Consider the following 276222-nt stretch of genomic DNA (forward strand, 5'->3'; position numbering starts at 1 on the left):
TTTCCTGTAAAGACTGGCAGAGGGAAGTGAGGCAACCCAAACCCCCGAAGATAGCATAGCAACCAGCCAGAAGGCTGGCCAGTAGCCTAAGGGAGATGGGGATCTGGACCTCTCCAATGAGCACAAATGGGCCTCTGTCCAGCATTGTCCAGAAACCAGGGGGCAGACGCAGAATTGTGTTACTAGCAACTGGAGATCCTGCCTGTGGCCCTGGCATGGGACGCTCTGTTACTAGGGAAGAGCCGCAGAAGGTTTCGTTTTCTTGAACCCAGCTTCAAGGTTGCCGTGCAAGCATGCCGCCAAGCCCACCATGCACCTGCGACCTCTGTGCACATCTCACCACTGCACCCAGGCCCCGCTGCACAAGCCCACCTCCCTCTGACCCAGGACACACGGGGACACCTAACCGAACAAGAACAACAACAGTAACAATAGCTCTATGCAGAAAGGGTACTTTCACGTATGTGGCTTTATTTAACGTGTACCCTCATGGGCACACACCACGTTCAGACTGAGTGCATGCACGCAGCGCCTCTACTCTACCCGTGCTGCACATCCAGGCTCACACACCCGCCACCGACCCAGACATGGCTCACAGACCTGCACACGCGTGGATGCCTGCCACACACAGAGCCAAAGAGTGCCTGCCAAGTGTGCGTGCAGCGAGGAGTCCGTGAACATCCAGACAAGGAAGGACCAGTATGAATACACACCAACTCCCTGCTGCACACGTATTCCCTACAAGGGGGACCCCAGTACCCAGCCCCACATTGGGCACACATGTCCAGACTCCACACCTCTGGCTCCTCACTCTGCCAAAGCGCCCAAGCCCTGTGCACAGTCCGTCCGTCCTGAACACGGCTCGCCAGTCACACAGGCCTCGTGCACACGCGCACGGCCGCCATGGTGGACTCTGTGCACACCGCGCATTGATGCTACGCTCTCCCCTGTACCCCGAACAAGGGGGGCAAATCTACCTGACAGTGCAGCCGGAGACTGAAGGCTACCAAGTGAAGCAGTTCATTGGGTCTCTCTCTAAACGCAGACCTGCTCCCCAACTCCACAGGCCCCCAGAGGGAGGGATAAAGCGGGGAGTGGTCAGCCGATCAGAGGCTTTCTCGTAGGGTTTTTTATCTGGGCCTCCAACGCTCTGAGGACCCTCTCACGTGGACCCTGGCCCCAATTTCCTTCCCTTTTCACTTCCCACGAGTCATCCATGTCATTTTCTCCTCTGTCCACACCCTTCTTTCTCAGTGGGGCTGAGTCCATAGCCATGAGCCCTCACTTAAGGTCTTCCCCTCCCCCTCCCATAGCCCCAGTGAGCATCCAGCTGGACTTGGCTAGGAGGCCAGAGGAAATAGGGGGTGGCACTGGAACCCCCAGGGCAGACCCAAGCCCCCAACAGGGAAAAGAGAGTAGAAATACACTGAGGTGTGGCTGAGGGGAACTTAGACATTCTTATCTTTGCATGGAGCCCCTCTCCCTGGTACACTGTTCAAAGCCAGCGCTATGAAAGTGATGAATAAATGGAACTGAGGGAGAGGACAGAACGGAGGGGGAGACGGAGGAATGAGTGGCAGGGAGGGAGAATAAAAGAAAGGGGGGAGGAAAAGAGAGAAAAAAGAAAGGGAAGGGTAGAGAGAAGGGAGGTTTTGAAAAAAGAAAAACTGGGCAGGGGGAGGTTTTATTGAGAGCAGGAAGAGACAGAAAAACTGGAAAATGAGGAGGAAAAGAAACCTGAAAGGAGATGGAGAAAAAGGAGGCGAGAAAGGACAGGAGGAGGAGAAAAGAGAAGGGAGTAAAGAGGCAGGAGGACGCCGCTGAGGGTCCCCCAAGTTACAGACTTTGCCCAGAGAGCTGAGGGGCGCGCCCTGGATCCCCAACATCACTCCGGACCCTGGAGCTCCACGGCCCACCTCTCTGTGCCCCATTCCTGCTGCTCCTTCTTCCCACCTTCCACCCTCCAGCAGCCCAAGACACCCCGTTTCTTTCTCTGGCTCCTCGTTCCCACCCCCTCAGTCTCTCCTAGTTCCCTACACCCTCTTACCTACCCGCCCCCCCTCCACCCCCCATCTACGCTGCTTGCTCCGGAGCTCAGCAGCCTCACCAACCATTATTGTCACCATCATCACACTAAGCCGGCCCCCACAGCCCCCAGGAAAGGGGGGGCAGGCGGCACCATCACCAGCCTTGACCCCCTCTGGCTTTATTTTCTCCACGGTCGCCCCTTCCCCAAATGCAGGCCCCCAAACCGGGATCCCGCCCAGCCCCCGGAGCCTCTCCGGAGCGCGGAGCCAGCCTGCGCTGAAGCCGCCTCGCCTCTTCTCTGCGCCCGCTCTTTTTGTATATGGTGGCTCAGGCTTCGACGTGTTTTGTTTTCGTCTTTTTAGTGTGTGTGTTTTTTTCTTGCCCCTTTTCTTTATTTTCTTGGCCTGGGAGCGGCAGCGACAGACGCCCACCGCCCGGTCTCCTTCGCCCGCGCCGGCCGTCGGCTCTTTCTCTAGTCTGCGCTCCTCTCGCCTCGCTCCTTTCTCTTCCGTCTCCGCTCGTTCCTCCGTCCTTTCAGTTCTGTCCTCGGTCGCCTTGCTCTCTCCTCTCCCTGCTGCCTCCGCTCTGCGCCTCTCCTTTCCCCAGCCTCCGGCCCCTTCTCCCCTTTTTCTCTCCGCCTTCTCCCCTCCGTCCTTATTTCTTCCCATCCCTAACCCCCCCACCTCCACCACCATCACACATCTCTCCTTTGGTTCTCTCGCTGCCACCGACAGCAAGCCGACCCCCTCTTGCCCCCAAATAATAAAAATACCCAGCCAGGGGGCAAAACCCCGACGCCGGGCGCCGGGAGAGAGGCGAGAGGGCCGGGGCCGCAGCGGCGGCGGGCAGCCGGAGCGCGGTGCGGAGCGAGCGGCGCCCGCCCGGCTCCCGCCCGGAGAGCTCTCTGCAATAGGCCGAGCCGGCTGCATTAAGCTTCTTGCAATCAATAAAGCGCGGGTCAGATTATGCAAAGCGCAGATATTAATATGCAAAGTTTTAAAGATTTTTAAATGGAAGGACGAGCGCGGCGCGGGCGGGCGGGCAGGGGCTGCGAGGGGAGAGGGAGGAAGGGAGGGCGGGCGGGCGGCGCGCAGGCGAGCTGAGAGGAGGAGGCTGCCCGCCGCCCGCCCGCCCGGCTGCGCCGCGCTGCCTTGCCTTACCGCTGCTCCCATCGGTAGGCGCCGCTGTCTTCGCCATGCGCGTCAGCTGCACGGCTCCGAGGGGATGGCCGAGGAGGAGCCGCCGCCGCCAACGCTACCCCCGCTCCCGCTCCCGCTCCCGCGCCCGCTCGCTGCCTGCTGCTGGCGCTGCTCTGGCCGCTGCTCTTCGCCTGAGCTGCCGGCGCGAGCCCAGGCGCGCGCCATCCCCGGCTCCCACCTTGTCCCCATGGCAACCCCGGGCCCAAGGATGCTCAGAGAGAGAGAGCGCGAGCGAGAGAGCGAGGGGGGGAGAGAGGGAGAGGGAGAGGGCGGGGAGCGCAGGGGACACGGAGGCAGGGAGAGGCCCGAGACCCACAGAGACACAGAGATACACAGAGACAGAGAGACACAGAGATACTGAGAGATACGCTGAAACAGACAGACACAGTGACAGAGAGGGGAGAGGAGCTGGGATTAGAGAAGGGCACCCAGACAAGGAGAAGCCCAGAGACCACAGAGACACAGAGACACGGAGGGGAGACGGAGGGGGTGGGGAGCAGAGGGGATTCAATGGCAGGGAGAGACCCTGAGGCCAGAGACTCTGAGACACCCAGAGACCTCCAGAAACAGAGAGAAAAGGAGAGGGAGAGGGCAGGGAGCACAGAGGACACAAGCAGGGGAAGATACAAAGAGACGCCTGAGACAGAGACATGCAGAGATACACAGACACAGACACAGACACAGACACAGACACAGACACAGGGACAGGGACAGGGACAGGGACAGGGACAGGGACAGTGGCGGAGGGGCGGGGGACAGAGTGGAACTCAAAAACAGGGAGAGGCCCTCAGACCCAGAGGCTCGAAGGGACACCAGAAACACAGAGACAAGGAGGAAAGGGAGAGGGGAAAGAGCGGGTACAGGGGACGGGGAAGCAGGGAGAGACTAACAGAGACAGAGGTGACAGAGACACAGAAACATACGGGCACACGCACAGCGGGGCTGGGGGCGAGGGCGCGGGGTGGAGGGCAGCAGAGGGGGACACAAAAGCAGGGAGAGGCACCAAGAGCCACAGAGACATGGAGAAGAGGCCCATGGACAGAGAAAGAGATGGGGAGCCAACAAGAGGGAAGTTGCAGAGAGGAAGACACAGACAGGAGAGACAGAGAGACAGAGACGGGAGAGACAGGCATGCAAGAATCAGAGAAAGAGCTGCCCGCAGACAGAGACAGGCACAGGAGAGACAGGCGCCGAGTCAGAGAGACATAAAGAAACAGCCACGGGGAGAGGGGCCCAGAGCCAGAAAGACACCGGCAGAGACCAAAAGACACAGACTAAGACAGAGGCAGGGAGAAGGGCACACAGAGTGACAGAGACAGACAAGGGGACGGGTGATTAGTGAAAGGTAGACAGAAACATAGGGAGACATGAGGATTCTGAGCGAGAACCTAAGAAACAGACAGACAGAAAGAAATGTGCAAAGAGGGATACAGACGCCAAGACAGAAAAAGAGACAAAAATAACTGCAGAGATAGTGAGGAACTCAGAGACAGGCAGACAGCAAAGAGGCCGAGTCAGAGGGTCAAAGTGGTGCAGAGAAACACACAGAGAAACAGAGAGAGATGGGGACAGAGGCCGCAAGAGACAAGACAGGAGAAACCTAGGAGGCGGAGAGAGATGGTGAGAAGGACACAGACTGGAAGAGGCTTCCTGGGCCAGAGATACAAGACAGAGACAGCAAGAGATACAGGGAGCGTGGGAAGTGGAGAAAAAGACTTGGGAAAAGGGGAGCAGGACAAAAAGACGGAGCTTAGGGGAGGCAGGCTGGGGCAGGCTGGGGTGAGAGCAGGGACCGGAGAGTCACAGTGGGGCTGGGGAGGACCCAGGGGAGAGGGCAGGTAGGGGAGAGGAGAACAGCGGGGAGGGAGGCAGCACCCGGGCACTGAGCACCTCCCCTGTGCCAGGCACAGCAGCTGGGGAGGGAGAGGAGGGAGAGGGGGGCTGAGGAGGAAGGGACCCTGGGCCAGAGGAAAGTCTGCCCGGGTCTGGGGAGGGCATGTGGCTCTCGCCCCCTGCCAGCAGGGGCACGGCAGTGCAGGGCGGAGGATGGGGCTTCCCCTGGTACCCAGACCAGGGGTTTGGGGGGAGGAGAGGAGGAGGAGAGCGCGGGTGCGCGCCGCGCGGGCTCGGCTCAGCAGCCGCAGCCACCGGGCGCTTTGTTACCCGCGCGGCTGCTCCGAGTGGACCAAGTGGGCACATGGGACCCTCGAGACGTGTGCGTGAGAGAAACACGAGAATCACCAACTGCTCACGTGTACACGGGCTCCCGAGACCTACACTGCAAGTGCGTAACTGAAATACATCCCGGAAACACCTACCCCGCGGGCGTACAAAGTCCACGGACCTTGCGGAGGGTATAACAGACACGGAGCCACCCACTACCTCTTGTGCCCAGCAGCCTCTTGGGATCCACGCTGTGCGCCCAGCACAAGTAAATGCCAGAAGCAGCTACCCTATCCCATGTGCACGCAAAGTGGAGACAGGTACCTGTGCAGCACGTGTGTGAGAGACGGGGGACCACTTCATACCCTCTATACAGAGAAGGCCACTCCCCCTGCCCCACACTGCGCGTGCATAACACAGGTAAATGAGGAACTGCCTCACCACCAGCACACGCACTAGGCACACAGCACCTACAGGGCATGAACACGGGGGACACAGAACCACACACCCAGCAGCTCCCCACAACCCACGCCACGTGCACAACACAAGTGAATGCAGGCGTGCCCTAGGCTGCGCCTACGAAGCAGACGCTGGGCCCGATGAGCTGGGGGGGAGGGGACATGGTAGACCCAGGAGCAGACTCTGGAGCCCCCCCGAGTGTGTATGGCACAAGCAGAGCTTCGGGTGCACTAGTGAGGAGGGAACTCCAGAAGGGGTAACACACAGGCCCGCCCCCCCTGCCAAGAGCAGGAAGGGGCAGGGGACGCGGAGATGAAGACCCTGACAGACTCCTGCGCGCCCTGTGGGTGTGCTGCAGGCGAGGGGCTGCAGAGGCCCAGGGGCCGCTAGAGGGGAAGCTGGGGCCAGGGCGGGGCCCAGGATGTGCCGGCCTCTGACTCACCCCCAGCGCCTACAGGACAGCAGGTGGTGGGAGCCCATCCCTCCTAAGAATGGCCAGGTAAGCGCTAATTATGTGCACAACGAACACACATTAGACACAGGAGTACCAGTCTTAGGGGTCCAGAAGCGCTGACATGGGAAGTCGTATGAAATGCTGGCTGCACAGCACGCCGAGGGCCAGCGGCCTGCTGTCTGCGTGTGGTCAGTGTTCCTAGTCACCCAGAGCAGCCACGGTGAGCAGAAGCTGGCGTTCCTCACGTATCACCAGAGGCAGATCCAGGAGGTGACCCAAGCACCTGCGGTGCAGGCTGTCTTAAATGTTCGGGGGGCTCCGCCCAGCCCTGAGTCCTGACCCCGCGAGGGTGAGTGCGGCCATGTACACATGCCAGATTCATGCAAAGATGTACGCAGCACACTGAGCGCAACACGGGGGAAAAACGCGTGCTCTTCGTGCTCCTGAAAGAGCCCCATTCGAAAAGCACTGATTCCTCTGAGGAGTGAGTCCGTAGGGTCCGGTCCAGGCGGGGGCTGTCTCTGGCTGTGGGTGTGCACGCTCGCGCCTCTGGCTGTGCAAATGACCTCGTGTGCTCAGCTCTCACTCCCTCTTCATCCTGCCTGTTCACATTTCAGAAACGTGTAAAGTAACAGTCCTGGCCTATTCTAAGTGCAGGACTTTGTAAGCTATGAATACATTTAGTTGTGTGTGTGCATCGGCGTGTACCTACACAGAGATGCACATATTCACTGGTGCAATGTGTCTGTTCACATACCTGTGGCCACCTGTCCGTGTGTGTATGTGTGTGTGTGTGTGTGTGTGTGTGTGTGTGTGCTGGGTCACAAGTCTTGGGTCTCCCTTACAACCTCAAGGATAAAGGGGTAAAATAGGGGAAATAGAGGCACACAGAGGAAAAGGAGGAAAGGGCGAAGGAGGAGGAAAGTCAGGCAGGATGAGGGGAAAAGAAGAGAACTGGAATGGGACCTAGGGAAGGAAGGAAAGAAGGAAGGAAAGGAAGGAGGGAGGGAGGGAGGGAGGGAGGGAGGGAGGGAGGGAGGGAGGCCCTAAGGACAGAGCAGCTGGGGAGAGGGTGGGTGAGGAAGGGGCACATGAGCAGGAAGAGAATGGGGCAGGAGGAGAATGGGTGTGAGAGAAAGGAGGGGCGGCTGAGAAGGGGGAAGGGGTGAGTGGGAACTGGCTGGAAGATGGTGGAGTGCAGAGAAAGTGCAGGGAGGGGTGTCAAGAAGAGAGAAGGGTAGAAGAAGCTGTGACTATCTCCATAATGACAAGAAGATCACTATATATGATAGCTGATCAATAAATCTTTTTGTTGTCAAAGAAGAAGGGAGAAGGGGACTGGGAAGAGAAGAAAGGAGATGGGAACTAGAGGGAGGGAGGCAAAGGAAAGAAATAAGAGAAACAGAGGCTTTTCTGGTCTGTACAAAATTTAGAGATTCTCCCAAGGGCCTCCCACGGGAAGGGGTTTGAGGGGGGGGGCGGGTGACAGGAAGCAGGAGAAAGAAGGGAAGGAAATTCATAATGTCGTTCCCCAGGATGGGCCCTCAGCTGCCTCCAGCATCCTTCAAGAGGCACGGAGGAGCTAAGCAAACCAGGCCTAGGTGCCGAGGGGAGGGTCCTGGGGGAGGTGCAAGGAGGAGCAGAGGCGGGCAGACCGGGGGAGGGGAGGAGGAAGGCCAGGGCTCAAGTTGACAGAGGCTTCCAAAGGTCAGCAGGAAGCTGGGGTTGGCAGGACTGGAGAACTGAGGACCAGGCGGAGGGAGGAAGCTTAGAAAGGACCAGAGGAGGCCGGCCAGGCAAATGGAGGAGCAGTTGGAGGGCTGGGTGAAGGCCATGGGCATCCTGCAGATGGGCCCTGCCTTATGCACATCCCAGGGTCAGACGCCCTCCTGGGTTGGTTCTTCCAGATCATTCCATTTAAGAAGGGGAAGGGGTGAGAAGGGACGGGTGAGTGGGAACTGAAAGCTACTATGTGCTAAGACTATGCTATAAGCTGAAGACAAAGGTGACGGAGACTCCCTCACTGAGAACCTCGTTTGGGGGAGAACAGACAATAAATACACAGTTACTGATCCATACGGCGACACAGACGTAACCCAAAGCAGTGAGAGAAGCTGGACACACAAGACCACACTCTGTAGGATTCCATTTATATGGAACTCTAGACAAAGCAAAACGTTAGTGACAGAAAAGCCCATCAGTGGTTGAAAGGGGCTACTGAGAGGGGACTGTAGCGAAGGCCCAAGGAAGGAATTTGGGGGAGCCATGGAAATGTTTTGCATCGTGATTGTGGTAGTGGTTACATGGCTCTGTGTGTGTGTGCATGAGTGTGTGTGTGTGTGTGTGACAGATAAAGAAAGTGTACACTTAAAATTGGTTCATCTGATTGTATTTAAGTCGTACTGCCATAAAGCTGACCAAAAATAAAGAAACAATTAGCCCTAGCTGGTTTGGCTCAGTGGATAGAGTGTCAGCCTGCGGACTGAAGGGTCCCGGGTTCAATTCCAGTCAAAGACACATGCCTGGGTTGTGGGTTCAATCCTTTAGTAGGGGGTGTGCAGGAGGCAGCCAATCGATGATTCTTTCTCATCATTGATGTTTCTATCTCTCCCTTTCCCTTCCTCTCTGAAATCAATGAAAATATACATTTTAAAAATAAGTTAAATAATAAAAGGAAACAATTACAAGCCAGAACAGTGAGATTTGAGATAGGGAAACACAGGCTCTGCGGGGTCCAGAGGAGGTGGGCGGGGCGGTGAGGGAGGACTTCTAAAAGTCAGTGATGCCCGAGCTAAAACCTGGAGGATGGGGTGGGGGGAGGCGTTTTCATGGAAGGACTTTCACAAGGAAGTAGGTGAGAACTAAAAATAGTTCAGCGTGGCCCGGTGTGGCTCAGTGGCTGAGCAGAGAGCCATGCACCCAAGAGGTCGCTGGTTTGATTCCTGGGGTTTCGGGTTTCAGGCTTGATCCCCAGTAGGGGGCACGCAGGAGGCAGGAGATTGATGTTTCTCTTTCATCAATGTTTCTATCTCTCCCTCTCCCTTCTTCTCTCTCTAAAATCAAGAAAAACATTGTTTTTAAACAGCCAGTGTGTCTCACACAGAGAATGCAAGGTAGGACTATCAAGAAATGAGACAAGAGAAGCAAGGGCCAAAATGCAAACCCTACGACTACTGGGCACTCATGTTAGTAGCCCCACGTGCACCCGCAAAGGCCCACAAGAGGGAAACTACAAGACAGGACTGGGGGTTTCTGGTCTGCTCCTGTCCCCCCACGGAATAGCTTCTTTCCTCTGCCCTTCCAGAACTCCTTCCCTGCCCGCTCCCCGTGGGGACAGCTCTCCTCACCAGGAGACAGCCTGTGCAACAGACTGACACCTGTCCCTGCACAGCTACCCACTAGCTCCCTGGCCCCAGCGCAGCCCTCCCACCTGGATTCCGTGTAGCCACTGCCCCCTGGTGGCTGGAGTGGTGTATTAGGACGAAAAGACAGTCCCAAGGCCAGGCTTACTCTCTGTCCTTCCAGAGCTCCGTCCAAGTCACTCCCACTGCTGTCCCCACTCCCAGACGACCTCCTCCTTGCTAAATCCAACAGGCTTTTCAGTCCTATTCGGCTTTCCTTCTCTACAGCACGTGGTCACAACCATCTTTTCAAAATCCTTTTTGTAGAGCCTGTTCCTGGATGGGATGCTGGCTGATTCATGAATCGCTTAATAAAGCCATTTAAATCTAAAATAAATAAATGAAATTTAAAAATCTGCCCGGCCGTGTTGCTCGGTGGTTGAGCATCGACCTACGAATCAGGAGGTCACGGTTCCATTCCCGATCAAGGCATATACCTGGGTTTCAGTCTTGATCCCCAGTGTGGGGCATGCAGGAGGCAGCCAATCAATGATTCTCGCTCATCATTGATGTTTATCTCTCTCTCTCTTTCCTTGTCCCTTCCTCTCTAAAATCAATAAAAAATATTTTTAAATAAATAAATAATCCTCTTTGGACCTAAGAAAGCTCACCCCTTTGGTTCTCCTCCATGGTCTCAGTTGCTCTCCGAGGGTGTATCATCCCCACCCACAACGGCCTTCTCCACGCTGGTAATCCCCACATTTGTCTCCAACCTACCCCTCTCTCCTATCCTTCAGACCCAGATATCCAGTCACCTCTTAGAGGCCCCAAAGGCACCTCAGGACCAACATCCCACCTGAACAGGGCACCTCCCCCACCAGGCCCCCCAGACCTGGGTTTCCTCTCCCCATCGATCTGGCATTCAAGTCGGAAAAACAGCCCCCAGGCCACAGCCTCTTCCTCACATTCACATCCAAGTCAAGCTCGAAATCTCCTCCAGTTCATTTACCTCCTTAATGTTAAGATGAATCATATAAAACCGCCAAACATCCACCGGCTTTTCCTTACAAAACAGTAATTTCATAGAATTTAACCGAATATTTCTCACATCCTCATCTTCTCTCCTGTGCTGCAGTGTCTCAGTTCAGGCCTCCGCACCTCCTGCTCACCTGCTGCACCTGCCTCCCAGCCTTCAGCCCGCCCCCCACGTGGGTCACTGAAGTGCTTTTGTTACAACATGGCTCCGATCAAGTCACTCCTGGGCTTCAAACTCTCTCAGGGCTGTCTGCTGCCAACAGAGAACGCCAGACTCCTTAGCCAACCCGTCAGTCCCTTCGCGATATCTGGCTCCCCTCCAGCCACTGCCCACTCTTCACCCTGTACTCCAACCACACCAGTCCACCACCACTTCCTTGAATCTGCCTCCTCTTACCTCCTAGCCTTGGCATATGCCATTCCCTATAACTGGAATGCCTTTCCCCCTCTTCTTCCTCTGGCTAACGTCTATTCAACTTCAAGAACCAGCTCATGCCTGGCCAGTGTTGCTCTGTTGATTGGAATGTCAGCCTGTACACCAAGAGGTGTCAGGTTCAACTCCCGGTCAGAGCACATACTCAGGTTGCAGGTTCAAACCCTGGTTGGGGCACAGGCAATAGGCAGCCGATTGATGTTTCTCTCACATCCATGGTTCTCTCTTTCTCTCTCTCTCTCTCTCTCTCTCTCTCTCTCTCTCTCTCTCTCTCCCCCTAAAAAAATCAATTTAAAAAAGTGCCAACTCACATATCTTAGGCTATCATAAATATCCAGTGTATGCATTTATGCATCAATATACGCAGCTGGAGTACTTATATAAGTACAACCCCCATGGGAGGTGCTGAGTATGCAAAGGGGGAGAGGGTACAATTGTTGCCCTCAAGAGCTCATTGTCCAGTAGAGATTCAAACACATCAATAAATCAAACAATACAATGTGCCCTAGCCAGTTTGGCTCAATGGATAGAGCATCGGCTTGTGGACCAAATGGTCCTGGGTTGATTCCAGTCAAGGGCATGTACCTGGTTGCAGGCTCCTCCCTGACCTGGACCCTGGTCAGGGCTCGTGCAGGAGGCAACCAATCGATGTGTTTCTTTCACATCAATGTTTCTCTCTGTCTTTCCCTCTCTCTTCCACTCTCCCTAAAACTCAATGGAAAAATATCCTCGGGTGAGCATTGACAAAAATGTAAAATAAAATAAAAAACTTCTTTGAATAAGTTCAGTGCCTCCTCCTATTTTCTCCCAGCTCAATAAATGGCACCTCCGTCCACGTAGGCATCTAGGTGAGAAATGAGACCATCATCTCTCCCACCCTGATATCCAAACATAAAACCTGCTGACTTGATTTACCTCAAGGTTTTTGAATCCTGTCGCTTGCTCTGTTCCCAGGATACCAACGTCATAGTATCAGCCTCTAGCACCCCTTGCCTAAGCTACTGCAGCAACTTCCTGACTTTTCCTAACTCTACCCTCACCCCCTCAAATGCATCTCTCAGAAACGCAAAGCTGCTCTTACGCGACCCCCATGGTCCCTGAGATCAAAAGATGCTCAATGACTGGGCCCCTCTCCAGCAGCATTTCTCTCAAAGCTTATGCTTTAGCAACCCCACTGCCTTTCTGCATACAATTTGCTCTTTGCCACATGTATGCTTTTCTTATGCTGTCCTCTCTGAGGTTAATGCCTCTTTAACTTTGGAATAACTATTTCTTCTTTATTTTTAAAAATTGATTTTGAGAGGGAGAGAGCGTTGTTGTTCCACTTATTTATGCACTGATTGATCGCTTCTTATATGTGCCCTGACAGGGGGTCTAACCCCCAACCTTGCTGCATCAGGATGATGCTCTAATCAACTAAGCTACCTGGCCAGGACAGAACTATTTCCCTTTAAAACTCAAGAATTTCCCGAGACTGGGTCTGTGTCCCAGCACACTGTTTTTTTGTTGTTGTTTGTTTGTTTTGTGCAGGCCTGGGCCAGGGAGGAGCCTGCAACCAAGGTACATGCCCTTGACCAGAATCGAACCCGGGACCCTTTGGTCCACAGGCCAACACTCTATCCACTGAGCCAACTCGGTCAGGAAGGAAAGAGATCTTCTCTTTTCTTTTTCTTTTCCTTCTTCTTCTTCTTCTTCTTCTTCTTCTTCTTCTTCTTCTTCTTCTTCTTCTTCTTCTTCTTCTTCTTCTCTCTCTCCCTCTCTCTCTTCCTCTCTCTCTCCCTCTCCTTCCCTCCCTCTTCCTCTCTCTCACTTTCTCCCTCTCTCTCTTCCTTCCTCTTTCTCTCCCTCCCTCCCTCTTCTCTCTCTTCTCTCTCTCTCTCTCTCTCTCTCTCTCTCTCTCTCTCTCTCTCTCTCTCTCTCTCTCTCTCTCTCTCTTCCTGGGGGAAACTGTGTCCTACTATCTCCCATACATACAACTGAAACCTTAAGAAGAGACCGTGCCCCTCAGTGGAGGAGCTCATGGGTTCCCGAGCTGCAGGAACTATGAGATAATGAATGTTTGCTGTGCTGAGATGCCGTTTGGGGTTATTTTGTTATGCTGAAGCCAAGGGGCGGGGGGGGGGGGGGAGACTTTCAAGAGAGAGATGCTGGCCCTGGTCAGTGGAGTTAAAAACTGCACATGAAGACAAAAAAATGTCCTTACATTCGGCAAAGGTCATTAACAAGCTGGGTCCCAATAGTTTCCGTGAGCTGAGACTCCAGTGGGGGCTGAAGGCTGGGGCTGGTGAGCAGGAGTGCTCTGCAGACATTTGCTGTTTCTGCCTGGCATCCACATCCCCATCGTCTATGACATCACCCTGATTTTTCTCTGGGTAGCCACCCATAGCCCACCCATAGATACTGTTCCATTAGACTGTCCATCCGGGTGCTCAGCTGCCCACAGGCCAAGGGGAGGCCACATGACTTGAGCTGCACCAATTGGAAGCTCTCCCTGGAATTTGAATCATGAGCTTACGTGGCAGGAGGCCGGGACCTGGTTAGAGCTGATTCATGTGGCCGCCAGGACCCTGACAAAACGGCCATTCCTTCCTGCTGGCTCCATCCCTGCACAGTCCTGGTTCCAGGCCTTTCCAAAGCCTGGTTCTTCGGCGTCTCCTTCCATTGTGGGTGCCATTCTCCTTCCCTTCTAATAAATTCCTTGCCCCCTTAAATTAGCAAGAGTCAGTCTCTGTTGCTGGCAGCCAAAGTACACTAACTCATACTTGTTCTTCCAAAAATTTTGGATGAAATGAGTAGGGGAACAAAGGACAGACACAGAGTAAATGGAGGCAGAGGTTTTTTGTTAGTTTTGAAGGTGGTAAAATTTTGGATAATTTATAGGCTGAGAAGGAAGGACTGTTGAAACAGAAAAGGGAAGAATGATGGAGTAATATGCTAGGAGTCCTGATGGGATGAGTGTTGGGGAGGTTGAACTAAACAGAGCCTGGAGAAGTGACATAAATCTGGGTGTAGGTTTCAATAGGAAGTTGAAGAAAGTTGATTAAGCTACATTTATTAGCCTTAAGTTCATTGGTTGAGACTGAAAGGGTGGGGGTGGGGATATTCATGGCAGGGTAGTGACTGAGGAGGCTGACCAAGAAGTTGAAGTGGTTCCCACATGCACCTCTTTGCCAATCTCAACCACATGGGCCCAGGTTAGGGATGTGGTGACAGGTGAGGCAGACGGCCAGGAGTGGAAGGGAATCCAGGAAGTGCTGGTCACTTTCCATTTGCCTTCCCAGGTCCACCCTCCACCCTACTCTACCCAATATGGACAGCATCATCCAGGCTCCCTTGCCCTCTGACTACACGTGGGTCACCCTGGGAAGCACCAGCAGCACATCAGAGTGGGAGAAGAAAGCATCTTTCAGGGTATTTCTCCTACTCCCAGCTCTGTGTCAGCACCGTGGTTCTAGCAGCAACTGTACCCTCCACAACTCCAGTGCCATTCAGGTATGTTCCAGGGCTCTCACCGGTCTTCAGTAATACCACCATGTCCTTTCCTTACCCATGCAGACCTAAGGATGGTCACAGCTTCCTGCTGCCTCCATCTCCCTTGTTGATTTGCTCAATTCTGCCCACACCTCTGCAAATAGCCCCTTCGTTAGATCATCTTCAAAATCCCAGCTCTGGTGTCCTGTTTCCTGATGGGACCCAGGCTATTAGGAGCTAGCAAGAGAGATCAGATGGTCCAATAGGAGGCTCTGGCTGGGCAGGGGAGAGAAGCCAGGAGAGGTCTGGCCGCCTGGCAGAAAACAGAGGGATCAAAGGGGTGGAGCTCTCTGTGAGTTGAGGCTACAGGTGTGAAGGCATCGAGGGCCTGCCAGGCCTGGAAGGCAGGTGCTGGGATCAGAGTGTAGGAAGACACAGAAGACAGTACTGGGTTGTAGTTAAAACCAGGGCTTTTAAAATATATATTTATTTATTTATATTTTTTGATTTCAGAAAGGACAGAAACATCAATTTGTTATGTCAATCATTTATGCATTCACTGGTTGATTCTTGTAGTTGCCCTGACCATGGCTATTGGGATATTGGATGACTCTCCAACCAACTGAGCTACTCAGCCAAGGCAAAACCAGGGCTTTTTAATTTGGGACCCAAAGAGTCCAGTGTTAGAATCCTGATTCTGCCCCTTTGCTAAATGTTTCATCCAGGGAAGTGACTTCACCTTCCTGAGTGTATATCCTCACCTTTAAAATAAGGATATTAATACCCACCTTGCAGGTCTTGTGAGGGGTAAACACATGTAACCCATTTGGCATAGCGCCTGGCACTTGCTATGAGTGCTCAGTGAGTGCCTGCTATGTGTGATGCGCTTCCAGGTAATGACTCAGACCAAGGTGTGGTCATGAGAGTGGATGGCTGGAATGGGGTGGAGGTTAGCAGAGATGAGGTAGAAAGAGACTGAGAAGCTAGAGCTCTGGGTGGATGAACCATCACAGGAGGGTAAGAATCCCAGCAGAGGCAGGATGGCAGGGGCTGGGGTGGAAAGTCTGTGAGGAGGTGCTAGAGTCTTCAGGAATGAGGGGAAGTGACCAGGGAGCCAACAGATGTCAGTGAGGAAGTGGGACAGAGGGTGGTAAACCTGAGGACATAAGGCTCAATCAAGGAAGCTAGGTCTGCCTCATCTGAGTTCCCACTGCTCCTCGTATGTCCCCTTGAGATGCCCGCAGTGATCATGTCCTGTTCTATGACAGCTTGTCAATGGAGGGAGTGGGTCAGACCCCTCCTGTAGTAGCTAGACTAGATGTATACCTTGGTAAAATAATTGTTGAATGACTTGGGGGTGAGGGGAGGAGAAAAGTACTGGGTGACATTTAGCCAAGCGATAGAGCCAGGATTCTAACACAGGACTCTTTGGGTCCCAAATTAAAAAGATCTCATCACAACCCAATACTGTCTCCTGTGTTTAAAATCCAATATCCTACACTCTGATCCCAGCACCTGCCTTCCAGGCCGGCAGGCCCTCAATGCCTGCACACCCATAGCCTCAACTCAGAGAGGGCTCCACCCCCTTGATCCTTCTGTTTTCTGCCAGGCGGCCAGACCCCTCCTGGCTTCTCTTCCTCCCTGCCCAGCCAGACCCTCATATTGGACCATCTTATTTACCACTGGTTTCATTCTATTTATATCTCTGCATTGTCTTTACTTTTAATAACCTAATGCTTAAAAAACACTTCTTATTCACTTTAAATGTTTTCTGCAATCTTCATACATGCTTTTTCACCTATCTAGAATATTATCTACCCAAAGATCTCTTACTCCTCATTCAAGAATGAGCAGAGTCTGGCTGGTGTTGCTCAGTGGTTAAGTGATGACCTATGAACCAGGAGGTCATGGTTCGATTCCTGGTCAGGGCACATGCCCAGGTTGCAGGCTTGATCCCCAGTGAGAGGTGTGCAGGAGGCAGCTGATCAATGATTTATGTTTCTATCTCATCATTTATATTTCTATCTCTTTCTTTCCCTTCCTCTCTGAAATCAATAAAAATATTTCTTAAGGGATAATATAGGAGAACCAAGATGGCGGCATAGGTTAACGCCGGAGTTTGCTGCTTTGAACAACTACTTCAAAAGTAAAACTAAAAGACGGAAGGGACATCACCCAGAACCACAGGAACGCTGGCTGAGTGGAAGTCCTACAACTAGGAGGAAAGAGAAACGCATACGGACACTCAGAGGAGGCGCAGTGCTGAAGTCAAATTCTGAGGTGCGGAGTGCGCGGAGCGGGCTGGCGGCGGAGGGCGCGGTTGTTGTTTTCAATCGGGAGGGAGTCGCAGACTCTGAGCCCCAGATCCGGGCGAGTCTTTAGGGACCCAGACTCAAACGGGAGAAGCGGGACTGTCTGGCTTCGGTCAGAGCGAGTGCAGCTTTCTCTCCGAGCTCTGCAGTGGGTGCTGGGACTCAGAGAGGCAGAGCCCCTGGGGACAGGACTGAGAGCCGCCATAACTGCTCTCTCCGACCCGCCCTGTTGATCCTGTGCGACCCGCCCTGCCCAAGCCCTGCACAGAGGCATTTGCTGGATAGCCTCAGGCAAAGGCTAGATTAGCACCTCCCTAGAGGACAGAAGTTCTCTCACTGCTGACACAGCTGATTCTCATAGCCACTTGGCCTGGAGGTCAAACCCTCCCTGGGATTAGCTACAACAATCAAGGTTTAACTATAAGACTGCGAACAAAGACCACTAGGGGGTGCACCAAGGAAGCATAACAAAATGCGGAGACAAAGAAACAGGACAAAATTGTCAAAGGAAGATATAGAGTTCAGAACCACACTTTTAAGGTCTCTCAAGAACTGTTTAGAAGCCGCCGATAAACTTAATGAGATCTACAAGAAAACTAATGAGACCCTCGATGTTATATTGGGGAACCAACTAGAAATTAAGCATACACGGACTGAAATAACGAATATTATACAGACTCCCGACAGCAGACCAGAGGAGCGCAAGAATCAAGTCAATGATTTGAAATGCGAGGAAGCAAAAAACACCCAACCGGAAAAGCAAAATGAAAAAAGAATCCGAAAATACAAAGATAGTGTAAGGAGCCTCTGGGACAGCTTCAAGCGTACCAACATCAGAATTATAGGGGTGCCAGAAGATGAGAGAGACCAAGATATTGAAAACCTATTTGAAGAAATAATGACAGAAAACTTCCCCCACCTGGTGAAAGAAATGGACTTACAGGTCCAAGAAGTGCGGAGAACCCCAAACAAAAGGAATCCAAAGAGGACCACACCAAGACACATCATAATTAAAATGCCAAGAGCAAAAGACAAAGAGAGAATCTTAAAAGCAGCAAGAGAAAGAAACCCAGTTACCTACAAGGGAATACCCATACGACTGTCAGCTGATTTCTCAACAGAAACTTTGCAGGCCAGAAGGGAATGGCAAGAAATATTCAAAGTGATGAATACCAAGAACCTACAACCAAGATTACTTTATCCAGCAAAGCTATCATTCAGAATTGAAGGTCAGATAAAGAGCTTCACAGATAAGGAAAAGCTAAAGGAGTTCATCACCACCAAACCAGGATTATATGAAATGCTGAAAGGTATCCTTTAAGAAGAGGAAGAGGAAGAAAAAGGTAAAGATACAAATTATGAACAACAAATATGCATCTATCAACAAGTGAATCTAAGAATCAAGTGAATAAATAATCTGATGAACAGAATGAACGGGTGATTATAATATAATCAGGGACATAGAAAGGGAATGGACTGACTATTCTTGGGGGGGAAAGGGGTGTGGGAGATTCGGGAAGAGACTGGACAAAAATCATGCACCTATGGATGAGGACAGTGGGTGGGGAGTGAGGGCAGAGGGTGGGGTGGGAACTGGGAGGAGGGGAGTTATGGGCGGGAAAAAAGAGGAACAAATGTAATAATCTGAACAATAAAGATTTAATTAAAAAAATATTTCTTAAAAATAATGAGCAGAAATTGCCTACCTGGTGTGGCTCAGTGGTTGAGTGTTGACACATGGACCAGGAGATAACTGTTCTATTCCAGGTCAGGGCACATGCCCAGGTTTCGGCTCAGTCCCTATTAGGGGTATATGTTGGAGGCAGCTGATTGATGTTTCTCTCTCTCCCTCTCCTTTCCTCTCTCTGAAACCAATGTCTTTTAAAAATGAGTAGAAATTAATCATCAGGGAGAATAAAAATAAACCACAATGATATACTACCACACGTCTGTCAGATTGGCAAAATTTAAGTGTATTGACAACATATTGGCGAGGATGTGAAGAAAGAGAACTCTCATTCAATATGGTGGGAGAGTAAATTGGTATAAACACTTTAGAAAAAATGTTTATGAATATAGTAGACTGAAAAATGTCCCCCAAAAGATGTCCATGGCTTATCCTATGTGGCAAAAAGACTTTGCAGATGTGATTAAAGTAAGGACTTAGAGATTAGCCTGGATTATGCGGGTAAGCCCTAAATGCAATCACATATATCCTTATGAGAGGGAACAAAGGAAGATTTGACACAGAAGAGGCAATGTGACCACAGAGGCAGAGATTGAAGTGATGTGGCCACAAACCTAGGATTGCTGGCAGCCACTAGAAGTAGGAAGCTGCAAGGAACAAATTCTTCCCTAGAGCCACTGAAGGGAGTGTGGGCCTCCTGACAACTTGATTTTGGCCCAGTGAAACTGGTTTTAGCCTTCTGGCCTCCAGGATTGTGAGAAAATACATTTCTATTGTGTTAAGCCACCAAATTTGTGGTAATTTGTTATAGCAGCCCTAGGAAACTAACAGGCAGTATCTACCAAACCTGAACATACTTGTACCCATGTCCAGCAATTCCACTTCCAGAAACATTTGTTCACCAAGAAACATGCAGAAGAATGTTCCCAGCAGAATGTTCACAGTGATCAAGAGGGTGGAGCTCTCTCTGAGTTGAGGCTACAGGTATGAAGGTAGCGAGGGCCTGCCGGCCTGGAAGGCAGGTGCTGGGATCAGAGTGTAGGATATTGGATTTTAAACACGGGAGACAGTATTGGGTTGTGATGGGATCTTTTTAATTTGGGACCCAAAGAGTCCTGTGTTAGAATCCTGGCTCTACCGCTTGGCTAACAGTCCCGAACTGGAAACAACCCAAATGTCCATCAACAGTGCAATGCATGGACTACTGAATCAACTAAAAATAAACTCATGGAAGAAACTCACACACACAACATTGAGAAAAAGAAACCAAATACAACAGTAAACATATTTTATTATGCATTGTTGTCAAAGGCAAAAGAAATAAAATTAACTATATCATCGAGTGCTGTAAAACTAGAAAGTTAAAGAAAGGCGAGAAATTATTACTGTCAAGTATCTGGCCAGGTTGTTCAGTTGGTTTGAGCATCGTCTCAATACACCAAGATTTCTGGTTCAGTCCCCGGTCAAGGTACATACAAGAATCAACCAACGAATGTATAAATAGGTGAAACAACAAAGTTGATGTTTCTCTTTCTCTCCCTTCCTCTGTCTAAAATCAATGATTTTTTTAAATTATTTTTCTTACAAAGAAAGGATTGCCCTAGCTGGTTTGACTCAGGGGATAGAGTGTCAGCCTGCGGACTGAAGGGTTCCAGGTTTGACTCTGGTCAAGGGCACATGCCTGGGTTGAGGGCTTGGTCCCCAGTTGGGGGGCATGCAGGAGGCAGCTGATCCATGATTCTCTCTCATCATTGATGTTCTGTCTCTCCCTCTCCCTTCCTCTCTGAAATCAATAAAAATATATTTTAAAAAAGAAATGATTACTGTCAAAGTTAGGATAGTGTTCCCACCTAGGGAAAGAGGGGAGTTGTGATCTAGAGGGAGCACATGACAGAAAGGTGGCGGGCCGGGGGGTTTCCTAGGGTGCTGGTCATGTATTCCTAAACATGAGAGGCACCGGTATTTTATAACAACTGTGCATTGTTTTATGGTCTTTTATGAATATTATAGTCTCAATTAAAAGGTGTCTTGATACCCTAGCTGGTTTGGCTCAAGCCTAGATAGTCAAGGGCACATTCCCAGTTGCAGGCTCAATCCCCAGCAGAGGGCATGCAGGAGGCAACTGATCAATGATTCTTTCTCATCATTGATGTTTCTGTCTCTCTCCCCCTCTCCCTTCCTCTCTGAAATCAATAAAAAATATATATACTTTTTAAAAAGATGTCTTGGTGATGATGCTGGTGGTGGTATTAATTTTTAATAGAATGAACAGGACGCTTCTCAATCCATGAAGCCTTCTTGGGTCCCTCCACTTGGTGTCCTCGGCTCCTCCAGCCTCTGCTGCTTGTGCAGTCACTGGCCACTCTGGGCTGTGACTCAGTGTCCCAGTCTGGCTCACCCACAAGAACAGAAGCCGGAGCACAGCGTAGAGTCCTCTCAGGGTCCCCAGCAGAGACCAGCCCAGGTGCTCCCATGCCGCAGACAGAATGGGCCTGCCTCATGTTTCCACTCGTCAGGACCATGTCTGCCTGCCAGCATGTGGCAGCAGATGACTGCAAATGCAATGAGGGGGGCTGACTGCACTGCCACTTACCTTTGACTCTGCCATCTCTCTCAGTCCCACTCAGGGATGGTCCCTAGGTTTAAGCGAGGTGCTCTGCCTGGAATGTTCCCTCTCTGTAATTCTGTTGAACTGCTCATTTTTCAAGAGCCAGCTGAGGCTCCTCTCCTCTGTGAAGCCATGGCCCGCCTTCCTCTGGCCTCCCAGTCCCCTATTTCCCTGGGCGGCAGCCTGTTCAGGCCCTGCCCCACACATCTTTCTCCACTTCTGAAGCGCTGTGATCTCCCTGGGTTGTCCTTAAGACCTGGGTCTGACCCATTTCTGTGCCTCAGGGATCTGTGGGGACACACACGCCCAGCGTTCCACAACACCTGGCTCAGGAAGGCTCTGGAGGCAGGAAACACTGCCTTAAGGTTCCTGCCACTGGCATGCACTGCGCCTGTGCACGGCTCCCAGGGCTCAGTTAGGATCCCAGCCCACCAGTATGGCTCAGTGGCTGTGCTTCAACCCATGAACCAGGAGGTCCGGTCAGGTCACATGCCCAGGTTGTGGGCTCAATCCCCAAGTAGGGGCTTGCAGGAGGCAGCCCATGATTCTCTCATCATTGATGTTCCTATCCCTCTCCCTTTCTTTCTCTGAAATTAAAAAAAAAAAATTAACAAAATATTTAAAGTTAGGATCCCTTGCTTCCCACATGTATGCATGTGCCAGCGAGCAGCGAGAAACCATGGAAGGGGAACTTAAAGGAGATGGGGAGTGTGGGAGGGGCCTAAGGAGTAGCACTGGGCTGAGGCAGGCGGAGGGACTTGCCCTGTGCAACGAAAATGGAGGACAAGCCCCAATCTAGTTCTGTGAGGGGGCTGGTGGGGTCCATCACTCACTAGGGGTGAAGAGACAGGCACCATGGCCTGAGGGAGAGGCTGAACCTGGAATTTAGCCCAGCCAACAGGCAGCAGTTCCCATCCTTCAGTACAGTAAGTTCCAGGTGAAGTTGAGACCCAAATCTGGGAAGGTCCTCAAAAGCCAAGGAGAGCCCCACAGCTCAAGTGAAGGATAAAGAGCGGAGAAGCTCCGGTCTCCCTCCCCACCCTAACTTGGTCCTCTGGGGGAGAGCTCCTTCCACCTCAGTGCTGCTTTATCCCTCAGGCAAGCCACTTCCCCTCTGAGCCCATTTACTGTCTGAGTGGTATCAAATCCCTACTTCACACAGGGGACTATTAAATAGATCTTAAGTAGGTGCCCAGTAGACCTCTGCTCCCTCCCAGAGAGGGTGCAGGGACAGTCTGGGGTCACACAGCAACTAGCTGGACCAGGTCTTGGACAGGACTCAACTCCTAAACTTGCCACTTGATCCTCAGTACAACACAGGTCAAGGGTCCAGGACAGGTTCCAGGTACGGGCAGGCCCATCCCTCCCCCAGGGAAGGCCAGCAATCAGAGCCCCTGCCCACCCGACCCCCAGCTTCCAGTCCTGGTTCCCTTCCCCACCAGGAAGGAAAACCCTGGGTATTGTGTAAGAAACTTGAGTTCCTAAGCCCATAAACAAAGGATGGGGCAAGAGCAGGAGGCCACAGGGTGGCAAGAAGTGTTTGGCCTCAGGAAGAGGAAGAACAGAGATCCACATTTGAGAAGGTGACTGTTTAGAACAGTGGTTCTCAACCCTCCTAAAGCCGCGACCCTTTAATAGTTCCTCACGTTGTGGTGACCCCCAATTTCATTGTTACAAATTGAACATAATTAAAGCATAGTGATTAATCACAAAAACAGTATGTAATTATATATGTGTTTTCCGATGGTCTTAGGCGACCCCTGTGAAAGGGTCGTTCGACCCCCAAAGGGGTCGCGACCCACAGGTTGAGAACCACTGGTTTAGAAGGTGTGATAGGTAAGGAACTATGGAGAAGGGTTCTAGGCAGAGAAGCCTGGCTGCTGATTGGTTTGGTGTCCAAACCTCTGAGCTCCATCAGCCTTGCAGATGGCTGGCCTATGTCACTGAGCAAGTTAAAAATACACTCCCAAGAAGCAAAGTATGTGTGAGTGGGGCTGGGAGGGTTTGTGACTACAAGGCAGTATTTTGACAGAAAAGGAAACTGAGGCCCAAGGAGGACAGCAAGCCTGTGGTGGCAACTGGCAGATGACCCAGCATCCTGCTCACCCTCCTGCCTGATACTGGGCCAGCAACTCCAGGATTGGTACTAGGCCCAGGCTCTCATCAGCTCCTTCCACAGCCCATTAAGTAAGAGTCCCAGGGAGCCTTGATGCCCACCTATGCCCCTTCCAGGGCAGTTTTATTGGTGCCATTTATAAAATACCTTTCCCATAAGCCCCCAAGCCTTTGCCTTTCCCTTTCTGAGAAGGCAGCTGACTGGTCCTGGCCCCATGGCCAACAGCAGCACACTTGGTCTGATCCTGCTGGCACACACGTGACACTCTGGGGGTAGTCCTTGTGCAAGTCCGTGTCCAACTCTGGGGAGCAGGATAAGGTGAAGGGCCAGGTCTGTGTGTGGAAGGTGGGCAGAGCCCTGGCGGCTGTAGAGATGTGTGGGCAAAGTGAGCAGGCCCCATGTGTGCCCCAGCTCTGGTGCCTGGTGTGGCTGAAGCCCAGGGTTGGGGGTGATAAAATCAGAGATCCTGAGAGAAAAGCCCTTAGGCCAAAGAACTGTGTGGAGCAGGCCAGGACAGGAGCCCAGGGGAGACTTCCATGGGGCAGTGTGTGCACACAACCCAGGGTAGGGAACATAATGTGCAGGGGCCTTTGGTGACTGTGTGGCTGACTCCTTCCCTTGGGACCTGCATGCCTGAGGCCCTGGCCTGCTGGAGCTGAAGGAACACACTTGAGGGTCGGGTTAGGGGGAGGGGGTTTGGGAAGGAAACTCAGCTGGAAGTGGTTTAGGCCTCAGAGCCCACATCCTGTCAGAGGAGCTGTCAAGGCGCCAGGCTGTCAGGGGGGCCTGGCCATCTGTCTGTCTGTCTCAGTCAGAGCTGCTGGAGTGACAGTCCCCTAGGGGCAAAGATAGTCTTCATCCTCCCGAGGTGAAGGTGGCCCAGAGGCTAGGAAGTGGGGTCAGTCCTGCCAGATCCAGGATCAGGAGGCCTCGGTTGGGCGCCGTCCCCCATCGTCCTCCATCAGCAGCAGGCGGCGCCGGCCAGCCTCATAGTCAGCCTCGTCCACACTGACCAGCAGGCGGACAGCCTCCCGGCCCACAGCCTCACGCAGGGCCTCAGTTAGGAACACACCCCGCAGGGCCTGCAGCAGGGCACCACTCAGGTAGTCCCCCCAGAAGGCGTCCAGATAGGAGAGCTCTGAGAACTTGATGTCACACACCACGGAGCCCAGGTCTCGGGAGCGCAGCACTGCAGTGGCCTGCCCGAACACATCTAGCTGCCGCGCCAGCGCCTGGGGCCGCCGAGATGCCACACCTTGCTCCAAGGCTGGCCCATGTTCGCAGTACTCTGCTCGCACCCTGAGCCGGATGTCTATGGAGGAAGAGGGACTGGTCAATGAGGGGCTGACACCTAATACACTGCACAGGGGGACCGCCACTCCTCCCTCCCTTGAGCCTCCTCTGCAGGCTCCTCCCACTACCCTGTGGGTTGCACTGCACCTGACCCACATCCTTCCCACTTCTGGTAACCACACCCAAGTATGGGTAACACCCTCACACGGCTTCCCTCCTCTGGTCTGGCCTCTTGTACCTCCTGACCTGGTGCCCTCCTCTTCCCCTCAGGTGCCCCAGTCCAGCCTCACCACCCTCCTTGCTGCGCTCCCGCCCAATACTGCCAGGCAGGTTCCACCAAGCCCTGCTCTCTGTAAGCCGGGGATGCTCTGTCCCCAGTCTTCACAGGACTTGCTCCCTCACTTCCTTCAAGGTCTTTGCTCAAATGTCACCTTCCCAAAGAGGCCTGCTGCAACCATCCCATTTTAAACTTTACAACCACCACCCTGGCCTCCAGCATTCCCAGCTCCCCATAGCCTGCTCCATTCTTCCCAAGGTGCTTACACCACCATCTTACCTGATTTATGCTTTCTCTCCTGTCATGCTATCATCCATATCCCCACAATGTGAAAAACAGATTTTGGTCTGTTCTGTTCACTTGTATAGCCCCGTGGCCCATAGTAGTTGCTTATATATATTTATGAAGGAATCAACGCATGAATGAACAACTTGCCTTTAAGACAACCGGCCTCACCCCTCTCTTGCCTTCAAATAATTGAGATTCATGGGGAGTCAACCACATCCCCTATCCTGCAGCTACCAAGCAAGCACCGGACCCAGAAGACTTGAGGCTGGGGCTGGGCTGGTTCTATTGGAACCAGGTACTCTCTTTCCACAGAGGCTGCTAGGATGGTGGGCTGTAAGCCTGGGGCTGCTGGGGATCACTTTGCCCCCAGGAGGGGAGAAAATGAAGCCCATCCAGGGCCAATGATAGAGAGGGAAAGACTCCTGAGCTCATCACATGAGGCACTTTTTTTCTGCTTAAGTGAGTTTCTGTCACTTACAACCCTACCCTCATCCGCCCAAATGAAATGGCAGCTCTGTGCAGTGGACAGGACATGGGACTTCTAAGGTTATCCTTATAAATGTGACCCCAGCATACCACCTCCTTTTGGGATTACTGAATTTGCACCTGTGAAATGGGGCTGCTAACAGAACCTCCTCTTCACAAACAGCACAGGCTGTCCTGAGGACCGACTCCATACCACAGCGCACTGACTACCTGCAGGGGCCACTCCAAGTGCTAGGCTCCTATGAACTCACTGAATCCACAAACAACACTGAGGGAGGCCCTATCCCTCCCCCCCCCACCCCCAACCCCAACACACACACACACACACACACTCTAAAGATGAGGAAATGGAGGCAAAGAGAAGTGCACAGATTTGCCCAAAGTCACATGGCCAGGCAGTGACAGCACATGACAGAGGTTGCTGAGCCTCCCATGTCCCAGAGAGCAGCTTCAGGTCAATAAAGCCGATTCCAATCCAAGCACTAGCTGTGCGACCTGGGACAAGTCACAACCTCTCTGAGCCCAGATCCTTGCTCACAACAGAGGGGACAATCTCTGTTGTGAAGGACTGTTAAGAGGATTAAAAGGAGCAAAGAATATGCCCTAGCCAGTGTGGCTCAGTTGGTTGGAGAATCGTCCTGTTCACCAAAAGGTGGTGAGTTTGATTCCCAGTCAGAGCACATGCCCAGGTTTTGAGTTCAATCCCTCACTGGGGCACATGTGGGAGGCAAACAATCGATGTTTCTCTCTCTCCCGCTCTCCCTCCCTCCCTCCCTCTTTCTATCCCTTCCTCTCTAAAAAAAAATCAATAAAATCAGCCCTAGCTTGTATGGCTCAGTAGAGAGAGTGTTGGCCTGCAGAATGAAGCGTTCCAACCCACATGCCTGGGTTGCGGGCTCAGTCCCTAGTGTGGGGCATGCAGGAGGCAGCCTATCAATAATTCTCTCTCATCACTGATGTTTCTATCTCTCTTTCCTTCTCCCTTCCTCTCTGAAATCAATTTAAAAAATTTTTTAAAATCAATAAAATCTTAATTATAAGAAAAAAAAAAGAAACTAGCTGGCAAAGTGCTCAACGGGTGCTCCAAGAATGGCAGCCTCCAACAGCTCCAGTGTGCTGAATGCTTTACCTCTGGGGATCCAGTAGGATTAGCAGGATCAGCCCTGTGGGGCAGGGACCACATTCAACCCATATGGCAGAGGAGGGAACTGAAGCTCTGGGAAGGGAAGTGTCATATCCCAGACTCTCTTCACCTTTCACAGACAGTGTGAGCAGCAGAGCAGAAAGTAAAAGGCAGGTCCCTGCTCCCCAAGATGTCTTCTCAGCACCACCCATTTCCTCCTACCACGCAAACCCCAAACCCTTCCTCTTTCTGCCTCAAAGGGAACCTCACCCTCTCTGCTCAAGACCCAGGGGAACCTACCTGGCCTCAGCCCCCAGAACCTCCCATTCAGATGTGGCTCCCTCCATCCTAAGGACCAGAAAAGACCTCTGGGCTCACATCCTTGACTCCTATAAATGTCTGACCATGCCCTCCATCAGCGTGGGCTGGGGAACAAGGGGACTGGGAGAAGCAGCACCTGTCCAAGGCCACACAGGGCTGGCTCAGTGGCAGAGGCACAGAGCCAGGTGGCGGAGTCCGACAGACCTTGAGGTGAGTCCCGGCTCTGCCACTCTCTAGCTGTGGGGCCTTGGGCATGTGACCTCACCTCTCTGAGCCTCAGTTTTCCCATCTGAAAAACATAAACAAGAAGTCTCTGCTACACAGTGGGGTCATGAGGATTAAATGAGACAGCTTGTGAAATGCTTGACCCAGGGCCCACAACACAGAAGAAACTCAGAAACAGGAACTATGATTTTGACACCCACAGCTAATCCCACAACCACTGCCCATCTCCTTCAATCCCAGCTAAATCTTCCCATCCCTGTTCTCCAGTCACCAGGGAAGTACTCCCAAGCCAAGCCTTACTCACTCACAAAAATGACCTGCCGGCCTCCTCTGACCACAACGGCCCCATTCACCCACCACGTCCTGCCCAGATGAATGCCTCCCAGATCACCTTTCTCCTCAGCACAAATTGCTACTAGACCTGTGGCATAAACTGTCTATTCTCCCATAGCCCACCCCATAACATGAGAGGTGGTGTTTAGAAAGAGGACAGAACCAGAGTGGAGTCATGTGTGTCTCATTCATTCTTTTATTCAACAGCTGTTTACTGAGTACCAGCAACAGGAAGTGACATGAGAACCCCGCCACAGGAACTGAAAGACATATAACCCCTAGTTAGGGAGCACTTGCCATGGGCCTGACCCTACCCAAGTCTTTTCCCTATCTTGGGCCCCCAAGTCCTCACAGCACCTTCATTATCCCCATTTAAAGAGGAGACCACAGTCCAACCTTGAGGAGAGCGCACAGAAGCCGTGCATTATCTGAACTGCTGCTGCATCACAGGCCCTGGATCACAGCACACGTGCAATTTCCTCTTGACTCCTCACCAAAATAATGTAATAATAGGTGACACCTCTATAGTACTTACTGCAGGCTGACACACACTTCACACCTACTGACCCTTTTGATCATCCCTGCAACCGTATAAGGCAGTGCTATTATCCCCTTTTTGCAGATGGGGAAACCAAGGCACAGGGATGAATCACCTGCTCAAGGCCACAAAAACAAGAAGTGGAAAAGCTGGAATTCCAACTGCCTGGCTGCAGAGCCCGAGCTCTTAACTACCCCTGTTTGCTGCCTCTCGCAACCATACATAGAAATCTGTAATTAAAAGACATCCTGAGGGTGAAGAGAGAAAATTATAGAGAATGAGGTGTAATTTAGATTGAAATGATCACAGAGGACCTCTCCAGGAAATGACATTAGAAGTGAAATGTGAATGTGGACAAGTAGGTTGAGACAGAAAAACAAGAGGAAAGAAGAGTAGCATTCTCAGAAGAGAGGACAGCACGTGACAATCCAGAGGCAGAAAACAACTTGGGACATGCACAGACTGAGCCAGTGTGGCTGGATCACGGTGGAGAAGGCCACAAGGGGACACTTGAGGCCCTGGCAGGGAGGAGTCTGGGATCTCCCGGACTGACCACACCTCTCCGCGCTTCAGTGGCCTCCTTCGTGAGACACCCTCACCACAGCACGTGCTCTCTTGGGCCCACTGTGAGGATTACATGGCCGGATGCAGGTGAACAGCTGAGTGTGACAGGGTGACAGGGACAGAACCAGGGCACCAGTTGGGGAAGGCTGAAGGTGGCTGGCCCAGAATGGAAGGAGTAGACATGGAGAGAAGTAGATGGGCTGGCTCAGTGTGACAGAAAGGAGTGAGGCAGAAGAGCACCAAGCACACATGTGACCTGGGCAGGGGGGCTGGCTGAGCTTTTTCCTGTGGCCAGGAACACCAAGACTTTGTCAACAGGCCCTCTCTGCTTGGACAGTTGTAGGGAAATGCTCCCTGACCCAGGACAGAGGGTAGGGGTATGTCTTCCTATAGAAGAGTGCTTTTCCTGTTTCCTACACTCATGTGGGCCCAAGAACTCTCTGATCCTCCAAACCCAAACAACACTGAGGGCAGAGGAAAATGGGAGGGACTTCCTCATGAGGGATCAGGAAAGATATGAGGGACAGGGCCAGGAGAGCAAGTGAACAGCCTTGCATGCCAGTCCTTGTGCTAGGTGTGGCTTGGGGCCAGAAATAATTTCACTCAGGTCTTCTCCTGGGAGTTCCTAGTAGGAGGGCTGGGGGCAAAGAGGGCCTGTGCTCCCCTGGTACATAGTGGAGGGAGGCAGCCAGCTCCAATGGAAAGACCCCCGCCCTCCACTGCCACACAGGGACAGGACCACCCTCCTCTGGACAACAGTAGGACCACTCCTCTCCTCCAGTCTCTTTCCCAAGACAGAGCCAGAGTCTAGGTGCCAAATGTAAAGTTCTTGAATCTTTACTGAATTAATGGATCAAGATAATGAGGAGAAGCTGCCACCAATGTCAGAGAAAGGTTAAGCTCACCTGAGAAGTGCGCTTGAATAAATGAACCAACAAGCCTCTGATCAAGCCTCTCGAGCCCTAACTACCAATTTTTAGGAGATACGTATAGATAACAGAGGAACACATACAATCAACCCTCCCACAGGATGCAACTGGCAAAATCCCATCTTTGGAAAAGGCTATGGGACAACTACTTTCAACAAACACAATGCAAGGAACAAAGAGAGAAAAGAATGGTGGGGGAATACAATAGATTAGGAGAGATTCAGGAGAACCAATACTCATGAGACAACTGGAAATGTGAGTGCTAATTATATATTTGATAATAAAACATTATTGTTAACTTTTAAAAAGAATTCTGGGAGAGAACCAAGATGGCGGCATAGGTAAACACCTATACTTGCTGCCTCTCACAACCACATCAAAATTACAACTAAAAGACAGAACTATCATCCAGAACTGCGGGAAAGCTGGCTGAGTGGAAGTACTACAACTAGAGAGGTAAAGAAGAAAGCGCATTGAGACTGGTAGGAGGTGCAGAGGCACAGAATAGGCTGGCACCTGGGTACGCTGCTTTTTTAATCGGGAGGGAGATACAAGCTCCTGCTTGCTCTGAACTCCAGTGCCAGGCGAGACTCTGGGGGACCCAGACACATATCGGGAGAAACTGGACTATCTGGCATCTGGGCAGGAACACGGGGGCGGTTTTCTTCCAGACAGAGGTGCTCGCAACAGTCATAGTTCCTTTGCCAGACCTCCCTGATGCAGGGCTGACTGGCAGCCATTGCTGTTTGCTCCACCCTGGAGAGTCCCTGAGAACCCGCCCTACCCAATTTACAACCCCACACAAGCTATGCACAGCGGCTTTTGCAGATGAATGGCCTGTCCTTTCTCACCTAAAACCTGTCAAACAAGCTGCAGCTGGGTCAGGGAGCCCCAAAGCTATCAAAAGGAGGCCCAAGCATGAGAGGTTTCTTGCAGGAAGGGGACCTCATCAGTGCTGAGGTGCAGGCAGTGTTTTCTGACGGAGCTGTTTCCCTGCAAATGAGGAGCCTGAAATACGGAAAGCTAGGTCAGGGTGTTTTGGTCCAGGTTTCCCCCTCCCTGGTGAAGCGGCAGAAGACTCACTTCCATGACTTGTCTTGTGGTGCCTCAGTGATTCTGGGTAACAATGGCTTCATCTGGATCCGCCCTACACCTGAGCACAAAGAAGAGGATGCAGGGGGCTTCGTTGCAAACCTGGAGCCTATCTCCCTTACCGATCGAGAGGTGATCTCCCGGCTTCGGAACTGTATCATCTCGCTGGTAACTCAGAGGATGATGCTGTATGATACCAGCATCCTGTATTGCTATGAGGCATCCCTTCCACATCAGATTAAAGACATCTTAAAGCCAGAAATAATGGAAGAAATTGTGATGGAAACGCGTCAGAGACTTTTAGAACAGGAGGGCTAGGCAGAAGTGTCTGAAGGACAGGACTGTGCCTGACAGAGCAGCTCTTGAAAGTGAAGAATCTGAGTTGTAGTTCCGTGTGTGGCTCCGAAACTCATCATGGACCTACATTGGGCTGCCTCCAGACACAGACCTGCTTTCTTCTGTTCAAAGGCGAAACCTGGGAGAGGTGAACTGCGCTGCTGGCCCCTTGGGCTGCCTGCACATCCCAGCACTTGGCGGGTTTTGTGTCTTTAAAAGTACGCAGTGTTCCAAGTGAACTCCCATCTGGAATAATACGAAGAATCTTTCCTTTTCTACTTAACCATCACTTCACAAAGTACAACGCCTCAAGAAGTTGCCTTTACAGCTTGGCTGTACGGCTCAGTGGTTGAGCATCGACCCATGAAACAAGAGGTCCCTGGTTTGATTCCTGGTCAGGGCACATGTCCAGGTTGCAGATTGATCCTCAGTAGAGGGCATACAGGAGGCAGCCGATCGATGTCTCCCTCCCTCATCAATGTTTCTGTCTCTCCCTCTCTCTAAAATCAATAAAGCAGCAGCAGCAACAACAACAACAACAAAAAGAAGGTGGCCCAAGGCTGCCACCAGCACCAGCCTGCCTTACTTCACACCTGGGCCTCATCTGGGCACTTCCAAACCCCAAACAAAGAGGAGGAATCTGCAGATCTCTCTGTAGCTCCTGCTAGGTGGCCCCAGGCAGTGGCTGACTTTGCACCTCCTTGGAGATCCAAGAGCCAGTGTACCCAGTGGTCAGTATGAGACCATACCAGCTTACAACTCTTCACATCCATGGGCAACACACTCCAAGGGGCAGACTCAGTGAGCACCTAAGCCCCACTGAACCAAGTCCTGCCCCATAAGGGTTTCTCCTGCACAGAAGCTCTTCCATTGTAGACAAAGCTGGTCCTCACAGCAAATTGGCCTGGAGGTCAATTCCTCCCAGTGACACCAACAGCAATCAAAGCTCAACTACAACAAGATTGCACACAGCCCACAAAGGGGTGCACCAAGAGTGTCCACCTCAGATAATAGGGGAGACTGAGCCACTGGGCCCTATAGGACACCTATTACATAAGGCCACTCTATCAACCCAAGGAGACTTAGCAGCTACCCAATACACAGAAACATACACAAAATGCAGAGACAAAGAAACATGTCACAAATGAAAGAAATGGAAGAAAGCAAACTACTGGCTAAAGAGTTCAAAACTACAGTTATAAGGTTATTCAAGAATCTTCTAGAAACCTCCAAGGAACTTAGTGAGACCTTCAAGGATCTTAGTGAGAATGCCAAAAAAAAAAAAAAAAGGAAAAGGACCAGTCAGAAATTAAGCATACGCTGACTGAAATAAAGACTAATATACAGAGATTCAACAGTAGACTAGAGGATCCCAAGAATCAAATCAAAGATTTAAAATACAAGGAAGCAAAAAACACCCAACCGGAAGAGCAAAAAGAATCCAAAAATATGAACATAGTGTAAGGAGCCTCTGGGACAACTTCAAGTATACCAATGTCCAAATTATGGGTGTGCCAGAAGAAGAGAGAGCGAGCAAGATATTGAAAACCTATTTGAGAAATAATGACAGAAAACTTACCCTACCTGGTAAAAGAAATAGACTTATGCCCTAACCGGTTTGGCTCAGTGGATAGAGCGTCGCCCTGCGGACTGAAGGGTCCCAGGTTCGATTCCGGTCAAGGGCATGTACCTTGGTTGCAGGCACATACCCAGTGGGGGGTGTGCAGGAGGCAGCTGGTCGATGTTTCTCTCTCATCGATGTTTCTAACTCTCTATCCCTCTCCCCTCCTCTCTGTAAAAAATCAATAAAATATATTAAAAAAAGAAAAGAAAAGAAATAGACTTACAAGTCCAGGAAGCGCAGAGAACCCAAAACAAGAGGAATCTAGAGAGGACCACACCAAGACACATCATAATTAAAATGCCAAGGGCAAAAGAAAAAGAGAGAATCTTAAAAGCAGCAAGAGAAAAACAGTTAGTTACCTACAAGGGAGTACCCATATGACTGTCAGCTGATTTCTCAACAGAAAGTATGCAGGCCAGAAGGGAGTGGCCAGAAATATTCAGTGATGAATAGCAAGAACCTACAACCAAGATTACTCTACCCAGCAAAGCTCTAATTTAGAATTGAAGGTCAGATAAAGAGCTTCACAGACAAGAAAAAGCTAAAGGAGTTCATCACCACCAAACCAGTATTATATGAAATGCTGAAGGGTATTCTTTAAGAAGAGGAAGAAGAAAAAGGTAAAGATAAAAAATTATGAACAACAAAGTGACAACAAATACTTATCAACAAGTGAACCTAAAAATCAAATGAATAAAAAATCTGATGAACAGAATAAACTGATGAATGTAATAGAATCAAGGGCATGAAAATGGAATGGACTGACAATTCTCGGGGTGAAGGGAGTGTGGGGGGGATGTGGGAAGAGATTGGACAAAGATGGACATGGACAGTGAGATGGTGAGGGCCTGGGGTGCAGTGAGAACTGGGTGGAGGGGAACTATGGGGAGGGGGGGTGGAAGAAAAACATCTGTAATCATCTGGATAAAGATTAAAATAAAAAAAGAATTTGGGCCGAACCGGTTTGGCTCAGTGGATAGAGCGGCAGCCTGCGGACTCAGGGGTCTCAGGTTCGATTCCGGTCAAGGGCATGTACCATGGTTGCGGGCACATCCCCACTAGGGGGCGTGCAGGAGGCAGTTGATCGATCTCTCTCATCGATGTTTCTGGCTCTCTATCCCTCTCCCTTCTTCTCTGTAAAAAATCAATAAAAATAAAAAATAAAAAAGAATTTGGACCTTTTAGAGATACACAGTGAAAAATCTACAGATGAAATAGCAGGACACCTGGAACTAACTCCCAAACAATATGGCTGATGAAATGAGAGATCAGCCACAAGTTGACAACTGCTGAAACTGGGTGATAAAAGATGGGGTTCATTACACTAGTCTGCTTCTCTATCTCCTCCACAGAAAGCCGTGAAGGAGCGCTAGCCGCAGTTGGGCTCAATAGCTAGAGCTTCGGCCCACGGACTGAAGGGTCCCAGGTTCAATTCCAATCATTCAAATCCTCTAATTGCTTTCTGCCATTTAAAAAACTGCAAAACCATGGCCCATGGCTCACAGGCTCTGCCCTCACCTCCTAGCAGCCTTTCCTCGCTCCCTCCACTCCAGCCTTGTCAGATTCCCTGCCACCCTTTCACCAATACTGGCATACTCCCTCTTGGGCCTGGGGTCCTGCTGTCCCCTCCATCTGGAACATTCTACCCCAACCATCCACATGTTCTTCTGAGAGGTCTTCCTAGACCACCCTATCTAGAAAATATGTCTAGAACTGTGTTTTCCATCACTCTACCCCCTTGCCCTGCTTTGTTTCTCTTCTCACCTGACATCTGACATCTGTCTCTTGGCTTTCTCCTCCTACCAGAACTCAAGCTACTAGAAGGCAAGAGCCTCCTGTCCCTGCTGCGCCTAGCATGAGTGTTCTATAAATACATATGGAATTACCAAATGAAAAACCCCAAGTTTCGGCCCAGCCTCACCACTGCCACTCTGCACAATGGGGGCCATGACCCCTATACCTCAACACTGTCCAGAAAATTCAGTCAAGTGGATAGCATGCCCAGCTAAGTGCCCAGTGACCGCCGTGAGAGGGATATGAAAACTCAAGAGGTCCTGTGTCTAAGCCCTCACCCAACCCCCATGTGCTCTCTTCCTTACACTCTATGGCCCTTGCGAGTTTAGTCTGGTTCTACCCCTCAGTGGAGGGAAGCTAACTGGGGGCCAACCCCCACAGCTGTCACAAGTGAGAAGGGGGCAAGAACAGCAGGATCCTTCCGCACTCAGGTCTGGAGGGGCCTCCTTTTACCCTAGGGACTGGGCCTCATTAAAGGTAAGCCACTGCTGCTTTCAGCAGGGCCCTACTAGGGAGCACCTCAATCAGCCCCACCCAGCCTGATGAGTCAGCAGTCAGACCTGTTTACCCATCCCCCCTATCATTGCCAGCCACACCCCATGAACCACCTCCCTGCCCTCAAGAAAGAGACCTGATGCCTCTGCTGGCAAAACCCCTCCCAGGCTCAGCTTGGCTTGCTCCCTAGGCAGGAGTGACTCCCTGGGCAGCCCAGCCAGCCTGGTGGCTCTGGTAATTAGCCCTGACTGGGGGGAGAGTCACAACCTGGCAGCCACCCTTCAAGCTGGTGTCTGAGGACACAGGCTAACTCTGTGTCCTGCCCAGCACAGGTATCTGCAGTCTCATCTATGGGGGACAGAAGGGGGCGAGCACTGCGAAGTGGCAGGCATGGCTGCTCTGTGGGCTGGAGGAGGTTCTGCAGCATGGTCAGAGGAAGCATCCTAGGCTGAGGTGTTCTGGGGAATGCAGAGCTGCTTCAACCTCAAACCTCCCCACCTATAATTCTGCCACCCTCCCACCTCTGCCTGAGCACCTTACCACCTGATCCTGTGCCCACAGGCTTGCCCAACTCAGAGATGTGAGTGGGGAGGGGGAGAGAGTGCCCACCAAGGCCTGTGTCCTTCCCTCAAGACAGGTGGATTTTCTCCAGGGTAAGGTTTGAGCATGAGTCTCCAGAGCAGAGTCCTCCCAACATATCTAACCCAACCAGTCTGCAGGTTCAGTCAGCTCTACATTTATTTCCTAACTAGAGGCCCAGTGCACAAAATTTGTGCACACGTAGCATCCCTAGCGGCTGCCTGCTGCTGACCGGAGGCCTCCCTTCCTGTGGTTGGCTGGCCAGCCCAACCCCCTGGTCAAACTCCTGGTCGAGGGGATGATTTGCATATTAGGCTTTTATTATATACGATTAGTCCATCCCCTTCTCACCCTCTCCAGCTTGTCACAGGGTCCTGTTTTCGCCCCTATATCACTCCACCGTTGCAGAAGAAATGATTGTTGAATAAATATACACTTGCAAATCTTAGCTGAATAAATGAAACTGATGGCAGTGGGTTATCAGGGAAGGCTTCCTAGCACAGGATGTGATCCTTTAACTATGGGCAGAATGTACATAAGCAAGATGAACAGAAGAATATTCCACTGCTAAACAGAGAGACAAGAACCCCTGCTTCCTGCTAGGTGTCACTAGGTATGCCACACCTCAGACAAGTACCCATTCCTCCTGTCCTCTGGCTCAGCAGCCTGCCATAGACACTGTACATGCGTTCCTCAAGGCCCACAGACACCTACCACAGGTCACTTTGCCTTCTGAGGTGGGTTTGGCCTGCTCCTGCTGCTGCTGGGGGGCGGCTGGGCCCCCTCTCCGCCGCCGTCTGGCACCACTACTGGGCCGGCCCCGACTCCGTCGCTGCCGCTTGGTCGGGGGGGAGCCTGAGAAAAAAGGGATGGGATGGTTGAGCCCTGGCAGGTGTTCTCAGTGGTTAGAGTATCCGTCTGCACACGAGAAGGTCGTGGGTTTGATTTCCAGTCAAGAGTGTGTACCTGGGTTGCAGGTTCAATCCCTATCCCCGGTTGGGATGCATGGGGCATGTGTGGGAGGCAACCAATCGATGTGTCTCTCTCACATCTATGCTTCTTTTCTTCTCTCTTCTTCTCTTCCCTCCCTCTCTGAAAAAAATCAATGGAAAAAATATCCTCACTCGAGTGAGGATTAAAAGAAAAAAAAAAAGAGCCTTGGTTAGTGTGGCTCAGTGGTTGACTGTCGACTCATGAGCCAGGAGGTTGAGGTTTGATTTCCAGTCAGGGCACATGCCGGGGTGCTGGCTGAATCCCTAGTAGGGGGTGTGTGGGAGGCAGCCGATCAATGATTCTCTCTTATCATTGATATTTCTATTCCTCCCCCTTCCTTTGGTTAAAATCAATTTTAAAAAAAGAGAAAAATGAAGTGGTTGAGAACAAGATGATAGAGTACCAAGGCAGATGCCTGGGGAAGGGCTCGAGGCTGCTCTCTGCCATGAGACCCTGGGTGAGCCCTCTGCCTCAGAGGCCTGTCCATAAGATGGGGAGTAAGTACAACCTAGTATCATCTAGAAGGGCAGACAAACACACCCCACCCAGCACCCCCCCTTCCAGCTGTGACCATACAGAAAATCCTGCACTGTCACACCAGGACCAGTATGGCAACAGCCCCTTTATAGCTGTTAACTGCATACACTTGAAAATAATGTAAATGTGTAGCAAAAAGAATACAGAGTAATTTCCAGTATAGACTGTTTAGTGAAGTAAACCAAGATGCAAAAGAGGTGGCTACAGCTTGCTATACTTCACATAAGAAAGGAGGCGAAACATAAATATATTTGCTATTCTTGCAAGGTGAAACACTAAGGATATACCAGAAATGAATAAAACTGATTACCTATTTACTGGAGTGGGGGAACAACAGGGGAAGTGATACTTCTAAGAACATGTTTTTTTACATACTTTATAGTTTGTTCTTTTTTGTTTTTTAAATGTTTTTATTGATTATAGAGAGGAAGAGAGATAGAGCAGTGGTTCTCAACCTTCCTAATGCCGTGACCCTTTAATACAGTTCCTCATGTTGTGGTGACCCGCAATTTCATTGTTACAAATTTAACATAATTAAAGCATAGTGATTAATCACAAAAACAATATGTAATTATATATGTGTTTTCCAATGGTCTTCGGCGACCTCTGTTAAAGGATCGTTCGAGTGCTCGCTTCGGCAGCACATATACTAAAGGGTCGTTCGACCCCCAAAGGGGTCACGACCCACAGGTTGAGAACCGCTGGAGAGAGAGAGAGAGAGAGAGAGAGAGAGAGAGAGAAAGAGAGAGAGAGAGAGATAGAAACATCAATGAGAGAGACATTGATTGGCTACCTCCTGCACACCTTCCACTGGGGATCAAGCCCAAAACCCAGACATGGGTCCTGACCAGGAATCGAACCGAGGACCTCTTGGTTCATGGGTCAATACTCAACCACTGAGCCACACCGGCCGGGCTACATACTTTAGTTTTGACATAGACTAGTTGTAGTTCAGTGGATGAGTGTTGACCTATGAATCAGGAGATCACGGTTTGATTCTGGATTGTAGGTTTGGTCCCTAGTAGGGGGCATACAGGAGGTTGCCTATCAATGGTTCACTCTCATCATTGATGTTTCTATCTCTGAAATCACTAAAATATGTATTTTTTTTTTAAAATTTTAAAGATGAAAGAAACAAACCATGCCCTGGCTGGCATGGGTCAGTGGTTAGAGTGTTGGCCTATAATCCGAAGGGTCACAGGTTCTATTCTTGTCAAGGGCACATACCTGACTTGCAGGTTCCCAGTGCCAGTTGGCGCAACCAATTGATGTAGCTCTCTCACATCAATGTTTCTCTCTCTCTCCCCTCCCTTCCACTTTCTCTAAAATCAATGGGGGAAATATCCTCCAGGGAGGGAGGGAGGGAAAGAATTAAACACAAACACAAACAAATAAACCTATCTATGTATATCATTGGTAACATAAACAGGTGGAAAAAGAATTATTTCAAGTTATTTGGAAGAACATTCTGAGTACAAACTCTCAGTGGGATATACTCCTAAGGACCAGGACTACAAATACGTGGTTTCCTTCAAAGAGTCAGCAGTGTAATTTTGAAGCTATTTTTTGAAAAATATATTTATTGATTTTTTACAGAGAGGAAGTGAGAAGGATAGAGAGTTAGAAGCATCGATGAGAAAGAAACATTGATCAGCTGCCTCCTGCACACCCCCTACTGGGGATGTGCCCGCAACCAAGGTACATGCCCTTGACTAGAATCGAACCTGGAACCCTTCAGTCCGCAGGCTGACGCTCTATCCACTGAGCCAAACCGGTAGGGCTGAAGCTATTTTTTAATTGTTGTAAAATAAAGCAATTAATTGTTGTAAAATAAAGCAAATAAATCCCTATCTCAATGTTATTAAGGACCAAGATTTTCAATATAAGAAAAAAAATCCTTGTATGTTAATTTTGAATTAAAAATACTAATATGAACTTTTCAAAAGGACAGTTTCTAAATCTATTCACTGAAAGAACCTAGAAATTATACACACACTCAGCACCCAGATCTTGGTCTCTAAATACCATTGCCTCTGAAAGAAACCAGGCTTCTGACAGAAGTTGATTCCAGGGCTGGGGAAGGAAAAGTACAGGTGAGTGCCACATCTTGCAATGACACAAAGCAGGAAGTGCCCAGTGCATGATGCAGACTCATCAGAAAGACACAGGAGCTAGCCAATTTGTACACAAGGAAGAATGACTAATTGATTATAACACAGTAAATAAATAAGAATGCGTGAGTCCATAGTGATACTCTCCACCAAAAAGGGAGGGCAGAATTGGAAAGAAAAATTCCTCTTGAAAAAATACCAGCTAGGTGGGAATGCAGACTGGTGCAGCCACTATGGAAGACAGTATGGAGTTTCCTTAAAAAACTGAAAATGGAACTCCCATTTGACCCTGTGATCCCACTTCTAGGAATATATCCCAAGAAACCAGAAACACCAATCAGAAAGGATATATGCACCCCTATGTTCATAGCAGCACAATTCACCATAGCTAAGATCTGGAAACAGCCTAAGTGCCCATCAGTAGATGAATGGATTAGAAAACTGTGGTACATCTACACGATGGAATACTATGCTGCTGTAAAAAGGAAGGAACTCTTACCATTTGCAACGTCATGGATGGAACTGGAGAGCATTATGCTAAGTGAAATAAGCCAGTCAATAAAGGAAAAATACCACATGATCTCACTCATTCATGGACAATAGAGACCATTATAAACTTTTGAACAATAATAGATACAGAGGCAGAGCTGCCTCAAACAGATTGTCAAACTGCAGCGGGAAGGCCGGGGAGGGTTGGGGGGCAGGAGGTAGGGGGGTAAGAGATCAACTAAAGGACTTGTATGCATGCATATAAGCATAACCAATGGACATAAGACACTGGGTGATAGGGGAGGCTAGGGGACTGTCTAGGGCGGGGGGATAAAATGGATACATATGTAATACCCTTTGTAATACTTTAAGCAATAAAAAAAAAAAAAAAAGATTAAAAAAAAAATAAAAAATAAAAAATAAAAAAGAAAAAAGAAAAAATACCAGCTAATAGGTGTAGAAAAACGAAATAATTAGAAAATCACCATTTTCCTAACACCAATGTCATAACTGGTTCAGACAGGTATCACCACTGGATGCTGTCACAGAATAGGATGTGTCCAAGTGTCATCCCATAGATTGTTTATTAACCATAAAGGGGGTGGGGGAATGTCACTTTGCAAAGGATAAATACGATAGACACTACCTTCACCAAGTGATCAAACTTGCCCCCTCATAACAGAAAAACCAGACCTTCTGCCTCCTGATGTGCTCCAATTCAAATCACACCGCATCAACCAAGAAGCATTCCTGCCACAAATGTGGAACCTGAATCGAATCAAGCCTCCAAGACGCAATTCCCACTTCACAGGAAATATCGAGGGCAAAGGGACAAGTTAAATAATACCATTAGGAAATTATTAGACACTTCCGAAATAATCGGGATATTCTACAAAACAACGGGCCTGGTAGGGTCAGGAAGTCAATGCCATGGGAAAAAAAGAAAAAGGTGTGGGTTGGGGAGGAGTTTCATTTTAGTAAGAGCTTAAGGAGAGGTAATAACTGAATTCATAACAACTCATCTATGAGTCGATCCTAAAAATGGAGACAATCTTACGGAGATATGAAAATGGACCATTCGAATATCAAGATTAGTGTGTGCTTTCTTAGGTATGGCAATGGTCTTGAAATGGTAGGGGAGAATCTTCTTATTCTCAGGAGAGGGCTGGTGATTTAGGGGTAAAGTGTCCTGATGCCTGGAATTTACTTTCAAAGAGTTCAACAACCACCACCTAAGAACAGAACTATGTATAAACTCATGTAAAACAGGGGTAGGGAACATTTTTTTCTATCAACGGCCATCTGAATATTAATTAATAACATCATTTGTGGGCCATACAAAATTATCAACTTAAAAATTAGCCTGCTATATTTAGTCAAATATTTCATTAACTCACCCCTAATGCCTTGGCAGGGACAGACCAAATGCTTTTGTAAGCCTTATATGGCCCCCACCCCTGATATAAAGCAAAAGCAGCACAATGAGTCTAAAATGACTGAATCTATGAGCATTTTCACTGTACTAATCTTTTAATTTCTCTGTATGTTTGAATAATAAAAAAATGGGTCCTGGCCAGGTAGCTCAGCTGGTTAGAGCATCGTCCTGATATGCCAGTTGTAGGTTCTATCCCCAGGGTCAGGACACATACAAGAAGCAACCAATGGCCCTAGCCAGTTTGGCTCAGTGGATAGAGCGTTGGCCTGCGGACTGAAGCGTCCCAGGTTCAATTCCTGTCAAGGTTGTGAGTTCAATCCCCAATGTGGGACGTGCAGGAGGCAGCTGATCAATGATTCTCTCTCATCGTTGGTGTTTCTATCTTTCTCTCCCTCTCCCTTTCTCTCTGAAATCAATAAAAATATATTTTAAAAAAAATAAAAAAGAAGCAACCAATGAATGCATAAATAAGTGGGACAACAAATCTCTCAATCAATAAAATAAAATAAAAAAACGGGGGAATTGGGATTAATCGGCACAATTAAAAGATACCAGAGTTACTCAACATGAACCTCAGAAACATGTCCAGCAAAGACACCCATGTGAATAATGAACCCATGAAGTGATGCTGTTTAGATGAAATACAAAACCACAAGAAACAACTCCATTTGTTGCCTCTGGACATGTGCTTTTGTACGAATAGCAAACACACAAAGCAAAAATGACTCATTGTGCTGCTTGGGCCCCTTCCTTGATGGAGGAGATTCATCAGGGTTCAGAAGGAAGAGAGGGAAACTGCCCTCACACCCACCCAGCTGAGCTCACCTGTCTCCCACTGGCCCTGCTGAGCATCTGAAGAACTGCTTGACTGCCGACGGCGACGGCAGCTGCCCTCTGTCCTCTTTGTAGAAGAGCTGGAGGTGCCATAGCTGTAGCGTTCTGGAGACACTGGGGGAGAGAAAAATGGAAAGAAGTATTCATAGCCTCTGGCCCATCCCTGGCCCAGCCTCCTAATTCCCACCCCCTGAGATGAACACCTGCCCCATAGGGTTCCTGAGTTCCCCAGAGGTCAGAGTCCAGGCACCCATTCCCTCTCCAACACCTCCGCCCAGTTGTTGCTGGCTGCCTCCTGACATAGAGGAGGACTCAGCCAGAGTTATTCTGTAAACTGAGTCATTATAAGGATCCCTGCAATGTTGCCCACCGTGAACTGCGCATACATACATACACACACACACACACACACACACACACACACACACACCCGCTCTTCCTGCGGCCACATGGAGTAAGCAGGCCTTTTCAGTTTCCCCAAATCTTCTCTCCCAGAGCCTGATCGTCATCGACATATTTCTCCAAATGTGCTGTCAGTTCTTCCTTAGTGCTGCCCTTCTCCTGGTTATCCAAATCCCTGGGCTTATTCTGGTGAGGGGAGCCTCACAATCCCCCTCCCTAGCCTAGCCCCTACACCGCGCCAAGCAATCCTGCCAAGGCCTCAACAGCCTTGGCCTCTGCATGCATGGGGCTCTTGTGCCTTACTCCCTCCAGCTTCTGGCCTTCTTAAGACTGCTGTCCTTCACGAGGATTAAGGACATCAACTGTGGACACACACCAGCTGAGTGTGAATCCAGCTCTTGCTTTCTAGCTGTGTTATCTGCAAGGCCCTGCCCTTTCTTTGGTCCCCTCTGCCACACTGGCCTCTGAGGATGCCAAATCCAAATTCATTCCTGCCTCAGAGCTTCAAAGCTTGCACAGGGCCAGCAGTGCAGCCTCAGTTCAGATGTCACCTTCCCAGAAAGGTCTTGACTGGTTATCCAATCTAAGGGGGCCTCCCTTTACTTGGAAGAACTCCTTACTCTCTCTATACCATTACTTTGCTTTAGTCTTTCTATAACCATATATGAAAACAAGTCATTTAGCTGTTTCAGTATCTGATTACCCCAATAAATGTAAGCCTCATGTAAGTACTTTGTCAGTCCCATCACCTTAAATCTCCTGTGCCCAGCACACAGGATTCAGTTCTTAGATGTGAACAAGCTGCTTAACTTCTCTGAACCTGTTGTTTTCCTGCACTGAGACAGTAACAGTGCTTCCTCAGTGGACTGCCAGGAGGATATAAAGGGATAGTTCATAGGAAGGGCTTACTGTGTCTGGCATGAAACAAGCCTCCATAAAGTGGCCACAAACATCATTATTGACATGGCCAAATTCCACAAGCTCGCCCTCCCTCTTGTGTTTCCCGGGGAGGAGGGGGAGTGGAACGGGACACAGGCTGTCGGGTATGACCCTGTCCCTATCAGTCACCCCGGGGGGGCCCAGGTGCAGAGCGAGGGCCTCGCCCCATCGGAAGTCTATCACCCTCCCATTCAACCATACCTGGCCGGCGCCGCCTGCGCGCCAGGTGCGGCAGCAAGTCCTGCCGGGCCAGCACTCGGAGGAGTTGCCCCAGGAGCCGCAGGTCGCTCTCGTCGCACTGCCCGCGGCGCTCCAGCTCCAGCAGCAGCTCCAGGCCGCTGCGGGTGTGGGACAGGCCGCCGGCCGCCCCGGGGGCCTCGTCCAGCAGGAAAGCCAGCAGGTCCAGTTCGCACTCGGTCAGCTGCCCGCCCACCACCTCGAACATACGATGAAGCGACAGCATCCCGTAGTAGTCCAGGCACTCGTCCTCCTCCCAGCTCGGGGCAGGGGTCGACCCAGACAGCGCCATACCCGGGGGAGGGGGTCGGAACCAGCTCGAACCAGGGCCTAGAACCCACTCGGCGGGGAGGGGGCAGTGGTCAGCGACGTGGGGCCCAAACGCCACCCCCGCCAGTGCGGCCCCCGGCCCTCGACCCGCGGGGCAGGTCTACCCTCACACCCTAGCCGGCTCGGCCTCCCTCTTCCCCCGGAAGCGAATGGTATCGTCCGAGTCCCCTAATAAGAGGTCGAAACGTCAGACCTCACTCGACCTCCGACCGGTCAGGCCTGCAGAGCCCGAACGCCCCTCCCGAGGTGGTATGTTCCGAACCAGCCTCCGGAACCGACCAAGTGATTCGGTCCGAACGAGCCTGGGGGGCCCACCCCGGGGCACCCTACCGACTGCCCTTTGACCCTGGGTAGTTCTGCCCGGACGCGCCCTGGGCTCCGTCCAGCGGTCCTGTCCGACCAGCCCCACGGCTCCACCCCGGTGGTGCCGTCCGAAAGTGACCCTCTGGCCCCCACAAGCGCGGCTGACCACAGCGGCGCTTCGCCCCACATAGGTGGTGCTGTCCAAACCCGACCGCCTCGCCCTGCTGGGACGGTACTGCGCTCTCCCCAGCACCCAGGTGGTTCCCTCTACCCGCCACCAGTCGCCCTTCGGCCGCCCTGGGTCCTCACCGGAATCTGGCGTCTGCTGACTCCTGGGCGACGGCGGTAGCCACTTGTTTTGGATCTTTCTGGCACCTTCTCTATTATTACGCCTGCGTCACCTCGCCCCTCCTCCTTCCTTCAACTCGCGCAGGTGCGACCGCCACGCCCCTTACGCGCAAGCGCAGAGTGTGGTTCCCAAGCCCCGCCCCCAGGGCCCGCCCCCAGCCGCAGCGGCCGCGCCGGCCAGCCTGCGCCTGCGCTGAGCCCGAGGAGTTCCGCGTTTGGGCTGCAGTTGGTACAGGGTTGCTAGGTTGCTTCTGCCAGCCAGTGACTTGAACCGCCGGGCCCTTGTTGCCCCACGCCATTACTCATCTCCTGGACTACAACAGCCCCTCCTAATCACAGTTTAGACACCCACAGTACCACTGTCCATAGCAAAAGACCACAGTCACCGCCGACCTTCCTGTCTGAGTAGTGCCCAAGCCCTTATGATCAAGACTTGGGCTCTATCCAACAGAACCCCAACACCCACCTGTAAGTTCCTTCCCCTGATCAAGACAAGGACTCCTCCATCTCATGGTAGGACCCAATACTTCCTTCCTGATTGCAATAGGCCTCTCCATCCCAGCTGTGCACTTCCTGCCGGCATTCACCACGAACCCCGCTGCCTCTTATAACCCCTTCTGGTATCTACCTGCCCTCCAAAGTCACGGGATCTCCCAATGTCCCCTCTCTAACCTGCACCTATGAGTTTCTCTCTGGGGAGGACAGGTCCCTTATCACAAGAGTTGGCGTGCAGACTGCTTGCCCCCGCCCCGCCCCCACACTTAGGTCACTCGAGATCATGGCCACACCTGCCTTAAGCCGGGTTCCCACCCCATAATTATCTCCCCTGGGGAAGCCGGAGACCTAGGTCCTGCCAGGCACTGGCTCGGTCAGCACTGGTTTTGCTTGGGCTGCCCGCAGAGACCTCGGAAGAGTCCCTTCCTCTTTCTGATGGCAGTTGTAACCTGTTGAAGCCCGTCCTGGGTCGCACACACATTGGCGCCCAAAAAGTGGATATCATTAAACCAACCGAAGAGTGGGAGGGAAGGGAACGCAAACTGGGAAGGAGTATGTCCATGCTGAATGGGTTATAGTGAGCAGCCACGGTGTCTCAGACCCTGCACTGAGCGGGTTTTATTTTTTATTTATTTTTATTTTTTTAAGCTTATAAAATGAAGATTATGCTTTAATCAATCAAAAACATGGAGTCATCTAATCAATCCAGGAAAACAAGGCCATGTCTTAAAAATGTGGAACGCTTCAGGAATTTGCGTGTCATCCTTGTGCAGGCGCCATGCTAATCTTCTCTGTATCATTCCAATTTTAGTATATGTGCTACCAAAATGAGTACTATTTTTTTTTTTTATGAGAGAGAGAGAGACCTCGATTTTGTTGTTTCATTGGTTGCTTCTTATTGGGGATCAGCCCCTTGGCATATCAGGACGATGCTCTAACCAGGACCAACATATGTTATTTATTTGAGAGAAGAAGGGAGAGGGAGAGGGAGAGAAATGGATGAGAGAGCCTGCAACCCAGGCATGTGCCCTGACCGGGAATCGAACTGTGACCTCTTGGTTCGTAGGTCGAGGCTCGACCATTAAGCCACACCGGCCAGTTTCTGTGTGTGATTTCATCCAGTTCCCTCAGTAACCTTGGCTATGACGCGAGGCCCTTTTACGCGGGAGTAAAAGTGAGGCCCAGAGAGAAGTACTCCAAGCGCGTCCGGCTCCAGTGCTGTGTTCTCAGAGACGCTCAGTCTGTTCAGCTGTGACACCTCCGTCAAGGCCTGAGGCCGCCCAGTCCCCTCCGTGGGCCCTCACTTCAATCGCGCGCACCCGTCTCCACCAGCAGCCTTGGCACCCACGCGGCGGCCGGGGAGAACTGCGCAGGCGCGTCTCCGAGCCCGGAGCCCGGCCCACAGGGCACGGCCGTGTGTGCGTGGAGACACTCGCCGAGCCCCGCCTGAGTTTCAACACGCAGGCTCAAGGGCGCGTGCCCTACGCTGCAGGTTCTGATTGGCCGCCACGGGTAAGGGCGCCGCCCAATGGGAGGTGTGGATGGTGAGGGGTGCCGCACACCGGGAGCCGAGGGTCTGTGTCAAGAGCGGCGGGGGCTGCAGGAGGCGAGAGAGACGGGTGAGGGTCACCGCGCCGCGGGGCGGGCGGGTGAAGAGAGCGCTGGGCCAACGGAGAGGATGGAGGGAGACGAAGGGGACCCCGGAGGTCGAAGAGATTGGGGCCTGCGCTATGGCGGGAGCGGCGCGGAGTGGAAGGACGGCGCTCCTTCCTATGTGCCCGGGAGCATTGATGGAGCGCCGGTGGAGTGCCGGACCCTGCACTGGAGCTCGCCGTTCCCCGACACTTTGCCGGGAGCGCTTAGGTTGCAGAGTTGATACGTCTGGTCAGAGAAGAGGGATGTGTAGCTGTGCAGCGAGAAAGTTGAGCTTCCAGGCCCCTGGTGGGTTCTTTCCTGGAAGGACTCACTGGTCTACTCCCCCTTCCCTCCCCCCAGTAGTTTACAATCCATGATTGGGAAGGGGGGAATGTAAACGAGGAAAATCCAGATGTTAGGTCTTCCAGGCTACCTTCTAGAAAGACCTTTACTGGGTACTGCTTTGCATAAACTTCACACCAGGCACCGGACCTCCTCCTAGAGGAGTTCTCTGTTTAGAGTAGGACTGTAAAACAAGAAAAAATTAAACTCTCAGGCCCTGGCAACTCAAAAATTAGTGAGGGAGTTAAGGACAGTTTAGCTCCTGGGCTTTTGTGAATTATTTACTCAAGGAGCATTTATTGGGCACCAACTGAAGGCAGGGTCCTGTGCTGGGCTGTTTCTGTGGGAGTTAACATCTTAGGAGAGTTGGCCTGGTGGGGAAGTGGAATGTGCACTGGGACAGTTGAATACTCAGGGCCTCACTTCCTGGAAGGATTAGTCATCCACTAAATATCTCCTCAGTATCTAAGGTGTGCGAAGCATTCTTCCTGGCATTGGAAATATCTCAGTGATGAACAGACTAAAATCCCTGCCCTCTGGGAACTTAATAGGAGTAACGTGTATGTGCCAGGCTGTAAACTGCCCTCTGGCATTAACACATGTGTTGAAGAAGAGATGGAGAAGGTGGAAATTGGATTTGGAAAATTAGCTCTTATACTTGTGGGGGAGGGGGGGTGTCATTTGCTGAAGGGACCCTGGGCCTCTGCTATGTGAAATGACCGATAAGAATTGAGCCCACACACTTAGAAGCGGGGGTGGGGCACATAGATAAAAGTTTAATAGTTAAAGTCCCGGTCCCTGGTCAGTACTTTAGTTGGTGACAACAGTCCCTATAATGAATCAGAGCTGTCCTGCTGACAAGCTCAGTGAGGAACACAGAGACTTCATCCCAAGTTCATGATAATGGCTATAATAGAGGTGGCACTGGATACCATAGGAACTCTGAGGAGGAGGGGAGTGGCCACCAGCCTCAGGCTGTAGACATCAGAAAAAGCTTCACAAAAGAAATGCTGGGGAGGAGTTCGCTAGACTAGAAGAGTGGAGAACTTACTTGGTAGAAGGAATAGCAGCATCAAAGACCTAGGGTCCAAAAACATTTCTGGGTAACTACAAGTGGTCCTGCCTAGCCTTTATCAAGTACCAGGGACTTTGTGGTCAGTACTACTTTTAGCCCCATTTCACAAGTGAGAAAACAGTCTCAGAGGAAGTGTGTGGTGGAGCTCAGATTCGCACCAAGAGCAGTGTGGTTCCAGGGCCTGACCTCTTAATCTCTTTGCTGCATCTCTGTGTCTCCATGTAGAAGGAGGAAAGGTGCTGCACAGGCAAAGGCCGAGAGGCCCCTAAAGACATGTGTTCTCAGAAAGGGTGCAACTAGCCCTCTGGGTAAGGAGGGCAGCATCAGAGGCCAGACTGAGGAGGGCTGTCTCCTGCAGATGCCTGGCCGCCATGGGACGTGTGTTAGCTTCAGAGTCGCAGGCTCATTAAAGACTGAGGCACAAACACTGAATCTAAACTTGGTGACTGACGGAGGCTAATGAGTGACAGGATGGACAAAGGAACTCCTAAGACATCCCTCCTCCCCTTGGATTCCTGGTGTCTCACCAGCTCCCTTCTTTTTCCAGGCACTGCTTTCCCCACAATGGCAGAGATGGCTGAGATGGCCGAGATGCTGACACAGATATCACCAAGGGCAATGGAGATGTCAACAGAGGTGACTGATATGAAACCTGAGGAGGCCCTTGCCTCATCCCTCTTTTTCCAGCACCACCAGTTCATGTGCTCCGAGTGTGGCAGCCTCTACAACACACTGGAGGAAGTCATCTCACACCAGGATCAGCATGTGCCCACTGTCACAGAGGAGGAGGCACTGACCACCCAGGACGCTGGCCTGGAGCCAGAGCTAGTGCCAGGTACTGGGGATGGGCCTTTCCAGTGTGGTGACTGCAGCCAGCTCATCCTCTCCCGTGGTGAGCTCCTGGCCCACCAGGACTCCCACCTGCAGGCCTCTGCAAGCCAGATCCAGTACCAGTGTGGGGACTGCCAGGAGCTGTTCCCCTCGCCTGAGCTGTGGGTGGCTCATCGGAAGGCCCAGCACCTTTCTACTGCAGCAGCCAGGCCACCAGTGCTGCCGCCTCCCCCGCCCCCTCCCTCAGCACCACCACCTCAGTCTCCTGCTCCACCTGGAGTCAAGATGGAGCCCTATGAGTGTCCTGAATGCTGTACCCTCTGTGCCACCCCTGAGGAATTCTTGGAGCATCAAGGCACCCACTTTGACTCCCTAGAGAAAGAGGAATGCAATGGGCTAGAGGAAGATGAGGATGAAGAAGATGATGAGACAGAGGAGGAGGAGGAGGCGTTGGCCTCAGAGGTTGGTGACAATGCTATAGAGGGCGACAAGTCCACAGATACCCGGCCCCAGAACTGTGGGGATTGTCCCCAACACTGGACCTCAGCAGGGGCACGCCGACGACACCGGCGGGCATCCCATGGCCCAGCATCAACAACCCACCCCTTCCGCTGCAGCCAGTGCCAACGCAGCTTCAGCTCAGCAAACCGGCTGCTGGCTCATGGGCGGGCCCATGTTGGTGGCACACACGAGTGTACCACCTGCTTCAAGGTCTTCAAGAAAGCATCCTCATTGGAGCAACACCTGCGACTGCACCGAGGGGAAGCCCGCTACCTCTGCGTGGACTGTGGCCGTGGCTTCAGCACAGAACTCACTTTGGTGGCCCACCGGCGGGCCCACACCTCCAACCCATTGCATCGCTGCCGCTGCGGCAAGACATTCAGCAACATGACCAAGTTTCTTTACCACAGGCGCACCCACGCCGGCAAGAGTGGAGTGCCCCCCCTCACAGCAGGAGCCTCCCTGACTCCAGCTGAGCCCATGCCCCCGCCACCACCCCCTACCCCGCCTGCCCAGCTGCCCTGCCCACAGTGCTCGAAGTCCTTCGCCTCAGCCTCCCGCCTCTCTCGGCACCGGCGAACGGTCCATGGGCCCCCTGAGCGACGACACTGCTGCGGGGTTTGTGGCAAGGGCTTTAAGAAGCTGGTCCATGTGCACAACCACCTGCGGACACATACGGGCGAGAGGCCCTTCCAGTGCCATTCCTGTGGCAAGACCTTTGCTTCTCTGGCCAATCTCAGCCGCCACCAATTGACCCACACAGGGGTGCGTCCCTACCAATGCCTGGACTGTGGTAAGCGCTTCACACAGAGCTCCAACCTGCGGCAGCATCGGAGGCTGCACCTGCGGCCAGTGGCCTTCGCTCGAGCACCCCGCCTCCCCATCACTGGTCTCTACAACAAGAGCCCCTACTACTGCGGGACATGTGGCCGCTGGTTCCGTGCCATGGCAGGCCTGCGCCTGCACCAGCGGGTCCATGCTCGAGCACGGACAATGACACTACAGCCCAGATCACCACCTCCCGCCCCGCCCCCACCCACCCAGCCTCAGCAGACTATCATGTGCACTGAGCTCGGGGAGACCATCGCCATCATCGAGACATCCCAGCCGCTGGCACTTGAGGACACACTGCAGCTGTGCCAGGCGGCACTGGGGGCCAGTGAAGCGAGCGGGCTGTTGCAGTTGGACACGGCCTTCGTGTGACACAGCTAAGGGCAACAATAAGAGTGGTTGCAGCAGCAAGTGTGGGCTCCTCTGGGGAGGAAGGGGACCACACCCTGGCAAGTCCATCCCAGTGGGTTCCAGGATCTACCGGCATCTTACCCACTGGCTCCTCAGAACAGCCCCGCCAGGTTTCTCTTGTCACCTTTCTCTGCCTGAGGGGAAACTGAAGCTCTGAGATGTGATACGATCTGTCCCAGGTCACCCCACGTAGCAGGGTTTGCCAAGGTTCTTTGCATCACCCTGCTACCCAGAAACATCAGGTAACCTTTCCTGAGCCCTGGCCGTGTGCTCAGGTATGTGCCCCATACACCTTTAGGTCCTTTGCTGTCCCCCCAGCCCGAGCTTCCCTGGACTTCCAGCACCCAGGACTCAGCCATGCCTGGTGGAGGAAGGTACTGACTTCTCTGGGCTTCCTTAATCTCACCTTTAACAATGGAAGGAAACCTATAGGTGCCGTAGTGCTCAGCTGCAGACAGTGATGATGGAGACCCAGGAGTGAGTCGGACACGGGGCTCGGCCCAGGAGGCCTATAGTGTGTTAGGAACATGCACAAGTACAGATGGCCTTGCTCTCTAAGTGTGTCTCGTTGATTCTTTATCAGCTTGAGTGTCCTAAGTCCTCCCTGAGTGCTGGGCGATGCTTGGGGTAAGAGACAAGTCACGCTTCTGCCCTGCCCCTCAGGGGCAGACAGAGCTCAGCCCCAGGTTCCTCAAGGTTGTGATGGGGGTGCACATGGACAGTGGGTCCCAGAGCAGGGAACAAAGCTCGGTGGGAGATCAGTAGAGACCTTCTAAAGGAGGTAGGAATCTGCTAGCATAAGAGGAGAACATTCCAGGCAGACGGCATGGAGGGTGAGTTCTTAGTATACTTGGAGACCGTCCAGTTATTCACAGCCACAGTAAGAGCGAACATTGGACTTCTAGCCGTGGCAGGCACTGCAGTAACCACTATACATGTGTTATGATCCCAACAGGCCTGAGGTGATCTCAGAATGATCCCTGTTGTACAGATGAGAAAATGGGCAGAATGCTTACTTCGGCAGTACATACACTAAAATTGGAATGATACAGAGAAGATTAGCATGGCCCCTGCATAAGGATGACATGCAAATTGGTGAAGTGCTACATAGAAAAAAGAAAGAAAAAGAAAATGGGCAGAGACTTGCCCAAGGTCTCACAGCTAGGCAAAGGCACTGCTGAGATGTGCACTTAGATGGGCCCTTCAGCCCATGCCCATAACCAGTGCTATTGAGTGACTGCGACCTGAAACCCTTGCAGGAGCTGGGGGCTCAGAGGACTCATTATAACTGGAGGAAAGGTGAGCCAGTGTCACAGAGTAGTTGGGGTTTGGGGGGGGGGGTCTTTCAAAAGATCAAAGGCCTTGGGAGCAGGAAGGGATCCCCAGCCTTTTCAAAGGTTCCTTGAGGTGACAATTCTTCCCTCTCTAAACAGATGATACATGGCCGGTCAGGGAATGGGGCAGAGTGAAGCAGGGTTGTCTGGGAGGGCTAGACCTGGGAAGGCCTTGGAGCTGGGCTAAACTGGAGCAGTGCAAGAAGGGGTGGGCCCTAACGGGGGATTAGGTTCCTTGGGGTCAGGGTGGGGCTATGGGGAAGATTGAAGATGGTCCAGGAGGGAGAGAACAGGCCAGAGCTGGGCATAGACCATGGGGATAGGGGGAGGGGGAGGGACGGTGACCTCATGACTGACCAGATGTAAGGGAAGGTGTCCCCAGCAGCCCGACCACAGGTCCCCTCACCCAGGCCAGCCCTCCTCTCCTCTGGTCCACATGCCTTATGTATGTATTCATCATACATAAAGGTGATGCCCAAATGGTTCTGAGCAGGGAGCTCGGGGTTTTATTGGGCAATATACAGATGCCTCTGGGGCTTTTTAGCAGACACTACAGACGTCCTTGAACTCCCTCTGGAACACCTCTCTTCACCAGTGGAGCACATGTCGGTTGCTCCTCCCGATTCCCTTCTTCCTCTGCAGCCTCTGCCCTCACCTACTGCTGACACCATGTGGAGGAGGTGCCATTTCCCTCTGCCCGGGGTCCTACTGTCTGGCCCCAGCATGTTTTCTAAGTGAGGATAAAGGCCAGGCTCTCTGCCTTAACCTTCCCCAGGGGTGTCACTTCCCAACAGGTATGAGCCCTGTTGAGACCTGGAAATGAAAGCTTGGGGACAGCACCTCTGCCCCCATGCATGCCCACTAAGAGTCTACATCAGGCTCTGGTCTGTGTGGGTCAGTGGTTAGAGCATCAGCCTGTGCACCACAGGTTTGATCCCTAGCCCCAGTTGGGGCATGTTCGGGAGGCAACCAATCAATGTTTCTCTCTCCCCCTCCCTCCCACTCTCTAAAAATAAATGGAAAAATATTCTCAGGCGAAGATTAACAAAAAAAATTTTTTTAAGTTTACATCAGTCTAAGTTTTGTGTCCTCCAGACTCTGAAGCAGCAGGGGCTGAGACAGCTTTGTTAAAGTCTTGACCCTGCCACTTAGTCTGTGGCCATGACCTCTCTGATCCCAGCTCTCCTTCCCTGGGTGGAAGCAAATGGTTCGACCTGAGACCAGGGGGCAGGCTCCTCCCAGGCCTCTGCAGCATATAAACCAGACCAGTTCATCCTCACACAGGAAGGTTGGGCCCCTCAGCCAGGGTCCAGATTCATGCCTGAGATGGCCCAGTTTGGGTTCACCCTACCCTGTCCCCCACCTGAGATACAGCCCACTCCTGTCCCAGGACAGCCCACCAGACACCTCCCTCACCTCTGAAAAAAGACAGCTAGACAGAAGCAGGTTTCATGCCAATAATTTATTGAACGGAGGTCTGTACACAGGCAAACCTTACTGTGGAAACTAAGACATCAGGATCCCCCCACCATCCCTAACCCAGCCCTCCAGGGTGGGGAGAGGAGGGAGGAGACCTTAGGGCAGAGGACAGGAGGGGAACACAGCTGTAGGAGGGGGAGGAGCCAGGTTGGACGGTGCGAATCGACGTTTTCTTTAAGAAAAAAATTATAACAATCTATTTACACCCGGGGGCCAGGAAAGAGGAGAGGAGATGGGCTGGGCTGGTTCTATTTACAAGGGACAGGGGAAGGGAGGGTGGATTGGAGAAGGGCGGTCTGGGGGGAGGGAAGAGGGCCAAGGGATAGGAGGTCCTCATGCCCCCAACCCCGTCCATCCTTCCTTCTCTTCCCTCCCCACAACCAGTTGAAATCCTCTTAAAAAGCCCACCATAGGGGTGAGGCTGGTGAGGAAGGAACAGGAAGAGGGAACAGGGACTCATTTACCTCTGCCCTCTAGTCTAGGGGCCCAGCCAGGGCAGGAGCTATGGCCCCCCTTTCCCAGCCCCACCTGGGGCTCCCAGATGGAAGGGTAGTTGGCAGGGCCCTCAGGAGGAGTTAGTGAGGGGAGCTGTGGCTTCAGCTGACTGCCATTCTGAGCCGGTCTGAGTCTCACTTAAACCTGAAGAGGAGAAAGAAGCAGACCAGTTAGCCTTTGCTTTTCAACACCCCTCTCCCTCCCCCTCCCCCTCCCCCTCCCCCCCCCAAAAAACCTCCACAAGCAGGAAGTCCATGTAAGATGCTGCATTTGAAAGTGAAAGCTGTCACTTTAGATCCATGGTTGCAAACTCAAATGCCAAAGGACCGAGGAAAGGCAGGCTCACTGCCGTCCCGTCTGACTTTCTTCCCCAGGAGAAACAGGAAAACCGGACTTGAACATGAAATGGCCCAAACTTTTTTAAAAATATATTTTATTGATTTTTTTTTTTCCAGAGAGGAAGGGAGAGGGATAGAGAGCTAGAAATATCGATGAGAGAGAAGCATCAATCAGCTGCCTCCTGCACACCCCCTACTGGGGATGTGCCCACAACCAAGGTACATGCCCTTGACCGGAATCGAACCTGGGACCCTTCAGTCCGCAGGCCGACGCTCTATCCACTGAGCCAAACCGGTCAGGGCCCCAATTTTTTAATGTGCGCAACAAATTCAACTGTTTGTATAGGCCAAACATATGTCTTTGGTTTTCCAGTTAGCATTTCAACACAAACATAGGCAATAATACCCAACACAAGTGGCCATTCACATGTTGTAAAATATGCTTTCTATACCATCAAGCTGTAATTTTTACAGGAAACTGACAGGCTGTGAAAACAGCCCCTTTCCCCCCAGCTGAAAAATGCTGCTCTACCCTGACTTACCTTGTGAGGGTGGGGTGAGGGTGGCAGTGCCCGCCGGGGACCTCAAGTGAGGAGGGATGAGAATGGCGTTGAGAGATGGTTGTATGGAGAGTTCTAGAGACAGGAATGGACATGCCTGGTCAGAGGGCAGGACATCTGCAGACCCAATTGGAATTAGAAAAGGGCACTGAATGGGGACCCAGCTCTTGGCAAGGCCAGTGTTTGCAGACACATGTAGCCATCGAGTACTTAATAGGAAAAACCGTAAAGAGCCTAGCACAGATCATGGGGCACGGGTGAATCAGGTTTGGGTTTCCTTGAACCATGGGGGCCTCTTCCATGTCCCAGGCCTTCCTTGTCACCCACCCTCAGCTCCCCATTCCTGTCTTCAACACCAAGCTCTTCTCCACAATCACTGGCTGCCTCTCCAGTTCCCCAGACCCCAGGCTGTGCCCTCACCACCAGGACTGAAATTGAAGAGGGGGGGAAGCGAGCGGTTGTTAGGGAGCTGGATTCCGTGACATCGCAGTTCATCAAAGAAGCTGTGGGCACAGGCTTCCAGTGGGGAGAGCCTCGAGGACGGTGTGTACTCCAGCAGGCTAGAGCAGAGCGCTATGGCCTCAGGTGGCGTTCGAGATTTGAACACCTGGAGAGAAGAAGAGAGGCAGAAGTCACAAGGGTGAGGCCCTGGATACTTGCATGCTCCTGCACCTCGCCGCCACAATGCCTGCAGCAAACGTGACTGCCCATCTCTCACAAACCTACTTTCCAAATGAAGAAACTGAGACACCGCCACTGAGGGGAGCTGTTTGTATCAGGTGAGCAGCCCGCCATGACCATGGGCTCTGCTGTAAGTCTGTTTCCCACTAGAAAAGTAGGGCTCTTGAATCTACTGTGGATCCTCAACTTTCAGATTACTGGAAATTCCATCAACTGAAATCTAATGAAAGTCACTGACCCTCTCCAATGCCATGACTTTGTAGCCAGATCCCCAGACCACTTGGCCTCCTATAGGGACCTCAGCCATGCTATTGGAGCCCCTAACCCTGCCCTACCTTTGTCCAAGGGTGAGCTTTAATCTGGGGGAACTTGAACTCCGTGTAGTTGGGGTTCATCTCTCGGATCTGCTCCCGGGTTGGTGTTCCCAGCACCTGTAGGAAAAGGAGGGGTCTGAGCCAAGATCCCTATCACTTAGCCCCACCTCTGCCCACCTGGCTCTGCCCTCACCTTGATGATCTCCACCAGCTGGTCTACCCCACTGTCCCCAGGGAAGATGGGCTGGCCCAGGAGGAGCTCGGCCAGTACGCAGCCAGCTGACCACACATCTGAAGGGGGAATGGGAGAGGGTCAGGGTTACCATGCCCACCCCTCACAAACACTTCCATCCCTTATGATCAGAGAGGAACCACCTTGCTCGAGATCACACAGTTTAGGAACCCTGGAGTCTTGACTTTGACCTCCAGGTCTGCCTGACTGTACAGGTCTGCCTGACTGTACTGTACTCTTCCCCTTCCTGGTCTGTACCTTGAGCCCTATGACAAATTCACACCTAAGGACCAGGGAGTTTCACACCGGCTGATGAATGTTCTCTTCCAAACCCTTCATGCCCTCTCCTCAAGCCTGGAGGGTGGCAATGTCATCCCCACCAATGGGAGGAATACAGAGGCCTATAAGCAGGTCACACCCTCATGGCCCACCTCAGATTGCCCCAAAGTCACCATCAGCCCCTCCCCCTGGATGAGAAAAGATGGCTAACTAGGAGGTTCCAGTGTCAGTATGGACTCTGGAGTTGGGTCAGCTTTCAAAGCCCAGGTCCTAGCAGTGTGACTGCGGGCAGGTGGCCTCACTGCTCTAAGCCTGAGACTGCTCATCTGTAAAGGAGCGTAAGACAACATCGCCCTCCTAAATTTGTGAGGACGGCATAAAAGAATAAACATTAAGCTTTTATCGCCAAACCTGGCACACACACACAAAACTCAAAAACTGCCATGACTGCCATCCCCACCCGCAGCCTCCCATAAGTCTGACCGATGGATGAGGTATAATCAGTGGCTCCAAAGATCAGCTCGGGGGCACGATAGTAGCGAGAACAGATGTAGGAGACATTGGGCTCCCCCCGGACCAGCTGCTTTGCACTGTGGGAAGAGGTGAGCAAGAGTGAACACAGGCGAAGGTTGGGGTCCTTCCTCACCCTTTCAGCCACTCAACACGCCCCAGGTCAGGCCTACCTGCCAAAATCACAGAGCTTGAGGACAGCCGTGTCAGGGTCCACCAGCAGATTCTGGGGTTTGATGTCACGGTGACACACGCCCTGGGAGTGGATGTAGGCCAAGCTCCGGAAGAGCTGGTACATGTATACCTGGGACAGACAGGGAGCAGAATTCCAGCCCGGCTCTCCCCAGAGCATGCCACTGCTCCACCCTCTTGGCCAGAAGAGCCATTCCAGGCCCTGGCTCCAACTTGAAAATCCTTCCGTGGCCCCTTGGTTCTCAAATTTTAGTGTGCACCAGAATCACTTGGAGGCCTTGTTAAAAATAGGGGCTTCTGGGCCCCACGCCCAGAGTCTCAGATTCAGTAAGTTCAGGATGGGGCTTCTGCAGCAGCTCCCAGTGAGAACTCCTGTTTCAATCCCATACCCCAGCAGAAGCCCGGTGAGTAAGAGAGACATCAGGAAGACCTTGTTTTAGAGGCTGGGAGCCAGGCACCCAGCTCCTCCAAATCCACTGGCTGGAGGAAGGGCTCAGCTTTCTATCGACGGGTCCAGTGGTCGGCAAACTCATTAGTCAACAGAGCCAAATATCAACAGTACTTCTTCAAAATAGACTCGCCCAGGCCGAAAACCGACTTCTGCGCATGGGCCACAAAGTTTCAATCGCACTGTACGCGCACCTGTACACTCGCCCGCACGTGGTATTTTGTGGAAGAGCCACGCTCAAGGGGCCAAAGAGCCACATGTGGTTCGAGAGTCGTCGTTTGCCGACCACAGCACCAGTCAAACCACCCACAAGCGGCCCCTCTCCAATTGGGTGTTCTTGCCATTCTCCCATTGACTGACTAGCACAGCCGTGGGCAAACTACGGCCTGCAGGCCGGATCCGGCCCGTTTGAAATGAATAAAACTAAAAAAAAAAAAAAAGACCGTACCCTTTTATGTAATGATGTTTACTTTGAATTTATATTAGTTCACACGAACACTCCATCCATGCTTTTGTGCCTGCCCTCCGGTCCAGTTTAAGAACCCACTGTGGCCCTCTAGTCGAAAAGTTTTCCCACCCCGGGACTAGCACCTAAGTGCCAAGAGAGCAGTGACCTTTGTGTTTTCATCACTGCCTCACAGGGCCTGGCAAGTAATACTGCTTCGGCCTGCTTCCTGGCCTTCTGTTCCTGCTGCCCGTTCTCACCCTGCGCCTGGCCTCCTCCCACAAGCCTTCTTTGATCTTTCTCGCCCCAAGCAGGCGAGGCTGGGGGCCTTCTATGTTTCCAGAAGTCCCTGTGCCCCTTCTAGGAAGGCAGTTGCTAGTAGTTTTATAGTTCTCACGTGTCTACCCTGCTAAACTGAGAGGGTTCAAAGGCAAGGCCTGGGTCTTAGTCAACTGGGCCTCTGAAATTGCTCACTGCAGGGCCTGACACACAGGCAGCCACAGGACAGTCACCACACTGGAGAACTCCCTGCCCCGGGAGTGAGGTCCCATAGCACCAACCACTAGCAGAGCCCCTAAGAGCTTGCAAGGGCTCACCAGGAGCAACTGAGCCCTCGAGCGACCTCAAGTAAACTTGGACCCAGCCACCTCCTCCCAATGCAGCATTGCCCCAGCCTTTGTTCTCCACATCATCACTAGGCTCGCTCATTCATTCATTCAAACTCCTACAAAGGGATAGGAACACTCAGGACTCAGCACCAGGCACTGGGGAATGAACTACAGACGATGGCTGAAGGTGCCTGCTCTCTTGGCTCTGTGGACACGAACCTCCCTCCAACCCTGCGTCCTTTCCACTCCTCTCCCAGACATCAGTGCGTCCCCCTCTGTATTTTCTGTCACCATCACCTGATTCTGAGCTACTGCCTCCAATACCACTGTTGTCACTGGGCTCCCAGTATAGACCCAAGCAGGTACGTTGCAGCCTCCCCAGCCCCAGTCAGCCTACCTCCCTGATTCAGTCAGGCCTCAGGATGGGCTGCCCTGTATTTAGCGAGCTGCATCTCTGGGGGTATGGAAACAAGGGCAGGGAACACGAGACCTTCAAGGACCAACATAAACTTGGAGAACGAGGGAACCCACAGAAGGTAGGAGGATTTGGAGCCACTAGCTTCCTGGGCCTGGGCCCCAGGAGCCTGCCTGCCCACCTTGACATAGATGATAGGGATGGTCAACTTGGCCTTGGTGAAATGACGGGCCACCCGGTACACTGTCTCGGGCACGTACTCCAGCACCAGATTTAGGTAAAGCTCGTCTTTCTGCAGAGAGCAAAGGAGAGATGTGAGGCATTGTGAAGAAAGAGCTTGCAAGGAAGGGGGATGGAAGGTTTAGGGAAAATGGGGAAGGACTAGCAGTCATGAGAAAGGCAGGCAGGAAAATAGGTGGAGTGAAAGTGAAGGACTCCCCCTACCCCTGAGGTCTCACCTTCTCCCCACTGGAGTAGAAAAAGTATCTCAGCCTCACGATATTGCAGTGGTCCAGCTTCCGCATAATCTGCAGCTCTCGGTTCTTAGAGGCAAAGGGAGAGAGCCTCAGAAAACCACCAGCTGTCTTTCCTCCCCTCCCTAGCACCCTTCACCACAGCCCTACTCCCCCATTCCCGCCAACAGAGCTAGGCGGTTACTCCCTATGTCCCAGGTCCCCCTGGGGCCGCCCCTAACTCCTTATCCAACTCCTTATCTGCAATCCATCCCCCTCACACAACAAGCTGGAGGTCTCTGGGCTAAACCCAGATCACAGATGTGCTTTCTTCAGCCCACTTTTTTTAAATGTTCAACTTATTGCTTTTTTAAATGTTTGATTTAAAATCAAAATCCAGTTTTGCAGCTTCTCTTGAAAAATCAGATGATATAGCCGCATGAGGTCCACCTCCCTGCATGGCACAAGCAACAACAGACAAGTAGTGGCCATCCAGTCCACCCTAGTCCCCACTCCTCCCTATTGTTTCCCTGGCTGTATCTTGGTCCTTGAGCCCTGGCTTGGATCCTGTGTCCCAGACTCCAGGCTCCCAATTCTCATCTTCCCAAAAAGGACCCAGCCTCAGCCTCTTCCCAGAAGGCCTGGTCTCAGCATTCTTCCCTATTCTCTGTTTCCCTCTGGGGCCTCAAAACTCCCCACCCTCAGATCCTTCTCACTTCTGGGAGCCAACACTAATCAAATTCTGACCAATACCCTGGAGCTCCTCCTGCCCAAGACTACTCACTGCTAGGACCCAGGGCCTGACCTGTTTCCCTCCCAGTGTAGGCTATTTCCAGATTAGCCTAGCCTCCAAAATGCCATCCTTCCAAACCAATTATCCCTCAACTTCCACTCCTCCAGCTCCTTCTCATTCCCTGGGTATCCACTAGCTCACAGGGCAGCACTAGATGAACGGACACCCCTTCTTCAGGAAGGCAGAGCCCCACACCAAGGCGTGTGGTTCGGTGAGCACTGGGCAGGCTGAATTCTACCCTGCACTCGCCAAGTACCTAGGGCAGAGTGAGACAAGACCTTTGCTTCCTTTCTGCTCTGAGCAGAAGCTTAACTTAGTGATTAAGTTAAGATGGAGAGCTTGGGAATCAGAATCTAGTCTTGACCTCTGGCAATTCTCTTATCTGAGTCTGTTTCCAGTTTCTGCTTACTTAAAATGGGAATAACAATACTTACACCTCCACACAATCTTTATTAAACAAGAACTTGCCTGCAAAAGCATTTACGAAGAGCAGAAGCCCAATAAACTGTCAGCTCTGGGCTTTCCTGGAACCTATCTTCCCATCTTCCACACAACTCCCTCCCTGCTTCCCCCTTCTCCTCTGGCCCATGCTCACATCCCCTCGGGGACCCCAGGCCAATGCTCTGGCTGGAGCTCTCACCAAGCATGCCCAGTTAAGCCTCCCTGTCCCCATTCCCACCAAGTACCTTGAACCTCTTGTCCTGGAGAACCTTCTTGATGGCTACCAGTTCCCTGGTCTCTGCCAGCCGTGCCTGGTACACAACCCCAAATGAGCCATTGCCAATCACTTTGATGTCTGTGTAAGCCACCTCCTGGGAGCGCTCCGGGCCTTGGCCTAGAGTGGCTACCACTGTGGTCACCTTCCCGCTGTCACCTGGGGAACAAAGGAGACACAATATCCACTGACCCTTCCCCTCTGGCCACCTCCCTGTCCTGGCGCTGTGGAGGGGAGGATAGTCTCCACAGGAAGCTCTCTGGGGCCTCTTTGTCCCTTTTTCCTTGTCCCTCCTCCCATAGTGGAAGACACTGACATCTAAAACTCTTGCTGACCCCTAAATTCCACTTCTAGTTAAGCAGCAAACCATTGGGTCTTCTTGGTCTCAAGAGACACTGACACTTCCAGATACTGAATGCATCCAAGCTCACTGCCCTCTGGTCCCGCCCGACTGGGGAAAGCCTGGCCTAAACTCGTCCACTGAAGAGAGCGGTAACCCTGAGGTACTTCTACTTTAGGAAAGCACTAACCTCCCTCGCAGCTCAGGGGAGGGTGACCTCTACGTCCTCCCTGGTGGAGCTGGAAACTTCACCACTGGTTTTTGGTGACAGAAATAAATGAGTCCTCCTGGCGTGAGTACTAGTGCCCTGACTCACTTTTGGGGGACAATGTGCCCTTACCCAAATGCTTTGAGGTTAGAGAAGGCACTGACCTGACCTCACCTGTGTGATCCAGAGTCCCAGACCCCTTCCTGTATGTGGGTGGTCCTTAACAGATCAGCACTAAATTGAGACTAGTGAACCTGATCCCTACGATCAGAGCGCTAGCCCAGCCTCAGTGCTTCAAAGGAAAACGAATTCCCACTTCCAGTCTCTGAATGGCAGCAAATTGTGGTGGCATTCTTTGGGGATAGTGATCCCTTTTTCTTCAGGGAACTGATGGAAGGTTCCCCCAAGAAAAGGGGTCACTGATAAGTCAAATCCATTTTGAGGGACCAGTTGACTCCTTCTTTTGGAAGAGGTGATCCTACATAGATAGCTATTTTTCCAGAGCCGCTAACACACCTCATAACAATAAAAGGGGTATAACCCAAATCCATATCTATGGGAACTATAATCCTCCCTGTCCCCTTCCATTTATGTGAAAGGAGACCCACCAAGCCATGTTTTTTGAAAAAACAGTAACTATGAGTAGGTCTGAAGAGCATGCTGACTCCCAATCTGGCCTTATTTCTAAGAGGTAGCAACTATTAATTTTCACCATTGGGAGTAAAGTTCTACATATTACGGACAGGTTATGATACCAGGCCTTGTGCTTTAAAGGGGAAGACGACCTGGGTACCAGGTCTGGAAAGCTGTAGCCCTGTTCTTTGGAAACACAGTTACTTGCTTCTAAGTAATATGCACTCCAAATTCCCATCTTCTAAAGGGAAGCAAACTCAGAGTGCCCCCCCCCCCCTATTTATTCTCTTTGGGAACAATAACCCTTGAGCCCCATTTGTAAGCGACGATGACCCCTGATCCTGTTCTCTAATGGATGGCAACGTCAGAGCCGTTTTTAAGCCTCAAGAACCCAAAACCTCGGTACTGGAAGAACAGGAACCTGTGACCCCAGTTTCTTTGAGGGTTACTCACGCTAAGCCTAAACTCCAAGTGATGGTCACCCCCTCAATCCTTCTCTTGGAGGGGGAGAGCTCAGATCCCAGTTTTAGGTGGCAGTGACCTCGCGCTCTTATCTGGGCAGATGGAAGAACCTGATCGATGGCTGGGGGGCTTCGGGGACCCCGGTCTCCACCCACCACGGGCGCCGCTAGTACTCACGGCCCAGCTTCACTCCGGGCGGCGGGAAGCTGGTGCCCGCACTGGGGACGCCGCTGCCTCCTCCGCCGCTGCTGCTGGGGCCACCCCCGGAACTCGAGGTCCCCACGCCCCCACCCATGGCTCCGACTGACACTTTCCCGCCGGTGCTGCCGACCGGGCCGGAGGCCGAGCCCCCAGGGCCACCGCCACCGCCGCCGCCGCCGCCGCCAGGCTCCGCGAACGAGCTTGTCCGCGCCCGGCCCGAGCCCCCAGGGCCGCCCCCCGAAGGCGCGCCGCCGCTCATGGCGCCGAGCGCAGGCCCAAGCTGCGGGGCTCGGGCTGCCCGGGCTGCCGCCGCCTCTCCCGGCCTCCGGCCTCTTCCAGGCCGCGCCGCTCGGGCTCCGGCTCCGGCCCAGCGCCGCCGCGGGGCACGCCGGGATATGCAGTCCACCTCCCCTCTGCGCCGCCGTCACCGCCCTCGGCCTGGAGAAAGCCGTGTGGCACGCCGGGAAATGGAGTCCGCAAAGGCCTCAGAGTAGACTGCGCGGATGATGAGCCGCGATACACGTCAGGAAATAGAGTTGTTGGCAATAAGTCGACTTCGTCCACGGCGGACCTTAAAGTACTCGGGGAAATTGAGTCAGAGTCGCACACTCACTCCACTGAGGCAACCGTGAGCAATTCAGTGTGTCTCAGAAATGTAGTCACAGCCACTCCGTCAATGACCTGACGCACACTGGGAAACAGTCTAATCATTCACTGATTCTATTGGCTGTATATGCCCACCGGGGCCAGGTGCACTCTGGGAAATTGAGTCCGCGCAGGAGGACCCACAAATATAGTACGGTCAGGCAAGCTGGGAAATGGAGTCTTCGCCACGCCCTCACTGCATTGCAGGTATAAAGAGACTCCCAAAGCACAGCGGGAAATGGAGTCCCATGTGATCCCTAAACCCCAAGAGTATACTGCAGTTCCGGAGACAGGCTAGCTAGGAAATGGAGTAGATTCAGCGCTCCTCCTCCCTTATAAGCTAGGCCGCAGTCCCTGCCGGGATATGTAGTCAACACCAAGGCTTCGGAGCAGTTGCTACCGCGAGCCCCTGTGTCTTCTGGGAAATGGAGTTCAAGGCAGCCTTTTCCTATTGACTGAGGGGAGGGATCTACCTGAGCCCGAAGCATGCTGGGGAATAGGGCACTCTGTATCCTGACCCTGTCGGCCAAGACTGACTACGCTGGCCCGAAAGTGGAGTCCACAGGGTACCTTCGGGAAAGCGTGAGCGAAAGGGGAAAGACGGCAGTTCCTATGGAGACTGAAGAGTGTTTCCACGTCTCCTTTCCCCTCCCCCAGGTCCTAAGGAAGAACCGGATCAACTAGGGGCTGTTGGAACATGGAGACCAAGTTTCCACAAATCGGGAAGGAAAACCTCCCTGCAAACGATTTGAGAAACAAAGTTCCCGGGGGTTTTCTCAGAACAGTAGTCTTTGGATACAATCTAGTTTTTTTCTGGCGTTGTTACACCAGGAGGCCAAGCGTTAGAAAAGAAAATACAATTTGCCTTAAACCCCCATTCAGCTTTTTGCGTCCTCCTGCTTTCTGTATTACAGGATCTTGGAGGGCCCAAACAAGGAAGCCGGCTGCTAGGAGTAGCCTTGGGTTTTGTGCATGCATTATGTCGCCCCATTTATCGATTAATGCCCGGAAGGACAATAGCACCAAAGGGAGCTGGGAAACAGTTCGTGTGAGTGTGTGTGTCCCGGAAATACTTGGAACTAGAATGAAATCACCCTCGAGCCCCTCCTGCCTCGTGGAATAATGGGAAATGCAATTTCTAGATGTCACTTTAATCCGAGCCTGTGTTCATACTAACTGCCCTGCCCTTTCTGAAGTCTGAATAAAGTCTCTGTTCCTGACTGCAATTCCCCATGGGTGCAGACCCCCGGGACGGAACGGTAGCATTCAAGCCTTTTCGGACTACATTAACCAAAAGGCAAAGCGCGGACCCGCGGCCGCTCCCTTCTCAAGGAAAACGGCAGAATCACGCACAACCCAGAGCAGGTGTTTTCGGGAGTTGTAGTTTGTCAGCCAAACAATGCCTGCTGCCCTCTGACGGCAGCTCTGGGTCGAAAAGCAAAAATCTGAGTCAAGTCCCAAAGCTTGGGAAATAATCCTGCACTGGACCACGAAGGCTCAGAAGGGCTGCGGGGTCGGGCGGGAGAGTGGCGGTTACTTAACGGCCAGAACCCGTGGGACATGCGCAGTGGGCAGCGCATAGGCAACCGCCACGAGGGCACTGGGATACATGGGAGACAGGGAATCTTAACCGGGGTGTTTGTATGACCGAGAACGTTTGTTGAGCGGTGCCAGGGCGGGTTGTAAGTGTCTGAGGGGCCTATGGATTTCTGGAGGTACCCAGGGGAGTGCGAGGACAAGTGAAGGGATCTTATTGGGGACCAGTGGAGAAGTCAGAGGGAACTTGGGGTGTCCTTAAACTGGGAGACTGAGAAACTACTGCTAACTGGGGGGCCTGAAGGGATAAGGGGTGGATGAGAAGCATCAGGAAGGAGCGTTGAGGGTTTGTGGGGATTACAGGTATGAAGGGAACCTCTGATGGGATGAATTAATTGATGAAGTGTCATGAAATCTATAAAGGGCTTTCTACTTGGAACCAGAGATCCTGGAGGATGTGGAAGGGAGCAAGGGAATGGTCTTACAGAAACTAAAAAGATATAGGTGGGTCACTAAAGATTAGAGGGTCCACTGGAGTTTTCAAGACCAGATGCCACCTGTGACATCCTGGTCAGCCCAAATTGGGGGCAATGAGTCTGTTTGGGTCTGGTCTGACCTGGAGAGCAATTCTGGAAGTGAAAGCTTATGAATCCATGTTAGAATTGTTAGAGATGCTTTGAAGGCACTGGAATCAGAAGCGAAGACTATAGGCAGGGTCCTCCCACCTCCCCCAAGTGATGACATCCCCCTTTCTCCCTCACACCACCACCACCAAATCGGCTGCATCTGTGTTGCCAGGAGACATGCCTCATCCCAACTTCCAGAAATAGCCCAGTGTCCCCCCCACCCATGGGAATGACTTACATCACCCAGGAGAGGGAGCAGTTGCCCACAGGCTGCCACTGGAGCCTCGGTTTCCTGCCAATACCCCATCCCTGGATCCTCTCTTCATTGCCAACCTCCAGACATCATCTGGGACTACCCCCCTCTAGGCTGGCATGAAAAGAGGATGAAGACGAAGTGGGTAGGAGTTGCACAGGGTGGGGTTCCAGAGAAGCCATTCCAACAGGCCCTGAGCCCTCCAATCTCATGCTGTCTCTCAGCAGCTGTGTGGCTTTGGGAAAACTCTGGGCCTCAGGTACCTCACCAGCACGTAAGGAGTTGGGCTCTCAAAGAGCACTTGCAGCCTGGATGCTTCCCCGATTCTCCCATCCTTGACGAGAGCTGTCCGAGCTAGGCCTCTAGCTTGATGAGCTCACCTCTCAGATCCTATGATCTTGAGACCATGGTCTGGATCCAACCATCCTGATCTTAGAAGGAAACTCAGGAGGTGAAAAAACACTTCTGAGACAGACCTCATTGAAAGTTGTGGCTGGGCTTAGGGTCTTTTTTTATTTTTATATATATATTTTTATTGACTTCAGAGAGGAAGGGAAAGGGCGAGACAGAGAAACATCAATGAGAAAGAATCATCGATTGGCTGCCTCCTGCATGCCCCACACTTGGGAGCCCTGAGTCCACAGGCTGACGCTGTATCCACTGGGCCAAACCGGCTAAGGCGTGGGCTTGGGGGTCTTGAGCAAGTCATTAAATCACTTCTACCTTGCTGGATGTTGGAGATAAAGCATTGCAGCTCCTAATTAAGTACCAGACACTTGGTACAGGTCAATCAGTAGCAACTCTGCTTAAGTCAGTCCCATCTCACCTTATTGGCAGAGGGTGTCCCACGGTTCCATGGGAAGATCACTAAGATCCCTTGCAAGGTCTACATTTTGAGTCTGTAGGCCTGTCCCCAAAGGACCCCAGACTAACTCAGAAATACCCTAAGGAAAGTGATCGGTGGGAGGACGCTAGAGTATAGTGCAAAGGGAGGTCCAGGCCCTCACCAGAGCCCAGGGACATGGATAGCAATTCATACCCAGAGAGGAAAGGCATTTCAGGCAATAGGTGAAGAGTCTAAATGCTCCCAAGGACAAGTGGTCCCCAGGGCATAGGGGAGCAATCAGATGACAGTGTGCCTGAGACCTTAATCATCAGGCCCTGGGGGTTATGTACCCCTCAAGGTCAGAGAGTTTCCCAGGCCCTGGATCTGATCCATTCAGATGAGATGAGGCACTCACTCTGGCCATCGATCCACTGGGGAGCCGGTCAAGGTCCCCGTCCTTCAGAATCTAGCACGGGCTATGGCCCTGCAGTGAGACAGGTCACTCCATCCAAAGGCCCAAAGTTTTATTGTTTGAATACATTCTCCAACAGCCCTCAACTTCCCTCCCCTCCCACCCTCCACCCCCAATACAGAATAAGGCTTGACCACAGACCCTCACCCAAGGGGCCCCAGCTGGGAGGCAGAGGGGGCTTCCAGTTTGGTTTCAGGGTTCACCTTTCCCACCCCCCACTCACCTGCCTATGGGCTGGTCCTAGGAGCAGCTGGGGGTGAAGGGGTTGGACCAGTGCTGGGGTGGGGAGTAGAAGAGGCACTTGTAGAGATTTGTGGCCTATGGGTGGCACCCCTCACCCTCCTCTCCCCCCTACCCCCTCACACACAGAATTTTTGGTTCATCATAAAATGTCCAACTCTCCCGTTGTAACCTGTGGGGTTAGAAACCCAGGCACTCATGGCCCCTGGAGGGGCAGGGAAGGCTGAACTGGGGCTAAGGATGGCTGGAGGCGGACAGGGAGAGGTTCAGGAGGCACAGAACGGGGAGGGAGACAAGGCTTTACTTCCTAAGCGATTGTAATAAAAAAGTTCCTGGGCATCGAGGCCAGAGCCTCAGTTCAAATATAAATTCCCCAGAATGGAGGTGGCCCCCTTAACTCCCTCCCCCCACCCCTCACCACCACCTTGCCCAGAGCTGAGAAATCCAGAGACTGGATAGCCCCCAGCCCTGGACACCCACCCACCCTCACAATTTAAAAAAAAATTTTTTTTAACTTTTATACAAAACATGGGGAGAGGAAAGGGAGGAGGCAGGGAAGAAATTAGAGCTGCCCTCACCTCCAGGACACAGGGGAGTTAAGGCAGCAAAAGAAGCATGGGGGGTGGGGGAACATTCCCCTGCCCATAGCCCTCAGGAATCTCGATGCTCCAGAGAGAGCTGGGCTGTGGCGTGCTGGAGGTCAGAGCTCACCCGCCTTGGGGTGAGGGGACCCCCAGCCTCCCCTCGCACCTTCTTGTCCTCACCCTCATCCTCGAGGCCCCCAGTGGAGCCCCCACCCCCCTCCAGGCGACAGTCTTCACTCCAGCGACGTTTAAAGCGCAGCTTTAGGGGCATGCACTGCGTGGCCCCAGGTGCCTCGCCTGGCTCAGGTTTGGGGGGCACGGGGGGGACACGAGGTGTCTTGAACACCTCTCCATCTTCCTCATCCTCGTCACTTATGTCAGTCACCTCCACCTCCTCGGACTCGCCTTCTGAGATAGGCTCCACCTTGATCTGTGGTGGTGGTGGTGGTGGTGGTGGGGCCAGTGCCCCCACCCCCTCAGCCAGCCCACCTGTGCTGCCACCACTGCCAATGCCACTGCTCTTGTCAGCGCCCGCTGGAGCCTTCTCGCCAGCTGCCCGCTGCCGGCGTCCCAGTGGGGGTGGTTGGAGCTTAAACTTGAATGGGGAGGAGGACGAGGCTGATGAAGGGACCGGTGGGGTCTCAGGTGCCATGGGTGGCAGCGGGCACTTGTCAGGGCGCTGGGGCTGGGGTACCACCAGCCCAGGGTAGTGCAGGAAGGCGCGGGGGCTGAGGTGGTAGTTGTAGACGCTTTGGGTGTGGGCCTGCAGGTACCGTTTCATGTCCTCAGGGCTGAAGGAGAAGTGGGAGCCTCCCCCTGAGCCACTGGGGCCCCCGCCGCCACTGGGATACATAGGGCTCAGCGTGGGCGAGGGCGTGTAGGCCAGGTGGGTGGGCGTCATGGGCAGAGCTGGTGAGAGCTGAGGCGGTAACAGGGAGCCAGGCCCAGCCAGAGGGGACACAGGGAAGGGGCTCAGGGGCTCAGGGCCACCCCGGGGCCGGGGGTAAACACGGAAGACGCCAGGGTCATGGGGCAGGCGGGCCAGTGGGGGCCCGCGGAAGGCACCCAACTCCGGAGGGCCTGGCGGCCGGGCCCGGGGGTCCTCCCCCAGCGGCTCCTCCAGCTCCGAAGTGCCATCACTGCAGTCACTGACGGAGCCTCTGCCCAGGCGTCGGGCCACCACGGCCGAGAAGAGGGAGGAGGAGGACGTAGAGCAGGCTGGTGGTGAGCGGGGGTCCTCAGTGGGGGACAGCACCTCAGAGGGTGTGGAAGGAGGGAATCGGAAGTGGCTGCCGCCTGATGGCACTGGAGGGGCACTCTGGGGCACCGCACCCCCTGGCAGGAAAGAAGACACGGCGTCAAGGCCACTGCCCTAGCCTGGACAGACAGACAGACCCTCTCTTCCCTCAGAGGCCATTCCTGCCAGCCCTGGTACTCACCAGCCAGCCCCACATCAATGAAAGGGTAATTAACGAGCACCAGTTTGTTGAAGTTGAATTTGTAGGTGAACCGTTTCCCCTTAGTTTTGTGCAGAATGCGTTTGTTATAATAATAGCTGTGGATGCAGAGACACCGTCGGGTTAGTCACAGGGGACCCGAATCCGGACCCCCATACCATGACAGGCCTCAGGTGCTGCTCACGAAGGGAGATGAGACACCTAGGCCACAAAGGGTCCGGACCAGCTCTCCCCTCAGGCCACACCCATGACTATATTCCCTCCTCAGGATACCTCTGTTTGGCAAATGGGTTCAGAGAAGGGTTAGGACTTGCCTAAGGTCAATGGCCATGACTTGCAAGAGCCGGGAGTCAAGCCCGAAGTTTATTCCCAGAGGTCAGGGGCTCCCCATTTGGCGGGGAACTGTCCTATCTGCCCAGGGGCTGTGCCCTCCTCACCGCAGGGCCCGGCTCAGCTTGTCATAATTCATCTGGGGCTTGCACTTGCGGACACCCCAGAGCCGGGCCACCTCGTCGGGGTCCTTGATGACGAATTCCCCGTAGTCCCCCTGCCAGGCGATGACACCCTGGTACTCCTCCTTCCGCAGCAGCTCCAGGATGAAGTGCCACAGCTGAATCTGCCTCGAGCCAGGCGACGACTCCGGCTTGTAGGCCCAATCCGGGAAGGCAAACCCTGGGGACAGCAGGCAGGGAAGTGGCTCCAGGTTAGGGTGCCAAGTCCAGGCCTCTGGGTCTCCTCCCCACCCCCCAGGGCCTACCTCCTACCCCACCCTCAACATGGGGAAATCCATCTCTCCTAAGCCAAGACAAGACCTGGGTAGGCAAGAGAGACAGTGTGTGTCTGTCTGTGTGTGAGGGGGCTAGATGGGGAGGGGGGGAGCTGGAGCCTGCTCCAGCAACACCGGGAGAAACAGGAAACCGGCGGCGGCGGGTGGCGGCGGGTCCCGGGGCCAGTGCCAGGGGGCCAGGCACCAAGCCAGGCTGGCGGGCAGGGCTGCCAGTGGGGGAAGGGCAGGAAGGGGCACATGTGGCCAGATGGTTGGGGCAAGGCCCCCCAGGACCCCCATTCCCATTCAGAGCCAGTCATACCGACCCCCACCCCTGCAAGCGCTGCTGGTTCCGTTCCTAGGAACATGCACTGTCCCCCTCCCAAGACCTACCGGAGCCCTTACTCCCACCCCAAGACCCGAGAGGCTTTTTTTTTTTTCTTAAAAGGACCAGGAGGGGTGGGGTGGCTGGTTGACGATGAGGTCAGCGCTTGCACACACAGAGGCTTCTGTCTTCCCTGGAGAGTGAAACCCAGACTGTCTGAGAGAGGCCCCCCAAGCCCGGACCCTCTGTGCTGCACCGCCCTCCCCAGACCCAGGCACATGGGCCCAACCTGGCTGGAGGGCCCCAGCCCAGGCCTCAAGACTGAATAGGCTGGAGCCTATTTCCCCTTCTGCCTTCTCATCCTCAGCTATTTCCCTGCCCACCTGCCTACCCGCCCCCAGCATTAACCTTGGATAGAGGTTGGTGGTGGGCTGGCTGGTCCCTGGAGGGGGTGGGCAGCCTAGGGGGGAGGAGGTGGGGGGGCTGCGGTTGTTGTCATTTCCCAAACCCCCGGGTAATCAGGGACCATCAATAATTCAGCACTAGGCAGCCGGTAATGGAGGGGTGGGAGGAGGGAAGGAGGGGAGGAGGCAGGGCAGGGGCCCTGATGCCACTAGAGGGAGAAGGCCAGGATAGACAGCTAAAAATGGGCGGGGTCCCAAATCCCAGTCAGGCTGTGTGGGTCAGCCTCTCTCCGGGCTGGCCCTGGTTCAAGCCCCAGCTCAAGCAGGTACCAACCAAGCCTGGGGCAAGGCTGAGACTCCACCCCAGTCTGGAATCCAACAGGGGATTCTTCCTCTTGGGGACACAGGGGATCAACAGTTCCTGCTCCCACAGGGACCGCCCCCTCTAAATCCAGAGCAGACTCTCTCCCCCAAGGGGCCCAGCTCCCACCCCTGGCCAGCATGCTCCACTGAGTCCCTGCCCCATTCAGAAATCCCAGCCTCAAACCAGGGATATGACCTACAGCAGACATTAGCAGCCACTGCTTAATTTAGAAGTGACAGCCCCTGACAACGCCTTCCAGGGACCCCAGCATCCATAGCCCTATCCTTCTCTCAGGAATCCAAGTGTTCACCCCATTATCCCCATCCTGCTCGAGAACCTAGGCCCCAGAAACCCTTGGGAACCCAAGTGACCAAACCGGAGCTCCACCAACTCTCCCATCCCCTCCAAAAAGCTCTGGGCCCCACCAGGACACCAAGCGCCATGTAGCTCCCACCTAAACTCCAATCTGGCACTCAGAGCCAGGAAGACAGGGTGGGGGTGAAGCCCCTGAGACAATCTAGGGTTGGAGGGGTGTGCTGACTTCCACCCTACCCCCCCAAATTAAAGCCACCCTTCCCAACCCACCCACCCCAGCCTCCTTGTCCCGGTAACCAGGCAACGTATGTGCAGCGACAGTCCTGGGAGCGGGGGAGCAGGAGGCTAAAAATAAACTTTGCAGAAGAGAAGGAGAGAGACTACATGCAACACAAAGGAACTCGGAAAGGAGGTGGGGGGCTCTGGAAAGGCCTCAAAGGCTGCATACCAGGGGCTGTCCCAGGCCCCCTTGTGAAGCCCCCTCCCTGGACAAGCCCCCTCGGCGGCCAGGGCCCTGGCTCCCACTCTGGCAGGGACGCACCCTCCTACCAGGCCCACCCCTACACTGGCTTTCCTCATCGGACACGGCATACATGAGGGCCTGTTCCCAGCTTTGGGGGGAGAAGGAAGAAGGGAGGGTGACGTCAGGGTGTTTCAATGGGGCTCTGTTCCCCAGGCCTTGGAGCCTTGGAGCCAGGAGCCAGGCACGGGCAAGGGGAGCATGTGTGAGTGTGTGCTGTGTCTGAGTCCACGTGCTTCAGCCAGGGAACCACCAGGCCTGCACCAAGAAAGCTCGGGAGTGTGGGACCTCTGCAGCATGGGGGGGACCCTGGGGGCAGGGAGCGGGCAGCTGACCCGAGAGGGTTCAGGACGCTGTGGGACAGGGCGGAGAGATGGCAGCAGACAGGAAGGGTTAGCACAGCGGCGGGGTCCCAGGCGGCACACCTGGGTCCCGCAGAGGCGGGGTAGATTCTCCCTGACAGACGGTGGAAGCCGGGGGGAGCCGAACTCCTGGACGCCCCCCAAGTTCACATGACCCGCCAAACTTTTTTTTAAGAGACATGGGGGGAATCGGAAGGGAGGGGTGGTGGTAAAGGAAGAGCACGCTGGCCTCCTGGGGGGCCCCACCACCTCCCCCACTCCAGGCAGCCCTCGGTGGCGCCAGAGCCGGGAAGAAAACAGGAAGTGGGAAACAGCCGCGCAGAGGAGAGGGGCCGGGATGGAGGATCGGATGGAGGGGCGCGCAGCCGCCGACCAAGAGGCAGGCCGACCGGCGAGCCGACGGGCCACCGGGCGGCCCTCCCGGGCCCCCATCCCTCCCCCCGGTCGGAGGACCCACCCGCGGCTCGGCCCCCAGATAGGGTTGGGGGAGCGGCCCGGCCGGTCCCACCGGGGGAAGGCCCGTAGCGGGGAGGGAAGACGAGGCGGGGCGGCCCCGGCGCCGGGACCTACTCCTCGGGGGAAGGGGAGTCTCCCGCTGCCCCGAAAGCCTAGCGGCCCGGGAGCCCGCGAGTCTGTGGGTCGCACGTGACTGACCCTGGTGCACTCCGCGCCCCTGCCCCTGCCCCCCGCCTCCGCCCCGATCCCCCAGCGCCTTCCCGACGCTCCGGAGCCCAGCTCCCAGCCCTTTAAGAGCCGCCCCCACCCACCGAGCGGAGGGGGGGCGGGGTGGGTGGGCCGGTCGGGGCACACACCCGCACACAGGAGCCGAGCCGCAGCCGCCGCCGGGGGAAGGAAACAAGTTTGAACAGCGGCGCCCGGCCCCCTTCCCCCTCCCCCGTCCCCGCCCGGGGCCGGATTCCGACGGGGTGGACGGGCAGGGGGCGGCGGGACCCCTCCCCCCAGCGCGCCCCGGCGCAAAGTCCAGCCGCCGGAGCCCGGGGGCGGCGAGGGAGGGCTGGGGAGGGGGGAAAGTCCGAGCGGGAGGGGGGCTAATCCCGCGGCCCCCCGCCCGCCGGCCGAGCGGGGGAGGGGAACCTCGGCCCCTTAAGGAGGAGCAAGTTGGCGGAGAAGAGGGGGGCGGAGGGGAAAGACGGCCGGTTGAAAGAGAAGAGCTGGGTGCGGAAGGGGGGACGAGGGGGGAGCCGCCGCGGCCACCCCGCCTCCCCGGCCCGGCTCAACCCCCGGCCCCGGCCGGGCGGGAAGGAGGCACCAGGTCCCCCCTGGGCCACCTTAAAGCCGCGCGTTCTAAGGTCGGAAACAAAAAGTTCCTTTTTCGAACGTTCGGGCTGCGCTTTGGGAACTTTGCGACTCCGCGCGGGCGGGGGAGTGAGGAGCCAGCGGAGACGGGCGGGGGAAGGGCAGCGCCGCCCGGACCCCTAGCCCCGGTGCTCACTCACGCCCTCCTCCCCAAAGCCGCCTCCGGTCCCCCTCCGAGCCGATGCAGGGCGCGCACCGCAGTGAAGGTCACCGGCCGGACCGCGCGGCACGGAACCGGGGACAGCGGGCCCCGTGGACAGCCCCCCCACGCCCCGCACACGTCCCGGCCCCCGGAGTGCAACGTGACATAACGGCGGGGTGGGACCCCGCCACCCCCTTTATCCCGGGAGTGGGGGAGAACCCAGCTTTCAGTGTCCAGACAGGGAGAGGACCAAGACTCGCAGCACCCAAACCACTCCGCCCGGAACCAGAAATTGGGGGTCCCATGCAGCACCCCCCCGCACGCGCCGTGAGATGCAACAGGTCTCGCGTGCTTGGGGGTCCCCCGGAACTGAGGATCACTCGGGCTCCTCCACCACCCCTCAGCCCCCCACCAAAGTTTCTCCGCCTGGTTTCCCGGGGCAACAAGTCTCCCCCACACGTGCTGCCCCCGCCCCCACCTGTGTCTGCCGGGGTCTTCATGCTGGGGGGCCCAGGGCAAGGCACCCCGACTCCGGGCCGCAGCTCCCGGGGCCCGCGCTGCCCCGTCCCGTCCCGCGCCGGTCGGGCCGCCCTCGCCGTTTCACCCGGCCTCGCCTCTCAGAGCCTCTCCCCTCCCCGCCGCCGCCTCCCGGGTTAATATCGCACTCCGGGGCCGGGACGCCCACGCCCCCGGGCCGGCGACGTCACCGCCGCGTCGCCATGGAGACACTGCGCCCGCCCCCTCCCGGCGCACTCACACACACTCTCGCCGGCGTACAGCCACTGAGGACTCGCCGGCTCTGAGCTTAAAGGGGCCGCGCAACGGGGGAGGAAGGAAGGTGGGGGTTGGTGGTGGAACGGGGTCTCAGGGGTCATGACCCTTCTCGGAGACTCCGAGTCTGCAGATAACTTAAGTCCTCGGCACTCGGGACCTGCCTCCCCTCCTCTCCTGCCCACTGCGGGGGATCCAGATTGTCTTTTGGGAAGCCTGTAAGAGGGGAGGGGGGTACCTTCTAGGGGAGGGTCAGCAACTTTTGTCGGGAGGAGACAGAATCTTCTCTGCTGGGGGGTGGGGGGGGTGGGGGGGGTCAGAACCTTGGAAGATGATCAAGATCACATTTCCCAGCCTAGCTTTACCCCCTGCCCTCCCAACCCTGAGTCTGAATGGGGGCAGCTGTCCAGGGGTGGGGTGGAATGGGTGGAAAGCATTTCCCAGCATCGGAAATGAGGAGGCGGCTGTGCCCTTCGCTCCTCCGGGCATGGGGGTCTTGGCCTTCTAGATAGCCCCAATCCCAGCTGGGGAGGAAGTGACCAAAGAGAATGCATTGGGGAGCTCCCCACACCATCCCCAAGCTGCAGCTGTCCAGAGGACCGGCCAACACCGGAGGTACCCCACCTCCACCACCAGGGCAGAGGGTTCCGGTGGTGGGGCCAGGATACGAGGGGGCGACCAAAGTCCGAACAAATGTGCTCCCAAGGGACACTGGGGGGTCGCTAAGAGAGAGGAGGGCAGGGCTTAAGGATGAAGGCCCGCGTGTAGGGCAGCGTGAAGTCTGTGCTCCGAAGCTGGGAGGGATGGAAGGAGCCTGCGGCTTCGGGAGACAGGAAATCAGCGCTGATCAGATGGCTAGCGGAGCCACCAACGGGGAAAGGGCAAATAGAGCAATACTCACAGGCGGAGCCTGGAAGCAGAGTCTCAAAAAAGACTCTGAGGTACCAGAGGATGGGGTTATGGGGGAGGGGTGCTCAAAGAGGCTGAAACCCAGAAGAGGGGCAGGGAGAGAGAGGCTACTGGGAGGGAAGGCCTGCAGGGTCAGCTCTGGGTTCTTAGGGCTTCAAGTCCAGCCTCCTTGCTGAGTTCCTAGCTGCCTTACAGCAGGAAGTCCCTCACCAGTGCCTCAGTAGAAGCCTCAGGCCTCTTCCCTGGGGAGATCAAGGACTCCCAGGGAAGCATCAACCCCCTGGTGAATTAATTATGTAACCTTGACTACTGACACTGCAGCTCCCCCACGGATATTGTAACCTTCTGGGAGCAGTGTGGTCCTGCAATCATCATCATCATCATCATTGTTATAACTGCTCCCAAATTCCTAGCGCTCATAATGTGCCAGGCGCTAGGCCAAGCACTGTCCAGGGCATCATCTCATTCATTTAATCCTTACAAAAGCCCAAAAAGGAGAATTACTATTGTTATACCCATTTGCAGATCAAGAAAGTGAGGCCCAGATGGGAAGTCTGCCAGAGTCCTCCAGTCATGAAGTGTTGGAGCCAGAATTCAAATCCAGATCTATTTGATTGGAAACCATCACTCTCAAGCCTTACTACCACCTTCACTGCCCTCCGCGCTTGGATAAAGATAATGCAAAGTTTCAAAGACAATAGCCTTAGTGACCCCTGCCCTCCCACCATCAAGTCAGAGACCTGGGTTGCAACCCTAACTCTGCTACTTCCTGTCTATGACAGAGAGCCAGTGTACCTCTGTGAGCCTTAGCGTCCTCATCTGTAAAATGGGGATATTAAAAGAGCCTACATAACCAGGTTGTTGTGAGAAATCTGGGATGTGAAATAAGTATGCCATAAATACTGGTAACAATTATTAGCAGAGTGAGCTATGTACCCCATGGATAATGTAAGCACCCCTCCCCCTACAGACTCCAACTGTAGACAATAAACACACAGCACTGACAGTGTGAAATCGCCTGTTAATGGCATAACCCCACCCTGATGGTAACTCAGTCCCACTGCTTCTATGAAACACAATTCTGGGTGGTGGGCATACTTCAGGGGAGTGTCTGCACCACCCACAGAGAATGAGAGTCCCTGGCGAAAATGTCCCCTGGACAGTGTAACCTCTGGTGGTTTGTAAAAACCTGTCCACAGATACTACAACCACTTAGGGGTCCATGTGATTTCACCCTAGAAATGTGGACCCTCTTGGAGAGTTCAGTTGCCTCTTCAACACCAAGAGTCACCTCCAGGGAAGGTGACCCCTACCGTTACCATGGTAAACACCCAGGTATTGTGAACTAGTGGTTAAAATTATCCACCACTACTCATTCCTTGAAGACAACCATCCAACCCCAGGGCTATGTCAACTCCAATGGACAAAGGGACCCATCTCCAGTTTACTATGGAAAGCCTCCTGGACTGGTGAAAAGCCCAGCCTGTCAGACCCTGAACTAGCCTGTGATGAAAAGTGTAACACTCCATGAAGAAAACAATTCTGTCTGATCAGTGAGGACACCCCTCTCCTCCCATGGAGCTAGCAATCCTTGTTCCAGTTGATTGTCCTGACATAGATAACATTCATCTGATTGTTGTCAAGCTAAGGCATGGACAGAACCTGTCCCCACAGAAGTTGCAACCCTTTAAGATTTTACTCAAGGGAATAATAAAAATCATAGTCACAACCCACCTCCCACCCCCCTGTGATCAATAATGAAGTATTACTACTCTGTGAACATTGTAGTTCCCTTAGAAATAGTATGACTCACCCTATAGAACAGCGGTTCTCAGCCTGCGGGTTGCAACCCCTTTGGCGGTCGAACAACCCTTTCACAGGGGTCGCCTAAGACCATCCTGCATATCAGATATTTACATTACGATTCATAACAGTAGCAACATTACCGTTATGAAGTACCAACAAAAATAATTTTATGGTTGGGTCACAACATGGGGAACTGTATTTAAAGGGCCAGAAGGTTGAGAACTACTGCTATAGAGTGTGTAGCCACCTAAACAGTGTATGACCACCCCAAACAGAAAATGTAACCCCATGATGGCATCACCCTTCCTCATCTCCCTGACTTGAAGTGCTGCATGGCCCCAGGTCTGTCCCAGTCCTCTTCTCTCCTCATGTTCCATCTCCATGCTGATTGCACCCAAATTTCTATCTCCACTCAGGACTCTCCCCAATTCCAGTCTCACACATTGAAGTGCTTCACTGGCATCTCCATTTGGATTTCTCCAGTTTGCCAAGTCAAGATGGTCTTCCTGAGCTCCCCCAAACTGTCCCCACCGCCCCCCCCCCGTCTTTACCATCTTAGGAAATTGCAACTCCATTTTGCTGGTTGCTCAAGTTGAATACCTTAGAGTCACCCATGACCCCTTTCCCTCATCTGTCATCCAATCTGAAGGGATGTCCCATCAGCTCTGACTTAAGCTACTTCCGAATTAGCTACTCTCCATTATCACCACCACACCCCTGGTCTGGGGTCTTCTCACTTGTCTCCCTCCTGCCACCAGCCCCTACAGTCTGTGCTCTACCCACAGCCAGAGACAGTCTATTAAATCAGATGGTATCTCTTTGCTGCCCCAAACCCTCCAGTGGCCTTTTGCCCACTGGGAGTAAAAGGCAACTCCTCACCTCATCTTTCCCTTCATCTCCATCCTCTTGGCTATTTTTTAAAATATATTTTTGTTGATTTCAGAGAGGAAGGAAAAGGGATAGAGAGACAGAAACATCAATGATGAGAGAGAATCATTGATTGGCTGCCTCCTGCACCCCCCCCCCCAAGTGGGGACCGAGCCCACAACCTGGGCATGTGCCCTTGACCGGAATCAAACCTGGGACCCTTCAGTCTGCAGGCCGACGCCCTATCCACTGAGCCAAATTAGTTAGGGCCTCTTGGCTATTTCTTGAATATGCCAGACATATTTCTGCCTCAGGGATTTTTGCCAATGTTGTTTCATCTGCCTGTGAAACTTTTCTCCCCAGAAGTTGGCATAGTTCTATCCCTCATGCTCTTCAGGTTTTTACTCAAAAAGAACCTTACCAAGAAGATCTTACGTGACCTTCCTAGATCCCCAATCCCTTTTATATACTATTTTTCTTCAGAGCCCTTATCCTCATCTGACATATATTTCCACAATGTATTTGCTTATTGTATGAATCCTTCCTCTTTACTGTCAGCTCTGAGAGGGCAGGGGTTTTGTTGCCTGCAGTATCCTCCAAGCCTGGCACAGTGCTTGACAATCTATGAGAGAATAAACTCATCTTTGAACAGTGAACTCCCTATACCCAACATAATACCAATAAATGTAGCCCCAGACACATAAGACACTCTCGTGGCCAGTTGATGCCAGCACAACCCCCTAAAACATCTGAACCCTGATGTGAATCACATAAACAGGAAAAACCCTTAAAGGGTTTGCTTGTCCTACTGAATGTCAGCTCCACAAAGCAGGGGTTGGGTCTGTTTTCTTAGCTGCTTTATCGCTGGTGCCTAGATCCTGGTCTGGTATAGAACAGGCTGGTAAGACTTATTTGCCGGTGTGAACTGAGTAGACACACAGCTGGTATCACCCCACAATAAAAACCCATACAGACAGTAAGTGTCCGCAACTGATATAAACATATCATATACAGTGTGACTCTCACATGAACAGTATAAATCCCATATAGACAGTGCTCATGTGTGACTGACAGAAAGCACAGACCGGGTGACCCTCATAAATGATATGAGCCCCATGCAAACAGTGCAACCTTCATAAACTGTGTGAACCCCATGTAAGAGGCCAACCACATAAATGGTGTGAACTGCATATAGGTAGTGTGGACCTCATCAACAGCATGAGCCCCAGATAGGTGGGGAGACAGCAATAAACAATGTGTACCCCCTCAAGGCCTATTCCCTTGTTAGTGTGCTCTACCACACAGACAGCATAACTTCTTTAACACTGTGTGAATTCCTCTGTTAACAAGGTCAACTCCAGTAACCTGGGTATGTGCCCCCTACCCCCCCAAGCCATATAAACAGGGTCATTTCCATCAGCCGTGTGACTCTTCATGTGAACAGGGGCGCCCCAAAGTCAATGCGGCCTCATACAGTATAACACATGGATATTGTGCCCCCTGCTTGGGTGGATCACTCTGTGAGCATGTAGGCTCACCAATGGGCGCAATAAACCCCAATATCACTATGTCCATTTTCTTAGGTCATGGATAATGTAGCCCTTTCCCATAGACAGGGAGAAACCCCACCTTCCACTTAAACCCTCTGGGCCTTTGTAATCTTCATAATATTATATGATCCCCTCACAAAAAAATCTTAATGCTCTCGTAAAAAGTTACCCAATTCCCTTTCAACACACATGTCTTAGGACAGATGATTCCTTGAAAGGTGGTGTAACCTGTTTTGGACCATGCGGCCCTGAATGAAGGCGAAGAAATGGTGAATTCCTGAATGGCAGGGATTTCCCAGGGCCCATACAAATCACCACTCCCATTGTTAAGCACTTACTATATGCAAGGCCGTGGATTCAACATCTCATGCCATCCTTGCCTCAACTTTATGAGGAAGGTACCCTAATGGTGCCCATTTTCCTGATGAGCTGAGTGAGACCAAGAGAGGTTACAGGTCCAAGCTTTCACAGCTAAAAATCTTTTCAGCTGGGACATCAAGCACTAGACCAGGGGTGGGCAAACTTTTTGACTCGAGGGCCACAATGGGTTCTTAAACTGGACCGGAGGGCCAGAACAAAAGCATGGATGGAATGTTTGTGTGAATTCAAAGTAAACATCATTACATAAAAGGGTACGGTCTTTTTTTTTTTTTTTTTTAGTTTTATTCATTTCAAACAGGCCGGATCCGGCCCGCGGGCCGTAGTTTGCCCATGGCTGCACTAGACTATAATGCTTCTTGGTGGATTAATAAATGCCCCACAGATATGCTGAACTCTAGAATCCTTCCAAAAAAAAAAAAAAAAAACAAACCCCACCACTATTACCATAGCACAATCTAGGACAAGGTTATGAGTAAGACTGTGACAGCATATGCTCTTTAGGTAGAAATAAGCTCCTCATGAATAACAAGATTCACAATAGCTAACATTTTTAAGGATTTATTCTGCTGGAGACACTACCCTAAATGCTTTGCACATGTTACTTCATTACATCTTCATAACAACCATATGCCATAGGGTTAAAAAAAAAATTATCCTCGCTCTACCAGTGTGGCTCGGTGGTTGAGCCTTGATCTATGAAACAGGAGGTCACCTTTGGATTCCAGGTCAGGGCACATGCCCTGCAGGCTAGATCCCCAGTAGGGGCATGCAGGAGGCAGCCTATCAATGATTCTATCTCATCATTGATGTTTCTATCCATCCCTCTTGCTCTCTGAAAACAATACATATATACAGCAATGGGGAGCCCTCTGTGAACATTATAAACATACCACACACAGCCAAAGACAATCCGGGACAGCAGAAACCCCCTTTTTAAAATATTTTATTGATTTTTTTACCGAGAGGAAGGGAGAGGGATAGAGAGTTAGAAACATCAATGAGAGAGAAACACCGATCAGCTGCCTCCTGCACACTCCCCACTGGGGATGTGCCCACAATCTTGACCAGAATCGAACCCGGGACCTTTCAGTCGGCAGAAGGACACTCTATCCACTGAGCCAAACCGGTCAGGGCAGAAACCTCTTTCACTACAGCAGAGAGCTCCTCCTGGCAGGGTGAGTTCCTCCATGGCGAGTACAGACCACCCCACTGACAATCTCTCTCCCAAACCTGATGCAAACTGACTAGGTAACAAGAAACACCATCCTAACCGACAGAAATCTCTCCCCAACGTGACATAAGCTCCCATAGGCAGCCTGACGCTCGGCCAGTAGTGCCCCCTGCACGGTATAATCTCTTTCATACCCGTGATACAGGTAACACGGACATGCATGCCGCCACCAGGGGCACTTTCTGTGGCTGCTGCGACCCCTTCCGTGAAGCACGAACCACTCCTTCCCGGGGCCACCTCGGTGGGCAGTGGGAACGCTCGGATGAGCGCGGTCCTCAGGCTCAGCACGCCCCAGCGTGCACAGCACTCTCCCGGGGTCGGCAGTGCGAATGTTAGGCCATACGGGTCTGCAACCGGCGGGTGCATTTTCTTCGCACCTGGTGTGAAGCCCGTGCTCATCCTGGGAATCCAACACAGGCAGCAGAAGCGTTCCCCGTGGCCTGTGTTTATTGCTGCCATTACCCTCTTTATCCAGGGCCAAGCCAATATGGACAAAGAGAGTATAAATGCACTAGACAGGTTAACACCTGGTGTAAACCCCGTATCTGGGCAGCAAGAACCTACGACTGACAGGGCATACCCCTCTCCTCCCCAGGGTGACCCTCCCTCCCCTTAAAAAACCTCGCTCTCGCAAGATGTGAACACCCACAGTGTAGCTCTCCACGGAATGCAGTGTGAAGCACCAGGAAATACCGCATTTCCCACTTCGTGCCCCCCCACTCCTCCGCCCATGCCCAGGAGTGCTGTCAGAAACTTGCACCGCCATTAAATGTCAAAGTCTTGGAAAGGGAACCTGTCCTCAGGGCCCCCAAATCCCAGGTCCTGTCCGTTGACTACACTGCAGCGCGCGCCACCCCATACGCGCACATTCTCTCCCCTCCCGGTGGCAACAGGGCTTTCCGCGGGGCCGCGCCAGACTTTCTGAGGTGGTTGATTGGTCGCAGTCCTGACCGCCCGACAGCCAATCAAGCGAGGGAAAGGTGACATCACTCTTTCTCTTCCCCTCCCCCCACCCCAAACTTTCCTACTCCGGACTACCAGCAGCAAAAACCACGTGGGGGAGGGGCAAGAGAGTAGAACCCAGTGAGGTCATTGCACCGCCCCAGACACTGCTGATTGGCCGCGGGGCTTGAGGGTGGCGGTTGGCTGTTCTTCGCACCTCCCCCTCGTGCCGCTACCGCCGCTGCTGAGAGGAGCCACCAGCGATACTAGAGCCCGGAATCCGGGTGAGTCGGGGCCCTGGGTTTAAGGTGCTCCGGTTGTCCAGTGAGACTCATGAGAAACTGCCCTTTCCGACTTTTTCTCTTCCCTGGGGTTCTTTGGTGCTTCAGGCACCTGTCACATGGGAGTTGTAGTCTGCCTTGTACTGTCGACTATGGGCCAGAGACGTAAGAAGACTACCATCCCCAGCAGCAATTGCGACTAGCCGGTCAACAAACTCTCAAGCCACGCCTTTTAAGCCTGCTCATTGGACAGCCCGTCCCTTAGCCCCTCCTTCATGCATTTCATTGGTTACTGTCCCTCACCGAGCTGGGTTCCGGCTTAGAGTGCAAAGCGACTGGGTACTGTATTCGTCATTCGGCACTAAGACAGCTTTTAATTGGTCAATACTGATGTCAATCACTTGTTGTGGGGCAGGGTCCTAGGCGTATCAGGCAGTCGTAGGCTCTGGTTGGTGTCGGTCCCAGAGGGAGGCCTGTCTTAGATTTTGGCTCCGCCCCCTAGCGCTGCCGTGTGGGCGCGATTGGTCGTGAGGAGCGTCGCTCGTCGGCGAGAGGCGGAGCTGACCAGGCAGCGAATATCTATTGGTATAGGACTGCGCCGGTCAGCGGGGTTGTGGCCGCTGATTGGCTGGCTGCTCCAGCTGTTGCAGGTCCATTCACCATTTTGTGTGTTGGAGTAAAAAAAAGGGAGAATCGAGAGGGAGAGCCGGAGGGGGGGCGGGGAGGGACCGGACCGGACCGAGCCGGGGCCACGGCCCCCCGCCCCGAAACCCGCCGAGCCCGAGGTGAGGGGCGGGTCCAGGGCTGACACGGGCAGGGGAGGTTTGGGGTGCTGGGGGCTGAGAGGGGACAGGTGGCAGGGACGGGGAGGGGGTACAGGGGAAAAAGGGTGGGTGGGATGGTGGGAAGGGTAGACAGAGTGGAAGAAGTGGTAGGTAGGAGGCGGGACAGAAAAGGAGTGATTAGGAGAGGCTGGTGTGCAGAGAATGGGTAACAGGAATGGAGGGGTGACAGTACTAGATCAGGGTGACAGGGAGAGGGAGGGGACAGAGTTGGAGGGGATGACAAGGAGAGGTGATGGGGAGAGAAGGTGGCAGGTCCAGAGATGGCTGATAGGAGGTGACTGGGAGGAAGAGGTGACAAAGGCAGATGAGAATGGCAAGGGTGGGTGACTAAGGAGGGGGCTTAGGGCCTGTGAGGAGAGAGGCAGGGGTAGAGGTGGTGACAGGATGGGAGAGAGAGTGGCAGAGAAGGTGGTGCCAGGGGGGCTGATGGGAGCAGAGGGCATGAGACCCTGAAGGGCCGGGGCCTGGGCTGCACTGGGCTTCAGGAGTTACTGCTCAGATTCTGACGGGGGTGAGGGTCCACGGGGCAGTGAGTGGGAGTTACCCAGAGAAGGTGGACAGGAAGAGAGTAGGCCCCAGGGGAAAGAGAGAGCTTGGCGCTGGGGTGGAGAGGCTGGGCCGGGCGGTAGTCCAGGGGTGCCAGGCAGTGCTGATGTAGGCCCTGGTGGAGTATGCAGAGGTTTGTTTTTGGGCAGGACTGGGGCTGGGTTTCTGTTCCCAGGTGGGTGGCCTAGCGGGTCAGTGGGGGGAAGGTGGTGGTGGCTGTCCAACTCTTGGGCACTTGGGTGCCTTCCTCCGTTTGAGAAACCCCGGTCTCTCCAGGCTCTGCCTGTGAGGACCACAGGATTGGCTTAGGGAAGGGGCAGCCTGGGACTACAGGGTCCACAGGAGCAGCAGGCCTCAAGTCGGAGAGCATGGGGTCAGGGGTCCCTGAAGACTTGAATCGGGGGTGCCTCTGGTTATGTTTGGTTTGTGGTCCTGGGCTCCTTCGACATCCCCACCCTCACCCCACCACCAAGGCCCCCTTTCAGCTCCTCAGGTTCTTTTAGTCACTTCAGAGTAAAGTTTTTTTTCCTTTTCTTTTCTCAGGGTAGCTTGAAAGGGGGCGGGCAGTAATGACTGTTCAGGAAGTGGGTGAGGTTGGCCAGCTGCGCTTGTCCTGCTTTCTTTGACCTTCTCCCACTTACACCCACCTGGAGTCAGGGGGCACATTTGGAGGTTAGGGGGGCCTGGCCGGCTCAGCCACCTTGCCAGAGCTAACCCAGCCAGCCCCACCAGGGTGGGGATTCATACAGGCCAGAAGAGGGGAGCTGGGCTTGTGGGTATCACACTGGGTGCTATGGGGGCAGGGCAGGCTCCCATCCAGTGGGACAGGGAAACCCTGGGGTGTAGATCCATGTCCCACTGTGTGATGACGTGTATGTGTGTGCCTGTGTGTGTGTGAGTGTGTGTGTTTGTGTGCGTGTGTGTGCTCATGCGCAGCCCCGTGGCAGTGCTGGGTATGAGCTCTTGCCTCAGACATGCCCCTGCCTGCTCCCTGCCAGGATCTGGGAAGATGGTTCTACCCGGCAGGGTACAGAGCAGAGTGGGCAGCCGTTCCTCGGGTCTCTCAGCTGCCCACTCCTTCCCACAATGCCAGGCCGTGCCACTCAGTGGGGAGGGGCGGGGGGAGATGGAGAGAAGCTCACATCACAGCCCAGGCACCTCCCTTTCTGTGACTGTGCGTGTGCGTGTGTGAGTGCGTGTGCTCTGTGGACGGTGACAGTGCAAGGAAGTGTGCCCTTTGAGTCATGTGACAGGCAGCACACTGAGATGGTTAGGACAGACTCTGGAGCCAGAATGCCTGGGTTCAGACCCTAGCTCTCTGTTTACTGGCTAGATTAACTTGGACAAGTGGCTTGATCTCTCTGTGCCACAGCTTTCTCAAGTGTGAAATGGGCTGTTAGTAGCCTTTGTCTCTTAGGGCTGTTTGAGGATGAAATGGGTTAATAAAGGCAAGTTTAGCCCAGGGGTGGCACCGAGTGAGTGCTCCGTAGGTGTGAACCGTTAGTGCGTCTGTGTCGCCGTAGGGCAGGCAGAGGGTGTGCATGTGCCTGCTGTGTCTTCTGCAGAGGGAGCAAGTGTATGTGAGTGTCCCTGGGGAGCCAGAGGGAATAGCTCATGGAACATGGGTGCCACTCTGTGTCTGGTTGCTGGCCAGGGGCCCATTATGAGTTGGGGACAGCCAGGAAGGAGGCCTCGGGGATCGTGGAGTTGAGGCAGGAACCTCAGCAAGTAGGAACTCTGGGGGACACTGGGTCTGGGGGATTCCTGAATGACCCCTGTCTGCCCTTCCACTCTGCAGGCGGGCAAAAGATGAAGCCAATGAAGAAGGCATGTGCTGGCCTCCCAGGTCCTATCAGTGGAGGCAAGTCCCCACCAGCCACCAGGGCCAAGGCCCTGAGGCGGCGAGGGGCTGGGGAGGGAGACAAGCCAGAGGAAGAGGACTACGAGGGACAGCCGCAGCCGGGCCCAGAAGAGGCTGAGGAGGGCGAGGAGGAGGAGGCCCAGCAGGCCTCAGGGGCTGAGGGGCTCCCCCTAGAGCTACGCCCTGATGACTCGGCCCCAGGCCCAGCTGAGGACCCCAAGGCAGAGGGTGAGGCAGGCCGCTGGGAACCTCCACTCAGCCGGAAGACAGCCACGTTCAAGTCACGGGCACCCAAGAAGAAGTATGTGGAGGAGCATGGTGCTGGCAGCGGCAGCTGTGGGGCAGCCGGGGCCCCTGAGGAGCGGGCAGGGACCCCTGAGGAAGCTGGCACCCTGGGTGTTCCTCCACAGCCACCCACTTCTGCCCGCTCTTCCTCCACCGACACAGCCAGCGAGCACTCAGCTGACCTGGAGGATGAGCCAGCCGAAGGTTGTGGGCCAGGCCTGTGGCCCCCAGGTGGCACCAGCGGCAGCTATGACATGCGGCAGCTGCGATCGCAGCGGGTGCTGGCTCGACGTGAGGATGGCCTCTTCCTGCCAGCTGTGGTCCGCCAGGTGCGCCGAAGCCAGGACTTGGGTGTGCAGTTCCCTGGGGACCGGGCCCTGACTTTCTACGAGGGGGCGCCCAGCGGTGGTGGTGTGGATGTGGTTTTGGATGCCATGCCACCACCAGGTGCGCTGGTGGTGGGCACGGCTGTCTGTACCTGTGTGGACCCTGGCGTGGCTGCCTATCGTGAGGGTGTGGTGGTGGAGGTGACCACGAAGCCAGCTGCCTACAAGGTCCGCCTCAGCCCTGGTCTTGGCTCCCAGCTGGGCCCACCAGCCGCCCTCCAACAGCCGTCACAGCTGCCCCGTCATGAGCCTGAGGAGGCCATATGGGTGGCCCGCTCCAGCCTTCGCCTGCTCAGACCCCCGTGGGAACTGGAGGCCCTGTTGAAGAAGCCCCCCGTGGGCCCCGAGGAGGAGCAGGCCGAGCCAGGGGCCTCCCTGCCATCCTGCCCTGCTGCCCTGGACCCCAAGCAGCCTGAGGATGCCGAGGTCTCCAAGATCAGCTTTGGTGGCAATCTGGGGCCTTGTCAGGAGGGCGCGGAGAAGCACCCGCCAGCCCAGGGCACTCCGGCCCTGCTCCCACTGGCCCCACCCCAGCTCCTGTCGCCGCCACCCAAATCCCCAGCCTTTGCAGGCCCAGGCCGCCCTGGCGAGCAGCCCTCACCCTGCCAGGAGGGGAGCCAGGGTGGCAGCCGTAGCAGTAGCGTGGCCTCTTTGGAGAAAGGGGCTGCTCCAGCCGCCCGTGCCCGTACACCACTGACAGCCGCCCAGCAAAAGTACAAGAAGGGTGATGTGGTCTGCACACCTAACGGAATCCGTAAAAAATTCAACGGCAAGCAATGGCGGCGGCTGTGCTCGCGAGATGGCTGCATGAAGGAGTCTCAGCGGCGGGGCTACTGCTCCCGTCACCTGTCCATGCGAACCAAGGAGATGGAGGGCCTGGCTGACAGTGGCCCAGGTGGGGCCGGGCGGCCTGCAGGCGCGGCAGCTCGTGAGGGCAGCACCGAGTTCGACTGGGGTGATGAGACATCGAGGGACAGCGAGGCCAGCAGTGTGGCAGCTCGTGGAGACTCACGTCCACGCCTTGTAGCCCCTGCTGACCTGTCACGCTTTGAGTTTGATGAGTGTGAGGCAGCAGTGATGCTGGTGTCCTTGGGCAGTTCCCGCTCAGGCACGCCCTCCTTCTCCCCAGTCTCTACGCAGTCGCCCTTCTCGCCAGCACCCTCACCCTCACCCTCACCACTCTTCGGCTTTCGTCCAGCCAACTTCAGCCCCATCAATGCGTCCCCAGTCATCCAACGCACTGCTGTTCGCAGTCGCCATCTGAGCGCCAGTACCCCTAAGGCAGGCGTGCTGACACCACCAGACCTGGGCTCCCACCCACCGCCACCTGCTCCCCGAGAGCGCCATTCCTCCGGCATCCTACCCACCTTTCAGACCAACCTGACCTTCACCGTGCCCATCAGCCCTGGGCGGCGGAAGACGGAGCTGCTGCCCCACCCAGGGACATTGGGAGCCCCTGGTACAGGGGGTGGAGGAGCTGCCCCAGACTTCCCCAAGAGTGACAGCCTAGACTCTGGTGTGGACTCAGTGTCCCATACACCTACATCCTCCACACCGGCCGGCTTCCGGGCTGTGTCACCTGCTGTGCCCTTCTCCCGCTCCCGCCAGCCCTCACCATTGCTGCTGTTGCCCCCACCTGCTGGCCTGACTTCAGATCCCGGACCCTCTGTGCGCAGGGTGCCTGCTGTGCAACGGGATTCACCTGTTATTGTCCGAAACCCTGATGTGCCGCTACCTTCCAAATTCCCTGGGGAGGTGGGCACTGCTGGGGAGGCTCGGGCTGTAGGACCTGGGCGGGGCTGCCGAGAGACCCCGGTACCCCCTGGGGTGGCCAGTGGGAAGCCTGGCCTGCCCCCACCTCTGCCGGCTCCTGTACCCATAACTGTGCCTCCAGCTGCGCCGACTGCTGTGGCCCAGCCGATGCCCACCTTTGGCCTGGCTTCCTCGCCCTTCCAGCCAGTGGCCTTCCATCCCTCACCTGCTGCCCTGTTGCCCGTCCTGGTGCCCAGCAGCTACACCAGCCATCCTGCTCCTAAGAAGGAAGTCATCATGGGCCGGCCTGGGACAGGTAAGAGGTGCAGTGGATAGACTGAGGCTCCTATAGGTCATTTTGAGCAGGGCTACTTTCAGACTAGCTCTCAAGAGGAGCTCCTATCTTGGGAGGGATTCAAGGGGAGGCTGGCCTCTCCTCATAGATGTTCCAGTGGGAATTCATGTGTCGGGCAAAGGACTGGACTTGGGAGGCTCAGTGCAGTGCTTCCAGAGGCCTCGGTGGGAAAATACTGTTGAGGGGGTCCATGGAACCATCCTGAGTAGAGCTGTTGGGGGAGCTGTTGGAGATGATAATCATGACACTTCTCATGTTTGGAGGACTGGTGGGGGGCATTACCGTGATAAGAACTTCGCATGGGTTATCTTGCTGAACCCTCACACCCACTCCATGATGCAGCACTTAACAACATAAGGGCCCTGCTCTAAGCCCTTTTCAAATATTAGCTCCTTTAGTCTTCTTAACAACCCTAACAGGTGGGTGCTATGAGTGTGCTCCTGTAGAGAAAACTAAGATGAGGTTAGTAACTTGCACAGGTTCACGTGGCTAGTAAATCCTGGAGTCGGCCTTCACACTGAGGCTGGCTTGTGACCACTGGGCCGTAGTGCTGGTTACAGATGGGAAGACTGAGGCTCCAATAGGTCCTTGTGCCGGGAGGTGGCAAGACCAGGACTGGAGGCCTCATCTTCACCATGGTGCCCATTGGTGAAGTAAACACCTGTGATGCCCCAAGTCTGGGGCAGCTCCTCCACCCCCTGCCCATTCCTGGCACAGCCTTCCTTTCAGATCCCAGGGTCAGTGCCGAGAGTAAACATCACAGGTGCTGTCAGTGCCCTGGAGGGGAGCTGGGGCTGTGTTGGGCATTGTGCCCTGGTTTGAATCCAGGTATGAATCTAGTCTGGCTGCCCTGAGGACAGGGTGTGTAATGCGAGAGTTGAAGGATGAGTTGAAATCAGCAACCATGGGATGGAAGAGCTTCCTAGGTGGCCAGTGGGAAGGCAGGCTCCATGGCCAGTAGGAGCACAGCTGAGGAAAGCCAGTGTGGCTGGAGGGCTAAGGCCAGGGTTGGAGAGAGTAGCATTTCTGAAATGGCGCTGGAGAGACAGGGGCCCAGGCCAGGCTGGGCCTTGTCAGAGCAACTCTCAGGGAGCGTGACAGACCCATCACCAGCCCTTTCCCTAGCATCTTTTTCTTGTTTACTTATGAATCCACTGTTGACTGAGGGCCCCTCTGTGCCTGGTCCTGTGCTGGTTGATGCCGAGGACACAGCCTTGCCCTCAGAGGGCTCACCATCCCTGGTGTAGACAGACTGCCCAGACAGTGACTGTCTAGAGAGGTCAGGGCAGGGATGTGGGAAGCTGGGGAGGACTTCTTGGAGGAGGGGCCAAAACCTTCTAAAGTGAGACTTGAGGGGTGTGCAGAAGTGAGCCTGCCAAGGCCAGCAGGAGAACCTGCAGGCAAAGGGAACGTGCAGAAGCAAAGGCTTTGAGGCAAAAGCAAGTATTGGAAAGACGTTGAATATGCAAAGACTGGCTGTGGATGGTGGGTGAGTGTTGGGATGTGCACCTGTATTGGAGAGCAAGGGTCAGATAATAGAGGGCCATTATGAGACTTGTGAACTTGATCCTGAGGGCACTAGGGAGCCATGGAAGGTTTTGAGCCAATCTGACCATGGCTTTTTTAGAGGCAGGGAGACAGGAAGGACGGAGCTGCTGTGGCTTGGGCTGGGGCAGAGGCCGATGTAGGAAGGAGCTCAGGCCCTGCCCTCATAGAGCTTCAGCCCGGAGCCAGGGCACAGGGACACGGGCTCTGCTTACTCCCATGCTCATATACTGAGGTTGTGAGCTGTGTTTTTTTGCCCCACTTCCTACAGTTTTTACATTTGTTATTGTAGTTAATATGAGCAGAATTCCACAGAAGTGGGCATAGCAGGGATTTCTGTCTTTAAGCAGATGAAGAAAATGAAGCAGACGGACTCTAACCCCCACCCCTGGCACCCCCTACTTACATGCCTACAACCCCAGACATTGCCCTCATAGCATCATCTCGTATCTACTGGCTTGTGGGGAGGGATGGCACTAATGCAGGTGACCTGAGATCTACAAGGGCAGGCCCAGCAGGGGTTCCTGCCATCATTTTCCAGATAGGAAAAATGAGGCACCGACAGAAAAGAGTCCTAATTGAGTGTATCCAGCCAGGGAGGAGCAGGACTGGGCCTTGAACCAAGTCTCCTGATCTCCAGATCACAGGACTCTTCCTATCAGAAGTTACAGTAATAATAATTTATTGAGCACTACCCATGCATGTGCCTGGCTCACTCCTCAGTAAGTGCTGACTGCATATTTACTGACTGAATCCTCATAACCTCACAGGAGGTTAGGACACTTTCTTATTTCCAGTGTACAGAGGAGGAAACGGCAGCCCAAGGTTTGTCCCAGGTCACCAGCTAGGATAAGATGCAGGATTTAAACCCAGGCTGTCTGGCTCCACAACCCAGGCTCTTTTTTCCCCCAAATATATTTCTTTATTGATTTCAGAGAGAAAGGGAGAAGGGGAGAGAGAGAGAAACATCAATGATGAGAATCATTGATTGGCTGTCTCCAGCAGGTCCCCTACTGGGGATTGAACCTGCAACCCAGGCATGTGCCCTTGGCCGGAATCGAACCTGGGACCCTTTAGTCCGCAGGCCAACACTCTATCCCAGGGGTCCTCAAACTTTTTAAACAGGGGGCCAGTTCACTGTCCCTCAGACCATTGGAGGGCCGGACTATAGTTTAAAAAAAAACTATGAACAAATTCCTATGCACACTGCACATATCTTATTTTGAAGTAAAAAAACAAAACGGGAACAAATACAATATTTGTATTTGCATGTGGCCCGCGAGCCGTAGTTTGAGGACCCCTGCTCTATCCACTGAGCCAAACCAGCTAGGGCAGCCCAGGCTCATAAGCACTCTCAGTAACAACGATGAAGAAATCATTGTAAGCTTCTTTTCTTTTTCTTGTTTATTTTAATTTTTGTTAATCCACACATGAGGATATTTTTCCCATTGATTTTGAGAGAGAGGGAGGGGGAGGGATAGAGAGAAACGCCGATGTGAGAGAGATACATCGACTGGTTGCCTCCCTCATGCATCCTGACCAGGGCCAGGATTGAGCCTGCAACCAAGGTACATGCCCTTGACTGGAATCGAACCTGTGACCCTCTAGTCCACAGGCCGGCACTGTAACTACTGAGCAACTGGCCAGCAAATGCTGTAACCTTTATTCAGCATTTACCATGTGCCCAGCCTCAGGTGTGGGGTAATCTTATCGAATTCACCCAATGCTGTGAAGTAGGAATTACCAGCCCAGTTGTTGGGGAAATCTGGGGTTCAGTTAAGGAGGAGGCCCCTTGCTGGAGGCCACCTGGTCGTCAGAACTTGTCCAGTGCCTGTCCTGTCGGTTCTGAGCCGCACCTTTCTGACAACACCCATGCTGAGGTATCCAGGTTGGCCTCATGTTCCCAGCCAGCAGGCTCTTTTGTTCTTCTCCCAGAGGCCTCCCTACCCTTGGGAGGTGGCACCTTGGGGCTTTCTCAGAGGTCCAGAGAGGGCAGATGGTGCCCAGTGGCATAATGAAGGTGTAGTCCTGGCCTCTTCTGCCTGCCCATGCCAGAGCCTGACCCTCATTCAGGGCAGCAGGTGTGAGGGGGCTGCTGGGCAGCCTGCCTGCTTCTGCCCCCTGTCAGGCACTTGCTTCCGCTGGGGGACATGCCGGGGCAGGCGGAGGCATTCTCCACATTCTGCACATGGCCAGGCCAGCCAGCTGCCATGGCCACCTCCCTGTGACCCTCCCCCTGCTCCCCAGGAAAGGAAGCCGCCCCAGGGCCTGTAGCCCCAGCCCAGGAGGCCAGATGTCTCAGCCCAGTTCCTGGCACAGCCTTCCTTCCAGATCCCAGGGTCAGCCTGGCTACCCATATTGACAGGCAGTGCCCCTTCTCCTGGGTTTGTCTGCCTGTCTGTCTCTCCCTTGGGTTCCTATGTCTGTGTCTAGGTTTCCACTTCTGGGCCTGAATCTCTCTCTCTTCTGGAGTTCAGTCTGTCTGTTTTTCTCTGAGTCTGGCTCTCTCTACCTTTCTTGGTTTGTTTCTCCCTAGACATCAGTCCTTGTCTGAGTTTTCATCCCACCCTCTTTCTGTTTGGGCCCGTGTCTCTGCACCAGCCTTACCCTATCTCCTGGCCTCCCTTCTCCCACTCTATAGACTGACTTTCGGCCTCCATTCTAGCCCCCACCGCCACCTTGTGCACATTAGGTGCTTTGTTCCTTGAAGTCAGTGGATGGTTGCTAAACATCAGTCCCCTACTTCCTTCTTGGAGTGTGTTGGGAAGTGGTCCAGGCCTGGGACAAATGAACTTCCCAATACTGTCCCTGAACCCTGCTGAGAGGTGTTAGGAGCCATTTGCAGACCTATCTACACCCAAGCACCTGTTCCCAAGACAGGCAGGAAGGCGGGGGCTGTGCAGGCCAAGCTAGGAGATCCGGCTGTGGGGGAGCAGTAGGAAAGCAGTTCCTGTGCCCACTCGCTGCTAGAGGGCATGACCCAGATCACCCTGTACGCCCTCCCTCTCCACCACCACCTTTCAGGAGACACATATGGTGCCAGCTCTATTTAACTGAGCCCCACATGTAGTCCACCCCAACAAGTTGGACCTCAGATCAAGCAGTGCCCACAAACTATGCATGGGCAGGTGGGGAAAATGAGGCCCAAAGAGGGGCTGAGGGTCTTCTGACTCCCCCAAACCAGATCCACATTCTGCCCACCAGAATTTGTTTTGTCTCAAACAGTGAATCCCATCCATCTCTACCACCAGAAGTCCCTCCTCATCATTCCACCAGGCCCAGGCTAAACAGTCCTGGGGTAAGTGGGTGGGGAAGGTAGATGTGGCTGCAGGCACAGGCAAGGATGACAGGGAGGTACAGAATCTGGGGAATCCAGAGGATAGAGACAACTCTCGCTCAATGCCAGGTGATGAGGGAGGTTCCTGATTGGAGGGAATTTGAGCTGAAGCAGGAGGAATGAGTGGATTTCAGGGTAGTTGAAAGAACGGGAAGAGCGATCCAGGCCAAGGCAGCACGGGAGCAAAGGCCAGGAGGGTGAAAGTGCATGACCTCTTAGTGGTTAGTTGAGGCTGAAGCTGACACTAGACTCTAGTGACTAGAGCCTAGGCTTGGCAGAAGGGTGCCATGGAGGACAGCTCCAATGAGGCCAGGGTTGAATGCCAGCCCCTGAAGAGCCAAGAAAGGGTTTAGAGCAGGGGAGGGAAAAGGTTGCACCTGGGTGTCAAAGATCCCGGGAGACTGCACTGGAGAGAAAGGAGGCCTAGGCTGGGAAGAAGAGGATGACTTGGGGGGGAGAGGAGTTTGTGAGGTAGCAGGAGTGATTCTTGGAGATTTCCTGCAAGACCGCCCCCCTCCCCCGCACCAAGAGCTGTGAGAGGTCAGGCTGCCTCCTGGCGGTGGCTGGCGGCAGGACCGCGGGGCGGCCGCGCGCGCATGCGCAGCGGCGGCGGCGGCGGGGGTGTCGCAGCCCCCGGCATTAATAGCTCCATTAGTGGCCGGGAGGGAGGCGCATTAGCGGCGGCGACGGCGTCTGGCTCCCATTACCACCGGCGGCAGCGACTGCACCGCAGGCGGCTGGATCCTAGCCCGTCGCGCCGCCTCCTCCGCCCGCACCCCAACCCCTATTCCCGCTCCCCACGGGAGCCAGGGCCAGGGAACTCCCGTCTCCCCATTTCCGCAGGAAAGCAGATTGTGAAGCCAGGCAGACCTGGGTTCAAATCCCGACCGTGCCACCTCCTCCTGACTGCAAGATCCTGTCCTCCCCCGGGCCTGTTTCTTGCGAAACGGCGGGGAGACCGTGTACGCGGGGCTTTGTAGATCCGGACGTTCACCCCTTGAGGGCCGCGCCCAGCCTCCGCGGGTACCAAGAGGCACAGGTTCCCGCGCCCCAGGGGGTAGGCCCCCCGTCGGGCCTCTGTCCTTCCTATTGGCCGCCTTCGAGCCCGACGACGCCGATTGGCGGAGACTGGTTCCCCCACCTTTGTGTCATTAACCCCTGAGCAGCCGCGCCCTCGGACTGGTGCTGTTGCCCTCCCCTGCCCGCCCCCCCCCCCCCCCCCGCAGACAGCTCGGGTGCCAGCTGGCCCGCACCCCGCCGCGGCCCGCGTGGGTGTCAGGCCGGCCGGGCGCCCGCCCGCCCTCCCAACACAAAGCGGCTTTGTGGGGCCCGCCGGGGACTGGCCAGGGGCCAGGCGGCGAGTGGAAAATCTCGTGAGCTCCGGGAGGGGAGGAGAACGCAGGGCGGCGCCCCCTCCTCCGCCCGGGCCGTGGCACCTCCCTCAGCCCGCGCCGACCAGCCCTCCCAGCCCCGGCGCCTGTACACTCCCCCCACCCCATCCCCGAACCCACTCCCCACCCTGTCTTATCCCGCCCATCTCCCAATCCTTGGGGACCCTCCCCCACACCTCTCGCCTGCCTTTCTCTCCCTCCTGGTCCCCCTGCATACCCCAGCCCCACTCGCACTGACTCACCCTGGTGCTATTTTTAGGCCCCCATCCTTCCACAGCCGCACCAGCCCAATCCTGGGCTCGTTCCCCAGGCAACCCTGGCCGTCGCCTCCCGGAGTGGGTGGGTGGGTGTGTATGTGGGAAGGGGGTGAGGGGATCTGGGGATACCGGGTTGGTGAGCTGAGGCGGGGTCCCAGGCAGGGTAGGGAGCAGTGGGTGGCAGGGGTGGGGTGCCTCTCAGGCTCAGTAAATAGGGCCCGTGAGTTCAGAGCGTGTCTGCTGTCCCTCAGTCTGTCAGCATCCCTGGCTTTACGCCCCAGGCCTCTGGGCAGGCCTTGGCTTGTGCCACCCTGGGTGGCAATTGGTGTCTCTGTCTGGGCTTCGTGACCCCAGGCTAGGGTGGGGTTGGGTGGTGCTTTGGGCTGGAGTTAGTTAACGGGTGGTACAGGGGATGGCTGTACTGTAGTTCTGCCCCAATACCTGTCTTGAGTGAAAGATGGCTTTCCATCCCCTTTCCGATGGGGCTGGGGCCCTAGTTTGGAAAATTTCCTCAGCTTTTTCCAACTAGGAGGGCCCTAGTTAGGGTCGAGGATGGCTGGAGAGATGGAGCTGTGTGGGTACAGGACCTGCTCCCTCTTCTCCACTCCTAATCACCCCCACCCAGGGTTCCTCCACTCTGAACAATGGAAGCTAAGTATAGGGCTGGCCCAGTGCCCAGGGCAGGGGGGCCCTTCCTGCCTAGATTCCGGCCCCTCCCTGCCAGGCTGGGCCCCTACTTGGCTGTACTGTACCCTGTAAAGGGCCTCTTCCCATCCCTTCTATGTAGGCACTGTGTCTTCTACCAGATGTACAGTCCGCCCAGATGTGTGGGGCCCACTTCCCCTCCTTTTCTCACCGAATAGAAGTGGGGGAGCTGGGGGCAAGGTTCCTCTGAGCTCTGTCCCTGAACTCCACTGCAGTGGGGAAGGGGTTAACTTGCCAATAGGTGACTCACCGCTGGGGAGAGGAGGGGGCAGCGGTGAGGAGATAGTGGCCACATTGATTTCAACCTTGGTTTCTGCCTCACATTGCAGTCCCTGGGGTAGTGAGGTAATGGAGGGTCTGAGTCTGGGGCTGCCTATGGAGGAGGGGGCAGTCACTTAATAGTCCCTCTGGTGGCCCCTCCAGGCTCACAGCCAAGTGTCTGGTCCTGCAGTCTCTGGAGGTCACAGGGCTACAGATGTCCCCTTCCCCTCTGGGCTCTGGGTTTGCTCCCCACTCCATGCCTTCAGCTCTATGGATGGGGCAGCTGGGAAAAGGATTTGTCTATCATTGTCTCCACCCCACCTGTGAAGGAGCCCAGTCTTGGTCCATCTGAGCCTGTGCAACCTTTACCAGCTCAGGTGTGGCTCCAGGCCTCTAGTGTGTGTGGCCCCAGGGTCTCCCTCAGGTGATCCAAGGCTTCTGATCTCTGTCTGGTGGGCCCCAGACCCCTGCCTGTGTCTCTGTGTGTGACCTCTGAACTTTCTGTAGTTAGCCAGTCTCTATATCATAGTCTAACCATATTCTTGGACTTCTGTTTGGGAGTCTGTGGCCTGTGTCCACCCTGAGGTTAAATTTTCGTAGTGGGAAGTACATTTAAGTTGGAGCACTAGGCTGTTACTTCTGGCTGCATGATCTTGCACAATTCATTGTTTCTCTGAGCCTCATATTCTCATTTGAACAATGGACCTAAGAAAGTGTACCTCCTTAGTGGCTGTGAGGATTCAGTGAACAGATAATACATACAAGCTCCCAGCACATAGCAGCTTTAGTGTTAATTTCCTTTCCTTCCTCCTGTCCCTTTCTTGGAAGGAGTGGCTCATAGCCTAGGGTGGCGGGGCCATTGCACAGTGGTGATCTGTGAGGTAGAGGGTCCTGGGCTTCAGGCAGGGTAGCTGAATTACTATGAATGGCCATGGCACTCTGTATACTTGCTATGCCAGGGTACTGAGGTGTAGTTAGAGCTTACCAGGGTAAGTTTCTATAGTGTGTGTGATCACCATGATGTCTGTGAGAATTAGCCTGTGTTGGGGATGGAAGTACCTAGAAGGCAGGGTGAGTGTGTGAAGATAGAAGAGCATGTGTGATTGTGTGGGAGGGATGTGGGTTGTGTGTGATGGAGAAGCAGTGGCTGTGATGAGGTGTGCATGATCATTCTGCCTATCTGATATGTTGTGTTTGTATAATGTGGGCCAGTGAATGTGTGATGAAGATATGCATTGGTGAAACATGTATGATAGGATATGTATGAAATGGGTCACATGAAGAGGATGATGGGTGGGAAGTGATGGACCTTGAACGTGGGAAGTACTACACATATGTGAGCAGGTGTTCGAGGTTTGTGACTTCGTGTGTGACTGAGTGTAAGACCGAAGGTACATGTGATCGTGGGGTGTATATGAAATAATGGGTGTGGTAGGAAAGTGCGTGTGCTGGTGTGAGAGTTGGTGAGAGTTCGGGGGTGACTCCTCCAACCTTACAAGCAATTCGTCTGCCCTGCGGAGCCGTGCGCGCCCAGGTGGGCCAAGCGCGCGTGAGCGTGTTCCTCGCAAGGACTGGACACACACGCACACACGCACACACACACAACCACACACAACCCAGGGGCCTCCGCAGCGCGGCGCCCCGACCCGCCCCCCTGGCTCGGTGCCTTTACTGCAGTGCGCCCGTCCTGCCTCTTTTCCTCCCGCGGTCCCGCCCCCAGACGGCTTGGGGCCAAACGGAGCCCGCCCAGCCCTGTCCTCATTTGCATATGACTGACGTTCCCCCGGGGCAGCCAATGGGGGCGGGCGCGGCGGGGCCTGACCCGCGCGCGGTGTCGGCAGCCAATGGGATTACGCACTGGGGGCCGGGCTTGCGCGGAAGGCCGTGGGGGAAGCGGGGAAAGGGCGGGGGGAGGCGCGGCGGGGGGAGGGGAGCGCGTAGTAGTGGCGGGGCGGGGAGGCGGCGGTGGTTCGGCGCGGGGCTTGCTCGGAGCGCACGGGCGCATGCACGCTGGGCCGTCTGTCCGCCGGGGGCCGGAGGTCGACAGGGTGCTGAGTCGGGGATCCAGAAAGGCGGGGCGGCGGCGCCACCAGCCGGGGCGCGCGGGGCCACAGCCGTTACCCGCTGGAGCTGCGAGGGAGGGAGCGAGGGAGCGGTGAAGGGAGGGGGCCGCGCACGCGCACCCGCGCCCCGCCCCGCCCGTCGGGCTTGGTGCGGGAGGAGGGAGGGGGAGGGGGCGGTGCCGATGGCCCCTGTGCCGCGCGCCCCGTGACGGCCCCCGCGGGCGCCGGGGGGCGGGGCGGGTCCGGAGCGCTCTGAACTCCCCCGCCCCCTTGGCAGCGGGGGGCAGGCGGCGTTCTACGCAGGCGCGTCCGGCAGAGACCCCCTTGTGGGGCGGCCGGAGGGGGGGCGGGCGGGCGCGGGGGGGCATGCGTCGACGGCCTCCAGCTGCCCCCGGGCCCGAGCGGCGGCCACTGAGGAGGCGCGAGCCCCGGCCAGGCCCCCTCGCGCCGGACCATGTACTCAGCCCACAGGCCCCTGGTGCCCGTGTCCGGCGCGGCTTCCCGTGGCCTCGGAATGTTCGGTCAGTAGTTCCTGGGCCCTGGGACTGTAGGGGTCAAGATATTGGGGTGCTAACTGCGGAGTACCTGTGATGGGGATGTAGCAGGAGAATGGTAGGGCTAGACTAAAGGGGTGAAGGGAAAGTTACCGGCTGTAGTGGTTAGTGACGGCAGGTCAAGTGGTTAGTGACGGCAGGTGGGAGTGTAGAGCAGTGATGGGCGTGGGGAGTGGCGGAGCAGCCTGGTGTGTAGGTGATGGAGTGGAAGAGGTCCGTTGTCATTGGAGGTGAGCGGTGCAGTGTAACTGGCTCGGGAGCATGGATTAGATTCGGAGCAGCCTGAGACCTCCTGGCCCGAGGTTTGGACTAGACTGAGGGAAGGAAGGGGCTGCGGTTGAGCAGTGGGGCTAGGACAGGATTTGGGGAGTGAGTGAGGCACTGTTTGCTTAGAACAGCGTTGGGCTGAGTGTGTTGAGCTTTGCGGAGAGGGAGAGACCCACAGATCCTGGAGGGTAGTGCACTTGGGAGGCGTTCAGGAGGGGCAGGACCAAAGCACTGTTCCCTCATTGTCTACTGGGTCCCTTCTCCACCCAGCAGAAGAGGAGGCACTGGTGAGAAAGATCTTTGTGAAGAGAGGGACAGGTTCAGGTCCCTGGGCTTGTTAAGTGGTTGGAGGGCCAAGAAGGCTTTTGTGTCCCCAGGGCTCCAGGGTTAGGGGGTAGGGTCGTCATATTGTGTCTTGAGTCGCTTCCAGTGCTGGCCTCCTTGTTCCTCTCCGTTTGCCTTGATGTCTGTTTTTTTCTTTTGTCAGCCCTTTACAGAATCAGGTCTCGAGGCCAGTGCTCACAAAGGGCTCCCCTAGTCCAGGCGTTTGAAGGCTTGAGGGTGGTAACTCCAGGACAGAGTGGTCTGGGTCAGGGGAAGGCCTGGAATGATGGAGACCAGGGCTAGGGCGTTCCCCTCCTCCCTTTATAGTCTTCCCCTACCAGGGGCCTCTGCTGCTGGTTCCACTTCCCCCAGGGAGCCAGCAGTGAGAGGGAAGCCCACTCCTGGTCTCCGCCTGCTCCAGGAGACCAGCCAGTCACCCAGCTCCTGGAGTGAAGGGGTCCTCTGGGACCAGCTCCTGATGCGGGAAGTGCCTTCCTGTGTATATCCTTTAGGAAACACCTGGCACTCTTGCCTTCCCTGGGCAGAGACTTGTAACAGTTCTGTTATTTGTCCCATTGCCTGTGCCTTCTCTTCCAAGGAGTTTACTATGCCCTCCCCTCTTTCTGGGCTTGGGGCTGGGCCATGCCCTACAGCTGAACTTGGAGTTTTAGAGGGACAGGCTAGGAGGCTTCTTCACAGGCAGTAGATTCTCTGTGGTGGTAAGGGGAGCGATGCCATAGCACCTGTGCCCAGCCCAGGAAGGGCAGGCCTAGCTCCCTGGTACCTATGGTAGTGGGAGGGAGGCATAGAGACGGAGTCAAGACTCTGGGGGTGATGGAGGGGAAAGGAGAGGAAAGACAGGGCCATCTGCCTCAGGAAAGAGAAAAGGAGTGTGAGGCCAAGGTAAGGGGCTATGTCAGCTGGCAACATGGCTTGGCTGGGGAAGGGTCTCCAGGCCTTCTGAGGTCTTGGGGCCTTGGGAGTGTAGGATGGCAGTCAAACATGGCCTGGTTTGTGACAGGAGCCAGTCATTCCTCTGGCCTGGTCCCTGGTGGCAGGGCTAGTGGAGGTTGGGGGAGGGAGTGGGGCAGTATATTCTCTTTCCATCCCTGCTTCTGTTTTCATTTTTATAAACCTAGAAACCTTTCAAGCAGGAGTTTTCTTTGAGTGATGTTGCATGCATGTCGAGGTTCAGGGCTAGGAGAAGGGGTGTAAAAAGAGAGGTGGAGCTACCTTGTTCAGGTTGGAAAAAAACCTTGGGTTGAGGGTCAAGGCCAAGATCTACTGCACAGCTCAGCTGGTTCCTTCCCACAGTGTGGACGAACGTCGAACCTCGCTCTGTCGCCGTGTTCCCCTGGCACTCCTTAGTCCCCTTCCTGGCCCCCAGCCAGCCAGACCCCTCCGTGCAGCCAAGTGAGGCCCAGCAACCTGCCAGCCATCCAGTGGCTTCCAACCAGAGCAAAGGTGAGGGATGGGGGGCTGTGGAAAGGCATGGGGATAGTGTTGAGGTGGTTCAAGAGCCTTCTGATCTGCCTCTCTGTCCCCAGAGCCTGCTGAGTCGGCGGCTGTTGCTCACGAGCAGCCACCAAGCGGGACAGGGAATGCTGACCCTGGGCGGCTCCCTGGAGCCACATGCCCTGAGAGCCCAGGGCCTGGACCCCCCCACACTTTGGGGGGAGTGGAACCTGGAAAGGGCCCCCCTCCCACCACTGAGGAGGAGACCCCTGGCCCTCCAGGAGAACCCCGGCTAGACAGTGAGACGGAGAGTGACCATGATGATGCGTGAGTGCCCCGAGACTTGGGACTGGGGGTGGGATGGCCAGGTACATGGACCTCACTGTATTTGCTGCTCTCACTACAGCTTCCTCTCCATCATGTCTCCTGAGATCCAGTTGCCTCTGCCACCTGGAAAACGCCGGACCCAGTCCCTTAGTGCCCTGCCCAAGGAACGAGACTCATCTTCGGAGAAGGATGGACGTAGCCCCAATAAGGTACCTCATCCCCACCTGTCTCCATCTCGGCCTGTGGCCACCCAAGCCTGTCTCCTTGGTCCTAATTATTCCACTTGGACCTGTGTCTGCTGTAGCGGGAGAAGGACCATATCCGGCGGCCTATGAATGCCTTCATGATCTTCAGCAAGCGGCACCGGGCCCTGGTCCACCAGCGTCACCCCAACCAGGACAACAGGACCGTCAGCAAGATCCTGGGCGAGTGGTGGTATGCCCTGGGGCCCAAGGAGAAGCAGAAGTACCACGACCTGGCCTTCCAGGTAACACCTCCTCCTCTCGGCTCCTCCCCAGCTTCCTCTGGTGGGTGGATGAGTGAAGGGTCCTGCCATCTCCTGCCAGGTGAAAGAGGCCCACTTTAAGGCCCACCCAGACTGGAAGTGGTGCAATAAGGACCGAAAGAAGTCTAGTTCAGAGGCCAAGCCCACAAGCCTGGGGCTGGCAGGAGGGCACAAGGAGACGCGGGAGCGAAGCATGTCAGAGACGGGCACCGCTGCTGCCCCTGGAGGTTAGTCAGCTCCTTGGCTCTCCTGCCCTACTACCTCCGTCCCTGAGAGCCTCTGGTACCCCCTTGCTTGTTCACCCCCCGCCACAGAAGCTGCTCCCTGTCACTTTTTTAAAATATGTTTTTTACTGATTTTAGAGAAAGGAAGGGGGAGGGAGAGAGAGAAACATTGATTGGCTGCCTCCTGCATGCCCCCTATTGAGGATTGAGCCTGCACCCTGGGGCATGTGCCCTGACCAGGAATTGAACTGCCGACTTTTCAGTGCATGGGATGATGCTCAACCAACTGGGCCACAACGACCAGGGCTGCCCTGTTACTTTTATTTGAGGACCTTTACTTATAAAGGAACCAGCACTTGTCTCATGTGAAGGATCCAGAAGGTCCAGACAGATAAAACTTCCAAATAGCAATCTCATCAACTGCCACTTACTGAGCATTTACTACATACCAAGCACCAAGGGGGGGTGTAATCACTAGGATTTAGAACCATACCCCATTTTCCAGGTGAGGCAAAACCACTTGCTTGAAGTCACAGAAAGCAGTAACTGGCAGAGCCAGAAATTAAAGCCCAGCTTGGCTGACTCCCAGAACCACAGTTGGAAGCCCCTCATTGATGCTTCAACTGACTGCAGTTGTCAGGGTGCCTGGCGCTGTGCTGAGGTGCTTTTCTGGAGCAACCCTGTGGGTCTGGGCTCACAACTCAGGGCAGGGATGCAGTGTGGTTATTAGCTAGCCAGCACCACATGAACCTGTCTGCAGGCTTTCTTACTCTCAGCAGGGCTGCCTCCTGGGGAGCAATGGGCTTGCTCCTTGCAGCCCCAGAGGGCAGGAACCATTGGGAAGGAGATGCTGGGCTGGTGGGTGGCATCTCTTTTCCGCTTGGTGGCCCAGGAATTGCAGCCTGCTTTTGCCCAGTACCTAGAAATATGGTGGGTGGCTCAGCCAGTCCAGGTGCTGGTAAGAGGCTTCCTGACTCTGCAGCACTTCCCCCCCTTCCACTCTACAGTGTCCTCTGAGCTTCTATCTGTCGCAGCCCAGACACTTTTGAGCTCGGACCCCAAGGCTTCGGGGAGCGGCTCCTGTGGGGCAGAACGTCTGCACACAGTTGGGGGACCTGGTTCGGCCCGGCCCCGAGCCTTCTCCCACAGTGGGGTCCACAGCCTGGATGGCGGAGAAGTAGACAGCCAGGCACTACAGGAATTGACTCAGGTCTGGGGTACAGGCCACGGGACTTGGGGAGATGGGCAGGGAGGGCTGCCCAAGGTGACAGCCTTGGCTGATCTCTCCCTGCAACTGCCCTGCAGATGGTGTCTGGCCCTTCATCCTACGCTGGCCCGAAGCCTTCCACACAATATGGGCCTCCAGGCCCCTTTGCGGCCCCTGGCGAGGGAGGTGCCCTAGCGGCCAGTGGGCGGCCTCCACTGCTGCCTACCCGAGCCTCCCGTTCCCAGCGTGCGGCCAGTGAGGACATGACCAGTGATGAGGAACGCATGGTTATCTGTGAGGAGGAAGGGGATGATGATGTCATTGGTGAGCAGTGGCAGGGACCCAGAATCCTGTCCAGGGGTTACTAGGCTAAGGTTTGGATGGGGGCAGAGATTGGATCCAGACCCTCAAGCCCGTTTTTTCCCCCCCTTCCCTTTCACATACGTTCAGTTCAGGCCCTACTGAGTAAGCCTACCCCTATCCTTAGAAAGCCCCTGGCCAGATAGGCAACCAGGAGGACCCGGGCATGGCCAGGCAATTGGGCACAGTGTTAGATGCATGCTTGTGTAGGTGGACACACCCTGGGCTGAGGAGCAGCATTCCTGGACAATACGCACTGCTGGTTTGGGGCAGAGCTGAGGCCAGAGCCCAGGTTCCAGGCTGTCCTTCTGGCCCTTTTGCCAACACTGTTCCTCTGCTCCCTCAGCTGACGATGGCTTCAGCACCACTGACATTGACCTCAAGTGCAAGGAGCGGGTAACTGACAGTGAGAGTGGAGATAGCTCTGGGGAAGACCCAGAGGGCAGCAAGGTGAGTGCTTGGGTCTTGGTGCTGTCTGGTCTCACTGAACTCCAGGAGTGGGGTATCTTCTTGTGTGTTGACAGAGAGCCTGGAGAGGGAAGTTATTTGCCCCATGGGGAATTGTGTCATAGCCTGGATGAATCAAGGCCTTCAGGTGGCCTGGGTGTGGGTGTTCAGGCTCCCTGATACGATTGTGTCTCTTCTCCTTCCACCAGAGCTATGGCCGGAAGGTGTTCTCACCTGTGATTCGTTCCTCCTTTACCCACTGCCGTCCATCGCTGGACCCTGAGCCCCCAGGGCCCCCAGATCCACCTGCAGCCTTCAGCAAAGGCTATGGGCCCACCTCATCCTCCTCATCCCCACCTGCATCCTCCTCAGCCTCAGCAGCCACCTTCTCATTGGGCTCAGGGACTTTCAAGGCCCAAGAGTCAGGTCAGGGCAGCACAGCAGGCCCACTACGGCCCCCACCCCCTGGGGGCCCAGCGACACCTTCCAAGGCCACCCGCTTTCTCCCAACGGATCCTACCACCTTCCGGCGCAAGAGGCCTGAAAGCGTAGGGGGCCTGGAACCACCTAGCCCCTCAGTTATTGCAGCACCTCCTGTGGGGGGAGGAGGTGTCTTGCAGACACTAGCCCTGCCTCCAAACAAGGAGGAACGGGAAGGCAGCGGAGCCCGCATGTCCTCAGCCCCAACCCCATCACTGGCCTATGGGACCCCAACGGCCCCCCTGTCCCGTCCAGCTGCCACCATGGTCACCAACGTAGTGCGGCCTGTCAGCAGCACTCCTGTGCCCATCGCCTCCAAGCCCTTCTCCACCTCTGGCCGGGTGGAAGCATCTCCAAATGACGCAGCTGGTGCCAGGACTGAAACGATCACTGGGTCCCGGGCACCTGGGGGCTCTCCACTGGGCGTCAGTTTAGTGTATTCGGACAAGAAGTCAGCAACGGCCTCCTCACCAGCCCCACATCTGGTGGCTGGGCCCCTACTAGGTGCTGTGGGGAAGGCGCCTGCCACTGTCACCAACTTGCTGGTGGGCACCCCAGGCTATGGGGCCCCTGCACCCCCTGCTGTCCAGTTTATTGCCCAGGGGACCCCTGGTAGTGGGGCCACTACGGGCTCAGGAGCAGGTGCTGGTACTGGCCCCAATGGGCCAGTGCCCCTGGGTATTCTGCAGCCAGGTGCCCTGGGCAAGGCTGGGGGAATCACCCAGGTGCAGTACATCCTGCCCACACTGCCCCAGCAGCTTCAAGTGGCACCTGCCCCAGCACCAGCCTCTGGGACCAAGGCAGTGGCTCCTGGCGGTCCTGCATCAACCACCAGCATTCGTTTCACCCTTCCACCGGGCACTTCTACCAACGGCAAAGTCCTGGCTGCCACTGCGCCCACTCCTGGCATACCTATCCTGCAGTCTGTATCCTCTGTCCCGCCCCCCAAAGGTGAGGCCTGGGCTGGGCAGCACAAATAAAGGGGCCACAGCCCTGTTGGGCTCCCTTTAACGTCCTTTCTTGCCTCTTGCAGCCCAGTCGGTTTCTCCTGTGCAGGCCCCAGCCCCCAGTGGCTCAGCCCAGTTGTTACCTGGGAAGGTACTAGTGCCCCTGGCCACCCCTAGCATGTCGGTGCGCGGTGGAGGAGCCAGCCAGCCGCTGCCCCTGGTTAGCCCACCCTTCTCAGTACCTGTGCAGAATGGCGCCCAGCCACCTAGCAAGGTAAGGGCATCCTGTCTGTGGCCTCACCTGTTCCTCATGCCTCTCCTGCTGGGTTTGGTCTCCATAGCCTAGAGGAGGGGTCCTCAAACTTTTTAAACAGGGGGCCAGTTCACTGTCCCTCAGACCGTTGGAGGGCCGGACTATAGTTTAAAAAAAAACTATGAACAAATTCCTATGCACACTGCACATACCTTATTTTGAAGTAAAAAAAAACAAAACGGGAACAAATACAATATTTGTATTTGCATGTGGCCCGAGGGCCGTAGTTTGAGGACCCCTGGCCTAGAGTTTCTGCCTTTCCTTCAGTCTCACTTTTCTTCCTTTTGTCTGTCTCTGGAGGAATCTTGATTCTCAGTGTCTCTGTGCATCTTGATTCTGGCCTCACTGTCTGCAACTTGTTCCTTTTCTGTGTCCCCCACCTCTTTTGAAAACTTTTTTAGAACATTTTTAAAATTTTTGTTTTTAAAAATTTCTGTTGGTTTTTATTTATTTTTTTATCTCTTTCCCCCACCTCTTGCTGTTTTCTTCCCTTTGTTCCAATCCCAAATTTTATGTTCCCTGTTTTGGCTGAGACCCACCACTCTCCTAGGTCTTGGTCTTCCTCTTCCCCATGCTGGGTCCTCCACTCACTGCAGCCTATGGGTGCTCTTGCCCACAGATCATTCAGTTGACTCCAGTGCCTGTGAGCACACCCAGCGGCCTGGTGCCGCCCCTCAGCCCAGCCACGATCCCTGGTCCCACTTCCCAGCCTCAGAAGGTCCTGCTGCCCTCCTCCACCAGGTAATGGCAGTTGAGCCTGCACCTGGAGGCAAGCCCAGGGAAGGGGGTGGGTGGGGCCAGATCGCTTCACTCTTCCCCTATTTTTTTTAAATATGTTTTTATTGATTTCGAGAAGGAAGGGAGAGGGATAGAGAGATAGAAACATGGATTGGCTGCCTCCTGCACAACTCTCTACTGGGGATTGAGCCTGCAACTCAGGCATGTGCCCTGACTGGGAATCGAATCAGTGACCTCCTGGTTCATGAGTTGGTGCTCAACCACTGAACCACACCAGCCAGGCTCATCCCCCATTTTTACTCTTTCCCTTCTTTCCTCTCCTTGCGGCAGAATCACCTATGTGCAGTCAGCAGGCGGGCACACGCTGCCTCTGGTCACCAGCTCAGCATCCAGCCAGGCTGGAACAGTCACCTCATATGGGCCCACGAGCTCCGTAGCTCTAGGCTTCACCTCGCTGGGGCCCAGTGGCCCTGCCTTCGTACAGCCCCTGCTTTCAGGTGAGGGATGACCTGGCCGGCAGTGCTGGGAATCCATGGTGGGTCTGAGGCAGTTCAGGCCTAACTCGGGCCCCTGCCTCTCCTCTGTTTCCCTCTCTGTAGGCCAGGCCCCTCTGCTGGCTCCTGGCCAGGTGGGCGTGTCACCTGTGCCCAGCCCCCAGCTGCCTCCCACCTGTGCAGCCCCCGGAGCTCCCCTCATCACGGCATTTTACCCTGGCAGCCCCGTACCCACCTCGTCAGCGCCTCTGGCCCAGCCATCCCAGGCCCCTGCAGGCCTGGTCTACACTGTGGCCACCAGCACCACCCCCCCTACTGCTACAATCCTGCCCAAGGGCCCATCGGCCCCTCCCACTGCCACTGCCACCCCAGCCCCTACCAGCCCTTTTCCTAGTGCCACAGGTGGGTGTTGGGCCAACCCAGGGTGGGGTGAGTTGGATCCAGGGAATGGGCTCCAGTCAGGCCTAGCTCAGCAAATGCTCTTCTCCCCATCAGCAGGCTCCATGACTTACAGCTTAGTGGCCCCCAAGGTCCAGAGGCCCACCCCCAAGGCCCCCCAGAAAGTGAAGGCAGCCATCGCCAGCATTCCTGTGGGCTCCTTTGAGGCGGGTGCCCCTGGGCGGCCTGGCCCTGCACCCCGGCAGCCCTTGGAGCCTGGCTCAGCTCGTGAGCCTGCTGCCCCTGAGTCCGAGCTTGAGGGGCAGCCTACAACGCCGGTCCCTCCACCTACCCCAGAGACGTGGGCTCCCACTCCCCGGAGTAGCCCCCCACCACCCCTGCCTGCTGAGGACCGGACCAGCACCAAGGGCCCTGAGACTATGGTGAGTGTCCAGCAGTCCTGGGGGCTCCTGCTGCTGGGTTCTGTCCCTTGGCCCACTATCTGCTCCCCGACCCACCCCTCTTCCCTGCGTATGTCTGAGACGTGCCCTTGTCCCTCGTGCTTGACTGTCCCTGGGCTTTCTCCAAGACTGTCTCGGGCAATCAGCACCTGTCTCTTTGTGTTTCTGGGTTTTACCCCAGCAAGTCAGAACTCGTGTCCTTCATCTCTCTGCCATCCCCACCCCAGGCCAGCAAATTCCCCAGCTCATCTTCAGACTGGCGCGTCCCTGGGCTGGGCCTGGATAGTCGCGGGGAGCCTCCCACCCCTTCTAGCCCGGCCCCAGCTCCTGCCCCAGCCCCTGCTGGCAGCAGCAGTAGCAGCAGCAGCAGCAGCAGCAGCAGCAGCAGCGAGGGCAGTAGTGGCAAAGCAGCTGGGGACAATCCTGAGCGTAAGGAGGCAGCTGGTACCAGCAAGAAGGTGAAAGTGCGGCCCCCGCCTCTGAAGAAGACCTTTGACTCTGTGGACAAGTGAGCATGGGCGGGGGGCTCTGGTGGAGCTGTGGGGTTGGTGGGAGAGTGAGCAGCTACAGGCCGAGCAGGGGAGGTGACCCTGCCCACTCTCCAGCAGGGTCCTGTCAGAAGTAGACTTCGAAGAACGCTTTGCTGAGCTGCCCGAGTTTCGGCCTGAAGAGGTATTGCCCTCTCCCACCCTGCAGTCTCTGGCCACCTCGCCCCGGGCCATCCTGGGCTCCTATCGTAAGAAAAGGAAGAACTCCACTGGTAGGCAAGGGGGCCTTCCGGGCTTGGTGGGGGATGGACTGGGGCCACCTCCCCTGAGCCTGCTTCTTTTGACCAGACCTGGACTCCGCCCCCGAGGACCCCACCTCACCCAAGCGCAAGATGAGGAGACGCTCCAGCTGTAGCTCAGAGCCTAATACCCCCAAGAGTGCTAAGTGCGAGGGAGACATCTTCACCTTTGACCGCACAGGTGCTGAGGCCGTGGCCAGTGAAGCAGTGAGGGACCCAGGGCCTGCAAAAGGGGTGGGGTCTCATGAACTGGGTTAGAAATGGGAGAGGTGGAGTGGGTGTCACTGAGGTTAAGGGTGGGTTCCAGAGTCCAGCAGGCCCCTAAACTGCCATGTGACCTTGGGCATGTCCCCTCTCTGAACTCTGCTGTGAAACAGAGTTCAGTGAAGGCTAGCTGGACACTTAGACAACGGTGTAAAGGTGGCATGGCCAGGCTTCTGCACTGGCCTTGATCATTCTCCCTGCCTTTGTCCCAGGTACAGAAGCTGAGGATGTGCTTGGGGAGCTGGAATATGAGAAAGTGCCATACTCGTCACTGCGGCGCACCCTGGACCAGCGCCGGGCCCTGGTCATGCAGCTCTTCCAGGACCATGGCTTCTTCCCATCAGGTGAGCATGTCTTGGAGTCTTGAGGAGCATTTGGAGGGGATCTGCCTGCTCATCTCATCCTCTCAATCCTTCCGTCCCTAGCCCAGGCCACAGCAGCCTTCCAGGCCCGCTACGCAGACATCTTCCCCTCCAAGGTCTGTCTGCAGTTGAAGATCCGTGAGGTGCGCCAGAAAATCATGCAGGCAGCCACTCCCACGGAGCAGCCTCCTGGAGCTGAGTCCCCCCTCCCTGGACCGCCCCCGACTGGCACCGCTGCTGCCTCTGTTCCCACTCCCAGCCCTGCTGGAGGCCCTGATCCCACCTCACCCTGCTCGGACTCTGGCACAGCCCAGGCTGCCCCACCACTGCCTCCACCCCCAGAGCCGGGGCCCGGACAGCCTGCTTGGGAGGGGGCCCCCCAACCCTCCCCCCCACCTCCTGGTCCCTCCACAGCTGCCACAGGCAGGTGAGGGGGCCCCTGAGAAGATCCCAGGACCCATAGTACCCCCCCTCAGGACATGGACAATATGTAGGTGGCAGGAACGGGGAGGGGGAGGGAGCCAAGGTGGTTACTTCCTCCCCAATAAAGCCATTTCGTCCTTTCAGTTTTGGGGCGGAATGAGGCCTGCCCCTCTGTGTATCCCCATGCCCCACAGCTCCCTCCCAGTTATGGGCGTAGCCGAGGGGAAGCAGGGGCACAGTCTCCCTCCACCGAGCCCCTGTACATAATAACCTGGAGTGTGTGACCTTCAGATCTTTTCACTTGTACTTTATGCAAAATGGCTCGTGAGGGCTGCAATCAGAGAGAAGTGAGGGCCTTGGGCCACAGGGAGGCGCCTGTGGAGTAAGGGGTTCATGCACCCCTTTTTTCCCCAGAGGGGCTGGACTCAGGTTAGTTTGGGGGTAGGGGCTCCTGCACTTTGCCACAGGCATGGGGAGGGTTCTCTCCCCACCTCTCTGCCCTCCCAACTTGGGTTGTACTTTCTAAGAAGGTGATTCCCCCTACTCTTGTCCCCAACCCCAGAACAAAACATGTTGATCATGTGCAATATTTCTTACTGTGCCGAAAAGCCACAATGACCGCAATTAAAGCTGTTTAACACACCTGTGTGACTGCCCATTTGAAAGGACGGGATGTTGGTTGTACCAGTCTTGTCGCCAGATGGCCATGGACCTGTACTTGCCCCCAGTGAGATGAGGACAGCAGTGCCCGGATACTCCCTCTCAACATCGGAAGGACCCCATGACCTAAGGTCCCTGTGACATCTCTGCCTCTCTCAGGCATCCAGTATGAATGGGCTTGTGGAAGGCCTAGATGTGCAACGGCAGTTGACCCTCTCAGCTCCAGCTGGACCTGAGGTCTGAGCTCAGAGGTGACACTGTCCCAAATACTGTGCTGTCCTCAGTAACCTCTGTTGCCCCCACGTGGTGTAAGCCAGCACTGCAGCCAGGAGTCTCCTGGATTTGCGGATAGTACCCAGCTGAGAGATGCCTATACCCTGTGTGGAGGGATGACTGCTGGGAGTGGGAGGGTCAGGAAGCTTCCAGAGCACCAGCCAGGAGAATGGCATGTGCAAAGATTGGAGGACTGTGTTAGGCCACTATGTTCCCAGAATTCTTTCTTGACCCTGATCCTTTAGGGTAGTGTTAGCAAACTGATTTCACCTAGTGTTACCGATTGGTAAGTGCCTGCCTGGAGCACTATTGTATAGTATAAATCTGCCATACTCTCCAAGAACCAGAATGCCTTGATAGATGGACAAGGCCTTCTTTGGGCAGAAACAACACCCTGCAGAGCTGCAGGGTCACAGAGATCAGGGCTGAGGCTGAGGTATTCAGATGGGCTTGGCCATAAAACAGAAAATGGGAGGGAGACTGAAGAATAAGAATTTAATGTTGCAGGAAAGCAGATGTTAGAGTGTGGGCTCTGGCAGAGGGACACCCTGACCCTGGTCTTGGGCCAGCAGGCGGAGAAGCAGGGAATGGAGGGCCCGGCAGACAGGTGTATAGCCTAGGCGGCTCAGGTGCAGGTAATCATACATGTCATGGTGGCTGATGGTACCATCCGAGTGCACGAAGCCAGGGTCAGCATCCAGGAAATGGGCCCGTGGGTAGCCAGCCAATGCTGCCCGTACCAGCTCGTTCACCCGCCGGTTTTTCTCACGAAGTGGGTTAGGGTGCTGGCCCCTCGGAAGCAGGCCCTGAGGAGAGCACCAAAAATTGTGAGAAGATATCCTATCAAAATCTGGGTCCTACTAGCATCTCTGTGCTAAACTGCTCTCCAACCCCCACTATGAAGTTCCCAGCTGCAGAATACACGAAGGATGGGAAGCGGGAATGGGAAAGGTGCTTCCTGATGCCTGGTCTGAGACCCCATTCAGCAACAACAGCCTTATAAAAATGTTGACAGAATGGCAAGGGGTTAACCCCTCTTTCAGAGGAGGAAATGCCCCACCTTGGGAATGCCTGACAACTTCTGGCTATTTAAATACTTTGAGTTTTAACACCCCAAAAATCTCTAGTGCTCCCCTGGGCAAAAGGGCCTAATGGGTCATTGAACATGTCCTTACTCAGCAAGTGTCAATGTGAACTTTTGCCTGAAAGCCACTGCTCTGTGCCAAGCTACCCAGAACCATGCCCACTGTGGCTACACCTGAGGGGGTCCCAGAACTCTGCCACCCATTCTCCCCGCCTTCCCACTCTCACCAGCACCACGACCCGGGCCTGGGGCTGCCGCTGATTCACCAGTTGCACGATGGCCTTGATGCCGCCAGCCACCTGCTCTGCTGTGTGCCCATGGTTGTTCGTACCCACCCAGACCACCACAATCTGGAAAGAGAGGCATGAAGCAGTGGTGAGGGGCAGGCAAAGAGGGCTTTAGCCGCCCACCCAAGCCCTACTTACCTTGGGCCGGATGTGTTCAAGCTCCCCATTCTCCAGCCGCCATAGCACGTGCTGTGTACCATCACCGCCAATGCCAAAGTTAAGTGCATGTAGAGGAGAAAAAAGCTCCCGCCAGATCTGTGGGCAAGAAGTGGGGTGGGCACAGGGGTATTGTCAGCATGCACTACTCGGTCCAAATGTTAACCAGATGTCATTACGGAAGAGCCTCTCCATGGAAGCAATCTCATCCTGAGCAAACCCCAGTATGGTCCAACCTCACGTTATGCAAACCTATATGTGTTTGGAACCAATAGCAGCAAGACTCACTTTATGAAAATCATTCTGCTTGAGATATGCATTGAAACAATAGTTAAACCTCTCTTTGAGGAAAACCATTAACCTTGCTTACTGGAAAGATATTATACCCCAGCCCCCTTTATGGAGGGCTATTACAGTTGACCTTCACATTGTGGAAAGAACTGTAGCTTTGTGGAAATCCATTAAGCAAACAATAGAGCCTCAGTTTAGTCCAGTGGTTCTCAACCTTCCTAATGCCGCGACCCTTTAATACTGTAGTTCCTCATGTTGTGGTGACACCTAATTTCATTGTTACAAATTGAACATAATTAAGGCATAGTGATTAATCACAAAACAATATGTAATTATATATGTGTTTTCCGATGGTCTTAGGCGACCCCTGTGAAAGGGTCGTTCGACCCCCAAAGGGGTCGCGACCCACAGGTTGAGAACCGCTGCTTTAGTCAATCTTGCAGGGAAGCCTCATTTTAAGTCTGATTATATACAATAACAGCCTGATAAAGCCAGGGCACACACTTCCTTCTCAGTATGATGTACCTTAAACTGAAATTCTGGGTGCTGGGAGCTACCCTAGGTTATTTCGGGTACCCCATACACCGCCTGGCCTGAGGTCTGGTCCAGGTGAGTCAGTGAGGGCAGGCCTGGGTGGGGCAGGAGCGGGGAGATCGGCCTCACCTCGCACTGATGCATTAGCTGGACCAAGGAGTCCCCGATGAAGACGACTTCGGGTTCTTTATCTTTGCTGTCAGCCACGAACCGATGGTGCTTCGGGGACAAACACGGGGGAGTTACGCACGCTCGCTCCCGGGGCCGTCAGACAGCACCAGCCCACCCCACTGCCCTCAGTTTCCCAGTCCCGTAGTGAAAGCCGCGCAAGCCAGCTGAACTCCTGAGCCCCGGCCCCACCCCCGACTCCTGGTGATCGCGGGCGGGGTCGCTCACCAGGGACATCCAGCGTCCATCGCCCTGAATGTCCTGCACCGGCGTGGGCTTGCTGGCTGGGTTCTGCTCGCCACTCATCTTGGCGTCACGGCTTCTGCAGGACGAGCGAGCGAGGTCGGCCCGGAGTGTTCCCGGAGGAGGTGGTCCGCCACTCCCACTCCTACCCCCAGGCAACAATGGACGGCCCGGACGCCGCACTCCACCGGTGGACGCAGGCGGATCCCGGGCGCCGCCTCTTCTCCAGGGGCGGAAACCTCCATTAGGAGGGGAGGCGGATCGGGAAGCCCTGCTTCCCCCACGGCGGCGGCGCAGTGAGCTCGTCCGGCGCTTTCCGCCCGGGCGCTTTCCACTCCCCGGCCTCTGCGGCGGCGGCGGCGGCGGCGGCCATACTCGCGCACCTGGGATGGGGAGATGAGACCAGCCAGCACCCGGGGGCGGGGGGCGGGGGGGGGGCGAGGAGGAGGGAGAAACCACCCGAGCGCGTCAGGAGGAGGGTGAAGTGCGGAAGGCCGAGAGTGGGCGGGGAAAACCTAGCGCCTTGCCTCGCGGGGAGAAACCATTTGCTGCAGGACGAGAAATGTGCGGAAGGGCCTGCCTACCTACTTTCTCTCTCTCCTCTCCCTCTCTCTCCCCTCCCCCTCCCTCCTTCCCTTTCCCTCCCATCCCTGTCTTCCTCCCCATCTTACTCCCTCAGTGTGTCCCATTCACGCGGTGGTGGGGGAGGGGAGTGAGTGGACGAGTCCATTCGTGAAGGGGTGGCTCATACACACCTGGCTAGAGGAGACGCTCCCATTTTCTACTGATGTGGGGGCAGGAAAGGAAAATGGCAAAAATCACAGGCTCAGCCCACCCCTGGCCCGTGTGGCTCAGTTGGTTAGCGTGTTCCATGTAGCAAAAGGTCCCCGGTTTGAATCCCAGTCTGGGCACATGCTGGGGTTGCGGGCTCCATCCCCAGTAGGGGGCGTGCAGGATGCAGCCGATCGATGTTTCTCAACATCAGTGTTTCCCTCTCTCTAAAGTCAATAAAAACATTTTTTTAAAAATTAGAGGCTCAGTTGTAAGGAAACACTCTAAAGCCGCGCCAGGACTTTACTGAGCCTATCTGCTCATGGCCTCCCCTACTCAAAAACACCAGTTTAGTGGCATAAAAACTAAGTTACATGTCATTACAGACATCACAGGTCCTGCAAGGAGGTTAGAAGAAAGTGCAGAACGAGAAAGGAAATTAGAGACGCTGCAAGGCCCAGGTCCCGCCTGGCAAACCTCCCACAGCTGCTCATCTTGCAGGTCTGTGGCCTCTGCTCCCCTCTCTAAACCTACTGCCAACCAATAACTGCAGCTGGGTGTGTCTAGGCTCTGAAACCTACATCCACGGCCAAAGCCACCTAAGGTCTATCTTCCCCCACCCCAACTTAATCTCAGATCTCAAGTCTTCACAGATCTCCCAGTTCTTGGGGACCAGGTGTTTGTGGGGGTTCCACACCCCCTAAACCTCCTGGCCATATTCCCAAATGGGATCTTCCTATCTATCCATTCCTTCTAGGCAGGTTGATACTGAGATACAGAGGAGAGTCTAACGTTTATGTTTTGCCTCAATTCACTTGCCTGGAACAGGATCTGACTCATAGTACCAAGTACTGTGGCTGCTCACAAGTACTTGCTGAATGAATATTAAATGAATGGATCTTATCCTGGCCTTGTCCCAGTGTGTTGGGAGAGACAGATCCTGAGGAAAGGATCAAGGTTGTGATTAAGGGAAGAACTGGGGACCTCTGGAGACGAGGCAGAAGAGGACTCTGATGGTGGGTAGGTGTCCTAGATGGAATAGTATCTGAGTTAGGATTTGAAAGATCATGAAGGTTAGCCAAGCAATATTACACAGATAGTACAGCTCATTGGGACATGGGGAATACCCTGGCATAGTTTGATTTTAAAGTCTGATGGGACAAGTGTAGATAAATTAGTTGGAGAGGTAGCGAGGCAGTTCCTGAAGCAAAGCTTAGTGAGAAGCAAAGCTTTGAAGCATTAATTCATCAAGTGCTATTTTCAGTAAGATGTTGGCTCATCTCATACACTAACAGTATGAAGGAGATACTATTATGAACCCAATTTTACAGAGTAGGAAACTGAGACTCTGAGTAGTTGTACAATCCTCCAGTTCACACAGCTCAAATGTGTCAGCCTGGACGTTTGAACCTAGTCCCAGAGACCAGCTCTGAATGGTGACACTATACTGACTGTCTAGGGATGATGTCTGTGACCGGCGGGGGCCGGCTGGCCCTTTTGCCCCATGAGCCTCGCCTGATTTCGCGCGCTCCAGACAGGAAGTCCACTTATAGACCTCTAAACCAATCAGATTCAGGAAGGGGGCGGGCCTAGTGAACTTCACAGCCAATTGGTGGCTGGGAGGACCTCCTTAGGCACCCTGAGGACAAATGGGAGGTTTCCGGATAAAAGGCTGAGGTGGGCGGGGCTTCAACAGGCATTCGAAACCCCGGGCACGTGCCTCTGAGCCTCAAACCTCTAAGACGCAGAGAAGTCAAAGGGCAAGGAAGGGGCGCGCGCATGCGCAGGAGGCCCGAGGCCGGAAGAGCGCTAGGCGCGTAGTGAACTGGGGTCACCTCGGAAAAAAGAAGCCATTGCACCCCACAGCGTGGTGGGGTAGGGTGGGCGCGGGGGGAAGGGGCCAGGTTCGTCGGGACAAGAGACGGTAAGGTGCCCGTCCTCCGTCCTTACCTCACCAGCCGTATTCCAGGTCCCTACTTCAACTGCCCCACCCTCTCAACCTCGCCAACCCACCTCTCCCAACCCCCGCGACCAAGCCCCAGGCCCCTCCCCCATAGCTCCGCTGTCGCCCTTTCTGTGTCTTCAAGGTTTTCTCTGTACAACTTCTCTTTGGCTGTTTCTTTCTTTTTCTTTTTTAAATATATTTCTTTATTGATTTCAGAGAGGAAGGGAGAGGGAGAGAGATAGAAACATCAATGATGAGAGAGAATCATTGATCGGCTGCCTCCTGCACACCCCCCACTGGGGATCGAGCCCGCAACCCAGGCATGTGCCCTTGGCCGGAATTGAACCTGGGACCCTTCAGTCCGCAGGCTGACGCTCTATCCACTGAGCCAAGCCGGCTAGGGCTCTTCTGCTGTTTCTTCTGCTTTTCCTTTTCTACCATCTCTCTCTACTTTCTGCATTCTCCAGGGACCCATGATCCTTTTCCCATCCTCCATCTTGTAGCTATTTCCTCATGCCCCTGTTCCCTGTAACTCCTCTGGTGTTCCCTGAAACTCCAAGTCTTCCCATTCCCCAGGACTCCCTTGATCCCACCCTCTGCCTGTGACTTCTTTCCAGAGCAAGCCTTTTCCATTTTTAGTATATGTGCTGCCAAAGCGAGCACCCAAGCCTTTTCCAATCCCTTTCTGCCCACTCCCTCTCTCACATCGTCTCCCACCTCACCCCAAACTATCTCCTTCTCGCGACTCACTTTTAGGTCCCTAATTTGTATACCGGTGACCACCCTATCTTTATTTTCCAGGACTCTATGGACCCCCGGGGGCCAGCCCCACAGCCTTTCCAGAGAGCTGAGAAACCTGGTCGGGTCCGCCGTCGGAAGACCAGACGGGAGCGTAATGAGGCCCTGGTGGGCAGCCGCCGGCCGTTGGCTCATCAGGAGCCTCCTGTGGCCAGTCGGAATCCATCCATGGATCTCCAGGATCATTTGGCCCCTACTGCCCCCAAGCTAGTGGTCATAACCCAGGGCCGGCTAAGCCGGGAGCACCGGGGTCTCTTCAACCATGAGGTGAAATCTCTGGACGTGGCACGGCTGCTGAGCAGTGGGTCCCTGGAGCCAGACACTCCCATATTTTCCACTAAGCCTTCCCCAAGCCCAGGCAGGGCCCAAGAACCAGGCCCACAGTCAAGGGGCAAGGAGAACCAGGTGCCTGGAGACTCGGGCCCAGGCCCACCTAGTCCCCTAGAGCTCCCTGGCTTGGGGCAGCTGCTGGGGGAGCTGCAGGGCCAGCTGATTCTGCCACAGGCCTTCCCCAGGAGGAACCTAGTACAAGAGGCCAGGGATGCCATCCTGGGCACCTTACAGGTATGCCATGGTTGTGTGCCCGACCTTACCCTGGTGCTCCAAGGCTGCCAGCCACCCTTGTCAGGTGAGCTCACCTCCTGCCCCCTGTGCTCCCCTTCCCCTTGTCTGTTTAGCTCAGTTGTCCCCCATGCTTCTTTCCTCTATGCCAGGGACCAAGCCTGGGGACTCTGAGAGACGAAGGATCAACAGCCCTGAGCAGGGCCCAGGGGAAAGAAGGCAGAGGAAGAGAGAAGAACAGGGGACAAAGGAATTCACCTTTGCTATGCCGCACACCTCCAGCACTCTCACTACACACAGGGTGAGCCTGGCACCACCGAAAGGTCCTTGGCCACCCACATTGCCTTCGACATCTCCGGTGGCCTGGGGCCCCCCAACAGCCTTTGACCTGCTGAAAAGCATCTGGCTAGTAGCCACACCATCCCCTTCCTGGCCCTGTGGGGTCAGCACACCACAGTCTGTGCCTCAGCTACCATCTCCCTTGTTTCCCCGAACCTCTGCCCTTGACTGGAGTCCCTGTCCCCCTGCCCCACTGCCCAACCTCTCCTATACAGTGGCCCAGAGCAGCCCAGAGGCCTGGTCCTTTCCACCCATGAGACTATACTAAGGGGACTTACGCTGGACTAGGGGCAGCACTCCCAATCACCTCAATAAAATACCTTCTTCATGATTTTCAGTGAGTGGTTGACTCAGGAGAGCAGCTTCCCTTAACTTTTGAAATGGAGGGGAAGGTACTATCACTTGTCACCTTTCTAGGGCCTGAGGGACCAGGAGAATGGAGAAACCTGGGGCTTTAATCAGTTCAACGCATCCACCCACTGAGGCCAACTGTGTGCCGGTCTCTGAGCTCTGGCAATGCTGGGGCCTCTGAGTGACAGGCTCTGTCTCCAGGACACTCCAGTAGTGGGAAGCGCTGGGGAGTCTGAGGAGGGAGTGATGACTCTGCTTCAGGGGTGAGGGAGGTCTTCAAAATGGAGCTGACACAGACCGTTGTATATCTCAAGATTGGTAGAAACTTGCTCATAGAGGAGGGAGAGAACATTTGAGGCAAAGGGAACAGAATGTACAAGGCCTGGAGAGGGTGAATCGGAGATATGGGACCATTTTCATTCATCCCGTATCTGTGTGAGTCACTTATGGGCCCTGCGATAGAGGGGCTCTTGGTTGGCTGGGCATAGGAACAGTGTGTGCGCAGGAAGGGCAGATGAGGCCCGAATCTGGCCCAGACTTTTCTTTGGCCTGTGATATGTTTTAAACTTTTGAATCAACTGCCTACTGTTAATACAATCATACAGTTTGCTTTAAAAAATTACATTTCTGGCTTCTAAAAAAGGAAAAATGGAAAATGATCTGGCATCCCATCTATTATTCCTCCTGGCAACCACTGCCTCAAATAGAGTAGCAGAGGCCCCTTTTTTGTGGGACCCATACCCTCCCTTGAAGTGCTTCACACACTTATGTTTCTTGTTGGTCCCTTGGTTTAGAAAGTTTTTATAAATGGTACTTTGTGGAGTGCAAATTTTTTGAAGTGGAGGGGGAGGGATGAAACTAGAAAAGTTTTGGAATCTGATCAGGAAAATTGAGTTGAGGGGCTTGGAGGCTACTCTGTATAGCTTTTCCAGGGTTCCCCGTTGCCATTGGGAAACGGGTTGGTACCAGCATGGAGGGGACTGCACCAGGAGATGGCACAGCTGTGACTTGGCTGAGGTCTGATGGGGAGAAAGTGGCAAAACTGTAATCTGAACCCAGGCAACTTGTTTCAGTCTGCTAGACTCACAACACTTCTGCTTCACACCAGCCCCGGTGCACACCCTGGTAGCTGCCAGCGACAGGGTCAGGAAGAGGGGTATGGTGGTTGAGGGTGAGGGCTGTCTGCCACCTCTGTATTGTGTGACCCAGAACAAGTGGTTTGCCCTCGCTGTGGGCACTTCCCAAAGTACAAGAGGTGTGGAACACTGGCATCTGGCTGGACTCAGTGGGGGATGGCTGGCATGGGGCTGAGCCATCAAAGAGCAGTTTTTTATTGATTTCAGAGAGTAAGGGAGAGGGAGATAGAAACATCAATGAGATAATCATTGATCAGCTGCCTCCTGCATGCCCCCCCACTGGGGATCGAGCCTGCAACCCAGGCATGTGCCCTTGACCGGAATAAAACCCAGGACCCTTCAGTTCCCAGGCCGATGCTCTATACACTGAGCCAAACCGGCTAGGGCTCAAAGAGCAGTTTGAAAATCAAATAGAGGGGAGATCAGGACTGAGCTGGGGTAAGGGAGTTGGACGTCAGGAGATGGTAGACTGGAGGAGGCAGGGCTTGTGGGAATGGGAGTTCAGTTCAGGACTCGGGGAGCCAAGAGGTATGTCACCGGAGGACTGGGGCTGGGTCGGGGTAGAGAGGATGGGAAAGGAGCGTCCCCTTCCGCGTGGTTTGGAAAGGGGCCCTAGCGGGCCATCCGGATGGAGGGGGTGGGGACCGCAGTGCCCTGCGGCCCCTTTAAACGGGGGCGCGCGCCAGCCGGCCTGCTCGTTCCCGCCGCCGTCGCCGGGCTGGAGCGGGAGCCGGAGTGGAGCCCGGGCTGGGGCCGGAGCGGGCGCAATGGAGGCCCCGCGCGCGCCCGCTCTGCGCCGCCTGCTACCGCTGCTGCTCTTGCTGCTGCCACTGCCCCCCCGCGCCCGGGCCAAGTACGTGCGGGGCAACCTCAGCTCCAAAGAGGTGAGCGTGCCGGGCCCTCCCCTGCCACCCGCGGGGCAGGGAAGAGAGGGAGGGGAGGGAAGGGGCTGCCCCGCCCCTCTCAGACGGCCCGAGGGGAGGGGGCCGGGGGCCAGGGGGCCGGGTCAGGGCTGAGGCTGAGGGGGGCGGTGGGATTGAGGCTCCGCGGTTGTAGGGGGGACACTGAGGTCAGAGCTGGGCGGGGAGGGAGAGTCGGAGTTTGGGGTGGGGGCGGGAGGACAGCGAGGTGGTGCTGAAGGGACAGCACTTTTTACTCCTCCGAGAGCCTCGAGTTCGCGCTGGGGCTCAGGACGGGAAAGGGCCATCTAGAGTACTGCCAAGCTCAGGGTGCCTCTGGGATCAGGGCGGCGTGTGGGTAACCGGGCGATGTCAGTCCGATGGTATCTGGGACAGAAGGGGGCCAGGATGGGGCTCTGGCCTCCAGGGTCTTTCTCAGGGCACCTGGGCAATGGGAAACGTGTTTGGGGAAGGGGCATCTGAGGCAGGAATCCTGGAACCACGGTGAAGGGATCACGGACGAATTTTGGAATTTTGATCCCCTTAGGGCTTAGGCTTCTTGGGAGACCAGGTACGGAGGGTGGGGAAGAAAAGTTGAGGGTCTGTACAGAGTAGAGGAGAGTCCTCGAAGGGCTGGGAAGAGGGTCTGACTGGGGCCCTTTTCCAGGACTGGGTGTTCCTGACAAGATTTTGCTTCCTTTCGGATTACGGACGACTGGACTTCCGTTTCCGATACCCCGAGGTGAGCCTTCCCCAACCATTCCCACACGAGGCTGGCTGTTCCCTTGGCCTTCTGAGGCAAGGGCCACCCCAGCTCCCACACTCCCCCACACCTTAAAATCTCTGGGCCTGCAGGCCAAATGCTGTCAGAACATCCTACTCTATTTTGATGACCCATCCCAGTGGCCAGCTGTGTACAAGGCAGGGGACAAGGTGAGGGCTGTGAGGAGGATGGATGGGAGGGAGAGGTGGAGGCTGGCCGGGGAGTGACCATGTCCCTATCTTCCCCAGGATTGCCTGGCTAAGGAGTCAGTGATCAGGCCTGAGAACAACCAGGTCATCAACCTCACTACCCAGTATGCCTGGTCAGGCTGTCAGGTATGGGCCCAGCCTGGGGGAGTGGGCAGGTGCTGAAGGTCAAGGGCCTGAGGACAGTGCAGACAGGATTCAGCCTTCTCGCTCCTCCCCAGGTGGTGTCAGAGGAGGGAACCCGCTACCTGAGCTGCTCCAGTGGCCGAAGCTTCCGTTCAGTGCGTGAAAGGTGGTGGTATATCGCGCTCAGCAAGTGTGGGGTAAGGGGCTGTCCTGGCCACCTGGGTCTTTTCCTTCTTACCTCCCTGCCAATCCCCTCCTGCCCAGGGCCCTCCTTAGGCCTCCTCACTCCCCACAGGGAGATGGGCTGCAGCTGGAGTATGAGATGGTCCTCACCAATGGCAAGTCCTTCTGGACGCAGCACTTCTCTGCTGATGAGTTTGGTGAGCGTATGGAGACCCAAAAGCCAGGATCTTTGAGGGATCCCAGAGTTGGGTGCTTGCTGAGGGACAGCAGCCTGACTGAGCCATATTCTCCTTCCACCAAATTGGCAGGGATCCTGGAGACAGATGTGACCTTCCTTCTCATCTTCATCCTCATCTTCTTCCTCTCCTGTTACTTTGGATGTGAGTCCAGCACATGGTTGGGGCAAGGTTGGGGGAGATGAGCTGTTTTCCCTTCCTGTCTGTGAACAGCCTTCCTCTACCCCCACCTTCCCAGATTTGCTGAAAGGCCGTCAGTTGCTCCACACGACTTATAAAATGTTTATGGCTGCAGCTGGAGTGGAGGGTGAGGTTTAGAGTATCTCAACCTTTGAGTTCTGTGAGAAGAGGGACCTGAGGCCCAGACATCAGGGCCTGAGGGAGGAGGGGCTGGAAACCTGGACTCCTGAGTCTGAGGTGGGAGGCTGGACTTCTGGGTCTGAGGGAGGAGGAGGCTGGGGGCCTGGACTCCTGGGTCTAGTATCCTGATGGGGGCGGAGGAGGGTTCTGGTCACCTGGATCACAGTATTAGGGATCAGTGATGCCCCAACGCCAGTTTCTGTCCTTTCCTTTATCTCCCCATCCTCCCCTCAGTTCTGAGTCTCCTGTTTTTCTGCATCTACTGGGGCCAGTATGCCACTGATGGCATTGGCAACGAGAGTCTGAAGATCTTGGGTGAGAATGATGGGGGCCAGGGCAGGTACTTGGGCTCCTCTGCCACCCTGTCTGAGCCGCCCTCTCCCTCCCTTCTCCCAGCCAAGCTGCTCTTCTCCTCCAGCTTCCTCATCTTCCTGCTGATGCTCATCCTTCTGGGGAAGGGATTCACAGTGACACGGTGCCCAGGCTGGGTTGGGTTGGAGTGCTGGGAATGGGGAGTGGCTGGGCTGGGGGTGGGGTGGGGGCAGAGGGGGTGGGCTGGGGGGTGGCCACCCGCTCCTCCCTGACAACCCTACTCCTGCCATCTCCCCTCATGGCCTGCTGCCAGGGGCCGCATCAGCCACTCAGGTTCTGTGAAGTTGTCTGTCTACATGACCCTGTATACTCTTACCCACGTGGTGCTGCTCATCTATGAGGCTAAGGTGAGTCCCACTCACCACTGCCCAGGCCCTGCCTCCCCCCCGCCCCCCCCCCTAGCTTTCATGGCTTCCTCTACCTGTCTGCTAGCCCTCCATATTGCACTCCTGGCTATCTCTCTCCCACTCTGTGATTTCCCACCTTCCTATCTAAGTGCATTCCTCCCCTCTTCACTGTCTCTGAATAGCTTCTCCCTCCTCCCTCTGCCTCTCACACATTTGTGTTCATGTGCCATGACCAAGAGTTCAGGAATCACACAGACCTGGATTCCATGCTGGCTCCGCCCCCCCCAGTAGGCCCTTAGGCGATGGCCCCCTCTTTGGGCCTGTTTACTCCTTTGTAAAATTAGGAAGATCTTACACACCCCAGAGGTGCCTCTAAGGCAGCGGTTCTCAACCTGTGGGTCGCGACCCCTTTGGGGGTTGAATGACCCTTTCACAGGGGTTGCCTAGATACATCCTGCATATCAGATATTTATGATTCATAACAGTAGCAACATTACAGTTATGAAGTAGCAACAAAAATAATTTTATGGTTGGGGGTCACCACAACATGAGGAACTGTATTAAAGGGTCGAGGCATTAGGAAGGTTGAGAACCACTGCTCTAAGGCTTTATATTACCTTGGCTTTGGCTTCAGCCAAAAGGTGTCTCTTTCAGCCTCAGTTTCCCCCTCTGTGAAGTGGGGTGATCATAAGACCTATCTCATAGAGTTGATAAATGGAAAGCTTCCACATGGCAGTGTTTACCTGTTGGGCCCATGGTAGATGTAGTCTCTTCCTATCTTTGTCACCCTCTCTTTATCTCTATATGTTCTGTCTCCATCCTTGTTCTGCTGCTTCTGTCCTGACCAAGTAACTCTGTCCCCTGGGTGCCCAGGGGTGTGGTCTGGGGTTCCTATGTGGAGGCCAGGGCTATGACAAACCCTCTCCCTTGGGTCAGTTCTTTGACCCGGGCCAGGTACTGTACACGTATGAGTCGCCGGCAGGCTACGGGCTCATCGGGCTGCAGGTGGTGGCTTACGTGTGGTTCTGCTACGCCGTGCTTGTCTCTTTGCGCCATTTCCCGGAGAAGCAGCCCTTTTATGTGCCCTTCTTTGCTGCCTACACCCTCTGGTGAGATGTGCTGGGCCTTCGATATGTCCCCGTGTAACCTCACACAAGTCAATTAACTTTTGCCTCATTTTCCTCATTTGTTAAATGGAGGTGGAAATGGTACTGCCTCATAGAGCCACTGTGAGAGTTCAATGAATTCATAAATGTAAAATGCTTAGAAACAGATCTGGCATGCAGTAGGTCCTTAGTTATTATCATGTTAATTCATTCATCAAATAGCTATTGATTTTTCTACCGGGTGCTGGGATGTGGGGTGGGTTGGAACTGAGTTCAATTCAACCTAGTCCTTGCCCCCCAGAATTTCCCAGGCCAGTGGAAATCTTGCCCCTTTTAACCTCTGGTTTTTGAAGGTCACACAACTTCCCTCCAGTTGGGGACCCACCTGGGGCCTGTGTGTGTGTCTGGCAGGGGAGTTGGGGGTAGGAGTGGGTGGAGGGCGTGTGGCAGTGTCTCTACCAATCCAATTCCTCCTTTTCAGGTTCTTTGCAGTTCCTGTCATGGCCCTGATTGCCAACTTTGGGATCCCCAAGTGGGCTCGGGAGAAGATTGTCAACGGCATCCAGCTGGGAATCCATTTGTATGCTCATGGCGTGTTCCTGGTGAGGATGAGCACCTGGTGGGGTGGGAAACCAATAGGCGGTGAGACTCCCACCCTGATCTGCCTCAACTTTTGATCCATCTCTTTCACTTCATTCCTTCAGTCATTTAATAGACACTGATTGAGAGTCGGCTAGGTTCCTGCAGGCTACTCTACTGTGTCCCTCAGACTCTGCTCTCTTCTGTTCCTCTCTCCCACCTTGTGTCTGGGCTCTTCCCCCAACCCACCCTCTTTCTTTGCCCCCCTCCCCATTCCCATTCCTGCTCTTGTGTCCCCAGACTCGAATTTCTCTTCTGTATCCCCACTGCCTCTCCCAATCCTCTTGGTCTCTACTCCACCCTTCACCCACACAATCTCTGGTATCTGTCACTCTATCACAGGCCATTGTTTGGAAAGAAGCAGCTGGGGTGGACCAGGCTGGGGCTCCAGGGGCCTAGATCAGAATGACATCAAGAGGGTACCAGCAGCAAACTTCTTTTCTCTGTTTTATATCCTATCCAGACTTCTAGGTGACAGTTCTTATATTAATTCATCAATCCAGCTACTATCCACCATCCACCATTCCGTGAGCACCTGTCTCAAAAGGTGTCTCTCTCAGCCTCATGATCACCCCACTTCACAGAGGGGGAAACTGAGGCTGAGAGAGACACCTTTTTGGCTGAAGACAGCCTTTGTTTCATGCTAGGAACACCCAGATGCATTTATTCCTAACCTCTTTGTGTAAGTGTCAGAGCAGCCCCAGGACAGAATGGATAATCGTCATTGAACCCAATATACAGAGAAGGGAAGTTAAGTCCCAGAGAAGGCAGGTGACCAGCCAGGGCTCCAAGGCCTTTGGTGGCAGGGCAGGGGCTTTGAACCTGGTCCTTCTCCGGCAGACCACAAGAGCTGGCATGAGAGGGAAATAGGCATCACTGAGGGTTCCAGCTTCTGACCCCAGGGGTCTACCATGTGCTGTGTAGGAAAGGTACTCAGCTGAAGGAGGGGGCCAGGTCCCCTACTTGCTACTCCAAAGCCTGACTCAGGTGCAGTCTCCTCTTCCTGGGATGGTCCATCTTTAGGCTCTGCAGGAAGTCAGAACGGGACAGAGAGAGAACTGATGAGAACCCACCATGGGCCAGGCTCTGCACCAGTTTTCATTTCCACCCTTTTCTCATCTTTCTGAGTAGGCACTGCAGTCCCTTTCCCCAGTGAGGCGTGGGGAGTTTAATCAACATGCCCCAGATCCTACACTTAGTGAGCTGTGGGGCTGAGAGGTGGGGTGCAGGCTCCAAACACCAAACACTGTGCCCCTTCTTCTGTATTTCACCTTCAGCCAGTTTCATTCCTAAAAATGCTCATCTTGCTCAGCACAGCTCCACCACAGACATTCCACTGCTGATTGGCTTCAGCTTCTTATTAATTTATTCAGCACAACCTTAGTGGGGTCATGCTGGCTTCTTGGGTGCAGTACTAGATTCATTCCCAGGCACTGCCTTTCTACTGGACCAGTGGTCGGCAAACTCATTAGTCAACAGAGCCAAATATCAACAGTACGACGATTGAAATTTCTTTTGAGAGCCACATTTTTTACACTTAAACTATATAGGTAGGTACATTGTTATTAACTTAATTAGGGTCCTCCTAAGGCTTAGGAAGAGCCACACTCAAGGGGCCAAAGAGCCGCATGTGGCTCGGGAGCCGCAGTTTGCCGACCACGGTACTAGACTAATTGGGGAGACATCTCTACATTCAACCAATATTATTGAGAGCTTGTATGTGCCAGGTACTGTTGTAGAAGGTATTGGGGCTTCAGCAGGGAACAGAACAGTCAAGTTCCTGCCCTCATGGAGCTAACATTCTAGAAGCTGCTAGTTCAATTGAATTTTCTGTGTTTATGAAAATATTCTATGAATTTTGATGTTCAATATGACAGCTACTATCCATATGTGGCCACTGAGCACTTAAATATGGCTAGTGTGACTGAGAAACAAAAAATTTAGTTTAACTTTTATTAACAAATTTAAATAGCCACATGTGGCTAGTGGCTATCGTACTGCACAACGCAAGACGCTGAAGCTTAACTAGTGATAACTAACTCAGCGATCAGGGCTCCGATGGAAGAAGCATTGGCAGAGTAATGAGTTGTGGAGAAGGAAAAAGGTCAGAGCCCAGGGCACTTGAGAGCCCACAGGAGGCGCCTAATCCCGCGTGAAGGGTTGCAGGGAAGTGTGGGGGTTTCCAAGCTCAGGGGAATCCTTAGGGCTCCATGTCTATGGAGACAACCTGAGGCCTGGACAGTGAGTACGTCTTCAACCTGCACCTGGCCCCTCGCCCAGATCATGACACGCCCCTCGGCGGCCAACAAGAACTTCCCCTACCACGTGCGCACATCGCAGATCGCTTCGGCCGGTGCCCCGGGGCCCGGAGATAGCGAGTCGGCAGACAAGGCCTTCCCGCAGCACGTCTATGGGAACGTGACGTTCATCAGCGACTCGGTGCCCAACTTCACGGAGCTCTTCTCCATCCCCCCGCCCGCCTCCTCCGTAAGCCCCGCGCCCCCGGCGCCCGAGGAGCTGCTGGCGCCGCCCCTGGAGTACCTAACCCCACTCCCGGCCCCGCCACCGCTCCCCGCGCCCAGGCGCCTGAGCCCACCCCCCGCCTTTCGCACCCCCCGCGCCCCGATGCCGCGTCGCGACCGTCCCCCGGCGCCCGCGCCCACCCTGCCCGACTGGGTCCTGGCGCTGCTGCGCACGCCCCCGCGGACGCCGCGCGCGGTGCCCCCGCCGCTCGCCTTCCGCAGCTCTCCCCCGCCTCCCCCGCCGCCGGAGTTCGCCCCGCGCGCCCCGACGCCACCCCTCGAGTATCTGGCCCCGCTGCCCAGGCGCCCCATCACCCGCTCCTTCCCTGACTGACATGGGCGCCCACACCTCGGGAGGGGGGTCCTCCGGGGGGAGGGGGACGGGCCTTCGGGGCCGCATCTGCCCCCCGAGGGTCCCGGACGGCCTCTGACCCTGACCCCCCTCCCAGGCCGGGAAGCAGGTGGAGGAGACGGCGGTGGCGGCGGCGGCGGCCCCGAGGGGCCGCGTGGTGACCACGGCCGAGCCCGGCGCGGCCTCCCCGCCCCCACCCTCTCGGTTCCCCAAAGTGGCCGACCCGAGCTGGGATGGCCCGACGCCGCCCTACCAGCCGCTCGTGCCCCAGACGGCGTCGCCGCACACCGGCTTCACCGAATACTTCAGCATGCGCACGGCCGGGGGCACCGCACCCCCAGTCTGAACCCCAGCACGCCCCTGCCCCATGGGCCGCGCGCCGGGTCCCGGGCCCCCGCTCTGTCCCAGCCCCAGGGCTCAGCCATCCCAGGCCTTCCCGCCCCGCCCCACCCCGCGCGCCCAGGTAGGGGTGCGCGGTGTCCCGCTCCTCCCCGCCCCTTGACTCTTGTGCCAAACGGTCCCGCGGGAGCCGCTCTCCCCGTCCCCTCCCTCAGCCCCTGCCCCGAGCGCCGGATTCTGGGCTCCCGCTGTTCCGTGACCTCCGGCCCCCTGGCCCCCTCCGAGACCTTTGACCCCGCCGGAACCCGGAACACCAGTGAGGATCGCCGGGACCCAGCCCGTGGACGCGCCGGGAGGACTCCGCAACCCCCAGCCACTGCTCCTGGGTCGGATACTGTGAAGCTGGCCGTGACTCTGAAAACTTCCCTTGGATCTGTGACTTCGGACCCGTGCTCTGTCACCCCATCTCTATCCCGGGGGACCTCCCTCAGGTCCCCGGAAGAAAGATCTTTTCCCCTTCTTGCCAAAATAAAAAGGATTCGTTGAGTTTGTATCTATAAGATGGCCTCTTTTACATTGATGACGCTCAGAGACGCGGCTGAGCAAGAACCGTTCCAGACTCGGGACCTTAGTGTGTCCATCTGTGAAATGGCCTTTTGGGAGAGGCCTGCATAACCTGACCCAGAATCTGAGAGCACCCGAAAATATGAATCATTTAGTCCTGTACTGCACCGCTCTCTTATTTTGACCTCTTCCCCAGTCAGAGATAGAGGCGCCCTCCAGTGGCGGATACTTTGCTCGGGCATCTGCGCCCAGAGCTTGGGTTACAATTAGCATTGCGCATGAGCAATCCTCTCTTTTTCACAGGCCAAGCCGATCTATTCTGCGCATGCGTCTGGGTACAAATGGGCGGGGAAGTTTCCGGAAGTCCCTTTTGTGGAGGGGTAGGGTTTGGGGTGCCGCAGTCCTCCCATGGCCGCTCTGACCTTAGGCTCCGCGACTTCTCGCCTCCTCTCCCAGCCCCCAGTCCTCCCACCGCGGCCGCTCGGCCCCGCCCCCTCGCCCACCCCGCGGTCTTCCCGGGGCCGCTCTGGCTCGAGAGTCCCTTCGTCTCTGTGATCTGGCCTATCCGGCTCCGGAGGGAGGCGCGGGTGGGTGAGCCAGAGAGTGAGTCCTGCGTTCCAGGCCCGAGCCGGAGAGGACGGGCTCCGCCCCCGCCGGGAGTCTCTCCCGGCCCGGCCCGGCCCGGCCCGGCCCGCACCCTCTATGGAGGCCCTCGTCCGGCTGTAGGGCCCCTCGCCTCATGGGGACCCACCCATTTCTAAGGTCCGGTTTGGCCCGCAGCGGTCCGCGTCTGTAATTGCTGGACATCGTGTATGGGGTCAGCCAGCCTATGGGGGCCTGTGTCTATAAGGGACTCCCACGGTCCCTAGGGGTCGGCCCTGTCCATAGCAACCCCGTTTACAGGGCCTATCATGGGTCTGTAGGGTCCACCTTTCGACTTCCAGAGCCCGTCAACAGAGGCAGGTCCCTGCGCGGGGACTGCGACTCCTGGGCCTCCCCGGGCTACCAGGCCATGTCCCGTCCATAGAGGTCGCATTTTCGGCATCGGTGGAGGGTCCGTGCCATCTGTAAGGGTCAGTGCTCGAGGCGGCGATGGCCCTGGGCCGGGCTCTGGCCGCTGTGCTGGCTCTGTGTTTGGCCATGCTGGGGCCGATGTCCCCTGGGGCCCGGGCAGGGGACTGCAAGGGGCAGCGGCAAGTGCTGCGGGAGGCCCCAGGCTTCGTGACGGATGGTGCGGGCAACTACAGCGTCAATGGCAATTGCGAGTGGCTCATCGAGGGTGAGTGGGGCAGTGCGGGTCACACACCCAGTCATTTGCTAATTCATTCATTTGCGAACTCATTCATCCCTTCACCACATCCCCAGAGTCCTTTTCTGTGCCAGGCCCTTTGCTCTAAAAAGCAGCCCACCTGAGCCCTGCCCTGCAAGGCCTTGACGTCTGGTGGGGGAGTTGTACCCAGAGCTAGGGCATCAATAGGGGTATTCTGAGTAATTGTTAGCCCAACCATCTTGCTTCAAATTTCCGATCCACTTCTAACTAGTTTTGTAAATTTGGGAAGGTGGCTTTCTTTTTCTGAGGTTCAGCTTGCCCTCCCCCAAGTGGGGATAATAATAGTACTTCGGACTGCTCCACTCCCTCAAAGGGTTGTTGGAATGAAATGAGAACAGGTTTTTAACATGCCTGGCAAATAGTAAATGCTCAGTACATGATACTAGGAATATTACTGTTGTCATTTTTAAAGTATCAATAAAAAGCATTTTTTTCAATCATTCATGTGCCAGATACTATATTTGCTACTGAGACATAGCAGAGACCAAGGCAGTCCCAGAAGTCCCTGGTGATTTGAGGCTTGGGACCCAGTGGGGGAGACAAACACATTAATAGTCAGTCCAGAGTAGTTGGTACTGTGATGGAGGAACCCCACAGGTGTGGGGGATCCTAGAGGAGGTGCCTGGCCTGGGGGCCAGGGAGAGCAGAGGGCTTCCGAGAGGAGATGTCTGAGCTGAGAGCTAAAGGACCAATAGGAATCAGTCAGGAGGAGGAGGAAGAGCAGTCCAGGAAGAGGGAACAGCCTGTGCAAGGGCCCCAGCCCTATCCTCATGGGCTTCCAGTCCGGTGGGGGAAACACACTTACCCTCCAGGAGAGGGAAGCCCAGAGAAAAGAGAAAATGTCTGACTTAGTTTGGGCAATAGCTGAGACCAGAGGCATATGTAGGAGGGAGCATAAGAGCATTCCAGGCAAAGAGAACAGCCCCTACCAAGGCCTGGATGCAGGAGGGTATGCTGCTTTTGAGGAAGTAGAAATGCAGTGTGTAGAATGCAGAATACAACAAGATAAACCATGAGCCAGAAGCTGAGGCTTGAGGGGAGGCAGAGGGTGTAGGACCTTGTGATTTTGAACTGTGTCCTTAGGGCAATAGGGAGGTGGAAGAGAAGTCCAGGAAGGCTTACCTTGGCACGGATGTAGGAGCTGGCCTCCAAGGAGAGGTGGGGGTCCCCCAGGGGAGGTCCTGGGCAAAGGCCAGAGGTGCGCTAGGGCCTGGATCGTGTAGGGCCTCCGTTTTGGGTTGTGGAGCTTGGTCTTTACCCTAGGGCATTGGGAAGCCATGGAGGGGGTTTTCTTTTCTTTTTTTAAAAATATATATTTTTATTGATTTCAGAGAGGAAGGGAGAGGGAGAGAGAGAAATATCAATGATGAGAGAGAATCATTGATAGGCTGCCTCCTGCACGTCCCCGACTGGGGATTGAGCTCACAACCTGGGCATGTGCCCTTGACCGGAATCGAACCTGGGACCCTTTAGTCTACAGCCTACGCCTATCCACTGAGCCAAACCTGCTAGGGCCATGCAGTGGATTTTAAACAGGAGAAGGACATGATCTAATTTATGTTTTATATGTTATTTATCTATGGCTGTTGTGTGGGGTGTGGATGAAGCATGTTTCTTGGGCATGTGTGTCTGTCCCTAGCTTTGGGGGCTATTTCTGTCTGTGGGGTGGTGAGAACGGAATGGGAAGTATGTGTATGTTTTGGGGGTATGTGATATCTCCTGGCCTTGAAGAGCCCCAGCCTGTTGGTGGACACAGCCCAGGTCTGAGAAAGAAGGAAGTACAGGGTTGGGTTAGAGGAGCCTATAAGGGAGTGAGAGGACACTGCTGGGGATCACAGAGGAGAAGCCACTGACTGGAGCAGGGTTCTGAAGCATGCATAGGAGTTTACTGGGTAAGAACAGGGAACAGCCTCTATGAAGACAAAGAGGAGGTTGGTGTCTTAGGAGCCACATAGAGGTTTTTCTGGTCTGGCTGGACTGTTAGTTGAAAGGTGAGGAGGGCACCAGAAGCAGGGGAAGAAGGGCCTTGAGTTGCACTCACACCAGCTTGGCTTTGCTCTTGGGATTGAAGGGGAGCTACAGAAGGATTTTTTTTTTTTTAAATACATTTTATTGATTTTTTACAGAGAGGAAGGGAGAGAGATAGAGAGTTAGAAACATCGATGAGAGAGAAACATCGATCAGCTGCCTCCTGCACATCTCCTACTGGGGATGTGCCCGCAACCCAGGTACATGCCCTTGACCGGAATCGAACCTGGGACCTTTCAGTCCGCAGGCCGACGCTCTATCCACTGAGCCAAACCGGTTTCGGCCAAGGATTTTGAGTAGGAGTGGGACTTTGCTCTCAAGCCAGGTGGGGGCAAACTGGGAACCTGGTGTGCTAGTCTTGCAGGAGAGGATGAGTTCTGACTCGGGCAGGAACTAAGGAGGTGGTGAGGCGGGGAGAGCACTGAGAGATGTTTGTGAAGTTTCACCACTGAGACTTGGGGACCAACTGGCTGGATGTTGGGGTAGGCAGGAGTCTGGGAGATTTCCAGATCCCCTTTGAGCTCCCATTCTTCCCAAAGCCTATCACCTCTGAAACCAACATATTCCCCTAGCTATTAAAGAAATAAGCCACTTACTTTTGTACTAAGTTCACATTTTATTGTGCAGTCCTCATAATATCCTCACGAATAAGAGGCTTTTGCTTTTGAAGAGCAGGGGGTTTGTGGTTGGATCTCTTCTGGATGGCATGGGGGTGGGCCCATGTTGGGTGGAAACAGGAGACCTTGAACTTAGGGAGGAACTTGGGGAAGGCAGATGGTGAGCCTGCCTCTGGCAGCCACTTAACAAAGATGTACTTGTTTTGAGCTTTATAGTTTGGTTGAGGCTGTTAAGACTGGGAGTTCTTGTCTGGTCTGGCTGAATGGTTCTGCGTTCCCCAGACCATAGCTCGGATCTGTTATGATGTTCTCTGGGGCTGTGGTCATTGCCTGAGGGAGGGCTGCCAACTTCATTATTTTGTCTTTTGTGCATTTCCTCATTCTTTCATCCAGCATTTCCCATCCCTTGCTCAGTGCTAGGCTCTGTGCTGGGTAATGTCAGGGAGGGAACCCAAGATGAGTTAGGTCCAGGCCCTGCCTGTGGGCCTCCTCAGCGGCAGGGGAGACAGACCTGGCTACAGATGGTCCTTGCTCAGAAGAATGAAGGTTATGATGGGAAGTGAGAACCCCTAAGAGGGGTACCTAATCCAGCCAGGGGTATGGGGGAAGGCTTCCTGGAGGAGATGGGGAAACTTGCAGGCAGGCAGGGAGAATGTGCTCCAGAGAGAGGGAGGAGCATGTGCAAAGGCCCAACACCTGGAGGAGCTGCAAGCAGTGGGGTGACGTGAGACCAGGTGAGACTTCAGATGTCAGGTTAGAGAGCTGTATTTTCTCCTGAGAATGGCGGGAGCCACGGAGTGCTTTTGGGCAGCGAAGGGCCAGGGTCAGATGTTGAGTTGGGAACGTCACTCAGAGATCCATGTCAGGGCAAGATGGAAGGCTGAGAGGCTAGGACGGAGACTGATCAGTGGTCCCGGTGAGAGCACAAGGCCCGGGCTGGCACATTAGAGTCACCGTCTCGAATCTCCACTCTAGCCTCAGTGGGTGGGGAAACGTATCCCCATTTTACATGCAGGAAACTGAGGCTCAGGGAGCCCATGGCACTGGCCCAAGATCACACAGCTAGTTGAGTTCTCTGTGAACATCTCCAGTATGCAGACTCTACCCACAGGCATGGTGGAAGGGGCTGGCCAAGGGTCTTCAGCAGGTCAGGAACAGAGCTGGAACCCAAGTCTAGTTGCCCTAGCCCAGAAGACTTCCATGAGCTCTTAGTGTGAGATGTGGGCTGAGAGCCTTCTGGAACCAGGACCTGGCAGAGAGCAAGAATCTTGACAGTACTCGAAGTAGCAGCACTTAGGACTGCTAGGCCCCATTAAGCCCTTTATGTCCATTATTGCCTCTTATGCAGGCACAGTCATGTGTCAGCTGGGGCTGCAGTCATCTGAACACTCACTCACCTGGGCTGGGCATCCAAGAACCTGCTCAGGGCTGGCAGTTGATGCTGGCTGTCAGCTGAAAACTCAGCTGGGGCTGTCAGCTCGGATGCCTGCATGTGGCCCCTGCATGTGGCTTTGGCTTTTTATAGCATGACAGCTATGTTCTGAGAAGGAGCATTCTGTACCGCTCAGGTAAAAGCTGCAGAGCTTCCTCTGATCTAGCCTCAGAAGTCCCAGAATGCCACTTCTGCTGCTTTGTTGGTCAAACTAGTCTCTGAGGCTCTTCCCAGATATAAAGGGCAGGGCCTCAGCCTTCCCCTCTCACTGGGAGGAGTGGCCAGGGTGTGAATCCACCACAGTACCTTTATATCCTCACTTTACAGATGAGGAAACCTATCCAGAGAGGTTAGGTGACGTGCTCAAGGTCACATAGCTAGTAACTAATACACGGCAGAGCCAGGATTTGAGTCCTGGCAATCTGGCTCCAGAGTCTATGCCCTTAGGTACCACAATAACAGAGAGGTGAGACCCTGGGTGACCAGAGAAGAGCTGTGGTGCTCTAAGGTTCAGCCTGTGGGCAAGGGAAGGAATCAGCCTCTTCCCTAGGAACACTATTCGGCCTGGAACCGGGAACTTTCACAGAGGCCCTTTTCCATCTGGGATATGTCTCTCCGCTCGGGTCTGGGCCCCATCCCCCAGGGCTGGGTGTGTCTGAAGCTCAAGAGTAAATGAGTGTGGAATCTAATGAACAAAATAAACTGATCCAGAGAAATAGAAGCATAGAACAGACTGCGGAATCTCAGAGGGAAGGTGGGGGTGGGTGGGTGGGTAGGAAGAGAGCAACCAAAGAACTTGTATGCATATATGCATTGCCCATGGAGACAGACAATAAGGTGGTGAAGGCCTGGAGTCGGGTTGGGACAGGCTAGAAGGGATGGGGGGGCGGGGGGAGGAGAGGACATATGTAATACTTTCAACAAGTTTTTTGATTTTTTTAAACAAGTTTTAATTAAAAAAAAAAAATGAGCCCGGCCTGCATGGCTCAGTGGTTAAGTGTTGACCTATGAACCAGATCACAGTTCAATTCCCGGTCAAGGCACACGCCTGGGTTGCGGGTTCCGTCCCCATCAGAGTGGGTGTGGGAGGCAACTGATCAATGTTTCACTCTCACATCGATGTTTTTCTCTCTCTCCCTTCCTCTCTAAAATCAATAAAAACATATCTAAAAAAGCCCAGCTGGCATGGCTCAGTGTCAACTATGAACCAGAATCATTGATGAGCTGATCAATGATTCTCTCATCATTTTTTTCTTTTTTTTTCTTCCCTTTATTGAATAAGATATTACAAATGTGTCCTTATCCCCCCAATGTCCCCTCATCCCCCCAGTCCTGCCCTCACCCTCACCCCCTGTTGTCCACATCCATCACCTATGCTTATGATTCTCTCATCATTGATGTCTCTATTTCTCTCTCCCTCTGCACTTCCTGTCTGAAATCAATAAAAAAAAAAAAAGAAGAAGAAGAAGACGAGTAAATGGGAACAGCTCTGTCTGGTCACTGAGATGGGCTTCCTCTCTCAGCAGGTCCATTGCCCATCCTTTGGGTGGTCATCCAGACCTCAGGAGTCCTTTCCAGGGCTGATACTGCAATCCTTCTCTGAGCCCTGACCTCCCTGGGCTGTGAGACCAGGAGCCTCAAAGACAGGGCACCTCATTATGCAGAGCAGGGTCCAGTGTTTGTGGGTGGTCTGCATGGAGGTGTGGGGCGAGGGTTCACATCTGAGCCTGGCCCCTCTGTTTCCCCGCCCAGCACCGAGTCCCCAGCACCGGATCCTGCTGGACTTCCTTTTCCTTGACACGGAGTGCACGTATGACTACCTGTTCGTGTATGACGGTGACTCCCCCCGAGGGCCCCTGCTTGCCAGTCTGAGTGGGAGCACCCGACCCCCACCCATCGAGGCTTCCTCTGGCAAGGTTGGTGGGGCCGGGCCGTGGGCTGTGGCTGGGGGATCTCGGTGCAGTGTGGGCAAGTGGGTAGATGCACACAGGGAGGGACAGAGAGACATGGAAGGGACATGGCATCGGGCAGAAGGACACAGGGACAGAGAAAGGAGGTGGGGACTTCCAGGGGGCAGGGGTGGGCCACCTCCCGGCCAGGCCCCTGAACCCTGCCCACTTGTGCCTACAGATGCTGCTGCACCTCTTTAGCGATGCCAACTACAACCTGCTGGGCTTCAATGCCTCCTTCCGCTTCTCCCTGTGCCCTGGGGGCTGCCGCAACCATGGGCAGTGCCGGTCCCCCGGGGTGTGTGCCTGCGAGCCAGGTTGGGGGGGCCCTGACTGTGGCCTGCAGGAGTGTTCGGCCTACTGTGGCAGCCATGGCACCTGTGCCTCGGTGAGCCTGTCCCCCGGGCCCTGACCTGTGACCACACCTGCTGCTCCCATCTCCTGGATCTGACTGCCTTGTCTGACTCCCCCTGCCACTCCATTGACACTGACCCCACACCAGCGACCCTGCTCTCATCCACAGCATTGCCTCTCATTCCGGGTTTCACCCTACCTCAGTGATGGCGAACCTTTTGAGCTCGGCGTGTCAGCATTTTGAAAAACCCTAACTTAACTCTGGTGCCGTGTCACATATAGAAATTATTTGATATTTGCAACCATAGTAAAACAAAGATTTATATTTTTGATATTTATTTTATATATTTAAATGCCATTTAACAAAGAAAAATCAACCAAAAAAATGAGTTCCCGTGTCACCTCTGACACGCGTGTCATAGGTTTTCTATCACTGTCCTACCTGCTACTCCAACCCCACCCCACCTTCGCCTGGCCGAGCCCACTCCTGTTCTCATCTACAACTCACCTCTCACCTTGCTTCCTCTTGCCAGGCCTGACTCTATCCCCCCACCCAGCCACGCAGTCTGGCCATGACTTTGACTTGCAACCACTGACTTGGGCCCCAAGACTTGCATGTCCATCTTTGGGACTGGATCACGCCTTGAGCCCTACCTGTCTTGACCTCCTCGGGTCTGAGCTCTTCTAGCTCAGACATTGACCTCACCATCTTTGTTTGCCAATCTGTTTTCTTTCTGTCCTCATTTTCCCCTCTGGTCTTTCTCTTTTTCTCTCGGTCTGTCTTCTTTTCTCCACCTCTGCCTCCTCTGGTTGTGTCTCTGTGTCCCTTTTTCCCACTACTTATCTGTCTCCTTCCTGTCTCTGTCTCTCTCCCTTTGCTTATCTGTCTCTTTATTTCCCCCATACTCTCCTTCCCTGTTCATCTCTCTCCTTCTCCCTTTCTGCTCCACGTCTCTCACTCTGGCTCTCTTCCCCCTGTCTCTCTCTCTCTCTCTCTCTCTCTCTCTCTCTCTCTCTCTCTCTCTCTCTCTCTCTCTCTCTCTCTCTCCTGCCTTTGTGTCCCCTTCCCCCTAGCCCCTGGGACCGTGCCGCTGTGAGCCTGGCTTCCTGGGACGTGCCTGTGACCTGCACCTGTGGGAGAACCAGGGGGCTGGCTGGTGGCACAATGTGAGTGCCGGGGACCCTGCCTTCGCTGCCCGTGTCGGGGCAGCTGGTGCCTTCCTGTCCCCACCAGGGCTGTTGGCCGTTTTTGGAGGTGAGCAGATGGGTGTGTGTCTGGGGTCTGGAGGCCTGGCAGCCTGTGGCCAGGGCTTGAGACCATCCACCTTTCATAGGCCAGGACCTCAACAGCGCCTTGGGTGACCTCGTGCTGTATAACTTCTCTGCCAACACCTGGGAGCGCTGGGACCTGAGTCCTGCTCCGGTATGGACCCCGCCTCTGCCCTCCCTGGAGGCGCCTGCCCACTCTGTCAGCCCCAGTAAGGGCCTCCCAGAGCCACTTCTTCACCTATAGCCCCTCAGCCTGCAGCTTGATAGGGGAACACCTGCTCCTTTGTCTCTGCTTTCGGTCTCAGATTTTTTTGTCTTTCTTTATATCCCTTTCTACATCTTATCTTTCTGTGTGTCTTGTCTCGCTCCTGGTCCATCTCTCTGACCCTTGATCCTTGTGTCTCCTCTCTGGACTGTATCTCTACTTCTCTGTTTTTCTCTGTCATTTCTCCTATTTCTATCTCCTTGGCTCTGCCTTCCTTATTGTGTTTCTTTGTTTCTCCTCTGCTTGTATTCACATGTGTCTGTCTGTCTGGGTCTGTCTCTCTTCTGTCTTTGCACGCTCTTTGTCTTTCTCTCTGGGTCTATCTCTGTCTCTGCATCTCTGTGTCTGTGTGTGACTCTTTCTGCCATTCTGTGTGTCACCATCTGTTTTCCTCTCCATCTCTGTCTCCTCGTCTCTTCCTCACAGGCTGCCCGTCACTCCCATGTGGCTGTGGCCTGGGCCGGCTCCCTGGTGTTGATGGGCGGTGAGCTGGCTGATGGCTCCCTCACTAGCGACGTGTGGGCCTTCAGCCCTCTGGGCGGGGGCCACTGGGAGCAACTGGCACCACCTGCTTCTAGTTCCTCGGGGCCGCCAGGCCTGGCAGGTCATGCAGCTGCCTTGGTGGACAACATCTGGCTCTATGTGTCTGGTGGCCGCACCCAGCACGACCTCTTCTCCTCCGGCCTCTTCCGTTTCCGCCTTGACAGCACTAGTGGGGGCTATTGGGAGCAGGTGATTCCGGCCGGTGGACGGCCCCCTGCCGCCACCGGCCACTCCATGGTGTTTCACGCCCCATCTCGAGCCCTGCTGGTTCATGGTGGACACCGGCCCTCCACTGCCCGGTGAGTGACCTGCCCCACAACCTCTGCTCTGCAGGGCCGGGCCTGGCCCAATACCTGGCCTTCGTCTTTAGTGGGCTTTGCCGACCGATGGACTCCTGTAGGCATTCAGTCACTCCTTCCTTCATTTATTCACTCGTGCACGCACCCACTCAATCTCTTGGTCACTTGCTTCCCCACACACTCCCACTGTCCGTCCATTCCACCAGCCCCTCTAGCTCTGGCTAGATTATGCAGGACCCAGATATAAGTCTAACCTGGGTCCTGTCCATAGGAGCTTCTCGTTCTGAGGGGACATAAGCCCAGTTACCACCGGTCTCCACCCTGAGTGATTACACAACTTTAACATCCCAGAGGAGGGACAGGGACCCCTCGTGCCCTGAGCCCTTCCTTCTGCCTTCCCCCACAGGTTCTCTGTGCGGGTGAACTCCACTGAGCTCTTCCATGTGGATCGGCGTGTGTGGACAACCCTGAAGGGCCGGGATGGGCTGCAGGGCCCACGGGAGCGAGCCTTCCACACAGCCAGTGTCCTGGGCAACTACATGGTGGTCTATGGTGAGGAGGCTTCCCGCCTGTCTGCCTGCCGGGGTCCAAAGCAACCCTGAGCTGAGGCTCCTTGCGCGGGTGCCCCACCTCCCTCAGCCTTGCCAGCTGTGCCCCTTTCCTTCTTTCCCAGGAGGCAATGTGCACACCCATTACCAGGAGGAAAAGTGCTATGAAGATGGCATCTTCTTCTACCACCTGGGCTGCCATCAGTGGGTGTCAGGGGCTGAGCTTGCCCCGCCAGGAACGCCTGAGGGTGAGTGACCCCTCTGTTTTCCTGAGGGGCTCCTGAAGGTCACACTTCCCCCTACAGTGAATCTGGGCTTTGGGCAAGAGCTACCTCGGTCCTTGTCGGGGTGAGCCAGACATGCTATTTGAGCCTGCTCAGGGGGCAAGCTTGCACTGCAGACGGGACTAGGGCATTGTTGTCCTGGAGATGGGAGGCAGTTACAGCTGCATCAGACCTAGGGTCCAGTTCAGGTTTGCCAGTTTCCATAGGGAAATGCCCACGAAGAGGTAACTTTTTCAGGGTCACACAGTGGGCAAGGGCAAAACCAGGATGGCTGCCCCCAAAGAACTACCTGTGTAAAAGCCATAATTAAGGGGGGTGTGGAGAACCTTTCAAACTCATTAGATCAGGTCCCTTCCTCACAAAGGGGGCGTATCATTTCAGGGGACTATGGACTTCCCAGAGGCCCGTCTGTTCTCCGCACTCCACTGAACAGAAGAGCAAGGACAGGAAGGGTGGACACTTAGAGGGAAGGTCCCCAAGGAACTTTGTGTAGCCATCAGGGATAAAGCCTGGGCCTGACATTTGAGATCTCCCATCCAGGACTCCTCTGCCTGTCCCTGTCCCTCTTTTAGGCTCCTTTACTGGGCAGGCGAGAATGTGAGATTTTTGGAAGTCTCTTCCTCTTCTGTAGTTTGTGATTCCCTGGACCAAGACCCAGGTGCTTACAGAGCATTCGGGTTCAGTAAGAGGGTGGGGGAGTCACCAATCACTGACCACTTACCTGTCGGTCAGGACTCTTGGTTGTAAGTGACAGAAATCTAACCCAACCAGCTTAAGCAAAAGGGAGAATTTCTTGGCTAATTTGAGTGAAAACTCTGGCCAGCTTCAGGTTGGGCTGGATCCAGGTGCTCACATGATGGCATTAGCCATTTCTCTCTCCAGTTCTCGCTGAGTTTACTTTAGTCTCCAGCCAGCTTTCCTTTTGTAGATGGTCACCAGCAGCTCCTGGATGATATTTTACCCCTTTAAAATGCTCAGAGGGGCCCTGCCGGTGTGCCTAAGTTTGCTTAGCGTTGTCCCATGCACCGAGAGGTCGAGGCTTGATTCCCAGCCAGGGCACATGCCCAGATTGCAGGCTAGATCCCCAGTAGGGGGCATGCAGGAGGCAACCAATTGATAGTTTTTTTCTCATCCATGTTTCTCTCTTGTTCCTTTTCTCTTCCTTTCTCTCTAAAATTAATAAAAACATATTTAAAAAAAATTCTCAGAGGGAAGAGAGTGTTCCCCCCCCCCCCCCCCCCCAGAATTATAGGAATTGAGTTCCATCCTGAACTAATCACTGACACTGATAAGCCTGGGCTAAAGCCCCACTTTTGCCCGAAGCAGGTATGGCTTGACTTGAACCTTGTGGACTGGGAGAGGGAGAAGGTTGTTTTCCAGGGGAAAATCCGAGGCTGTCCCCAGAAGGGAGGCTATTCCAGGCAGACAAAAAGCAGGTGAGAGCCAGGCAGCTCCCTAAGAGCAGAGAACACAGAATCGGAGACTTCGAGTTTCTTGCCCAAGGCTACCCTCTAGCCAATAGTTGATCCATGATTTAAACCCAAGTAAATGTTAGACCCAGGATTTGAACCCAAGTTTTTCTTTTTCTTTTTTTAAAATATATTTTTATTGATTTCAGAGAGGAAGGGAGAGGAAGAGAAAGATAGAAACATCAATGATGAGAGATAATCATTGATCGGCTGCCTCCTGTACGCTCCCTACTGGGGATCAAGCCCACAGCCCAGGCATGTGCCCTTGACTGGAATTGAACCGGGACCCTTCAGTCCGGCGCTCTATCCACTGAGCCAAACCAGCTAGGATGAACCCAAGTTTTTCTGACCCTAGAGATCATACTCTGTCTGACAGGTGGCTTGTGTAGGGTTATGGGAGGCCAGAGGAGAGAAAGGACGAGCTGGTGCAGGGCTAGGCAGGCTGGGTGGGTTTCCATGGGCAGGTGGTTTGAAGCAGGAGCTAGGAGACTGAGCTGAGGCTTAGGAGAGCCAGTGTAGTCCTCTGGGCAGGGGATCCACGAAGGAGGGAGGGGGGTGGGGGGTCCCATGTCCTTGGGGGTCTGCATTCTTCTAGGCCGAGCAGCGCCTCCCAGTGGTCGGTATTCACATGTGGCAGCTGTGCTTGGTGGCAGTGTCCTGTTGGTGGCTGGTGGGTACAGTGGCCGGCCCCGTGGGGATTTGATGGCCTACAAGGTGCCCCCCTTTGTGTTCCAGGCGCCTGCCCCAGATGTGAGTATTGGGGTGAAAGGGAGAGGGTGGCTGGGGAGGAGGTGGCGTGATTCCCACAGATGAGAAAGTTGGGAGTCCTTGGGATAAGCAGTGGGAGTCCCTAGGTTCATGAGAGGAGGGATGTTGGCTCCCAGGTTCAGGGGAGGAGGGATGGAGGCAGAGGGGCAGTGGTTCCTGGCACTGGAAGAGGATTGGACAGGGATCCTCAAGGTGCTGAGCAGTCTGGGTACCCTGGGATGATCAAAATGAGTGGGAATTTAGGAACAGGCCCCCGTCTGAGGAGCCCCTTCCTCCATTCCCATCTCTCTACAGTACCATTTGGACTATTGCTCCATGTATACGGACCACAGTGTCTGCTCTCGAGACCCTGAATGCAGTTGGTGTCAGGGGTCCTGCCAAGCTGCACTGCCTCCTGGGACCCCCTCAGGGGCTGTGAGTAGCTGTCCTCACACTGCCCCTTGCACAGAGACCATCCCTCAGTGTCTCCCTCTACTGAAACCAAGTGAAGAAGGACTCCCCCCATACACACACACACGGGAGATTTGTTTCACATCTAAGATCAGCGTCCCCGATTCCTGATTGCTGGCCCCTAAACTTGAACCTTTCCCCAATCCTTTTGAACTTATCTGTACCCATATCCCCAGGCCCTGTCCTCTTCATCTTTCTCCATTCTAATTGAGTTTCAATTCCCTGATCCATTCTACCCCCAAACTCCTAAATCCATAGCCCTTTCCAGCTCTCATAAGGCCCGGTGAACAAGGACCCCTGTCCCCTTCCTTTCCTGCAGTGTCTGGCTGCCAGCTGCCTGGGCCTGGGGCGCCTCCTGGGTGACTGCCAGGCCTGCCTGGCCTTCAGCAGCCCTGCAGCTCCTCCCCGGGGACCTGGTGCCCTGGGCTGGTGTGTGCACAATGAGAGCTGCCTCCCTCGGCCTGGTGAGTGACCAGTGAAAGTGTGGGAGGGGGCAGTGCTGCACCCCACACTGACCCCCCCTCCTGTCCTTATAGAGCAGGCCCACTGCCGAGGAGAGCAGATCTCAGGCACCGTGGGCTGGTGGGGGCCTGCACCTGTCTTCGTCACATCCCTGGAGGCCTGCGTCACCCAGAGCTTCCTGCCTGGCCTGCACCTCCTCACCTTCCAACAGCCACCCAACGCCTCCCAACCTGACAAGGTGGGGAGCTGGGGATGGAGTGTTGAAGGGCTGGTCCTAGGGTTTTTGTTTTCCAAATAGATCTTTACCACTTATATGTTTACCCTGTAAGTCTCTACATTCAAGGGTCTGATTTTCCTTACTGAGTTAAAAACATTTTTAAAATGTTTTTAAAATTGTGATAGCCCTGGCCTATGTGGCTCAGTGGGCTGAACATTGTCCCATGCACCAAAAGGTTGCCAGGTCGATTCCCGGTCAGGGCACAGGCCCAGGTTGTGGGCTCCATCCCCATCAGAGTAGGTGCAGGAGAGCTGATCAATGTTTCACTTTCACATTGATATTTTTCTCTCTCTCTCTTCCTCTCTAAAATCAATAAAAACGTATTTTGAAAAGCCCAGGTGGCGTGGCTCAGTGGTAGAGCATTGACCTATGAACCAGGAGGTCATGGTTTGATTCGCAGTCAGGGCACGTGCCCCGGTTACAGGTTTGATCGTGCAGGAGGCAGCCGATCAATGATTCTCTCTCATCATTGATGTTTCTATCTTTCTCTCCCTCTATACTTCCTCTCTAAAATAAAATATATCTAAAAAAAATAAAATAAAATTGTGGTAAAATACACATAACATAAAATTTATCATTAGTGACATTTAGCACATTCATAATATTTGCAACTGTCTCCACTATTCTAGGTGCAGAATATTTTCATCACCCCAAAGGAAACCCTGATTCATTAAGTAATTTCTCTCCATTCCCTTCTCCCCTAGTCCTTAGCAACCACTAATCTGTTTTCTGCCTCTGAATTTGCCAGCTGTAGATACGTCATATCAAAGAAATCATGTAACGTGGCCTTTTGTGACTGGCTTCTTTCACTTAGCATGTTTTCGAGGCTCATCATGCATCAGAACTTCATTCCTTTTATGGCTGAACTAGAGGCCCAGTGCACGAAATTCATGCACGGGTAGGGTCCCTAGTGGCTGCCGGCTGCCAGCCGGGGCCTCCTTTTGTTCCGTGCCGCCCCCTGGTGGTCAGTGCATGTAATAGCAAGCAATCAAACCCCCGGTTGGTCAAACTCCCGAGGAGACACTTTGCATATTAGGCTTTTATATATATGGATACTCTTCCATTGTATGGCTCTGCCACGTCCATTCATCAGTTGATGAACACTTGGGTTGTTTCCACCTTTTTGATATTGTGAATAGTGCTGCTATGAATATTCATGCACACGTTTTTTGTTTAAACACCTGTTTGGGTCTGTATCTAGGGACAGAATTGCTAGGTCTTTGTTTAACTTATTGAAGAACTACCAAACTGTTTTTTTTTTTTTTTATAGAAGTTCCTATTGATTTTTAAAGCAGGTAATATAGTCCCATCATTTGCAATTCACAGCGATGTAAAAAGCTGTTGAGTGAAAAGTCTCCCATCTACCCCACGCCCTACCTTCTCATTGTAGGAAGCTGGCCTTCTTATCCCCCCAACTCAAGACCAACCTAACTCTCTCCAGATCTGTTTGTATTTCTTTGATATCTTTCCATGGTCTACTTATTTCAATACAAGTAAATGTGACTTTTTTTGTAAAGGCATACAACTTTTTTAAAAACAATTTTTTATTTTATTTTAATATATTTTATTGATTTTTTAGAGAGAGGGAGAGGGATAGAGAGTTAGAAACATCGATGAGAGAGAAACATCGATCAGCTGCCTCCTGCACACCCCCTACTGGGGATGTGCCTGCAACCAAGGTACATGCCCTTGACCGGAATCGAACCTGGGACCCTTCAGTCTGCAGGCCGACGCTCTGTCCACCGAGCCAAACTGGTCAGGGCAAGTAAATGTGACTTTTAATCATTTTTCTTTCTTGCACAAAAAGTAGTATATTATCCACACTATACCACCACATCCTTTTTTTCTTAACACATCCCATTAGAGAACTTAGGAAACATTCTTATTATCTTTACAGCTGCATAATACTCCATTTATTTTCTAACACCTAGTACTGTTGTTTATTTAAGCAGTCTCCCATAATGAATACTTGGCCTATTCCATTCATTTGCAATTACAAAAACACATACTTAGCACAAAATCATGTCTGTCATTTTGAATGTTTTATCTGGAATCTTTTTATTTATTATTATTATTATTATTAATCCTCACCTGATGACATGCTGAGAGACAGTGAGTGAGGGTGGGAGGGAGGGAGGGAGGGAGAGAGAGAGAGAGAGAGAGAGAGAGAGAGATGATTGGTTGCCTTGCTTACATGCCCTGACTGGGATTTGAACCCATAACCTTTGGTTGAGCTTGTGCTCAACCAACTGATCCACAATGACCAGGGCTGGAATCTCCTTTTTTATTTTATTTATTTACTTATTTTTAAATATATTTTTATTGATTTCAAAGAAGAAGGGAGAGGGAGATAGAAACATTAATGATGAGATAGAATCATTAATTGGCTGCCTCTTGCATGCCCCCTACTAGGGACGGAGCCTGCAACCTGGGCACGTGCCCCCAACCAGAATCTAACCTGGGACCCTTTAGTCCGCAGACCAACACTCCATCCACTGAGTCAAACCAATTAGGGCTGGAATCTCCTTTTAAAAAAAGCCTTGTGTACTTGTTGATTATATAACAGAGGATATGATACATAGGGTGAGGTCCAGAGGCTCTGAACACAGGAGCTTCTGTCCCCATGGAGTTGGGTGCGACATCCTCCAGGCACATAGGTGTATTCATTAGCCTGGAAGTGTTCCATAACCCGTAGTTAAGGGATTTTTATTTAATTTTTTTTGTTATCTAGACTCCTGAGGGCTTAGGTGGAAAGGTGGGGCATTGGGGAAGAGGATCCTGAAGTTTCATGAGAGTGGGGATGAGCAGGGCTGGGACCCTGTTCGTTTTCTGAGTTGGCATCCTGACTCTTAGTTATCCCAGGTGAGCAGCCTCCCCTGCCCTGGCCTCGGTCTCATTCCATGAAATAGGGAAGGAGGTTGAGCTGCCTGATCTTTCCTGGCTCTGATGTGGCCTGAGGGGTGTGGGGACCAGGCCACGCAGAGAGGCACCCATTCATACCCCTTCCCCGGCTGCCACAGGTCTTGATTGTCCGGAGCACAACCATCACCCTGACACCCAGCCCCGAGACCGACGTATCACTCGTCTACCGTGGCTTCATCCACCCACTGCTTCCGGGAGGGCCCGGTGGGCCAGGGGCTGAGGACGTGGCTGTGTGGGCCCGAGCCCAGCGCCTACACGTCCTGGCCCGGATGGCCCGTGGCCCTGACCCAGAGAGCATGGTGAGGGCGCCTGGGACACTCAGAGGGTTGTTTATGGTCAATAAGGGTGAGGGGGCGTGTGGTGCCGAGAAGATGAGGGAGAAATCCTTAGGCAGGAGATGTATCCTTAGTGGAGGGAGGGCCATGGAGTGTTCAGTTGTGAACAGTGTTTGGGAAATTATGAAGAGGGTGGGGAAGGTTTATCTTACCAAGTCAGATTCCCCTGAGGAGGAGGAGGGTCCCTGGTGGATTTGGGGGCACTTGGAGGTTCTCGGAGTCTAAGGAACCCTGAGGCGCCCCTCCTCTCCCCAGGAGGAGGTGGCTGCTAGGTGGGTTTGAAGCTCTCAGAGGTTTCAGAGATGGGGGCTGTGGCAAGTCCTGAGGCCCCGTCTGTCCTCACCCTACTGCAGGAGGAAGTGGGGCGCTGGGTGGCTCAGCAGGAGAAAGAGATGAGGCGGCTACAGCGCCCAGGCTCTGCTCGTCTCTTCCCACTGCCTGGCCGGGGCCACAAGTACGCGGTGGAGATCCGGGGCCAGCTCAATGGCTCGGCGGGCCCTGGGCACAGCGAGCTCACCCTGCTGTGGGACCGGACTGGTGTGCCAGGTGGCAGTGTGAGTACCCAGACCCAGGCCTCTGATCCTCTGGGATTTCTGAACCCCAGGCCACGAACCTTGGCTTCTGAACTCTGGACTCGCCTTGCACCCTCCAGACTCTGCTTCCTGACCCCCAGACTCTGACCTGACCTGACATTCTGACCCCTGCCCACATCTGTACTCTTCCTTCCCTGACCCCACTGCCCCTGACGTCTGCCCTTCATACTTTGACCTCTGATCTCTAGAATGTTTCAAATACTGATCCCCTTTTGTCTGCTAATGGCCTAAATTCTGACTTGGTACATGCCTGACTTCTCAATCTTGTCTCTAAACACTTAAGTCTTTAGCTCCAAACTCTGATCCCTACTTCAAACCTTGACTCCTGACCCTCAAGTTGGAACATGGGCCCCTGACTTCCTATGCCTCCTCCCCCAGGAGATCTCCTTCTTCTTCCTGGAACCCTACCGCTCCACGGCCTGCGCCTCCTACTCCTCCTGCCTGGGCTGCCTGGCAGACCAGGGCTGCGGCTGGTGCCTGGCCAGCTCCACCTGCCACCTGCGCCAGAGTGGGGCTCACTGCATGGACAGTGGGGCCCGCGGGTCCTTGCTGGTGCTGGTGCCTGCCCTCTGCCCGCTCTGTGAGGAGCATCGCGACTGCCACGCCTGCACCCAGGTGCCTGCCAGGCCACTGAGGGGGCAGTTTCAAGTTGGAGGCAACCAAAGCAGGGGACTGGGGAAGAGGGACATGGGCAGCCAAGGGTACCCAAGGTGGCAGTATGGGGGCATAGCTGGGGCCATTGTCTTTGAGCTGTAGACATGAGCCAGGTGGGGAGCAGAGGAGAGGGACTGGAGAGGGGGCTCCTGGCAGTCAGGACTTTAGGGGCCAGAAAACCCAACGGGTCGCCTCTTCACCAGAGGGGCATTTATCGGCTTGGGCTGCAGAGTCCACGGGTAGGCCTTCAGGCCTGTGACCTCCGATGGTTTAGACCAGTGATGGCGAACCTATGACACGCATGTCCGAGGTGACATGTGGACTCATTTTTTTGGTTGATTTTTCTTTGTTAAATGGCATTTAAATATATAAAATAAATACCAAAAATATAAGTCTTTGTTTTACTATGGTTGCAGATATCAAAAAATTTCTATATGTGACATGGCACCAGAGTTAAGTTAGGGTTTTTCAAAATGCTGACATGCCGAGCTCAAAAGGTTCGCCATCACTGGTTTAGACCATGGTTTCCCTGGAGGGTCATTCCTTGGGAATAACAGGGGAGCCTCAGGGCTCCAGACTTGCATCCCTCGCTCAGCCAAATGGAAAGAGTACCTTTCTGTCCCCACCCCACTGTCACCCCCCAGGTCCACAGGGGTCCCAGAGTACATTTTACTGCCTCTGGTTGGGTCTTGTGCCAGCTCTAGGATCAGTCAGTGTGGCCAGGGGTGGGGGTGGCCCCTTGCCTACCTCTGGATCCCAAGGATTGCATTTGCCCCACATGGACCATACAAAGGGATTCTTGTGCCCAAAACGCGGGAGGGTGCTGGGCAGGCAGAAGCCATGGATGTTGCTGGCTGAAGGGGAAAGTCTGGAGAGGCAGGCAGTGGGAGAGGGCAGGGGCTTGGAGGGATGGTCTTAGGGGTTGGGTAGGTGAGGGAAGCAGGGCACTGGGAGCCCAAGAGAGAGGGCTAAGCTGGGCTCTTACTTCTCCAACCCCCCAGGACCCCTTCTGTGAGTGGCATCAGAGCACCAACCGCAAAGGGGATGCGGCATGCAGCCGGCGAGGCCGGGGTCAGGGTGCCCTGAAGAGCCCAGAGGAGTGTCCCCCGCTCTGCAGCCAGTGAGCCCCACTGGGCCCAGGGAGCAGGTGTGGGTGTGGGTGTGTGTATAAACCAGCCATGGCGTGACCCTGTCCTCACTCCTCACCCCCAGGCGCCTGACCTGTGACGACTGCCTGGCCAACTCGAGCCAGTGTGCCTGGTGCCAGTCCACCCACACCTGTTTTCTGTTTGCTGCCTACTTGGCCCGGTACCCATATGGGGGCTGCCGAGGCTGGGATGACAGGTGCGGTCAGGGTGGGTAGCTGGGCTTATGGGGCGGAGGTTGGAGAGGCGGAGGTGGCTGGGCTCTGACACCTTCACACCTGCTGCCCTGCAGCGTGCACTCAGAGCCCCGGTGCCGGAGCTGTGACCGCTTCCTGACCTGCCACGAGTGTCTGCAGAGCCATGAGTGCGGCTGGTGCGGCAATGAGGACAACCCCACACTGGGGCGGTGAGGCCTAGGTGGTGGGGCAGGTGGATGGGCAGGATGGGTGGGCAGCTCTCCACGGCCCTAATTCTAACGGCTGCCCTGTTTCTCTGCCTCTCTGCCTTTTCCTTACCATCATCTCTGTTTTTCTCCCTCCCCCCTTTTCTTAGTTTTTCTCTTTTCTCCCTCCTCACTCTGTCCCTGCTTCTGTGACTTGTTTTCGCTCATTGTCCTTCCTTCTGCTTGACCTCCTGTTTCTGTCTCTCCTTTCATTGTGTCCCTGTCTCTGTCTCGCTTCTGTCTTTCACTATCATTTTTATTTAACTACTCTGTTGCTTCCATTTCTCCTTCTCTCTCTCTCTCTCTCTCTCTCTCTCTCTCTCTCTCTCTCTCTCTCTCTCCATATTTATATTTCTCTCTCTCTCTCTGATTGGCTTTCTCTCTCCTTGTAACTGTTTCCATCTCTTGTTTCTTTATCATCTCCCACTCCCCCACCTTCTTCAATCTCCCACCCTCCAGGTGCCTCCAGGGGGACTTCTCAGGTCCCTTGGGTGGGGGTAACTGCTCCCTGTGGGTGGGGGAGGGCCTGGGGCTGTCCGTGGCCCTCCCTGCCCGCTGGGCGTATGCCCGCTGTCCTGACGTGGATGAGTGTCGCCTGGGCCTGGCGCGGTGCCACCTGCGGGCGACCTGCCTGAACACGCCCCTCAGCTACGAGTGTCACTGCCAGCGAGGCTACCAGGGTGATGGCATCACATACTGCAATCGCACGTGAGTGGGGCACGGGTTTCCATGGAGATGCTGCCCCGGGGCTGGGGCATGTGGAGATGGAGGAGGAAGCGTTCATGGTGCTGGAATCCCTGCTGTGGAACCAGCATCCCAGTGAGCCCCAGGTTTTTACCTTGCAGACTAGGTCCTCAGTAGGGAGACAGGGTCCCCAGTGTAACAGTCCTTACTGTGGAGGCAGGTCACCCATGTACTGGTAGTCTTCAGAGTTGCCATGGAGATGGAGGAGAACCAAGTTGAAAGGGGTTTTCATAGAGAACAGATCACTAGTAGTGATGTATAGTTACTATAGAGACGGGAGTTCCCACGTGTGATGGGGTTACCTTGGAGACAAGGCCACCCACGTAGTCTAGGACCAGTGGAATGGGCAGTAGCTTGTGATGGTGTTGCCACGGAGATGATGGGGTGGAATGGGATGGCAGGGGATGCCTTGGGCACTCTGGGCCTGCCCAGCCCTTCCCCCACCCCTGTCATGGCCCCTCAGGTGCCTGGAGGACTGCGGCCATGGTGTGTGCAGTGGACCCCCTGACTTCACCTGTGTGTGTGACCTGGGCTGGACATCTGATCTGCCCCCACCCACGCCTGCTCCGGGACCCCCCGGCCCCCGCTGCTCCAGGGACTGTGGCTGCAACTTTCACAGCCATTGCCGAAAGCGGGGGCCTGGCTTCTGCGATGAGTGCCAGGGTGAGCTGCCTTCCTCCCAGACGCCCCTGGACTGGCCCCAAGGGAGCCTCCTCGGGGTTCCAGTTTTCTTTTCTCGGTGTGGGCTTCAGTGTCCCCTCATCCCACTACCTGCTCCTGACCCCTGACCTGCTTCAGTGGCACTCATCTCATTGGTGGGGCCTTAGTCCCCACTCTTAGGACTTGCTATTCCCCCAAGTCTGGGCCTTGGTTACCCTCCTTTGAAGCAGCCTGGTGAGGTCAGGGATCAGGTGAGCCAGTTGGGCAGGCCCCTTCCCACCCTTGTCCCTGACTCTCTGTCCTGCCTGCTGGGCCCTCCACAGACTGGACCTGGGGGGAGCACTGCGAACGGTGCCGACCCGGCAGCTTTGGCAACGCCACGGGCTCGGGCGGCTGCCGGCCCTGCCAGTGCAATGGGCATGGGGACCCACGCCGTGGCCACTGCGACAACCTCAGCGGGCTCTGCTTCTGCCAGGACCACACCGAAGGTGCTCATTGCCAGCTCTGCATCCCTGGCTACTATGGGGATCCCCGGTGAGCCAGGGGCCAGACAGGTGGGGTAGGGGTTAGGGATACGTGGGATGCGGCAGGACTGGTCTGACACTGGCTCTTTTCCATCTCCCCAGGGCCAGTGGTTCCTGCTTCCGGGAGTGTGGGGGCCGCGCCCTCCTCACCAACGTGTCCTCAGTGGCACTGGGCTCACGCCGGGTTGGGGGGCTGCTGCCTCCAGGTGGCGGGGCAGTGAGAGCCGGGCCAGGCCTTTCATATTGTGTGTGGGTTGTCTCGGCCACTGAGGTGCTACAGCCTTGTGCTCCCGGGACCCTCTGTCCCCCACTCACCCTCACCTTCTCCCCCGACAGCAGCACCCCCTGCACGGTGAGCTCCGCGGGCACTAGGGTTCAGACCCATGTTTTCCCCACCCAGTTGGACTCCTTACAGACCCTGACCCCCATCATCCCATTTTTTTAACCTTCAAACCCCAAACTCTAGTCCTTCAACCCCCAGCCCAAAGACCTTCCCATTTACCAGATCACTCTTGTTTCCTGGACTCCAAGTCTCCAACTCCCAGATCCTCAAACTGCCTTCCTCAGTGCAGCATGGTAAATACACAGCGTGTGCTAGCTCTCACCAGCTGGTGGTGGCCACCAGGAGCTGTGTATTGAGAAAGAGGCACCAGGTGAGAGTGTCTGATTGATTAGCCCTGTCTGCTGTCAACACAGGAGGGGGAATGGTGGTCTCCATGCCACAGTTTGACAGTCTGCCCAGCATGACAGACAGCCCATTTCCCTGTCTCAGATTGTCCTCTCCTCTTGAACTCCTCCTCCTCCCAGACCCCAGGCATCCCTCTTTCTCATCCTCATCACCCCCTAATCCTCGCTCTGCACCCCTCCAGCTGAGCTACGTGCTGGCCTTTGATGGCTTCCCACGCTTCCTGGACACTGGCGTTGTGCAGTCGGACCGCAGCCTCATTGCTGCCTTCTGCGGCCAGCGGCGGGACAGGCCCCTCACTGTGCAGGCCCTCTCTGGTATGGGGACCAGGGAGGTGGGGCCTCTGTCCTGGGCTGTGTATCCTTCGCTCCCCTGCATCTTGCTGACCAAGGTGGGCTTAAGACCCAGCCCACCTCTGCCACGGACTTGCTGGGTGAGGCAACCCCTTGCCACCTGTGGGTCTCCGTGTCTTCAGCTGAGAGGCAAATAGAGTATTGCCGGGCTGCCTCTGGAGAGAAGGGCCAAGCGGGTGTGTCTTTGGGCACACAGAAGGGCTGGTGCGAGGGCCCTGAAACCTCCTCAGCCTCGGTTCCCTACCCGGCTGATGATGTCCTCGGGGCATGTGGCTGGTGGTCATGATTGAGGGTGCTACTGGTATCTCATGGGTCGAGGCCAGAGGTGCTGCTCTATATCCTACTGTGCACAGGACAGCCCCACAACCAGGCTCAGCAGGGCTGAGGGAAGCCCAGCTCAGGCTGATGGAAATGCACTAGAAATAATTTGTTACCATGTCTGGAAATGCTTCCTTTCGTACTGCAAATCAGAGTGGCTCCAAGGCTGGGAGAGAGAGGCAGAGTTGTAGCTGGCAATCCAGACCCCTCACAGTGAGTGAAGAAATGAGGGGCCCCTCATTTCGTTTCACTCACCAGGTATTTACCGAGCACCTGCAGTGAGCCAGGCCTGAGCTAGAGATTAAGGGTGTAACAGTGAACTAGGGGCACAAGTGCTGTCCATGGTTCACTGTGTGTGCGTGTGTGTGCGTGTGTGAGGGGAGGACATCAAAGTACATTCAGAATAGTGAGGGACGGAAGGAAGTGGAGGAGCGTGCCTGGTCTGTCAGGGGGAGTCCTGGAGAGCTTCTGTGCAGAGGTGAAGTCTCATTTGAGACCTGAAGGGGGCGGTGTGGGAAAGGGGGGACTCCTCAGGGGAGGATTAGCAGGTGCCTGGACCCTGAGAAGCAGGAGCAGGGCCTGGTGCTGGAGTCAGAGGGCCAGGGGAAGGCGATGACGTCAGAGGGCCTTCGGGGCCTTTTTTTTTCTTTTCAATATAATGTTGACTCATTTTTTTACATATTATTAATTCCTGTCTCCCCTGCCTCCTGCCTCCTTCCTCCTCCTCCGCCCCCCACATCTTTTTAAGGAGACTTTGAAAGAACAGTAGGGAGTTGTGGAAGGTTTGGAGCTTGCGAGTGACAGGTTCAGATTCATGGTTTTTGTTTTTGGTTTTTTTTTTAAAATATATTTTTTATTGATTTTTCACAGAGAGGAAGGGAGAGAGATAGAGAGTCAGAAACATCGATGAGAGAGAAACATAGATCAGCCGCCTCCTGCACATTTCCCACTGGGGATGTGCCTGCAACCCAGGCACATGCCCTTGACCGGAATCGAACCTGGGACCTTTCAGTCCGCAGGCTGACGCTCTATTCACTGAGCCAAACTGGTTTCGGCCAGATTCATGTTTTTTAAGGATCACGTGGGATGACTGAAGAGCAGAGTGGTGGGGCGTCAGAGAACTGAGGATGTGGCAAGCAGTGGGTGAATAGGAGAGAAATTTAGGCTTTAAGACCAATAGAACTCGATGGGCTGGACAAGGGAGAGGGGTGCAGTGAATATAGATGATCGGGTGGCTGGCTTCCCTGCCCAATTACATGGGTTTTTCTCAAAATCTGGGGATGGAGCCGCGCCTGACCCTGGCCTTGCTACATGCCGCTGGCCTCTCTCCCAACAGGGCTGCTCGTGCTGCACTGGGAGGCCAACGGCTCCTCGTCCTGGGGCTTCAACGCTTCAGTGGGCTCTGCCCGCTGTGGGTCAGGGGGCCCTGGGAGCTGCCCTGTTCCCCAGGAGTGTGTGCCCCAGGATGGGGCCGCAGGGGCTGGCCTCTGCCGCTGTCCCCAGGGCTGGGCTGGCCCACACTGCCGCATGGCTCTGTGTCCTGAAAACTGCAATGCCCACAACGGGGCAGGGACCTGTAACCAGGTACAGGCGGGATGGGGTGCGTTAGGTGGGACAGGGGTGGTGCCCAGGGCTCCCGCCGAGCCTCCTCCTCCTGTCCCCCAGAGTCTGGGCGTGTGCATCTGTGCTGAGGGCTTCGGGGGCCCCGACTGTGCCACGAAGCTGGACGGCGGACAGCTGGTCTGGGAGACCCTCATGGACAGCCGCCTCTCAGCTGTGAGTTGTGGCAGCCCAGTTTCTGGGGAGGTTCCACACAGCCTGGATCATTCTCCCTCCTCCGCTCCTGGGACCACTCCCCAGACCCTATATTCGGCCTGATACTGTCATGACCTTAGCCTGACCCCTCATGTCCCCACCCCCACCCCCAGGACACTGCTAGCCGCTTCCTGCACCGCCTGGGGCACACCATGGTGGAGGGACCTGATGCCACCTTGTGGATGTTTGGGGGCCTGGGCCTCCCCCAGGGGCTGCTGGGGAACCTGTACAGGTGAGAACTGCTGGGGAGGTGGGATACCTAAATGAGAGAGAGAAGGTCACCAGCGATGCTGAGATACCTGTCACATAAGAGCCCCTCGGGGATGCAGAAAAGGACACTGTGACACTTGTCCCAGAAAGTTCACCTCAGGGACGGATACTTACTTGGGTGGTGTTACTCTGGGGGATCGTAAGGTGACTGTCATAGGAGGGTCACCCTAGGGGATGCTGGGATGATTGGACAGTGAGGCTGCTTTTTTGTGTCGGCTCCAGGTACTCAGTGAGTGAGTGGAGGTGGACACAGATGCTGGCAGGAGCTGAGGACGGGGGCCCAGGCCCCTCACCCCGTTCCTTCCATGCAGCTGCCTATGTGCCCGCTGGCCGTGGTGCCATGTACCTGATGGGGGGGCTCACGGCTGGGGGCGTCGCCCGAGACTTCTGGGTCCTCAACCTCACCACCCTACAGTGGCGGCAGGAGAAGGTGAGCATGTCTCCCCACCCCCAAGCCCTAAAACCGGGCTCTGGCTAAGATGACCAGGGAGCTCCTGCCAGCTTCTTCCCCAGAGGTCATGGCTTCCTCCTGGGCTCCAGCACAAGTCCCGGAATTGAGTTTCATTGGCCGTCTGGGTCACACTGTGTTCCCCAGCTGATCTGGTCAAGGGGTCTGATGCCCTGGTGGGCCAGCCTGCGGAGCGGTACAGTCGGCCTGCGCAGCCAGAGCCAGAGCAGGGCGGCAAGGGCTTCCCAAAGGAGCACAGGTTGTTGCTGCCTGAAGAGGTGTCGCTGAGAGGCAGGCATGGGAAGAGGCCTGCTGCACACCCGCTGGGACCGGGGCCGGGCCGAGGGCCTGTGGTCTGACCAGCCCGGGCAGCTCACTATCTCCTTAGCGAGTTCAGCGGAGTGTGGGGAGTTTTGAGTCTCGCTTCTACCCTCAAGATGACCCCTGACCTCTGGCCTCCCATGACCTCTGCCCTCTCTCTCTCAGGCCCCTCAGACTGTGGAACTCCCAGCTGTCGCTGGTCACACCCTCACTGCGCGCAGAGGCCTGTCTCTGCTCCTGGTGGGCGGTTACTCTCCTGAAAATGGCTTCAACCAGCAGCTGCTCGAGTACCAGCTGGCGACTGGCACCTGGGTATCCGGACCGCAGAGTGGGACGCCCCCCACAGGTGGGCTAGGGCCCGGAGAGCACAGCCGTCTCTCATCCACCCCACACTCTATGGCCGCTGCCCTCACCCCTTGTTACCTCCCTGTCTTCCCCTGACCCTACCCAGATCCTCAGGTACCATCTCTTGAGAAGGAGGAGTCAGTTTCTCTGTCTAACACCCTCCCCTTGACTCCATGAAAAGCTGCCCTCTTCCTGTCCAGTAACGCTGGTCACCATCTCCTCTCCCCAGAGCACTGTCCCTCAGATAGTCTCCTTTCTCTTCCTCTCCTTCTGTTCTTTGATCACTGTCCCCAGGACATTCTGGCCACCCCGTCTCCCTCTTCCCTTCCCTTCCCCAGAGCCTCTGATGGTTATCCTTTGAACTCACCGGAGAGAGGGGTTGGGAAGGGCTCCTGAGTCTGTGGCCTCAGGGCCTGGGAAGGTGTTGTGGTCATGAGAAGGGGAGCCCAGGAAGGTGGGGGCCTTCCTGATCTCCAGGCCTTCCCCAGCCTCTGTTCTCACCCACCCCCCCGTCCCCCAGGTCTCTATGGCCATTCTGCCGTCTACCATGAGGCCACCGACTCTCTCTACGTGTTTGGGGGTTTCCGCTTCCATGTGGAGCTGGCAGCCCCGTCCTCCGAGCTCTACTCCCTGCACTGTCCTGACCGAACCTGGAGCCTGCTGGCCCCTTCTCAGGGGGCAAAGGTCAGGAAAGGTGGTCTTGACAGATGGATGTAGTGGGTGGAAGGGAGGGGGCCTCCCTATCCCAAAGATCCAGGACTAGTTCTAACCTGGACTCCTACTTCCCCTTCTTCAAAGTCCCCTGAACTGAGCTGTGGCATCCCAAGTCTGCCCTGCTTCCATCCCTGGCTTGGAAGAAAGAATCCTAGACTAGGAGTTCAGAGGCCGGGTTCTGCTCCTCCCGCTCTTGGTGCAGCCCTGGCAGGCCCCTCCCCCTCCTGGCCTCCCCATCTGGAACTGGGGCTCTGAGCTCCTTGCACTTCCTGCCTTCAAGGCCAAAAGAGAGGGGTGTGGGAGAATTTGCAACCTTGGATGTGCTGGTTGGAGACAATTGCGTTTTCCGTCCACCCGACATATTTCCAAGTCCTTCACAGATGCCCCCAGCCCAGCTGGTGAGGCTACATGAAAATGTGACGTCCATTTTAAGCCGTCTGGGCTAGTTCCTGGGGAGTAGCTTGTAACCAGGCTAGGGCCTGCACTTGGTGCCAGGGGTCTGCTTGTCCAGGGACCAGACCCACAGGTAACGGAGCTCAGAGCACAGGATGTGGGAGTGCAGGAAAAGGAGGTGGCTCTGGGGCCCGCTGAGGAAGGGGGGAGGTTTCCTGGAGGAAGGAGGTGAGATCTGAGGAAGGATCACTGGGTGGGCTGGTGGGCGCTGGGGTGTAGGGAGAATCAGCGTGGCCAGTGGGCTGAGAGAGTGGGCAGAGGACTGTGGGCTCTGACAGGCCACCTGTCTCCCCAACAGCCCCGCCCCCGACTTTTCCACGCCTCAGCGCTGCTAGGGGACACCATGGTGGTCCTGGGGGGACGCTCGGACCCTGATGAGTTCAGCAGCGATGTGCTGCTCTACCAGGTCAACTGCAACTCCTGGCTGCTGCCTGACCTCACCCGTAAGTTTACTGCTGTCCCTGCGAGCCCCTGGCCTGGGACCCCTGCTCATTAGGAGTCACTTGGGACCCTCAGACTCAGGCAAAGCTCCTGTCCTCTCCATGGTATCTAAACACCTAAGGGGATGCCCTCCTTCCTTCCTTTTTTTTTTCTTCTTAGAAAAGTTTATTTTGCCGCTTTTATTGGGGTCTATGGTGGGGGCCTAGGATTTCTATTGTCTCACTCATTATTGGTGAATTTAAAACATAAGAGCAGAATTTAAAGCACAGGAAGAGAAAACAAACAAGTAGCCCAAATAGTCAGATACTGAAATCAACCAAGTTCTAAAACAGAGGCACCCCCATCAGGGAGGCGCCCGGCTCTATCTGCCTGGTCCCGGGGTGGCGTCGTGTGACTCCAGAGAGCCCTCCCTGAAGCAGATGCCTCTGACAGGGGTGTCTGGCAGTCAGGGCTTCAGCCAGGCACTTGCGTTACAAGAACAACAACAACTGTTAGGGCTGCACTGCAACATTTGCCTCACTCTTCATTCCACTCGCTGCTCCTCTTTCTCTCTGTGTCTCTCCGCCTCTCTTTGGTTTTGCTCTCTGTGTCTCTCCGCCTCTCTTTGGTTTTGCTCTCTGTGTCTGATTCCCTGGCCTGTCAGGCCTTGTCTGTCGTTCCCTGTCCTTCCCCGACTGTCTTTCCTCTCCTGAGCCTCTCTCACCGCTTGCTCGGTGTCCCTCTCTGGCTGGTATCTTTGTGCAGGTCTCTTCCCGGGGTCTCCTACCTGTTCTCTCTTTCCCCAGGCCAGGCCTCTGTGGGGCCCCCGATGGAGGAGTCTGTGGCCCATGCTGTAGCGGCAGTGGGGGGCCGCCTGTACATCTCAGGGGGCTTTGGGGGAGTGGCCCTGGGCCGCCTGCTGGCCTTGACCATGCCCCCCGACCCCTGCCGCCTGCTGCCGTCACCTGAAGCTTGTAACCAGTCTGGGGCCTGCACCTGGTGCCATGGGGTCTGCTTGTCTGGGGACCAGGCCCACAGGTAATGGTGCTGACTGCAGCTCAGGGGAGGGTGGTGCTGGTGCTCTCCGAAGGGGCTCTGTGCTGGGCCAGGCTGGCTGCTGGCTCACATGGGAATATGGGCAGCTCATCACAGGCAGGGCGGGCTGGGCGACTCCGAGGGGGCAGTCCTGCTTGTGGGAGCGTTATCCATGGGGTTCAGGCACCACCTGAAGGAGCTGGGTCTGAACTGGGCCCTAAATGACCAGGAGACTTTACACCAGCGAAGTTTCAGAGGTGGGGCTACGATTGGCAAGACCACCTGAGTTTGGAGAACACGAGACTGGAAAGTTGGGAGGGGTCGGCTCAGAAGGCACTTCCCCAGTGCTTGGCCGAGGTGCTGGCTCCATCCAGTCCACAGAGCCCCTCATCTGTAGTTTGGGAAGCTGAACGGGTCAGGAAGCTGAGCTCGCTGTCGTAGGTTTAGCACGGACTCATTTGGCTCTACTTGTCCCATTAAATGTGCCACCATCTTTACTACAGCAGTAGTAGAGGGTTGGATGTATGGGGTGTTATGTAAGAATGCTTACATTCACTGCTTTTCTGAAGTCTGGAAAGTTCTGAAGCACATGGGCTTTCAAAGATTTTGGGTAAAGGGTTATGGACCTCCACTGTGAATGACAGGGAGCCACAAAGGTTTGTGCAGGAGGTGGCAGGGGCAGCCCTGGGCAGAAAGCGAGGTTGGGGCTATTGTGAGGGAGGGAGTGACAAGGGGAGGCTGCAGGTAGAAACAAGACAGGAGGCCAGGGCAAGGGGAAGAGGCCTGAGCAAAGGTCTGCAGAGGTGGGCAGGAGGGGATGGTCAGAGAAATTCAAGAGGCTGAAAGCCTTGGTGCTGGAGGGACAGGAGGATGTAACATGTTGTTTAGTGTCACTGGCCTGGGTGACCGGTGGACATGGGACCATTGGCGGGTGGGATGGGGAAGGAGCAGGATTGAGTCTTGTGCTGAGTGCAGTTGGCATACAACAGGGCCTGGAGGCAGGATGGGAGGCGGAGGGACGAGGCCTGGCTGGTGGGATGAGCCAAGGCCTTGTGTCTCCCCAGACTGGGCTGTGGGGCACCGGCTTGCTCCCCAATGCCTCATTCCCCTGAGGAATGCCGACGTCTCCGGACCTGCAGTGAGTGCCTTGCCCGCCATCCCCGGACCCTGCAGCCTGGGGATGGAGAGGTGAGTGGTGTGAGGGAGGGTGGAGGGGCTCAGGAACCACCATGCTCTTCAGCTGTAATTGGGTGGGAGGATCTGGGTCAGGAGGGATGCTGGGGACCCCGAGGACCTCATAGAGTCTGTCTTCCCCCACCAGGCATCTGTCCCCCGCTGTAAGTGGTGTACCAATTGTCCTGAGGGTGCCTGCATCGGGCGCAACGGGTCCTGCACCTCAGAGAATGACTGTCGGATCAATCAACGAGAGGTCTTCTGGGCAGGGAACTGCTCAGAGGCTGCGTGTGGGGCTGCCGACTGCGAGCAGTGTACCAGGGAGGGCAAGTGCATGTGGACACGGCAGTTCAAGAGGACAGGTGAGCACCGAGGCTGGGTCCCTGAAAGGAGAGTTTGGGGGCCTGGACTCCTGTCTCTGAGGAAGGAGGGGCTGCGGGCTGGGGGCTGGACTCCTGGTCTGAGGGAGGAGGGGCTGGAGAACTGGACTCCTGGTCTGAGGGAGGAGGGGCTGGGGGCCTGGACTCCTGGTCTGAGGGAGGTGGGCCTCCCAGCATCCCAGTTCTAATCACTATGCCCCCAACCCTAGGGGAGACCCGCCGCATCCTTTCCGTGCAGCCCACCTACGACTGGACATGCTTCAGCCACTCTCTGCTGAACGTGTCCCCGATGCCGGTGGAATCATCACCCCCACTGCCCTGCCCCACTCCCTGTCAACTCCTGCCCAACTGCACCTCCTGTCTGGACTCCAAGGGTGCGGACGGGGGCTGGCAGCACTGTGTCTGGAGCAGCAGTCTCCAACAGGTACTGCACTCTGCCAAGGTCCGGCTCTTTCCTCTCTGCCCTGCCCTGACTCTCTCCGCTGCTTCCTTCTCCATCCTGCTTCCTTTCTATTTCCTCACTCTGGTCTCGCCTTCACTCCCTTTCTCTTCTCTCCTCCCAGCGTCTCTGTCTTCCCTCCTTGCCTCGTGAGTCTCCCTGTGTCTTCTTGCCACACTCTCTCAGCTCTTCCTCACGCACTCAGCTCTCCCCGCCGTCCTCCCATGACTCCTAACCATCCCTCTTCCTACCAAACCCTTCCACTTCCTCCTCCATCTCTTTCTCTCTCTGCGTTTGAAACTTTTGCTTTTAAGAAACAGAAACCCACTTGAGCTAGTTTTATGAGAAGGAATGGGGTGTATTCGATGGGATGTTGACAGGAAATAGTGCTGCTCCATGGTTCTTGGGCCACGTGGTCTCGGATCTCAGCGGTTCTCTGCATGTCTCCATCCTCCGGGTTCTCGGCTCGGTGATAACACACATGGCCAAAGGCAGCCCTGACCCTCAGTCTAGGTGACGTTCTAATTCTAGAGACCGCAGTCATCTCTGTTCATTGGTTTGCTGACATTCTCAAAGGGACTTCAGCTCAGCTGAGGAGTTAGGTGTCCAGCCTTGGCCCAAGGGGACAGCCAGGGAGGGGTAGGAGCACATGGTTCTAACTTAGGGTTCAGACCCGCCCCTCATCTGTGGCTGTGGCCTGGAGAGATAATTCTGGAAAGCCTGGGGAGGCACTATATATGCCAGTGACAGTCTGCCCCTTGACTGCCCAGTGCATACTCTCTCATAAAGCCCATTCTTTTTTAAAAATTTTTTATTGATTTTGTAAAGGGAGGGAGAGAGAAACATCAATTGGTTGCCTCTCGCACACGTCCTGATGGGATTAAACCTGCAACCTGGGTGTGTGCTCTGACCAGGGGTTGAACTCCCTTTTGGTGTATGGGGTGATGTGCCAACCAACTGAGCCACCCGGCCAGGGCATAAAGCCCATTCTTAAGGTGCCTCTGCCCAGCATGCTTTACTGTCCCAGTGACAGACACTGAAAGCATTTATCCTCCCACCCTTCCCCAGCGGCAGACAAGATTCACTTCCTGCTGTCATATCTGGAAGCAGTGTCACTGGGCCCGAGTTCTGAGTCTCCAGTTCCCACCAATGTCCATGTCCATTCATATCTTCAGTGGTAAGACCCACTCGAGGTGTGACTCACCATCTCAACCCATGAGTCTACACGAATCCTTGGTAAAATAAGACTGATATCAACAGACCCCATGTAAGGTGTTTCTCTTTTTTTAAAATTTTTTTATTGATTTCAGAGAGGAAGGGATAGGGAGAGAGAGAAACATCAGTGATGAGAGAACCATTGATCAGCTGCCTCCTGCATGCCCCCCACTGGGGATTGAGCCCGCAGCCGGGCGTGTGCCCTGACCAGGTATCGAACCGTGACCTCTGGGTTCATAGGTAGATGGTCAACCACTGAGCCAAACTGGCCGGGCCCCATCTGAGGTGTTTCAACACCAGTGACCAATTCACCAGTTCTCCAGATACAACCTGGAATCCAACAACTCAATACACTTCTGACACTCTCTACCTGGAGTCGTGCCAGATCCCACAAGTTAAAGAGCTCAGAAGACTGCCCCCACTCCAGACGTCAGTCACAAGTCCAGGCCTCCTGTGTTTCTGACACACCAGCTATAAATCCAGTGCCCAGCAACCCTACTGCAGGTTTTCTGATTTGCTAGAACAGCTCACAGAACTCAGAGAAGCATTTCCTTACTAATGCCAGTGTATTACAAAGGATGTGATTTAGGAAGAGCCACGTGAGGAGGTTAATAGGGCCAGATGAGGAGGGTGTACAGAGTTTCCATGCCCTCTCTGGGCACACTAGCCTCCCAGCGGGTGTGTATACCAACTCTGAACCTTGTATTTTTCAAGAGTTTTTATAGAGCTCAATCACCAGGACAGTGGGTGGGGCTAAAAGTTATACCCCTCTCACCCTGACTGGTTTGGCTCAGTGGATAGAGCATCGGCCTGGCGACTGAAGGGTCCCGGGTTCGATTCCAGTCAAGGGCATGTACCTTGGTTGTGGGCACATACCCAGTGGGGAGCGTGCAGGAGGCAGCTGATAGATGTTTCTGGTTCTCTATCCCTCTCCCTTCCTCTCTGTAGAAAATCAATAAAATATATTAAAAAAAAAAAGTTATACCCCTCCAATCATTTGATCTTTCTGGTGACCCTCTCCAAGTCACCTCAGTAGCATAAACTCATGGGAGAAAGGGGCTCCTGGTGAATTGTAGCTTTGTGCCAGGAATCCAACAAAACCCAAATTATGTTTTTGTGTTGCACCGCACCATCCTGTAGGCAGGTTGTACAAATTAAATGGGAGGATGTGTTGATAGAACATGGAGCAGAGCCTGCCATTAAGTAAAAACTCAGCAACGCCCCAGGTTCCACCCACGGGAAGATTCCCAATCTCCACTTTCTGGGACACACCTGGAGGATCCCTGCATGGGGTGGGGAGTGGATGTCCCTCTGGGGGTCTCAGTGTGACCCTGCAGTGTCGGTGCTTAACAAGCGGAGGCCTCTCCCCCCCCAGCCTGGGCTCTATCTGGTGATGGAACTTCTCCCAGATATTATTGAGATTGCCATCATTTGTCTCTGTGGGTGCTCCAGGGACCAGAAAGAGAGCACGTGCTGCTCCCCCCGCCCCTGTGGGCCTGCCAGGCTCTCAGGGCAGCTCCAGGCCTGAGGCAGGCGGAAGTGATGGAGAGCTCCAAGTTGATTCTGCCTGCGAATGTGAGAGGACTTCCACCAGATCTTCTGGTTAAAGTGTTGGCTCAGGTTTTTAAAAACAACCACAGCACAGACCAAGCATGAGAGCGTGCAGGCCAGGGCTGCTATGATCTGGCTCAGGGGCAGCTGTATTTCACCACCCAGCATGTTCTTTTATGGCTTTGGCCTCAGAGCCTGGCACAGGCAAGGGAGTGCTCTCTTCCCTGGCTGGCTGACTTCTTTCCTCCTTCCCTTTCTCCCTTCAACAATAATATATATAATTGCTGACAGTATTACAGATGTCTCCCTTCCCCCCACCCCTTTAACCCTGTCACCAATTTCTTTTCTTTTTTTTTAAATTCTCACCCAAGGACATTTTTTAAATTGATTTTTAGAGAGAGTGGAAGGGAGAGGGAGAGACAGAGAGAAACACCGGTGTGAGAGAGACACATAGATTGGTTGCCTCCCGCGTGGGCTGGGAGTCTATAACCAAGGTACATGCCCTTGACTGGAATCGAGCTCAGGACCCTTCAGTTTGCTCTATTCACTGAGCAAAACCGGCTAGGGCCACCAAATTCTTTATTGAGCACCTCCCTTGTGCCCAGGCACTTTGCTAGGCTGTGGGCACGTCATAGATGAGCTTGGATCCTGCTCTCGGAACTTCTGTTCATATGTTTCTGCCAGGAGCACAGGCAATGCAGTCAGGCAGCATCGCGTCTGGCCGTTAGGGAGGTCATAGCAGAAGGCGCTGTGCAGACTGGAGCCTCGGGCTTCTCTCCACCGACTTGCAGATTGCTCTGCTGTCTGCCGATGGGTGCACTAAATTTAGAACCAGAGGCCTAGCCTGGTAGAGAATTTGACTGTTGAGCAAGGCTCAGCTCATCGCTGGCCATAACCCTCAAAGGGCTCAAAGCTCCGGCCACAGCAGTCGGGGTTTTCTATTTCAGGATTGCATGCTGGCTTTGGTTTTTCCTAAGTGCTGCCAGCCAACCAGCCCAGACGAATCTCTTTCCTCTTATGCTTTACTTAAGGCCCGAGCAGTAAGTAAAACGGCCTCGTACACTGAGGTCCGTTCCCCAGAGCCTGACCCTCATTACGCACCTTGTCTGGGTCTCAGGATGTGATGAGTGACGGCGTGTGAGCTGCGGCTCAGCCGCTGACGGTGGACTTCTCAGCCTCCCAGGCCAGGACGGGAGCTGTTGCCCGGCAGCCAGGTCCTCCTGATTCTCGTTTCTATCTCCACCTGGGGTCATTGTAAGAAGCAGCTGTACCCTGAGCCAAGCGGGTAAAGAGGACTCACTGCACCAACACAGAGGACCCTGGGAAGCCTGGTGGAGAGCGCAGCCAGGTGTCCCTGGGGACGGGAGCTGGAGCTGGAGCTGGAAAGCCGCCTCTCCATAGGCGTTGGGGGTGTGGTGCTCATCTTCGCTTCCTTTTCCTGCTTCTTCCTCTCCTCGTCATTGCTGTCATTTGCTCATTCAAACGGCCCTGCAGCCCCGGGTTATATAACCTTCTAGTTTCAAGGGTGTCCCTAGTCTGACTCAGTTATGGATGCTTGAGAGGGAGAGTGCCATGATGACCCAGGTGGTGTCCACTTTGGCCCACCCAGCTCTGGCCAGGGAGGGTGAGCTCTCTGAGAAGAGGGTGTAGCTGGTTTATCTGACCCCGTGGATCTGCATTTCTCCTCCTCTGGACAGTGTCTGAGCCCCTCATACCTGCCCCTGCGATGTATGGCTGGAGGCTGTGGGCGGCTGCTCCGAGGGCCCGAGAGCTGCTCCCTGGGCTGTGCTCAGGCAACCCAGTGCGCCCTGTGCCTGCGGCGCCCCCACTGTGGCTGGTGTGCCTGGCGGGGCCAGGATGGGGGTGGCCGCTGCCTGGAAGGAGGACTCAGCGGCCCCCGTGATGGTGAGAGGGGCTCGGGGGTGGGGTGAGAGGGGCTGGCAGGGAGCATGGAGGGGTGCTGGGGGCTGTCTCAGAGGTGGGGCTCAGGGGAAGTAGGAGCAAGGGCCTGGGTGGCTGGGTGGGAGATACAGAGGCCCCAGTGAAGCCCTGCATCTTGTGCTAGGGCTGACGTGTGGGCGTCCTGGGGCCTCCTGGGCCTTCCTGTCCTGCCCCCCTGAGGACGAGTGTGCGAACGGGCACCACGACTGCAATGAGACACAGAACTGCCATGACCAGCCCCACGGTTATGAGTGCAGCTGCAAGACGGGCTACCTCATGGACAAGTGAGGCTGCAGCAGGCCTGGGGCCTGGGGTGGGGTCCAGGGGAGAGGGTCTGGACAGACTAGAGTAGGAGAGTGTAAGGAGCAGTAAGGGATGGAGCATGGACCAGAGCAGGGTGAAAGAAAACAGTCCAAGGCGTGATGGTGGTAGGATTGATCCAGGGGGGTAGGCCGTGGAAGGCAAGGTTATGAATTTGATGGGGTACCCCAGGAAGAGGGGCTGTGGGCAGGCTCCTACAGAGGGGAGAGATGGAACAGCAGGGGTGAGGATGTGAGGGTGGGCTCGGCCACTGCCCTGCCCCGACCCCGCCCTGTCCCTGCAGTGTCACGGGGCTGTGCCGCCCGGTGTGTGCCCAGGGCTGCGTGAATGGCTCGTGCGTGGAGCCTGACCACTGCCGCTGCCACTTTGGCTTTGTCGGACGCAACTGCTCCACGGAGTGTCGCTGCAACCGCCACAGCGAGTGTGCCGGCGTGGGGGCCCGCGACCACTGCCTGCTCTGCCGCAACCACACCAAGGTGGGCCGCCCAGGCCTCGGACCTGACCCCGGACCCGGCCTTCCTTGCCTTCAGCCCATGTTCCGGCATCTTGAGCCTCAAACGGGGTTGGGGATGGCATGACCCTGTCCCAGAGAGGTGTGGGAAGGCTTTGGGGACACCGCTCGGGTTGGATTCACAGGGGGGCTGCCTTGGAATAGTGGACAGTTGGTGCTGGGCCAGGGAGGGTGGTTACGTGAAGGAGGATTTGGAATAGTTTAGGGAAGGGGCTTTCTGAGCTCAGCACCTTGGGTTGTAAGGACTGACCCCCTGCCACTTGAGGTGCGTAAGTGAGGGCGGCAGGGGGAAGCAGATAGGCTGGATTGCCCACGACAAGTGCCGAGCCTGCTGCCCTTTTGTGGGAATCTCAGAACCTAGGACCTCCCCACTGTCGTGCCCCCCACCCCCTCGATTCTCCAATCCTTCTGACCATATTGTCCCTGGCTTCCAGGGCAGCCACTGTGAGCAGTGCCTCCCGCTGTTCGTGGGTTCTGCCGTGGGGGGCGGGACCTGCCGGCCCTGCCACACCTTCTGTCGTGGCAACAGCCACGTCTGCGTCTCCAGGAAGGAGCTTGAAATGGCTAGGAGGGACCCAGAGAAGTACTCCCTGGATCCAGAGGAGGTGAGGGGCTGGGATGTCGAACTCCTGGGTCTGAGGGAGGGGGCTGGTCCATGCCTTCTCGTGATTACACCGTCCTTCCTTGGCCAGATTGAAAACTGGGTGACAGAGGGCCCCAACGAAGACGAGGCAGTGTGTGTAAACTGCCAGAATAACAGCTATGGGGACAAATGTGAGAGCTGCCTCCACGGCTACTTCCTCCTGGATGGGAAGTGCACCAAGTAAGTGGACGGGCCTAGGTCCTTTGCCCTATTCATTGGGCTGAGCTCTGGGAGTCAGGCCCCCCCCCCCCCCCAGTCCTCAGGAGAAGATGAAATCCCCAGGGAGCCCCCGGGCCAGGTGGGGGGGGGGAAGGAGCTGGACTCAGGTGGGAGACCCCCCAATCTCAGAGGCAGTGCTGAGGTGCAGGCTACAGAGCAACCCTGATGGAGACTAGAGGGCAGAGAGAGGGCTGCTGAGGGAAAGGCCTCAAGATACCCTCCCGGCCTGCCTGCCTTCTGAATGGTCAGCTCAAGCTGGGCTCTGGCCCTCACCCTGCCACTTAGCAGCTCTGTGGTCTTGGGTGAGGACTGGACCTCTGTGAGCCTGTTTTCTCTTCTGGGCTGGTTTGGAGCTCACATATGCAGCGTCCAACAGGGCCCCTGCAGGTCATGAGAGCACTATAACCCCCATCTTCCTCCCCTCCTCAGATGTCAGTGTAATGGCCACGCGGACACCTGTAATGAGCAGGACGGGACCGGCTGCCCGTGTCAGAACAACACAGAAACGGGCACCTGCCAGGGGAGCTCCCCCAGTGACCGCCGAGACTGCTACAAGTACCAGGTGCGGCTGGAGACACGAGTCACGGGCCCAGGGCCCCGTAGCCCCCAGGGATCAGAGCTGGGAGGAGGCAGCCTGGCCCAGGCAGGACCAACATAGTGGTTTTGAACTCTGAGGTCATGGCATCAAGGGCAGCTAGATCGACTGTTTCTGAGGCCCAGTCAGTCTCAGGCCCCAGGCAGTGAGGCTGGGCGACCCAGAAATGAACCCCTTGGGGGATCCCTCGGGCTCGTGAGGAGACAGACTCCACTGTAGAGAGTCACGACTTAAATGTTGCGAATGCCAGAAAACCCACCTGTAGTAGCTTAAGCAAAAGAGAATAGTATTGGCTCTCAACACTGGGGTCTGGAGTCTGCCCTCAGGAGTGGTTGGATCCAGGCGCTCACACAGCGCCGTCAGGAGTATCTCTTCCCTGCACACTGCCTGCTTTCCTTGTTGGTTTCTGTCTCAGGCAGGTTTCCTCCAAGTGGCAGCTCCGATATAATAACCTTGAGCTGATAGGGGTCTTCATGTCATTACTGACACCCATATTCAAATTCCTTGAGTCCATTTCCTTTCTTTGGCCAGGGGGGCTCCTGGAACCCCTGCATTAGCCACCAGGTTGGCTGTCATGTTGCAAGCTCGCCTCCCACAGAATGGATATTCCATGCTCCCTCCTTGGAGTACAGCTCCCCCACCGCCTCCCCGACTTCTCTCTCTAGTTTAGAGGGGAGAGAAAACCCCTGTTTGCCTCCGTTACCCCCACCCATCTACAGAAACATCATATCTACAAAGATGCAACTCACCCGAAATGCCAGCAGAGCTTCACCGGCCTTACTGGCGCTTGACATTTCCATCCTGGACCGGAATTATTGCTTTCTTGATACATAATCAAAGGCCCATTGGCCTTAAAAACACAAAAAGAAGTCCCAGGGATTAACTCAGCCCTCCTCCTCCAGCAGCTCTGTCGGCAGCTATGACGTAGCGGTTTCTTTAGGTTCTAGTAACGATAGCGGTAGGGAGGATGGATATGGGGAGGCCCGTCACCGAGGGGTGCTATGCTGTGGAGACAGTGGAGATGGCACAGAAGTGGAAGGCTCTTCAGGGCCGGGCTGGTCCTTGGTGAGGTGTAGATATAAGAGGAAAACGAGGCTCAGAGACGTGCCATGTCCTCTTTCAGGTCAGCCAGCCAGTTGGGTTTCAGCCTGGACTGATTCTGGTCTGATCCTAGAGCCTGAGTGGTTTCCACTGGACAAAATAGCTGTGATCCATCCACTCATTCATACGTTTACTGAGCACCTACTCTATGGCAGGCACTGTGCAAGGCACTGGGGCACAGTAGGGAACAAAAACGGGCACAATGATCTGTTCTCAAGGAATTTACATTCTCATGGGGCGTCCAGCAACAAACAACTGAACAAGTCAGATACACAGAGTGGTAGTGATGAGCAGTAAGGAGGGAAATTAAGCAGCGAGGAGGGCTGGAAGTGTTGGGAAGCGAAAATGGTAGATGCTGAGGCCAAGGAAGGCCTCAGTGAGAAGATGACGCTTGAGTAAAAACCTGATGGAAGTCAGGATGCCAGACACACATGGGGGAAAGGCAAGGGCAGGTGAAGAGTGACCCAGGTAGAGGATCAGCCAGTGCAAAGGCCCTGAGGTAGGACCTATCCACATAGTCCAGAAACAGTGAGACTGGCCCGCCCTGTGCTGGTTTCAGCAGTCCTGTGAGCCAGCCATGTTTACTACCTACGTACAGAGGAAGAACCTCAAGTTTAGTGAGGTTCTGTCACTAGTTCAAGGCTGCACAGCTAGTGAGGAGGTGGAGCCAGGATGCAACGGGGTTCCTCATCGCTGTGCCTCAGAGTTCCAGAAGCCGCAGCATCAGGATGCTGTGGTCACTGAGTGACACCAAGGATAGCAGTGCTGGAGTTTAGGGTCCTGGCAGCGTCCACTCTGTGCCAGGGGGCCCAGGGGGATCACAGAAAGCAGCTGGGCCACTGGGGGGACTGGGGCCTTGCTACCTACCAACAGGTACAGCATGCCAGTTTTGCTTGGAGGAGTGCTGGGCACTGAGCTCAGCCCTGATGGCTGCCTCCACCCACCCACAGTGCGCCAAGTGCCGGGAATCATTCCACGGGAGCCCGCTGGGAGGCCAGCAGTGCTACCGCCTCATCTCCGTGGAGCAGGAGTGCTGCCTGGACCCCACGTCTCAGACCAACTGCTTCCACGAGCCCAAGCGCCGGGCCCTGGGCCCTGGCCGCACGGTCCTCTTTGGTGTGCAGCCCAAGTTCACCAACGTGGACATCCGCCTGACGCTGGATGTGACCTTCGGTGCCGTGGATCTCTATGTCTCCACCTCCTACGACACCTTCGTGGTCCGCGTGGCCCCCGACACGGGTGTCCACACAGTGCATATCCAGCCACCCCCACCCCCACCGCCGCCCCCACCCCCTGCGGAAGGCGGGCCCCGTGGGGCTGGGGATCTGGGGGGACCAGGGCCCGGGAGTGGGTCGGGCACCCCAATGGAGCCACGGGTGCGGGAGGTGTGGCCACGGGGCCTGATCACCTACGTGACGGTGACGGAGCCATCGGCGGTGCTGGTGGTTCACGGTGTGCGGGACAGACTGGTCATCACCTACCCCCACGAGCACCACGCCCTCAAGTCCAGCCGCTTCTACCTGCTCCTGCTGGGCGTGGGAGACCCCAGCGGGCCTGGCGCCAACGGTTCGGCTGACTCGCAGGGCCTGCTCTTCTTCCGGCAGGACCAGGCCCACATTGACCTGTTTGTCTTCTTCTCCGTCTTCTTCTCCTGCTTCTTCCTCTTCCTCTCCCTCTGTGTGCTCCTCTGGAAGGCCAAGCAGGCCCTGGACCAGCGGCAGGAGCAGCGCCGGCACCTGCAAGAGATGACCAAGATGGCCAGCCGCCCCTTCGCCAAAGTCACCGTCTGCTTCCCGCCCGACCCTGCTGCCCCAGTTCCTGCCTGGAAGCCGGCCGGACTGCCACCACCCACCTTCCGCCGCTCTGAGCCTTTCTTGGCACCCCTGCTGCTGACGGGGGCTGGCGGGCCCTGGGGACCCGTGGGAGGCGGCTGCTGCCCACCGGCCCTCCCCACCACCACTGCCGGCCTGCGAGCCGGACCTATCACCCTTGAGCCCACGGAAGACGGCATGGCAGGCGTGGCCACACTGCTGCTCCAGCTGCCTGGCGGGCCCCACGCGCCCAACGGTGCCTGCCTGGGCTCGGCCCTGGTCACGCTGCGGCACAGGCTGCATGAATACTGTGGCGGGGGTGGGGGTGCTGGGGGCAGTGGTCACGGGGCTGGTGTAGGTCGGAAGGGACTTCTGAGCCAGGACAATCTCACCAGCATGTCCCTCTGACAGGCCGGGTCCCTCAGCCACAGCAGCCAAGTGCCCGTGGGGGCCCCTGACACTGTCCTCAGAGGACTCTGGTTTCCTTCCCCTGGGGGTCCCCAGACAAGGCCTCCTTCGTTGTGCATTCAACAATTATTTATTGAGTCCCTACTGTGTGCCAGGCACTGTTGAAGGCACCGGACCGGGCAAAGGGGAACCGAGGCAGAAGTGTCCCTAGTCTTGTGGGACTGATGTGGAAAGTCAGCTGGGCATCCGAGAAGCTAGATAAGAACAGAAGGAAAGGCTGGGGGAAGTGTGTGCAGGCAGGGGGAACAGGTTCCTGATGTGCAAGCCAGCTGTTTCAGTGGGAAGATCATAAAGCTGGCCAGTGTGACCCCAACTGAGTGAAGAGGGGACAGGGCCAGGGTTAGGCCCCTGGGGCTGGATCACCCAGGGCCTGTGGGCCCCAGATAGGGTTTGGGGTTTTGATCTCAGGGCAATGGGAAGCTGATGGACAGTTTTCTGAGGGGGGATGACAGGATCCGATGTACCTATTTAAGAGGTCACTCAGCTGTGGCAGGGAGGATGGATTGGAAGGGCTCAGCGAGACAGGGGGACAAGAGAGGATGATGGCCAAATCAGGGTGGTGGCCGTGGGAGGGGGAGTCGGGACAGAGCAGGATGTGGGTAGAAGGGTGTATGGGCAGTGTGAGTGTCAGCATGAGGGAGGGAGGAAGCCAGAAGGACCCTAACTTTGTGGCCCATGGATGATGGAGTCGTTTATTATTATTATTTTTAATCCTCACCTGAGGATAGTTTTCCATTGTTTCTCTTTTCAGAGAGAGTGGAAGGAAGGGAGAGAGAGAGAAACACATTGACTGGTTGCCTCCTGAACTCCCCAACCAAGGGCGGGAGGGAACCTGCAACCCAGGTACGTGCCCTTGACCAGGAATTGAACCCAAGACACTTTGATGTGCTGGACAACGCTCTGACCACTGAGAAACCTCGGGCAGGACTGGGTCATTTATTAACATGGGCAGACGTGCTTGGGGCAGATCAGGAGCCTAGTTTTGGGCCTAAAATGCCCTTTAGACATCTCAAGTCAGGTCCAAATGGGAACAGAAGCCACTCAGTATCTCAGCAGAAGGAATTGAATGCAGGGATGGCTGGGCTGGTGGAGGGCAAGGCTGAGAAGAGTCAGGCGGGACAGTGCGGCAGCCCAGGGACAGGAAGCAGCTGCTGCCACCCCTTGGCTGGAGGGACAGGGCTCTGGTGTTGCCTGACCCCAGGACTAGGGTCACAGGCTCAGAGGGAGCGCCAGGAGACAAAGCCACTGCCTGCGGTGCCCCAGGCATGGGGGCGAGGGGCTTGGGGTGGACACCAAGGTGGGAGGTAAAACTGGTGGAGCCCTCAACATGCCAGACGATGCTGCCTGGAAGACTTTTGGGTCCCCTCCCAGGGGCCGTTCCCCACCTCGGCCATCACCTTGGACTTCTGAGCTCCTCTCCCCCTTGAAGACACCCACCTCCAATCCTAGCCATCTTGAAGTTGAGACTCTCCCTTCCTGAGACTTCATCCGTCAGCTGCTTTTGGGACCTTGGAGAGCTGGGCCCTGCATCTTCCCCTCTGCCAGGGGCCGGCTGAGAGAATGGGGCATGATCGAATCAACAAATAAAGAGTGTGGGAAGACCGGTGTCCCACGCGCTCTGCATGCAGGAGACGGGCCCCTGGGCTCTGACCCTGACCCTTGGTGCCTCTCTAAGCCACAGGCCCGGGCTCCTCTGTGCCCCTCCTGGGCAGGAGTTGGGGTGGTGCCACATAGAAGCTCTTGTTCCCAGAAGGGACAAACCAAGGGACATGAGGGCAGTGAGGCCTCGGACTCTTCCCCAGATCTCTGTCGCAGGGAGACCTCTTCTAGGAGGGAAAACACACTTGCCTTTGTCCCAGGACCAGGCGTGATTCTGGCCCCTGATGTAAGAGAGTTCGGGCATGGAGACTGAGAGGCCCTAGCATGACGAGCTTTCTCTAATCCAAGTAGACTCTCACAGCCCAAACCAAAGCATCCTGGAGCTTTATCTGCCAGTCCCACGGCAGCAGGAGCGCTGCGGCGAGGGGAGGTGGGAGCCGCAGGTCTCCGGCCCGCGGTGGCCTCCGTCACAGGCGCCTCGCTGCGAGTGTTCATGTACCTTTCTGTGCAGCTCAGCCTCGAGGCCCCAAGCAGGCTGCTTCACCTGTCGTTTAGCCAGGACGTGCTGATGTTTTGGACCTAGGAGCGGATGGGTTTCCAGTGCGGTCCGTGAATGTCATAGTGTTTTCAGACGTTCTGGCAGTTGTGATTTTCAGGGATTTCTCTGCCTTCATGAGCTGATGGTAGCACCTCACCTCCAAGATGTGACTGAACTTGTACTTACTGAGTCCCGGTGCTGGACAGTTTGCGGGCTTGCTAACTGCTGTGGTTTCATTTGATCTTTCCATCAGCTGTATGAGGAGGTACCGTGCATCCCCTTTTTGCTGATGAGGAAAAAGGTTTTTAGCTGTTGAGTGACAGCTGTCATCTGAACCCAGACCTTCTGATTCTCAAATCCAGATGCCTGACCACCAGGCTCGTCTGTATTTTATTGTTATTAATTCCAGAGAGAGGAAGGGAGACAGATACGTTGATTGATTGCCTCCCGTACGTGTCCTGAACAGGGATCGAACCCGCAGCCTGGGTATGTGCCCTCACCAGGAACCGAGCCTGCCACCTGCTGCTGCCTGAGTCTCAGGGCCAGTGCAGAGGTCACTGCATGATGAGGCGGGAACCCTTAGGCAAGGCCTCTCCTCGCTGTCACCTGGGACGTTGCCTTCCTGAGGAGAGCGTGGCACTGCGCCTTTTCTCCAGATGCAGAGCCACCCTTCCTCCAAGTCTTGTCACTGGCCTGCAGGTGTCTGTACAAACGCCCTCCTCCCTCCATGTCAGCCCCTCGGCCGCCCCGCTCCCTGTAGCCGCACTCCTGAATGCAAGAGGCGTCTGGAGTGTGAGAAGACCTGGGTGAGGGAGGGGCAAGGCCTGATTCTAGCCTGGGTGTGGCCACCAATGCCCTAAGGATTGGTAACGCTCAGGAAAAGGGGGAAATGTTTCCAAGAGCACCGCAGGCACTGTGCCTGGTGCTTGGCAGGACTTGTAGTCTTCCCAGCACCCCTGCTGGGAGGTAAGAGCTCGTCCACTCATCTTGTGGGTGCAGAAGCCGAGGCCCTTGCCTAAGACCTCAGGGCTAATTAACAGGTGAGCCCAGATTCTGACATCAGCCTGAGTTTCCACTGCCCCTCCCCATCACCTCTAAAATCACTTCCTTTGTTAAATCGGTGTCTCCCACCTGTGGTCACTTATCTCCACTCACTGTCCAAGGTGCTGGGGACACAAATGAACGCTCCCTGCCCCTATGGAGCTGACAGTAAGTAAACGATGGGCAATGTTGGGAGAGGACTGGGACAACAAGGCAATGACGGAAGGGCAAGGGAGCTCATACTTGCTACTTAATGTAAGGTGGGAAGGGAAGGCCTCTCTCATAAGATGACTTGTGAGCAGAAGTGAAGGAGTGAAGAGACACCTGAGGGGAAAAGAATTCCAAGTTGAGGGAACAGTGCAAAGGCCCCGAGGTGGAAGTGTGCCTGGCCTTTTAGAGAAACAACAAAGTGATCGTGTGGTTGGAGTGGCGAGAATAAGGAGAAGACAAGGTTACAGAGGGAGCAAGAGAGAGATGGTGCAGGTCCCTGGCCCAGGTGAGCACTCGGCTCTTACGCTGTGGGAGGAGACATGAGAGGGTTCTGAGCACAGGAGGGATGTGATCCGACTCCGATGTTCACAGGGCTCCTCTGTGGGGATGAGATGAAACGGCTGGGGGGGGGGGGGGGGGGCCCGGGAGCCCTGCATTCAGGCTGCAGAGGAGGGTGGCTGGAACAGTGTGGGGGTGCGAGTGAGGAGAGATGAGATTCTGGGTATATTTTTAAAGAACAGGCAGGATTTGTTTACAGGTTGGATGCTGGGCGAGAAAGTGACGGAGCGCCTGGCAGGTTGGGGCCTGCTAGTTCCCTGTGAAAGGGGCTTGGGCGGGAAACCGAGTAAAGTGTTGGACATGTTAAATTTGAGACACCGATTGGATGTTCCAAGTGAAGTTGTCACTCTGGTTGGATCCACAGATCAAGAACAATTACAACAAATGACATTAGCATTTGCATAGTTATCTTGTACTCTACATAAAACAATATTAACAACCAGCAACAATAGTTTATTTTCACGCTTGGCCTTCCCATCTGTTCCACCTCTTGCCCTCCAGTAGCCACATGACCTATAGGGATCGCCCCCAGAGGACACGGGCTCGGAAAGGTGTATTAGTTCACTGACGACACAGTACGTGGCAAGAGTCAAGATGGGCTCCCGGGTCTGTCCAATTTTGAGACCAGAATGTTTTCTAATCTGTAGCTGCTTTTGTGATAGAGTGGATCCAATCGGATGCCTTCCTGCTCCAGAAAGCCCTAAACCCGGCAGTTCTCTGTTAGGAAACAAAGGTCCCCTGACAGTTAGAGTTGTGTGTAGGCTACGGATCGGTAGGTAGTAGAGGAGCAGGGGCTGCCCTAAAACTTCTCCCTGAACTTGAGTGCCTGGATCCTACCAGATGGCCTCTGGGTCTGCTGGCTTTCACAATCTGGGCAGAGCTTCAGACAGGCAGCTATGGGGTGAGTGGTTTTGGTTTGTTATTGGGGACACCCTGGCCTAGAGAGGGAAGAGACTGGCCAGTGTCACCCACAGCAGGCGTGTGTGTGTGTGTGTGTGTGTGTGTGTGTGCGCGCGCGTGCGTGTGTGTGTGTGTGTGTGTGTGTGTGTGTGTGTGTGAAAGATCTGCCCCGAACTCCTTCCACGCCTAGGCATCTTCCCCGCGTCTCCACCTTCCTCACCAAATCTCCTTCTCCACCCAGATTCCTTCCCTGGGACAGAAGATGTAGGCGGAGCTGGTTTTCAGGTTTTTATTGTGGGTGTACTTCTGGTGTCAGGATAGGCGGAGGGGCAGGCCCTCCCAGGAGGGGCAGAGGAGGCAGCATTCCAGGGGGAGGAGGGGGGACCCTTTACTCTCGGATCTTCAGCTCCCTCGCCATCTGGCAGAGGCTGCAGGGCAAACAAAAGGTGAGGGCCGCCCAGTCATGCCCGATGGAGCCCTAGAGGGTGGGAGAGAGCGGTTAGGAGCCCTGCCGGGTCCAGGAGACCAGTCCCCGCCCCGGCCCCCTGGCGCCGCCCCCGGCACCTGGATGCGATAGCGCTCCCGCATGCCCGTGCGCAGGGAATGCAGGCCTCCGGGCAGGAAGGGCGTGCAGCAGCACTCGCCGAAGTCGTCGGAGATGCGGCAGGCGAGGCACAGGGGGGCGAAAGTGCCACACAGACCTGCGGCGGGAGCGGGCGGTCAGGGAGGCCCCCCCGCCCCCCACCTCCTGCCGGGTCTCTGGAGCCAAGTTGAAGGTCCCAGAGGGACCTGAGTGCGGGGAGGTGAAGGTCCCGGGCAGTTGGGGGGGAGGGGGATTAGTGGTTGAGAAATAGGGTATGAGGTGGTGGGGGAGCTGGAAGGTGTGAGGTCAGGACCCCAGGAAGTTTTGGGGTCCGAGGAAGGCGTGAGGGGTAGAGTGGGCATTCAGGGTCCAAGGAGGGGAGAGGGGAGTGGGGCGCAGGAGGGGCGTGTTGGAAGGGGCCTGGGGGGAGCGCGGGCACTCACAGAGGGGCATGTCGTTGCAGCAGTCCGTGAGCCCGGTGTGCCAGTCGCTGATCTGGGTCTGGTAGCAGCTGGTGGCACACTGGGGCTGACTGGTCACTGGGTAGGACATGGCTGTGGAGTGGGGGACGGGGTCAGCGGGCAGCCTCGAAGCGCCTCCTGGGTCCCCGCACCCGCCGCCCCTCCCTCTGCCGGGCAGTCTGGGCGCGGCCAGCAGGCCGCCCACTGAGGGGACACCACTGAGCTCCCTTCCCTCTGCCACATCTGGGCATCGACACCCCGGCCTGTCCCCAGGCCGCTGCCTCCTGCACATCTGGTTGAGCTGGGGGTGGGGCTCCTGCACGACTGGGAAGGGTGCTGCCACATGTGGGCGGGGCTGAGACGTGCTGCCGCCTTCTCCACGTCTGGGCCTGGGGTGCTGGGTTCCTGCATTTCAGGGGCCTTTGGGGTACAAGCAGGCAGGTGCCATCTGTCTTCGAAGCCAGGGCGCCCAGGGGAGGGAAGCAGCCAGGTTCCAGGGACTGGAGGGGTTGCTGGTCCATCCAGTGATCCCACCTTTGCCTTTCACGTTGTCGTGCATCTCGAACTGCATCTTGCTGGCCCTGAGGAGGCGGCGTTGGGGACAGGAGGCGGAGGCGGCAGCGGTGACAGCAGCGGAGTCTGTCCTAGGGACCTGGATGCTGAGGGAGGGGAGGGCAAGGGCGGGGCGCTGGGTTCTCAGGGGAGGGTGCTGGGGAGAAAGGCCACGTCAGCCTGCTGCTAGAAGAGGCTGGGGTCGGGGGTGTTTGGGGTGGGGGCGAGAAACTCGCCCATCTCTGTAGAGCTGCCCGACAGACCCCAGAGGACCCTCCTCCTGCCAGAGGTGGAGCTGGAGAGAGACCAAGAGACAGACAGGCTGAGTGGGAGATACGGGAGGAAGAGCTCAGCGCCCGGTGCCCACAGAGATGCCACCACTCACGCTCATGCCTGCCCAGCACTGACTTCTCCGCAAGCCCCTTTCACAGATGGAACACCGAGGCTGAGGAAGGTGAAGAGAAATGTCCCACATCCGATGCCAAGGGGGTTAGTAGAGGGGGTGCTAGGCCTTAGGATTTCCAAACTCAACCCAGTGGTCCTCAGGTTGAGGAGGGGCACAGGCAGCACTGAGAAAGACAGGGATGTCCAGAGAGAGAGAGATCTGCAAGAAGACAGAGATGTGAGTGGAGCGGTGCGGGGGGAGAGCAGAGCAGAGGCCTGACCTCAGAGCAGAGGGCTCGGGGGAGTGGAGGTGGGGTGCCTACCTGCAGGAGGGCGGCGATACGATGGCGATGATGGAGACAGGTGTGGGTGACTCGAGCACTGAGTTCTCAGTCTCAGGCCCGGAGCTGCTTATATTGGGGCGGGCCACAGGCCTGGGCGGGGCTCTGACAGAGGTGCCCAGGGAGCCCAGCCGGTCAGGCTGAACCTCTCCCCCCACCACCGGAACTGCCCCTCCTCCCTCTCCACCCCTCCCCCTCCCCTCACTTGCCCTCCTCCAGGACTTCAGAAGACCAGGAAATTGTGGGGGAGGGTCTAGGGATGAGGAGCTGGAGTGGGGATAGAAAGGGGAATGGGCCCCGTGCCGGGAAGGGAAGGCGGAGCCAAGGTGCGAGGGGCACAGCTGGGTCAAAGGACAGAGACCAAAAGAGAGGGAGAGACAGAGAGATGGTGAAGGAAGGGGACACAGAGACAGGAGGGAGGTCCGGGTCAGAGAGAGAGAGTTTTAGATATATGGAGGGAGAGGAGAAGACACAGAGGGATGGAGAAATAGATGCCTAGACAGAGAGGCACAAAGATCTGGGGAGAAATGAAAGGCGGGGAGACACATTCAGAGAAGAGAGATGGGAAGGTGGAGGGGCAGGTAGGGGGAGGCAGTGGAAACCACTGGACTCGAGGGAAGGGAGAGGGGAGAGAAGAAAGGCCTGCAGTGCGGAGGGAGTGCAGCGAGGGCTCCCTTTGAGGCCTCTCCCATCATCCTTAGTGAGGTCCCCATTTCCCTGGGAGAGGGGGCACTGTCCTCCCACCCAGGGCCCTGGGGCACGTGGCGGGGGGGCAGTGTGTTTTGGCTGCGATTCATGTTGGAACCAAAGTAAATAAACACACCTCACCCCACCTCCAAATTGGGAAGGGAGGAGGCTGGGAACTGAGAAGCCTGGTTCCTGAAGGAGGCGGCCGTGGCCCAGGCCTCCTGGTCCTAACAGAGCGGAGGACCGGGGCCTGGACTCCTGGGTCTGAGGGAGGAGGGGCTGGGGTCCAGATTCTTGGGTTAGGCCGGCTGCATCCCTCAGTGGGGCAGGGTCCTGGGACTCCGACCTGCGGGTTCCTGGGGGTGAAAGCTGGGGGCCTGGATGCCTGAGTCACCAAGGTCTCCCCTCCAACAAGCCTGGCGGGGTTGGAGGTGACTCAGTGAGGGAAGCAGCATTAGAGCCGGGTGGGGTTCCCAGGACGGGTGTCACCCCAAAAATGTAGGAGGCACTGGAAAATTGGGGTGTCACCTGCAGAGAAGGTGGTGTCGTCACCGCACTGGGCATGGGGTGATGGCAGGTGGAGCACCCTGTTCCCTGGGGATCTCAGCTTTCCCCCAACCCCCTGGTTCAACACAGCAGGTCCCAAGCCTTGGTCCCTGGCCCCACACGGGCGGCTGCTGTCCTTGCCCCGGACTTGTGGGCAGCGCTCAGCATCTCGCCTGCGTGTGCCCATCCCTCCGCCAGGAATCTGAATGTCTGTGGAGCTCTCTCTACTTCCGTTTCAGTGCCCTGTCCCCCCATCCAGCTTCTTTGTCTCCAGCTCTGAGTCTCTTCTCTTTCTTTCCGCATCTCTGCCAATGTTTCCAGATTTCTCTGGTCCTCTGTCCCCCCACCTCTGAGTCTCTCTCCTCCAAACTCCATGTCTCTTGCCCTTCTGCGGTCTTGGCCTCCTTCCTCGGCATCTCCCCCTCTCCAGGCCTGCTCCGTGGAGGCAGCCACAAGCCTCCCCCTCCCGCAGCCGTCAGACCATGGGGCGCAGGTGACTCAGGGTCAGTCATCTCTGAGGACCCTGGGGCTTCCAGTATGACAACCGGAGCGGTCCTCCAGTTTCCTCTCCCCACTCTTACACCGCCTGGGGCAGCAATTAGATACAGCAACTCATGTGGATGAGGAAACAGGGACTGGGGAAGTTGTGAGGTGGCCTGCTTAGGGGGGAGGGGGAGGGGAGGGGAGGGGCAGGAAGAGGAGAGGCCTGGGGTGACCAGGCAGCGTCTCTAGCATCTGGCCTCCTCCCCCTCAGATAGGGTTGCCTGATAAAGTACAGGATGCCCAGTTAAATTTGCATTTCGGAGGAACAGCAAATATTGTTTTTATTTTTATTTTTTTAAAATATGTTTTTATTGATTTCAGAGAGGAAGGGAGAGGGAGAGATAGAAACATCAATGATAAGAGAGAATCATTGATCAGCTGCCTCTTGCACCCCCCCTACTGGGGATCGAGCACACAACCTGGGCGTGTGCCCTTGACCAGAATCGAACCCAGGACCCTTCAGTCCATAGGCGACGCTCTATCCACTGAGCCAAACCGGCCAGGGCAGCAAATACTGTTTTAGTATAAGCATGTCCCACACAATATTTACGATATACTTATACTAACAAAAATTTGTTGTTAATCTGAATTCAAATTTAACTGGTCATCCTATATATACTCTGGTTTCTCTTCAGGTCACATAAATCTTTTGCCTTTTACAAATTTAACTGTGCATCCTGTATTTTTATTTACTAAACATGGAGCCCTACCTTCAAAGACAGAGGAATCTAAGTACCTGGCCCCCTCTTTTCCCAAAACCCAGGATTCTGGCCCCCAGCCCTCTCTCCTCAGGACCTGAGAGTCCAGGTCCCAATCCCCCTCCGCTCCGCCCTAGAATCCATGAATGGGACACCCAGCCCCTTCTCCCCAGAATCTAGGAGTCCAGGCCAGGTCTGGGTCCAGTTGCCCAACAAGGGTTTCATAAGGCGGGTGGTGCCATCCACGGCCTGGTGGAACCAGTCAGGCTGAGCGGACAAGTGAGGCGGCCAGCCCCTTTCCATCCTAAGCCTGCTGCTTCCTCGAGGGCCAGCCCCAGAACAGGGAGCTCTGGGTGGGTCCCTGTGTCTAGGTTTTGGTGTGGTGTGTGCCTCTCTGGGTGCTGTGTCTGTGGGGATCGTCTCTGTATGTGTCACTTTGTGTGTGTCCCTGTGTTCTGGGGTGTGAAGGGGTTTTCCTATTTGCGTGTTTCTATTGGCTTCTCTGATTCTACTACCCACTGTGCGCCTGAGTTTGGGTGTGGTCTCAGCTGTCAAGGTTCTGTAATTCTGACTGGATTAAGGCTGGCATTATTGATTGAGTGGTAGCCTTGCGCAATGGACTAAAAACCTGAGTTTAAATCCTGATGGCCTCTCACTGGTTGTGAAATGTTGAGCAAATAAATAACCTGTCCTGGACCTCCAATTCCCATCTGCAAAATGGGTTGTCACAAGTAGAGTTCTTGAGAGGATTAAATGAGTTAATTCATGTAAAGTGCCTAGACTTGTGCCTGGCACATAGGAAATACTTTGTGTTCATGATACTGATGATGATGATGATGATGATGATCTGTTCGAGCTGCTGGGGATACAACAGTAAATAAAACCAAGTCTTAGTTCACAGTTCGCGTAGGAACTGGCTGGATGTCCATCAGTGACTGGCATGTAACTGCATGATGGGGGTATCTGTGTTGCATGTGGGATAGGATATTTCTGGATGTGTTGTCTGCAGTGATTCTGAGATTGTGTGCCTATGTTTGTGTTGGTAGGCGATTGCATGTGTTGTGTGTGTGATTCTCTGATTGTGTGGGTGTAAATGCAAGATTACCTCAGGCACATGTCGTAAGGGCACGTGTTCTGTGTGCTCTTGCATTTCTGACTCTGAGGTGCTAGTACTGTGTCTTATCTGGGGCCCTGCGAGGTCGGCACCTTCCAAAGTGAGCCTCAGTTTCTCCCTAGTGGGATGGGGGGTCCAATGGCTTTGGGAGAAACACCGGTGAAAGGGAAGGTGGGAGGAGGTGAGGGAGACCAGGGGGCGGCTGAAGAGTGAAACATGTTGGGGACACGAGAGATGGCAGGATGGGGCCAGAAGGAGAGATGCATAGAGCGATGTGGATGTTGTCCATCCACTCCATTAGCATTGGTCGAGCCCCTGGCGGAGCCAGGACTCTGGTGGGCACTGGTTCAAGGTCTGGGGGAAAGTAGAGAGACCCAGAGAGTGAAGACCCACCAGCAAAGTTGTTGCTGCTCCGGGTGCCTCATCTGTCTCCACGAGGAACTTGGCAATAGTTCTGAGTGATGGAGACTCAGCGATGGAGAGGGACAGAGAGGGCCCTGCCCCTCCGAGTCCTCTCTGAGGTCTGATCTGTCCAGATCAAAGAGGCTGTGGGGGAAAGGCTCCTCCCAGGCCCAGGGCACCCCCATGAATCATTTTCTTATCATCTCCTAATAGGATAATGACACAGCTGCTCCCTGTAATCACTGTTTTTGACCCCAACCAGGCCAAATGCCCAGAGCAAGAAGGGCTGGACGGCATGGTATGTGGGAGTCAGGGTAGGAAATACCGAGAGTCCCCATCTTGGTCTTTCCTCCTCCAGGACCCGGGAGCCTTGTCCCCTGAAGGCCCCTCCCCCCCCCAGCTCCCCCCGCAGTGTCCTGGCTCTCAGCTCCTCTCCTCCCTCCCTTGTTTATCTTTTCTTCCCTCCCTGGGTCTGTGTTTATCTGTTTATCACCATCTGTGTTTTGTGTCTCTCCTGTCTCTTTACATTTTGATTCTCTCTCCCTGGGTGTCAATTTCCTCTCTTGTAAAATGGGGATTATAATAATAATCCAATCTCTTAGATCTGTTATGAAGAAGATATGAGATAATTGTGTAAAATGCTTAGCACAGAACCTGGGCCACAGTAAACTCCATTCAAGAACTCCATCATTAATTTCAAAATCCTAGTCTCTCCATTCCTGTCTGTGCTTTTCTTTTCGTCTCCACGTGAGTTTCAAGTCTCCTCCCACTCCGTGGGTTCCTTTCGCAGACAGCACCCTGCCCCTGACTTCCCTTTCTGGGACGAGGAAGGGCATATTGAGGTCAGAGCTTCTCCTAAGCCTCTACATCATCTCTAGTCAAGCCCCACCTCACAACCCGAACACTTGCTTGGCTCCAATCCCATAGGAGCCACATAAAATACTGAACTTCAAATCTGTCATCCGTGGGCAGGCCAGTGACTCTTGGGACCAAGGAGTCCCCATCCCTAGACCCCAACCTTTCAGGTTCCCAGTTCCCTCCTCCCTCAGAATCCAGGAGTTCAGGCTCTCAGCCTTCTCCTCCTCCCAGACCCAGAAGTCTAGGCCCCTAGTTACTCCTCCGCATCCCCTCCTCCCTCGGGTCCCCAGCCTTCTCACTGGGGGGGACGGGACGGGGATTAGGGGGGAGGGGGAGGGGGAGGAGGGACCCGAAGGAGGGCTCTCAGTCTCCCTCCTTCCTTAGGACCCAGGGTCATGCCAGCGAACAGTCGAGGTTCATGCAGCCAGAAACCCCACTGACTTCGCTCTTCTGCAGTGCAACACGCTCTCAGCTACCTCCCGGGTGGTTCTGCCAGAGGCGGGCCTGACACGGAGCCCCGCTGTGATAAGCTACTCGTGACGTCGTTCACTATTATCCGGCCGATAGACACTCGCCTCCGACTAGCCTGGGCCACTCAGAGCGCGCTCCTTCGTGGGCGGGCCCCGCGCGTCCTGCCGGTCTGCCAATCGCCGGGGCACCGGGGGTGGGGGTGGGGGGAGTCCCGGGGGCTCCGCGGGAACTGCGACCGGAGGAGAGAGCAGGCTCTGGGGGTCCGGCCGGGTGCCCCGTGTTGGGATTCCGGACTTAGCTCGGGGGGAAGCAGTGGGCGTGGTGAGGCTTGAAGTGGAGTTTAGGTGGGTCCCCGCCCATTTTGCTTTGTTAGAGAAACTGAATCTCAGATATTCTCCCGTCCATTCCATTTCTCCCACCCTAAATCTGATTTTTTTAATAAAGATTTAATATATTTTATTGATTTTTTACAGAGAGGAAGGGAGAGAGATAGTTAGAAACATCGATGAGAGAGAAACATCGATCAGCCGCCTCCTGCACATCTCCCACTGGGGATGTGCCCGCAACCCAGGTACATGCCCCGACCGGAATCGAACCTGGGACCCTTCAGTCCGCAAGCCGATGCTCTATCCACTGAGCCAAACCGGTTTTGGCAAATCTGATTCTTCTTGTCTGCACCTCTCTGCCCTGCCCACCGGTCCGTTCAGTCCTTCCTACCTTCATTGATTCTCTCACTGATTTCCTCATATAACCCCCACACCACCCATTCACACTTTCACCCACCCACTTAAATATTTCCGGAGGCTTCCAGTGCGCCCGTCTTCATGCTGGGCAGTGGTGGTGACCAAGGTGAGTCAGGCCTGGGTCAGATGGCAGAGCAGACGCACACAGTGATGTGCAGGAATGTGCAGAGGTAAGGGTCTTTTGGGGTTTGGTGAGTCAGGAAAGGGTTTCCAGAGGGGCCATTGCAGCTGGATCTTGGAGGAGCAGGAGGTGCCAAGCAAGGGTGCAGGACAGCCAGTGGGGAGGGCATTTCGGCATGAGCGAAGACAGGGAGGCATGCAAGAGTATTACTGCCTGGCCCAGCTAGGGGTTCGTTGGTTCAGGGTGGACCTATGAACCAGGAGGTCATGGTTGGATTCTGGGTCAGGGTACATGCTCCGGTTGCAGGCTCAAACCCCAGTAGGGGGTGTGCAGGAGGCAGTTGATCAATGATTCTCTCTCATCAGTGATGTTTCTCTCTCCCTCTCCCTTCCTCTCTGAAATCAATAATATACAATATATATAGCATTACTGTCTGTAGGTGCCCAGGCAGAAGGCCAGTCAGACTGAAGAGGATGAAGAGGTGGACAGAGGCCATGCTGAGGAGCTTGACTTTGTTTGGGGGGCCAGGAGCAGGTATTAGGATGCCATGGAGGGTTTAGAGCAGCCGTGGGCAAACTACGGCCCGTTTGAAATGAATAAAACTAAAAAAAAAAAAAAAAAAAAAAAAAAAAGACCGTACCCCTTTATGTAATGATGTTTACTTTGAATTTATATTAGTTCACACAAACACTCCATCCATGCTTTTGTCCCGGCCCTCCGGTCCAGTTTAAGAACCCACTGTGGCCCTCGAGTCAAAAAGTTTGCCCACCCCTGGTTTAGAGCACGGGAGGACTGAGTCAGAGCTAGAGCCAGAACTGGAGGAATGAAACTGGAAGCCAGTAGTCCTGAAGGTGGATTGTGGAGGGACTCAGGTGGGAGAGGGGGGAGCCTGGATTAGGCCAGAGGCTGAAGGGAAAAGGCAGGAGGCAGAAAGAATAGATGAGGCTTGATGGGCTGTGGGGTGGAGGGGTTGTCCAGGACAAGAACAGTCCTCTGGCCTGGTGGGCTGGGGGAGGATGAGATAGGGACAGGAAAGAAGAGCAGGTTGGTGGTGATGACTGGGCAGAGATGAGCAAGGGGTCCAATGAGCTGGACAAGAGGATCTGTGGCTCAGGCCAATGGGTCTGGAGCTTCTGGGCTATGGCTCCCTCCCCCATCGCAGGACCTGAATCAGAAATCACTTGGATGAATGAGGGTCTCTGTGATGTGAGGGTCCTCCTCTCCCCATCTCTTCAGGAAACTGCTGTCTTGTGTTTCTGCATCTTCCCTCCCTCCCTCCCTCCCTCCCTTCCCTGGCAGCATGAAAACATATTCCATCACCTCTAAACACACACACACACACACACTCACACCATGAATTAGCTTTCATCCCTTTTATAGCTAAAGACTTGTACCCACCAGCTCAATATCTTACCTTCTACTCCATCCTCACCCCTCCACATCTGGCTGCCCACCTCCCATGGCCCTGCAGCAGCTCTGTACAAGGTCATCAAGGACCCGCCACTCATTGCTGAGGCCTGAGGGTAACATTTGGGTTCTCATCCGACATAGATCACTCCCACCCCTAACATTCCCCTTTGCTCTGTATCCTCTTCTTTCCTGGTCAGCTTCTTCCCTCTCCAGCTACTTAGAGCCCTCCAGGGTTCTCCCTGCACTGCCTGCCCTTTACTGAGGGCCATGGTCCTCAGGGCTCTGTCTGTCTGTTCCAGCCTCTGCTCATCTCACCTGCCCCTTTTCCTAGAAAGGTTCCAGTCCCTCAGCTTTAGTCAGACGTGAGCAGCTAGCCTACTCTCCTGCATGTCCCTCTGGATAGTCTCATTAAGACTTTTTAAAAAAGACATTCCCCACTTTTATTCCTTCTCTTTTAAAAAACCCCCAACATTTTAATTATTTATTTATTTTTATTGATTTCAGAGAGGAAGAGATAGAAACATCAATGATGAGAGAGAATCATTGATTGGCTGCCTCCTGCATGCCCCCACCCACTTGGGCATGGAGCCCAAAACCTGGGCATGTGCCCTGACTGGGAATTGAACCATGACCTCCTGGTTCATGGGTCAATGCTCAATCACTGAGCTACTGGCGTGGCTCAGTAAGACCTTTTTGATCTTTCTGTGTGCAAAATAGCCCTCCAGTCCCTCCAACCCCCTCACACACACTAGAGCCTCCTCCCCGTAGAGACAGCCTAACTGTCCACCTACTGCTCTGGCCAGACCTGAGTTTCACCTTATTCTCCTGTCACCTCTGGTTCTACACTTAAGTCCTGTTCATCCAATCTAAGTTACGGCTGGCTCTGGTATCTGCTCCACCCCTACTCCCACGCCCTACCCTCCATACCCTCTGCCCCTGCTCAGGTCTTGTCTTCCCTGGCTCCATCCTCCTTTGCCTCCAGGGCTCCATTCTTGCCCTTTTCAGTGCCACAAGCTGATCCCGCCCTCCCCTGCTCAAAGCCTCGCACTGCCCTCCGGTTATAGTCCAAATTGCATGCCAGGTCCTTCAGGATTGCTCCGGTTGACCATGCCATGTCCCTCAGGCCACTCCCCACTTTGCACCAGACCTTCTGTCGGGCAGAGGCCTTGATCACTGTCCACTGGCTCTGACAACCTTGCATGTTTCATCTGCTTAGCAAACTTGTACTGCCCTAGCTGGTTTGGCTCAGAGAATAGAGCATTGGCCTGAGGACTGAAGGGTCCCAGGTTTGATTCCAGTAAGGGCACATGCCTGGGTTGTGGGCTCGATCCCCAGAAGGGGGCGTGAGGAGGCAGCTGATCAATGATTCTCTCTTATCATTGATACTAGGGGCCCGGTGCACGAAATTCGTGCACTGGGTGTGTGTGTGGGGGAGTGTCCCTCAGCCCAGCCTGCCCCCTCTCACATACTGGGAGCCCTCAGGCGTTGACCCCCATCACCCTCCAATCGCAGGATCGGCCCCTTGCCCAGGCCTGACTCCTCTGGCTTAGGTGTCCGGCCCTGGCAGCGGGGACCCGCAGCTGCAGCGGCCCCACGATCGTGGGCTTCGCTTTAGGCCCAGGCAAGGGGCCCCTAGCTCCCGGGACTGCCAGCTTCGACCGTGCCCAGCTCCCATTGCTGGCTCCACCCCTACTTCCTGCTATCACTGGCCAGGGTGGAAAAGGCGCCTGATTCTCCGATCATGGCTGGGGGGCAGGGCAAAGGTGGCCCCAGGGCCGCCTTTGCCCTGCCCCCCAGCTCTTAGCTCCCCCCTGGGTTTCTGATCACTGTCAGTGGCAGGGGGCTTCTTCCTGCTTTCCCTTTCGCCTCCCTGCATTGTGCCTACATATGCAAATTAACCGCCATCTTGTTGGTAGTTAACTGCCAATCTTAGTTGGCAGTTAATTTACATATAGCCCTGATTAGCCAATGAAAAGGGTAGCTCGTACGCCAATTACCATTTTCTCTTTTATTAGTGTTGATTTCTCTCTCTCTCTCCCTTCCTCTCTGAAATCAATAAAAATGTATTAAAAACAAACAAACTTGCGTTCATCCTTTAAGGCCAATCATGGATCACCTCCTCTGTGAAGCCCTCCCTGACTACTACAGGTGGAGTCCTTGATGGGGGCTGTGACAGCCTGTGTTTGCATCCATTCTCCATCCTCCATCCTCCCTGAGTCCCTTGAGTGTAGGCTGTGGATTGAAACCATCCCTGCTCCAAACCCAGAGCCTTCAAAAGGGTGAGGTCACAGAGTCTTGGCTGAGGGACTGAGTGACTGTCACAGCTGGGCAGAGCTGGGGCCTCCAGAATTTTGGGTGACCATTTTGTGTCTGGTGTCTTGTTAGCTTTGTTCCACTTCTCTCTGGGGTGTGGGTTTCCTTCTCCTGGTGGGCGCTGGGGTTGGGTTGCGAAAGGGAAGTAGCTAAGAACCCAGAGTCCTCTGGGCTCCACCTGGATTAAAGCTGTGGGGCGGTGGATCTCCCTGCACCCGAGAACCCAGGCCCACAGGCCCTCCTTCAGAATCCAGAAGTTGCCCCCGCGGCCTTCAACTCTCCAGTCCTAGGTTTCTCATTCCCAGCAGCTGAGTCCGATGCTGCCCCCTGATGGACAACACCGCCCCTATTTGCAAGAGGCCAAACCAATTAAGTACTTTTATTTACAAACAAAAACAAACCCACCCGCAGGTAGGGCCAGGCCCCGCCCCAGCACCGCTGGAAGGCCGTGGTGGAGTGCAGGTCCGGCTGTGACTGGTCTGCGTGCGCCCCTTCCTCCCGGCCCTCCCGCACCGTCCGACTTAAGGCACAGCCCACCCCGCCCGCGGCCCCTCGGGGCGGATGCGGTACAGTATTCACTAAGGCTGCCGAGGCAGGTGGGAACAAGAGGCCTTTAGTGCCGCCCCCGCTCCCGCCCCCCCGGACCGCGCGGCCCGGCTGGTCCCAGGCTCAGACCGGTGCGGCGGGCGCGGTGGTGCCGGGCGGAGTGAGGACCAGGCGGATGCGCTCCACACACAGCGCGGCGGCCTGCCGCGTCTCCCGGCACAGCGCCGCCAGGCTCAGGAAGCCGTGCGGCAGGTCCTCCACCACGCGCAGCGTCACGGGCTTGCCCAGGCTGCGCAGCCGCCGCGCGAACATGACGGAGTCGTCCAGCATGGGGTCCAGCGCACATGCCTGCGGGACAGTGGGGGTGAGGGGCAGGGACGCGTGCGTGAACCAAGGGTGTGTGTGTGTGTGTGTGTGTGTGTGTGTGTGTGAAACACGTGGACAAGGGGGCAGACAGAGGAGGGAGACATGGGAGGCCAGAGGAGGGAGAGGTGGAGGGATGGTGGGGAGTTGCAGAATGAGTTTAACTGGGCTCCCTGACCTCTGCCGGCTCCTCCTTCCCCCAGGACCCACTGTTCCCTTCCCCTGACGCTCCAAGCCCTGTGGCTGCCCCACGGCCCCATGGTGCCGAGCCAGATTGCAAAAGAAAACCGCAGCCCTGACTCCCTTCCATTCTTCCATTGCCAGGCGTTCCTTCCTGGGGGCATAGCTGTCCCTTGGGGCCAGGCTACTGACCCCCCCCCCCCCCCTCCCGGGAGCTCTCATCCCACCCACCCTCCTCGCTGCTCCCTGTCTGGCACTCACCACGATGTGTACAGGCGGTAGGGTCTGCAGCATGCTCTCAGGTGCCAGCAGCGGTGACATGAAGGGGTTCTTGGCGATGGGCGATGAGTAGATGGGCATCTGAGTGGGGCCTTGGCTGGAGCGCCTCGGGCGGAAGCCCTTAGGGAAAGTGGCACGAATTCCCCGGCCTCTGTCCTCAGGGCTCAGCTCATCTTGGGCCTCAGCCTCCTCTGATGTGTCCTCACACCGGAGTAAGAAGTTGACGTCTGAGGACTTGGAAGGACCAAGTGTCTCCGCAGACAGGGACAGCTCAGAGGTGCCTGATGTTTCAGAGCTGCTCTTGAGACTCAGGTCATGCAGTGTCAGGTTCTTGAGGGAGTCCGTGCCCTGTGGGTCCTCAGGCTGGTCCAGCGCTGCTTCAGACACACTGCGCCGCATAGACTCTGTGAGAGGAGCAGGGTCAGGGCCGGCTGGGGCTGCAGGTTGGCCAGCTGTGTTGGCTGGGTGTGTGGGAGGCTGGCAGGGAAGGTCACAGGAAAGGCAGAGACCTCTGGAGGAGGAGTTGCATCCTAGGGCTGTGGAGACCTGGAGTGTTCCCCCAGACACCCTCCTTAGGGTGGGGGGTGGGAACTCAGGTGCCCAGGCTGCAACTTCAAGGGAGAGGCGGGAAGAGTTGTGTGGTCCTGGAAGTGGGGCCTTGTTCCAGTGGAGGTGTGTGTGTGTGTGTGTGTGTGGTGACTGGGAAGGTTAAGAGCAAGTCACTTTACCTCTGGGAGTTTCAGTTTCCTCATTTGTACAAAGTGTATAAAAATAATCTTTACCTCATAGGAGGTGCTGAGGATTCAGTGGGATAAGATATTGGATTAAGTTCTGCTGTTTTATTTTTTTTTTTTTTTTTTTTTTTTTTTTTTTTTTAACGATTACTCATTTATTTTAGCCCTTTGTTTTTTTTTGTTTTTTTGTTTGTTTTTTTTATTGCTTAAAGTATTACAAAGGGTATTACATATGTATCCATTTTATCCCCCCGCCCTAGACAGTCCCCTAGCCTCCCCTATCACCCAGTGTCTTATGTCCATTGGTTATGCTTATATGCATGCATACAAGTCCTTTAGTTGATCTCTTACCCCACTACCTCCTGCCCCCCAACCCTCCCCGGCCTTCCCGCTGCAGTTTGACAATCTGTTTGAGGCAGCTCTGCCTCTGTATCTATTATTGTTCAAAAGTTTATAATGGTCTCTATTGTCCATGAATGAGTGAGATCATGTGGTATTTTTCCTTTATTGACTGGCTTATTTCACTTAGCATAATGCTCTCCAGTTCCATCCATGAAGTTGCAAATGGTAAGAGTTCCTTCCTTTTTACTTCTGCTGTTTTATTACCAGGCCTGACACCCTGTTCCAGCAGCCTCCTGGCCCAGCAATCTTTTTATGGCTGTTTGACACTGAGCGTATGAATGGATCAAAGTGGAATAAGGCCCGCAGGTCTACATGGCTTTAAAGGAGGCTAAAGAGGGAGCTAAAAAGAATCTTGGGGGCATATTAGATTCCCAGGGATCCCACACCTGTAGCCACACAGATCTACTGCCAAAACGTCCATTATATCCTTCAGTTTTATCCCTTGCCTTTGAGTGACCACGCAACAAGTACCCAAATGATACTACAGATGTGCCCCTGGCCTATCCTGTGTGCCCACCTTGGCCTCTGGTCCCTTAATTTTATCAGACCCAGGATGCTATTTATCACTAGGGCCAAGACCTATATTTTTCAGTCTTTATAAATCCATGGAGGCAAAATGCAAGATATAAAAATAACTGCATAAGTGCTCTGTGACCCAAGGGTCACTGGAACAGAACTATTGACTACTAGAGTCATAGAGTCCAGCTAGTCAGGGGTGCTGGCATCCTCTAAGACAGTGGTTCTCAACCTTCCTAATGCTGCGACCCTTTAATACTGTTCCTCATGTTGTGGTGACCCCCAACCATAACATTATTTTCGTTGCTACTTCATAACTGTAATTTTGCTATTGTTTTGAATCGTAATGTAAATATCTGATATGCAGGATGTATTTTCATTGTTACAAATGGAACATAATTAAAGCATAGTGATTAATCACAAAAACAATATGTAATTATATATGTGTTTTCCGATGGTCTTAGGCGACCCCTGTGAAAGGGTCGTTTGACCCCCAAAGGGGTCGCGACCCACAGATTGAGAACCGCTGCTCTAAGAGCACCTACTGTGTACCAGTAGGTATTTTGCTGGGTGCTTGGAATGAATGGTGCATGCAGTCCTTATGAGGCAGGCACTTCTACTGTAGCCATTTCACAAGGAACAAAGCAAGGCTCACATCACCCAGCAAGTACCTGGTATAGTAGGGAGTTAGACTGGCGGTGTGTCTGCAGGGGGCTCCAGGGGCTGTACCTGTTACCTTTATCCTATAAGAAAAACTCCAGTGCTCAATGGTCCATGTGCCTAAAATGCAAATCCCTTTTGATTTTGTGTATATTTATTTGCATCCATTTGACTATCTTAAAAACCAAAACTTAATTTAAAATAAAACAACTAACTGGAATAATTTTCTGAGTATTCATATACTTTTGAATATGCATTCCTATTACCCAGAAAATACTGTTGATTTGTGAGAGATAGAAAATAAGTTGAGTTGGTTATGCTTTAAAATCCTTAAAATGTTAAAGGTGGGACAAAATGGATTCCTGGATGGAAGTGACTTTGGGCTGCCTGAGTGTGCGGCCACGCACCCAAGGCTGGGAATCTCCTCCTCTTCCCGAGGTCCATCCAGTTTGCCGATCTCCCTGCCCAGCCTCCCAGGTTAGCTTCTGCAGCAGGGATATTACCCCCATGTGCCTCTGTTTAAAGTCTGGAAAGAATCTAAGAGGGCTGACCTCCACCTGAGGGCCCTCCTGGGACATGCCTTCTGAGCATTTACTGAGGGCCCTTTCTGGGAAAGGCTGTTTGGAAAGTTAAATCTTATAGTTCCTGGGACTGAGGTGACCTGGGGCCAGAAATCCTTGAATTCCCAGGCTGTGGACTGTTATGGAAAATCAAGGCTTTGTGGTAGGGACCAGGACAGATACGGGGCAGAACCGGGAAGGTGATCTCTGCTTCCTTGAGGGCCTCAGGGCACAGCCTCTTCCACCCTCGGATCTTGTGGTGTGCCAGGCTGTCCCTCCTGGGCATGCTGGATGGGCGTGTGGGGAGGCTTCATTTACCTGCTATGGGCACTGAGTCTCGGGGCGTCTTGCGCCCACTCAGCTCCAGGAAGGAGTTGAGCCACGAGGAAGCTCCCAGGCGGAGGTCCCGGAAGAGCAGGGCTGTGTCCCGCTGAACCAGCCCCATCATGCCCAGTGCCTTCTGGTCTGAGTTGGAGGGCTCCTCTGTCTCCCCACCTGCGGAGTGTATGTGGGGGCTGGGTTGGTGGTCTCTTCTCTTTCTGGACCCAGTCTCAACCCCAGAGCTTCAGGAATCTATGCCCCTGGGAACACAGGAATAGCTGATGGCTTCAGTAGGAGTCTTAGATTTTTGTCGTCAGTCCCTCCTCAGACCCAGGAGACTGGGCTCTAGCCCCTGCCCCTGCCGGCCCTGGGCATCCTGACCCCCCAGGTCCCAGCGCTGGGCCTTACCAGCATAGGCACTGACACACTTGGAAAGCACGCTGAGGGGCAGCAGGGGGTCCATGAGGCTCAGAAGGCGGGAGGGAGAGGCGGTGGGCTGCAGCATTGTGGCTGGATAGGCTGCCATGATGCCGTCTGGCACCCGCACCCCGTAGGCTGCTGCCCGAAGGGAGACGGTGAAGCAGAGGTTCCCGCCTGCACTGTCCCCTGCGAGGCATATCCGCTCGCCTGTTGAGCCTGGTTTGGAGAGGGGCTTGGTCAAGCCTGGCAGGGAGGAATACAGCTCTGGTCCAGGAGCATTGGGCTCTCAGAGCGGGGCTGTGCAACCCTAGGGTCAGAGACTGGTAAACAGAGGCAGGGACTTGGACCTATTTGGAGGATAGTGACCAGAGAATCAGGCTGACGTAGGACATGGAGAGGCCTGGAGATCAGTAGGCTGTGAGGAAGCTTGGGAGGCTGGAAGCAAGGTGGGGGTGGGAGTGAGAGGAGAGGGAGGGAGGGGCATCTGAGGCCAGGAAATGGAAGCCAGGGTTCAGGCTGACAAGGGGCCATGGGCTCTGTGGCATGGGCACAGTCCCATCCTGCTCTGTGCCTCCCAAAATGTCGGAAGTGGAATGTCAGAGGAGCTGGAACAAATGGGCTGGAGACATGGGGAAACAGGAAAGAAAAGGTCGGAGGAGATTACCACGGGGGAGCTGGGGGGATGGAGTGTCAGGGCTGGAGTGGGGAGGAGGAAGTGGTTGATGGAAAGTTGGGTGAGCAGTGGGGCAATGGGGACAGCGCTGAGGCAGAGATGGAGGAGTGGGCAGTGGCGGGCGGCCAGGTGGCACAGATGGAAGGGGAGGCAGGGGGTGAAGATTGAGGCTTGAGAAACAAGATGCTCACTCCCCTGCAGTGTGGGCTGGGGCAGGAAGAGAGTGAGTGGCAGTGAGGGCTGGGCTCACCGAGCAGCGCGCAGTTCTTGATGGCCCAGCAGTAGGCGTAGAAGCACTCCTCCAGCGCGCGGGGGAAGGGGGCCTCTGGGGCCAGGGAGTAGTCGATGGAGAGGATGGGGACGCCCAGCTCCTGGGCCCAGGTCTTGAGGTAGGGCTCGTGGGACTTGGAAGTCTGGGCCACAAAGCCACCACCGTGGATATGCACAACCAGGTACCGAGAGCGGGGTGCCTGCTGTGGGCGTGGCCAAAGCTCCAGGGTCCGAGGACCCTCAGACTTCACCAGGCTGCTGAGCTCCTCACTGTCCTGGGGGTGAGGGAGGAGGAGGAGGGTGAAGCTGGGGCAGCCTGCCTAGGCCGCCCCCCACCAAGGGGATGTACTCAGAGAGACAGGAGGGGAGCAGGTGTGAGCACTGAGAGTTGAGACAGCATGGAGGGAAAAAAGAAGGGCATCGGGGTGAGGGTGCCCCTTGCTCTGTACCTGTTCCTGGCTGAGGCAGGGGCCCTACCTGTCCTTCACGAAGGTCATAGGAGATGAGCCTGACGAGGACTGGTGCAGGGCCCATGTGGGCCAAGGGGGGTGGGATGGTAACTGTACGTTTGGGGTCAGTGGTCAGTGGCATTTCAAAGGCCTCCGGTGGCAGGCTGAGCAGGCGGCTTACCCTCACGGTGGCTGATGCCATGTTTGCTAGAGACTGGTGGGAGGAAACAGAAAGGGCACTGGGGATGGGCAGCTTGAGCCCCAGTTATTCCCTCATGTGCCATCCCTGGGCCTGGAGCCCTGCAGAGACCTGATGTGGTCTCTGGGCCCCTGTGTCCCCTTTTTGTAACGGGTTAGGGCCCTATCAGGCCCCATGCTCACCGATAGCACCTCGATCTCGGTGATATTCCAAAAGGCTTTCCAGAAATGCACGTCCAGGTTCTGAGTGATGCGCTCAAACTCAGCCCCACGCAGCTCTGGGTCGATAGCAAAGCGGCCACCGGTGAAGAGGGAGCTGGCGGCCACACCTGGGGGTCGGGAGGGTGTCAGGAGGCCCAGGCAGGTCAGGCTGTAGGGGCAGGGACAGGGAGGGGGACGGGAGGGCAGGGGTGGTGCAGGCAGGGCCCGGCTGGCCAGGACTCACTGAGGCCGGTTTCGTTGCGTTTGTAGTGCTCCCCAAAGGACACCAGCCCGATGGAGAGGGTCTGCAGGAATGGCCTGATGGCGGGCGTGAACTGTGGAGAGATGTTGCTGTCATCCACTGCCCAGGAGAGGGACTAGGGGCAGGCAGGAGTGAGGGGCAGTCATTCAACAAACATTTACTGAGCTCCTACTGTGTGTCAGGCACTGCTCTAGGCACATGCCATATAATGTCAAGTAATGACTAATGCTTTTAAAGACAGTAGGTGGAGGGGACATAGAATGATGACTAGGGTTTAGGCTACTTAGATGGTCTCCAGGAGGGGACTTGAGGAGGGACCCAAATGAAGTGAGGGAAGACTGTTCCTTGCAGAGAGCACGGAAAGTGCAAAGGCTTTGAGGCGGGCCTTGCTCAGCGTGGATAAGGAAACCTGGGGCCATTGTGGCTGGAGCAGGGTGACTGGGGGTGGAGAGGGTCAGGGTGAGGTCAGAGAAGCAAAGTGGGTTCACACAGGGCCTGAGAAATTTAGATTTATTCCAGATGTGGGGTGGAGCCACTGGAGAATTGTGAGCTGGGAGTAAGGTGATGTAGGGATTTCCTGAAAGTCAGTGAGGACAGAGATGAGGTGTGGACAGCAATGGGGATCAGTTACAGGTCAACAGGAAGACAGATGGGAGATGGTCAAAGATAGGGCCAGAGATCTTGAGGCAGAAAGACAGCCAAAGGGGAGACAGTACCTGAGAGAGAAGCCAGGCAGCTTAGGGAAGACAGAGGATGGGGAGACAAGATCAGAGGGAAAAAAGCCACAGGAGGTGGGCACAGGGCCAGCAGGGTTCTTCTGTTCATTCAGCAAATACTGAGCACTAGGCACTGGGCTGGAGCAGGGGCTGAGCAAGACCCAGACAAGGGAGACCTCTGCTCTCTTGGGGCTGACATTTTACAGGGGGAGGCTGTCCTGCAACAGTTGGGCCCTCAGAGTAGCTGCCAGGCTTGGCCCTCCCCCTGGCCGGGGGCCCAGTAGGCCAGAGAGCACAGGGGTGCCTGGCCACTGTGGCTGGTTGCTGGCTCAAGTGGCCCTAGGATCTCTCTCCCGTGACTTGAAGGTCATGGCCAGTACATAGGGAGGAGCTGGCTGGCCCAGCTGGGCTGATCAATATTTGTGGGTTCAGCTTAGGTGAGGGGGAGTTTCCAGGAACACCCAGGCTGGGTCACTGAAGACGGGCTGCCCCACAGGGAAATGGGGAATGGTGGGTGGGATACAGTCTGAGAAACTGCTAACCTCAGCTATCACCTAAGTGGGGGGAGGCCATGAGAGGGTCTGAAAGGGGCTATAGATACTCCTGGTGAGGTTCCCTGATGTGGCTGGGGGACTAGGGGATCCGGCACTGACCCCAGTGAGGGGCAATTGGGTCTCTGCTCTGAGCCTGGTGCCCCAAGGGTCCCCCCATTCTCTGAGTCCACAAACTACTTTTCCTATGAATTGGAAGGCCTCCTTATTGCCTCCCTCTTAGTGCTGAGATGAGCTGTCTCCCTGAGAGTGGTTTGGAGTGAGCAGAGGGTAGAAGGCCTGCAGCGGGCAGAAGTCAAGGTCCTAGTTCAGGGAGGAGAGGGGTTGAGACCAGGTTTTCCTGTCACCAACTTAGATCTGCTCCTTGGCCCTACTCTAAGCCTGAAAATCCTGATTCTACAGCTCCTCAGGTGAGTCCAAAAGTCCAGGCAGACCTGGGTACAGTTGAACCTCTGTAAAACGGGGCTCACACCCCTCCTCCTCCCTTCCAGGCATCCAGGGATGCACTTACGAATGGGCCTTTGAGAACAATACTGACTATCCTCTTGGGGGTCTCAAATGATCTCAGGGGCCAGAGAGGTAACATAAAAGAGTGAATGGATCTCCTGGGTATAGGACCATGGAGAACAGTGGGGAACTTGGTGCAAAAGCTATGCAAATGAAAGATTTCTTTCGACATGGTGGATGCAGCCTGGGGCCACATGTTTGAGGTCCTGGTGTAGCTCGGTCTAGGCCCCAGACGCTTCCCTTTCTGTTTCCGCAGTTCTCTGAACCCATGGCCCCGTGGGTATTCTACACTATTGGGCCAGACGAGGGGCCACCAGATGCCTCACTGTGGGTCCAGGGCGGGGCAGGGGGCTCACCTGGAAGCCCAGGCAGCGGCCGTAGAAACAGCCCTTGTGCAGGGTGACATACTCGCGCAGGAAGTCTGTGGTGAGTCCTTCGTCGCCCTCGAAGAAGAGTCCCCCTGGCCGGTTGGTGGCCAGCAGGCGCTGGGCGTAGTAGGTCAGAGCTCGGAGCTGGGTGAGGGCGGCCAGGTAGGCCTCGAGCTCAGCCAGGTTGTGGCTGGTACGGAAGAAGATGCTGCGGCGGTTGGAGGCCACGTAGCGTGATTTGTGCAGCAGGTGCGCCATGCAGCAGCGGGCTGTGTGCACCAGGCTGCGGTACCCATTGGCCGGTGTTTCTGCATCCAGGTCAAAGAGGTGTGCCACGCCCAGCAGGCGGCCCAGGGCTGGCTCCAGCCCCAGCGCCTGCTCCCGAACACCTGCAAAGACACTTGACAGCCGCCGTGCCGTTTCCCCGGGGCCCTGGCTGGAGAAGAAGGCCATGTTGTCCTCCGCCAGAGTCACCAGCGACTGTGTCATCGTGCGTAAGTCCATGTTGTGTATGAGCTGCAAGGCTGGGGGCAGTGGAGAGGCTCATTAAGCAGGGTTGGATCACACCTTGCTCAGCTGGGCCCTGGGCTCCAGAAGTCCAGGCTCTATCCCCTTCCTCCCTCAGATCCACACATCAGAATCCAACCTCCTCCTTTAGGCCCAACAGTGGAGCCTAGGTACCCAGACCTGTTCCTCCTCAGGAGCCAGGAGTGCAGACTCTCAGCCTGTCCTTCCTCAGGTGTCCCTGCTCTCCCTACTGGTTCCTTTGCTCCAGTATCTCCTACACCCTAGAGCCTTCCTACCCCTTTTTTTCTTTCAAGGACCTAAGAGTTCAGGCATCTGTCCCATTTACTGTTCTTGGCCCAGGACTCCTTCTAGGTTGTCTGGACTCCAGCTGGTCCTCTCTCAGGACCAGATTTTAGGTCCTACCTCCTTAGGCCCAAGGCATTGCCCACAGGCTCTTCCCCTCCACTAGTATTTTGGAGAGTTTCTCTCTCAGCCCACCCATTCCCATTCACCTGGTGGTGTTCCAGGACCCTGGTCCCAAGCCCAATTCTCTTCCTGAACCAAGGAGTTCAGCATTCTAGCCTTACTTAAAACTGAAGAGTCATTCTTGCTCCTTCCTGGCCCCTTAAGTCTGGCTGTGGAACCCCCTCCAAACTCCAGCTCCCTTCCTGTTCCTCTGTGCAGTTCCAAAACTCCATCTCACTCCTCTCCCAGCTTGGACGCTCTGGCCTTTGGGCCTGTCCACTCCGCTTAGATTGAATGGGCCCGCTCTGCTCTTCTGCCTGGAATAACAGTACTCACACTCATCGCTATCATTGACCTTGAGTTCACTCTGTGCCAGATCCTGTGTTAAGAGCATTGTGTGTGTTTTTGTTCATTTGCTCTTGTTAACTCTCTGAGACACAGACAGCCTCAGTTTACGTTTCAGCTATTAGTGGCAGCATCCCATTATACAGGAGAGGAAACTGAGGCTCAGAGGTGTTAAAGAGCTGAAGGTTGCATTAAAAATGATAGAGCCCCAGCTGGTTTGGCTCAATGAATAGAGCATCGGCCTGCGGACTGAAGGGTCCCGGGTTCAATTCCGGTCAAGGGCACATGTCCCTGTTGCGGGCTCAATCCCCAGTAGGGGGCGTGCAGGAGGCAGCCAATCAACGATTCACTCTCATCATTGATGTTCCTCTCTGAAACCAATAAAAACATATTTTTTAAAAAATGGTAGATCCCTGGCCGGTTTTGCTTAGCGGTTTGAGTGCTGGCTTGTGGACTGAGGGTCCAGGGTGCAATTCTCAGTCAAGGGCACTCAGAGGACCATAAGAACTGCTTCACGGAGGCCGTTTGAAAATAAAGTTCCAGAGAAACAAAAGCTATTTCAGGAGGACAATGGAATTCCAGTGCATCTAAAGGATGGGGTAGCCTTCCTGTATAGAGCGGTATACCATGTTTCTTACAGTTGGTGGAACAACTTATGCTATGGCTTCACTTCCCAAGAAGCGGGGTTGACTCTAGTTATCCTCTCAGCAATCAGGTGGTTCAATTTCATTCAGTAAGCTGAGAAATAATTTGAGTTTTCCTTTAGGGATCAATATTTATTGAGTTGTACTAACTGCAACCAATAAAGCAGTCTTTAACATGAAAAAAAAAATGGTGGAGCACCCTGGCCAGATAGCTCAGTTGGTTTAGAGCAGTGGTCGGCAAACTGCGGCTCACGAGCCACATGCGGCTCTTTCACAAAATACCACGTGTGGATGCGCATGTACAGTGGAATTGAAACTTCGTGGCCATGCACAGAAGTCGGTATTTTGTGAAAGAGCCACACTCAAGGGGCCAAAGAGCTACATGTGGCTTGCGAGCCGCAGTTTGCCGACCACTGGTTTAGAGCATCATCCCAATATGCCACGACTGCAGGTTTGAGTCCCTGGTCAGGGCACACACAAGAAGCAACCAATGAATGCATAAATGAGCAACAAATCGAATTTCTATCTCTCCCTTCCTTTCTCTCTAAAAAACAAACAAAACCCAACCAACCAAACAAAAAACAGACATACATAAAAGGAGTGGAGCAGAATTCAAACCCAGATCCAGAGCCATGTCTCCCTCCCGGTGCTCTGGAGGCTGGGCCTCTAGCTCTGGCCCGCAGAAACTGACCCTCCTCACAATTGAGGGTCCCCCTTGATGGGGATGCCCTCTGTTCCAGAGACTCTTCCCCCTGGCAGCTCACCCAGCACCTTGCCTGGCTCCTGGGTTAATGGCCCCCTGCTCCCCCCAGGTGTCTCCTCTCCCTTCCAGGCCCTCGGGTTTGCCAGTGGCCATTCCAGTCTCTCAGGGCCATTCCTGTCTCTCAGCTGGCTGTGCACTCACCCTTCTAGGCCTCTTCAGAGCTTCTCCGAGAGTAGGACTGCTGGACTGTGGGACTGTGGCTTGTGCCAGTAGCAGCCTGAGGCGATAAACCCGGGGAGGGGCCCAGCCTGCCCAGGGTGTGGCCACCGATCCACCTCCCAACCCACAAGGGACAGTGAGAACCACGTGCTGTAAACAGAGCATGGAGTCCAACTCCCTGCCCCCCTGTCAGCTCCCAGCTCCAGTTTAATTCTGCTTTAGAACCTCCAGAAGTACCCAGCCCCCCTCCTCCCTCAGACCCAGGAGTTCAGGCCCCTAGCTCTCTCCTCCCTCAGACCAGGAATCCAGGCCCCCGGTCCCCTTTGGACCCAGTTGTCTTAGCCCTAGTCCTGAACAAACTGTCCCCTCTCACCCAGCCAGGCTGCCCTCCCTCTCCAGGGTGGATTCAGGGAGCAAAGGCCCCATGATCTCAGCTCCTGCCACTCCCATCCCCCCCAGGCTGGCCCTGGCAGAGCCAGCCCCAGCTGCTGGGGAAAGAGAGGGTAGCCAGCTCTGCCTGACCCTCCTGGGAGGACAAAAGCAGATTATAGGTATTTCCAAGCCCAGCTAGGGGCCTGAGCCACAGGTCCTATTGTGTGGTGTTCTCACACTGGCATCCTGTACCTGCCACAGCCTTCACAGCACATCCTGCTGTGACTGTGCTGTCTACCTCACATGTGGGGAAAGCAAGGCTGAGGGACACATGCTCCTTGCCTGGCCAGCTCTTTCTTTCTAGCCCTTCAAGAAAGAGCTTGTCATCTCCTTGAAGAAGCATTCCCTAACTGCTCATCTCTAAAGGAGATAAGCCACCCAGCACTATTTTCTGCCAACATACTTAAATTGTTCTTCCTAGAACTTTACACATTTGCAATTATACATTTGTTTGTTTACATGTGTATTATTTGTCTCTCCCCAGGGGCAGAACTGGGATTTAGAGCCGTGAAGTTTATAAGAACTATGAAGCTTACATGTGTGGAAGTGGGGCTATTTAGGTAAAGGAATATAAAATCACAAATACAAAATCAGTTACAGGATCTTGGAAGGGAATAGTGCAAATGAGGCCCTGAAGTCTCAGTGTCATTTGCTTGGCTGGAGGTGAATCCTGTCTCTCCCCCTTAAATACCCATCCCCATGAGGGCAGGCCCATCAGGGGGCCTAACACATAGTAGGTGCCCAGCAAATATTTGAAGAAGGAAGAAAAGCCCGAAGAGTCCCAGTGGAATGGAGAAGGGGCTGGATGGGAGCTTGGGAGACGACCACCCCTCCCCAGGGCAGACAAAAGATGGACAGACAGAGGCCTCTGGAGGCAACTCTAAGCTTGGTGGCTGTGACAATGGAACACTGGCCCAAACCACTCACCAGGTGATCCTGGATGAGCCTGGTTTCCTCATCTGGAAACTGCACTTGGCCATCCTGCCTGCCCCTGGGCAGCCTTTTCTACAGCTGTCTGTTTGGTGGTTCACACGTGGCCTCACCAAGGTGTGTACTGGGTCATTTTCCTCTGTGGTACCAAATGCTAGCATACTAATCAATGGACTATTTATGTGTTTGCTTTTTGTCTCCCTCATCAGTTTATAGGCTCCCTGATGGCAGGGACTTTGTTTTATTGCTGTACCTGAACCCCTTGCACAGTGCCTGGAGCATGGCCAGCATGTGGTATTTATTGCCTAATAGACTGTGGTTTCCGACTTTATAAACCCACTGTTATTTACTGCCCTCCATGCGGTAGGGCTCTTTATTGAAGATGAGGACAGAGGAGACTGGACAGAACAGTGACTTGCACAAAGCATTGGGGAATAGGCCTTCATGATTCTAGGGCTCTGCCCTTCGCCCTGGTCTAGGCAGCTCCCAGGGGGCTAGGCTGGGTGGAGCTGGCAGGAAGGGATGTTGAGATTGCCAGAAACTTGCCAAGAATCCCAGGCAGAGGGCACTGGGGCAGGGGCAGGCCCACCAGGGCCATGGGCGAGGACTGGGACAGAGGTAGGGCTGAAGGGTCCCGTTGTCTGGGCACCAGCCCTTTGCCCTAGAGAGCCACTGGGCAGCTGAATCAGGCCTGGATTTTGGCCCCTGGGGACTGAGCAGGGCAATGGAGGAAAGAAGCTGGGGGGAGGATGGAGGAAGGGCGAGGTCTGGGGCCTGGGAAGAGTAAGGGCTTCTGCACGGGAGATGCCTGGGTACAGGTGAAGAAGGGGGGCCAATGAGTGTAGCCAGTTCCCTGAGTGCTCCCACCAGAGTAAACTGTACCTGAAGGACTGACTGTAGTGTGCCAGGCACTGATCTCTTCATGTACTTTATGTGAAGTAACTCATCTTATCCTCCCCAGGATGCATGAATAAGGACTATTATCACCCCTTTTGGCAGATGAGAAACCAGGCCCAGAGAGGTGACGTGCTGCCCAAGGTCACAGAACCAGCAAGGATGGTGGCTCTGAGTGTTGCTCCTTCTCTCTGTCATGTCTTAGCTGTGTGCTTTCTGGGTGGTCAGGTGTGAGTGTGTCTGAGGTTCACATGTATGTATGTACGTACATAGGTTCGAGTCATGGCCATTATTGGTCCTGGCCTGTGTTTGTGGGTGGGTGTGTTGACATTTTTTCTCAATCTGTGCGTTTTTCTGTTTCTTGGCATATCTGAAGGCATGTTTTTATGCATGTGTCATAGTCTGCGTGTGTTTTTCTCAGCCTGTGAGAGAGACTGTGTGGGCACGTGTATGTATGAGTATGGATATATATAGATATTTGTGCGTGTGCGTGTGCGTGTGTGTGTGTGTGGTGTAAGCATCACTCCCCATTTGCTCAAGCCAGAACCCAGGGAATCATCCTGGCCATCTCCTCTCCCCATCTAATCCATCATGAAGTCCTGTCCACTCTGCCCCCTAGAAACCTCTGGAACCCGATCCTTTTCCCACCCTCCTGCTCCCATATCTGGATAACTGTAACTCATTACAGTCTCTGATTTTGCCCGTTTCAATCTTTGCTCCACATAGCAGCCAGAGGCTCTTTCTAAAACACACTCCCAACTCTCAACAGCCCAACCCCTCCTCTCAGGAAAAAGCCCCACATCCTGGACACGGTCTCCTAAAGTAGGGACCCTCTGGGACCCATGTCCGCCCAGCCTTTCTTCTTCCCCTCCCTCGATGAGCGACCTCTGTGCGTAATGTGCTGCTTTCTTGGGCCTCAGGGTTTTTGCCCATTCGGTCCCCTCTGTCCTCCCTGCCCCCCTTGCCCAAGCAGCCATCCATGGGTCCAAAGTCACCTTCTTGGGAAGCCTCCCTCTTACATTATCTCAGGAATTTCCCTCTTGTATGCAACGTAGTTTATAATTATATCTGGTTTGTGAGATTATTTGATTAATGTCTGCATCTACAGCTCCAATGTGTCTGTCCTTACCACCAAGAGCCCAGCCTTGGCCTAAATAAGTGTTCAGTGAATGTCTGATGAACGAATGTGTGAATTAAGGTTGGGGTACACAGCAATTCTGAGCTCACACACTCCCTGCCCTCAGGAGGCTGGGGGCAGCTATCTCTTTGCCCTCACTGGCCAGGTAAGAAAACCCAGGTGACCTTGTTCCCTCAGAGTCTCAGTGTCATCATTTGGGAAATAAGGTGATCATAATGACACTATTGTCATCAGGTTACTGGCAAGATCAAATTGATGACTAGGACTGCACCAGCCAGCCTGGATGCCCTTGGGGCAAGGGGTGGGGAAATGATTCACCCAACTGAGACCTGGCACCAGGGCAGGACCTCAGGAAATGAGAGGCAAATCTCAGAGCTTGGGGGAATGAACCTTTGTGAGTGGGCGGGCCCATGGATTTGTGAGGACTGGCTCAGCCCTGAGCAGGAAGTCCTGCCCAAGAGCATTCTGACTCCTCATGACAATCCCAAGTGCAACACGATGATTATTGTCCCAGTGTTACAGTTCACGCATTCCTTTACTTATTAATTCAATAAATATTTAAGTGTCTATGTGCCTGGCATAGCAGGCTCTGGAAATGCAGGGTAAACAAGGCAGACACACCCCCACTCTTAGGGAGCCTGCTGTCTAGTGGGGGGTAACTGTATTCATTCAAACCTCACCACAGCCCTACAAGTCAGGCACTCTTATCATATCCATTTTATAGCTCAAAAAGTTGAGGCAGGGAAGGAAGGAGCCTGTTGCCCAGTGTACCACAGGTTATAGCCTGAAGAACCAGGTCTCCAGTGCCCAGGTACTTAACCAAGGTCTGTACTGCCTGCCTCTGGGCACTCTGTCCTGCTTGGGATGCTGTCTTGCTATCTGACAGTCAATGCCCTCGGGCAACAGTCTGAGCCTGTCTGGGCCTGCATGTGCAGCTGGAGCCAATTCCAGTTCTATCCTTGACAGGGATGTGCAATGCAGAGTTTGGGGTCTCTGGGGCCCAGGGGCTAAGCCAGTTTCTTGTCTGCACAGGAAACTTTCCACAGGCCCTCATTTGGATTGACAAATATTCAAAACTGAGCAAGGAATTACTGCCAGCCCCTGCCCATCTCCGTTGGACTGTCTTTCAGTTAATAATGTGGCACCCTAGGAACCCGGGTGACAGACCTCCCTTCTCCTGAGGGAGAGCGTGGCAGTTCAGAAACCAACCCAGGAACCCCTCGTCCTAGAAGGAGTGGGGGCCCGGATGTCAGGCCCCAGGGAAGGGGGGCTGAAGCAAGCAGGTGACCTGACAGGAAATAGAGGGGCTGAATGAAGGCTGGGAGTACCGGTCTGGCATTTCCCTCTCTGGGGCACCTTTCCTCCTACCTTTCTCTGACTCACTCCTCAACTTCCTCTTTGGGCAACAGCTTATAAACTTCTTCCCTACTATCCTCTCAGGAGTGCCTGAGACCTGAGAACCGGGCGCTCCGACCATTTCCCAGGTGGGAAACACTGAGGGCAGGAGTTGCCCACGGCCACACAGCGAGTGCGGAGCCAGAGCGGGAACTCTGGCCCAGAAGACTGGCATTCAGGACTCTCCTCCCATGACAGCAGCGGAGCGTCCGGCAGTCTCTACGCTGGGGGTACAGTCCGCTCTCAGCATCGCCGCGTTCCCCCGCAGGGCGGCCATGGGCCAGTCCACGGACTCCCCTACTTCTCGAGCCGGTGGGTCAGTCCACTCAGTCCCCAGTCCCCCGCAGGATGTCCAAGGTTCCTTCCGGGCTGTTGCCGGCCCCCGCGTGCTCACCTTTGGCCTTGATTTTTCGCCATCGCCGGCGGCTTTGCCTCTTGGATCTCTCTTTGTCTTTCTTCGAGGCCCGGTCCCCAGGGGCCCCGGCGGGTCCCTCTTTCCCGGCTGACTCCATCAATTCTCCTCAGGTCCCCACGGGGACCAATTCCGAGCCCCACGCCCCGCCCCGAGTGCCAATCCTGTTTACACAACACCGCCGGGCCCCCATACCACCCAATCCTGGCCTTGCTCCGCTCGGGGTCCCGCCCCCTGGACTATCCGGGCCTCACCCCACCGCCGGGCCCCGCCCCCAGCTGCCGGGGCCTAAGGACTGGCCCCGCCCCCTCATACGCATCAAGGACCCGCGACCGACAAAAAATGCAGCCCTGGAGGCGGCGCAGAGCGTCCTTCTTCAGTCGGGACTAGTGGGGAGTCGCACGGTTTCTCCCTAGCGCGGAAGCCTCGGTCGGATCACATGCTGGTTCTCAGCCTTGCCCGCCCACTCACCTTCCCATGTGGGGATCCCTTAGAACGCCACCCAGCCCGCCCGCTGGCGGGGAGAGCGTGGCGCCGCGGAGCCTCCCCTTGAGGACAGGGGGCGGGCCAGGTCCTCGGGCGATTCAAAGTCGGGGCGGGCGCCAGCGCTGGAGGCGGGCTCTGCCTGCGAGCCATTGGAGGGGGAAGCCCTTCTCCCCGCCCCCTGCCTCCTAGTTCTCTCATTGCTCGGTTTCTCGCGGTTCCTTTCTCTACCTTCTCCCTCAAGAATGACAGGGAGAAGCAAGGAGAATACTAGGCGCCTGCGTAGTAGCCCCAAGACGCTGGCCAGGGGCCGGGAGGGGCGGCGGTAGGAGAGGCGCGCTCCCGGGAAAAGGCGGGAAACGGTGGAGGCTCGAGGCTCGCGCATGCGCACACCTTCAACGGCGCTTGGGCGCTTTAGGAGCGGCGGCCTGGTCGCTCCGGCGGTTTGGGGACCTAGAGACACAACCCTTCACCCTCAGCACCGGCAAAACGCCTGGCACCCTCTCTCCCTCTCCATCCACCCCTCCGTCCCCCGCTCCCAAGGCCTACCGCCAGCCTTGGCACCGACACCAATGACCTTCTCATCCCTGAGGGGGACGGGCCAGCCCCTTCGGCGGGGAGGCCTCTGGGCTGGGTCAGCGGTGCCGGTGCCGGTGCCCGTTTCCCCGCTTCCGGCTACTTCAACAAGCAACCCCTCATTCCAGAGAACACTTGATGCCTGCTTCTGCTGGCAGAGCTTTGAAGCCTAGAGAATGGGGATGGGAGCTAGACCCCGCCCTCCCCGCACTGCTTCAGAGGAGGGGAGGGAGGGCAGGCAGCCATCACTCCCCCTCCCACTCCCCCCAGCTCTGCCTTCCTCTAGCCCCGCCCTTGTCTGGGACTTGGCAGACCCCAGCTCCTCTCCTAGGCTCTCCCTTCCAGAGCACACCCCATAGGCCTTCAGGCCTGGCCGGACTGGGCCTTCTGTGGGGGGCCAGCCTGGGAGGAGAGCAGGTGTCCTGCTGCGGAGGGAAGACCCGGGCAGCTCAAGGATGGCTAAGGCACAGACGTCGCCGAGTCGGGATGGACACTCCCGGAGGTTAGTAAGGGGCCCCTTCGGCCTGTGTCTCTGGAGCACGCTCCAGCGCCTGCCCCCGGATTGCGCTTCAGTGGGTTTGGGGAGGGATGGGTGAATACACCAGCTTCCCTGTTGTTCTGGCCCCTGGCTCAGAACTTTTCACCATTCTATTTACCCCAAATCCTTGGAAGGAAGGCAGCCTCGTTGGCTTTGAATCCTGGGCGGGCCACTTCCCACTGCCCCCCTCGTGTCAGATCCTTTACATCTCAAGGCCTCGGCTTCCTCATCTATCAAATGGGGCTGTTGATCTTTGTTTCACAGAACCTTTGAGGGATCACCTGAGCTGACCTGAGAGGCAGCTCTCGGTACTTCTTCTATTTAAAAAAAATTTAAGTTCAAGGGTAAAGGAAGGACGCGTGGAGCTTGGGAGTGAGGAAGCTAATGGTGACGTGCCTGGGGAGGGAGCGGTACTGGCTTGCTCCTGGGATGGAGGGTCTCAGTACTTCGTGATGAATGAATAACCATCCCTGGGAGACCCCGTTCTCCAAGCGCAACTCACCCGTGTCCCAGGAGTGCCTGTGGTTCTGGTTGCTGGTTTTCGTCTCTTGGGCTGATGTCCCACCAGAGCCTGACATCTCTTCATCACCAGGCTTCTCCTTGAGGTCCAGCTTCATCCCCTGGGCCGTGGTTCCATCCTTCATGGCTGGTGAGTCCGTCTTGAACGGATACCCCGGATCTGATTCTGAGTCAAAATCTGTGATCCACTCAAGAAATGTCTTCCACTCCGAGGCTGGCCGCTGTATGGATAGTTCGTGAAGTTTTGATAGAAATCTCCACTCGCTCAAAGATCCCCGCTGGGACTTGTCTGGAGCTGTTTGCTGGCCGATCGGGTCTGACTGTCCTGCTTTCTCTTGGGACATAGGTTCAGTTTGGGAAGGAGGTGTTGATCCAGCTTCTTGTTGAGCTAGAGGTGGCTCTACTGGGCCAGGTCCTGGCTGAGCCACTGGTTCCTCTTCCACTTCTGGCTCCTGTTGAGTTCTAGATTCTTTTTCCGTCCCAGGCCCTTGCTGTGAGGCAGCTCCCGCTGGAGTGAAGGGCACCCTTTGGATGGGAGGTGATTGCTGTGGTGCAGGCTCCTGTGGGGCAAGGAGTTCCTGCTGTAAAGCGGATTTTTGTTGGGCTCTAGTTTCTTGCTGGGATTCAGCTTCAGGTTGGGCAAGGGACTCCTGCGGAGTGAGGGGTCTTTGCTGGGAAGCAGGCTCCTGTTGGGTATTGGGTCCCTGCTGAGTCGTAGATGCTGGCTGTGCTGTGGGTGTCTTTTCGGGGCCAGGCTCTGGCTGGGTGATAGGTATCTGGTGTGGCTCAGGTTCCCAGTCAGGACTAGATGCTGACTTAGAACCTGGGTCCACTGTTGTTAATTCCCTCATGGGAGATGTTGCTCTCCCAGGCTTCATCCTTCTGGCCCCCACCAGGCCTCCTTTGTTACAGATGCCTCATTGATTCCTCATGATGACACCTCTCTTTGGGTTCCACTCCTTTATCCTGGCATTTCTGGTCTTTTTTAGGCAGTTGGCAAGTGGGCTGACCACTGCTGGCCCCAACTCCTGTGGATTAGAAACAGGAGGAGGCTGGTTGCCCACCACTCTTCTACCAGAGGGGAGGGGCTTGCCCTCTTGTGTCATAAATAGGGCCCCACCCTACTCACCACTCAGTTAAAATGCTTTTGTTTTGGTTTTCTTATAAGGCAGCATCCAACTTAGTCCTCTGGGATGACAGGAGCCAGATTCTAGATGAGTGTTCCTTTTTTTTTCTTCCCTTCTGATGTTTGAGGAAAGGATCAGAGGGGGAAGCTGTCTCTGTACTGCAGTAATAATCTTTTCCTCTCTATTTATACTTTCAAATGGTTGCCAGTTTAATTTCCTTATATTATTACTCTATAATTTCACTCCCATGTTAAAAAAATGAATGATGTCCTCTCATTTGTACAGCTTGAAGCCCTTTTCAATGGTATTTGAGGTCTTCCACACTATCTCTCTAGCTCTGAATCTATGGTTCTGCATATATGTCTTCTGTACTAGTTTGGAAACTCACAGAGTACAATGACCCTTGATGAAGATGATGATGATGATAACAACCACAAATCCTAAAGGTGTTCTATATACTAGGAAATTACCTAGTATACAGTTTTTTAGACCTATATTATCTTTAACTAGAGGCCTGGTGCACGAAATTCATGCACAGGGGCGGAGGGGTCCCTCAGCCTGGCCTGCACCCTCTCACAATCCGGGACTGCTAGCTCCTAACTGCTTACCTGCCTGTTTACCTGATCGCCCCTAACCACTTGCCTGCCTGTCTCCCCTAACCGCCTCTGCCTCAGCCCCCGCCGCTTCATCCGGAATGACGTCCAGAAGGTCGTTTGGCTGTCCGGTCTAATTAGCATTTTACACTTTTATTATTATAGATAAGACCGTGTCTGATTCATTGGTATACCTGTTTTCTTTGACCCACTTACCTCTTACCTCAGAAAGGTTGGTTGAAAGAGTAAAATAATAAAAAATTTGACAGGAAACACACACACACACACACAGCGCTATTTGGTGTGAAGAAGTATGTGTAGATGTAGAATCTGGGTTGAATTTGTAGTGAACAGGGAAAAGTGGGTCATCTGGATTGAATGCGAGTTGCTAGACACCTTTTGAAAGAAATGATTTTGACCTATTACACTCCTTTCAAAATATATTTTTATTGATTTCAGAGAGGAAGGGAGAGGGAGAGAGAGAAACATCAGTGATGACAGAGAATCATTGATTGGCTGACTCCTGCATGCCCCCGACTGGGGATCTAGCCTGGAACCTGGTCATGTGCCCTGACCCGGATCGAACCATGACCTCCTGGTTCATACATAGGTTGACCCTCAACCATGAGCCACATTTGCTGGGCCCTATTACATCTAAAAATATTTATTGACTTATGTTTGCTACTTGCCTGGTTGTATTTAAGGTCAGATGGAACCAGCTAGGGAGCCAGGATTCCTGGTTTCTTTCAGGTAATTAAGTTTAAATGAAGCCCGAGTAATGAGAGGTTACAGGAAAAGACTGACAAGAAAAAGCACTAGAGGGAACAATAATCAAAATAATCTTGGGAAAAATGCATTTTGAGAACCTTGGAATGATTTAGAGAGTGGGGACAAGGAGAGGCAGTTGAGGTGGGAGAAGAACATTCTCTTTTGACTAAGAATGTTTCATTGGGAGAGCAGGCTCTCAGAGTTCCTATAGAGGCAGAGTAAAGCTTGCTAGCTGACAGCGTTTGATAAATTGCTGGCAGGCTGTGGAGTGCTTGTTTAGCTTCCTGTGGTGCCTTTGGTGCCCTAGGGTGAAAATAAAGGGGAGACACTAGTATTAAAATTTTTTTAAATTTATTTTTTATGAGAGCTTTTAAAATTATAAAAGTAAGACTCATCCAGTGGAAAATAATTAAAATAAAAAAATATATGCAGTAAAAAATGTAAAAGGACAACTCTCCCCCAATTCCACTCCCCATTCCCAAGAACAAACTACTGTTAATATTTTACTATATAGTTTCCCATATCTTTTTGTATGTAAACTATTAAGTTTACTTTAAAAAATAAAAATGAGCCCTAGCCAGTTTGGCTCAGTGGATAAAGTGTCAGGTAGGGGCGCATGTGGGAGGCAACCAATCTATGTGTCTCTCTCACATTGATGTTTCCCTCAATGTGAAATTTTCCTCAATAAATTATTTAGGAATATATATATATATTCCTAAATAATTTAGTTTAATTTTGCCTATTTTAAAAAATATTTTTAATTGATTTCAGAAAGGAAGAGAGAGGGAGAGACAGAAACATCAATGATAAGAATCATTAATTGGCTGCCTCCTACACGCTCTCCTAATGGGGATTGAGCCGGCAACCTGGGCATTGACCGGGAATCCAACTGTGACCTTCTGGTTCATAGGTCAACATTCAACCACTAAGCCATACTGGTTGGGTGACACCGGTGTCATTTTCAGAGATCAATGATCAGGTCCCCAATCTCCCTCCACTTTGATAAGCAATGGGGTTCTAAAATCTAAGACTTGGTTAAACCTCTCTAGTATTAGTAGAATTGTATCCTGCTTTTCTTCCTCTTCCTGTTTCCCCACAAGTTGACACAAGTAGAAAGCACTGAGATGTTTATCTTGGTCTTCATTTCACCTCTATTGTCTGTTCTCAGCCCCTGCTTCATTCCTAGTTGACTACACTGAGTGACTCTGGTTTAAGAAGTTTCATTCTTTTGAAACTTACTGGTTTTCTTCATGTTGCCCTTCAAATGATCACAGGGACACTGCTTTTTTGGAAGCCTGGGCACTGCCATGAGTTTTCTTTTAGGAGCTCTCAGGAACCAATCTGAAATAACAGGGTTGCTGCTTAGATGGGAGGATTAGCATGTTTGAGAGTAGGGAGTAGGGTAGGGCTTTACTTGCCATCTTTGCTTTTTTTTTTTTTTTATATATACTGCAATGGGATGGGGAAAAGGGTCAACATGGAACAGTGGAGGTATCCAGTTATAAATATACTAGTGGCCCGGTGCATGAATTTGTGCATGGGTGGGGTCTGGCAGGCCCGCCCCAATTGGGGCTGATTGGGCCAGGCTGGCAGAGGGGGAGGGGGGGAGGGGATGCGGGAGGTTGGCTGGCTGGTCCTGCCCCTGATCAGGATGGGGCGGAGGGTGATCAGGGACAGGGCTGGTGGGGGGAGGGGCCTCGGGTGGTTGGTCAGCTGGCCCTGCACTGCCCCCCCCCCCCCCCCAACCTCCAGTCGAGTTCTCAGTGGAACTCCTGGCATATTAGGCTTTGCATATTAGGCTTTTATTATATAGGATTTCTGAGCATTTTTTCCTGATCTGTGTTAGCAAGAATTTAGTGGCAGGTGTGGAGAGGGCAGCAGGATATCATTAGGGAGACTAAAAAATGAAGAATAAGACATAGGTGTCAGCCTTCCAGTAGCTGCTTTGCCTGGAGCAAGCCATTTTGCCTGATTTCAGTCTTACCTGTGAGTAAAATAAGGTTGAGAATAAGATCCAGGAAGCTTTTGGAAGGTGGCCCTGGGTTCTTAGGGAAAAAATAAGGGGGAGTTGGCAGGCAGAGATTTAGACCTTGGAGGAGTCAGGCCTTCTTAGGAGACTCCAGAAGAAAACAAGTGTTGCTGCATGTGGTGGGCTGGTGCAGATAGGAATGGGTAAGTCAGCTCAGCTAACTTCTGCACTGGTCTCAGGGACTCAAGGGAGAGGATTGGGGTATCAATGGTGTATCACTGTTGTTGAGACTGAGTTACTGACCTTTGCACTCACATTCTTGGCCACCTTCCTGGAGCCACCTCCCAGAAGCCTGGCGTTTGTCCTTGTGGCCTCTGGCGACTCCTATTGAAAGTAAACAGGTCACTTCCAGACACTGAAAGGAAAGGGGCCAACAAAAATGATCCCCTAGCATTGTGCTACCTAGTTTAGCTCAGTTCCATTTCTTTTCCTTTTTTTCACTTAGGGATCTAGGAGTATTTTAACTCAAATACTGAAGAGTATTTTAAATGGACAAGGAATTGAGGTTGAAAATCCAGCCTAGAGAAAAGTTTAGCTGGAGGTAAGTAGAGAAAGAATGACTTCTGGATGGAAGGGAGGACAGAGATGGGGCTTAATCAAGACCCCCCCCCCCGCCTCCCCCCCACCCCGCCTCAACACACACAATAAAATCCTCATAACTTAAGGAACAAGCAGATTATTCCATAAACCCGTCAGGATCGTCACCTGACCTCTGAGTTTGGTGTATTTGAATCCCTAATCCCAGTCCAAATATAAAAATATGGTATTTACCTTTGCTCTCCTGGAACAAAAGCCATTCCTCTTTTGGCCTCTATTCAGGTATGTCTTATCACCTGATGCTTTTTTATTCCCATTTTGTGATAACTAAAATATTTTCATGATAATCAAGGATGATGGTTTATATATAGACTTGAGGTTCTGGAGCTAGAACCAGGCCGAGGTGATTATCCTCTGTATAGTTGTTTTGGCTATTCCTGTCAGAATTAATTATTCCTTCACATGGTTCACCATCATATTTGAGTGCAGCTCTATTTTTGCACCATTATAGTTTTTTGTTTGAAATCTGTTGTGAATTGAATTGTGTCCCTTTCAAAATTCTTGTTGAAACCCTAACCCTCAATACCTCAGAATGACTGTATTTGGAGATAGGGCCATTAAAGAGGGGATTGAGTTAAAATGAAGTTGTTTTGGTGGGCCCTAATCCAATCTGACTGGAGTTCTTACAAGAAGATATCTGAACATATAAAGAAACACTATGGCCGAGACCGGTTTGGCTCAGTGGATAGAACGTCGGCCTGCGGACTGAAAGGTCCCGGGTTCGATTCCGGTCAAGGGCGTGTACCTGGGTTGCGGGCACATCCCCGGTGGGGGATGTGCAGGAGGCGGCTGGTCGATGTTTCTCTCTCATCGATGTTTCTGACTCTCTATCTCTCTCCCTTCCTCTCTGTAAAAAATCAATAAAATATATTTAAAAAAAAAAAAAAAAAGAAACACTATGGATGTATGTGTACAGAGGAATGACCAAGAAGAGGTCCATTTGTAAGCCTAGGAGAGAGGCTTCATAAGAAACCAAACCAACTCCTAGCTTCTAGAACTGTGAGACAGTATTTTGCTACGGCAGCCCTAGCAAACTAAAAATCTTTTTCCCTTCTAGACTCTGAACCAGTAGCTAAGTAGTCATTCAGTTGCATGTTCCTGACACATGGTAGGCACTTGGTAAATATTTGTTCAATAGTGAGTGGATAAGTTGTATAGAGAGGGCCCTTAGAGATCATCTGGTTCAGTTCAGGTCTCCTGTTTCCCAGACTTGTGCCCTTTCTACTGCCAAGATGGAGGGTGTTGCATCATTTCCTCAAGTGCTGGTTTTTAAATGTTTTTATGTGCTGTTAAAAGTAATTTAAACAGACATAGCCCCTGCCATGTAAACTTTTCTAACACTTTATTCTCTCCTGACTTCTCCTAGTTCCAGGGAAAAGCCCCCGAATATTAGCGCCAGAGGAATCTTGTTTGGATCTCTTCATTGAAAAATTTTTTGTTTTTTCATTCTAAATGTAATATAACTACATTAGAGAAAATTTGGAAAGTACAAATAAAGAAATTTTTATTCTAACCAACTGTTGGTATTTTGGTATGTTTCTTGCATATATAATTTTCTTTATATAGTGATAACCATAGTACCGGTATGTGAACAAATTTTTTTTTGTTTACTTTGTAAGCATGTTGCAATGTCACCTGAGGATATTTTTTCATTGATTTTTTTGTTTTTGTTTTTAGAGAGAGTGGAGGGGAGAGAGAAACACCAATGAGAGAGACACATCAATTGACTGCCTCACTCATGTGCCTTGACTGGGGATGGGGATCAAGCCTGCAATCCAGGTTTGCGCCCTTAACCAGGAATCAAACCCACAACTTTTCAGTCCTTGGGCTGATGCTCTAACTACTGAGCAACCGGCTAGGATGACATCTTTGTTTTTAATGATGGCATAACACTCCCAACAAGTATATGTGCTCCAACTTATTTAACTGTTCTTCCATTGCAGAATATTTAGATTGCTTTATTTTTGAATATTGATAAATTTGTGTGCTTGTAACTATTTTCTAAATTTTGTATTATTGTCTTGGGCAAAATTTCCTAAAATGAAATTTCTGGATCAAAGTTAAGAACAGATCTATGTTTCTTGGTATCATTACTAAATTGCTTTTATTTTTTTAAAAATTTATTGATTTTAAGAGAGAGGGGAGAGAAAACATATCTATTGTTCTACTTATTTATACATTTATTGTGTAAATGTATAAATACATTTATACATTATTGTAGAGGCCCAGTGCATGAAATTCGTGCAGGGGGGTGGGAAAGGGATGTCCCTCAGCCCGGCCTTCACCTTCTCACAATCCGGGAGCCCTCGGATAGGGTCCCTAGGCCTGGCTGGCGATCAGACCTATTAGGGCTTTCCTTCCTCCAGCTGCCAGAAGCTGGCTCTGCCCCTGCCGTTGCCACTACTTGCCATCTGTGTGGCACTGTCCCCCCTCCCTCCCCACCAGTTGCCTCCCTCTGTAGGCAACAGGTGTGGGGTGCGATTGCTTGGCTGGCCTGGACCTCCCTCTGTGGGGCAATCACTGGCTGGCCCCGCACACCTGCCACAGCATCACTGGCTGGTGCCCTGGGCCTCCCTCTGCGGGGTGATTGATCCCGGAGCCCCCTCATCGATCGTTCCGCAGAGGGTGGCCTGGGCCTCCCTCTGCGGGGGGGGATGATGGGGTGATGGTGGGGCCCCCTGACCAATCGCATCGCACCTGCCTTGGCTGGCCTGAGGCCAGTGCATGTCATAGCATGGTCCTCCGGAAGGTCATCTGGATGGTCGTTCTGCTGTTCGGTTGATTTGTATATTACACTTTTATTATTATAGATTATTATTTTTTAAAATCCTCACCCGAGGATATTTTTCTATTGATTTTTAGAGAGAGTGGAAGAGAGAGGGAAAGACAGAAATATCGATGTGAGAGAAGCACATTGATTGGTTGCCTCTTGTAGAAGCCCCAGCCGGGGAGGAGCCTGCAACTGAGGTACATGCCCTTGACTAGAATCGAATCTGGGACCCTTTGGTCTGCAGGCCAATGCTTTATCCACTGGGAAAAACTGGCTAGAGTGGTTGATTCTTTTATGTGCCTGGACGTGGGATCAAATTTGCAACCTTGGTGTATCAGGGTGATGCTCCAACCAACAGAGCTACCCGGCAAGGGCCTCAAATTGCTAATGAAATCACTATCTCTCATTTTTCAGAGGCCCAGAGAAAGCAAACGAAAAGGCCATGTTCATAAAGGTAATGGAGACACATCTAGAGCTAAAATTCGGGTCCAAGAGTTGTACTTTCTGCAGCTCTATTTGACCGTAACATCATGGTGTGACTAAAAATGAAACCGTATGTTTGCTATAGCATTTATGGACTACCTTTATGATTTTTGCTGTAGCTTGTATCACCTCTACTGTTTACTTCATACTTTTTCTTTAAATTTAATTTATTTAAAAACAACCTTATACTATGGAATATTAATTATGAGGTTATGGGTTTGATTACGTGCTTAGGTTTTTTCTAACATGCATTAAATTAAACATAACTACTAAAATAAAAGCCACTTTATGCTTAATCTAAAATTAGTTTTGAAAATTACTGACACAGTGGAATAAGCATGGACTTTATATCCAGTTGGATCTGGTGTTAACTGCTTGCTCTGCCACTTAACTATGTAGTCTTGGACAAGTCACTTAGCTTCTTTGATTGTTGGTTTTCTGATTTGGAAAATGAATAAATGAGATACTGTGAGTGCCCAGTGCTCAAGCAGGAGTTCAGTACATGGTAGTTTGTTTTTTTTAAGTCCTCACCTGAGGATATTTTTTCGTTGATTTCTAGAAAGAGTGAAATGGAGGGAGGAAGGAGGGAGGGAGGTAGGTAGGATAGGAGAGAGAGAGAGATTGGGAGAGAGAGAGATTGGTTGCCTCCGTGGTTGTCTCCCTCACATGCCCCTACTGGGGCTGGGGAACCTGCAACCTGCAATCTTGACCAGAATTGAATCTGAGACCCTTCTGTCTGAAGGCCGACACTCTAACCACTGAGAAAAACTGGAACTGGCCAGGGCGATCATTTTTATTGTGGTGGTAATTGCTGACTTCTAGTTAATGCCCAAAGAGAGGGTCTATGCTGGAATATTAGGCTTGTTACTTTTTGCTGACTTATATGTGTAAAGAAGCTATTCCACTTGTTAGGACTCATGGTAAATCTATCATTATTTTAATTCCTTAGTTCCACCACATATTAGCTTTGTAATTTTGGACAAGTTGCTTAACTTTTCTGTACTGAATTTGTAGAATGGGACTAGTAGAGCATTAGTGTGTATATGGATACAATTATTTCCTGGCTCTATCAACTAGAGAGCCTAGAAGCAATAGCACCTAGAAGCAATGGGCAATTCTCCTATGAAAGAAATCAGGGCTCCTTGGAGAAATGGCCAATTCCTGACCTGGGGCCGGTAAATATAAGATAAGCCTGAAACATCTTGTGGTGTCAGGACTGCCAAAAAATGGTATGTTAAAAAGACAGCTCAGCCGAAACCGGTTTGGCTCAGTGGATAAAGCGTCGGCTTGCGGACTGAAAGGTCCCAGGTTCGATTCCGGTCAAGGGCATGTACCTGGGTTGCGGGCACATCTCCAGTGGGAGATGTGCAGGAGGCAGCTGATCAATGTTTCTCTCTCATCGATGTTTCTAACTCTCTATCTCTCTCCCTTCCTCTCTGTAAAAAATCAATAAAATATATTAAAAAAAAAAAAAAAAAAGACAGCTCAGCCTGTGTGGCTCAGTGGCGACCCATGAACCAAGAGGTCACTGGTTTGATTCCCTGTCATGGCACATGCCCTGGTTGTGGGCTCCATCCCCAGTAGGGGGCATGCAGGAAACAGCTGATCTATGATGTCTCTCATCAATGTTTCCATCTAGCTATCCCTCTTCCTTCTTCTCTCTCTAAAATCAATAAAAATATATCTATAATAATAAAAGTGTAATATGCTAATTAGACTGGATGACCTTCTAGGCGAAGCTGGGGTTGCCAGGGAAGCCTGGGTCCTGGGTGCCAGAGGGAAGCCAGTGCCAGCAGTTGGGGGAAGGAAGGCCTACTCTTACACAAATTTCATGCATCGGGCCTCTAGTAAAAAAATTAAAAGACATAGAAACCAATTTATAGGAGCTCTCAATGGCTAGTTTTGGGACAATATGAACAACATGATAAAGAATGATAGTAATGGATTATATAACCATAAATATTCATGAATCTTTACTTACATTAATAAATAATTGAATAAATAAATGGGAGAGAAGGAAAAGTTCTTCCTTATAGAATTCCAATTAATAAATGTAGAAAGAATGATGGAAATAGAAAACCACCATTTGACTAATGGCATAGAAATACTTGTTGTAGGTAGGAATCATCAATGAATTTGAAAAATTAATGGTCTCGGAAAAAAATAAAAAAAATTAATGGTCAAATGGACATAAGACACTGGGGGGTAGGGGAGGCTGGGGGAATGTCAAGCAGGGTTGGGGGGGAGGAGACATATGCAATACTCTTTGTAATACTTTAAGCAATAAAAAAAACAAAAAACAAATATTTCTTGAATATTAAAAAAATTAATGGTCAAAAGTATGATGAAAAGAAACAGGCTATTTACAGAGTCTCAAAGTATCTCTTTACAAGATACAATGGCAAAAATAGTAACTTCACAGTAGAGCAATCTGGCAGACACCACCTTAACCAAGTGTTCAAAGTAAACATCACCAGTAATGAGAGATATTGATATCATGGGCCTTCAGATGTGGTGTACTAAGAAGGCACACATCACTTTTGTGGTGTTCTTGCTAAAAATGCATAATCTGAACTTAATCATGAAGAAACATCAGACAAACCCAAACTGAGGGAAGTTCTTCAAAATATCTGATTAGTAGTCTTTAAAAGTGTCAAGGTCATGAAAGACAAGGAAAGCTGAAAAAACTCTAGATTAGAGGAGACCAAGGAGACATGATAACTTTATTCAGTGTTGGCTCTTGGAGTGGATTCTGGACTAGGAAAAGGACATTAATGGGATGATTAGAAAATTTTAAATATTTGTACATTAGTTAATAGTGTTGTGTCAACATATTATGGTTATGTAAGATGTTATTTGAAAAAAACTGGATGGATATACTCTGATTAGTTTTACAACATTTTTGAAAATCTGAAATGTGAAAAGTTAAGAATTTACAAAATCTGCCGAAACCGGTTTGGCTCGGTGGATAGAGCGTCGGCCTGCGGACTGAAAGGTCCCAGGTTCGATTCCGGTCAAGGGCATGTATCTGGGTTGCGGGCACATCCCCAGTAGGAGATGTGCAGGAGGCAGCTGATCGATGTTTCTCTCTCATCGATGTTTCTAACTCTCTATCTCTCTCCCTTCCTCTCTGTAAAAAATCAATAAAATATATTTAAAAAAAAAAGAATTTACAAAGTGGGTTATGCCTGGCATTAGGAGTGTCAGCTAATATTATAAGTAATTTTATAATTAACTAGAGGCCCAGTGCATGAAATTCATGCACGGGGTTGGGGGGAGGGCATCCCTCAGCCCAGTCTGCACCCTCTCGCAATCCGAGACCCCTTGGGAGGTGTCTGACTGCTGATGGATCAGGCCTAAACTGGCAGTCAGACATCCCTCTTGCAATCCTGGACCACTGACTCCTAACCGCTCACCTGCCTGTCTGCCTGACTGCCCCTAACCACTCTGCCTGCCTGCCTGATCTCCCTTAACCACTTGCCTGCCTGCCTGATTGCCCCTAACTGCCTCTGCCTCAGCCCCTGCTGCTGTGGCTTCATCCAGAATGACGTCAGGAAGGTCGTTCAGCTATCTGGTCTAATTAGCATATTACGCTTTTATTATTATAGATAAATAATTTTATAAATAACGAGTAAACTGTTATAATAAGTAATTTATTTCCTAACATTCTCTATATTCTCACTTATCTTACCCGCTCCTGTCAAAAGCATATTTTGCCTGTATGTGGTTATTTTAAGAGATAAAGTATGAAATTTTATTTTGAGAATTTTTTTGCGGGGGGATGGTGGAGCATCATTTTCTCTAGCCAGAGTTAGCCTGCTCTGGCAATACTATGCTTGGCTGGGAAACAAGCCTTGAGCCTGGCCTCCACTGATTTAATAAGTTTTTTTTTAAAAATATATTTTATTGATTTTCCACAGAGAAGAAGGGAGAGGGATAGAGAGCCAGAAACATCGATGAGAGAGATCGATCAGCTGCCTCCTGCACGCCCCCCAGTGGGGATGTGCCCGCAACCAAGGTACATGCCCTTGACCAGAATCGAACCTGGGACCCCTGAGTCCGCATGCTGAGGCTCTATCCACTGAGCCAAACCGGTTCGGCAATAAGGTGTTTTTTTTTATTAAATATATTTTATTGATTTTTTACAGAGAGGAAGGGAGAGAGATAGAGAGTTAGAAACATCGATGAGAGAGAAACATCGATTAGCTGCCTCCTGCACACCTCCTACTGGGGATGTGTCCGCAACCCAGGTACATGCCCTTGACCGGAATCGAACCCGGGACCTTTCAGTCCGCATGCTGAGGCTCTATCCACTGAGCCAAACCGGTTCGGCAATAAGGTTTTTAATAGCGTCACTTGACAGTACAGTGAGCTTTCTTGATTCATTGCCTTTGTGCTTTAGGAGCTACTTTATAAATTAAACAAAAAAAGTTTTTATTGATTTTAGAGAGAGAGGAAAGGAGAGAGATAGAGAGATAGAAACATTGATGAGAAAAAGCCATCGATTGGCTGCCTCCTGCATGCCCCTGCTACTGGGGACCAAGTCCACAACTTGGGCATGTGCCCTGACTAGAATCTGACCTGGAATCTAACCAGGGACCTCTTGGTTCACGGGTTGACACTCAACCACTGAGCCACACTGACTGGGCTAGAAATTTTACTCAATCCATTTATTCACTTTTTTCTAGGTACACATTATAGATTATTTAATCTTCACAAAAATTCTATGTGCTATCATCATTTTTATTCATTTTAATATAATAAAACTGAAACTCAAAAGAGTGAAGCAACTTGTCCAGGGTTGCAAAGTAAGTGGAAGAGCCAGGATTTGGATCTAGATTCCCCTGGCTTCAAGGCTGAAGTGTAGGTAAGTCTAAACGTGGAGGGAGAAACCAAGATGGCGGCATAGGTAAACACCGGAGACTGCTGCCTCGCCCAACCACTTCAAAAATACAACTAAAAGACGGAACGGACACCATCCAGAACCACAGGAAGGCTGGCTGAGTGGAAATTCTACAACTAGAAGGAAAGAGAAAAGCATACCGAGACTTAGAGGAGGTGCGGTGTGGAAGTAAAATAAAAAGGTGTAGAGGTGCATGCGGAGAGGGCTGGTGGCTGAGGACATGGTTGTCTTTTTCAATGTGGGGGGAGTCTCAAGCTTTGAGCTCCAGTTCCAGGCGAGTCTCTGGGGACCTAGACTCATATGGGAGAAACTGGACTGTCTGGCATCGGTCGGAACTCAAGGGAAGCTTTCTCTTGGAGGTGCTCGCAGGGATTGCCAGGACACTGAGAAGCGGGGCCTCTGAGGGCAGGACTGAGAGCAGCCATAACTGCTCTCTCCGCCCTGCTGATCCCCTGGGACTCCGCCCCGCCCAAGCCGTGCAAGGAGGCTTTTGCATATGAAAGGCCCAGCCCTTTGCAATCTGAAAATTACTTAACAAACTGCAGCTGGCCCAAGGCCCCACGGCAACTTGCATTGCTTCACAGCTGGCTTCTGCTGGGTAGCCTCAGGCAGAGGCTAGATTAGCATCTCCTTAGAGATCCAGGAGCCAGTGTGCCTGGTGGTCAGAGTGAGACGATCAAGATTGCAGCTCCTCGGATCCATAAAGGACACACTCAGGGGGCAGACTCAGTGAGCACCAAAGCCCCATTGAAGCAAGTCTTGTCCCGGAGGGGTGTCATTAGCACAGAAGTTCTCCCACTGCAGAAACAGCTGATTCTCACAGCCAACTGGCCCTGGAGGTCAATCCCTCCCAGTGTTACCTACAACAATCAAGGCTTAACTACAACAAGACTGTGCACAAAGCCCACAAGGGGGTGCACCAAGAGTGTCTACCTCAGGTAATTGGGGAGGCTGAGCCACTGGGTCCTATAGGACACCCAGCACAGAAAGCCACTCTATCGACACAGCGAAGCACAAAAATGCCGAGACAAAGAAACAGGACACAAATGACAGAAACGGAGAAAAGCAAACTACTGGATATAGAGTTCAAAACCACACTTTTAAGGTTTTTCAAGAATTTTCTAGAAACTGCCGATAAACTTAATGAGACCCTCAAGAAATCTAGTGAGACCCTCGAGGTTGTGATAAAGGACCAGCTAGAAATTAAGCATAACTGACTGAAATAAAGAATATAATACAGACTCCCAACAGCAGACCAGAGGATCGCAAGAATCAAGTCAAAGATTTGAAATATGAAGAAGCAAAAAACACCCAACTGGAAAAGCAAAATGAAAAAAGAATCCAAAAATATGAAGATAGTATAAGGAGCCTCTGGGACAACTTCAAACGTGCCAACATCCGAAATATAGGGGTGCCAGAAGAAGAGAGAGAGCAAGATATTGAAAACCTATTTGAAGAAATAATGACAGAAAACTTCCCCTACTTGATGAAAGAAATAGACTTATAAGTCCAGGAAGCGCAGAGAACCCCAAACAAAAGGAATCCAAAGAGGACCACACCAAGACACATCATAATTAAAATGCCAAGAGCAAAAGACAAAGAGAGAATCTTAAAAGCAGCAAGAGAAAGACAGTCAGTTACCTACAAGGGAGTACCCATACGACTGTCAGCTGATTTATCAACAGTAACTATGCAGGCCAGAAGGGGTTGGCAAGAAATATTCAAAGTGATGAGTACCAAGAACCTACAACCAAGATTACTTTATTCAGCAAAGCTATCATTCAGAATTGAAGGTCAGATAAAGAGCTTCACAGATAAGGAAAAGCTAAAGGGGTTCATCACCACCAAACCAGTATTATATGAAATGCTGAAAGGTATCCTTTAAGAAGAGGAAGAAGAAGAAAAAGGTAAAGATACAAATTATGAACAACAAATACACATCTATCAACAAGTGAATCTAAAAATCAAGTGAATAAATAATCTGATGAACAGAATAAACTGGTGATTATAATAGAATCAGGGGCATAGAAAGGGAGTGGACTGACTATTCTTGGGGGGGAAAGGGGTGTGGGAGATGCGGGAAGAGACTGGACAAAAATCGTGCACCTATGGAGGAGGACAGTGGAGGGGGAGGTGAGGGCGGAGGGTGGGAGGGGAACCGGGTGGAGGGGAGCTATGGGGGGAAAAAAGAGGAACAACTGTAATAATCTGAACAATAAAGATTTAATAAAAAAAAATGACTAAGGACAATTCCAAAAAAAAGTCTAAACATGGAACAGGCTTGAGAAGTATTTGTATATAGAAGTGGTTCTCAACTGGGGAGTGAATTCACCCTTCATGGGCCATGGCAATGTCTAGAGATATTTTTGGCTATCTTAAGGGGTGGAGAGGCTGCTATTGGCATCTAATGGGTAGAGGTCACAAGGATGCTGCTAAACATCTTACAATGCACAGAATAGTCCCCTACAACAAAGTATTATCCAGTTCCAAATGTTAATAGAGTTGCTATCAAACCTTAGGGTAGTGTGTTCAAGGGTAACTGGGAATTTATTCTTTCACTTAGCAAATATTTACTGAGGGAAACGGAAATAATACACTAGATTACAAGGAGATTATAGTCTAGAAGGTGAGGAGATAAAGGTATGAGAGGCAGATCAACACCTTTAGTGTAAGGAAGAATATGATAAGTGCAAAGAGAGTCAACTGAGGGCTAAGCATGTACACAGGAGGTAGAACTCACTTCTAGTCATGGGAGGAACCAAGGGAGGCTGTAGAGAGGAGGTGGTTTTGAAGTTGGGTGTGTGAGCAAAATTGAGCTGGTGGAAAAGTACAAGATCTTTATATATATACTAGCGGCCCGGTGCACAAAAATTTGTGCACTCGGGGTGGAGGGGAGGTCCCTCAGCCTGGCCTGTGCCCTCTAGCAGTCTGGGACCCCTCGGGAGATAATGACCTGCTGGCTTAGGCCTGCTCCCGGGTGGCAGAGGGCACGCCCAATCCCTAGGTGCAGCCCCTGGTCGGGCTCAGAGCAGGGCCGATTGGGGAGTTGGGGCGCCGTCCCCTGTCACACTCAAGGCAGGGTCGATGGGGAGGTTGTGGAGCAACCCCCTGTCACGCACAGAGCAGGGCCCATCAGGGGGTTGGGGTGCTGCCCTCTATCACCCACAGAGCAGGGCGGATCAGGGGGTTGGGGCGCCGCCACTCTCACACTCAGGGCTGATGGGGAGGTTATGGCTCTACCCCGTCACACACAGAGCAGGGCCGGGGGCGCGGGGGTTGGGGCGCCGCACCCTGTCACACACAGAGCAGGGCCCGTGGGGGGGGGGAGCTCCCCCCTATCAGGCACAGAGCAGGGCCGATAGGGAGGTTGTGGCCCCGCCCCCTGTCACAGAGCCGCAGGGCGATCAGGGGGTTTGGGCGCTGCCCCCTGTCACACTGATCCCGGTGCTGGGAGGCATATTACCCTTTTACTATATAGGATAGAGGCCTGGTGCACGGGTGGGGCCGGCTGGTTTGCCCTGAAGGGTGTCCTGGATCAGGGTGGGGGTCCCCACTGGGGTGCCTGGCCAGTCTGGGTGAGGGGCTGAGGGCTGTTTTCGGGCTGGGGGTGACTGAAGCTCCCAACCGCTCCTTTTTTCCTTTTTTTTTTTTTTTTAATTCTGGGCCAGCTTTAGCTTGAGGCTTGGCTCCAGCTCTTAGGCCTCCGCTGCTGAAAGTAGGTTTCTGGCCTTTGCTTACAATGTTGCGAATCTGCTGGCTGAAGTTGGGCGTATTTGTTACAATGTTTCTTAAACTGCAGGCTCAGAGGCAGCGGCAGGCGGGGAACGTTGGTTTCCTCCGTCACTGAGGCAACCAAGCCTCATGTTAGTTTCAAGCTGCCTGGCTGCCGGCCGCCATCTTGGCTGACAGTTAATTTGCATATCTCGCTGATTAGCCAATGAAAAGGGTATCGGTCGTACGCCAATTACCATGTTTCTCTTTTATTAGATAGGATATATATATATATATATATATATATATATATATATATATATACACTAGAGGCCCGGTGCACAGAAATTTGTGCCCTCAGGAGGGTCCCTCAGCCCGGTATGTGCCCTCTCACAGTCTGGGATCCCTTGGGGAATGACCACCTGCTGGCTTAGGCCTGCTCCCCGGGGGGTTGGGCCTAAGCTGGCAGTCAGACATCCCTCTGGCAGCCTGGGAGCCCTCCGGGGATGTCCACTTGCAAGAGGGGAGCAGGCTTAGCTGCAGTCAGACATCCTTAGCGCTGCTGAGGAGGCGGGAGAGACTCCCACCACCACCACTGCTGTGCTGGCAGCCATCAGCCAGGCTTGTGGCTGAGCAGAGCTCCCCCTGTGGAAGCACACTAACCACCAGGGGGAAGCTTCTGCATTGAGCGTCTGCCCCCTGGTGGTCAGTGTGTGTCATAGTGACCAGTGATTCCCAGTCGCTCTGCTGTTAGGGTCAATTTGCATATTGCCCTTTTATTATATAGGATAGAGGCCTGGTGCATGGGTGGGGGCCGGCTGGTTTGCCCTGAAGGGTGTCCCGGATCAGGGTGGAGGTCCCACTGGGTGCCTTGCCAGCCTGGGTGAGGGGCTGAGGGCCATTTTCAGACTGGCCACACCCCCTTCAGGGTGGGATCCCCGCTGGGGTGCCTGGCCAGCCTGGGTGAGGGGCTGAGGGCCATTTTTAGGCTGGCCACACCCCCTTCAGGGTGGGGGTCCCTGCTGGGGTGCCTGGCCAGCCTGATGAGGGGCTGATGGCTGTTTGCAGGCTGGCCAAGCCCCCCGGCAGGGACCCTCACCCCATGAGGGTGTGGCCATTCTGGGTGAGGGGCTGATGGCTGTTTACAGGCTGGCCACAGCCCCCAGCCACCCAAGCTCCCAGTGGAGGCTGGCTGGAAGCAGGTATCTGGGATTTATTTAGCTTCTATAATTGAAACTTTGTTGCCTTTTGCTGAGGCCACAGCTGGCCAGAGCAGGCGGCAAGCTTGGCTTCCTCCATCACCGGGGTAACCAAGCCTCCTGCTTGCTCCAGCTCTGTGGCTGCCGGTCGCCATCTTGGTTGGGTTAATTTGCATATAGTCGCTCTGATGGGCTGGCGGGCGTGACTTAAGGTGTAGCAAAAGTACGGTCAATTTGCATGTTTGTCTTTTATTAGTGTGCACTAGAAAATTCATGCACTGGACAGGGAGTCCCTCTGCTGGGCCAGCCCCCTCTCACAGTCTGGGAGCCCTCAGGGGCAGGAGGTGACCTGGCAATCAGGGAAAGGCAATGCCCCATCACACCTCTGCTGCTGCCACTGCCGGCAGCGCAAGTCTCGACTGGCCCTGGTTACCTGAGCCATCTGAGGCTTGCCTGTGCCTTGGGCCTGCCCTGGGCAGCTGGGCAGCCGACATCCAAGGTTTTCCTGTGCCTCGGGCCAGCCCTGGGCGGCTGGGCAGCTGACATCTGAGGTTTGCCTGCACCTTGGGCCGGCCCTGGGCGGCTGGAAGCTGAGGGAATGTCTGGCTGTGTCATGCGCCTGCTGCCCACCCCCCGCCCCAAGCTGGGCTGAAAGGACTGTGGGACTCCGGCCGCACCATGTGCCTGCCATCCCTTCAGCGGGGCTGAAAGGACTGGGGGACTCTGGCAGGGCTGAGGGGACTGGGCGCCACCATCTTGTGGCTATGGGTGCTGCCATCTTTGTGACAGTGTGATGGTCAATTTGCATATTACCTCTTTATTAGATAAGATACTAGTGGCCTGGTGCACGAATTTATGCACATTGAAAGGAAATTAATTAGAAGAAATATTTTAATATCACGATTTGCCCTTTCTCTATAATGGAAGTGTCAACCAAATTCACAATTGACAATGACAAATGGAAACACACACGTGAGATTGGCACCAATGAGAGCTTTATATGTTCAGTGGGGCCTTGACTTATGATTTTAATTCGATCGGAGACTGAGCTTGTTAAGGAGCTCGTTAACTCAAATTACTCTGTCAACTCAATGCAAAAAATCAGCTGAGAGACAGCTGGTATCTCAAAAAACTCGTTAGTCGGGACACTCGTAAATCAAGGCCCCACTGTATTGTGCATGTGTGAGTCAACTTAGCCTTTTATATATATAGAATAAACTTGCTTAATTAGACCTGCTTTCTGATTTAGCTAAACTTTTTCCAGCCCAGTGAAGCACCCCAACTTTTTCAGGTGATTTCAAGGTCCACCATTTCTTACTTCTTTTTAGTTGGGTCAAGTTTCTAAGCTTTCTAAATCTCCATTTTCCAGCTAATGAAAAGAAAATAGAATTCTACTGAGTCTCCTATCTACCTACTCCAGAACTTCTGTGAGGATCAAATGAGATGAGGCATGGGAAAACACTTCACAGACATTTGTTTGAAGGGTAAAATGTTTTCACCTGTGTTCCTGAAACTCCAAGGAGGCTAGTCGCTAGGGAGAGGAAGCCAGGTGTTGCTACATGACATCATTAACCAGCATCCACAGCAACTGTTTCCAGGCTGGGCTGGGCTGTGGGCTGCATTTTGCACCATGGGGTCTTGGCAGTGTCGCCTGCAATTTAGTGGGCTGTCACTCCAGGGTGATGGTGGGGCCTGTGTCCCACTTGGGGGAAGCCGAGTGTTGCTTTCTGGGCGCCAGGTCCGAGGTGCTGTTTTTTTCTGTGCACGTCATGGCTGCTCCTGCATTGAGCATCTGCCCCCTGGTGGTCAGTGTGCATCATAGTGACCAGTCGGAAGGTGGGAAGGACACTTAGCATCTCTCTATATAAAAGCCTAAGTGACTGGTGGACCGGTAGCTATGACTCACACTGACCACCAGGGGGCATACGTTCAACACAGGTGCTGCCCCCTGGTGGTCATTGTGCTCCTACATCAGGAGCGCTGTTCAGCTGACCAACAGGTGCCAGACATGAGGCTCACAGCTGGTGAGCGCTGCTGTGGCGGCACAAGCCTCTCCCACCTTCGTGGCAGCACTACCGAGCAGCAGAGGTGGCAGGCACAGTGGGGCCAGGATGAGCGGGAGCCTGGCACGGGCTCCGGTTCCTCCCCAGCTGCCTGCTGCATCATGCACTACTACATCCCTCGGGGGATGTCGGACTGCAGACTGGGCCCAAACCAGCAGTCCGACATCCCCTAAGGGGTCCTGGATTGCAAGAGGGCGCAGGCCAGGCTGAGGGACCCCACTGGTGCGTGAATCTGTGCACCAGGCCCCTCTCTCTCTCTCTCTCTCTCTCTCTCTCTCTCTCTCTCTATATATATATATATATATATATATGTTTCAGAGAGGAAGGGAGAGGGAAAGAGATAGAAAGATCAATTTTGAGAGGGAATCATTGATTGGATGCCTCCTGCATGCCCCCCTACTGGGGATCGACCCCACAACCCCAGGCATGTGCCTTGACTGGAATCAAACCCAGGACCCTTCAGTCCACAGGCCAATGTTCTATCAACTCAGCCAAACCAGCTAGAGCAGCACAAGACCTTTTTAGGGAACAAAGTCTAGTTTAGGTGGAGCATAGAGCATTTGGTAGTGAGTTGGAGGGGGTGGACTGGAAAGGCAGGTTGTGGCTAGAGCTTTGTAATTATTTTTCCTTTTTTGAATATATTTTTATTGACTTCAGAGAGGAAGGGAGAAAGAGAGAGATTTAGAAACATCAATGATGAGAGAGAATCATTGATTGGCTGCCTTCTGCACGCCCCCTCTTGAGGATCGAGCCTGCAATCCAGGCATGTGCCAGTGACTGGAATCAAACCCAGGACCCTTCAGTCCTAAGGCTGACGCTCTGTCCACTGAGAAAAACTGGCCAGGGCATGGCTGGAGCTTTGAATCCAGGCTGAGGACTCTAGGTTGAGGACTCTAACCTTGGTGTCTGCCATAGTAATGGAAAAACCTTCTCTTCCAGAATGGTGGGCTAAGCCATGGGGCCCAGTAGCCTCCAGAAAGCTCCTCCCTATAAGGAAGAAGAAATTGGGGTGGAGTCGGACTCTTATTTTGTTAATCCTCACTGGAGGATATTTTTTCTATTGATTTATTTCTAGAGAAACTGGAAGGGATGGAGGAGGGGGCAAGAGAGAGAGAAACATTGACTCAAGAGAGACACATCGATTCATTGCCTCCTGCACCTGCCCCTATTGGGGCTGGGGAACCAGCAACCCAGGTACCTGACCTTGACTGGGAATTGAAACCATGACCCTTTGGTCTGTAGGCCAAGGCCCCAACCACTGAGAAAAACTGGCCAGGGCTGGAGTTGAACTCTTGATTTTAGGGCCAAGTTCATGCTGAGTATGTAACAAATCTATTTCACTCAAAGTAGCCCTTGGGGAGATGATTCTCTCGAGTATAATCATCCATGAGGATGAGCTCTCTTCTGCATGGTTTTTCTGCTAAGAGCTGAGTGACCGGAACTGTTTAAAAAACCCTAACCAAGACCTAGCTGGTTTGGCTCAGTGGATAGATCATGGGCCTTTGGACTGAAGGGTCCCAGGATCCATTTTGGTCAAGGGCACAAGCCCCAGTTGCAGGCTCGATCCCCAGTAGGGGGCGTGCAGGAGGCAGCCGATCAATGATCCTCTCTCATCATTGATTTTTCTTTTTTTTAAAATATATTTTATTGATTTTTTACAGAGAGGAAGGGAGAGAGATAGAGAGCTAGAAACATCGATGAGAGAGAAACATCGATCAGCTGCCTCCTGCACATCTCCCACTGGGGATATGCCCGCAACCAAGGTACATGCCCTTGACCGGAATCAAACCTGGGACCTTTCAGTCCGCAGGCCGACGCTCTATCCACTGAGCCAAACTGGTTAGGGCATCATTGATTTTTCTATCTCTCCCTCCCCCTTCCTCTCTGAAATCAATAAAAATATATTTAAAAATAAATAAATAAATAAATAACCCTGATCAAGAGCTGCTTCAAAAGGTGAGCTGTCAGAACAGGGGTTGGTATGGCTAGCTTTTCAAATATAGATACTATCTGGTGGTATGATTTTTCTAGCTTATTACTTTGCCATTAAACCGCATAATTGTTGGTGGGTTGTCTAGTGCACTCTAAAGAATATAAGCAAGGACTTCCTTATTTTCTACAAATGTACAACTGCCCTCAACACCTTTACACCACTGCCACCAAGATTGGCTGTGGGGAAATTCATTATTTTACTGGAAGAGAGATTTAAGGGAGATGTAGGAGATTAGATCTTTGCTGAGCCAATTTTTAAAATTTTTCTTTGCCAGCTACAGTTTCAGACATTTTCATATACACTATCTCATTTGACTCTCACAACACTCTTTGGATGTAAGTACAGTTTTCTCCCTTTTGTAAATGAGGAAATAGGTATTGAGATAGGCTAACTTACCTCAAATCCTGTAGCTAAAAGGAGCTACATTTTAATGCAGGTTGTTTTTTTGCCAAATTTTCTTTTTTTGTTTGCCACATTCTCCCCGCCCCCTTCCCCCTTTTATAGAAAATTAATTGTATTTACCTGGATTTGGGTTGCTAGAGACCACAGACATCAGCATTAATGGCAGCAACAGGAGAAAAGAGATTAGAACTTTCATTGTGACTGTTGGTGCTGCTGTAAATTGCTTGAAGAGGGTGTGGAAGGTTCCCACTTAGAGGCTCCGGACTTCTTGGGATGACTCAGGCCACTGTACTTGGCTTGTTGGTTTGTGCTTTAATCCTAGGCCAGTGTTCCCATTTGAGGAGAACAGGTAAGTGACGCTGGCTTTGTTAGGTAACAGGTTGGACCATGTGCTTTACGGGAATCTGGGAGGTAAAACTGGCCAAACAAAAGACATGAAGCATTCTTAAGAATTTAAGAAGTAACTGATAACTTGGCAACTATACTTGTTCCCTCCCCTCCTCCCTCCCACCTCCATACCTCTTAATGTGTTATGATTTCTTCCTTAAGTCTTTTTGCTCCTTTGCACTTCCTTATACCTTTCAGAGACTCTACTAGCTTAATATCTGGTAGGAAAGTGAGTATGCAGGGTTGGCAGAAGAGAGGATGACATCGTTTGTTTCTCCTCTGTGTGTTCCCGCTCCCATCCTTGACACACAATATCACAATAGTGGTGTTGTTGCCTGGGAACTTGTCCTGTCCTAACTGTTTACAATTTCCTCCCATTTATATAAGGTGGGAAGCAGACATGATCAAGGAGGAGAGGCTATACTCTCTTGCCAGAAACCCTGGAGCAGTGGGTCAGACCAGGCCTCCTTGTTGTTGGTCAGGAAGGTGGCTTAGTTACTCCAGTTTAAAGGAGAGGGAGCTGGGTTGATGGAAGAACCTCAGGACTTCAGGTCCAAGAGGGTTTGAGAAACAGGAACCACAGGAGGGAAGGTGTTTGCCCAGACCACTGGAGCTCTTGGCTCCAGACCTTGTTTGGAAATACAAGCAAAACCAGAAGATACTACTACTTAGAGTAAACACTAAGGATTATAGAACATTAGCAGTTACCTTGAGCCATTCCAGAGACTTTAGGAAATGTGCTCAAAGAAAGAGGAGAGGCCAGGCTTGAAGGCTGGTTGATAATTATGGGACCCAGGGAAAGTTAACAAGGAAGCTCCCAGGCATGAGTGAGAAAAGGTAGTGTGCCTTTATTTCACTTAAGAGGAGGGAAGAGGCAAGGCATGAGTCAAATCCTTTTTGATTTTTGTTTGATCATCCTTAACTTCTCAATTTTCAGATTATCCCTGCCTACTGACAAGTTGTAGAGTCTTTGCTACTACAAAATTTATAAACTGTCTGCAGGGGGCCAGGCACTGTGCTGGGCAGTGGAGATTGTCCTCCAGTTGAAGGTTAAGGCTTGGTCTGAGCTTGGTCTGATATAAACTGCTGATGTGGTTTCTCTCTGGAAAATTCTAACAATGGTCTCCGTCCTTAGGAGGCTCAAGTCTAACCAGGGAGATGACATTCACTTCATAAAACCTGAGATATAAGTGAAACCAAATTTCAGAAGTGGCAGGAATTCACTGTGGCCTGGGTCAGGTGGAACTGGAGCTGGGTCTCACAGGGTGGGGTAGGATTTGGGTTGATGGAGGGCAGAGAAGGGCAGTGCAGAGAAGAAACGTGAAGCTAATTGGATATGGGTCTTTGAGGGCAGGGTGTGTGTGTGTGTGTGTGTGTGTGTGTGTGTGTGTGTGTGTGTGTGTTGCTGAACTTATATGGAGCCTGATACACTGAGAGAACTCTATAAATGTTTGTTGAATTGAGAGATATTTTTGTAACACTTTAACTAGGCCTGATACGTTAAAAAGCATGTGAAAGTGCAATCCATTACTAGGAAGAAAATTTTAGTGATGAATGGTTATGCATACACAAGGAAGCTGATGGGGGTTCTCTACTTTCTCACTGAGTTGTCCATCGGTCCACTCCCAGGCAGTGGCAGGGTCAGGGCGCTCCTCCTCAGGCCTGCCTCCCTTCCCCCTCAATCTGTCTACCTCTCTGCTTTCCCCATGTCCTGGCTCCCAGTCAGTTCACTCTGGCTGATTTCCCTCTCCATGGACTTGGGGTGGGATGTATGGTCCTATGTTCCACAGGAGGGGGCTTGAGATCCCTCAAGCCCATTGATATTGACAAGAAAACAATGTTGAGATGTTCTAAATCAGTGGTTCTCAACCTTCTGGCCCTTTAAATACAGTTCCTCATGTTGTGACCCAACCATAAAATTATTTTCGTTGCTACTTCATAACTGTAATGTTGCTACTGTTATGAATCGTAATGTAAATATCTGATATGCAGGATGGTCTTAGGCGACCCCTGTGAAAGGGTCGTTCGACGGCCAAAGCGGTCGCAACCCACAGGTTGAGAACCGCTGTTCTAAATCAAAATTACAGCAGCCAGAGAGTAAGGGAGAGAGACTGAACAGTTAGCCTGTTAATAGCTGTGTACCAGCTCTGACAAAAGACTGATCACATTTCTGTACACCTAATGGAATTTGGGATTAATCTGCAGGTGACTATTTCTAAGATTATATAAAAGAGAGAATAGCCAGCACCATAGAGCCCCAGGGCCTCTGCTTACTTGCATATGAATTTTTCAATCTGCTGCCCAGAGCCAATCCACAAGAGCAGACATTTCTTTCTTTCTTAAATATATTTTTATTGATTTCAGAGAGGAAGGGAGAAGGAGAGAATGATAGAAACATAAATGATGAGAGAGAATCTCGGCTCGGCTGCCTCCTGCATGCCCCCTCAGTGGGAATCGAGCCCGCAACCCGGGACCCCTCAGTCTGCAGGCCGACACTCCATCCCACTAAGCCAAACCAGCCAGGACCAGACATTTCTTTCTTGCAGACTCTGCCGAGCCTACCCCAGAACTAGTCCTTCCCTTTGTCTATAGCTAATGTAAATCCTTACATCTTTCTCCTTCCTACTTGGTGTATAAAAATGCTAGGGGAGGGTCAAGGGGAGAAAAAAAAAAGGAGACATATATAATACTCTTTGTAATACTTTAAGCAATAAAACAAAAAAAATGCTTGCAGAACTCAGGGATGGACATGATGTCTTCTTAAAACTACCTGCTGGTGGCTTAGATTCCATGGCTCAAGACCAGTTTCCTCTTCTTCTTTCTCCTCCTTCTCTTCTTCCTTCCCTGCAGGACAAACCCTTTCTTTAAAATAAGATAAAAAAACTTTCAGCCATGTGTGGACGAAAGGGGCCACATGCTGACCTGACAAGCTCAGGGGAGTCCTGCATGCCAGTCTTGCAAACTCAGAGACCTAAAGTAACCACAAAGGATGGTCTGAAATTAAACTTTAACTAAAAGCAGTTATGGTGGGCAGTTACGTCCTAGGCCAGTATCTTCACTGACAAGATCAACCGTTACCTTAACTGAGCCTATCTGTCTTTTTGCATCTATGATAACATACCCTTGAAATGTCTGGGTAACTTGTAACTTCCCTTTTTCTGGAGCCCTGGGGCACAACCAAATGTGCTGGGTGCCAGGACAGATATTCCTTCATTATCAAGTTAATTGATCCTGCACCCACCTAAGTATGTGTCCATCATTTTACTTTTTATCCAATCCCAGGGGTTTCCCTGCTTTGCTTTATCCCTCCTCCTTAATCTATCACCAATGAATTTCATGTAACCCACCTATGTCCCTCCTTTGATTGCAAATCTATAAATACAAATATAACCCGCCATTCTCCGGAGCATTATCTCAATTCGTTGAGGTTCTGCTTCCCAGCACATGTCAAAGTTTGGCTCAAATAAACTCACAAAAATTCTTTACAGGTTTCAATGGATTTTTTACATTAACACATGGAATTTAAAGTATTTTTCTTGTTTGTTTCACAATATAAAACACACCTAAGACAAAGTTCTCTTGTTAATATTGGCAACTACTTAGAGCCCATCTCCAGAACATTGTGTCAACACAGTCTGATTTACAAAGGCCTCCCTCCAGGAAGGAGAGAAGGGGAAAGTGGGGGAAAAATACCATTCTGCCACGGTTATTTGGTTTCCCCCTCTACAGTGTACTTAGTAAACATTTGGAAATATTTGTTGATTGAGTCCATTACTCATGTTGCTCTAGTAACAATCATTTATTCATACATACATTCAGGGAACATGAGTGCCCAGTGTTTTTCAGGTGGTGGCTACCAAAGGAAGAAGGTGTGATACTGCCTCTGAGGAGTTCTCACGATACACATACACCCATGGACAGCTAACCAACAGCTCCATTTTAAAGAAATGGAAGTTAAAGTGCAGGGAGGCTAGGGGACTGTCAAGGGCAGGGGGGAAAAAAGGACACATGTAATACCCTTTGTAATACTTTAAGCAATAAAAAAAAATAATTAAAAAAAAAAGACCTTCAATGATAAAAAAAAAAAGTTCAGGGAACTGTGGAAGGCCCCCTGCCAGGGAAGGCGCTGGCTTTCTTTTAAATGCATGTCAACTGAACCCATGATGAAGGCAGAGCCTTATCTTGGGGGCATATTTAACCAAGAGGTGGGAATGCCTCAGTTGACCTTCAAAACCAGGTGCCAGGAAATGGGTTCTTTTTTAAATCTAGTCAAGCACCAGGAATGAATGTGATTCGGACCCATCCGGAGGTGACTATTTAGGAGGAAGCTACAAGAATGCACACATTCCCCCTTCTATTTACCCTTTGTAAAACGTCCTAGTATTTGGCTATAAATAAAAGTTGCTTCGCTGGCTCTGGGCCCTGTTTATCTATCAGAGAGCAGACGCCACACCTGGTCCCAGCTTTCCTCTATTTCTGTCTCAGTCTTGTTTTATTCATTTTTCCTTAAAACCTCATCGCGTTCTATTCAAGATTTCATCGACCCCTGAGTTCTCTCTCTCTGCGCTTGTCGCAAGAAGAGAGAACACCATTTCCCCCATATCTGACGCCACGAACAGGGATCCCCATAGGGAACAAGATAGGATTTGTTCAATATCACAGGCTAGCATCAGTTAGCCTCAAAGCAACAGGACAAACTCATTTCCTGACTTGCTGGAATTTCTGTTCGTGTGCAGCTGCCTGGCTGCTGCATGTCCAAATGTGGTGAACTCTAACAGGAGAGAGGGGACATTCAGAACGAGGTGGCAGCCCACAAACACCTTGGAGGAGCCAGAAGGAAACGTCCAATCCAACCACGACTGCAAAAAGCACCATCGGGGAATTTGCATTCTCTTTTCCCCTTTGAGCTTGAAATGAGGAAAAGTGAGCCCAGAAAACCCAAAATGGACATTTTCACAGAGGTTTATCAGATGGGCCAAAAAGCCTGTGTTTACCCTATCAGGGTGTTTCTCACTGAACTATAATGGTCTGGGTTTGAATTTGGTTCTCTCCATAACCCAGAGCTTAGTGAGGGCAGGAAACAGGTCTGATTCATCTTTGTCTCTCCAGTACAAGCTATATATTTCTTTTTTTAAAAAATATATTTTATTGATTTTTTTTACAGAGAGGAAGGGAGAGGGACAGAGAGATAGAAACACCAATGAGAGAGAAACATTGATCAGCCGCCTCCTGCACACCCACAACTGGGGATGTGCCCGCAACAAAGGTACATGCCCTTGACTGGAATCGAACCTGGGACCCTTCAGTCTGCAGGCTGACGCTCTATCCACTGAGCCAAACCAGTTAGGGCTATTTCTTTTTTTTTAAAAAAAAAATTTTTTTTATTGATTTTTTTACAGAGAGGAAGGGAGAGGGATAGAGAGTTAGAAACATCAATGAGGGAGAAACATAAATCAGCTGCCTCCTGCACCCCCCCCCCCACTGGGGATGTGCCCATAACCAAGGTACATGCCCTTGACTGGAATTGAACCTGGGACCCTTCAGTCCCCAGGCCAACACTCTATCCACTGAGCCAAACTGGTCAGGGCAAGCTATATATTTCTTAAAAAATAAAATGGCCCTAGTTGGTTTGGCTCAGTGGATAGAGTGTCAGCCTGAAGGGTCCCAGGTTTGATTCCAGTCAAGGGCTCATGCCGGTGTTTCGGGCTGGATCCCCGGTGGGGGTGTGCAGGAGGCAGCTGTTCAATAATTCTTATCATTAATGTTTCTAATCTCTCTCCTTGTCCCTTCCTCTCTGAAACTAATACAAATATTTTTAAAAATGAAATAAAATAAAATGTATACATCTACACAGGTATGGGACTGAGCACAGTAGGAAAAACCAGTATCCTCAAATCAGCTGATATGGCATTAGGCTTTCTAAATATAAGTGCAGTACTCCGAATGGGGAAATGGGTAGTCCTGCGGCTCTGCTGCTGTGGTTAGAAGACTCTTAGAATTCGGAGTTTCCTGTGGTTGACACGCCTCACTTTCCCACAATAAAGTGGCAGAGAGTGTAGGGACTTTAGAATATTTTATTTGGGAAATGGCTAAGAGAAAAGGGGAGGGACTCATGGTGGTTATTCAGAAATATTTGTATGTTTGGTAAAGGTCTGTTGTATGAAAAGGTATCAGACCTGTTTCAGTGCCTACAGAGAGTATGACTAGGATTGGTGAGTATTCATTAGACACATTTTGGCTCAGGATGAGAAAGAACTGTCACAGTAAAGTAACTTTCCTTGGAAAATTACAAGTTTACTGGCAGAGTTCAGGCAGGGGCTGGATGTCTGAAAATAACTGTCACAGTGATTTTTTGTTTTGAAGGTTACAAGGGCAGAGCTTGGTTTGGAACCCTGGTCTCCCACTAATATTACATTTCATTCGGTTTTATAAGAACTGACCTTTGAAATGTGACATTACTCCAGGATACAGGCTGAACTCTGTCTGACAGTTACTTCCAGGCATTGTGGGTGGTTGTGAATTGGTAACATGGACTTCACCCTCTCTGCCAACCTTCCCCCACTCTCCTTTACTGGTATGAACTTGAAAATTAAGTGCATTTACTGATCACAACCACAAGGTGGCAGCGCTGTCTCACTGGTATTTTCTAAGAACTCCACCTGGATGTGGGCAAATCTGAGAGCCGGAATCCGGATTAGAAAAATGGCACAAATGAAATGAACAGGTCCTCCCCTCTGCCCCCCTACCCCACTTCTTGGTGAAATGACAGTTGAGATGAGTCTGAAACCATTGCATTTTAGAACGGAAAGACATTATAGAGAAGTGTCTTTGATGTATTTACTGATCACCTGAGGATCTTGTTTAAACACAAATCCGATTTCTTTTGGGGTCTGAGATTTTGCATTTCTAATAAGCTTTTGGATGATGCTGTCACTGCTGGTTGGTGGGCCACACTTTGAATAGCAAAGGTTTAGAGGTCATTTAGAGATTAATTCTTACTTCACCCAATTAATGAATGAAGAAAAACTGAAATCTAGAGGGAGAATGTGACTTGCCTAACATAGTCATAACTTTTTTTTCATTGATTTCAGAGAGGAAGGGAGCAGGAGAGAGAGATAGAAACATCAATGATGAGAGAGAATCATTGGTTGGCTGCCTCCTGCATGCCCCCTACTGGGGATTGAGCCCTCAACCCGGGCATGTGGCCTTGGCTGGAATGGAACTTGGGACCCTTCAGTCCAAAGGCTCACACTCTATCAACTGAGCCAAACTGGTCAGGGCATAGTCATGACTTTAGTGTGTAACTTTTTGCATTTAAGCCCAAGCTTCTGACTTAATCCAGTTCTCGCTCCACTACATCATGTGGCCTCCTTTAACCTTGTTACTGGTATCTTTTTAACTTAGGAATCCAGAACTCCCATTTTTACCGTCATCCTCTTTGGTCTTTGCTCAAGCTGTCACTTAGGTTACCCAGAACCTTCTGTTGCTTTTCTATAACCACAGATCAAGTTCAAATGTCTATGACTTGTTTTCATGACTGTGCAACAAACGGTCCCACTTTAGAAAGGTTACCTAACTTTCCTGTTTCTTAGCCCTGTCTTCCATTGTAATTATCCCCATTATTTCCTGTTTCCTAAACATACTGTGTTCAGGCTTCTCTCAGTGGTAACGGTACTGGCAAGGATTCTGGTGTTAGACATACCTACTTTCTAATCTCATTAGGTCCACGACCCAGCTTAGCAAGTTAATTCATCTTCTTAAAGATCAGCGTCCTCCTCTGAAATAACCCCATACAGTGGCTGAGAGGGACAAATGGCATATGCAGGCCCACTCTCATTCCTGAAATCACCTTCAAAATCAGCATCTACAATGGTGCCTGATACCTGGCTCCCTGTGCTTGTGTTTCTCCTTGTCTCTGTTACCCTGAGACTTAACCTTTCAAAGGCCTAACCTGAATCCTGTCTCTTAAAACCTTTCCCAGCCACTCCTGACCTGTTGGTCCCACTCTTCTATAAATTATTTCACCCATGCATTCGTGTTTAATTACTAGTATGCAGCAGCCCTCTCAGTGAGACCGTTAGAGAGGCTTGAGGGATAATTGGCTGTGTAATAATTGAGGGATAACTGAGTTAATTGTTTTTTTAGTGCTCCCTGAGTGTTAGAGCTACCTTCTCTTTTGTCACTTACTGCCTTCCAGCAGCTCCTGCACCAGCAACCCCAGATCCTGGTAGTTGGTGGATACTTTAGGGCTAGTTCTCGTCAGGCTCCTTCCTGCCTCCACATTTTGGTTAAATTGGTGTGCATGGTATCACATGGCTCCTCCCCAGGAGGGGTTGATGAACTCTATAGAAACCCCAAGTTAGTAACACTAAGGAAGCTGAGCACAGTATTATCAGCCTGGACAGGAAATGTGTACACCTTCCTATTCTGTAACATTTATAGCAAGGTCCTTACTCTCTTACTTCAGAAGAGATTAAGGACAAAAAGACTAAGTGGGGAGGGAAAGAGTATTTAAGGGAGATCACATACCTCTGACCTAGATTCTGTGAATTACTCATTCAGCTGTACCCAGAAGTGGTTATCTTTGCATGTATGGCATATATTTTTATCACATGATCCATAATTCCCTCCCTCAGTGGCAATTAGGAGCTCATGTCAGGCTTATGACAATAAAATTATATGGTGCGTGCTTTCACTGAAGCAAAGGTTTCTCTGAGGCCTGGAGCGGAAACAGACCAGGAGGGCTGGACACTTTACTTAGGGTCCTGCCTTCTCTTTTTATTGGCCAACAGTCTTCTCAATCAGGGGATTTTTGGCCTTTCCATTTCCCGACCACGGGCTCATGCCAAAGTCCAGATATATTTATCTGTGCCTGGAACAAACTGTTTTTTTGTTTGTTTGTTTGTTTTTTAAGGGAGACCCAAGGAATGGGTTCCTTTTAGTTTTCCAGGATTTTAATCTCCATTGTCTAAACTGGTGGTTTCCAACCTTGGATGCTGGTTAGAGTCACCAGCTGGGCATTTAAGGCCTGTGCCTTATCCCCAGAGAGCCTAATTTGATTGGCCTATGGTGTGGCCCAGGCGTTGATAGTTTAAAAAAGCTTCCAGGTAAAATAGTCACTTTACAGTGGAGAAACCTTAGCCAAATGCTCAAAGTTAACAAGACCAGTAATGAGAGATACTGATATCACAGGCCTCCTGATATGACAGACTGAGAAAGCACAGCCTCCCTTCTGTGGTATTCTTGCCGAGAAAGTACATAACCTAAGTTTAATCATGAGGAAATATCAGAGGAGCCCAACCTGAGGGTCATTCTACAAAATAACTGACCAATATTTTAAAGAAATGTTAAGGTTCTGAAGGAAAAATAAATCCTGAGGAACTGGCCCAGATTAAAGAAGACTGAAAAGCCAAAACAGCTAGCTGCAATGTGTGAGCCTAGATTGGCTCCTTGTCTAGAACAAGGACGTTAGTGAGAAGGTCAAAGGAATTTGAATAAGATCTGTAGATTAGCTCATGATATTACATTGATGTTCATTTATTCATTTTGATAATTGTTCCGTGGTTATCTGCAGCATTAATATTTGAGGAAGTTGAATGAAGGACATATAGAAACTTTGACTATTCTTGGAACATTTTTGAATGCCTAAAATTATGTTAAAATGAAAAGTTAAAAAAAGAGAAAAGGGAACTTCTGGTAATTAATGAGTTGCCAGAGTTAAGAACCACTACCCTAAGTCATCTTGCCTAATATTGTCAGAATAATCTTCTTGAAATGCTATTTTGTCATATTTCCGACTTTCTCAAAGTGTTTCAGTGACTCTTATCTGTAGGATAATGTTCAAATTCCTTAGGCTGCCATTAAAAAACCCAAAGCATGGCCCCAATCTGCTCCCTTTGTCTATGCGACCTGAATTGCATTTTACTTTCGCATGTATGAGATTATTATAATTATTTCCCTTCTTCCTATAATACTCTTGCCTTCCTGCCCAGCTTCCTGAATTATTTTTCATTCTAAAGCCCATTTCAGATTCTGTCTCTTTATTGAAATCTTTTGTGAGTATTTCTGTTAGAAGCAGTCATCTTTTCTTTTGAAATCTGGTAGGTAGGATAGTGTGGCATGAAAACATGAACTTTAGATTCAGAAATATGTAAGTTTGAATTCTGGTTCCATCTTTTTTTTTTTTTTTAATATATTTTATTGATTTTTTTACAGAGAGGAAGGGAGAGAGATAGAGTTAGAAACATCGATCAGCTGCCTCCTGCACATATCCCACTGGGGATGTGCCCACAACCCAGGTACATGCCCTTGACCGGAATCGAACCCGGGACCCCTCAGTCTGCAGGCCGACGCTCTATCCACTGAGCCAAACCGGTTTCGGCTGGTTCCATCTTTAATCAATCCTGGCATTAGTAGTTTAAAAAAGTTTCTTGGCCTGGCTGGCATGAACCTCATAATTGTTTTTATGGGCCTCGATATCTTTTGAGAAGAAACAGGATCTGGTTCCCGGTCACCATGAAAAGTTATTTTCACTAAATTGTCAACTATTTGCACAGCCATTCTCTGGCCATAAAAGGACTGCACTAGGGAAAGAAAGCATCATGAAAAGGAAGCAGTAGGTGGGAGAGTCCCTGGAACAGTCACAAAGGGGAGGAGATTCCAAATCATACACAGTCATAAAACATACCCAGCGTTTGTGGCCTTTGAGCATTGACCTATGAACCAGGAGGTCACAGTTCAATTCCTTGTCAGGGCATGTACCTAGGTTTTGGGCTTGATTCCCAATGTGGGACATGCAGAGGCAGCCAATCAATGATTCTCTCTCATCATTGATGTTTCTATCTCCATCCTTCTCTCTTCCTCTCTGAAAATCAATTTTAAAAAAGTATATATATGTTAAAGAAAGCCTCTTAGATAAGGCACAAGTTAGTTGACTTCTTGGAGTTTTGGTTTCTCATTTGCAAAATAGGGATAATGGTACCCACTTCAAAGGGTCACATTAGATGAGGTACAAACACAAAGGTGCCACATTCAGGATGTTCTTCCTCCTCTTGTTTGTAGCTCAGTGGTCCCCACAGGGATTGCGGGTGGTCCAAAGGCGCTGACAAAATTTCCTGCAGAGCCTATAAAAGATATCTGTGTTTGGTCATCACAATTAGACACTCTTGAATTGAATTGAGTCTTGGGGCTGTAAGGACTTCAACTAAGCGTTTTCCCCCCTAGTACCTAACTCAATAAATAAGTGGCCCATGGATAGAGGAAGGTAACCCAATGGAGGTAGACTGAAGACCCAATGGGTTTCTAAAGGGGAAAAGCTGTGATGCCTCCCACACCCAGTCCTTTGCTCTTAGTCAGATGGCTTTGAGGAAGTATGGCTCTTTAATAAAACTCCTTAAACCATGAGTCCTGCATAGCAACCCTCCAATAACTTGTTTCTTGCCCAATTGGTATGTACATAGGTGAGTCAGGTCCCTTTTGAGTTGAACACTTTACTCCCCTTTCTGCTACCTCCACCCACACAGTACACAGTGGTTTGGCTCCAGGTCTCCGGCCGTTAGTACTGGTTTAAGAGCACAGGACCAGGAAGGGCAGACTGAGAAGGAAGTCAGAGGCCAACAGGCCTGGAAAGAGACAGGCGGGGCTGCAATTGTTCAAAGGCCACAAACGCTGGGTATGTTTTATGACTGTGTATGATTTGGAATCTCCTCCCCTTTGTGACTGTTCCAGGGACTCTCCCACCTACTGCTTCCTTTTCATGATGCTTTCTTTCCCTAGTGCAGTCCTTTTATGGCCAGAGAATGGCTGTGCAAATAGTTGACAATTTAGTGAAAATAACTTTTCATGGTGACCGGGAACCAGATCCTGTTTCTTCTCAAAAGATATCGAGGCCCATAAACACAATTATGAGGTTCAAAAAAGCTTTTTTTTTTTTTAATAATTTTTTTAATATATATTTTATTGATTTTTCACAGAGAGGAAGGGAGAGAGATAGAAAGTTAGAAACATCGATGAGAGAGAAACATCGATCAGCTGCCTCCTGCACACCCCCCACTGGGGATGTGCCCACAACCCAGGTACATGCCCTTGACCGGAATCAAACCTGGGACCTTTCAGTCCGCAGGCCGACGCTCTATCCACTGAGCCAAACCGGTTTCGGCCAAAAAAGCTTTTGTGATGGGATGTGTAACTGTGAGTTTGGTGTTAGGGAATGGGTGCACAAGTGAAGGGCAAGGCAGAAAACAAAGTACTGACTGTTTTTTAAATCCTGAAAATGATAGAGGAAGGCTTAACTTGCAGGAATGAAAGGATTAGGTAGCACTAAGTCATGGACAACATTCTGGGAAATTCAACATGCCTTAATTTAACAGCAGAAATACCAGAGGGTGTGCAGCTTCTGTCACAGTGATATTCCTGTGGGTCTGTGAATGTGTCCTAGAGTTAAATGGTTTTGCTGAAAGCCAAGCCTAGAAACAAGCTTCAGGGGCTGTCTTGCAAATAGCATTCTTTTTGTTTGTTTGTTTTGTTTTGTTTAGCAAAGATGGAAATTTAGGAACAAGTATAGACTCCCACGTGGGAGGAGGAAAGAGTCCCACAGCACAGGCTCCCTCATGGGGAGGGGAAAGAGTTCCCGCAAATAGCATTCTTGCTAACGGAATTCTCTACTGTGGCCCAGACATTCCTTTTGTCTCTGTACTATCCTTATTTATAAGGAGTAAAGAGAAAGACTGATGAAGGATGAAATAAGAAAAATGAATGTATAAATTAACAGGGCAGAATTGGGGCTGGCATGTATAAGTTACAAGGAACTGTATATAAGTTTTATGCGAATGTAAAGAGACTTTGACCTCTCCTTTAGTACAGTGATGGCGAACCTATGACACGCGTGTCAGAGGTCACACGTGAACTCATTTTTTGGGGTTGATTTTTCTTTGTTAAGTGGCATTTTAGTATATAAAATAAATATCAAAAATATCAGTCTTTGTTTTACTATGGTTGCAAATATCAAACAATTTCTATATGTGACACGGCACCAGAGTTAAGTTAGGGTTTTTCAAAATGCTGACACGCCGAGCTCAAAAGGTTCGCCATCAGTGCTTTAGTACATGTCACATTCCATCCCAAGAAGTATTCAAGCAGAATCATAAGAAATGGGTAGTAGGCCTTCTTTGCTGAATGGTTAGACTGAGTAAGTCACTGAAGAGAAAGGAGATGGAGGAGAAATGGACAAGGTTGAGAGAAAATGGGATGGCAAAAGGGAAGGTATGTTTATGGAGGGTTCATCACTTACCAGGCACTATGTTTCATGCCTTATATATCTTAAACTTACTCTTTTACTGTCAGTAAGAGTTATCCTTGTTACAGACGGGAAAAAAGACTCCAAGGGAGGTGAAGTGACTGGTCTAGGGTCATCCACCAGTTAGTGACAGAGCTTGTGTGTTTCACCTCAAAGCTTGTACTCCTGCCTCTGTATCAGAAGAAAAGTGAAAGAGGAGGAAGGCAAAGCAAACTTTTATTGTGGGTAAAGTTTTATTTTTTAATTTTATTTTAAAAATATTTTTATTGATTTAAGAGAGAAAGGGTGAGCGAGGGAGAGATAGAAACATCGATGATGAGAATCATTGATTGGCTGCTTCCTGCACGCCCCCCCACTGGGGATGGAGCCTGTCACCCAGGCATGTACCCCAACCAGGAATCAAACTGTGACCTCCTGGTTCATAGGTCGATGCCCAGCCATGAGCCACCCCGGCTGGATTGTGAGTAAAGTTTTAAAAAGGAAGTAGGGTAGGCAGATAATGGCCTCCCCAAAATGTCCATATCCTAATCCCAGAAACCTATGCATGTTACTTTATGTGGCAAAAGGGATTTTGCAGGATTTTGAGAAGATGGGATCAATGTAATCACAAGGGTGGTGGCAGGGGAATCAGGGTCAGAATGATGCAGCGTGAGAAAGACTCCTGGGCCAATGCTGGTTTTGAAGAAGGAAGGGGGCTATGAACCAAGGATGTGGGTGGTCCCTAGAAACTCGATAAGGTAAGGAAGCAGATTTGCCCCTGAACCTCCAGAAGGAGTACCTCCATTTTGGATTTCTGACTTCCAGAACTATAAGAACTAGAGGGAAAAGTGTATAATCTTTGCATTCCAGGAGTTATAGTCTGTCACCCAGAAAAAGAGACTGAAAGAAATATGCCCAAATGTTAAACAATGATTAAGTCTAAATTGTGGGTGAGAAATGTAATCTGGGTAATAGTTATTTCTCTTTCATACTTTATCTTAATTTTTTTAAGATAAAAAAATTAAATAACATTACATCATAATGTTGTAAACAGTGGTATGTTCAAAGAACTGTGGGAACACAGAAGAGGGAACCATTCCATTGTCTGGGGGAGCCCCTTCAAGATCTCTGAGAAGCATACCATTGAGTTTGCTAAAGGCACGGGGATGTATAGCTAGAGAACAGCTTATGCAAGGATAGGAAGGGAGACACAACATGTTCTGGGGGTAAACATGAGACTTTGTCTTTTGTTAGAAATGGTCTATCACTTCAGTGGATCAAACCCAAAGAAACGAGTCTTTAGGCATCAAGAAATATGGTTAGAGATTTTTTTTTTTGAAAGAGTAGAAGGGAGAGGGAAAGACAGAGAGAAATATTGATTGGTTGTCTCCTGAATGAGCCCCAACCAGGGCCCAGGCCAGGGAGGCGCCTGCAACCGAGTTACATGCCCTTGACTGGAATCGAACCCAGAACCCTTCGGCCCACAGACCGACGCTCTATGCACCGAGCCAAACCAGCTAGGGCTGGTTAGAGATCTTTTATGGGGCAAACCAATAAACTTTCTGGCAATTTGGAATTAGATAGAGTAGCTTGGACTTTGAGGTTGTGGAGAATGTGCTCATGAAATTTGTTGTTGAAAGCCCAACCTTTTCAGCTTTTTCCCTCTTTCCTTCTTTCTTTCTTTCTTTCTTTCTTTCTTTCTTTCTTTCTTTCTTTCTTTCTTTCTTTCTTTCTTTCTTTCTTTCTTTCTTTCTTTCTTTCTTTCTTTCTCTCTCTCTCCTTCCTTCCTTCCTTCCTTCCTTCCTTCCTTCCTTCCTTCCTTCCTTCCTTCCTTCCTTCCTTCCTTCCTTCCTTCCTTTCTTTCTTTCTTTCTTTCTTAAATATATTTTATTGATTTTTTACAGAGAGAAAGGGAGAGGGATAGAGAGCTAAAATATCGATGAGAGAGAAACATAGATCAGCCGCCTCCCGCACGCCCCCCACTGGGGATGTGCCTGCAACCAAGGTACATGCCCCTGACCGGAATCGAACCCAGGACCCTTCAATCTGCAGGCCGACACTCTATCCACTGAGCCAAACCGGTTAGGGCTCCCTCCCTGTTTCTTGCAACACTAAGGTGGGCAAGGTCCCAGTCCCCAAACCCAGTTCCCTGTACTTTGTAGGAGGGTTTGTTTCCTTTGTTGAAAGGTGGATGTGTAGCTCTGAGTTTTTGTTTTTTCTTTTGCCAATTAGGGAAATGATAGAGTGGTTCCATTCTCTACTAACAGTATCATAATGGAGTCATCTAAATCTCATCTTGATTCCTCCACCCTTTATGGAGCCACGCCTTTTCCTGGCCCTCCTAGATCCAGGGGGAGTCACAGGCTATACAAAGCACTAAGTGAGGGAAACAAAACATCCAAACCCAGTGGTGAGTAAGAACTGTTAAAATTGCCTCTATTTTCTTAAAGTATGTGTTCCTTTCTCCCTTCCCCACCTCCACCCTGATGTTTTAGGGCCACGTCTTGATCTCTGGCACAAAACTGGTTTCTTTGCTTCTGCTGTGGTTTTGTTCCACCCACTAAGACAATGAACCTATTTTCCCCTATGGTCAAAGGCCCTTGTGTTTTGTCCCAAGAGTTGAACTGGTGCCAAAGCTCACAACTTCCTGTTCTGTTCCTTCCATGTCACTTTGGAATCTGCAGGCGTGTAGGGTGTGGTAGGGGGTCTTGAGTTATGTCCAGGGAAAGGGGAAGATTGTGGGAATCTCACTGAGCTTGGGAGAGTCTTCTATGTCTATTGGCAGAAAAAGCAGAGTTGTTGGCCAGGGGACCTGGGTCCTGGTGTTGGTGACTAAGCTCTGACCCTTCGTAGATTTGTTTCTCTAGGCTGTAGCCTTATCTGCTTCAAATGAGATTTGACTAGATAAACTCAAGCCCTACATACAGCTGGAATGCCCTGGCTGTGCATTTCCCCCCTCTTCCTCACTAGAACCTGTTTCATCCCTTCAAGGGCCCAAGGATGCTAAATTCAGTTTTGGATATTGAGATAAAAATGCCTGTGGACTATCCAGGTGGAAATACTATATAGGCAGTGGGAAGAAGCTCTAGAAGGAGGCTGGGCTTGTGTGAGGGAAGTAGAGGAAGACCAGAGCCTGTGCCTATGCAGTCTGCTGGACCTGGTTTCCTCTCCTTGTCACAAGGCCCAGGGCTGTGTTCTACTCTTCATCAATCTTTTCTTTGTTGATCAGAATGACTTTTCAGGGTTTTGGCCAGATAAGACATTCTTAGCCTGTGAGGATGTGTGGGTATGTCATATATTAACTGCCTATGAGTCTTTTAAAAAATGTTTTTATTGATTTTAGAGAGAGAGGAAGGGAGAGGGATAAAGAGATAGAAACATTGATAAGAGAGAAACATCATCAATCGGCTGCCCCCTGCATGCCTCCTACTAGGGATCAAGTCTGCAACCTGGGCATATGCCCTGACCGGGAATCGAACCAGTGACATCTTGGTTCATGGGCTGATGCTCAACCACTGAGCAACACTGGCCAGGCTGCCTACTAGTCTTTTGGAAAATGGGGGCTGTGAATCCATGAGGAGTGAGGTAGAAAGGGGAGGAGGAAAGGAGGGATGTTTGGAGAAAGATAATAGAGAAGAGCAGGCAACTAAAACCCATACTATAAAACACTTTAACATGAAAATTTAAAGTTTTGTTGAGAACACCCTGAGGAGTAAGGGTGAATTAGGAGGGCAAAGGGGAAGAAGTAATTTAGAAGGACCGTGGCTCATGGTGTAGGTTATTAGGTCTAGAAATCTCCTTGGAAGCCTTTTGATAGATTAAAAATTGCTTGATCTGCCAATTTCTTGGAAGTAATAAGCTTTATAACATACTAGGGGCCCAGTGCATGAATTCGTGCACCTTGAAAGGAGCTGTGGACCGCAAAGCTGCAGTAGGCACAGGGGCAGGTCTCAGCCCATCCTCTGCGACGCTGCCAGGCCCCTCCCACTGCAACCCCCAGTCCCCTGTTTGCTGGCAGCCCCGCTCCTGCTGCCACCACTCCCACACACTGATGGCGCTGGACCTACTGGCATCCTGCTGATGGCATGGAGCAATTGGGGCCTGGCGCCAGCAGCAGGTGTGAGCAGGGCTGGTGCTGTCAGCAGGTGTGAGCAGCGGCTGCTGCCCTGATTGCCCCTCAGGAACAGGGGGATGTAGAGAAGCCCTCAGGGGTGATCAGGGCTGGAAGCCACCACTCGCACCCACTGATGGAGCCGAGTGATCGGGACGGTGCCTGGCACCGGCAGAAGGTGTGAGCAGCGGCTCCGGCACTGGCAGCCGGTGTGAGTGCTGGGTGGGACCGTGGCTCATGGGAGCAAAGAATTTTCAGTAACCATCAGAGGCTCATCCTAATGACAGCCACCAGCACCCTGCCTTGGTCTGGTGCCCCTGCTCACCTGCTCCACCATCCTGCCAAGGCTAATGCCAGCCATATTCCACACATGCACCCTTGTGATCAGTGCACGTCATAGTGACCAATTGTTCGGTTGTTCCAGTTGTTCCACAGTTTGGTCTATTTGCATATTAGCCTTTTATTATATAGGATGGCATGTAAAATACTAATAGCCAACAAATATGGTGTAGTTACTAATTATAGTACAATTGACAACTAGTACAACTAATTGTATATTAATATAACTAATAGCCAACAAATATTGTGTGCTTATTACCTACCAGGCAGTGTGGTAAACACTAACTAGATGACCTCATTTGATCCTCATAACAGCACAGGAGGTGGGAATTTTTATTAGCCCCATTTTACAAATGATGGGAATAAGGGTAGTTATTTGCCAGAACCTTGCAGCTAGTGTGCTAGAGCCAGAATTTGAAGTTGGAGAACTTCATAGCATCTGCCTTTAATCACTGAGCAGTCCAATGGGAATGTGACACCAGAAAGGGGACTTGGCCCTGAGAAGGTCTGCCTCAGGACAGCCGGTAGTGTGTGGGTGCTTGATTTCATGCAGGCACAATTCCACACACGAATCCAGGTGAATTTTAGAGGATGTTTATTAAAGCTGGGGATGTGAAATAAGAAAGGGCTGGGAAAATGAGCCGAGGTTGGTCTGCTTTGGCTCACCAAGAAGTCAGAGAAAAGGGGGCCTTGGGGATAGGTTTGCCTGGGATAAACTACCACTGCCCATTGCTGCCCTGGTTGCAAGCCTTTTAGGGTCCATTAGAGTTTAGGAGATGCATGCCTGTGGGTGTGGAGAGTGTGCACTGAGACCTTAGTTTTGAGGGGTTTTAAAGGTTGGGTGTTTAGGGGAATTCTTATGGGAGGATCTTAATAGAATATTCTAGGTTTTATGCTGATGTACCAAAATGGAATTATTCTCTTAACCTCATCTGTCCTTGGGTGTGGTTGGCAAATGGCACTGATTGGATTTCTGCTGTCTATCTCCTTGATTAGGGTAATTTAAGCTTTTCACTCTCTGGTTGGGGAGAAGTGCAAGCCATTTACTCTTAAATATATTTTTATTGATTTTAGAGAGGAAGGAAGAGGGAGAGAGAGATAGAAACATCAATGATGAGAGAGAATCATTGATTGGTTGTCTCCTGCATGCCCCCTACTGGGGATCGATTCCACAACCCGGGTATGTGCCCTGACCAGGGATTGAACCATGACTGCCTGGTTCATAGGTCAACACTCAACCACTGAGCCACACTGGCTGGCACAAACCTTCATGCCCCTGGTTTAGGGAAAATAGGATTTACTAGATGCCTGCAAACTGTTTGGCATCTAGATTTCCTAGATGGCTGCAAACTGCTGTTTAGCTGTCTATCTCAGTTTCCCTATTCTGCTAGTCCTGGCTTCCTAGCCTGTCTCACTCAGACCATCTGTATCAGATTGGTATGTTTGTTAAACATTGAAGAACTATAGATCTTACCTGGGATCAACTGAAAGCAGAAATTCTTAAACACTGATATTTGCAACTTCCTGAGTTGGGGCTGGATGCCTAGCTTCTCAAAGGCAATGGAATCTTGACTTCTCTAATGGCCCCCAGTTTGGGTCTTGTTCCTCTGTGAAATTGACAATGTGGTCTATGCTTTCTTTCTTTCTCTGGGCTATTGGAGGGGTGCATTTCATTCTGAGAATGGATGAGATCATGCTGACATTTATGCTAGAGGAGGCATTTTTAGTTAGTGACTTTTATACACATTGTCCATTCACCCTTCATTTGCTTCTCTTTTCTTATATCTCCTTCCCCCATACACACAGTCCTCCCCAGGGGTGGGTTTCACTTCTCTGCCTGTCCCCTGGGTAGCTTACCATCTGGCTGGTACAGAGACTGGAGGAGGCCAGCTGAGCCTGGGTGTGGTTTGGTGCCCAGTGGGGGATGTGCACTGGGAGGGAGCATTTGCATTGTGGTTCCTCTTCGACCAGGCCATCCTCTTACATGGAGATGGAGTTTCCCATGGAGTTTAGCTCCTTCACCTCAGTCTGTTCAAGAGCAGGGACAAACTGAGAGTAGCAGTGGGGACAGTGGAGTTGCAGCCTGGGAATTTTAGTGGAAATCCTGCATCCCCGTATTTAGTGGTCTTCTGTGCCCACATATTTTCTGACACAGAGGGTTTATCTCCCTAAGGCTCTGAGCCAGGCAATGCCAATAAACGGTAGGAAATGGGAATCTGCCTTCTAGCAAGTTTGGAGGGCTGATCCAGTTACACCCTCTACCTTGAATAAGGATAATGGAGAGTTTTTACACAGTTCACTTTGGAGGATTATTCACACACTGTGGCCTCTGGAAGATGCAGAGGTGGGGAGAGTCCTGGGCTGGGAGTGAGGGGACCTGGTTCTGAGTCAGCTAAGCAACCATTTTCCTCTGTTACCAGGAGAAAGTCACTTGACCACTCTGGACTTGAGTTTTCTTATATGCAAATTGTTGGGTTGGGTGAGACAGTCTTTCCTGTTCTGTTTTGCTTGTTAGTTCGTATTCTATGATTAGTAGCAAGGAGACAGGGCAGGTGTGACAGAACCTTGCATGTTGCTGTTTTCTGTGTCTCTTATTCCTCCCTCCCTCCAAACAAGCAGGCTTTGAGTTCTATTTGTACCTCCTCTTGCACAGCTGTGTGTTTCAGTGGCTTGAAGATGCCCACTGTGGGTGTGGTGAGGACAGTCTTTGAGCCAGGAGTCCCCTTGGCCCTGGGGAACATGGACCTTGCCCTCTGCCCTTGCACGGACTTCTCATGTTTTGGTGTGATATGACTTTCTGTTCTTCTACCTCCTCTACAACCTTCCCCTGAGCTTCAGTTTCAGGATGGGTTATCATTGTTTTGATAACTTTCCTGGCTGTTTCCTGCCTGTGATTCTCTGAAACAAATAGCAGGAAATTGTTTTCACAACCATCAGCATCTTTGCTTCATGTTTTCCTCTTTCCCCATAAAACCTGACATAACATACAGGCACACAGAGACACATTGCATGCTCCCAGCATTCATCTATGGGTAAGGGTGGGGAATGTTCTTCATATTGTCTAGGGGCCTGCATAACACATGTGAATCGGAGAGGTGTCTCAATGTCTTGTATGTTTCTGTCACTTAAGAATTTAGAGCGGGCGCTATGAATGTGCATGAGTATATATTACATGTGCCTGGGTGTGTGCATGTGGGTCAAAGTGTGGAGTCAATGGCAGTTGCTGCTGAGGGGAAGTGGCAGATTCAGGAGCTGGTTTTGCTCTCTTTAGTTTCTGCTTTTTGTGCAATGGTGACTTGTGTTGTCAGAGAGCTGATTAGAAAGGTGTTAGAAATTTCCTTAATCCGGTCTGAAATTCACCTTGTTTTATTTTTGGGTGTGTAATATATGAGGGTGTGGGGAGGTGGAGGATGAAACAAAGTGTGAGGTCAGTTCTCCGAAACTGGATGTTTATTATTTAGCCATCTCCACCCTTGGATTTGTGAGTATATCCAGGGGATTTGAGAGCTGCTGTGGCACAGGTATTGTCCTCTTCTGGGAAGATTGGAGACAAGTTGACAAGCAGGAAACAGGCCAAATTTGTGGCTTGTTTCTAACCAACAAGTAGGCATTCCAGACCTTTAAAAACAATTTAATATCACTGATACTGTCACCTCCCTACCAACTGTCAGGTGCTAGGAAATTCAATTCCTGTCCTCAAGAGCTAATAGTTGGTCTTTTCCTGAACAAGGCTTTCTGGGCCTAATTCCCTCAATACCCAAATCTGTCTCACTGGTAAGCCTTTGGGGGCTCTCAGAACCGGCAGGTGAGGTCAGACGGAGGTCAGATGCTGGATTAGCTGATGGAGGAGAGTGGGGCAGGGAGTCCAGGCTTGTGTATTTTCTGACTCTCCTTTTTAGGAGCACAAACTAAAGTAGGAAACTGGGCTCCTTAGGATGGCAACTCCGATTGTCCTTTAGTTTGTCTCTCAGCTCCTCACCAAAAGCATGCCCTCAAGCATCCCCAAAGATGGAGAATGAGTGTATGTCCCTTGGGGCCTGGAAACAGGATTCATTAGCTACTCTTAAGAATATTAGCAGCAAGACAATTTGAGACCTTCCAGAATTGTCTCTAGGGAGCTAAACTACTTCATTCAGACCAGGACATTGGGCAGTAGCTAAGGGTGGTTTAGAGAGAAAGATGAGCAAAATGCCCAGATTAACTGGTGCCAAATCTTTTTCTGAGGCTGTCATACTAACCTAGGTCCCCTCTACCATACTCTGGTGGGACTCCCCTCTTTGTTAAAAACTCTTTCTACTAAGGCTTTGTGATGTCTTTTTGTGACTTATTTTCATTTTCAATACTGCCTTCAATATTCATTTTAGTCTGATGTTACTTGTGTAAAATAATTGGGGGTAGAGTGAGTAAAAGTTTTCCATATCCCACATTTTTAGGGTTGGCTCTGGACCCTGTATGTTTTTTTTTTACTTTGGTCCTATTATAGTTCTTTTACCAGCCCAGCTGCTTCCTAAATACAGGAGAGAGAGAGAGAGAGAGAGAGAGAGAGAGAGAGAGAGAGAGAAGAGTGAGGTTTCAAGCACTGGAATGTGTCAGGTGGCCATGTACCTTTGGAGTCAGATAAATCAGATCTGGATTTAAATCCACTCTTTGTTCTTTATTAATTGTGTGACCTTGGCAAGTGACTTAAGCTCTCTAAGACTCAGTTGCTGCACCTGTAAAATGGAGATAATGCCCACATAATAGTTTAGCTAACATGCACTTCACACTTCACACTTATTAATTCAGTTAATCTTCATAACATTTCTAGGAATTAAGTATTAGTGTAGTGGCTATTTTTCAGATGAGGAAATTAGGATACAGAGAAGTTAAATAGCAAGTTCAAGTTAATGTAACTTGTAAGTGGTAGAGCTGGGATTCTGAATTTGGATAGTCTAACCCCAGAGCCTGTGTCTTTAACTATTGCACCAGACTGTATAGTTCACAGAATATGAACAAGGATTAATGGAGATAAACACTTAAAGCACTGGGTATGGTGCTTGGCACAGAGTAGGTACTCACTAAATGGTAGCTGTTACCACCAGAGCTGAGAAATCTGCCTCCATGTGGGCATGTGTTAATGTGGCCCTGAGTCAGGCGATGCAGGACAGACATGGGCCCTCCTGCTGGCCTGGGGTTTGCACAGTGTCAGGCTTCTTCCATCCTAGTTCTGTCAGAGAGGCCTTATTGGCAAAAGCCTCGTCTGTCCAATCCCAAGGCTGCCCGACAAGCCCCGAGAGGAACACACAGGAGCTGAAACTGAGTGACCGTAGGGAGGGGCTCCCACCCAGTGAGCCAGTTAGTTGTTCAGGAATCACTTTTCTGGCTCAGCTTCAGAGGAATTTCATTTCCTGGTGTCTTACCCATTGGGTCAGGACTCCCAGATAAGCTGCCTGTGGGACAGAGTGGGGCCGCTGCCTAAATTGGCACAGGGTGAAGGATTAATGCCAGGAAGCCAAGGAGACCCTGCAGGGACTCAGGGAAACCCAGATGTGGGCTTCAGAGGAGGGGAGTATCAGGCTTGCTTTTGTTTCCTTGACATGTGGATCTTGGCCCTTTGCCTCACCCTGGGAACAGCTGGGTCAGCAGTGAGCAGTTCCGGCACACCTGCCCCCTGTGGTGCTATAGACGCAACATGGTTTATGGATAAAGGCTTTTGGATTCCCATCATGGCTCTGCCACTTTTCAATTGTGTGACCTTGGCTGTTTATTCCTCTTCTCTGAGCCTCGGTTTTCTCTTTTGTGAGAAAACTCTGAGAATCAAATGAAATAACCTAGGACTGCAACTTATATACGATAGGTGCTCAGTAAATGTCCTTAGTCATGGATAGGTGCAGCTGGGGAATGTGGAGAAACATAAAATGCAATCCCTCATCTTTAAGGAAGTTATAGTCTAGGTGGGGGAGAGGTAATAAGACAGGTAAACATATAAATCACAATGCCAGGACTGCAAATAATATACACAAGCCAACAAGTGCAATGGACAATGAGAGCTTTGGGGGATCAGAGGTAGGATAGCTGCCCTGTGGGCTAAGCTGGTCAGGAAAGACTTTCCGAACAAGTGAACCTTGCAGGTGTGCAGAAGTTGGGGATGAAGGTGAGGGGCACCCCAGGAAAACATCTGAGGCCAAGTAGTTGGAGTTCAGGGGATGGAGAAGGGACCAGTTGGACTAGAACCAAGGGTTTGTGAGAGTCTAGAGTGAGATGGGATTCAATCGGTAGATTGGAGCTAGGTGGTGAAGGGCTTTGAATGCCACGCTAAGGAGTTTGGAATTTATCTGAAGGTTTTTTCACAGGAAAATGACATCAATATCATGACCTTGATTCAGTGTATTGTTTCTTTTTTTAATTTAGAGGATGTTTATTTATTATTATTTTAATATGTTTTTATTGATTTTTAGAGAGAGAGGAAGGGAAAGGGACAGAGAGATAGAAACATTAATGAGAAAGAAACATCACCAATCGGCTGTCTCCTGCCTCCTGCATGGGACTGGAGCCTGCAACCTGGGCATGTGCCCTGACCGGGAATTGAACCTGTGACCTCTTGGTTCCTGGGTCCACACTGAACCACTGTGCCACACAGGCTGGGCTAGAGGATGTTTATTAAAGCTGGGAAAAGTGAAAAGAGAAAGGGCTGGGGAAATGAGCTGAGGCTGGTCTGCTTTGGTTCACTAAGACGTCAGAGAAAAGGGGGTTTTGGGGACAGGTTCAGGGGGTTTGCCTGGGATGAACTGCCACTGCCCACTGCTGTCCTAATTGCAAGGCTCTTGGGGTGCCTGAGAGTTTAGGAGATGCGTGCCTGTAGGGAAGGAAAGGGGGTGGGGAGGTTCCGGCATGCTTCTGCAAGGAAGAGCCAGCCACTTCTTCTTCTTCTTTTTTTAATTCTCACCCACGGATATGCTTATTGATTTTAGAGAGAGGGGAAGGGCGGGGTGAGAGGGAGGGAGAGAGAGAGAGAGAGCGAGAGAGAGAGCGAGAGAGCTCAACATTGATGTGCGAGAGAACATCTGTACATGCCTGACTGGGGATTGAACCTGCAACCTAGGTACATACATACCCTGACCAGGAATCCAGCCTTTCGGTGTATGGGACAACGCTCCTACCAACTGAGCCACACTGGCTAGGGCTTAGTCACTTATTTTAACACTTCTGGGCTTTAGATTCATCTTTTTTGTTTTTTTTAGATTTCTCATCTTTAAGGAGTTTGAACCATGCAATTGAAAAGGAGCTTCTCTAGCCATAGAGTCTGTGATTCTATGATACAGGAAGATTATTTTGATGATAAAGTACAAAATTGGTTAGATGGTAGAAACTGAAGGTAGAAGTATTACTTAGGAAGCTGCTGTACTATCAGACATGAAGCTTCCTGTTGCCTCTTGTGAGAGACTCCAGGTGTAGGGGGAAGGCCTTGATTGCATGTGATGGTACTTGACACTATAGCTCTATAACAATTTGAGTTCTGTAAGGTACCACCCCAGGAGACACCCACTCTTGGGACACCCACTGTTGGAGAAGTGGGAAAATTGGTAAACTGTTCTGGGAAAGGAGTGATTACTCATTTGGTGGGCCTCAGGTTTATATCATTACTCTTGGGCAATGAACTGAGAAGGGCAAAATAACAGTAGTTCCTTATTGTTTGTCTTTAGATGTGTAAAGTTTTCCAATTTACAAAATAATTTCACAGGCATTACTTCATTTGCTTCTCACCACAGTCTCCTCAGGGAGATGCTCCCTCCATTTTGTGGATGAGGAGAGGCTGTAATTTCTCAAAGTCTCTCGATTCTAGGCCTCCTCATTCTAAGTGCAGTTAGCTTTCCCTTGCTTCATGTTCCTCAGGCAGAAAACAGGAGCTCACTTCTTCCATTAATTAATGAATTAAGCACATGTTTATTAAGTGCCCAATTTACATCAGGTACTCTACCAATATGAGGTCCACAAGAAGGCATATATTTAAGGAAAAAAAAATATTTTGCTGAGTTTTAAAACAATACATGCTTATTATAGAAATTTTGTAAGGTAGAGGAAAGGATTCCTCTAATCACACCATCTAGAGTTATAGGTATATTTAGACTTTTTTCTTTGCCCATTTTTGTAATTATTGAGATCATACTGTGTATACAAGTTTGTATATTGATTTTTTACTTGTTATGAATTTTCTCATATTAATAAACTTTTAAAAAAAACCTTTACAATGGCTATCTAACATGATGTTAATGGATGATTCATAACTTAATAATTTTCCTATTGTTAGATATCTGGATTATTTCTTTTAAAAAAAAAAATATATTTTATTGATTTTTTTTACAGAGAGGAAGGGAGAGGGATAGAGAGTCAGAAACATCGATGAGAGAGAAACATCAATCAGCTGCCTCCTGCACACTCCCTACTGGGGATGTGCCCGCAACCAAGGATCATGCCCTTGACCGGAATCGAACCTGGGACCCTTGAGTCCACAGGCTGACGCTCTATCCACTGAGCCAAACCAGTTAGGGCTGGATTATTTCTTTTTCCTCTTTTCATTCCTTTTTTATTGTTAATCCTCACCCAAAGATATTTTTTTCCATTGATTTTTAGACAGAGTAGAAAGAGGGGGAGGGACAGAGAGACAGAAACATCTATATGAGAGAGACACATTGATTGGTTGCCTCCAGCATGTACCGAGGTCTGAGCTGGGGATTGAGCTTGCAACCAAGTTACAGGCCCTTGACCAGAATCGAACCTGGAACTCTTCAGTCTGTGGGCCAGTGCTCCAACCACTGAGCAAAACTGGCTAGATTTTGTTGTTTTTCTGGATCTGGAGCTGAAATGCAATTGAGGCCTAGATGTTGTCTCTAGAGGGGTAACCTTTTATATCTGGCTGTAAATTGCTAAGCCAGTTTGTTTGGCTATTTGTCTCAGTTTCTCCATTCCACTTGTCCTGGCTTACCTGCCTGTCTCAGTAGGATTTCTTTTATAAGTATGTCATATCCAGACAAATATGGGCACCTTAAGCGTAGTTGTCCTGGGTGGCTATTCATATATTCCGAAAGTTCTGTCATTAATTAAAATATTTTGATCACTTATCATGTAGAGTTGTTCTTAAAACCAGTCTGAGCCCTATAAAACCAGTTTTACTTCCTTATAATCACACTTAGTATTTCAGGCAGTCTTCCACTCTGTATTTATCAGTCTTCCTGTTCCCAGTTCCTCTTTTCTTTTCTTGCTCTAGTTCGAGTTCAGATAGGGCTCCAGCTACGGAGCCCAGGCAGCAGTGGAGGGAGGTTGGCACATTTCAGAAGACTTTGACCTTAAACAAAGCATGCACCAATATCCTTTCAGTGCATTCTTGCCTGTGCCCCATTTCTGCTTTGTGGTCCCTGCCTGACCTAGCTTTTTAAGTTTTATTTTACAGAAAAGAACCATCAAATCCTTGGGCTGGGCACATAGCCTTGAACTGTCCTTCTCTCTGAGGAAACTGGGGAGAATAGGTAGGGAGAGGGCTCCATTGCTTTCTGCTCCTGGGCAGCTAGTTAATGTTCTACCAGCAATTCCCATTCCTGGGGAGACCAGGATCATGTTCCAACCCCACGTCACTGCCCAGGGCAGAGGGCACTGTGTACAGAGAGCTGTGATTCCAGCGAGATCTGCATCTGACCTTCCTGCTTCATCTTTGGAGTCTGCAGCCGACTGTGGTTTTGCAGCTTCTCAGTTCTTGGTCTCCGGTTTTCCTTCTCCGAGTCTCTGCCCTGGGGAGAAAATGAGGATGTTTATTAGTGTGGGGAAAGAAACCCCGAAGTTTACAAAGCAACATTTAACACAAAGCTGGGCTCCCTGCCTGTCATGCCTCCCTCAAAACCCCAGTGAAGTGTTAGCTGAGTGTACAAACACGTCTATAGGGTTTCTTCAAAGATGAGGCTATATTTGAAGGCTTTATATGCTGACTACCATCCTATCTGCTTTCCTCTTTTTCCAGAGGATTCTACTTCTCACAAATAGGACTGAGGTTAATGGTCCAGAGATCCACCTGCCTTTCACCCTTTATTAATTGCAGAATAAGTGATGCAGAGGCTTTTTGGAGAATATAGTTGTGGGGAGAGAGAGAGAGAGAGGGAGGGAGAGAGAGAGAGAGAGAGAGAGAGAGAGAGAGAGAGAGAGAGAGAGAGGAAGCGTGGAACACCTGCTGGAGAAGGGACCAGAGCGCACTATTAGTGAATGAACATCTCTGGAGCAGAATAAGGGAGGAGGTGGAAACAAGGAAGGAAGCAAAAGGAAGCCAAATAATTGTAGGAATTGAGGGCATAATCCACAGAAGGGGTCCTCAAACTTTTTAAACAGGGGGCCAGTTCACTGTCCCTCAGACCGTTGGAGGGCTGGACTATAGTTTAAAAAAAAAACTATGAACAAATTCCTATGCACACTGCACATATCTTATTTTGAAGTAAAAAAACAAAATGGGAACAAATACAATATTTGTATTTGCATGTGGCCCGCGGGCCGTAGTTTGAGGACCCCTGATCCACAGGGTAGTGCCTTCCCTGCAGCCTTAAAGAAGAGTTGCCTGATGTGTGCCTGTTGGTGAAAGCCCCAAAAATCTAAATTCAGGATTGATTCCGATGAACTGACATACAGACATCATAAGACCTTTATAGGAAAAATGGACCTACAGGGGCAAAGGAGCTGCTTGCTGCCAGTGGTGGCCGGCCGGGAAGAGATCCGCACTCCTCCCAGGACAGGGTCTCTTTTTTTATAGGGGGTTGATAGTAAAACCATATGTTGGGTAGTCATGTAGACCACCAGAAAGAACAATGCATTTCTAAGTGAACAATAACATTAGGCAGTTATCCCACTCAATGCATTCATTAACCTCCTTCCTGGGGCCTGAACTTTATCTTTGGGTGGCATTCTGGCTTCCTAGGTAGTCAGCTAAACCTGAGGCTACCGAGAGTTAAACAGTCACAGAAGGTTAAGCAGAGTCCAACATTTCCCAGACATCTTTACTGCTGGAGACATAGTGCATCTCTGAGCTCCCCTACAATGCCTCTTATGGGCATGGCCTTAGGCTAGGTCCTGGGGTTACAGAGATAAATAAGACAAAGTCCCTGTTTTCCAATGTATAGTCTAACCAAAAGAAGATAAGTAACAAATAGAAATTAGATGAGATTTAAAAAATGTGTGGTATTGTGGGCTGAGATACTGCTACTAACAGCTAACATTTATTGTTTACTCACCACCTTCTAAGTGTTTTACGCATGAATTAACTCATTGACTCCTGACAACAACCTTGTGATGTATGTATTACTTTAATCTCCGTTCATAAGTAAAGACTCTGAGGCACAGAAGCATTACCATTACCCAGCGGGCAAATCGGTGCAGGTGGTCTGGCTTTAGAACGTGTGCTCTTAAGTAGCATGGCCTCTAGTAAGTCATCCAGAGTGTGGGGAAGTCGTGCCACTTCACATCTGTCTCCTTTGTATTGCCTGTCTGCCCTTTATCTGGGATACTCTTTCCTCAGGACTCTGGTGAGGGGGCCGACTCACTCGCCTATTCCTGGCCAGTCACTGGCCTTGGAGCTTGACTAGAGTAACCTAACCTTTACATGGAGCCTAGCACAGACTGACTTTATTTAGAATTCATAACTTTGCTTAGATTAACCTCTAAACCCACTCGATTTTATAAGGTTTTTGTAACCATATCCTGTAATTTGCTAAGAATTTAACTAAAAGGCTGAGACTTAATTAGCTAAACTTCCTTTCATACCGACACCATCCCTCCTACACCATCCCTGACACTGATGATTGCCAGAGCTGTTTTTCAGAAACAAGCCCAGGATGGGGGTGGGGAGGGCGGTGGTGGGGGTGATCCAGCTGAAACTACCTGAGACTGGCCAAAGCAGCTTAGAGGACCCTATAGTGACCTCCTCATGAACTTTTCTCATTATACCATCATTATAATACAGTGGGGCCTTGACTTACGAGTTTAATTCGTTCTGTGACGGAGCTCGTAACTCAAATTACTCGTATGTCAAATCAAAAAGTGAACGAGTGAGACACGTGATGCTGGGCTGATGTTGTGGCGTTCACTGTGACGTTTGCTCTGCCAACTAGCGGTGGGGTATCTGAAGGTGGCTTGTAACCCGAACTTTAGCTCGCAACTCAAAGCAAAAAATCAGCCAAGAGATGGCTCATATCTCGAAAAACTCGTTAGTTGGGACACTCGTTAAGTCAAGGCCTCGCTGTACTAAAATCTCCAGTTAGGGGCAGAGATTTTCCTTTGTTTTTGAACATGAGATGTATGAATAGCCATGTTTTCTGACTGTGCATCCCTATCTATACCTGCGATGATGAAGCTCACCTTAATGTTTATGCATGTTTTCCCCAAATAAAGATGAATTTGATCCTTTCTTGGGGATACACGGCTTTGGGAAGTGACCCACCCCACTGTGTCTTTGTTGCTGACTTACAATAAAGTTCCTTCTCATAGAATCATCTCAGAGTTGTCTTTTGGCTGGTAACACTAGCACTTTGTGTCTATATTGTTTAACTACATGATGCTCTATTTGTTGGAATATTTGACTCTTTGTGTTATAACCTGGAGAGCAAGAACTTCTTTTTTTTGGTAAAATGTTAAATAGTTGCAAAGATAAAGCTAATAAAATAATGATCTTACAAGTGCTCATCACACAGCTTCAGCAATTATTTCATAGCCAATCTTGTTTCATCTGCAACCCCTTCCCCCAATTGGATTGTTCTAAAGCAAATCCCAGACATAAGATCATTTCATCTGTTAATACAGGGGTGGACAATAGTAGGTTTACAGTTGTGAGTATGTGAAGCACATACTCACTTGTATTAATAATTGTATTATTTTCCGTATGAACAACTATAAAACTACTTTTGCCCACTCCTGTTTTTCAGTTGTATTACTAACTTAGTAAGGGCTTAAAAAAAACCACACATAACCAGATCCCTGGCCAGTGTTGCTCGGTTGGTTGTAGTGTTGTCCCATACACCAACGGGTTGTGGAATCAATCCCTGGTTGGGGCACGTGTGGGAGGCAACCAATCAATGTTTCTCTCTCACATTGATGTTTCTCTCTCTCAAATAAAATTAAAAAGTTATATAAAAAGACATAAGCACAATGCCATTATCACACTAAAAATTAGTACTTCCTAAATATTATAAAATATTCAATGTTCAGATTTCTGTAATTATCTCATAATTTTTTCCTTCCCTCTCTTCCTTTCCATTTTTCTTTCTTCCTTTATAACTCCTTATATGGATAGCTACATTATTTTCATCTCTCTTAGGTAAATACCTGGAAGTGGAATTGCTGGACTATAGAGTTAACATTATAAGAAAATGCCAAACTCTTTTCCAGAGTGCTTGTTTCTTTTTACATTTCCACCAAGAATATATAAGAATACCGTTTTTTTTCACATCCTCACAATACTTGGTGTTATCAGTCTTTTAAAGTTTAGCTATATGCCAATAACTTTTTTGAGTTCTTCTCGACGCCTTGCAGAATGTATTATTCATGTTATGCTTATCTTGTGGAATGTTTTCCCAACTCACCAGTTTTTCAATCCTTCCTATGTTTTATGCCAGTGTTTCCTAACATGGAATATATGTAAGAATCATCTGGGAGTTTCTCAAAATATACAAGCCTCAGTCTTATTCCAGACGTACTGTATCAGCTTCTTCAAGGATGGTTGAAAAAGTTCCCTAAGATAATTCTGATTTATACTCTTGGTTTTTACCACTGCTTTTAGGCTCAAGTCCTACCTATGATAGCAGAGGTTCTCCATCCTTGGCTACATGTTAAAAATATCTGGGAAGCTTTAAAAAAAAAGTAATGCCTGTGTTCCACCTCACACCAATTGAATTGAAATCTGTGGGTAAGGACCGAGTATCAGTTGTTTCTAGAATTCCCCAGTCATTCTGATGAATAGCCATGTTTCCCATTGGATTTATCTCTGTCTTCTCTTGTGGCATTTATCTTTTTCTATTTTTGTTGTAATGTACCCCGCGAATCACAGAAGGACACCTCTAGAAGTCGAATTAAAGAGTCACGTTTATTGCAATCTGCGACTATGAGGGGCCATTCCCAAATCTCATAGCAATAAGATGGTGGCAAAACCAGACTTATATAGGCAAAAATCACAAAGGTATTGATTACATCCCAGGGTTTGGAATGTGGCACCTGGCTCCCAAAAAAGCAGATTACAGATGCAGACTTAAGCATGTTAATTACAGTTTCGGGTCTCGGGGTCACTGAATTGACAGAAATACATTAGCTAGAGCCCTTGGGTAACCTGGGTTAAACTTAGGCATGTAATCTAAATTACAGTTTTGGGTCTCCGGATCACTGAGTTGATAGAAACACATTATCTAGAGCCCTCGGGTCTTCCAACCACTGAGTTGTCAGGACAATTTAGAGTAATTGTGCTGTCCTGGTCTCGGGACCACTGAGTCAGCTGGAACGCACTACCTGTGGCCACTAAAACAATTTAGGGTAATTGTGCTGTCCTGTTTCAAAGGGACAGAAGAATGTGCTCTCTAAGACCAGTATGATAACAATCAATGGAATAGTCATTCAATCGATAAGGCATTCAATCGAATGGATGACTTATACAATTTAGAAAATCAAAGTAACCTGTCCATTGTTAAACAAAGCAAATAGGTATCATACTTCATTTTTATATTATAACTAGAGTTCCAGTACACGAAATTTGTGCACTCAAGGGGTGGGTCCCTCAGCCTGGATTGCGAGAGGGAGCAGGCCAGGCCAAGGGACCCCACTGGTGCATGATTGGGACCAGGGAGGGACATGGGAGGTTGGCCAGCTGGAGAGGGACTACGGGAGGGCCCCAGGGCATGTCCAGTCTGTCTTGCTCACTTCCAATTGGCCGGACCCCAACAGCAAGCTAACCTACCAGTTGGAGCATCTGCCCCCTGGTGGTCAGTGCATGTCATAGCGAGCGGTTGAATGGCCTTAGCACATCATTAGCATATTACGCTTTGATTGGTTGAATGGCCGACCAGATGACTGGACACTTAAGCATATTAGGCTTTTATTATATAGGATAATTTTTCATGTCTTATCTCTTGCCTTAGGATTCATGTTCCTTGAGGTAGGAACCCTGCCTTTCTCATTTCTGTCTCTTCCATGGGATCTAACACTGAGACTTGTAGCACAGTAGGTGCTCCATAAGAATTTCATGGGCACATACATTGGTCATTAGGAAGAGTCTGTGGTCATTAGGAAGAGATAGGCTGTGTCCCGAGTCTCAGGTACACACGTTAATGCGACAGGTTCCTGTCCTCCGCGGGGTCATTGTTGCTCTTGATGACTGGTGTGTTAACTCCTCTGTGAATAACAGATGGATCATTGCCCTGTGTGGCATTTGTTTTCAGACACAGCATGTGTGTATGGGGTTAAGGGGCCAGGATGGATAAGGAGACAGATCCAATTAGAATGGAGGAATTATACTAGAGAGAAGTGGTAAAGAGAATGAGGAAGAAAGAAAGTTGAACTTACTTGGTAGGCCAGGGCAGGCCACAGTAGGCTCTTGAGTAGGAGAGTGAACCAGTTTTTAGGAAGTTAATGAATGTTGTGCAAGGCAGAGTCCATTAAAGACCAGAGACAAAAAGTCAAGCTGAACCCCACTGGAGTTGCTGAGAGCCTGGGTTATTTAGGTTTATGGGAATGGAGGAAAGGGCACAAATGAGAGATGTTCAAAAAGAATCAACAGGCTTTGATGATGTATGGAATCTGGGAGACAAAAAGCAAGAGCTGAGGAACTGGTGTCGCTGTGACAAATGAATGAGCGGTGGGGGAAGCCAGTTTAAATGGGAAGTAACTTCAGAAGGCATTTGGATACGAGTGTGCTGAGTACTGGGAAGCAGGGGCTAGAGATACAGATGTGGGAGCCATCTGCACAGCGGTCACTGAAGCTGGGGGAAGAGGAGGCTGGTGTGGGGGGAGATAGCAGGGTCTGAGTACTAATTCTGGTGTGTGTGGGGAACAGGAGGAGGACACCCAAGGAGGAAAAAGTTGTCTATGGTCTTAGAGGTTATAAAAGTGAGCAATGTGAGGACGGCGAAAACATCTCTGAGTCTGGTCAAGATGCGGATACTGAGGATGGAGGAGAAACTTGGTGATGAGGAAAGGGAAAGACAGCATACATTTCAATCGCTTGGAAATGAAGGAAATGAGAGAACAGGCTAATACTGGAATTAATGAAGGTTATTCGGGTGCGAAGACCTCTGACCCTGTGAGGTGGCAGAAAAACTGACCTTGGGACAGGAAGATAGTGTCAGAGAGATTTCTACAGGACAGAACCCAGGGAGACTTCATGTGGGTGAAGCCCTGTTGCTGCATCTGATTCGCTGGAGCCACTGGTGTGGGGAGTGTTATTTGTCCCTAATGAAGAGGCTGGGGATTTTTCACTCATGAAATCATCTTTCCCAGAGCAAAATAGGCAGTTTCTTCCAGGCAGTTTGCAGCTGTGGGCTGTTGCTTCTTGATAGACTCACTTTGTTAGCTGGTGTGCAAATAAAAGTAGCTACTTCTCTGGTCACTAGGTAGAATATCTGTAGATTTAGAAATAGGCTTTGACTACCAGTTAGGTAATTTCTATTTCTTCTGCCTGTTAAGAAGACATTGTCTAAAGCATTATCAACTGTGAGGCAGCATGTTGATGTCTGATATATAATTTTTATTATAAATATAGAGCAAATTTTACAAATAATTCAGAAGTGGCCTTAGCCAGACAAAATTAAATAACAGAGACTAGCACAGATGAGGGGAAGTATTTACAGTCTGTGTCAGGGTCAGAAAACCCTGAAAGAGGTACCTGAGTACAGAGAAATCCCAACTAACCCTCTCTGGGGGGTCTCTTAGACACAGTATGAGATCCAGTAATCAATATAGAATAAATTATTTCTCTCAACAGCCCTAAAGATAGTCATCCGTGTGGAAGGCTGGGTGGGCAATAGTTTGCCTCTCCTTCCCTTTTCCCTTCTTTTTTATTCTGACACAATGGGACTCAGACCCCATGGGAGAAAAATTCCAGAGCCTCGGGGCCCAGTTATGATCCTCCCCTGTGTCCTAAGGAGCGTCAGCACCAGTGCAGCTTTCCGGGTTGTAAACAATGGCAACAGTGTGAGTGACAGTGTTCCTTTCAGGGCTACCACTTCTCAAGGACCAAATACACCTTAGCAGAGGCCCAGGTTTCCTGAGACAGTAAGTGGGGAAGATGGATAGAACTTGCACTGGCAGAAACATGAACTCAAATGGTGGCTGATGATTGGCTTAAGATGCCCGGAACTGACTTAGATCCAACTCCAGCCATGAATGAGAGAAACTGGGTCTTCTTTTCCACTTGGAGCCACTGACATAAAATATTGAGGCGCTCCTGGTCAAGGGAGGGGCATAGGTGGCTACTTCACCTAAGGTCCTCAGATTGGCTTATAAAGCAAAGCTAAGTAAAATTAACCCCTTTCGCATAAGGAGTTACAAAGATTAAAATGGTGAAATGTCTCAGAGACGGGAACAAACCCACTACCCCAAATTGTGCATTCTTTAATAATTATTTAAATAATCTCTAAAGAGTAACCCTGATTCGTTTCTGAAATTCCTAGCAGATTGTTTCTTTTTTGTTTGTTTTTTTGTTAATCCTCACCTGAGGATATTTTTTCCGTTAATTTTTAGAGAGTGAAAGGGAAGTAGGGAGGGGGGGAATTAGAGAAGAAGAGAAACACCTACACTGGAGGAACACATTGATTGGTTGCCTCCTGCATGAAAGCAACTGGGGCCAGGAGTCCAACCTGCAACCCAGGTACACGCCCTTGACCAGGAATCAAACCTGAAACCCTTAGTTTCGTGGGCCAATGCTCTAATCACTGAGCAACACCAGCCACGGTTAGACTGTTTCTTATTGGGAGCTGAGTACCCTCTAAAACTGTAACCTCTTTCCTCTGTAGGCATTTCCTTGAATAAAAGCCCATAAAGTTATTAAAACATATGTGCTTTTTTTTTTACATTTTCCCTTGGGAATCACCTATAGTTTCCCTAGTTGCTTCTAGTGGTTTCTCTGAAGACAGGCTTGCCAAAGGCTTAGGTGGTATTCTAGCCAAGCAGAAAGGTGTTTAGACACCCTGACAGTGGACAAAGGTGTAGAATTTCCGTGTTGAGACTTGCTTATATATTTATTTTCTTGTGTGGTCCGTTCACACTGGGCTTTGGAAAGATAGGAGAAGCTTTTAGTTTTTCTCTCTCTTCTTCTCTGACACATGTATTTCAGTGGATAAGGATGTAACTCTCAAAGTTATGGCAAAGTCAAGTTAGACTCCAACAGGAAGGAGTGAAGATGGGCTCAATAGGTAAGTTTAGAACAAGTCTAGGTCAGGGAATGGGGAGGGGCTGGAGGTTCTGGCAACTCTCTCCCAAGGTCTGCTTTGCCAAATTTCAATGACAAGGAAGGTTGGGCTTCCTACAGACTCCCGGATGTGCCTTTTCATCTGTTGACACTGAAGGGAGGGGCTGTGACCCGGAACCTGGAGGTGTCTCATGAGTGAGTAAAGGAGGAGGGGAAAAGAGGCTTCTTCTCCTCCCCCTTCCCCGCCCCCCCCCCCCCCCCAGGGCAAAGGTGTCTCCTAGTGATGGAGATGAGAAGCTGGGAATCAGTCAGCAGTGCAGTGCGCAGAGCTGGTTGCATTACTTCTTTTTTACTTCTGAATAAAGCATTTCTGTGGCTGTTGGGGACGGAGAGGCATGAGTTGGCTTCTTTGATTCCTGGCCATTGAAGTTCAGGGAAGAATATGTAATTTCATCCATCTGAAAGGCATGAGAAGTGATCAATTAAGTCACTGTCATAGGTCAGGCCCTCACTTTGCCTGGTGTGATTCGGCACCACCTCCTCTCACCACTTTGAAACTTCTAGCTTTGCAGAGGGCTTTTATTACCCATTATTCCTGCACACTGACATCCTTTGAATGGTCATTAGAAGAGATAGATTATGTATTCATACAATGGAGGAGGATGATACAGCCATGAGAATGAACAGCTACAAATGCATGCAACAGTATGGATGAATCTCACAAAACCATTTTGAATGAAAGAAACAAGATAAATATGAGGATATACTGTGTTTTTCAAAATAAGAGCATAAACAGGCAAAACTAATGCATTGGAAGTCAGGATATGTTTACACTTTGAAGGGAAGTGACAGGAAGGTTTCATTTTGCAGGGAGATGACATGTTTTGTTTCTTCATTACAGTGCTGCTTTGAGAGAAGCTCAGTAAAATTATTATAAACTAAAGGAACTAAGACCTCAGACCCATTGGATTGGACATTGTCTTTTGAGAGGAAGAACAGGGTCAGATTGAAGATAGAGGAGGGAGAATGACCTGATGCCTTCCTTATATTAGGACTGTGCTTTGCATGTGTCATCTCATTTCATTCCTTCAACTTCTTTCTGAAGTAGGCAGCATGCCCATATTACAGATGACAAAGCTGAGGATCAAAGAGGTTAAGTTACTTGCTCAAGGTCACAGAGCTACTAAGAGTCACTGGAGGATTCAAACACAGGATGGGGATACTCCAGAACCCACGTTCTTGCATGAGGTAGACCCAATGGGAGTAGTTAACCAATACATCCTTGTTTGTTGCTGCATTGAGGAACTCTGACTCAAATTTGATTGCATTTGTGTCTTCAAGAGTAACCCATTCTCTATAGAGGTATATGCATGAGAAAATGAGCCAATGAAGCTGGCTGTGCTTACCTTCTTAGGTGAGTTGTCAGAGAGGCCCTGACCTGGGAGTTGAAAGAAGAGTTAGCAATCCATGAAAATGCAAAGCTGACTTATAGCCTTACAGCCTTGGTGTTGTTAAACTGTTGTGATTTCTAGCTGAAGGAGGTGGCAGGCAGTGGGAAGGTGGGGTGGGGCGGTGGTCCATGATCACTTAAAGAATTCGATTCCCTCAGAGTCTGTGGTCCAGACCCAGGGTGTTAGTGCCAGTGGAGGGGGAGTGGGGGAGAAGTGGGCAGGGGGGCAACAGTAGAGCAACAGAGGCCGCAGACCACTTCTGAAGATTTTTTCCAGTTGACAAGGCCTTGATTTTTTGCCCAGTTGTGTTTCTAAGCACTAGACACCAGTGGCAAGGATGGGCAGCACCCAGAGCACCACAAGACAGGGAAAGTCTCACCAAGGGAGAGTGCCCACATCCCTAATAGAGGAGGAGGGGAAGGGGTAAGGTGAGGAATGGCTTTGGAAAGCATGTCCATCTTACTCAGGCCTGCCAGGTCTGGCTGAGTGAGTCTCTCCCAGGGCTGGGTCTCAGGGGAATCTTTTGTGACTAGAAGGGCGTGAGGACCTATGGCAACCTAACATTGGGAAATGGAGATCCCCTCTAACATTTCAGAAGGTACTGAGGTTTCCTGCTAGGGCAGGGCACGTGGTGGAACACACCAGCTCTCACTGGTGATGGTTTTACTTACTGTGGTTGGAGGCTGAGGGTTTGTGCTCTGTGAGATCGCGCTGGTCGCTTGCCCTAAACAAATATCAGAGACTGTGACTGCTATTCCCAAGCATAAGATCTTTGCTCCTTGAAGCAGCAAGGACATTGTGAGCAGTAAATTTCTTGGGGCTCCTCAGTGCTCATTTACACCAGAGTTGGTACTGCCTTTCCTCGTAGGCCTCCTCGTCAGTGTACCCACCATGCCTTCCAGTGTGCACTCCTTTCCTGCTGCCCTGACGTTCACATAGGTCCATTCTTTATCAAGTGCCTCTGAGCCTACTTCTACCCTGACACCTTTCCCTTTTGAAGGTAGATGCTGTTTTTATCTTCACCTTATTTATTGCCTAAGGTGCCTTCAGTTTCTGCTTTTTGTTAGGTTCTCTTCCTGTCCCCACCCTCTCTCCTTCTCTTCCTGTGGTTGACAGAGCACAGGACTCACTTTCTCTAGCTTCTCTCTCTCTCTCTCTCTCTCTCTCTCTCTCTCTCTCTCTCTCTCTGCTTCTCTTTTTGTATTTTCATTTGTTTTCCTTCTTGGACCTTGGCTTCCCTGACTGGGGGACCTAGTTGCATAATCTGCCCCCTCTAAACCAGATGGAGATGGGAATAACCATGTCCCAAAGGGAGAGGGGTACAGGAAGCTTGAAAACCAGGGAAGAGAGGCCTCAGGAATCCATGCTGAGAAGCAGAGGTTTAGGAAGGAGGAGGAGCAGATCCAGGCCCAGAGACAGAGGGGAAGTCTCCTTCCCTCTCCCAAGCATGGTTGTTAGCTTTGGAGGAAGTGGAGCAAGAGGGAAGGCCGTCATACCCTCCAGTCTTTCTGATACACAGGAAGTACGCCAGCGCTGCTATCAGAGCTACGCCAGCCAGGACGCCAATCACGATGCCAGCAATAGCCCCATCTGAGAGGCCAGAACTTGTTGGATCATCTGTCATGGATAGAAAAGAGAAGAATGAGTGAGGTGACGTTATTTTACAGTGGGGGTGCCCTTTGAGGTAAATAGCTGACTACATCCTTATAATTTTTTTTCTCTCACTGTATTTCTAGGTTGGTGCTCAGACTTGCCACAATTCCATCCTGGCCTTTCTACACAAAGATACTTTTGGAACTTTGGAAATGGGAGAAAGGCAGATTTCCATTTTTGTAAGTTATACGTTTTCACCATTTCATGGTTGCCTGTTTTTCTGTACCAGGTATGGCAGCCATGAATATGTGCCACTCAGGTCTCCTGTGATGGGGACTTAATTGATAGAAGGTGGTAAATGCACCATCTGCTTTGCACAGAGACTTCCCACAGGTTCTCAGCAGGGATATGAAATAAGTCCATTTTGTGAGGAACGGTTTTCCTCTATGGGTGACTTTAGCTCAGACACCCCATCAGCTTTGCAGATACTCTCTTAGAACCACACTGCAACTTAAAATTTTCTCCTCTTTCTCCTTCACAGTAATCAGATCTGCATCTTGGTCAGAGAAACCTCCTAGGCTTTTCCCACTTCCATCCACCTTTCTTTAACAGGCATTTTTTCCAGTAAATATTTGTATATCTAATCCCATTTTGGCTGCATCTCAGGGGGTGAAACTGAACAAACTGGGCTTGAAACTTTGCACTCAACTTCTTTTAAATATTTTCCTTTATTTAGTCAGTAACCATGTCCCAATGATTTTTGTGAGTGATGTCCCCCTAACTCCCAAATATAAATAAATTTGCATCTATATCTTCTCTTTTATTTCTGTTGTCCTCACTGGTCAACTCAAGATTGATGATTATTATTTATGTTAGCTACTGGTATGGGGTACTTACTATGTGCCAGGCTCTGTGCTCAATACTTTAGTTATATCTCATTTAATTCATATAATAACCCTGTCAGATAGACATTATTTCCATTTTACTGATGAAAAAATTGAGTCTTCAAATGTTAAAAAATTTACCCAAAGTCATATGTTTAGTAAGAGGTGGATCTGGGTGTCAACTCTAGGACCACCTGACTTCATAGAGGCTAATGATAATGGTAGTAATAAGAGCAGCTAACACTTATGGAACTTTTCTGTTGCATGTGGCATTTGCTAAGGGTTAAATTGATTATTACATTATATATTTAAAGCAATATAATGAAGCAGGTACTGTTACTGTACTTTTCAGTAGTGGAAATGGGGCCCAGAAAGTAAAGAATCTTGTGCAAGAAATTTGTTATTGTAATTGCTTACTTTAAAAAAAAAAAAAGAAAGATCTCAAATCAACAACCTAACTTTATAACTTAAGGAACTATATAAAGAATATACTAAATTCAAAGCTACCAGAAGGAAGGGAATAATAAAGATTAGAGTGGAGATAAATAAAATACAGAATGGAAAAACAATAGAGAAAAATCAATGAAACCAAAAGTTGGTTCTTCAAAAAAGATTAACAAAATTGATAAACCTTAAACTAGATTGTCTTAAGAAAAAAAGAGAGAAGATTCAAATCACTAAAATCAGAAATGAAAGTGAGGATATTACTACCAATTCTACAGAACAAATGAGAATTATAATAGTACTATGAATAATTGCATACCAAAAAATTGGATAACTTAGATGAAATGGACAAATTCGTAGAGACACAAAACCTACCAAATGGAATAATAAAGAAATAGAAAATATAAATGAGTCTATAAATAGTAAGGCGATTTAGTCAGTATAAGCATTTGACAAAATTCAACACCCTTTCATGATAAAAATGCTCAAACTAGGAATAGAAGGAAACTACCTCAACATAATAAAGGCCACTTATGACAAACCCACAGCTAACATGATTCTCAATAGTGAAAGATGGAAAGTTTCTTTTCTAAGATCAGGCAGAGACAAAGATGCCTGCTTTTGCCATTTCTACTCAAAACAGTATTGGAAATCCTAGCCAGTAATTAGGCAAGAAAAATAAATAAAAGGCATTCAAATTGGAAAGGAAAAGATAAAATTTGCTTATGATATGATCTGTTTGCATATGATATGATCTTATATGTAGAAAACCCTAAAGATCCCACAAAAAACTGTTAGAACTAATAAATTCAGCAAAGCTGCAGGTTACTAAATCAACATGTAAAAATCAGTCGTGTTTTTATATACAAACAATGAACAATTCAGAAAGGAAATTAAGAAAATTCCATTTACAACAGTATCAAAAAGAATAAAATACTGTAGGAACCAAAATGCCAGTGTAGGTAAATGCTGGTACTTGCATCCTCCCACAACCACATCTAAAATACAGAATGACCATTATTCAGAACTGCTTGAAATCTGGCTGAATGGAAGTCCTACAACTAGAGGATTAAAGAAGAACATTGAGATTGGTAGGAGGGGTAGAGGTGAGGAACAGGCTGGTCTTACACCCACATGTGGTGTGTTTTTAGTTGGGAGGAGTATCTTAGCTGCGGAGGCCTCCCGTGAGGAGCAAGGGCTCCAGCCCCACACAAGACCCCCAGCCCAGGGTTCCAGTGCCGGGAAGAGATGTCCCTGTAACTTCGGGTGGTAAAAACCAAGCGGGGATTGTGGCTGAGTGACATGGAGACTACTGGAGTCGCAGGCAGTTCCACTTACAGGGCCAGCACATGGGCTTACCCAGACTTACTCCCTCTGAGCTCCAATCTTGGGGCAGCATCTTGAAAGGATCCAGGGACATATGGGGAGGAATTATATTGTCTGGTATCAGGGAAACTCAGGGGCAGCTTTCTCCCAAAAAATGCTGTGACCAGCCCTGACTGGTTTGGCTCGGTGGATGGAGCGTCGGCCTGCGGACTGGGGGATCCCCGGTTCGATTCCGGTCGGGGGCATGTGCCTTGGTTGCGGGCACATCCCCAGTGGGAGGGGTGTAGGAGGCAGCTGATCAAGGTTTCTCTCTCATCGATGTTTCTGGCTCTCTGTCCCTCTCCCTTCGTCTCTGTGAGGATTCAATAAAATATATTTTTTTAAAAAATGCTGCGACCTTCTACCCGCACAGTTGACTGACAGGCGCTCCATATCTGAGTCTCCATCAACCTGGCCCACACTGTTTGCCCCGCTCCCTGGTGAGTCCCTCAGATCCTGCCCCACCCAATTTGCAGCCCTTCCCAAGCTATTTGCAGTGTATCTTCTATATATGAATGGCCTATTCTGGCTCAGGCTTCAGACTTTCCTAAAACCTCTCAAACAAGTAGCAACTGGACTCAGTGTGCTCCTACCTCTCGATAAGTATCGAGACACTAGCAGCAGTTTGCCAAGGTTCCCAGCTTGGTCTCTACTGGGCACCTCCTAGTCCAATACAAGTAGCAGCCATCTGCATACCACTCTGTAGCTCATGCTAGGTGGCCCCAGGCAGGGCACAGGTAGCAGCTGACTTTGCACCTCCTGGGAGGCCCCAGAGCCAGTGCACCCAGTGGACAGTTTCAGACTATGCAAGATTACAACTCTACCACATCCACAAGTGACAGACTCAATGGGTAGACTTGGTGAGCACCAAGCCCCACTGAAACAAGTCCTGTTCCATAGTGGTGTCTCCTGCACAGCAGCTCTTCCACTGTAGTCACAGCTGGTCCTCACAACCAATTAGCCTGGGGGTCAATTCCCCCCAGTGACACGAGCAGCAGTTAAAGCTCAACTACAACAGGACAGTGCACACAGACCACACTGGGGTGCACTGAGAGTAGCCAGCTTAGGTGACTGGGGAGGCTGAGCCACTGGGCCCTATAGACACCTACTACACAAGGCCACTCTACCAACTAAGGAGACATAGCAGCTCTACTTAATACGTAGAAACAAACACAGGGAAGCAGCCAAAATGAGGAGACAAAGAAACTTGTCATGAATGAAAGAACAGAAGTCTCCTGAGAAATAACTAAATGAAATGTAAGTAAGCAAACTACTAGATGAAGAGTTCAAAACAATGGTTATAAGTATGCTCAAGGAACTTAATGAGAGTTTCAAAGAAATTAGCGAGAACTCCAAAGACATGAACGAGGACCAGTCAGAAATGAAGGATACACCAAACTGAAGTGAAGATTTACAGGGAATCAAGAGTAGAGTAGAGGATTCCGAGAATCATATCAACAATTTGGAATATGAGGAAGCAAAAACACACAATCAGAAGAGCAAAGAGAAAAAAGAATACAAAAATATGAAAGTAGTGTAAGGAGTCTCTGGGACAACTTCAAGCATAGCAACATTTGCATTATGGGGGTGCCAGAAGGAGAAGAGAGAGAGAGCAAGATATTAAAAACCTTTTTTAAGAAATAATGACAGAAAACTTCCCCTACCTGGTGAAAGAAGTAGACTTACAAGTCCAGAGCATCCCAAAAAAGAGGAACCCAAAGAGGCTCACACCAAGACATATCATACTTAAAATGCCAAATATTAAAGACAAAGAAAGAATCTTAAAAGCAGCAAGAGAAAAGCAGTTAGTTACCTACAAGGGACTGCCCATATGACTGTCAGCTGATTTCTCAACAGAAACTTTGTAGGCCAGAAGGGAGTGTTAAGAAATATTCAATGCGATGAAAAGCAAGGACCTACAACCAAGATTACTCTACTCAGCAAAGCTGTAATTTATAATTAAAGGTCAGATAAAGAGCTTCACAGACAAGAAAAAGCTAAAGGATTTCATCACTACCAAACCTGTATTACAAGAAATATTAAAGGGTGAAGAAGAAGAAGAAGAAGGAGGAGGAGGAGGAGGAGGAGAAGTAGAAGGAGAAAAAGAAGGAGGAGGAGGAGGAGGAGGAGGAGGAGAAGGGGAAGGGGAAGGGGAAGGGGAAGGGGAAGGGGAAGGGGAAGGGGAAGGGGAAGGGGAAGGGGAAGAAGAGCCTAAACAATAAAATGGCAATAAATATATATCTATCAACAATTGAGCCCTAGCCAGTTTGGTTCAGTGGATAGAATATTGGCCTGCGGATTGAAGGGTCCTGGTTCAATTCCGTTCAAGCGCACATGCCCAGGTTGGGGGCTCGATCCCCAGTAGGGGACATGCAGGAGGCAGCTGATCAATGATTCTCTCCCATAATTGATGTTTCTGTCTCTCTCTCCCTCTCCCTTCCTCTTTGAAATAAATTAAAAATATATTAAAGCGCCGAAACCGGTTTGGCTCAGTGGATAGAGCGTCGGCCTGCGGACTGAAAGGTCCCAGGTTCGATTCCGGTCAAGGGCATGTACCTGGGTTGCGGGCACATCCCCAGTAGGAGATGTGCAGGAGGCAGCTGATCGATGTTTCTCTCTCATCAATGTTTCTAGCTCTCTATCTCTCTCCCTTCCTCTCTGTAAAAAATCAATAAAATATATTAAAAAAAAACAATAAAAAATACATATTTGAAATATTTTTCAAAAGAAGATAGCCCAGATGGTGGGGCTGAGTGGTTGAGCATCAACTTATGTACAAGAAGGTCATGGTTGTATTCCTGGTCATGGCACATACGTGCACTGCGGTTTAAAAAAAATATATATATATATTAAAGCAAACAATCAGACAAAAAACACAAAAAACCTCAATTGAATCTAAAAATAAAAATAAATGAACAAGGAATCTAATGAAAAAAATAAACTGATGAATAAAATAGAACCAGAAGCCTGGAAACAGAACAGACTGGCGAATCTCCGAGGGAAGTGGGGAGGGGCACAGGACATAGACAATAGGGTGATGAAAGCCTGGGAGGAGCGGGATCTGGGTGGAGGGGGGCAATGGGGAAGAAAAGGGGGGACATCTGAAATACTCTCAACAATAAAGATATAAGAGAATCTTAAAAAAAGAGTAAAATACATAGGAATTAAGTTAACCAAGGAGGTGAAAGACATACACTGAACAACTACAAAAATCATTGCTGCAAATAATTTAAAGACATAAATAAATGGGAAGGCATTCTGTGTTCATAGATTGGAAAAAAAGTTAAGATGACAATACTGCTCAAAGTGATATACAGATTCAATGAAATCCCTATCAATAACCTAATGACATTTTTTTTTTTGCAAAAATAGAAAAATCCACCCTAAAATTCATATGGAATTTCAGGAGACCTCAAAAGGCCAAAACAATCTGGAAAAAGAAGAACAAAATTGGAGGATTCACATTCCTGATTTCAAACTTTACTTCAAAGCCACAGTAATAAAAAACAGTGTGGTACTAGCATAAAGATTAATATATAGCCAGTTGGTGTGCTCAGTGGTTGAGCTTCAACCTATGAACCAGGAGGTCACGGTTTGATTAAAGATCTAAATATAAAACATTATTAAGACTATTAGCCCTGTGCACGAATCTGTGAGCCAGTAGCCTGCCAGTAGCTCGCTGACGCCCTCCCTCCTGAAACTCCTCCCCTCCCCCTCATAGCTTGCTGCCTTGCCCGCTCTTTAGCTCTCGGCTCCCTGCTTGTAGCTCGCTGCCCCACCCTCCTGCTGATCTGTGATCAGGTCGTTATGCACAGGGCGAAACGACCATTTGCATATTACATCTTTATTATATAGGATGCCTGGCCAGTGTGCTCAGTGGTGGAGTGTTGAGCCATGTACCTGGAGATCATGGTTTGATTCCTGGTCAGGAAACATGCCTAGGTTGTGGACTCCAACCCTGGTAAGGGGCCTGCAGGAGGCGCGGATCAATGATTCTCACTCATCATTGATGTTTCTATCTCTCCCTCTCCCTTCCTCTCCGAAATCAATAAAAACGTATTTTAAAAAATTCTTATAAGAGAACACAGGGTAAAAGCTTTAACATTAGATTTAGCAATGATTTCTTGGATAGGAAACCAAAAGCACAGCAACAAAGGAAAAACAGATAAATTAGACTTTATCAAAAATAAAAAAGTTTGTGTATAGCCCTAACTGGTTTGGCTCAGTGGATAGAGCGTGGGTCTGAGGACTTGAAGGGGTCCCAGGTTCCATTCTGCTAAAGGGCATGTACCTTGGTTGCAGGCACATCCCCACTAGGGGGTGTTCAGGAGGCAGCTGATCAATGTTTCTCTCTCATTGATGTTTCTAACTCTCTATCCCTTTCCCTTCCTCTCTGTAAAAAAATCAATAAAATATATTTTTAAAAAAAGTTTGTGTATCAAAAGACACTGTCAACAAAGTGAAAAGTCACAGGGAATGGGAGGAAATATTTGAAAATAATATATCTGAAAGGGATTAATATTCAGAATATATAAATATCTATTAAAACTCAACAACAAAAAAATCCTATCTAATAAAAGAGAAACATGGTAATTGGTGTACGACCGCTACCCTTCCCATTGGCTAATCAGGGCGATATGCAAATTAACTGTCAGCCAAGATGGCCGCCGGCAGCCAGGCAGCTTGAAACTAACATGAGGCTTGCTTGCTTCAGTGACGGAGAACTCCAACGTTCCCCACCTGCCTCTGCAGGCCTCTAAGCCAGCAGTCTGAAACATAGTTACAAAAATAGAAGCTAAACAAAACCCCAGAAACCAGCTTTCAGCTAGCTGGGATCTCAGACCTGGAGTTGATACAGAGTTTCGATTGTAGAACCGAAACAAACCAGATACCTGCTTTCAGGAGCGGAGGCCTAAGAGCTGGAGCCTCAGAGCTAAAGCTGGCTCAGAATAAAAAAAGGAAAAGGAAAAAAGGAGCAGT

General features: G+C 52.3%; 14 protein-coding genes and 2 non-coding genes across 34 annotated transcripts in view; 7 read left to right on the plus strand and 9 right to left on the minus strand.

Annotated features, from left to right (window-relative positions):
• Positions 1–23400: 23400 nt before the first annotated feature.
• DEDD2 (death effector domain containing 2) lies at positions 23401–44653 on the minus strand. Of its 2 annotated transcripts, none has more exons than XM_059666401.1 (5): positions 44523–44653; positions 43545–43910; positions 41994–42116; positions 36318–36458; positions 23401–24618 (listed from the first exon to the last, which is right to left on the minus strand). In XM_059666401.1, exons 2-5 carry the CDS (start codon positions 43870–43872, stop codon positions 24227–24229), a joined length of 984 nt encoding a protein of 327 aa, XP_059522384.1. In that variant the 5' UTR covers positions 43873–43910; positions 44523–44653; the 3' UTR covers positions 23401–24226. The 2 variants fall into 2 exon arrangements, with proteins under 2 accessions (XP_059522384.1, XP_059522385.1); XM_059666402.1 differs by having other exon boundaries at positions 43545–43920; positions 44523–44626.
• On the plus strand, positions 30583–31613 carry LOC132216822 (exosome complex component RRP4-like). Its single transcript, XM_059666403.1, has one exon. It carries the CDS (start codon positions 30602–30604, stop codon positions 31091–31093), a length of 492 nt encoding a protein of 163 aa, XP_059522386.1. The 5' UTR covers positions 30583–30601; the 3' UTR covers positions 31094–31613.
• A 1131-nt stretch (positions 44654–45784) lies between the features above and the next one.
• Positions 45785–45891, minus strand: LOC132217736 (U6 spliceosomal RNA). Its single transcript, XR_009448994.1, has one exon. It is a non-coding gene; the product is annotated as a U6 spliceosomal RNA (small nuclear RNA).
• A 304-nt stretch (positions 45892–46195) lies between these two features.
• Positions 46196–51240, plus strand: ZNF526 (zinc finger protein 526). Of its 3 annotated transcripts, none has more exons than XM_059666406.1 (2): positions 46196–46568; positions 48656–51240. In XM_059666406.1, the coding sequence occupies exon 2, from the start codon at positions 48673–48675 to the stop codon at positions 50641–50643; it is 1971 nt and encodes a 656-aa protein (XP_059522389.1). In that variant the 5' UTR covers positions 46196–46568; positions 48656–48672; the 3' UTR covers positions 50644–51240. The 3 variants fall into 3 exon arrangements, with proteins under 3 accessions (XP_059522389.1, XP_059522388.1, XP_059522387.1); XM_059666405.1 differs by lacking the exon at positions 46196–46568 and adding an exon at positions 46573–46675; XM_059666404.1 differs by lacking the exon at positions 46196–46568 and adding an exon at positions 46692–46997.
• Positions 51241–51694: 454 nt separating this feature from the next.
• LOC132217747 (U6 spliceosomal RNA) lies at positions 51695–51797 on the plus strand. The gene has a single exon (XR_009449005.1). It is a non-coding gene; the product is annotated as a U6 spliceosomal RNA (small nuclear RNA).
• A 1662-nt stretch (positions 51798–53459) lies between these two features.
• On the minus strand, positions 53460–63470 carry GSK3A (glycogen synthase kinase 3 alpha). 3 transcript variants are annotated; one of them, XR_009448805.1, is made up of 12 exons: positions 62793–63469; positions 60944–61131; positions 59471–59554; positions 59194–59304; positions 57078–57208; positions 56878–56984; positions 56077–56174; positions 55905–56000; positions 55309–55495; positions 54871–54963; positions 53960–54134; positions 53460–53667 (listed from the first exon to the last, which is right to left on the minus strand). XR_009448805.1 is itself a non-coding variant. In XM_059666410.1 (12 exons), exons 1-11 carry the CDS (start codon positions 63073–63075, stop codon positions 54061–54063), a joined length of 1452 nt encoding a protein of 483 aa, XP_059522393.1. In that variant the 5' UTR covers positions 63076–63470; the 3' UTR covers positions 53460–53667; positions 54024–54060. The 3 variants fall into 3 exon arrangements, 2 of the variants coding, with proteins under 2 accessions (XP_059522393.1, XP_059522392.1); XM_059666410.1 differs by having other exon boundaries at positions 54024–54134; positions 62793–63470; XM_059666409.1 differs by having other exon boundaries at positions 53460–54134.
• Positions 63471–67211: 3741 nt separating this feature from the next.
• On the minus strand, positions 67212–74623 carry ERF (ETS2 repressor factor). The gene is made up of 4 exons (XM_059666407.1): positions 74449–74623; positions 69893–70127; positions 69438–69553; positions 67212–69333 (listed from the first exon to the last, which is right to left on the minus strand). Exons 1-4 carry the CDS (start codon positions 74468–74470, stop codon positions 68066–68068), a joined length of 1641 nt encoding a protein of 546 aa, XP_059522390.1. The 5' UTR covers positions 74471–74623; the 3' UTR covers positions 67212–68065.
• Positions 74624–82590: 7967 nt separating this feature from the next.
• Positions 82591–110256, plus strand: CIC (capicua transcriptional repressor). Of its 7 annotated transcripts, none has more exons than XM_059666413.1 (21): positions 83340–83493; positions 85898–88699; positions 100757–100906; positions 100990–101224; positions 101304–101433; positions 101529–101711; positions 101791–101956; positions 102961–103163; positions 103259–103484; positions 103867–103970; positions 104177–105398; positions 105481–105668; positions 106327–106448; positions 106776–106942; positions 107045–107341; positions 107435–107760; positions 108006–108286; positions 108384–108538; positions 108615–108746; positions 109042–109173; positions 109255–110256. In XM_059666413.1, exons 2-21 carry the CDS (start codon positions 85909–85911, stop codon positions 109620–109622), a joined length of 7578 nt encoding a protein of 2525 aa, XP_059522396.1. In that variant the 5' UTR covers positions 83340–83493; positions 85898–85908; the 3' UTR covers positions 109623–110256. The 7 variants fall into 7 exon arrangements, with proteins under 7 accessions (XP_059522395.1, XP_059522396.1, XP_059522398.1 ...); XM_059666415.1 differs by having other exon boundaries at positions 108387–108538; XM_059666414.1 differs by having other exon boundaries at positions 107438–107760.
• A 769-nt stretch (positions 110257–111025) lies between these two features.
• Positions 111026–113725, minus strand: PAFAH1B3 (platelet activating factor acetylhydrolase 1b catalytic subunit 3). The gene is made up of 5 exons (XM_059666419.1): positions 113296–113725; positions 113029–113118; positions 112057–112173; positions 111859–111981; positions 111026–111353 (listed from the first exon to the last, which is right to left on the minus strand). The coding sequence occupies exons 1-5, from the start codon at positions 113371–113373 to the stop codon at positions 111066–111068; spliced, it is 696 nt and encodes a 231-aa protein (XP_059522402.1). The 5' UTR covers positions 113374–113725; the 3' UTR covers positions 111026–111065.
• A 20-nt stretch (positions 113726–113745) lies between these two features.
• PRR19 (proline rich 19) lies at positions 113746–118185 on the plus strand. Its single transcript, XM_059666418.1, has 3 exons — positions 113746–113874; positions 116828–117452; positions 117538–118185. Exons 2-3 carry the CDS (start codon positions 116834–116836, stop codon positions 117990–117992), a joined length of 1074 nt encoding a protein of 357 aa, XP_059522401.1. The 5' UTR covers positions 113746–113874; positions 116828–116833; the 3' UTR covers positions 117993–118185.
• Positions 118186–119777: 1592 nt separating this feature from the next.
• On the plus strand, positions 119778–128207 carry TMEM145 (transmembrane protein 145). 4 transcript variants are annotated; one of them, XM_059666458.1, is made up of 15 exons: positions 119845–120095; positions 120778–120852; positions 120966–121043; positions 121122–121208; positions 121301–121402; positions 121501–121585; positions 121697–121768; positions 121863–121931; positions 122219–122299; positions 122381–122459; positions 122610–122703; positions 123640–123812; positions 124291–124411; positions 126729–126935; positions 127877–128207. In XM_059666458.1, exons 1-15 carry the CDS (start codon positions 119979–119981, stop codon positions 127952–127954), a joined length of 1518 nt encoding a protein of 505 aa, XP_059522441.1. In that variant the 5' UTR covers positions 119845–119978; the 3' UTR covers positions 127955–128207. The 4 variants fall into 4 exon arrangements, with proteins under 4 accessions (XP_059522439.1, XP_059522438.1, XP_059522441.1 ...); XM_059666457.1 differs by having other exon boundaries at positions 119863–120095; positions 127420–128207; XM_059666455.1 differs by lacking the exon at positions 127877–128207 and having other exon boundaries at positions 119782–120095; positions 126729–127563.
• Positions 128208–128589: 382 nt separating this feature from the next.
• MEGF8 (multiple EGF like domains 8) lies at positions 128590–171734 on the plus strand. 2 transcript variants are annotated; one of them, XM_059666447.1, is made up of 41 exons: positions 128590–129504; positions 135385–135548; positions 135763–135969; positions 137010–137190; positions 137270–137358; positions 137896–138311; positions 138718–138863; positions 138985–139107; positions 141208–141362; positions 141675–141794; positions 142150–142294; positions 142367–142530; positions 145590–145790; positions 146180–146380; positions 146798–147034; positions 148075–148193; positions 148286–148417; positions 148511–148624; positions 149120–149368; positions 149868–150067; positions 150388–150598; positions 150691–150940; positions 151458–151590; positions 153281–153528; positions 153610–153720; positions 153873–153991; positions 154252–154459; positions 154964–155144; positions 155664–155827; positions 156609–156753; positions 157537–157768; positions 158830–158953; positions 159087–159300; positions 159528–159742; positions 164221–164428; positions 164589–164748; positions 165069–165261; positions 165731–165901; positions 165989–166119; positions 166588–166720; positions 168805–171734. In XM_059666447.1, exons 1-41 carry the CDS (start codon positions 129318–129320, stop codon positions 170071–170073), a joined length of 8370 nt encoding a protein of 2789 aa, XP_059522430.1. In that variant the 5' UTR covers positions 128590–129317; the 3' UTR covers positions 170074–171734. The 2 variants fall into 2 exon arrangements, with proteins under 2 accessions (XP_059522430.1, XP_059522431.1); XM_059666448.1 differs by lacking the exon at positions 146798–147034.
• Positions 171735–175035: 3301 nt separating this feature from the next.
• On the minus strand, positions 175036–177146 carry CNFN (cornifelin). 2 transcript variants are annotated; one of them, XM_059665509.1, is made up of 5 exons: positions 177064–177100; positions 176339–176448; positions 175787–175897; positions 175325–175461; positions 175036–175238 (listed from the first exon to the last, which is right to left on the minus strand). In XM_059665509.1, exons 2-5 carry the CDS (start codon positions 176373–176375, stop codon positions 175149–175151), a joined length of 375 nt encoding a protein of 124 aa, XP_059521492.1. In that variant the 5' UTR covers positions 176376–176448; positions 177064–177100; the 3' UTR covers positions 175036–175148. The 2 variants fall into 2 exon arrangements, with proteins under 2 accessions (XP_059521492.1, XP_059521493.1); XM_059665510.1 differs by lacking the exon at positions 176339–176448 and having other exon boundaries at positions 177064–177146.
• A 10206-nt stretch (positions 177147–187352) lies between these two features.
• Positions 187353–204847, minus strand: LIPE (lipase E, hormone sensitive type). 3 transcript variants are annotated; one of them, XM_059666422.1, is made up of 11 exons: positions 204230–204247; positions 199029–199104; positions 196152–196687; positions 194004–194094; positions 193742–193887; positions 193389–193574; positions 192892–193186; positions 191957–192184; positions 191546–191722; positions 188338–188759; positions 187353–187881 (listed from the first exon to the last, which is right to left on the minus strand). In XM_059666422.1, exons 3-11 carry the CDS (start codon positions 196665–196667, stop codon positions 187657–187659), a joined length of 2286 nt encoding a protein of 761 aa, XP_059522405.1. In that variant the 5' UTR covers positions 196668–196687; positions 199029–199104; positions 204230–204247; the 3' UTR covers positions 187353–187656. The 3 variants fall into 3 exon arrangements, with proteins under 3 accessions (XP_059522405.1, XP_059522406.1, XP_059522403.1); XM_059666423.1 differs by lacking the exons at positions 199029–199104; positions 204230–204247 and adding an exon at positions 204719–204847; XM_059666420.1 differs by lacking the exon at positions 199029–199104 and having other exon boundaries at positions 204230–204429.
• A 3667-nt stretch (positions 204848–208514) lies between these two features.
• CXCL17 (C-X-C motif chemokine ligand 17) lies at positions 208515–230195 on the minus strand. Its single transcript, XM_059666424.1, has 5 exons — positions 230097–230195; positions 229122–229418; positions 211124–211204; positions 210091–210192; positions 208515–209154 (listed from the first exon to the last, which is right to left on the minus strand). Exons 2-5 carry the CDS (start codon positions 229195–229197, stop codon positions 209057–209059), a joined length of 357 nt encoding a protein of 118 aa, XP_059522407.1. The 5' UTR covers positions 229198–229418; positions 230097–230195; the 3' UTR covers positions 208515–209056.
• A 33627-nt stretch (positions 230196–263822) lies between these two features.
• Positions 263823–276222, minus strand: part of LOC132216845 (carcinoembryonic antigen-related cell adhesion molecule 1-like) — a 23023-nt gene continuing 10623 nt past the window's right edge. The window contains exons 6-9 of the mRNA XM_059666459.1: positions 268453–268573; positions 267628–267680; positions 266912–266943; positions 263823–265963 (exon numbers count right to left, since the gene is read on the minus strand). Of these exons, the coding sequence (XP_059522442.1) occupies positions 265844–265963; positions 266912–266943; positions 267628–267680; positions 268453–268573 (326 nt within the window). The 3' untranslated portion in view covers positions 263823–265843. The remainder of the gene's footprint in view (positions 265964–266911; positions 266944–267627; positions 267681–268452; positions 268574–276222) is intronic.

This window comes from Myotis daubentonii, chromosome 15 (assembly GCF_963259705.1).
Source record: "Myotis daubentonii chromosome 15, mMyoDau2.1, whole genome shotgun sequence".
Classification (NCBI taxonomy): domain Eukaryota; kingdom Metazoa; phylum Chordata; class Mammalia; order Chiroptera; family Vespertilionidae; genus Myotis; species Myotis daubentonii.

Coding starts and splice junctions, on each gene's coding strand:
- ZNF526 (XM_059666404.1), top strand. CDS start 46,787: ATGGCGGGAGCGGCGCGGAGTGGAAGGACGGCGCTCCTTCCTATGTGC. Junction 46,998..48,655: donor GTTGAGCTTCCAGGCCCCTG/GTGGGTTCTTTC, acceptor TTCTTTTTCCAG/GCACTGCTTTCCCCACAATG.
- CIC (XM_059666412.1), top strand. CDS start 85,909: ATGAAGCCAATGAAGAAGGCATGTGCTGGCCTCCCAGGTCCTATCAGT. Junction 108,287..108,383: donor ACCTTTGACTCTGTGGACAA/GTGAGCATGGGC, acceptor CCCACTCTCCAG/CAGGGTCCTGTCAGAAGTAG. Junction 108,747..109,041: donor CTTCACCTTTGACCGCACAG/GTGCTGAGGCCG, acceptor CCTTTGTCCCAG/GTACAGAAGCTGAGGATGTG.
- CXCL17 (XM_059666424.1), bottom strand. CDS start 229,197: ATGAAAGTTCTAATCTCTTTTCTCCTGTTGCTGCCATTAATGCTGATG. Junction 210,193..211,123: donor CCAAGAATGTGAGTGCAAAG/GTCAGTAACTCA, acceptor CTGTTATTTCAG/ATTGGTTCCTGAGAGCTCCT. Junction 209,155..210,090: donor GGGCAACATGAAGAAAACCA/GTAAGTTTCAAA, acceptor TTTTCACCCTAG/GGCACCAAAGGCACCACAGG.
- ERF (XM_059666407.1), bottom strand. CDS start 74,470: ATGAAGACCCCGGCAGACACAG. Junction 70,128..74,448: donor GAAGACCCCGGCAGACACAG/GTGGGGGCGGGG, acceptor TGCTGTCCCCAG/GGTTTGCCTTCCCGGATTGG. Junction 69,554..69,892: donor AAGCTGAGCCGGGCCCTGCG/GTGAGGAGGGCA, acceptor CTGCATCCACAG/CTATTATTATAACAAACGCA.
- CNFN (XM_059665509.1), bottom strand. CDS start 176,375: ATGCAGTTCGAGATGCACGACAACGTGAAAGGCAAAG. Junction 175,898..176,338: donor CGACAACGTGAAAGGCAAAG/GTGGGATCACTG, acceptor CCCACTCCACAG/CCATGTCCTACCCAGTGACC. Junction 175,462..175,786: donor CTGCAACGACATGCCCCTCT/GTGAGTGCCCGC, acceptor CTCCCGCCGCAG/GTCTGTGTGGCACTTTCGCC.
- PAFAH1B3 (XM_059666419.1), bottom strand. CDS start 113,373: ATGAGTGGCGAGCAGAACCCAGCCAGCAAGCCCACGCCGGTGCAGGAC. Junction 113,119..113,295: donor ATGGACGCTGGATGTCCCTG/GTGAGCGACCCC, acceptor TTGTCCCCGAAG/CACCATCGGTTCGTGGCTGA. Junction 111,982..112,056: donor TTGAACACATCCGGCCCAAG/GTAAGTAGGGCT, acceptor CTCTCTTTCCAG/ATTGTGGTGGTCTGGGTGGG.
- PRR19 (XM_059666418.1), top strand. CDS start 116,834: ATGGACCCCCGGGGGCCAGCCCCACAGCCTTTCCAGAGAGCTGAGAAA. Junction 117,453..117,537: donor CTGCCAGCCACCCTTGTCAG/GTGAGCTCACCT, acceptor CCTCTATGCCAG/GGACCAAGCCTGGGGACTCT.
- LIPE (XM_059666420.1), bottom strand. CDS start 204,347: ATGGAGTCAGCCGGGAAAGAGGGACCCGCCGGGGCCCCTGGGGACCGG. Junction 192,185..192,891: donor CAAGAACTGCGCGCTGCTCG/GTGAGCCCAGCC, acceptor TCTCCAAACCAG/GCTCAACAGGCGAGCGGATA. Junction 191,723..191,956: donor GTGTGTCAGTGCCTATGCTG/GTAAGGCCCAGC, acceptor TACACTCCGCAG/GTGGGGAGACAGAGGAGCCC.
- DEDD2 (XM_059666401.1), bottom strand. CDS start 43,872: ATGGCGCTGTCTGGGTCGACCCCTGCCCCGAGCTGGGAGGAGGACGAG. Junction 42,117..43,544: donor GCGCAGGCGGCGCCGGCCAG/GTATGGTTGAAT, acceptor TCTCTCCCCCAG/TGTCTCCAGAACGCTACAGC. Junction 36,459..41,993: donor GCAGGGCCAGTGGGAGACAG/GTGAGCTCAGCT, acceptor CTTTTTTCTCAG/GCTCCCCCCCGACCAAGCGG.
- TMEM145 (XM_059666456.1), top strand. CDS start 119,781: ATGGGAAAGGAGCGTCCCCTTCCGCGTGGTTTGGAAAGGGGCCCTAGC. Junction 122,704..123,639: donor TGCTCATCTATGAGGCTAAG/GTGAGTCCCACT, acceptor CCCTTGGGTCAG/TTCTTTGACCCGGGCCAGGT. Junction 123,813..124,290: donor TTTGCTGCCTACACCCTCTG/GTGAGATGTGCT, acceptor CCTCCTTTTCAG/GTTCTTTGCAGTTCCTGTCA.
- LOC132216822 (XM_059666403.1), top strand. CDS start 30,602: ATGAGAGGTTTCTTGCAGGAAGGGGACCTCATCAGTGCTGAGGTGCAG.
- MEGF8 (XM_059666447.1), top strand. CDS start 129,318: ATGGCCCTGGGCCGGGCTCTGGCCGCTGTGCTGGCTCTGTGTTTGGCC. Junction 141,363..141,674: donor TCCAGGCGCCTGCCCCAGAT/GTGAGTATTGGG, acceptor ATCTCTCTACAG/TACCATTTGGACTATTGCTC. Junction 148,194..148,285: donor TGTCCCCCGCTCTGCAGCCA/GTGAGCCCCACT, acceptor CCTCACCCCCAG/GCGCCTGACCTGTGACGACT.
- GSK3A (XM_059666410.1), bottom strand. CDS start 63,075: ATGAGCGGCGGCGCGCCTTCGGGGGGCGGCCCTGGGGGCTCGGGCCGG. Junction 59,305..59,470: donor TCTACTCCAGTGGGGAGAAG/GTGAGACCTCAG, acceptor TGCTCTCTGCAG/AAAGACGAGCTTTACCTAAA. Junction 54,135..54,870: donor CCTCACCCCACCCTCACAAG/GTAAGTCAGGGT, acceptor TCTCCTCTTCAG/GTTTAAGTGAGACTCAGACC.